This window comes from Rhinatrema bivittatum, chromosome 9, assembly GCF_901001135.1.
Source record: "Rhinatrema bivittatum chromosome 9, aRhiBiv1.1, whole genome shotgun sequence".
Taxonomy (NCBI): Eukaryota; Metazoa; Chordata; class Amphibia; order Gymnophiona; family Rhinatrematidae; genus Rhinatrema; species Rhinatrema bivittatum.
The window spans coordinates 183,527,798-183,816,155 of record NC_042623.1 but is presented as its reverse complement, the minus strand read 5'-3'; the positions used below and the strand labels follow the sequence as shown (position 1 = coordinate 183,816,155).

At 45.8% G+C, this 288,358-nt stretch overlaps 5 protein-coding genes across 7 annotated transcripts; 3 read left to right on the top strand and 2 right to left on the bottom strand.

The window, feature by feature from the left end:
* The first annotated feature begins 14,540 nt into the window (after positions 1–14,540).
* On the top strand, positions 14,541–24,780 carry LOC115099343 (C-type natriuretic peptide 2-like). Its single transcript, XM_029616928.1, has 3 exons — positions 14,541–14,585; positions 17,262–17,541; positions 24,189–24,780. The coding sequence occupies exons 1-2, from the start codon at positions 14,541–14,543 to the stop codon at positions 17,514–17,516; spliced, it is 300 nt and encodes a 99-aa protein (XP_029472788.1). The 3' UTR covers positions 17,517–17,541; positions 24,189–24,780.
* Positions 24,781–27,516: 2,736 nt separating this feature from the next.
* LOC115099605 (keratin-associated protein 10-9-like) lies at positions 27,517–35,942 on the bottom strand. The gene is made up of 2 exons (XM_029617338.1): positions 35,887–35,942; positions 27,517–28,561 (listed from the first exon to the last, which is right to left on the bottom strand). Exons 1-2 carry the CDS (start codon positions 35,940–35,942, stop codon positions 27,517–27,519), a joined length of 1,101 nt encoding a protein of 366 aa, XP_029473198.1.
* A 20,223-nt stretch (positions 35,943–56,165) lies between these two features.
* On the top strand, positions 56,166–71,710 carry LOC115099372 (C-type natriuretic peptide 2-like). Its single transcript, XM_029616969.1, has 3 exons — positions 56,166–56,831; positions 61,317–61,596; positions 71,312–71,710. The coding sequence occupies exons 1-2, from the start codon at positions 56,643–56,645 to the stop codon at positions 61,569–61,571; spliced, it is 444 nt and encodes a 147-aa protein (XP_029472829.1). The 5' UTR covers positions 56,166–56,642; the 3' UTR covers positions 61,572–61,596; positions 71,312–71,710.
* An 11,807-nt stretch (positions 71,711–83,517) lies between these two features.
* On the bottom strand, positions 83,518–125,926 carry COPS7B (COP9 signalosome subunit 7B). Of its 3 annotated transcripts, none has more exons than XM_029615170.1 (8): positions 125,718–125,926; positions 122,618–122,795; positions 111,588–111,663; positions 110,887–110,975; positions 104,929–105,131; positions 94,524–94,673; positions 92,720–92,825; positions 83,518–85,624 (listed from the first exon to the last, which is right to left on the bottom strand). In XM_029615170.1, exons 2-8 carry the CDS (start codon positions 122,777–122,779, stop codon positions 85,466–85,468), a joined length of 945 nt encoding a protein of 314 aa, XP_029471030.1. In that variant the 5' UTR covers positions 122,780–122,795; positions 125,718–125,926; the 3' UTR covers positions 83,518–85,465. The 3 variants fall into 3 exon arrangements, with proteins under 3 accessions (XP_029471030.1, XP_029471031.1, XP_029471033.1); XM_029615171.1 differs by having other exon boundaries at positions 94,626–94,673; positions 125,718–125,916; XM_029615173.1 differs by lacking the exon at positions 94,524–94,673 and having other exon boundaries at positions 125,718–125,898.
* A 216-nt stretch (positions 125,927–126,142) lies between these two features.
* On the top strand, positions 126,143–221,314 carry PDE6D (phosphodiesterase 6D). Its single transcript, XM_029615174.1, has 5 exons — positions 126,143–126,965; positions 196,344–196,432; positions 213,785–213,910; positions 219,923–220,028; positions 220,664–221,314. Exons 1-5 carry the CDS (start codon positions 126,745–126,747, stop codon positions 220,743–220,745), a joined length of 624 nt encoding a protein of 207 aa, XP_029471034.1. The 5' UTR covers positions 126,143–126,744; the 3' UTR covers positions 220,746–221,314.
* The last annotated feature ends 67,044 nt before the right edge of the window (positions 221,315–288,358 follow it).

The following is a 288,358-nucleotide window of genomic DNA, read 5'->3' as shown; positions in this document are numbered from 1 at the left end:
CTCTCTACCACGAGAAGCGAAAGGTTCTGCTGCTCTAATCATATTTTTTGGCTCTAAATGTTCACTTAAGCATTATTTTGGTGTTCCTGCTGTGTTAATATAACAGCCCAGAGTGGAAATGCAAACAATCTCAGGAGAAAAATATGGAAATCTGGAGGATTCCGGGTGCCTGTGTGGCTCCTGCCCCCTGAGATGTTCTTGGTGATTAAAGATCGCATGCGGTTATCACCAAACACATTCTGGCTCTGCCTTTTCTTGTTTGGCACCGCTGTCAGCCCCCTCCCCTCCCGGTCCCTTTCTCCCTGCAGTGCTGACCTGCAGCCACGGATCATGCACTTTCCAAGGGAAAGTCTCCGAAATCTCAGCTCCGGCTCATTATTGTTCCTGGAGGCTGATGGGCAGGGAAGGAGCGCAGCAGCAGCAGGGTGCATGCTACAGAGCCCGTTCCCCCCCATGACAGGGGTCTTCCTTTGCAGCTTCCCTTCCTGGGAGACCCGGAGACCTGGCAAGCAAATGGCAGAAGAAATTTAATGTGGACAAGTGCAAAGTGATGCACTTGGGGAAGAGAAACCAAATTTATAGCTACAAAATGCAAGGTTCCACATTAGGAGTCAGCACTCGGGAAAAGGATCTAGGAGTCATCGTTGATAGTACATTGAAATCTTCTGCTCAGTGTGCAGCAGCAGCAGCCAAGAAAGCAAATAGAATGCCAGGAATTATTAGGAAAGGAATGGAGAATAAAACAGAGAATATCATAATGCCTCTGTATCACTCCATGGTGCATCCTCATCTTGTGTTCCTATATCATACACAAACAGAATGCTGGGGATTATTAGGAAAGGAAAGGAGAATAAAACAGAGAATATCATAATGTCTCTGTATCACTCCATGGTGCATCCTCATCTTGTGTTCATATATCATACACAAACAGAATGCTGGGGATTATTAGGACAGGAATGGAGAATAAAACAGAGAATATCCTAATGCCTCTGTATCACTCCATGGTGCATCCTCATCTTGTGTTCATATATCATACACAAACAGAATGCTGGGGATTATTAGGAAAGGAATGGAGAATAAAACAGAGAATATCATAATGTCTCTGTATTACTCCATGGTGCATCCTCATCTTGTGTTCATATATCATACACAAACAGAATGCTGGGGATTATTAGGAAAGGAATGGAGAATAAAACAGAGAATATCATAATGCCTCTGTATCACTCCATGGTGCATCCTCATCTTGTGTTCATATATCATACACAAACAGAATGCTGGGGATTATTAGGAAAGGAATGGAGAATAAAACAGAGAATATCATAATGCCTCTGTATCACTCCATGGTGCATCCTCATCTTGTGTTCATATATCATACACAAACAGAATGCTGGGGATTATTAGGAAAGGAATGGAGAATAAAACAGAGAATATCATAATGCCTCTGTATCACTCCATGGTGCATCCTCATCTTGTGTTCATATATCATACATAAACAGAATGCTGGGGATTATTAGGAAAGGAATGGAGAATAAAACAGAATATCATAATGTCTCTGTATCACTCCATGGTGAGACCTCATCTTGAGTATTGTGTGCAGTTCTGATCGCCGCATCTCAAGAAAGATATAGCAGAATTAGAAAAGGTACAGAGAAGAGCAACCAAAATGATAAAGGGGATGGAACGATTCCCCTATGAGAAAAGGCTAAAGAGGTTAGGGCTCTTCAGCTTGGAGAACAGACGGCTGAGGGGAGAAATGATAGAGGTCTATAAAATGACGAGTGGAATGGAACGAGTAAACGTTAATCAGTTGTTTATTGTTTCAAAAAGTACAAGGACTAGAGGACAAACAGTGAAGTTACTAAGTTATACATTTATTTATTTCTTTTATTTCTTTATAGCTTTTATACACCGACATTAGTACGCAACATCGTACCGGTTTACATTAGAAATTTACAGATGGAAAGTACAAAAAAACGGAGCGGGGAAAGGGGATAAATAGGCAACAAGATCTAAAGCCAGGCGGAGCAGAAAATATAACACAACTAACAAGTTAATATGCTGCAGTATAGGGAGAAACTTAGTACCATGTTATATACAATATAATAAACCAACTTATACACAATATAATATACAAATCTGAAAGTAGAGGCTCATACCAGAATCGTAAGCAGGGGCAGATAAGGGGTTGCCTGGGAGAGAGGAGGGAGGGGTCTAATCCGGGTAGGCCTGTCTAAAGACAGGATCTAGTTAAAACAAAAAGCAGAAATATTTTTTTACTCAACACATATTCAAACTCTGGAATTCATTGCCAGAGGATGTGGTGAAAGCTGTTAGTGTAGTTGGGTTTAAAAAAGGTTTAGATAAATTCCTGGAAGAAAAGTCCATAAACCATTATTAAGGTGGACTTGGGGAAATCCACTCCTTATCCCTGGGATAAGCAGCTTGGAATCTATTCACTTTATGGGATCCTGCCAGGCACTTGTGGCCTGGATTGGCCACTGTTGGCAACAGGATACTGGGCTTGATGGACCTTTGGTCTGACCCAGTGTGGTAAGTCTTATGTTCGTGTGTTCCCTACGATCACTTGATGCTCCAGAGGTGATGTAACATGCTCCCAGCATAATATGGTCATATATTGAGCAGTAAAGGAGATGTTTCAAATGTTCTGACTCACTGCCTGGCCTCTTTTCAGGGAGGCTGCAATTACAGAGCCTATCCGGGACCTCCAAGCCAGCAGCACCTCTGTAGCTCCTCATATCTCAAAAATGAACCTTGTCAGACAAATCTGATCAATTTCCTTGGCTGGCTGAGATGGATCAGGGAAGGGGGCTGTATGTAGTGTACCTGGATCTCAGTGGGGCCTTTGACACAGTTCCATCCAGGAGACCTAAATAAGATGAGGACCCTAAAGTGACTGACTGAGTGGGAGGCGACAAAAGGTAGGGATAAATTTGAGTTTTCCATGAGGAGGGGGTGCTGCAGGGATCGGCCCTTGCCCCTGCTATTTTCAACATTTTTGTGAGCGACACATAGTGGAGGGATTGTCAGAAAAGCCAGGAAGGACTGGAAGCCATGAGGGGAGGGATCTATCTAAAGCTTAAGGGTCTGGTAGCTAAGATTTAATGATTAAAAAAAAAGAAAAAAAAAAGGCAGAGTAATGCTTTTAGGAGGCAAAAAGCCCAAATGAATAGTACAATATAGGAAATGAAATTCTTCTAAGTACAAAAGAAAACCAGGATCTGGGGATAATTGTATGATGATCTTAAGGTGGCCAAACAGGTGGATAAAGCGACAGTAAAAGCCAGAGAGATGCTTGGCTGCACAGGGAGAGGAAGGGTCAGCAGAAGGAGGGAGGTGATATTGCCCCTGTATAGGTCCCTGGTGAGACCTCACTTGGAATACTGAGTACAGTTCTGGAGACCCCGGCCTTCAAAGGGATATAAACAGGATGGAGTCGCTCCAGAGGGTGGGGCTACTAAAATGGTCAGTGATCTTCATTCTAAAGCATATGGGGCTAGACTTAAAGATTTAAACTTGTACACCCTTGAGGAAAGGCAAGATGGCGGAGTGAACAGCACACACCTATAGAAGAGAATACAATATAAAGAATATGTGGCTAGACATGAATCACTGATCAATATCAACTCCGAAAATTTAATTATTTTTTGTATATAACAAAACCACATGAACTACTAATACTGTTGCGCTGGAGGTGGGCCCTTGGCCTGGTGCAGGATTGGTACGCTGGAAGAAGAGATATTGGAACAGGAGACACAGGAGACACTGGAACAGGAGACACTGGAACAGAAGGCAATGGAACAGGAGACACTGGAACAGGAGACACTGGAACAGAAGGCAATGGAACAGGAGACACTGGAACAGGAGACACTGGAACAGGAGACAATGGAACAGGAGACGCTGGAACAGGAGACACTGGAACAGGAGACACTGGAACAGGAGACGCTGGAACAGGAGACACTGGAACAGGAGACGCTGGAACAGGAGACAATGGAACAGGAGACGCTGGAACAGGAGACGCTGGAACAGGAGACGCTGGAACAGGAGACACTGGAACAGAAGACACTGGAACAGGAGACACTGGAACAGGAAACACTGGAACAGAAGACACTGGAACAGGAGACACTGGAACAGAAGACACCAAGAGAGTGATGCAGAAAGAAATTTCTCATGGTACACTGGCCTTAATTTGCCTTCAGAGTTACAAGGCTTTTGTCATGCTTGGTTGACCTCATTCGGTCATTATATTGCCTTCTTCCATTTTCCCCCTCCCCTTTCTTCTCTCTCTCTCTCTCTCTCCCCCCTCTTTTTTCTCCCCTCTCTCCACCCAGCTCTCCACCTTTAACAATTGCACTCTTTTTTTGCTATTCTGCAACTTTCATTCTGCAGTTTTTTGGAAACTACTGCCCCGGCCTCTCTTTTAAAGTTTGATGCCCTTACGCACGACCTTCTTCTTCTTCCTGCGTTTTGTATTATCTCTGTGTTTGTTAGCCACCTGCTCGGTACTGCTCGAATCTGCACTCTGTCCGTAGCTGTGAACGCCTGCCCGTTCCACACCACCCCCCCGCCCCCGACAAGGCCGTGTGCGCGGTGCGGTTATATACAAAAAAATAGCAATGTATTTTTGGAGATGTATCGATCAGCGATTCGTGTCTAGCCACCCATTCGTTATACTGTGTACTCTTCCATGGCTCCGCCATCACTGCGGGCAAACCTCCCGGCGCAGGGTGAAATGTGGCAGGTGCTATCGGGCGAGCCGAGACAACGTGGGAAAGCTACAGAGGATGCTTGTCCAACCCCCATCATCTTACTTCTCCCTCCCCAGCCTAATTCAACATTCGGTTCGGCCATGGAAGGATGAAGTCGTAAGAGAAGAAGCCTTGCTAAAGGCAGGTTGGTTGCAGGGATGTGGTTTTCCCATTGGCTGAAGGCAGAATCCTATAACTGTGGGTGACAATGAGAGTGGCTGCTGAGACGTGACGTCTCCCTTTCCCCGCCATCTGTCAGGGCAGTTGGTGTCTTTCGTAGTCGCTTGGAAAATTGATTTACGTCTAATCTTTATCCATAATGCATTCCAGGACACTTCATCGTGATAGGTCTTTGACAGAAGCAATTAAGTGCAAAGCGCGGGCTAGGCCAGGTCTAGGCGACTGCGCTGTCTGGCAGGATCCTGGCCTGTGCTAAGACAATTTCAGATGTCACCAGCCCGACCACAAAATCCACTTCTGCGGAACGTAACGTGCTCTTTGCTCTCATTGCTGGGGATCCGGAGTCTGCTTTACTATATGGTGCAAGGGTATCAAGAGCTACTGCAAAGGCGTAAGCAGCAGTCACCTACAAGCCACAGGCTGGCAGGCCCATCCCTTCCCCAGGCCTTAATCTTTTCTGTTTGTCCAGAAATTGTTTGTGTTCAACTGAAGAAGAGATAAAGACATGCAATTTTTAAAATAAAGAGAAAAATGCTTTGCAATATCTAGGTTTCAGCAGTGATTAAAATAATGGACATAAAACACATAGGCATGGTCAGTGCAAAGGTATCAGATGCCCTACATGAAACATCAGCTTTGTGCCTCTCCATTCATTGACTTACTTACCAATGGCGGATCCAGCACAGCCTTACTTGTGCCAGTGGCGGATCCAGCACAGCGCTCCCTTGTACCAGTGGCGAATCCAGCACAGCATTACTTGTACCAGTGGCGGATCCAGCACAGCGCTCCCTTGTGCCAATGGCGGATCCAGCACAGCCTTACTTGTACCAGTGGCGGATCCAGCACAGCGCTCCCTTGTGCCAGTGGCGGATTCAGCACAGCCTTACTTGTACCAGTGGCGGATCCAGCACAGCGCTCCCTTGTGCCAATGGCGGATCCAGCACAGCCTTACTTGTGCCAGTGGCGGATCCAGCACAGCCTTACTTGTACCAGTGGCGGATCAAGCACAGCGCTCCCTTGTGCCAGTGGCGGATCCAGCACAGCCTTACTTGTGCCAGTGGCGGATCCAGCACAGCCTTACTTGTACCAGTGGCGGATCAAGCACAGCGCTCCCTTGTGCCAGTGGCGGATCCAGCACAGCCTTACTTGTACCAGTGGCGGATCAAGCACAGCGCTCCCTTGTGCAGTGGCGGATCCAGCACAGCCTTACTTGTACCAGTGGCGGATCAAGCACAGCGCTCCCTTGTGCCAGTGGCGGATCCAGCACAGCGCTCCCTTGTGCCAGTGGCGGATCCAGCACAGCCTTACTTGTGCCAGTGGCGGATCAAGCACAGCGCTCCCTTGTGCCAGTGGCGGATCCAGCACAGCCTTACTTGTGCCAGTGGCGGATCAAGCACAGCGCTCCCTTGTGCCAGTGGCGGATCCAGCACAGCCTTACTTGTACCAGTGGCGGATCAAGCACAGCGCTCCCTTGTGCCAGTGGCGGATCCAGCACAGCCTTACTTGTGCCAGTGGCGGATCCAGCACAGCGCTCCCTTGTGCCAATGGCGGATCCAGCACAGCCTTACTTGTGCCAGTGGTGGATCCAGCACAGCCTTACTTGTGCCAGTGGTGGATCCAGCACAGCGCTCCCTTGTGCCAATGGCGGATCCAGCACAGCCTTACTTGTACCAGTAGCGGATCAAGCACAGCACTCCCGTGTGCCAATGGCGGATCCAGCACAGCCTTACTTGTGCCAGTGGCGGATCCAGCATAGCCTTACTTGTACCAGTGGCGGATCCAGCACAGCGCTCCCTTGTGCCAGTGGCGGATCCAGCACAGTGCTCCCTTGTGCCAGTGGCGGATCCAGCACAGTGCTTCCTTCTGTGGAAGCAGTGGCACTAGCACAGCACCACCCTCACATTCTTCCAGCACTGTTTGACCAGCATCCTTCTCCCTTTGCCCCCTTAACCCATACTGCTCAGGATCCCTTCTCTCTTCCAGTCCCCAACATCTATTCTCTCTTCTTCTCACTCCCTTTAAAGCATCTTCCTCTCTTCCCTCCCTTACCTGCAACACCCAATCTCTTAACCCTCTTTCTACAGAACCAACATCCTATCTCTCTCTACCCCCACCCTGAGCTACCCTGCACCTCCTCTCTCTCTCTCTCTTCACGCTCTCTCTCACCTGCCAAGCACCTTCTTTCTCTCTGCACCCCACCATCTATTCAGCACCTTGTTTCACTCTTTATTGCATAACACATAAGAACATAAGACGTTGCCATGCTGGATCAGACCAAGGGTCCATCAAGCCCAGCATCCTGTTTCCAACAGTGGCCAATCCAGGCCATAAGAACCTGGCAATTACCCAAATACTAAGAAGATCTCATAAGAACATAAGAACATGCCATACTGGGTCAGACCAAGGGTCCATCAAGCCCAGCATCCTGTCTCCAACAATGGCCAATCCAGGCCATAAGAACCTGGCAAGTACCCAAAACCTAAGACTATTCCATGTTACCGTTGCTAATGGCAGTGGCTATTCTCTAAGTGAACTTGATAGCAGATAATGGACTTCTCCTCCAAGAACTTATCCAATCCTTTTTTAAACACAGCTATACTAACTGCACTAACCACATCCTCTGGCAACAAATTCCAGAGTTGAATTGTGCATTGAGTAAAAAAGAACTTCCTCCGATTAGTTTTAAATGTGCCACATGCTAACTTCATGGAGTGACCCCTAGTCTTTCTATTATCCGAAAGAGTAAATAGCCGATTCACATCTTCCCGTTCTAGACCTCTCATTATTTTAAACACCTCTATCATATCCCCCTTCAGTCGTCTCTTCTCCAAGCTGAAAAGTCCTAACCTCTTTAGTCTTTCCTCATAGGGGAGCTGTTCCATTCCCCTTTATCATTTTGGTAGCCCTTCTCTGTACCCTCTCCATCGCAATTATATCTTTTTTGAGAATCGGCGACCAGAATTATACACAGTATTCAAAGTGCAGTCTCATCATGGAGCAATATAGAGGCATTATGATATTTTCCGTTTTATTCACCATTCCCTTTCTAATAATTCCCAACATTCTGTTTGCTTTTTTGACTGCCGCAGCACACTGAACCAACGATTTCAATGTGTTATCCACTATGACGTCTAGATCTCTTTCTTGGGTTGTAGCACCTAATATGGAACCCAACATTGTATAACTATAGCATGGGTTATTTTTCCCTATATGCATCACCTTACACTTATCCACATTAAATTTCATCTGCCATTTCGATGCCCAATTTTCCAGTCTCACAAGGTCATCCTGCAATTTATCACAATCTGCTTGTGATTTAACTACTCTGAACAATTTTGTGTCATCTGCAAATTTTATTATCTCACTCGTCGTATTTCTTTCCAGATCATTTATAAATATATTGAAAAGTAAGGGTCCCAATACAGATCCCTGAGGCACTCCACTGTCCACTCCCTTCCACTGAGAAAATTGTCCATTTATTCCTACTCTCTGTTTCCTGTCTTTTAGCCAGTTTGCAATTCACGAAAGGACATCGCCACCTATTCCATGACTTTTTACTTTTCCTAGAAGCCTCTCATGAGGAACTTTGTCAAATGCCTTCTGAAAATCCAAGTATACTAGATCTACCGGTTCACCTTTATCCACATGTTTATTAACTCCTTCAAAAAAGTGAAGCAGATTTGTGAGGCAAGACATGCCTTTCTATATGTTCTGTGATTTTGATATTTAGAACACTTTCCACTATTTTTCCTGGCACTGAAATCAGGCTAACCGGTCTGTAGTTTCCCGGATCGCCCCTGGAGCCCTTTTTAAATATTAGGGTAACATTTGCTATCCTCCAGTCTTCAGGTACAATGGATGATTTTAATGATAGGTTACAAATTTTTACTAATAGGTTTGAAATTTCATTTTTTATTTCCTTCAGAACTCTGGGGTGTATACCATCCGGTCCAGATGATTTACTTCTCTTCAATTTGTCAATCAGGTCTACCACATCTTCTAGGTTCACCGTGATTTGATTCAGTCCATCTGAATCATTACCCATGAAAACCTTCTCCGGTACAGGTATCTCCCCATCTTCCTCTTCAGTAAACACAGAAGCAAAGAAATCATTTAATCTTTCCACGATGGCCTTATCTTCTCTAAGTGCCCCTTTAACCCCTGGATCATCTAACGGTCCAACTGACTCCCTCACAGGCTTTCTGCTTCGGATATATTTTAAAAAGTTTTTACTGTGAGGTTTTGCCTCTACGGCCAACTTCTTTTCAAATTCTCTCTTAGCCTGTCTTATCGATGTCTTACATTTAACTTGCCAACGTTTATGCTTTATCCTATTTTCTTCTGTTGGATCCTTCCAATTTTTGAATGAAGATCTTTTGGCTAAAATAGCTTCTTTCACCTCCCCTTTTAACCATACTGGTAATCGTTTTGCCTTCTTTCACCTTTCTTAATGTGTGGAATACATCTGGACTGTGCTTCTAGAATGGTATTTTTTAACAATGACCACGCCTCTTGGACATTTTTTACTCTTGTAGCTGCTCCTTTCAGTTTTTTTCTAACAATTTTTCTCATTTTCTCAAAGTTTCCCTATTGAAAGTTTAGCACGAGAGCCGTGGATTTGCACACTGTTCCTCTTCCAGTCATTAAATCAAATTTGATCATATTATGATCACTATTTCCAAGCGGCCCCACCACTGTTACCTCTCTCACCAAGTCCTGTGCTCCACTGAGAATTAGGTATAAAATTGCTCCCTCTCTCGTCTACTGATGCAATTAATAGCAGTGGCTATTCCCTAAATAAACTTGATTAATAGCCGTTAATGGATTTTTCCTCCAAGAACTTATCCAAACCTTTTTTGAACCCAGCTACACTAACTGCACTAACCACATCCTCTGGCAACAAATTCCAGAGCTTTATTATGCATTGAATGAAAAAGAATTTTCTCCGATTAACATAGAAACATAGAAACATAGAAGTGACCGCAGAAGAAGACCAAACGGCCCATCCAGTCTGCCCAGCAAGCTTTCACACCTATTTGTTTTCATAATCTGTTTCTCTGACCGCTGAGGTCAGGGCCCTTATTGGTAACTTTTTGGTTCCAATTCCCTTCCACCCCCACCATCGATGCAGACAGCAGTGCTGGAGCTGCATCTAAGTGAAGTATCTAGCTAATTGGTTTGGGGTAGTAGCCGCCGTAATAAGCAAGCTACTCCCATTTGTTTACCCTGCATGTGCAATTCAGTCATTGTTGGTTGTCTGAATAAAAATCCTCTTTACTTAATTCCCTCTGTTGCTGAAGCAGTGAGCTGCGCTGGATACTTATTCCAAGTCAAGTATCAGGCTTAACTGATTCGGGGTAGTAGCCACCGTAACAAGCAAGCTACACCCATGCTTATTTGTTTACCCAGACTATGTAATTCATTCCTTGTTGGTTGATGCTGATATAAATCACCTTTTCTTCATTCTCTCTGCCGTTGAAGCAGAGAGCTATGTTGGATGTGCATTGCAAGAGAAGTATCAGGCTTAATTGATTCGGGGGTAGTAGCCACCGTAACAAGCCAGCTACACCCATGCTTATTTATTTACCCAGACTATGTAATTCATTCCTTGTTGGTTGATGCTGATATAAATCATCTTTTCTCTGTTTTCCCTGCCATTGAAGGAGAGAGCTTTGCTGGATGTGCATTGAAAGTGAAGTATCAGGCTTAATTGATTCGGGGTAGTAAGCGCCGTAACAAGCCAGCTACACCCCTGCTTATTTGTTTACCCAGACTATGTAATTCAGTCCCTGTTTGCCATACTCCTGGGCCCACAGGCTGAGGCCACTCTCTGGGCCTGCGTGCGACAAGGCTAGAAAAGGAAACGTATTCCTTATTATTCCATAAGGGAATTCTGGTTGTCGCCCACTAGAAACTGGACGGAGGGCACAGGCCAGTCTGGACTCGCCTTTCATTACACCTCTGCCTTAGGCAGGATCGGACCTAGGTTTGCATCTCTGCTGTGAGGTCCAGGCGATCCAGGACCGCTGCTTTAATCTTGGCTTAATTTTGGGGGTCACTCTGGAGTCCCAGATCTTGTAATGCAGCTGGGGATCCCGCGATAAGATGCCAGGGGCAACCAACCTCCCCCCCCCCCCCTCCCTCCCTCACTCTGGGCCACCCCACAGCATCTACTGCCCTCTCAAAAAAGTGATGGCCAACGTCTCCGGGTCACCTGGCTCTGCGTCAGTCAGGCCGGAGCGCCCGTGGGCCTCTGCCCCGGTCACTGCATCAGCTGGGATTGCATCCTCGGCGCCCACTGCTGCAAAAAAACCTATTGCCTCTGCTGGGCTTGGTGCTTCCTTCTCTCCTCGTTTCTGCTCCGTCCGGCAGGAGGCAGTATCCCTCTTTTGACAACAAACATTACGAACCCTTCCCCCCCCCTCGGCCTGGGCACCAAAGAAGGCGGAGGATGTCACGGCAAAGTGACGTTTAAACCCGCGGCTTTAGCATCTTTGCTAAAGGATGAACAGTGCAATGAGTTGGGTGTAAAACAGCAGGATAACAAGCCCACCCCCGCTGCAGGCCCAGCCTGTATCTATTTATTTTTTATCTTCTAGCTTTTATATACCCACGCACGTTGGGAACATCTCGTCGGTTTACGAGGAACAAAACTAGCAACGGGCTTTACAGGGAACAAGGAACTGAATGAGCAAATAAATATTAGGAAGAGGTGATCTTAGGAAACAAAAGAAGTAGAGGAAAAGTGGGGGGGAGGGGAGGGGAAGTGAGGAGCAAGGGAGGGGGAGCAGGGTTAGAATATATTTATCATCCCACTCTTACGAGGAGGCAGTGAAAAACATGTTATATACAAATTATACGCAGGTTATGCACAGACGTTAGCTCGCAGGGAGACAGGACGGATTACACTATCAGAGGTTACTGAGGTTAGAGCGACCATATTGCAAATTTGGGATGAAGAAGAGGTGAGGATATCAGAGGAGGTAGTGAGGAGAATGCAACGGGAGAGGTTTTCATAACTGGGGGCGGGTGGGGGGTTGAAGGGAAGGGAGAGGCAGGGTGCCGTGAAGAGGGAAAAGGGTAGAAAAAGGGAGGGCTAGCGTTTAGGTGTAAGAATGCATGAAGGTTGAGCTTGGATATTTTAGGACAGGTTTCCTGGTGAAGGGAGGGGGGTAGCTTGTTCCAGAGGGAGGGACCTGCGAGGGAGAAGGCCACTTTCTTTGGTGGAGAGCAGCTTTAGTAATTTGGGTGAGGGGGGGGGGATGCAGGGCGGCCAGGTCCTGTTTTCTGGTGGGTCTATCATTGGCGTGAAAGGTGAAATGCTCTTTAAACCAGTGCATGTTGGGGTTGTGAAGGGATTTGTGGATTAGGGTGAGGGATTTGTAGGGAATTCCAGCTGATACGGGTAACCCATGCAGATGTTTGAGTACGGGGGGGGGGGGGGGGGAGGGTTATGTAACTTATGTGCTCATTTTTGTGGGTGTTGCTGAGGATACGGGGCGGCTGCATTTTGGAGGAGTTGCAGAGCTTGGATGGTGCTTTTGGGGTAAGCCCAGAAGCATAGAACTACAGTAATCGATTTCCGAAACTATGAGGGTTTGGAGTATGGGTCGGAAACCATTGAGATGTAGTTTTTTCAGTGTGTGCAGTTTGAAGAAGCAGGTCTTTAAGGGTGGTACTGACAATTTTTTTTTTTGCAGTTGAAATGATTGTCGAGTGTAACACCGAGCCTTTAGCATCGTCCATAAGCAAACGAGAGTCCGAAATATCCAGGAGGTCATGGATGCACAAGCGATCGGCTGTTGCAGGGCTGCAATACACACAGGATGGTCCCTGCCAGCAACATTTAAGGCTGGAAAACCTGCCCGGTCTGTGTGCCCTGTCACACGTGCTCAGGGCTCTCACTTTGGCACTTGCTGAGGTCATGCTGCTGCTCCTGGGTTGGCAGGCGATGAAAGACTCTCTCTCAATGCATGGGTCACTCTCAGATCTCAAGGAGCCTCTGGCTTCATCTTGGCCACTACCTGAAGCGACTGTGTGTGTGTGTGTGTGTGTGTGTGTGTGTGTCTAAACGCCCAAGGCTTCTAGAAAGTGCCTGCGGCTTTTTTTGCAGACTGCGCGCAGCTATGGCTGCAAGCCTGCTGTTCCTTATCCCACTGGGGCCTAGTGGGATAAGGAACAGCTGAAGGAATCGTCCCCCCGAGACGCGTCGCCCGTTCATGCCTCGCACTGGCGGAGGGCTGCTCTAGAATCCATGCCTTCTCTCCAAAGCGTGCTCTTATTAGACATCTATCGTTGATATGTAATCATGAATCCCCCCCCCCCCCCCCGGCTATCAGTAACAAAGGATAAGAAAGGGTGGGAGTGGGAAAAAAAAAAAAGATAACCCGGATCTCGTGCATTAATGGAAAGAAGGCTAGCGGTAAATATGAGAGCAACCTAGGTCTGCAGGTGGAGCCTAGTGATTACAGCAGCAGGTGAAGAGACAGGGGAGCCCCGAGTTCAAATCCCACCCTTCCACACTGATGCTCCCTGGGCAAGTCACTTCAGCCCCACAGTGGCCCAGCTCGAAGCTTAGGGCAAGGTTTACCGTGGCTTTTCTCCCATTCTGGGTCTGGGGGGGGGGGGAAGCTTCATAAATCAGGCCCTCAGCCCCCCTCCCCACCCCGACATCCCTTCCCTGCACCCAGGCCGCCTCTCAGATAAAGGTGCAGAGTGGAGAGAAAAGCAGAATCTAAAAATCAGCTCCAGCCTCCTGCCCTAAAGAAAACGAGCGAGGATTGCCCTTAGATTAAGGGAACAACTTGCTGTGACAGAGGGCAGCTGAGCCCGGGGCTTGGAAACTTTCAAAGCTGAGTAATTAGAGTGCAATTAGGAAATGCCACCTTGTTAGGGTGCCGCAGCCCTCTCTCTCAGGGAGGAAAGGTCTGTGTCCTTTATCTGCCGGTCCGGCAGGGGGCAGGTCACAGGCTGGGGGGAGAAGGATCCTGCTTGGCTCGGAAGTTTGGGAAGCCCATTTTTTTTAAATTCAGGAGCGGATTTTAGGCTCCAGGGTGGCTGCAGCGTCCGCGCTGCGATCCCCTGTACCTGAGGGTCACAGAGGTCACTGAGGGGGGAGGGGGTGGCAGCGGGCTGTGAAAGGGGGACTGACTTTCTTTTCCAGGACGCAGCCCCTAGGCCCTGTCACCTCGCTGGCCCCCAAAAGCCACCGAAGCAGAAGAAGATCCTGCCAGAAGAAGGCTGTGCTCTGAGGGACCCTAAGCAGGCGGATCTCCCTCTCACAGCAGAGATCAATTCTCCCGTGTCGTGGGTCTGAAGTTACCAAAAAAAAAAAGAAAAGAAACTTCTAGGATTTCCAGTCCTCCTTCTGGTGAAAAAAAAGGCGGAGAAGCCGAGCCGGATTGGCCCCCAGTGTTTGGGTGACATCACCAGGCTGATTATAAAAACGAATGGAAGGAGCCGGGCAGACCAAGCAGCGCCTTGCAAAACTTACCAGAGAAGGACGGATTGCAGAAGCAGGACCTCCCCCTCCCCTGGCCACCTGTCCGGAGATGCGGGGCGCTCACTTTCTGGCTTGGGCACTTTTGCTGGACCATGCTGTGCGGGAGCTTGGAAGAGGCGGCCCTGGCCGGGCAGAAGGTAAGCTCTTAGGGACGGGGGATACACGGCGCTCTGCCAGGCTGCAGGGGTCGGACACCCCCACCCCCCCCCCCCTTCTCGCTTAGGTTTACCGGGTGAGGGTTCAGAGTCCTCGGGGAGGCAGCAGATCTGGGAGTGCGGGGGCCCTGGGGATCCCAGAGACCTCGGCGGGGACCTTGCAGAGCAGAAACGGAATCTCCTTTCCCTGCTCCTCCACAGCTCGTCCCTGAAGCCCCTTTTCTACACCTGTCACTCTCGTGTCTGGCTTGCAAGAGCCCTGGGTGTCCCTGTTAAAAGAAACCTTAATCTCCACCTGCTCGCCGTACCCCGTCTCCTCTGCCTGAGGCTTGATTTGTGCTGGGGCAGCAGGTCCCTGGCGGGGAGGGCTGGCTTCAGCCTGGGGGGGGGTGCAGGGGGTACCAGGTCCCTGGCGGGGAGGGCTGGCTTCAGCCTGGGGGGGGGGGGGGGTGCAGGGGGTACCAGGTCCCTGGCGGGGAGGGCTGGCTTCAGCCTGGGGGGGGGGGGGGGGCGGGGGGTACCAGGTCCCTGGCGGGGAGGGCTGGCTTCAGCCTGGGGGAGGGGGCAGGGGGGCAGCAGGTCCCTGGCGGGGAGGGCTGGCTTCAGCCTGGGGGAGGGGGCAGGCTGATCCCTGACTTGGCCGGGGCTGGGAAGGGGTTGTGGTCACTGCTTACCGGTGACCCCTTGCCCGGGTCCATGCCCCCCGAGGCAGTCCTGTTGCTAGGTATTGGGGAGGGGGATAGGACTCTCTCTGCGCTGGGATGGAGCCGGAAGTGCAGGTGCAGAGAGCTGAGCTGCCTCTCATCCCCCTCCCTCACCCTCAGGCTCTCTCCCGCTCTCCCTCTCCTGCTCTCCACCTTCCCTCACGGCTGGGAGCCAGGGTGACCGGCTCTATCTTAAGGAGGGTCCTTCCTTATCATCGAACCCAAAAAGACATTTCCAGACTAATTATCTAAAGGTGCCTGGCCGTGGGCTCCGGGGGGGGGGGGGGGGAGATACCCCCAATCCCGTGGGGCAGGAGCCGGAGGCGCGGGCTGGGCTGGAGGCAGTTATATATCAGGGGAGAGCGCTTCAGAGCATAGTAAAGGCAAGGAATCGGACCCCTTAATACACGAAGGAGCCAGGAGAGGAAGTACTGTGACCTCGGATGGCTTAAAGCAGTCAAGCGATGACAGGAGCTTGGGGCTGGAGCCTAGAAAGAAGGTGGGGGGGGGGGGAGTAGAATAAAGCTCCGATCCTGGGCCGGGGGAGGGGGATGCTGGTTACAGTAGAATAAAGCTCCGATCCTGGGTCGGAGGAGGGGGTTGTGATAGAGGAATAAAGCTCCGATCCTGGGTCGGAGGAGGGGGTTGTGATAGAGGAATAAAGCTCCGATCCTGGGTCGGGGGAGGGGGTTGTGATAGAGGAATAAAACTCCGATCCTGGGTCGGGGGAGGGGTGTGTGATAGAGGAATAAAGCTCTGATCCTGGGTCGGGGGAGGGGGGGGATGCTGGTTACAGTAGAATAAAGCTCCGATCCTGGGTCGGGAGAGGGGGTTGTGATAGAGGAATAAAGCTCCGATCCTGGGTCGGGGGGGGGGGGGGGGATGCTGGTTACAGTAGAATAAAGCTCCGATCCTGGGTCGGGAGAGGGGGTTGTGATAGAGGAATAAAGCTCCGATCCTGGGTCGGGGGAGGGGGTGGATGCTGGTTACAGTAGAATAAAGCTCCGATCCTGGGTCGGGGTTGGGGGTTGTGACAGAGGAATAAAGCTCCGATCCTCGGTCGGGAGGGGGGGTTGTGATAGAGGAATAAAGCTCCGATCCTGGGTCGGGAGGGGGGGTTGTGATAGAGGAATTAAGCTCCGATCCTGGTTCGGGAGGGGGGGTTGTGATAGAGGAATAAAGCTCCGATCCTGGGTCAGGGGAGGGGGTTGTGATAGAGGAATAAAGCTCCGATCCTCGGTCGGGGGGGGGGGGGGGGATGCTGGTTACAGTAGAATAAAGCTCCGATCCTGGGTCGGGAGGGGGGGTTGTGATAGAGGAATAAAGCTCCGATCCTCGGTCGGGGGAGAGGGGATGCTGGTTACAGTAGAATAAAGCTCCGATCCTCGGTCGGGGGAGAGGGGAGGCTGGTTACAGTAGAATAAAGCTCCGATCCTGGGTCGGGAGGGGGAGTTGTGATAGAGGAATAAAGCTCCGATCCTGGGTCGGGAGGGGGAGTTGTGATAGAGGAATAAAGCTCCGATCCTGGGTCGGGAGGGGGGGTTGTGATAGAGGAATAAAGCTCCGATCCTCGGTCGGGGGAGAGGGGATGCTGGTTACAGTAGAATAAAGCTCCGATCCTCGGTCGGGGGAGAGGGGATGCTGGTTACAGTAGAATAAAGCTCCGATCCTCGGTCGGGGGAGAGGGGAGGCTGGTTACAGTAGAATAAAGCTCCGATCCTCGGTCGGGGGAGAGGGGATGCTGGTTACAGTAGAATAAAGCTCCGATCCTGGGTCGGGGGAGGGTGACATGTGAAGTAAAGTTCAGGGGACAGCCCAGCGCTGCCGCAAGCTGTCAGAAATAGAGCCCGTTCAGGCGGGGAAGGGAACGGAGCCCGATTCGTTTGTGCTTGGCTAAGATGCGTGGGGTTTGTTTTTATGTTGTTGGGGGGGTTTTTTCTGTCCTGTTCTGCAGTCCCTGCGCAGTTTGCTGGGCGAAGAGCTTGCAGAGTATTTGGCCTCCGAAGAGAGAGGAGACAAGGCTGGGCTCCTGAAATCCCGATCCCGGCTCCTGCGGGACCTGCACATCAACCCCAGGGCCCGGTCAGCCTCGGCCCGGCTGCAGAACATCCGAAAACAGAAAAGCCTCAGCAGCAGTAAGAACAAGTCGGAGGGCTGCTTCGGCATGAAACTGGACCGAATCGGCGCCATGAGCAACTTGGGCTGCTAGAGCACTGCCACCTAGCGGCGCTCAGGTAAATCGCTTTCGGTCCTTCCGTGGCCGCAGTGGGGCAAAGAATTGACATTAAAGGGCAGATCGGCTCCCAGAGCTCAGCAGCGCGTTTGCTGCTGCTCACATCCTAGGCTGGCGTTGCTGAGTTGTATGTTGCTGTTTTAACCACTATATAGATAGATAGATAGATAGATGTGTGTGTGTGTATATATATATATATATATATATATATTATATATATATATATTATATATATATATATATATATATAGATAGATAGATAGATAGATATGTGTATATATATATAGATATAGATATATATAGATATGTGTATATATATAGATATAGATAGATGTGTGTATATATATAGATATAGATAGATGTGTGTGTATATATATATATATAGATATAGATATAGATAGATAGATAATGTGTATATATATAGATATAGATAGATAGATAGATGTGTGTGTATATATATATATATATAGAGAGAGAGAGATATAGATAGATAGATATGTGTATATATATATAGATAGATAGATAGATGTGTGTATATATATATAGATATAGATAGATAGATGTGTGTGTGTATATATATAAATAGATATATTTATTTATTTAGCATTTTTATATACCGAGATTCTTGTAGCAAAGCTACAAATCAATTCGGTTTACATTTTAACATTAACAGGCATGTAAGAATGCGGTTACATAGAACAAGGAAAATTAACTAGGATCAGCAAGCGAGAGGTATTACCATAACAAAATAGTACGATATTTATGTGTCACAAGCTCAACAATAGCTAAACAAGTAACAAGCAAGACAATAGCTAAACATGGTTCAATCTGGAAGAACTGCGGTTTGAGAAGGCTGCATGTAAGAATGATATCTGGGATTACAATATGGTTATAATCTGAGAGAGCCATTTTAAGATGGAAAGGGCGTGATTAGTGGGAGATTATTGGTGTAGATTGAAAGCTTGCTCAATCGATGTATCTGTGATCATTTTATCACTTTACTGCCTGGGATTACACATCCCCAGAGCCCCAGATGTGACGTCCTCTGCATTCTTTCTCCTTGATCACGATGTATCTGTGATCATTTTATCACTTTACTGCCTGGGATTACACATCCCCAGAGCCCCAGATGTGACGTCCTCTGCATTCTTTCTGCTTGATCACGATGTATCTGTGATCATTTTATCACTTTACTGCCTGGGATTACCATCCCCAGAGCCCCAGATGTGACGTCCCCTGCATTCTTTCTCCTTGATCACGATGTATCTGTGATCATTTTATCACTTTACTGCCTGGGATTACCATCCCCAGAGCCCCAGATGTGACGTCCCCTGCATTCTTTCTCCTTGATCACGATGTATCTGTGATCATTTTATCACTTTACTGCCTGGGATTACCATCCCCAAAGCCCCAGATGTGACGTCCCCTGCATTCTTTCTCCTTGATCACGATGTATCTGTGATCATTTTATCACTTTACTGCCTGGGATTACCATCCCCAAAGCCCCAGATGTGACGTCCCCTGCATTCTTTCTCCTTGATCATGATGTATCTGTGATCATTTTATCACTTTACTGCCTGGGATTACCAGCCCCAGATGTGACGTCCCCTGCATTCTTTCTCCTTGATCACGATGTATCTGTGATCATTTTATTACTTTACTGCCTGGGATTACACATCCCCAGAGCTCCAGATGTGACGTTCCCTGCATTCTTTCTCCTTGATCACGATGTATCTGTGATCATTTTATCACTTTACTGCCTGGGATTACATCCCCAGAGCCCCAGATGTGACATCCCCTGCATTCTTTCTCCTTGATCACGATGTATCTGTGATCATTTTATCACTTTACTGCCTGGGATTACACATCCCCAGATGTGATGGTCCCCTGCATTCTTTCTCCTTGATCACGATGTATCTGTGATCATTTTATCACTTTACTGCCTGGGATTACACATCCCCAGAGCCCCAGATGTGACGTCCCCTGCATTCTTTCTTTTTGATCACGATGTATCTGTGATCATTTTATCACTTTACTGCCTGGGATTACACATCCCCAGATGTGACATCCCCTGCATTCTTTCTCCTTGATCACGATGTATCTGTGATCATTTTATCACTTTACTGCCTGGGATTACACATCCCCAGAGCCCCAGATGTGATGGTCCCCTGCATTCTTTCTGCTTGCTTGTTCTGCCTGAGGTTACCAGTTTTCCTTAATCTCTTTCTGCTGTTCCATATCATACACATTTGGAAGCAATTTTCAGAAGGGTTTTATCTGTGGATAAATGGGTATTTATGTTCCCCAAAATTCCCTTCCTCCCGGGCGTGGTGGAAAACATGTGCACCGTTCCCAGCCAAGGCACCGGAGGCATCCTGGCATCCTGGGGTCAAGTTCCTGTCGGGTGCTGGCAGATCCACCAGGCCCAGGCGTCTTCAAAGGAAATCTGCCCTGCTCCTGTCCCTCTTGTGGATGTTCCTTGTCTGTTCCAAGGACAGTGGTAGGGATGGATTGCCCTCCCTTCCTCGTTGTTAAAGGGAGAGGACATTGTTAATCCATTTCATGCTAACGAGGGATGTATAAATAAGGACTCCTGGTAACACTGTTACATGACATCATTGCTCAGAATTATTGCTTACATTTCATATCCCAGTAAGAAATCTGACAGCAGAGAACACCGGTCGTATTAGTGAATGCAACTTGTTAAAGGATAAGAAGCAGCTTTGAACCTGATCTAAAGCAAGACCTGCTGACAGAACCACAGTCCCGCACACTCCAGTACCCTGCTGCGATAATAATTATTCAGTTTGTTATTCGCTACTCCCCAAGCACCCAAGGCGAAAATTTCACAGCACACAGAATAAATTGGCACATCAGCATCATAAAACAAACATAACATTCAACTTAAAATAAAATCCAGCTTGATTTATGATTGTAATGTTGTAATCTCCCTAGAATTGGTGATAGTGCAGATTATATATATATTTTTTTTAATAAATAAACATCAAAGTATAAACTAAACAATTTTGATTAAAGCTTGTATTTATTTATTATTTATTTAGAGATTTTTTTCTATACCGTGGCACGTTAATAACATCACCTCGGTTTACAAAAAACAGTAACATTAGCAACAAGCTTTACAGATAAAATGAACTAATGTGAACAATTTAAATATCCATTATTTTGTAGGATATATCCTACAAAAATCCATTTTTGTAGGATATCCATTATAAAAAAAAATATCCATTATTTTTGTAGGACAACATAGCGGGAATGGGGGTTTGAATTCTTTGCGTAGATCTGATAATAGATTGGACTGGATGGGCTATTTTGCTCCTCATTTGTTGACGTTTAATATAATAATATAAAGCATTTCTTAATTAAACAGACCCCATTATCTCACCTATTCAGTTGGCATATCAGCAAGAAAAGCTGATTCCTATAACCAAGTCATTACCTACTTCCTGAAAGATTATAAACTAAACTAGAGTGGTAACTTAGAGATGAGATGAATGTCGGTATATAAAAAAAAAAAAAAAATCAAGATTCACGTACACTCCGCTGCCCTGCCGTCATAATATCATGATTCATGTACACACTCCACTGCCCTGCCATCAAAATACCATGATCCACGCACTCACTCCTCCACATTGTTGTCACACACTCCGCTGCCCTGCCATCAAAATACCATGATCCACGCACTCACTCCCCTGCCCTGCTGTCATTATACCACGATCCACGACGTTCGATCGAGATATCACATCGGTTTCCAGATAACAGGTTGAAAAGGGTGAGAACTGCCCTATTTTACATTGTAACAAGATAACAATTAAATTAATTAAACAATTAATAAATGAATAAACAGTTAATAAATGAAACATCGTAACAGTTGAAATATAAATTAAACAAGCCGTTAAGCCCGTCACAACGGGCTACATTACATTTTTGTTTTCAGTCCATTTTCGAAAACAGCACCCTCCTACACTTTTTCTTCCTCATTCCCCCTTCCCCTCAGTCACTCACCCCCTTCCCACCCCTCAGTCTTACTCACTCTCTGTCTCCCACTGCCTCCTTCCCCTCACTCTCACCTCCCTCCCCTTCCCTCAGTCACTCCCCACCCTGTCTCAATCCCATCCCCTCTCCCTCAGCCCTCCTCCACTCCCTTTTTCTCTGCTCCACAACTTCTTACCCTTCCACTTACTCACATCCCTGTCTCTCACCTCTCCCTCATTCTCCCTCTCCCCTCACTCTTCCCCACCCCTCCCTCCCTCAGTCCCTCCCAGTCCCCTCCCAGTCCTCCCACTCCCTCAGTCCCTCCCCCTCACTCAATCCCTCCCTCCCTCCCTCAGTCCCTCCCTCCCACTCAGTCCCTCCCACTCCCTCCGTCCCTCCCTCTCACTCAGTCCCTCCCTCCCTCTCTCTCTCTCCTCCCTCCCTCTCTCTCTCTCCTCCCTCCCTCGCTACTGGCCGCAGCTGCTCCTCGTCGTCGTTCGCTGCCGTCGCTGCCGCCGCCGCCCGACACCGCTGCCACCCACCGCTGCCATCGCCGCTGCCGCTGCCACCGCCACCGCCATCGCCGCTGCCACTGCCACCCGACACCACTATGTTTTGTTTTTTTTTACGCTGGCTAAGACCGACGTCCTTGCCCGCACATGCGCAGTAGAGCTGCGCTCTACTGTGCATTTGCGGGCCGTCGGTCATGGCCCATTTATAAGGTAGATTGTCATAATATCATGATCCACACACACTCCGTTGCCCTGCTGTCATAATACCATGATCCACGCACCCACTCCCCTGCCCTGCTGTCATAATACCATGATCCACGCACCCACTCCCCTGCCCTGCTGTCATACCATGATCCACGCACCCACTCCCTTGGCCCTGCCATCATAATATCATGATCCACGCACCCACTCCCTTGGCCCTGCCATCATAATATCATGATCCACGCACACACTCCCCTGCCCTGCTGTCATAATATCATGATTCATGCACACACTCCCCTGCCCTGCCAAATCTGTTTATTGCACGCCAGGACCAGAGTTGCAGTTGGGGACAGTTGTTCTGAGGAGTGGGGAAGAGTTTGGACTTACCTGTGAACCTTTTAGGAAAAACCTTTGCATTGATTTAACAGGGCATACATGCACAACATCCAAACTTCAGTTGCATCCGGATATAAAAGCTAAAGTTTATACAACTGAAAGTTCAGATAGCAAATCTCCAACATATTCACATGCTGCTCCCCAGACTCAAACCCAATCTTTCCCCACCCCTCAGAAACACAAACCACCACGCAGGGTGTATAGGTGATATGCATTTAAAGAATTAATGAGCGTACTAGAGTAAGGGAGTTCAGAAATGGACGCCAGATCTTCAAAACCTATTGCCAACATTTGAAGGTACTTTCAAGTATTATAATTGTTTCCATTGTCAAAAGACTGTGCATCCTGTTTTTTGCCACCCTCTAAAGAATTTGTGAGAGTTATTCTGTGCCCGCACCAGGCCAGTTACCCACGATTTTTTGAAGCAAACGTATGGGGGTAAAGTCTGCAAAGAAAAGGTACGCAGAGACATTATCTGACCCCGCACAGATATTAAATCACCAAACAATAGAGAACGCCCTAGACTTACTGATTCTTGGTCAGATTGAGTACAGATGCCTGCATTGATGCAGTCGTTAAGATTGGATTCACATTAGCAGATTGATTTGGGTTGGTTAAGCTAGCTCACTCTCCAGCCCCTCGGGCTACACGGGGCTGAATAAGACGCGCAGTAAATGCACCCGTTTTCCTAACGCTGACATTGCCACGTCTCCTGGGCGCCCGATGCAGGATGCAAATGGGCCTGCTGCGTTAAAGAAAGGACGTGCTAGGGATGAGTTATGCATCTCTGGAGCTCACATTCGTCGGGCACCCAGGGGCACGTGACTGTGCACCCACAATTACAACGGGTGCTGCTCAATACGAGCGTCCGTCTTATCTAGCCTCGATTGATTTCGCCCAATATCCATGCACAATATACGCGCCTGGAATGTGTATACTGTGCATCCAGAAATATTGTATTTTTAGATCAGGTCGTTACATTATTCCTTTAATCTTGAACGCTGCAAGCAGTAGACCTTAAGTATCGCAATGATGCTTAGAAGGAGGAACCACACAGAACCGTATTTTTGCATTTCTCATGAAGCCTTGACTGGCGGAATAACTTAACACCAGCTCCGGGGCTGCAATTTAATTTGCCATATTAAAAAGTGGGTGTCGGGTGCCCAGTGATTTACTGCATCGGGGGAGGGGGGGTTAGTAGGTAATAGCCTCAGCTACATGTAGTTTACACCTGATGAGTGCTCTGCAGCCATGCAGCGTGTGCAAAACGAGCGTCCAGCCCTGCGTTAACCTGCGCGCCAGGCTGGGGGCACTTTTTATTGCATCGGCCTGAGAAAGGGGGGGGGGGGGGGCGCGCACTCCAGCTCTGGTGTCCCTCGGTGCTGTGCGCCAGTCGACCTCTGCTGGCGAGAAAGGGAAGTGCGCGCAGCCTCAGGGGAGAGGGGGCCCCTGCAGCGAGTAAGCGAAACCTGCGGTGGGGGGGCCAGAGGAGGAGTGAGCGCGGAGGAGCGCCCCGGACATTAACATCTTGGTTCTGCTTTTTCAGGGGCTCTAACTTAGACGGCGGCTTCTCAGAGATGTTATCCATCGAGCTGAATCAAGGACAGCCCTTCCGGCGCCGGTACAAGGAGATACATCGTCACTGCTTGCAATTATTCGGTTGTCCATTTCTTTTCCCACCTCCCCCAAAATGAACCGGTGCGGTGCTGGGGCGCACGTGTCAGAGACTGATGCACCAACCGCGTCCCTGTGCTGAGGGAAATCCATGCCATGCCTATACACGTATTTATGTTGGAAAGCTATTTATATTGTTTATAAAGAGATATTTATAAGAATTTTATTTATGTAAGTAAATGAACGGGGCCAAACATTGTAACAATTTTGTCCAAAACAGCCGAAAAAAAAAGTAAAAAAACAAAAAACAAAAAACCAACAAAGTCATTCCATGAATACCCTGTAAGATGGTCTTCATTTATTTTACTACAAGATCTGACTTCATCCTGGCACAACAACTTCTGTGTAGTAATAAGACTGGCACCAGAAACTACGCTTATGGCGAATACACATAGTATATTCAGTGGAGTTTTCCAGCCATCATTAAATGCCTTTGGCACCGTTTGAAGGCACTAGAAACAGTTTTACAAGAAAAGACTTGTGCACGTGTAGGAGACACGTTGATTGATTTTGGGGTGGGAAAACTATGATCTGTCATTCATTCAGGACATGGTCGATCCCTATGACCTCAATTATAAGAACCTGCCACACTGTGTCAGACCAAGGGTCCATCAAGCCCAGCATCCTGGTTCCAACAGAGGCCAAACCAGGTCAAAGGTACCTGGCAGGCTCCCAAGGGGGTAGACAGAGTCAATGCTGCTTCTCCCAAGAATAAGCAGAGGATTTCTGCAACTCCACCTTAATAATGGTTTATGGACTTTTCCTCCAGGAACTTGTCCAAACCTTTTTTAAACGCAGTCATACTAACAGCTTTCACCACATCCTCTAGCAACGAATTCCAGAGCTTAATTATCCATTGAATAAAAAATATTTTCTCCTATTTGTCATAAATACATCACCATATAACCTTATTGAATGGCCCCTAGTCGACAAGAATCCAGATCTAAGAAAATACGTGAAGACATTCAGCCCATCACGTGGTATCTTATAATGAAAAAGAGATATCTGGTATGGGTTTGGTATTTGGTTTCAGGCTATAGAGATTTACATCTGCCACGAGGCAGGAACCTCCATAGACACTTCACACAGAGCCACTGCTTAACCCCTGCCCCACGGAGAAATCATAGACATCAATAGGAGCCCAATTCCCTCCCTCCCAACCCTCTCCTCTTATCCTCTTCTCATTCCTTACTCCATCAATACTAGCCCCCTCCACCCTTTCTGAGATGAGGGCAGGGAGTCAGGAAATACCCCCTCTCAGGAGCAGGGCAGGACCACAGGGCAGAAGCTGGCTCTGTCTTCTGCCTGGCCAGCCCCTTCTCCCGCAGGTTGAGCCCTTGGGTGCTGGGGCCAGTAGGATTGAGCTGGACAGGCTGGATAAGCTGGTCAAGGCAGGGCAGATGCAGGAAGGAGGTTGTGGGCAGAGACAGACTGGAACAGGCAATGAGTTGAGGACTGGATACCAGAACGGGTGAGGAGCTGGAGCATAAAATACCACGTCACGGGCAGAATATCTTCACTTAGGATTTTCTTAGCTCTAGCTTCTTGAAGACTAGGGGGGACATTCAATAAAGTTATTAGGTGATACATTTAAGACAAATAGGAAAAAAACATTTTTTTTTTTTTTTTGCTCAATGCATAATTAAACTCTGGGTATTGGGACAGACAAGGAGATGTGGACAGGATACTAGAACAGATAGGGAGCTGTGGACAGGATACCGGAGGCTGGACAGGGCAGGGCACAGCAAGACCAGACATGGACAGAACTAACAGGCCGATACAGTAAAGTCTGCGGGACAGCGGGTGAACGCCTGCTCTCCCAGCGCGCGTGATTCTGTATTTAAATTAGGGCCCGGTGGTAGAAACGGGCAAAAGGAGGCACTAGGGACACTAGCGCGTCCCTAGTGCCTCCTTTTTGACAGGAGCAGTGGCTGTCAGCGGGTTTGACAGCCGACGCTCAATTTTGTTGGCGTCGCTTCTCGAACCCGCTGACAGCCACGGGCTCAGAAACCAGACGCCTGCAAAATTGAGCATCTGGTTTTCGGCCCAACAGCCGCGGGCCGAATTTAATTTTTTTTTTTTTTAACTTTTTTTTACTCTTCGGGATCTCCGACTTAATATCGCCATGATATTAAGTCGGAGGGTGCACAGAAAAGCAGTTTTTACTGCTTTTCTGTGCACTTTCCTGGTGCCGGAAGAAATTAGCGCCGACCTTTGGGTCGGCGCTAATTTCTGAAAGTGAAATGTGCGGCTTGGCTGCACATTTTACTTTCTGTATCCTGCACGCATACCTTATAGCACCCTCAACATGCATTTGCATGTTGAGGGCGCTATAAGGTGCCGCGGGTTGGACGCACATTTTCTGCCCCTTACTGAATAAGGGGTAAGGGAAAACGCGCGTCCAAGAGCAGGGTAACAGTGCACTCCGTCGGAGCGCACTGTACTGTATCGGCCTGTAAATAAGGCAGATAAGGGCAGGATTTAGATAAGGCAGACAAGGGTAGGAGCAGACAAGGACAATTCAGAACAGAGAACACAGAAGCCTGAAGGCAGAAAGGCTGGAGGCCCGGAGGCCACTAAGCAAGGTAAGGACTAAGTAGGCCATAGTGCAAGGCCTAGGATAATGGCAGGCCCGGAGGCCGCACAGTAAGGTAAGGCCTAGACAGCCAACAGAGCAAGGTTCAAGGAGGCAGAAGGCCCAGAGGCCACAAGGCAAAGTAAAACCTAGATAGGCCACAAGGCCAAGAAAGGAGCAAGAAGGCCCAGAGACTACAAGGCATAGAGCAAGGTAAGGACCAGATCAGAGAGACAAGGGTGACTCCATGAAACGGCATCTGTGTTCTGGCAAGGAAGGGTTAAATGGGCCTGGAGCTTGAGTGTGGTGCAAGCAGCAAGGTGGAGCTTGGCAAGGCTGAAGATGAAGCTCGCTGAGGACCCCTGGTGGACAGGAGCCTGCAACAGTGAATGAGTCAGATGGCCAGTGAGTAAATGGCTTGGGTAGCTCAGAACAGAGCTGAGTGGAAATCTGCACTGGTGGGGAGGTGTCCCAGCAGGCTGGATGCACAGTGAGGCTGCTGGAGGCACAGTGAGGCTGCATAGAGGCACAGTGAGGCTGCTGGAGGCACAGTGAGGCTGCATGGAGGCACTGAGGCACAGGCTGCATGGAGGCACAGTGAGGCTGCATGGAGGCACAGTGAGGCTCAGGCTGCATGGAGGCACAGTGAGGCACAGTGAGGCTGCATAGAGGCACAGTGAGGCTCAGGCTGCATGGAGGCACAGTGAGGCACAGTGAGGCTCAGGCTGCATGGAGGCACAATGAGGCTGCATGGAGGCACAGTGAGGCTCAGGCTGCTGGAGGCACAGTGAGGCTGCATGGAGGCACAGTGAGGCTGCATAGAGGCACAGTGAGGCTGCTGGAGGCACATTGAGGCTGCATGGAGGCTGCTGGAGGCACAGTGAGGCTGTAGGGAGGCTGCTGGAGGCACAGTGAGGCTGCTGGAGGCACAGTGAGGCTGCAGGGAGGCTGCATAGAGGCACAGTGAGGCTGCTGGAGGCACAGTGAGGCTGCATAGAGGCACAGTGAGGCTGCTGGAGGCACAGTGAGGCTGCATGGAGGCTGCTGGAGGCACAGTGAGGCTGTAGGGAGGCTGCTGGAGGCACAGTGAGGCTGCTGGAGGCACAGTGAGGCTGCAGGGAGGCTGCTGGAGGCACAGTGAGGCTGCAGGGAGGCTGCATAGAGGCACAGTGAGGCTGCTGGAGGCACAGTGAGGCTGCATGGAGGCTGCTGGAGGCACAGTGAGGCTGTATGGAGGCTGCTGGAGGCACAGTGAGGCTGCTGGAGGCACAGTGAGGCTGCATGGAGGCTGCTGGAGGCACAGTGAGGCTGTAGGGAGGCTTCTGGAGGCACAGTGAGGCTTCTGGAGGCACAGGGAGGCTGCTGGAGGCACAGTGAGGCTGCAGGGAGGCTGCATAGAGGCACAGTGAGGCTGTATGGAGGCTGCTGGAGGCACAGTGAGGCTGCAGGGAGGCACAGTGAGGCTGCTGGAGGCACAGTGAGGCTGCAGGGAGGTTGCTGGAGGCACAGTGAGGCACAGGCTGCAGGGAGGCACAGTGAGGCTGCATGGAGGCACAGTGAGGCTGCTGGAGGCACAGTGAGGCTGCAGGGAGGCTGCTGGAGGCACAGTGAGGCTGCTGGAGGCACAGTGAGGCTGCAGGGAGGTTGCTGCAGGCACAGTGAGGCACAGGCTGCAGGGAGGGACAGTGAGGCTGCTGGAGGCACAGTGAGGCTGCTGGAGGGACAGTGAGGCTGCATGCTAGGTGAAACCATGACACTTTCTTTTGATCTGAGTGCACTGTTTCCCCCACTCATCCAGAGTGTCTCCTCTTGTTTGCCTCCTCCATGTGTCCCCCCTCGTCTCCTTACATTCCTCCCACTTTCTTTTCCCTAAAACTGATTCTCACACATCCTCTTCTCCTACAAGTGCCCCCCCCCCCCCCCCACATTCAGGAAGCCTCGATCCCAGTTTTTTGTATCTCCTTTTGGACCCCTGAAGCTCAGCTTCCTATCATACACTTTATCTCACACATTTAGCCCCCCCCCCCCCCCCAGGTCCAGCACGCTCCCTCCCAGCATGCACCTCCCACACCACGCTCTCTCTCGAACACACACACACACACACACACACTCTGCTGTTCACTCCCCACCTCCAGCCTTCAGATCCCCAAATTAGCACCCATACCCTACATCCAAAAAGCAGCCACCCCACAGAGCTCAGAGGAAAAGTGTACGGTCGTGCCTTTATGAAACGGAAGAGTAAATCTGGTTCCTTCCTTCTGCCAGGTAAGGAGGAGCTCCAGAAACAAAGCAGGGCAGCAGAGCTGAGACTAAATGTGGGGGTACAGGCAAGGCCAGCGCAGCCCTTAGACAAAGCGGAGCGCCAACATTTTCAAGGCATGAAAATCCTGCCCCCCCCCCCCCGAGAGGACACAGAGGGGGCGCTGCAGCAGATCTAACACTGTCAGAGAAGGGGGTGCTGTGCTGGAGCTGCCAGGGGGTCCGAAGGCCATGGCACTGGCACTGCTTACAGATTTAGGAGTCTGAACCCCAACTTCAGGGTCCCTGGGAGAATTCTGCCTCCCCCTTCCCCTCAGCCAGCGTCTGAGAGGGAGGTAGCAGGGTTACCCAGCACCTGCCATGAAGAGCACAGCCCTCTCTTTCTTAAATCAGAAGAACTGGTGGAAGGAAGGCAAAACGATTACCGTCATGGTTAAAAGGTGAGGTGAAAGAGGCTATTTTAGCCAAAAGATCATCCTTCAAAAATTGGAAGAAGGATCCATCTGAAGAAAATAGGATAAAACATAAGCATTGTCAAGGTAAGTGTAAAACATTGATAAGACAGGCGAAGAGAGAATTTGAAATGAAGTTGGCCATAGAGGCAAAAACTCATAATAAAAGCTTTTTAAAATATATCCAAAGCAAGAAACCTGTGAGGGAGTCGGTTGGACCATTAGATGACCGAGGGGTTAAAGGGGCTCTTGGGGAAGATAAGGTCATTGCAGAAAGACTAAATTAATTCTTTGTCTCCGTGTTTACTAATGAGGATGTTGGGGAGATGCCAGTTCCGGAGATGGTTTTCAAGGGTGATGAGTCAGACGAACTGAACAAAATCACTGTGAACCGGGAAGATGTAGTACGTCAGATTGACAAACTAAAGAGTAGCAAATCACCTGGACCGGATGGTATGCATCCTAGGGTACTGAAGGAACTCAAAAATGAAATTTCTGATCTATTAGTTAAAATTTGTAACCTATCATTAAAATCATCCATTGTACCTGAAGACTGGAGGGTGGCCAATGTAACCCCAATATTTAAAAAAGGCTCCAGGGGCAATCCGGGTAACTATAGACCAGTGAGCCTAACCTCAATGCCGGGAAAAATAGTGGAAACTATTTGTTACAGTTTTGGCTGCAGTGCTACCGCCTCACCACCAGGGGTCCCTCTAGTGCTGGCTTTCCTGACAGGCCCAGTCCATCTCCTCTGTCCACTCTATGCTCTGGGTGTGCCCTTATAACCCTGCCCGACAGTTGCCTCGGTGCTTCGGCATCGAGCTCACCTGGGCTCCCTGCTCTAGCCCTGCGCGGCCTTCGGGCCTTTCCTTGCCCTGCGCGGCCTTCGGGCCTTTCCTTGCCTTGCCCGGCCTTCGGGCCTTTCCTTGCCTTGCCCTGCGCGGCCTTCGGGCCTTCTTCCTCGCTTTTCTTACCTGCCTGCTCTGCTTACGGTGTGTGGCCTACGGGCCTTCTGTGTATGTGTGGCCTACGGGCCTTCTGACCTACTTGCCCTGACTACGGTGTGTGGCCTACGGGCCTTCTGTGTATGTGTGACCTACGGGCCTTCTGTCTGTGTGTGTGTGGCCTACGGGCCTTCTGACCTGCCTTGCCCCGCTTATGGTGTGTGGCCTACGGGCCTTCTGTCTGTGTGTGTGTGGCCTACGGGCCTTATGACCTGCCTTGCCCTGCTTACTGTGCCCTGACCCAGCCTGGAACCTGACACTGTTTCTAGCTTCCTATCTCTCTCCACCTGGAGCCACCCTGCTGGGTGGTGTTCACGACTCCTGACCGGAGCCCAAGCGCAACACTATTCTCAAGAACAAAATTGTAAAGCATATAGAAAGACATGTCCCTCATGAGAGGCTTTTACGAAAATTAAAAAGTCATGGGATAGGAGGCGATGTCCTTTCATGGATTCCAAACTGGTTAAAAGACAGGAAATAGTGAATAGGATTAAATGGTTAATTTTCTCAGTGGAAAAGGGTAAACAGTGAGTGCCTCAGGGATCTGTCCTTGGACCGGTGCTTTTCAATATATTTATAAATTATCTGGAAAGGAATACGATGAGTGAGGTTATCAAATTTGCAGATGATACAAAATTATTCAGAGTAGTTAAATCACAAGCAGACTGTGATACATTACAGGAGGACCTTGCAAGACTGGAAGATTGGGCATCCAAATGGCAGATGAAACTTAATGTGGATAAGTGCAAGGTATTGCATATAGGGAAAAATAACCCTTGCTGTAGTTACATGATGTTAGGTTCCATATTAGGAGCTACCACCCAGGAAAAAGATCTAGGCATCATAGTGGATAATACTTTAAAATTGTCGGCTCAGTGTGCTGCAGCAGTCAAAAAAGCAAACAGAATGTTAGGAATTATTAGGAAGGGAATGGTTAATAAAACGGAAAATGTCATAATGCCTCTGTATCACTCCATGGTGACACTGCACCTTGAATACTGTGTGCAATTCTGGTTGCCGCATCTCAAAAAAGATATAGTTGCGATGGAGAAGGTACAGAGAAGGGCAACCAAAATGATAAAGGGGATGGAACAGCTCCCCTATGAGGAAAGGCTGAAGAGGTTAGGGCTGTTTAGCTTGGAGAAGAGACGGCTAAGGGGGGGATATGATAGAGGTCTTTAAGATCATGAGAGGTCTTGAACGAGTAGATGTGACTCGGTTATTTACACTTTCGAATAATAGAAGGACTAGAAGGCATTCCATGAAGTTAGCATGTGGCACATTTAAGACTAATGGGAGAAAATTCTTTTTCACTCAACGCACAATAAATCTCTGGAATTTGGTGCCAGAGGATGTGGTTAGTGCAGTTAGTATAGCTGGGTTCAAAAAAGGTTTGGATAAGTTCTTGGAGGAGAAGTCCATTAATGGCTATTAATCAAGTTTACTTAGGGAATAGCCACTGCTATTAATTGCATCAGTAGCATGGGATCTTCTTAGTGTTTGGGGTACTTAAAGCCTGGATTGTCCTCTGTTGGAAACAGGATGCTGGGCTTGATGGACCTTTGGTATGACCCAGCATGGCAATTTCTTATGTTCTTAAGAGAAAGCAGGTAGGAAGGAACAGAAACAACCAGAGAGGAGAGGGCAAACAAAGGACGGCGGCAAAGGAAGACTCTGGACAGAATGTGGAGCACAGGAGGGAATGAAAATAAACTGGAAATGAGAAAAAAAAAAAGAAAAGAATGAAAAACATGAATAAAAGAGAAAATAAAAAAAAGACAATAAAAAGAGCAAAAGACCAGATCCAGTGAAAGTGTGAGGGGAGCTTTGCACAAGTGTCCAGGCCCCCTCCAGGTCAAACCTACTCTTCAGTCTATGCATGGCAAGGACCATCGGCCAGCGGTTCTGTAATGTGCTCGGGTCAGAACCACAGACAGAGAGCCCCCCCTCGGGGAGAATATCTGCCTGCTTCCCTCCCTTTACAAAGGGCTTTCATTCTCGCTCACATCTTGACCTCTGATATAATGAAATCCATGGATTCATCCATCAGGACCTGGAGAGAGAGAGAGAGACACACAGACAGACAGACAGACAGAGAGAGAGAGAGAGACACACACACAGACAGACAGACATAGAGAGAGAGAGACACACACACAGACAGAGAGAGAGACACAGACAGACAGACAGACAGAGAGAGAGACACACACACAGACAGACAGAGAGAGAGACACACAGACAGACAGAGAGATAGAGACACAGACAGACAGAGAGACACAGACAGACAGAGAGAGAGACACAGACAGACAGACAGAGAGAGACAGAGACACACAGACAGAGAGAGAGACACACACACAGACAGACAGAGAGAGAGAGAGAGACACACACACACACACACACACACACAGACAGACAGAGACACACACAGACAGACAGACAGACAGAGAGACACACACAGACAGACAGACAGACAGAGAGAGACACAGACAGACAGAGAGAGAGACACACAGAGAGAGAGACACAGACAGAGAGAGAGACACACACATAGACAGAGAGAGAGAGACACACAGACAGACAGAGAGACAGAGAGAGACACACAGACAGACAGAGAGAGACACAGACAGACAGACAGAGAGAGAGAGAGAGGAGAGCTATAGGCAGGAGCAAGGAGTGAGGCAAGGACATAACCTGAGCCCCGCTCCTCAGCCCCAGGGCTACAAGGAAAGGACTCTGAAGCCAACGCCTGCTGCCTGCAGATGATGGGGTCATCCTGTCCCCCGCCCCAGAGCATCGCAAGAGAATCGCAAGCTGCTGGAGACCTGGCGAAAAGAAGAATTAGGATTGTCCAGAAAAGGCCAAAAGTTCTCCAGCACAAGCTCAAATTGTTCCTGAATAACCAAGAAGTCAAGCGAGCCCTAGACCAGATCCTCAAGCGCCACAGACAGGCAGGGAATATGCACGAGACGGGTTTGCAAGCAGTGGAGACAGGGCATGCAAATCTGCCTCATGCATATTCATGGTGGATATCTAGAAAACCCGGCCTGTCTGTGGTTCCCGAGGACCAGAGTTAGCCATCCCTTCCCTGGACTATACAAATCTTAGCTGGAGCCCAAGTGCAGCTGAGAGTTTTAAATTGGCTTTAAAGACACTACAAGAAAAAGATGGAATATATCCCTCTGAGCAAACACAACCCCCTGGGTAAAACTACAATTACAATTAGTTGACAGCATCATTCAAGCAATCCTCTTATTAAGGGAGTGAGGTTTGGGGGTCTGTCTTTTTTTTTTTTTAAGAAAAATAAAAACCACAAACTGGTTGTTGGCTCTCTCAGTCAATGGTACGAGGGGGGGGAGAAGGTGACTTTCCCCGGACGCGAACTAGTCTTTCATTAACACAAGCGTCCGTTTCGTTTGTAAATCAGGCCACTGGGTTGGAACGAGCCGCAGACTTCCATTTCTTAAAATCCCCCTTCCTCCCCGCGTGGCTCTCTGTAAGAGAAGGCGCATCCATGGCGGGGGAGGGGGGACGTGCGCGTTCCGGGGAGGGCGTTGGCGTGCTCCTGCCCCGCCGGGACTCATCTCGACGGAGTTGGGTAGCGCTGCGTGGCACGCACGTAACGCGCGGGGAGAATCCCAGCTACCCGGCCCTCTTCCGTTTTTTTCACGTTGCTAATACCGGATGAAGTACCCTCCGCACGTGAAGGGATTTTGGTAAATTTTTTGTGTGCATGGGTGTAGACACGCAGTACGGTTATAACCGAGCAAAGCAGAGAACCTTCTCCCGAGGGGGAACAGGAGGGCGGGAGGTGAAGTTGGAGTGGACAGAGAAAGCAGTCAGAATGTTTGATCCCTCCCAAGATCTCTTAACTTCCTTATCAAAGCAAAGATGATTTTGATATAATTCCTGGATGGAGTGAGGCCCCTATGGAAGAATTTCATCTTTAAACAAAGCTTCCTGCACGCGCACCGTGTGGTCAACCATCCACCAGCTGCAAAGACCTGGATGTGGTTTTTGGAAGTCTGCAACAGCGGGCAGAGGGCATTCGTTTCAGTTCATAGAAACCTTGATGTCAGGCACTGCTGCTGACGTGTGCTAATTCAACCGCTTTCTATCTCTCTGCCCAATACATGAGCACACATTCCTCTGTGTAATTAACAGCATGTCAGACCGTATTTTTAGCAAAGAGAAGCACATATAACAAGAGCTTTAAAAAAAAAATAAAAATATATATATATATATATAAAGGATGGTTGCACTATTTCAATTCAAAACAGTGACCTTTCACAGTTAAAAGTTTGCAACTTATGCGTCTTAACTTGTGTAAGGACCCTCTAAGTTCCTCGCACACTAAATTGTCCCTAGCTTAAACCCTAAAAGGTGAATTTTAAGAGAGTTGCTCACTGGTGGAGGCTCCTGAAAGAGGTGATGCTGCATGGGCAGCAGCGGTGGTGGTGACGGTATTGCTGGAGGTGGTAGCAGGATGGGCAGAGGTGGTGCAGTAGGGTCAGTGGGCAATGGTGCAGGTGGAGCTTTGACTGTGTCATCCAGGCCCCTGTTGCAGGAAAGGGTGGCAGTATCCTCCAGGGCCCCATAAAATAGGATGGAGCTGGTGAGGACTGTGGTTGGCAGGGGGGGGGGGGGAGGGGTACACGGGGACAACAATCTTAGCAGCAATCTCCCTCCATATTGCAGCTTGTGCATGATGGAGTGGCAAAGGCTCCATCGCTTGTGCTGCACACCCTGCATATCTCCTCCCTCACAGTTTCCTGGAGGCCCTGTAAGTTCTCCCCTCAGTGCATCTCCATTCGCGGTGCCCGGATCCTCCTTCACACCCCGGCATGGACATCGCTCATTTGCCCATCTGCTTGGGTGGCCAGCATCTGCTCCTCTTGAGGGAGGACTAAACTCTTCCTCCCACATGCGCTGCTCCCCCCGTGGCCCCGGCCGCAAAGCGGTCCAAGATCAGGCGTCACGGAGCGAGGAGCGGCCGAAGGGGGAGCGACACCACTGGCTAGGATCGCTGCCGAGGCTGTGAGCCACACTGCGGCCTCCGCGGAAACCAAGAGCGAAGAAAGAGGGAACGCCTTTCCTGAAACGGGGAAATTATTTGCTAGAAATGGCTTTTTCCTTTTGGGCTGGTCTTTACTGTTCTGGCAAGGGTATAATCGCTCACATTGTCCTCAAGAGAATTCCTTTAGTCTCCATGCTCTGGTTTTGTCGTCCCTTTTACCCCTTGATCATCTAATGGTCCAACTGACTCCCTCGCAAGATCCTCAAACGTACCTGAACAAGTTTTTGCTTTGAATCCTCGCCTCGCCTTCTTCATCAGTGCTTTGCATCTGACGCTGGGTGTTACGTGCTTCTGTAGGGCGCCATCTTTAAATTGCGGTTCGAGACGCGATCGGGCTCAAGCCGCGTTCCAGATGAGGTGCGCCTAACCAGACGCGCGTTTCAGGATCCTCAAAAAAAAAAAAAAGAGACGTCTAAGCTAAGCTCTGTTGCCCCTGCTGCAGGGCAGGCCGGACCATCAGCTGATGTCAGAGTTTCTCTGATTTGAGAGCTTGCATGTGGTAATCGTACAGGGGACAGTGGCTTCGCTAATCCTGCACAGTTTATACTTTTTAAATTGCACAACAATATTTTATAAAAAGGAACTCTGCTTTGCTTTCTCTTTTCCTGCGGGGTGGATGATCGAGTAGCCCGGGCACCCACCTTAAAGGTGGTTTTACACTGCTTGCTGACTCCCCCTGGGAGAGAGATATTGAACACTATTTAAAGTCTGCGCTTTTTTTTAGTGATCGTCTCCTGTCCTGGTGTCTGAGTAGTTTTGTTGGACCACAGGATTATTAGGGATTTTTTGGGTTTTTTTTATTACAATCTCGGGGAGACAGGACATCAGAAGTTCCTAGATATGCTAGGGACTGCAGACTTCGACCTCTGCTCCATCTGACGGCTGTACCTCTACGAGGAGATGCTGTGGAGAAACCATGAGTGTCAGGGAGCCCGTTCTGGCGACTCTTCCAGGCATATCTCCATCGCACCAGCAGAAAACAAAACCATGGCTTTTGCAGTGGTCCTTTTGTGATTGGACTAGAGCAATGCTCTTTATGTGGGATTACTTGTGCACAATGCTGCAACCCATCTTCTCACTGCTAGCATCCCAACTCAATGATTCGGACTGCATACACTAACGAGCGCCAGGACTAACATTTCCTGCCACATCAAAAATACAAACCAATGACAGAGGTTCTTTAATTAATGCTCATTTTCTTTTAATTCAACATTTATACCAAGAAAAAAACCCAAAAAACATTTTAATCTGAAGATACTAAATACTCCAGTTCAACAAGCTGGTAGTTTTGTTTTCTTCCATTTTGAAATGTGCTTTTGTGCTAGAAATGTAACTTAATGGTACTAACTCTCTCCTTCCCCAAGTCCATCGCATGTCATTATCTACCAAAACATCAACATTCAAACACCACCAGTAAAAGTGGAAAACTCACAACACGTACAAACAGAAAATCATAACAGCTGGAAGTGTAGAAGTTTTAAAAAGGCTTAAGTAACGCAACCTCTGTGCACTTCCTGCCCAAGAGTTCTGACTGAAGCCAGGGCCTACTGGGTTTGCACCGCAACACTACCATCTCCCCCACCAGTGCTTACTGCGGCGCCAGATCCCGGACACTCCCGATTGTGGGCATCCCAAGGTCTCTCTCTGGCCATCTCCCTCCCCAACACATGCTACAAAATTTGTGTCTTTGCTCTGCCTGCGTGTGGCTCTTGCAGGACTTCCTACTCAAGTCAGCTCTATAAAACCCAAGTTCACTTATTAACTTACTGCATGGGGAATACAGAACAAACCCCAAACGTGCTCTCTGCGCAGGATCCAGCAAACACGGAGTGAGGATCGTTAGATAATCTGCATCCTATGGTTTGAGCACATCAGCCAAACTGAATACAGTCTACACCAAAGGTTCCCAAACCTGTCCTGGGGACCCCGCAGCCAGGACATTCACAACGAACAGGTATGAGAAGTAGGCATATACTGAGTGAGTCTCCATGGTATGCACATGTATCTCAGGCATATTCATTGTGGAGATCCTGAAAACCTGAAGCAGCCCTGGTCTACACACATCCTATGTCGTCTGCGGAGGAAAAAATGTAAAATTGATTTTTAGCATGTAAACTGAGCCATTATAATCTGGAAGAGATGGCATCCCCAAACGAGTGTGGGCACCAATGTCAGATGTGAAAGACAAAAGAGATACAAGAGGGGATCAGGAACATTTGCAATACTTGGACCATCGAGCAGCGGAAGAGGGAGCCCTGCAGAAAAGAAAATTATTACTTACCTGCTAATTTTCGTTCCTGTAGTACCATGGATCAGTCCAGTCAGACAGACAGACAGACAGACAGGAGGTAGGGATAAATTTGAGTTTTCCATGAGGAGGGGGTGCTGCAGGGATCGGCCCTTGCCCCTGCTATTTTCAACATTTTTGTGAGCGACACATAGTGGAGGGATTGTCAGAAAAGCCAGGAAGGACTGGAAGCCATGAGGGGAGGGATCTACCTAAAGCTTAAGGGTCTGGTAGCTAAGATTTAATGATTAAAAAAAAAGGCAGAGTAATGCTTTTAGGAGGCAAAAAGCCCAAATGAATAGTACAATATAGGAAATGAAATTCTTCTAAGTACAAAAGAAAACCAGGATCTGGGGATAATTGTATGATGATCTTAAGGTGGCCAAACAGGTGGATAAAGCGACAGTAAAAGCCAGAGAGATTCTTGGCTGCACAGGGAGAGGAAGGGTCAGCAGAAGGAGGGAGGTGATATTGCCTGTTGCGATTCCGGGCCGACCCCGGAATCTCCTCCTACCTCGTCGGGAGGCCAGACGAGCTCCGCGCTCCCCAGGCCCCCAGGGACGTCTGCCGCAGCAGGCCCGGCGTCCTCCCACCTCGCCCGGGCCTGCAGCTCCTTCGCCTTCTGCTCCCCTGCCACGCCGAAGCAGCCGGCGCCCCGCGGCGGTAGGCTCCGCCCCCTAGACGCGCGCGCGCGCGTCTCCCTTCAATATTTAAAGGGGCCAGCACGGGAAACCTACAGGGGCGCCCTTCGATGACGTCAGACGCTGCAGGGTACTTAAGCCCTGCAGCTGGAACCAGACCTTGCCTTGCAACGAGGTTCCCAGGTGTTCCCTGCCTCCAGTTGCTGTCTTCCTGTTCCGTCTGATCTCCTGTGTTTCCTGACCCTGGTCTGGCTTACGGCGATTCTCGGCTTCTGACTCTGGACCGGCTTACGACTACTCTTGGCTTCTGATCCTGGTACGGCTTTCGGTGTTCCCTCTGGCTCTGGACCTCGGACTGGCTTACGACGACTCCTGGCTCTCGGACCCCGGTTTGGCTGACAACGATCCTTTGGCTTCTGATCCCGGACTGGCAAGCGACGATCCCCTGGTACACGACTCCGGCCTGGTGAGCAACAACCTTGGACTCCGTCTGATTCCGCCCCCGCGGGCTCTCCTAAGTCCCAGCGGCCGGGCCCCTACGGGCTCCTCCTGGGGGGGGCGCCGGCTTCCAGGGTGAATCTCCTAAGTCCCAGCGGCCGAACTCCTACGAGCTCCTCTCAGGGGAGGCTCGGCTTCCAGGGCGAAGACCACCTCACCACTGTACCAGCTCCACAGTTCCTTCTTTCCTTGCCACGGCCCTTGGTCGCATAGGGCCTTCCAGGATCGCCTTCCAGCCACTCACAGCTCCGTCCTTGCCGCCTTCCGATCGGGACCTCCGCTATCACCCTACTCAGCGGCTCACCATCTGGTTCCGATCGGTCCAAGGGTCCACGAATTCTACAGATTGCAAGGCCATGGACCCGGCGGACCTTGCCGGTCTATAGGCTATCCCAGGCATAGCCCAGAAGCTACAGCAACAGCAATCCTGCCTCGACACCCTGATGTCAGCCGTCCAACGCTTGGCGGATCGCGTGGAGGGGACTTCCGCAGCTCGTCCCGCAGCATCCACGTCTCAGGTCAACCCGGGCTGTTCTGTCCCGGTACAGATGCCAGCACCCCCTAGGTACTCAGGAGATCCGAAGGCGTGTCGGGGATTCCTCAACCACTGCTATATTCGCTTCGACCTCCTGCCGGCGCAGTTCACCACGGATCGGTCTAAGACGACTTACATAATTTCCCTCCTGGATGGGAAACCTTTGGCTTGAGCTTCCTCCCTGTGGGAGCGCCAAGACCCCCGCTTGAATAACCTCGTGCAGTTCGTCAAGGCTTTCCGGCGGATCTTTGACGAACCATCCCGGGCTTCCACAGCCGCCTCAGAGCTCCTCCAGCTGAAGCAAGGCAATCGCCCCCTCGAGGAATTTGCAATGGAGTTCCAGACCTTGACCACCGAGCTGGCCTGGGGGGAGGATAGTTTGCATGGAATATTCCTCGAGGCTCTTTCCCCCCGGCTCCAGGATGAACTTGCGGCTCGGGACCTCCCAGACGACCTTCAGGAGCTGATAGAACTGGCTGGACGCGTGGATCGGCGCATCCAGCGCCGTTTTAGAGAGAGAAGGGCCACCCAGGGACAGCCTGCTCGTCGAACCACGCCACCTCGGGTTCGAGCTTCGCCTCCTGCGGCAGCTGCTTCCCCGCCTGAAGAACCCATGCAGTTGGGCCGGGGTCCTCTCTCGGCCTAGGAGCGGAGGCGTCGGCGCTCGCAGGGCTTATGCCTTTACTGCGGTGGTGCAGGACACTTTCTGGCTCGCTGCACAGCGCGCCCGGGAAACGCCCGAACCTAGGGTCTAGTGGGGAGTTGACTCTAGGCAGTATCTCTCCGGACTCCCCATGTACTGTTCCAGCTAAACTCTGTCTTCCTGGAGGGGGTTTCGATACCCTGGCACTCCTCAACTCCGGGTCCGGGGGGAATTTTATCCTCCGAGACCTGGCGCAACAACTACAACTCAAAGTCGTGCCTCAGGAACCACCCTTGCGAGTATCGTCCATCCAGGGGACACCCCTCCCAGGAACCATAGCTACTCGTACGACTCCGCTTCAGCTTCAGGTGGGTCTTCTTCATAAAGAGGAGATCTCTTTCCTCATTCTTGAGAGGTCCATTCACCCACTCGTCCTCGGACTGCCCTGGCTAAGAAAACATTCTCCGGTGATCGACTGGTCCTCTCTCCAGATCACATCGTGGGGTCCAGGCTGCGCCCGCCATTGTCTTCCTGCTCGCCCGCTACAGATGCTTCCGCTCCTGGCCACTCCTCTGACAGTTCCACCCCAGTACCAGTCCTTCCAGGATGTCTTTTCCAAGGAGAAGGCAGAGTTACTCCCAGAGCATCGCCAGTTCGATTGCGCAATCGACTTGCTCCCGGACACCACGCCTCCTCGTGGGAGAGTATATCCTCTGTCCTTACCGGAGACCAAGGCTATGTCCGCCTACATTAAAGAGAACCTGGACCGAGGGTTCATCAGACCGTCTAACTCTCCGGCTGGAGCCGGCTTCTTCTTCGTGGCCAAAAAGGATGGGTCTCTTCGGCCCTGTATTGATTACCAGGGCCTGAACCAGATTACCCGATGAGACCGCTATCCATTACCTCTGATTCCGGAGCTCCTGGATCGCCTGCAAGGAGCTCGCATTTTCACCAAGCTGGACCTTAGAGGGGCATACAACCTCGTACGAATCCGACCAGGCGACGAGAGGAAGACCGCCTTTAATACCAGGGACGGCCATTACGAGTACCTCGTCATGCCCTTCGGTCTCTGCAACGCTCCAGCGGTGTTCCAAAACCTAATGAACGAGGTGCTACGTGACCTCTTGTACACATCAGTCATTGTTTACCTTGACGATGTGTTGATTTACTCCCGGAACCTCGAGGAACATTGGCAGCATGTACGACAGGTTTTGCTAAAGCTGAGGGAAAACCAACTGTATGCGAAATTGGAGAAATGCCAGTTTGAGGAAGAATCTCTGCCCTTTCTGGGATACATTGTATCCTCTACCGGCTTCCGCATGGATCCTGAGAAGGTTGCTGCCATCCGGAACTGGCCCCAGCCTGTGGGAGTGAAGGCTATCCAACGGTTCTTAGGCTTCGCCAACTTCTACCGCCACTTTATTCCGCACTACTCCTCCCTGGTGGCGCCATTAACGGCCCTCACGCGCAAGGGCGCCGATGCACGAAATTGGTCTTCAACCGCCGTCCAGGCCTTCCAGGATCTCAAAGAGGCCTTTCTGCAGGACACTTGCTTCCGACACCCGGATCCCCTACGTCCGTTCGTTGTGGAAGTGGATGCCTCCAACGTGGCCGTGGGAGCCGTCCTGTCCCAGGTCTCCAAAGACGGGAAAACCCGGCCATGCTCCTACTTCTCCCGAAAGTTTTCGCCTGCTGAGAAAAACTACGGCATTGGAGACAAGGAGCTACTGGCCATTAAGCTGGCCTTCGAAGCTTGGCGTCAATGGCTAGAGGGGGCCCAACATCCCATCGTGGTTTACACGGACCACAAGAACCTTGAATACTTGTCCCATGCACAGAGGCTCAATCCGCGGCAAGCACGCTGGTCCCTCTTCTTCAGTAGGTTCGATTTCGTTCTCCGATATCGGCCAGCAGCCAAGAATACTAGGGCAGATGCCCTCTCACGTGTTTCTGAGAGTGAGGACAGCTCCGACCCTCCTCAATACATTCTGGATCCGGCCAAGGTCCAACTGGCAGCCACCGAACTAGCACCGGCAGGGAGAACGGTGGTTCCTGTGCGTGCCCGAAGGAGGGTCCTAGCATGGGCACACGATTCTTTGACGGCGGGGCACCCCGTGGTAGCCCGGACTCTCCAGCTTCTGACTGAGTTCTATTGGTGGCCGAGGGTAAAGGAGGATGTCCGCCTTTACGTCCAGTCCTGTCCCACATGTGTGCAGCAAAAACCTCTGCCTGGTCGCCCCTGGGGACTCCTTCAGCCACTCCCTGTACCCGCGGAGCCGTGGACCCACATCTCCACAGACTTCATCGTCGAGTTGCCCCCGTCACAAGGGAAAACGGTGGTCTGGGTCACGGTTGACCGCTTTTCTAAGATGGCTCATTTTGTGCCACTAGCCAAACTACCCACGGCTCCTGAGTTGGCAGAACTCTTCGTCCATCATGTCTTCCGCCTACACGGTTTGCCTCAGCATATCACCTCAGACCGTGGGCCCCAGTTCACGGCCAAGTACTGGCGGGCGCTCTGCAAGAAGTTTGGGATTCAGGTAGACCTGACCACGGCGTTCCACCCCCAGGGCAATGGCCAAGTGGAACGCACGAACCGAACCCTGAAAACGTTTCTCCGCGCTTTTGTAGGGGAGCAGCAGGACAACTGGGTGGCTCTCCTCCCCTGGGCCGAGTTCTCTTACAACCGACATCGACACTCCGCCACGCTACAGCCTCCCTTCCAGCTAGTTTACGGAAAGGTTCCTAAGCCTCCACTGCCGTTACCGGTAGCTACCTCTTCGCCCGCGGCGCAACTGACAGCCAGCCAGATTCACCGGCTTTGGCATACCACTCAGGAGAAGCTCCACCGCGCCGCCGCCCGCTTCAAAGCCTACGCAGACAAGTCTCGGCGACCCGCTCCAGTGTTCCTGCCCGGATCGAGGGTTTGGCTCAGTACAAAAAACATCCAGCTCAGGATCCCTTCCATGAGGCTAGCCCCTCGTTACATTGGACCCTTCCGGGTAGCCGAACGGGTTGGCGCGGTTTCCTACCGCCTACGTCTGCCCTCTACTCTTCGCATACATGACGTCTTCCATGTCTCCCTCCTCAAGCCGGTGGTCCTCTCTCACTTTCGGCCTCTGCCTCCGGAGCCCGCCGGGGTTGCTTCTGATCCTGGAACCACGTACACGGTGAAGGAGGTCTTGGACATTCGATTCCATCATCGTCGCTGGGAGTATCTCCTCTCGTGGGAGGGATACGGCCCCGAGGAGAACTCGTGGGAGCCCTCCATCCACATTCTGGATAAGGACCTTCTTCGCCGGTTTCATGAGGCACATCCGGAGAAGCGGCGGCCCCCCGGGAGGGGGCGTAGGAGGGGGGGTACTGTTGCGATTCCGGGCCGACCCCGGAATCTCCTCCTACCTCGTCGGGAGGCCAGACGAGCTCCGCGCTCCCCAGGCCCCCAGGGACGTCTCCCGCAGCAGCCCCGGCGTCCTCCCACCTCGCCCGGGCCTGCAGCTCCTTCGCCTTCTGCTCCCCTGCCACGCCGAAGCAGCCGGCGCCCCGCGGCGGTAGGCTCCGCCCCCTAGACGCGCGCGTCTCCCTTCAATATTTAAAGGGGCCAGCGCGGGAAACTTACAGGGACGCCCTTCGATGACGTCAGACGCTGCAGGGTACTTAAGCCCTGCAGCTGGAACCAGACCTTGCCTTGCAACGAGGTTCCCAGGTGTTCCCTGCCTCCAGTTGCTGTCTTCCTGTTCCGTCTGATCTCCTGTGTTTCCTGACCCTGGTCTGGCATACGGCAATTCTCGGCTTCTGACTCTGGACCGGCTTACGACTACTCTTGGCTTCTGATCCTGGTACGGCTTTCGGTGTTCCCTCTGGCTCTGGACCTCGGACTGGCTTACGACGACTCCTGGCTCTCGGACCCCGGTTTGGCTGACAACGATCCTTTGGCTTCTGATCCCGGACTGGCAAGCGACGATCCCCTGGTACACGACTCCGGCCTGGTGAGCAACAACCTTGGACTCCGTCTGATTCCGCCCCCGCGGGCTCTCCTAAGTCCCAGCGGCCGGGCCCCTACGGGCTCCTCCTGGGGGGGCGCCGGCTTCCAGGGTGAATCTCCTAAGTCCCAGCGGCCGAACTCCTACGAGCTGCTCTCGGGGGAGGCTCGGCTTCCAGGGCAAAGACCACCTCACCACTGTACCAGCTCCACAGTTCCTTCTTTCCTTGCCACGGCCCTTGGTCGCATAGGGCCTTCCAGGATCGCCTTCCAGCCACTCACAGCTCCGTCCTTGCCGCCTTCCGATCGGGACCTCCGCTATCACCCTACTCAGCGGCTCACCATCTGGTTCCGATCGGTCCAAGGGTCCACGAATTCTACATTGCCCCTGTATAGGTCCCTGGTGAGACCTCACTTGGAATACTGAGTACAGTTCTGGAGACCCCAGCCTTCAAAAGGACATAAACAGGATGGAGTCGCTCCAGAGGGTGGGGCTACTAAAATGGTCAGTGATCTTCATTCTAAAGCATATGGGGCTAGACTTAAAGATTTAAACTTGTACACCCTTGAGGAAAGGCAAGATGGTGGAGTGAACAGCACACACCTATAGAAGAGAATACAATATAAAGAATATGTGGCTAGACATGAATCACTGATCAATATCATCTCCGAAAATTTAATTATTTTTTGTATATAACAAAACCACATGAACTACTAATACTGTTGCGCTGGAGGTGGGCCCTTGGCCTGGTGCAGGATTGGTACGCTGGAAGAAGAGATATTGGAACAGGAGACACTGGAACAGGAGACACTGGAACAGAAGGCAATGGAACAGGAGACACTGGAACAGGAGACACTGGAACAGAAGGCAATGGAACAGGAGACACTGGAACAGGAGACACTGGAACAGGAGACAATGGAACAGGAGACGCTGGAACAGGAGACACTGGAACAGGAGACACTGGAACAGAAGACACTGGAACAGGAGACGCTGGAACAGGAGACACTGGAACAGGAAACACTGGAACAGAAGACACTGGAACAGGAAACACTGGAACAGAAGACACTGGAACAGAAGACAATGGAACAGAAGACAATGGAACAGGAAATGCTGGAACAGGAAATGCTGGAACAGAAGGCAATGGAACAGGAGACACTGGAACAGGAGACGCTGGAACAGGAGACGCTGGAACAGGAGGCACTGGAACAGAAGGCAATGGAACAGAAGACACTGGAACAGGAGACGCTGGAACAGGAGACACTGGAACAGGAAACGCTGGAAGGCAAACTAGACACACCGGAGTTTACAACCTGATTGCCAAGGCAATGAGCTAGGGGTTGAGCTGTAGTTTAAATACCCTGCTCAAGTGACGTCAGACTTGGACGCCGCCCGAGGTTTCTCCCGCGCTTGGTCCTTTAACTTGGGAAGAGCTCCGCGCTAGGGGACGGGTGCCGACGCCAAGTCCCGGCGCCAGAACATCTCGATAAAGAAGGCCACGAAAGAGCCGGGGACACCCGTGGAAGCTGCGGCCGAGCCGCGCAGGGACTCGGGACGAAGCTGGTGGACAGTCGGGCCAGGTGAGCAGGCCCGGCCGGGAAGCGCGACAAATACAAAAGACTCTTCTAATTGAAGAGAACCCCTTCCACAGTCGTGTTGTGCATTAGGGCTGCATCAGGGGGACAGGCAGGTGTTCACAGTGCAGGGGAAGGGGAAGAAGGCAATATAATGACCGAATGAAGTCAACCAAGCATGAGAGTGACAGAAGCAATTAAGTGCAAAGCGCGGGCTAGGCCAGGTCTAGGCGACTGCGCTGTCTGGCAGGATCCTGGCCTGTGCTAAGACAATTTCAGATGTCACCAGCCCGACCACAAAATCCACTTCTGCGGAACGTAACGTGCTCTTTGCTCTCATTGCTGGGAATCCGGAGTCTGCTTTACTATATGGTGCAAGGGTATCAAGAGCTACTGCAAAGGCGTAAGCAGCAGTCACCTACAAGCCACAGGCTGGCAGGCCCATCCCTTCCCCAGGCCTTAATCTTTCCTGTTTGTCCAGAAATTGTTTGTGTTCAACTGAAGAAGAGATAAAGACATGCAATTTTTAAAATAAAGAGAAAAATGCTTTGCAATATCTAGGTTTCAGCAGTGATTAAAATAATGGACATAAAACACATAGGCATAGGTCAGTGCAAAGGTATCAGATGCCCTACATGAAACATCAGCTTTGTGCCTCTCCATTCATTGACTTACTTACCAGTGGTGGATCCAGCACAGCCTTACTTGTGCCAGTGGCAGATCCAGCACAGCGCTCCCTTGTGCCAATGGCGGATCCAGCACAGCGCTCCCTTGTACCAGTGGCGAATCCAGCACAGCATTACTTGTGCCAGTGGCGAATCCAGCACAGCATTACTTGTACCAGTGGCGGATCAAGCACAGCACTCCCTTGTGCCAGTGCCGGATCCAGCACAGCCTTACTTGTACCAGTGGTGGATCCAGCACAGCCTTACTTGTGCCAGTGGCGGATCCAGCACAGCCTTATTTGTACCAGTGGCGGATCCAGCACAGCGCTCCCTTGTGCCAATGGCGGATCCAGCACAGCCTTATTTGTACCAGTGGCGAATCCAGCACAGCATTACTTGTACCAGTGGCGAATCCAGCACAGCCTTACTTGTACCAGTGGCGGATCAAGCACAGCGCTCCCTTGTGCCAGTGGCGGATCCAGCACAGCCTTACTTGTACCAGTGGTGGATCCAGCACAGCCTTACTTGTGCCAGTGGCGGATCCAGCACAGCCTTACTTGTACCAGTGGTGGATCCAGCACAGCATTACTTGTACCAGTGGCGGATCAAGCACAGCGCTCCCTTGTGCCAATGGCGGATCCAGCACAGCCTTACTTGTGCCAGTGGTGGATCAAGCACAGCGCTCCCTTGTGCCAATGGCGGATCCAGCACAGCCTTACTTGTACCAGTGGCGAATCCAGCACAGCATTACTTACGGTCGGGCCAGGTGAGCAGGCCCGGCCGGGAAGCGCGACAAATACAAAAGACTCTTCTAATTGAAGAGAACCCCTTCCACAGTCGTGTTGTGCATTAGGGCTGCATCAGGGGGACAGGCAGGTGTTCACAGTGCAGGGGAAGGGGAAGAAGGCAATATAATGACCGAATGAAGTCAACCAAGCATGTCAAAAGCCATGTAACTCTGAAGGCAAATTAAGGCCAGTGTACCAAGAGAGTGATGCAGAAAGAAATTTCTCATGGTACACTGGCCTTAATTTGCCTTCAGAGTTACAAGGCTTTTGTCATGCTTGGTTGACCTCATTCGGTCATTATATTGCCTTCTTCCATTTTCCCCCTCCCCTTTCTTCTCTCTCTCTCTCTCTCCCCCCTCTTTTTTCTCCCCTCTCTCCACCCAGCTCTCCACCTTTAACAATTGCACTCTTATTTTGCTATTCTGCAACTTTCATTCTGCAGTTTTTTGGAAACTACTGCCCCGGCCTCTCTTTTAAAGTTTGCTGCCCTTACGCACGACCTTCTTCTTCCTGCGTTTTGTATTATCTCTGTGTTTGTTAGCCACCTGCTCGGTACTGCTCGAATCTGCTCTCTGTCCGTAGCTGTGAACGCCTGCCCGTTCCACCCCCCCCCCCCCCCCCCCCGACAAGGCCATGCGCGGTGCGGTTATATACAAAAAAATAACAATGTTTTTTTGGAGATGTATCGATCAGCGATTCGTGTCTAGCCACCCATTCGTTATGCTGTGTACTCTTCCATGGCTCCGCCATCACTGCGGGCAAACCTCCCGGCGCAGGGTGAAATGTGGCAGGTGCTATCGGGTGAGCCGAGACAACGTGGGAAAGCTACAGAGGATGCTTGTCCAACCCCCATCATCTTACTTCTCCCTCCCCAGCCTAATTCAACATTCGGTTCGGCCATGGAAGGATGAAGTCGTAAGAGAAGAAGCCTTGCTAAAGGCAGGTTGGTTGCAGGGATGTGGTTTTTCCATTGTCTGAAGGCAGAATCCTATAACTGTGGGTGACAATGAGAGTGGCTGCTGAGACGTGACGTCTCCCTTTCCCCGCCATCTGTCAGGGCAGTTGGTGTCTTTCGTAGTCGCTTGGAAAATTGATTTACGTCTAATCTTTATCCATAATGCATTCCAGGACACTTCATCGTGATAGGTCTCTGACAGAAGAAATTAAGTGCAAAGCACGGGCTAGGCCAGGTCTAGGCGACTGCGCTGTCTGGCAGGATCCTGGCCTGTGCTAAGACAATTTCAGATGTCACCAGCCCGACCACAAAATCCACTTCTGCGGAACGTAACGTGCTCTTTGCTCTCATTGCTGGGGATCCGGAGTCTGCTTTACTATATGGTGCAAGGGTATCAAGAGCTACTGCAAAGGCGTAAGCAGCAGTCACCTACAAGCCACAGGCTGGCAGGCCCATCCCTTCCCCAGGCCTTAATCTTTTCTGTTTGTCCAGAAATTGTTTGTGTTCAACTGAAGAAGAGATAAAGACATGCAATTTTTAAAATAAAGAGAAAAATGCTTTGCAATATCTAGGTTTCAGCAGTGATTAAAATAATGGACATAAAACACATAGGCATGGTCAGTGCAAAGGTATCAGATGCCCTACATGAAACATCAGCTTTGTGCCTCTCCATTCATTGACTTACTTACCAGTGGTGGATCCAGCACAGCCTTACTTGTGCCAGTGGCGGATCCAGCACAGCGCTCCCTTGTGCCAATGGCGGATCCAGCACAGCCTTACTTGTACCAGTGGTGGATCCAGCACAGCCTTACTTGTGCCAGTGGCGGATCCAGCACAGCACTCCCTTGTGCCAATGGTGGATCCAGCACAGCCTTACTTGTGCCAGTGGCGAATCCAGCACAGCATTACTTGTACCAGTGGCGGATCCAGCACAGCCTTACTTGTACCAGTAGTGGATCCAGCACAGCGCTCCCTTGTGCCAGTGACGGATCCAGCTCAGCGCTCCCTTGTGCCAGTGGCGGATCCAGCACAGCGCTTCCTTCTGTGGAAGCAGTGGCACTAGCACAGCACCACCCTCACATTCTTCCAGCACTGTTTGACCAGCATCCTTCTCCCTTTGCCCCCTTAACCCATACTGCTCAGCATCCCTTCTCTCTTCCAGTCCCCAACATCTATTCTCTCTTCTTCTCACTCCCTTTAAAGCATCTTCCTCTCTTCCCTCCCTTACCTGCAACACCCAATCTCTTAACCCTCTTTCTACAGAACCAACATCCTATCTCTCTCTACCCCCACCCTGAGCTACCCTGCACCTCCTCTCTCTCTCTCTTCACGCTCTCTCTCACCTGCCAAGCACCTTCTTTCTCTCTGCACCCCACCATCTATTCAGCACCTTGTTTCACTCTTTATTGCATAACACATAAGAACATAAGACGTTGCCATGTTGGATCAGACCAAGGGTCCATCAAGCCCAGCATCCTGTTTCCAACAGTGGCCAATCCAGGCCATAAGAACCTGGCAATTACCCAAATACTAAGAAGATCTCATAAGAACATAAGAACATGCCATACTGGGTCAGACCAAGGGTCCATCAAGCCCAGCATCCTGTCTCCAACAATGGCCAATCCAGGCCATAAGAACCTGGCAAGTACCCAAAAACTAAGACTATTCCATGTTACCGTTGCTAATGGCAGTGGCTATTCTCTAAGTGAACTTGATAGCTGTTAATGGACTTCTCCTCCAAGAACTTATCCAATCCTTTTTTAAACACAGCTATACTAACTGCACTAACCACATCCTCTGGCAACAAATTCCAGAGTTGAATTGTGCATTGAGTAAAAAAGAACTTCCTCCGATTAGTTTTAAATGTGCCACATGCTAACTTCATGGAGTGACCCCTAGTCTTTCTATTATCCGAAAGAGTAAATAGCCGATTCACATCTTCCCGTTCTAGACCTCTCATTATTTTAAACACCTCTATCATATCCCCCTTCAGTCGTCTCTTCTCCAAGCTGAAAAGTCCTAACCTCTTTAGTCTTTCCTCATAGGGGAGCTGTTCCATTCCCCTTTATCATTTTGGTAGCCCTTCTCTGTACCCTCTCCATCGCAATTATATCTTTTTTGAGAATCGGCGACCAGAATTATACACAGTATTCAAAGTGCAGTCTCATCATGGAGCAATATAGAGGCATTATGATATTTTCCGTTTTATTCACCATTCCCTTTCTAATAATTCCCAAATTCTGTTTGCTTTTTTGACTGCCGCAGCACACTGAACCAACGATTTCAATGTGTTATCCACTATGACGTCTAGATCTCTTTCTTGGGTTGTAGCACCTAATATGGAACCCAACATTGTATAACTATAGCATGGGTTATTTTTCCCTATATGCATCACCTTGCACTTATCCACATTAAATTTCATCTGCCATTTCGATGCCCAATTTTCCAGTCTCACAAGGTCATCCTGCAATTTATCACAATCTGCTTGTGATTTAACTACTCTGAACAATTTTGTGTCATCTGCAAATTTTATTATCTCACTCGTCGTATTTCTTTCCAGATCATTTATAAATATATTGAAAAGTAAGGGTCCCAATACAGATCCCTGAGGCACTCCACTGTCCACTCCCTTCCACTGAGAAAATTGTCCATTTATTCCTACTCTCTGTTTCCTGTCTTTTAGCCAGTTTGCAATTCACGAAAGGACATCGCCACCTATTCCATGACTTTTTACTTTTCCTAGAAGCCTCTCATGAGGAACTTTGTCAAATGCCTTCTGAAAATCCAAGTATACTAGATCTACCGGTTCACCTTTATCCACATGTTTATTAACTCCTTCAAAAAAGTGAAGCAGATTTGTGAGGCAAGACATGCCTTTCTATATGTTCTGTGATTTTGATATTTAGAACACTTTCCACTATTTTTCCTGGCACTGAAATCAGGCTAACCGGTCTGTAGTTTCCCGGATCACCCCTGGAGCCCTTTTTAAATATTAGGGTTACATTTGCTATCCTCCAGTCTTCAGGTACAATGGATGATTTTAATGATAGGTTACAAATTTTTACTAATAGGTTTGAAATTTCATTTTTTATTTCCTTCAGAACTCTGGGGTGTATACCATCCGGTCCAGATGATTTACTACTCTTCACTTTGTCAATCAGGTCCACCACATCTTCTAGGTTCACCGTGATTTGATTCAGTCCATCTGAATCATTACCCATGAAAACCTTCTCCGGTAGAGGTATCTCCCCAACTTCCTCTTCAGTAAACACCGAAGCAAAGAAATCATTTAATCTTTCCACGGTGGCCTTATCTTCTCTAAGTGCCCCTTTAACCCCTGGATCATCTAGCGGTCCAACGGATTCCCTCACAGGCTTTCTGCTTCGGATATATTTTAAAAAGTTTTTACTGTGAGGTTTTGCCTCTACGGCCAACTTCTTTTCAAATTCTCTCTTAGCCTGTCTTATCAATGTCTTACATTTAACTTGCCAACGTTTATGCTTTATCCTATTTTCTTCTGTTGGATCCTTCCAATTTTTGAATGAAGATCTTTTGGCTAAAATAGCTTCTTTCACCTCCCCTTTTAACCATACCGGTAATCGTTTTGCCTTCTTTCACCTTTCTTAATGTGTGGAATACATCTGGACTGTGCTTCTAGGATGGTATTTTTTAACAATGACCACGCCTCTTGGACATTTTTTACTCTTGTAGCTGCTCCTTTCAGTTTTTTTCTAACAATTTTTCTCATTTTCTCAAAGTTTCCCTATTGAAAGTTTAGCACGAGAGCCGTGGATTTGCACACTGTTCCTCTTCCAGCCATTAAATCAAATTTGATCATATTATGATCACTATTTCCAAGCGGCCCCACCACTGTTACCTCTCTCACCAAGTCCTGTGCTCCACTGAGAATTAGGTATAAAATTGCTCCCTCTCTCATCTACTGATGCAATTAATAGCAGTGGCTATTCCCTAAATAAACTTGATTAATAGCCGTTAATGGATTTCTCCTCCAAGAACTTATCCAAACCTTTTTTGAACCCAGCTACACTAACTGCACTAACCACATCCTCTGGCAACAAATTCCAGAGCTTTATTATGCATTGAATGAAAAAGAATTTTCTCCGATTAACACAGAAACATAGAAGTGACTGCAGAAGAAGACCAAACGGCCCATCCAGTCTGCCCAGCAAGCTTTCACACCTATTTGTTTTCATAATCTGTTTCTCTGACCGCTGAGGTCAGGGCCCTTATTGGTAACTTTTTGGTTCCAATTCCCTTCCACCCCCACCATCGATGCAGACAGCAGTGCTGGAGCTGCATCTAAGTGAAGTATCTAGCTAATTGGTTTGGGGTAGTAACCGCCGTAATAAGCAAGCTACTCCCATTTGTTTACCCTGCATGTGCAATTCAGTCATTGTTGGTTGTCTGAATAAAAATCCTCTTTACTTAATTCCCTCTGTTGCTGAAGCAGTGAGCTGCGCTGGATACTTATTCCAAGTCAAGTATCAGGCTTAATTGATTCGGGGTAGTAGCCACCATAACAAGCAAGCTACACCCATGCTTATTTGTTTACCCAGACTATGTAATTCATTCCTTGTTGGTTGATGCTGATATATATCACCTTTTCTTCATTCTCTCTGCCGTTGAAGCAGAGAGCTATGTTGGATGTGCATTGCAAGAGAAGTATCAGGCTTAATTGATTCGGGGGTAGTAGCCACCGTAACAAGCCAGCTACACCCATGCTTATTTATTTACCCAGACTATGTAATTCATTCCTTGTTGGTTGATGCTGATATAAATCATCTTTTCTCTGTTTTCCCTGCCATTGAAGGAGAGAGCTTTGCTGGATGTGCATTGAAAGTGAAGTATCAGGCTTAATTGATTCGGGGTAGTAAGCGCCGTAACAAGCCAGCTACACCCCTGCTTATTTGTTTACCCAGACTATGTAATTCAGTCCCTGTTTGCCATACTCCTGGGCCCACAGGCTGAGGCCACTCTCTGGGCCTGCGTGCGACAAGGCCAGAAAAGGAAACGTATTCCTTATTATTCCATAAGGAAATTCTGGTTGTCGCCCACTAGAAACTGGACGGAGGGCACAGGCCACTCCGGACTCGCCTTTCATTACACCTCTGCCTTAGGCATGATCGGGCCTAGGTTTGCGTCTCTGCTGTGAGGTCCAGGCGATCCAGGACCGCTGCTTTAATCTTGGCTTAATTTTGGGGGTCACTCTGGAGTCCCAGATCTTGTAATGCAGCTGGGGATCCCGCGATAAGATGCCAGGGGCAACCAAACCCCCCCCCCCTCCCTCCCTCACTCTCACTCTCTCTGGGCCACCCCAAAGCATCTACTGCCCTCTCAAAAAAAGTGATGGCCAACGTCTCCGGGTCACCTGGCTCTGCGTCAGTCAGGCCGGAGTGCGCGTGGGCCTCTGCCCCGGTCACTGCATCAGCTGGGATTGCATCCTCAGCGTCCACTGCTGCAAAAAACCTGTTGCATCTGCTGGGCTTGGTGCTTCCTTCTCTCCTCGTTTCTGCTCCGTCCGGCAGGAGGCAGTATCCCTCTTTTGACAACAAACATTACGAACCCTTCCCTCCCCCTTCCCCTCCCCCCCTCGCCAGGGCTTTCACGGCAAAGTGACGTTTAAACCCGCAGCTTTAGCATCTTTGCTAAAAGGATGAACAGTGCAATGAGTTGGGTGTAAAACAGCAGGATAACAAGCCCACCCTCGCTGCAGGCCCAGCCCTGTATCTATTTATTTTTTATCTTCTAGCTTTTATATACCCACGCACGTTATGAACATCTCGTCGGTTTACGAGGAACAAAACTAGCAACGGGCTTTACAGGGAACAAGGAACTGAATGAGCAAATAAATATTAGGAAGAGGTGATCTTAGGAAACAAAAGAAGTAGAGGAAAAGTGGGGGGGAGGGGAGGGGAAGTGAGGAGCAAGGGAGGGGGAGCAGGGTTAGAATATATTTATCATCCCACTCTTACGAGGAGGCAGTGAAAAACATGTTATATACAAATTATACGCAGGTTAGGCACAGACGTTAGCTCGCAGGGAGACAGGACGGATTACACTATCAGAGGTTACTGAGGTTAGAGCGACCATATTGCAAATTTGGGATGAAGAAGAGGCGAGGATATCAGAGGAGGTAGTGAGGAGAATGCAACGGAGAGGTTTTCATAACTGGGGGCGGGTGGGGGGTTGAAGGGAAGGGAGAGGCAGGGTGCTGTGAAGAGGGAAAAGGGTAGAAAAAGGGAGGGCTAGCGTTTAGGTGTAAGAATGCGTGAAGGTTGAGCTTGGATATTTTAGGACAGGTTTCCCGGCGAAGAGAGGGGGGTAGCTTGCTCCAGAGGGAGGGAGGGACCTGCGAGGGAGAAGGCCACTTTCTTTGCTGGAGCGCAGCTTAGTAAGTTTGGGTGAGGGGGGGGGGGGGATGCAGGGTGGCCAGGTCCTGTTTTCTGGTGGGTCTATCATTGGCGTGAAAGGTGAAATGCTCTTTAAACCAGTGCATGTTGGGGTTGTGAAGGGATTTGTGGATTAGGGTGAGGGATTTGTAGGGAATTCCAGCTGATACGGGTAACCCATGCAGATGTTTGAGTACGGGGGGGGGGGAGGGTTATGTAACTTATGTGCTCATTTTTGTGGGTGTTGCTGAGGATACGGGGCGGCTGCATTTTGGAGGAGTTGCAGAGCTTGGATGGTGCTTTTGGGGTAAGCCCAGAAGCATAGAACTACAGTAATCGATTTCCGAAACTATGAGGGTTTGGAGTATGGGTCGGAAACCATTGAGATGTAGTTTTTTCAGTGTGTGCAGTTTGAAGAAGCAGGTCTTTAAGGGTGGTACTGACAAATTTTTTTTTTTTTTGCAGTTGAAATGATTGTCGAGTGTAACGCCGAGCCTTTAGCATCGTCCATAAGCAAACGAGAGTCCGAAATATCCAGGAGGTCATGGATGCACAAGCGATCGGCTGTTGCAGGGCTGCAATACACACAGGATGGTCCCTGCCAGCAACATTTAAGGCTGGAAAACCTGCCCGGTCTGTGTGCCCTGTCACACGTGCTCAGGGCTCTCACTTTGGCACTTGCTGAGGTCATGCTGCTGCTCCTGGGTTGGCAGGCGATGAAAGACTCTCTCTCAACGCATGGGTCACTCTCAGATCTCAAGGAGCCTCTGGCTTCATCTTGGCCACTACCTGAAGCGACTGTGTGTGTGTGTGTGTGTGTGTGTGTGTCTAAACGCCCAAGGCTTCTAGAAAGTGCCTGAATCCCCCCCCCCCCCGGCTATCAGTAACAAAGGATAAGAAAGGGTGGGAGGGGGAAAAAAAAAAAGATAACCCGGATCTCGCGCATTAATGGAAAGAAGGCTAGCGGTAAATATGAGAGCATCCTAGGTCTGCAGGTGGAGCCTAGTGATTACAGCAGCAGGTGAAGAGACAGGGGAGCCCCGAGTTCAAATCCCACCCTTCCACACTGATGCTCCCTGGGCAAGTCACTTCAGCCCCACAGTGGCCCAGCTCGAAGCTTAGGGCAAGGTTTACCGCGGCTTTTCTCCCATTCTGGGTCTGGGGGGGGGGGGAAGCTTCATAAATCAGGCCCTCAGCCCCCCTCCCCACCCCGACATCCCTTCCCTGCACCCAGGCCGCCTCTCAGATAAAGGTGCAGAGTGGAGAGAAAAGCAGAATCTAAAAATCAGCTCCAGCCTCCTGCCCTGAAGAAAACGAGCGAGGATTGCCCTTAGATTAAGGGAACAACTTGCTGTGACAGAGGGCAGCTGAGCCCGGGGCTTGGAAACTTTCAAAGCTGAGTAATTAGAGTGCAATTAGGAAATGCCACCTTGTTAGGGTGCCGCAGCCCTCTCTCTCAGGGAGGAAAGGTCTGTGTCCTTTATCTGCCGGTCCGGCAGGGGGCAGGTCGCAGGCTGGGGGGAGAAGGATCCTGCTTGGCTCGGAAGTTTGGGAAGCCCATTTTTTTTTTAATTCAGGAGCGGATTTTAGGCTCCAGGGTGGCTGCAGCGTCCGCGCTGCGATCCCCTGTACCTGAGGGTCACAGAGGTCACTGAGGGGGGAGGGGGTGGCAGCGGGCTGTGAAAGGGGGACTGACTTTCTTTTCCAGGACGCAGCCCCTAGGCCCTGTCACCTCGCTGGCCCCCAAAAGCCACCGAAGCAGAAGAAGATCCTGCCAGAAGAAGGCTGTGCTCTGAGGGACCCTAAGCAGGCGGATCTCCCTCTCACAGCAGAGATCAATTCTCCCGTGTCGTGGGTCTGAAGTTACCAAAAAAAAATAAAAGAAACTTCTAGGATTTCCAGTCCTCCTTCTGGTGAAAAAAAAGGCGGAGAAGCCGAGCCGGATTGGCCCCCAGTGTTTGGGTGACATCACCAGGCTGATTATAAAAACGAATGGAAGGAGCCGGGCAGACCAAGCAGCGCCTTGCAAAACTTACCAGAGAAGGACGGATTGCAGAAGCAGGACCTCCCCCTCCCCTGGCCACCTGTCCGGAGATGCGGGGCGCTCACTTTCTGGCTTGGGCACTTTTGCTGGCCATGCTGTGCGGGAGCTTGGAAGAGGCGGCCCTGGCCGGGCAGAAGGTAAGCTCTTAGGGACGGGGGATACACGGCGCTCTGCCAGGCTGCAGGGGTCGGACACCCCCACCCCCCCCCCCCTTCTCGCTTAGGTTTACCGGGTGAGGGTTCAGAGTCCTCGGGGAGGCAGCAGATCTGGGAGTGCGGGGGCCCTGGGGATCCCAGAGACCTCGGCGGGGACCTTGCAGAGCAGAAACGGAATCTCCTTTCCCTGCTCCTCCACAGCTCGTCCCTGAAACCCCTTTTCTACACCTGTCACTCTCGTGTCTGGCTTGCAAGAGCCCTGGGTGTCCCTGTTAAAAGAAACCTTAATCTCCACCTGCTCGCCGTAACCCGTCTCCTCTGCCTGAGGCTTGATTTGTGCTGGGGCAGCAGGTCCCTGGCGGGGAGGGTTGGCTTCAGCCTGGGGGAGGGGGCAGGGGGGCAGCAGGTCCCTGGCGGGGAGGGTTGGCTTCAGCCTGGTGGAGGGGGCAGGGGGGCAGCAGGTCCCTGGCGGGGAGGGCTGGCTTCAGCCTGGGGGAGGGGGCAGGCTGATCCCTGACTTGGCCGGGGCTGGGAAGGGGTTGTGGTCACTGCTTACCGGTGACCCCTTGCCCGGGTCCATGCCCCCCGAGGCAGTCCTGTTGCTAGGTATTGGGGAGGGGGATAGGACTCTCTCTGCGCTGGGATGGAGCCGGAAGTGCAGGTGCAGAGAGCTGAGCTGCCTCTCAACCCCCTCCCTCACCCTCAGGCTCTCTCCCGCTCTCCCTCTCCTGCTCTCCACCTTCCCTCACGGCTGGGAGCGTCCCGCCAGGGTGACCGGCTCTCTCTTAAGGAGGGTCCTTCCTTATCATCGAACCCAAAAAGACATTTCCAGACTAATTATCTAAAGGTGCCTGGCCGTGGGCTCCGGGGGGGGGGGGGGGGGGAGATACCCCCAATCCCGTGGGGCAGGAGCCGGAGGCGCGGGCTGGGCTGGAGGCAGTTATATATCAGGGGAGAGCGCTTCAGAGCATAGTAAAGGCAAGGAATCGGACCCCTTAATACACGAAGGAGCCAGGAGAGGAAGTACTGTGACCTCGGATGGCTTAAAGCAGTCAAGCGATGACAGGAGCTTGGGGCTGGAGCCTATAAAGAAGGTTTGGGGGGGGGGGGGGGGGGAGTAGAATAAAGCTCCGATCCTGGGCCGGGGGAGGGGGATGCTGGTTACAGGAGAATAAAGCTCCGATCCTGGGCCGGGGGAGGGGGAGGCTGGTTACAGTAGAATAAAGCTCCGATCCTGGGCCGGGGGAGGGGGATGCTGGTTACAGGAGAATAAAGCTCCGATCCTGGGTCGGGAGGGGAGGTTGTGATAGAGGAATAAAGCTCCGATCCTGGGTCGGGGGAGGGGGTGGATGCTGGTTACAGTAGACTAAAGCTCCGATCCTGGGCCGGGGTCGGGGGTTGTGATAGAGGAATAAAGCTCCGATCCTGGGTCGGGGGAGGGGGTGGATGCTGGTTACAGTAGACTAAAGCTCCGATCCTGGGTCGGGGGAGGGGGTGGATGCTGGTTACAGTAGAATAAAGCTCCGATCCTGGGTCGGGGTCGGGGGTTGTGATAGAGGAATAAAGCTCCGATCCTGGGTCGGGGGTTGTGATAGAGGAATAAAGCTCCGATCCTGGGTCGGGGGAGGGGGGGGGATGCTGGTTACAGTAGAATAAAGCTCCGATCCTGGGCCGGGGGAGAGGGGGATGCTGGTTACAGTAGAATAAAGCTCCGATCCTGGGTCGGGAGGGGGGGTTGTGATAGAGGAATAAAGCTCCGATCCTGGGTCGGGAGGGGGGGTTGTGATAGAGCAGGGGTCAGGAACCTTTTTGGCTGAGAGAGCCATAAACGCCACATATTTTAAAATGTAATTCCATGAGAGCCATACAATATGTTTAAAACTAAATACAAGTAAATGTGTGCATTTTATGTAAGATCACACTTTTAAAGTACAATAAGTCTCTGAAAATATTACACCAGGCCTTAAGACACCAATACATCTCCTATTAGGAAAACGGACCAAGTCAGGCTGCTATAGAGTCCTACACAGAAACTACACGCCAGCAGAAAACCTCACCTGAATCACGTGCTGTCCCTCACCTAACATAGAATAAAGAGACCAAAACGCATAACAAGAAGCATGCAGACAAAAACTGAATTGGAAACTGCAACAAGCCAGAGTCTCTGTATGCAGTGTAACAAAGGAAAAAAGAAACATCACACATCCTTATAAAACAAATCAAGAAATATAAAATCATCAGCAGTAAAACTGTACTAACAAAAAGAACATATTTCGAAACAGCTGATGAGTGGAATATCCAATAATTAAAAACTCATATAAAACATTTCCAGATACCAACAAAATATTTCAAAATAGCAGACACAAAGATCCAGTAATGAAAAATAATAAGGATACAAAAATTTTTTTGCTCTGCATACCTGGGAACGTTTGATATCCAGGTGTCCTGAGATTGTTCTGAATTAGCAGGAGGTGGGGTGGTTTGCTTGGAACTTTCTCCTCTCTCAGTCACATACCAGCGCTCTCTCTCACACTGGCTCTCAATGACACACCTATACACACATGCTCTCAGTCACTCACATATACAAATGTTTTTTCTCTCTCCCTTATATAGGCTCTTAATTACACATTTACACACATGCTGTCTATCTTTTCACGCTTACACACACACAGGCTTTCAATCACATAAATACATGCTGTCTTTTTCTCTCACACACAGACTCTCATTCACATGCTTACAAACATGTCCTCTCTTTCTCTCATTTACACACAGGCTCTCAATCACATACTCACATGCTCCCTCACCTAAATCAGCTCTCAATCACACACAGACACACATGGTCTCTCTCTCTCATTTAAACACAGGCTCTCAATCACATACTCACATGCTCCCTCACCTAAATCAGCTCTCAATCACACAGACACACATGGTCTCTCTCTCTCATTTAAACACAGGCTCTCAATCACATACTCACATGCTCCATCACCTAAACCAGCTGTCAGACACAGACACACATGATCTCTCTCTTACTTATACACACAGGCTCTTAATCATACATACACATGATCTCTCTCACACACAAAGGATCTCAATCATACACACATACTCTTTCAAACAAACAGGTTTTCAATTACAAACTTACACATACAGGTTCCCAATGGTAAACTTACATTCATGCTCTCTCTCTCACAGGCAGGATCTCAATCACAGACATACTCTCTTTCACATATACAGGCTCTCAATCATTCACATACATGCAATCTCTCACTCACACACACAGGATCTCAAACACACACGCTTGCTCGCTCATTCACTCTCTCTCTCCCCCCCCCCCCCCCCCACCCCGGGAACTCGCGGCAGCAGCAGCCACCTCCCAACGCTAACCTCCTTCATTTTCAGCCCTCGCGGAGGCGAAGGCGGAGTCCCATCGGCCGCGGTTGAAGATTTTCATTTTCCTCCGAGCTGCGCTGCAGTCTTCTTCCCGTCGGAAGAAGACTGCAGCGCGGTGCCTGCATCGGGTGCCTGCGCGAGAAGACCCGCGCAGGCACCCGATGCTCTCCACTTCCTCTTCCGGGCCGCGGGAAGAAGAGAGCACGCCGGTGCTCTCTTCTTCCCGCGGCCCGGAAGAGGAAGTGGAGAGCATCGGGTGCCTGCGCGGGAAGACCCGCGCAGGCACCCGATGACTCCAGCGCTGGCACCCGGCTGACACCCGATGACTCCCGCGCAGGCACCCGGATGACTCCAGTCGGCGTGCTCTCTTCTCCTCCCCCCCGCGGCCCGGAAGAGGAAGTGGTGAGCATCGGGTGCCTGCGCGGAAGAAGAGACCACGCTAGTGTGGTCTCTTCTTCCCGCGCAGGCACCCGATGCTCTCCACTTCCTCTTCCGGGCCGCGGGGGGGGGGGGGGGGGAGAAGAGAGCACGCCGGTGCCGCTGACTCCAGCTGTCCTGCCGCGTTCCGCCCGGGCTGACAGCATTTTAAGCCCGGGTGGCGGAGGACCGGGGAGCAGCTGGGTTAGCGGGGAACCGCGAAGTATGGCGACACTTGTCTGCGAGCCAGATGCAGCCCTCAAAAGAGCCATATCTGGCTCGCGAGCCATGGGTTCCCGACCCCTGTGATAGAGGAATAAAGCTCCGATCCTGGGTAAGGGGAGGGGGTTGTGATAGAGGAATAAAGCTCCGATCCTCGGTCGGGGGAGAGGGGATGCTGGTTACAGTAGAATAAAGCTCCGATCCTCGGTCGGGGGAGAGGGGATGCTGGTTACAGTAGAATAAAGCTCCGATCCTGGGTCGGGGGAGGGTGACATGTGAAGTAAAGTTCAGGGGACAGCCCAGCGCTGCCGCAAGCTGTCAGAAATAGAGCCCGTTCAGGCGGGGAAGGGAACGGAGCCCGATTCGTTTGTGCTTGGCTAAGATGCGTGGGGTTTGTTTTTATGTTGTTGGGGGGGTTTTTTCTGTCCTGTTCTGCAGTCCCTGCGCAGTTTGCTGGGCGAAGAGCTTGCAGAGTATTTGGCCTCCGAAGAGAGAGGAGACAAGGCTGGGCTCCTGAAATCCCGTTCCCGGCTCCTGCGGGACCTGCACATCAACCCCAGGGCCCGGTCAGACTCGGCCCGGCTGCAGAACATCCGAAAACAGAAAAGCCTCAGGAGCAGTAAGAACAAGTCGGACGGCTGCTTCGGCATGAAACTGGACCCGATCGGCGCCATGAGCGACTTGGGCTGCTAGAGCACTGCCACCTAGCGGCGCTCAGGTAAATCGCTTTCGGTCCTTCCGTGGCCGCAGTGGGGCAAAGAATTGACATTAAAGGGCAGATCGGCTCCCAGAGCTCAGCAGCGCGTTTGCTGCTGCTCACATCCTAGGCTGGCGTTGCTGAGTTGTATGTTGCTGTTTTAACCACTATATATATATAGATAGATAGATAGATAGATGTGTGTATATATATAGATATGTGTATAGATATAGATAGACAGATGTGTGTGTGTGTATATATATATATATATATATAGATAGATAGATAGATAGATAGATGTGTGTGTATATATATATAGAGAGAGAGATATATAGATAGATAGATATGTGTATATACCGTATTTTCCGGTGTATAAGACGACTGGGCGTATAAGACGACCCCCCCCTTTTTTATACATATTTTTAAGAAAAAAAATAATTTTACACTCAAACAGGAGCAACCCTATCTATGAAAAGGCAACACTACAAATACCGTATATCAGGCCCTAAAAACCAATATACCTCTTATTAGGAAAACAGAACTAGCAAGCAGCTATAGATCCCCACACATAAATAATTGTAAAACTATACTAATAAGCAGAATAAATGTTTCAAAACAGCTATGAACAGAATAACATCCAACAATTAAAAACTCATAAAAACTATTAAACATTCTCCAAACACCAATAAAATATTTCAAAAAAGCAGACACATCACATAATATTAAATAATTAAAATGGCAGTCAATCAAGAAAAATAAACTTAAAAAGCCACCTTTCCTTACCCTCTCCAGCAGCTCTCCTATTCCTCTTCCTCTTCCTTAGGGCCCATGTCTCTCACACACACACCATACCAGTCATGCCCCCATGACCAGTTTCTGTCTCTCACGCACCAATCATTTCCCAAACAGTCTGACACACACACCAGACACCTTCCTGAACAGTTTCTCTCATGCCATACACACACACAGGCTTCCCACTCCCGTGTTCTGCTTACCGTACATATACGGGCTTCTCACTCTCATAATCACTTTCTCTGTCTCACACACACACACCAGTCTCTCTCTCATTTCCATGCTCACTCTCCACGTGCACAGGCTTCTCATTCCCTGAATCACATTCTTTCTCTCACATTCACACACAGCAGTCTCTTTCTCTTACACACACCGTCACCTTATCAACCAGTCTCTCTCTCATGCACGCGCACACACACACACAGCCAGTCCTCCCGCTCCCATGCTCTCTCTCACATAATCAGGCTTCTTACTCCCATGCTTTCTCACATACCCAGATTTCTCACTTCCATGCTTTTTCTCTCTCTCACACTCACATACACATCAGTCATCTCTCTGAGCAGTCACTTTCATTGTCTCTCACACACATGAGCTCGCTGACCAGTTTCTCTCAATCACACACATGCTCTCAATCAAATGCATTCTCTCACTTACACACAGGCTGGCTGCTTCTCTCTCTCTCTCTCTCTCTCACTTACACACAGGCTGGCTGCTTCTCTCTCTCTCTCTCTCTCTCTCTCACTTACACACAGGCTGGCTGCTTCTCTCTCTCTCTCTCACTTACACACATGCAGGGTGGCTGCTTCTCTCTCTCTCTCACTTACACACATGCAGGGTGGCTGCTTCTCTCTCTCTCTCTCACTTACACACAGGCTGGCTGCTTCTCTCTCTCTGCTTCTCTCTCTCTCTCACTTCCACGCCCCCCCCCCCCCCCCCCGAGCACAAATAGTAGCTGCAGCAGCTTCCTCCTCCAGCCCCCGCAGGCCAAGAAAGAAGAAACCCATCGGCCGGGGGAGGCTCACGCTGCTGTCTCCTTTCCTGATTACCAGCTCTTTCGACTGCTCGGGGGCCGCTGCTGCTGCGCCGCTGCTATTTTTTCACGCAGCACGGCTCTTTCTTCCCGCGCTTCACTTCCTGTTCCGGTTCAAAGGGGGGGGGGGGGGGGGCGGGAAGAAGACAAGGCCAGCCGCGGATGCCACAGCTTTTTTTTTTTTTTGCACCGCTGCCGTTCCCGCTGGGCTTGAACGTGCTTTTAGCCCAGCGGCAACGGCAGTGCGGTGCGCGGGAAGGAGAAAGCCGTGCCGCATGAAAAGATAGCAGCATCGGCCCCGAGCAGTCGAAGGAGCTGATAATCGGGAAAGGAGACAGCAGCATGAGCCTCCTGCGGCCGATGGGTTTCTTCTTTCTTGGCCTGCGGGGGCTGGAGGAGGAGGTGATGCAGCTACTATTTGTGCTCGGGGGTGGGGGTGGAAGTGAGAGAGAGAGAGAGAGAGAAACAACCTGCCTGTGTGTAAGTGCGAGAATGCATTTGATTGAGAGCATGTGTGTGTGATTGAGAGAAACTGGTCAGAGAGCAGGTGTGCCCGGCGTATAAGACGACCCCCGACTTTTGAGAAGATTTTCTTGGGTTAAAAAGTCGTCTTATACGCCGGAAAATACGGTATATAGATATAGATAGATAGATAGATGTGTGTATATATATATAGATATAGATAGATGTGTGTATATATATAAATAGATATATTTATTTATTTAGCATTTTTATATACCGAGATTCTTGTAGCAAAGCTACAAATCAATTCGGTTTACATTTTAACATTAACAGGCATGTAAGAATGCGGTTACATAGAACAAGGAAAATTAACTAGGATCAGCAAGCGAGAGGTATTACCATAACAAAATAGTATGATATTTATGTGTAACAAGCTCAACAATAGCTAAACAAGTAACAAGCAAGACAATAGCTAAACATGGTTCAATCTGGAAGAACTGCGGTTTGAGAAGGCTGCATGTAAGAATGATATCTGGGATTACAATATGGTTATAATCTGAGAGAGCCATTTTAAGATGGAAAGGGCGTGATTAGTGGGAGATTATTGGTGTAGATTGAAAGCTTGCTCAATCGATGTATCTGTGATCATTTTATCACTTTACTGCCTGGGATTACACATCCCCAGAGCCCCAGATGTGACGTCCTCTGCATTCTTTCTCCTTGATCACGATGTATCTGTGATCATTTTATCACTTTACTGCCTGGGATTACCATCCCCAGAGCCCCAGATGTGACGTCCCCTGCATTCTTTCTCCTTGATCACAATGTATCTGTGATCATTTTATCACTTTACTGCCTGGGATTACCATCCCCAAAGCCCCAGATGTGACGTCCCCTGCATTCTTTCTCCTTGATCATGATGTATCTGTGATCATTTTATCACTTTACTGCCTGGGATTACCATCCCCAGAGCCCCAGATGTGACGTCCCCTGCATTCTTTCTCCTTGATCACGATGTATCTGTGATCATTTTATCACTTTACTGCCTGGGATTACCATCCCCAGAGCCCCAGATGTGACGTCCCCTGCATTCTTTCTCCTTGATCACGATGTATCTGTGATCATTTTATCACTTTACTGCCTGGGATTACCATCCCCAAAGCCCCAGATGTGACGTCCCCTGCATTCTTTCTCCTTGATCACGATGTATCTGTGATCATTTTATTACTTTACTGCCTGGGATTACACATCCCCAAAGCTCCAGATGTGACGTTCCCTGCATTCTTTCTCCTTGATCACGATGTATCTGTGATCATTTTATCACTTTACTGCCTGGGATTACCATCCCCAGAGCCCCAGATGTGACATCCCCTGCATTCTTTGTCCTTGATCACGATGTATCTGTGATCATTTTATCACTTTACTGCCTGGGATTACACATCCCCAGATGTGACGTCCCCTGCATTTTTTCTCCTTGATCACGATGTATCTGTGATCATTTTATCACTTTACTGCCTGGGATTACCAGCCCCAGATGTGACGTCCCCTGCATTCTTTCTCTTTGATCACGATGTATCTGTGATCATTTTATTACTTTACTGCCTAGGATTACCATCCCCAGAGCTCCAGCTGTGATGGTCCCCTGCATTCTTTCTCCTTGATCACGATGTATCTGTGATCATTTTATCACTTTACTGCCTGGGATTACACATCCCCAGAGCCCCAGATGTGACGTCCCCTGCATTCTTTCTCCTTGATCACGATGTATCTGTGATCATTTTATCACTTTACTGCCTGGGATTACACATCCCCAGATGTGATGGTCCCCTGCATTCTTTCTCCTTGATCACGATGTATCTGTGATCATTTTATTACTTTACTGCCTGGGATTACCAGCCCCAGATGTGACATCCCCTGCATTCTTTCTCCTTGATCACGATGTATCTGTGATCATTTTATCACTTTACTGCCTGGGATTACCATCCCCAGAGCCCCAGATGTGATGGTCCCCTGCATTCTTTCTGCTTGCTTGTTCTTCCTGAGGTTACCAGTTTTCCTTAATCTCTTTCTGCTGTTCCATATCATACACATTTGGAAGCAATTTTCAGAAGGTTTTATCTGTGGATAAATGGGTATTTATGTTCCCCAAAATTCCCTTCCTCCCGGCGTGGTGGAAAACATGTGCACCGTTCCCAGCCAAGGCACCGGAGGCATCCTGGGGTCAAGTTCCTGTCGGGTGCTGGCAGATCCACCAGGCCCAGGCGTCTTCATAGGAAATCTGCCCTGCTCCTGTCCCTCTTGTGGATGTTCCTTGTCTGTTCCAAGGACAGTGGTAGGGATGGATTGCCCTCCCTTCCTCGTTGTTAAAGGGAGAGGACATTGTTAATCCATTTCATGCTAACGAGGGATGTATAAATAAGGACTCCTGGTAACACTATTACATGACGTCATTGCTCAGAATTATTGCTTACATTTCATATCCCAGTAAGAAATCTGACAGCAGAGAACACCGGTCGTATTAGTGAATGCAACTTGTTAAAGGATAAGAGGCAGCTTTGAACCTGATCTAAAGCAAGACCTGCTGACAGAACCACAGTCCCGCACACTCCAGTACCCTGCTGCGATAATAATTATTCAGTTTGTTATTCGCTACTCCCCAAGCACCCAAGGCGAAAATTTCACAGCACACAGAATAAATTGGCACATCAGCATCATAAAACAAACATAACATTCAACTTAAAATAAAATCCAGCTTGATTTATGATTGTAATGTTGTAATCTCCCTAGAATTGGTGATAGTGCAGATTATATATATATTTTTTTTTTTAATAAATAAACATCAAAGTATAAACTAAACAATTTTGATTAAAGCTTGTATTTATTTATTATTTATTTAGAGATTTTTTTTCTATACCGTGGCACTTTAATAACATCACCTCGGTTTACAAAAAACAGTAACATTAGCAACAAGCTTTACAGATAAAATGAACTAATGTGAACAATTTAAATATCCATTATTTTGTAGGATATATCCTACAAAAATCCATTTTTGTAGGATATCCATTATTTTTGTAGGACAACATAGCGGGAATGGGGGTTTGAATTCTTTGCGTAGATCTGATAATAGATTGGACTGGATGGGCTATTTTGCTCCTCATTTGTTGACGTTTAATATAATAATACAAACCATTTCTTAATTAAACAGACCCCATTATCTCACCTATTCAGTTGGCATATCAGCAAGAAAAGCTGATTCCTATAACCAAGTCATTACCTACTTCCTGAAAGATTATAAACTAAACTAGAGTGGTAACTTAGACCAGGAGCAGAGCAGTCCAAGAAAATGCGTTTTTTAAGGTGTCCCCATGTTGAGACAACCACTTACCCTTGTGATAATTTTGGAGCTCATACACTCCACTGCCTTGCTGCCATAGAATACAATCCACGCATACTCCAGTGCCGTGTTGTGACAGAATCACAATCTATGCACACTCCAGTGCCCTGTAATCATAGGGAGGAGGAATAGCCTAGTGGTTAGAGCAGTGGACTATGAACCAGGAAACCAAGGTTCAAGTCCCGCTGTCCCTCCTTGTGACCTTGGGCAAGTCACTTTACCCTCCATTGCCTCAGGTACAAAAAACTTAGATTGTAAGCCCTCCGGGGATAGAGAAATACAGTACCTGAATGTAAACCGGTGTGATATCTCAATTGAGATATCACACCGGTCCTCAATTGAGATATCACCGGTGTGATATCTCAATTGAGATATCACACCGGTGATATCTCAATTGATATCTCACACCATGTATCAAGATTCACGTACACTCCGCTGCCCTGCCGTCATAATTCCACGATCACACCGGTGATTCCACGATCACATCTTGATACATGGTGTGATATCTCACACCATGTATCAAGATTCACGTACACTCCGCTGCCCTGCCGTCATAATTCCACGATCCACGCACACACTACCCTGCCCTGCCGTCATAATACCATGATTCACGTACACACTCTGCTGCCCTGCTGTCGTAATACCACGATCCACGCACACACTACCCTGCCCTGCCGTCATAATACCATGATTCACGTACACACTCTGCTGCCCTGCTGTCGTAATACCACGATCCACGCACACACTCCTCCACATTGCTGTCACACACTCCGCTGCCCTGCCATCAAAATACCATGATCCACGCACTCACTCCCCTGCCCTGCTGTCATTATACCACGATCCACGCACACAATCCCCTGCCCTATTTTATTTATTTATTTATTTATTTATTTATTTTGTATACCGACTTTCGATCGAGATATCACATCGGTTTCCAGATAACAGGTTGAATAGGGCGAGAACTGCCCTATTTTACATTGTAACAAGATAACAATTAAATTAATTAAACAACTAATAAATGAATAAACAGTTAATAAATGAAACATCGTAACAGTTGAAATATAAATTAAACAAGCCGTTAAGCCCGTCACAACGGGCTACATTACATTTTTGTTTTCGGTCCATTTTCGAAAACAGCACCCTCCTACACCTTTTCTTCCTCATTCCCCCTTCCCCTCAGTCACTCACCCCCTTCCCACCCCTCAGTCTTACTCACTCTCTGTCTCCCACTGCCTCCTTCCCCTCACTCTCACCTCCCTCCCCTTCCCTCAGTCACTCCCACCTCTCTCCCCTTCCCTCAGTCACTCCCCACCCTGTCTCAATCCCATCCCCTCTCCATCAGCCCTCCTCCACTCCCTTTTTCTCTGCTCCACAACTTCTTACCCTTCCACTTACTCACATCCCTGTCTCTCACCTCTCCCTCATTCTCCATCTCCCCTCACTCTTCCCCACCCCCTCCCTCACTCAGTCCCTCCCTCAGTCCCTCCCCCTCTCTCCCTCTCACTCAGTCCCTCCCTCCCACTTCCTCAGTTCCTTCCACTCCCTCAGTCCCTCCCCCTCACTCAATCCCTCCCTCCCTCCCACTCAGTCCCTCCCCCCCACTCAGTCCCTCCCACTCCCTCCATCCCTCCCTCTCACTCAGTCCCTCCCTCCCTCTCTCTCTCTCCTCCCTCCCTCGCTACTGGCCGCTGCTGCTCCTCGTCGTCATTCGCTGCCGTCGCTGCCGCCAACGCCCGACGCCGCCGTCGCTGCCGCCAACTGCTGCCATCGCCGCTGCCGCTGCCACCCGACGCCACCATGTTTTGTTTTTTTTTTAACGCTGGCTAAGACCGACGTCCTTGCCCGCACATGCGCAGTAGAGCTGTGCTCTACTGCGCATTTGCGGGCTGTCGGTCATGGCCCATTTATAAGGTAGATTGTCATAATATCATGATCCACACACACTCCGTTGCCCTGCTGTCATAATACCATGATCCACGCACACACTCCGCAGACCTGTCATAATACCACAATCCACGCACACACTCCGCCGCATTGCTGTCACACACTCCCCTGCCCTGCTGTCATACCACGATCCACGCACACACTCCCCTGCCCTGCTGTCATATCATGATCCACGCACACCTCCCCTGCCCTGCCATTATACCATGATCCACGCACCCACTCCCCTGCCCTGCTGTCATACCATGATCCACGCACCCACTCCCCTGCTCTGCCATCATAATACCATTATCCACGCACACACTCCCCTGCCCTGCTGTCATAATATCATGATCCACGCACACACTCCCTTGGCCCTGCCATCATAATATCATGATCCACACATACACTCCCCTGCCCTGCCATCATAATATTATGATCCACGCACACACTCCCCTGCCCTGCTGTCATAATATCATGATTCATGCACACACTCCCCTGCCCTGCCAAATCTGTTTATTGCACGCCAGGACCAGAGTTGCAGTTGGGGACAGTTGTTCTGGGGAGTGGGGAAGAGTTTGGACTTACCTGTGAACCTTTTAGGAAAAATCCTTGCATTGATTTAACAGGGCATACATGCACAACATCCAAACTTCAGTTGCATCCGGATATAAAAGCTAAAGTTTATACAACTGAAAGTTCAGATAGCAAATCTCCAACATATTCACATGCTGCTCCCCAGACTCAAACCCAATCTTTCCCCACCCCTCAGAAACACAAACCACCACGCAGGATGTATAGGTGATATGCATTTAAAGAATTAATGAGCGTACTAGAGTAAGGGAGTTCAGAAATGGACGCCAGATCTTCAAAACCTATTGCCAACATTTGAAGGTACTTTCAAGTATTATAATTGTTTCCATTGTCAAAAGACTGTGCATCCTGTTTTTTGCCACCCTCTAAAGAATTTGTGAGAGTTATTCTGTGCCCGCACCAGGCCAGTTACCCACGATTTTTTGAAGCAAACGTATGGGGGTAAAGTCTGCAAAGAAAAGGTACGCAGAGACATTATCTGACCCCGCACAGATATTAAATCACCAAACAATAGAGAACGCCCTAGACTTACTGATTCTTGGTCAGATTGAGTACAGATGCCTGCATTGATGCAGTCGTTAAGATTGGATTCACATTAGCAGATTGATTTGGGTTGGTTAAGCTAGCTCACTCTCCAGCCCCTCGGGCTACACGGGGCTGAATAAGACGCGCAGTAAATGCACCCGTTTTCCTAATGCTGACATAGCCACATCTCCTGGGCGCCTGATGCAGGATGCAAATGGGCCTGCTGCGCTAAAAAAGGACGTGCTAGGGATGAATTATGCATCTCTGGAGCTCACATTCGTTGGGCACCCAGGGGCACGTGACTGTGCACCCACAATTACAACGGGTGCTGCTCAATACGAGCGTCCGTCTTATCTAGTCTCGATTGATTTCACCCAATATCCATGCACAATATACGCGCCTGGAATGTGTATACTGTGCATCCAGAAATATTGTATTTTTAGATCAGGTCGTTACATTATTCCTTTAATCTTGAACGCTGCAAGCAGTAGACCTTAAGTATCGCAATGATGCTTAGAAGGAGGAACCACACAGAACCGTATTTTTGCATTTCTCATGAAGCCTTGACTGGTGGAATAACTTAACACCAGCTCCGGGGCTGCAATTTAATTTGCCATATTAAAAAGTGGGTGTTGGGTGCCCGGTGATTTACTGCATCGGGGGAGGAGGGGTTAGTAGGTAATAGCCTCAGCTACATGTAGTTTACACCTGATGAGTGCTCTGCAGCCATGCAGCGTGTGCAAAACGAGCGTCCAGCCCTGCGTTAACCTGCGCGCCAGGCTGGGGGCACTTTTTATTGCATCGGCCTGAGGAAGGGGGGGGGGGCGCGCACTCCGGCTCTGGTGTCCCTCGGTGCTGTGTGCCAGTCGACCTCTGCTGGTGAGAAAGGGAAGTGCGCGCAGCCTCAGGGGAGAGGGGGCCCCTGCAGCAAGTAAGCGAAACCTGCGGTGTGGGGGCCAGAGGAGGAGTGAGCGCGGAGGAGCGCCCCGGACATTAACCTCTTGGTTCTGCTTTTTCAGGGGCTCTAACTTAGACGGCGGCTTCTCAGAGATGTTATCCATCGAGCTGAATCAAGGACAGCCCTTCCGGCGCCGGTACGAGGAGATAGATCGTCACTGCTTGCAATTATTCGGTTGTTCATTTCTTTTCCCACCTCCCCCAAAATGAAACGGTGCGGTGCTGGGGCGCACGTGTCAGAGACTGATGCACCAACCGCGTCCCTGTGCTGAGGGAAATCCATGCCATGCCTATACACGTATTTATGTTGGAAAGCTATTTATATTGTTTATAAAGAGATATTTATAAGAATTTTATTTATGTAAGTAAATGAACGGGGCCAAACATTGTAACAATTTTGTCCAAAACAGCCGAAAAAAAAAGTAAAAAAAAAAAAACAAAAAACCAATAAAGTCATTCCATGAATACCCTGTAAGATGGTCTTCATTTATTTTACTACAAGATCTGACTTCATCCTGGCACAACAACTTCTGTGTAGTAATAAGACTGGCACCAGAAACTACGCTTATGGCGAATACACATAGTATATTCAGTGGAGTTTTCCAGCCATCATTAAATGCCTTTGGCACCGTTTGAAGGCACTAGAAACAGTTTTACAAGAAAAAACTTGTGCACGTGTAGGAGACACGTTGATTGATTTTGGGGTGGGAAAACTATGATCTGTCATTCATTCAGGACATGGTCGATCCCTATGACCTCAATTATAAGAACCTGCCACACTGTGTCAGACCAAGGGTCCATCAAGCCCAGCATCCTGGTTCCAACAGAGGCCAAACCAGGTCAAAGGTACCTGGCAGGCTCCCAAGGGGGTAGACAGAGTCAATGCTGCTTCTCCCAAGAATAAGCAGAGGATTTCTGCAACTCCACCTTAATAATGGTTTATGGACTTTTCCTCCAGGAACTTGTCCAAACCTTTTTTAAACGCAGTCATACTAACAGCTTTCACCACATCCTCTATCAATGAATTCCAGAGCTTAATTATCCATTGAATAAAAAATATTTTCTCCTATTTGTCATAAATACATCACCATATAACCTTATTGAATGGCCCCTAGTCGACAAGAATCCAGATCTAAGAAAATACGTGAAGACATTCAGCCCATCACGTGGTATCTTATAATGAAAAAGAGATATCTGGTATGGGTTTGGTATTTGGTTTCAGGCTATAGAGATTTACATCTGCCACGAGGCAGGAACCTCCATAGACACTTCACACGGAGCCACTGCTTAACCCCTGCCCCACGGAGAAATCAGCAATTCTCTGAAGATCTCTGGAGCCCCTGCACAGCTGCACATTTGCCCATAGACATCAATAGGAGCCCAATTCCCTCCCTCCCAACCCTCTCCTCTTATCCTCTTCTCATTCCTTACTCCATCAATACTAGCCCCCTCCACCCTTTCTGAGATGAGGGCAGGGAGTCAGGAAATACCCCCTCTCAGGAGCAGGGCAGGACCACAGGGCAGAAGCTGGCTCTGTCTTCTGCCTGGCCAGCCCCTTCTCCCGCAGGTTGAGCCCTTGGGTGCTGGGGCCAGTAGGATTGAGCTGGACAGGCTGGATAAGCTGGTCAAGGCAGGGCAGACGCAGGAAGGAGGTTGTGGGCAGAGACAGACTGGAACAGGCAATGAGTTGAGGACTGGATACCAGAACGGGTGAGGAGCTGGAGCATAAAATACCACGTCACGGGCAGAATATCTTCACTTAGGATTTTCTTAGCTCTAGCTTCTTGAAGACTAGGGGGGGACATTCAATAAAGTTATTAGGTGATACATTTAAGACAAATAGGAAAAAAACATTTTTTTTTTTTTTTGCTCAATGCATAATTAAACTCTGGGTATTGGGACAGACAAGGAGATGTGGACAGGATACTAGAACAGATAGGGAGCTGTGGACAGGATACCGGAGGCTGGACAGGGCAGGGCACAGCAAGACCAGACATGGACAGAACTAACAGGCCGATACAGTAAAGTCTGCGGGACAGCAGGTGAACGCCTGCTCTCCCAGTGCGCGTGATTCTGTATTTAAATTAGGCCCGGTGGTAGAAACGGGCAAAAGGAGGCGCTAGGGACACTAGTGCGTCCCTAGCGCCTCCTTTTTTACAGGAGCAGTGGCTGTCAGCGGGTTTGACAGCCGACGCTCAATTTTGCCGGCGTCGCTTCTCGAACCTGCTGACAGCCACGGGCTCAGAAACCAGACGCCTGCAAAATTGAGCATCTGGTTTTCGGCCCAACAGCCGCGGGCCGAATTTAATTTTTTTTTTTTTAACTTTTTTTACTCTTCGGGATCTCCGACTTAATATCGCCATGATATTAAGTCAGAGGGTGCACAGAAAAGCAGTTTTTACTGCTTTTCTGTGCACTTTCCTGGTGCCGGAAGAAATTAGCGCCTACCTTTGGGTCGGCGCTAATTTCTGAAAGTAAAATGTGCGGCTTGGCTGCACATTTTACTTTCTGTATCCTGCGCGCATACCTTATAGCGCCCTCAACATGCATTTGCATGTTGAGGGCGCTATAAGGTGCCGCGGGTTGGACGCACATTTTCTGCCCCTTACTGAATAAGGGGTAAGGGAAAACGCGCGTCCAAGAGCAGGGTAACAGTGCACTCCGTCGGAGCGCACTGTACTGTATCGGCCTGTAAATAAGGCAGATAAGGGCAGGATTTAGATAAGGCAGACAAGGGTAGGAGCAGACAAGGACAATTCAGAACAGAGAACACAGAAGCCTGAAGGCAGAAAGGCTGGAGGCCCGGAGGCCACTAAGCAAGGTAAGGACTAAGAAGGCCATAGTGCAAGGCCTAGGATAATGGCAGGCCCGGAGGCCGCACAGTAAGGTAAGGCCTAGGCAGCCAACAGAGCAAGGTTCAAGGAGGCAGAAGGCCCAGAGGCCACAAGGCAAAGTAAAACCTAGATAGGCCACAAGGCCAAGAAAGGAGCAAGAAGGCCCAGAGACTACAAGGCATAGAGCAAGGTAAGGACCAGATCAGAGAGACAAGGGTGACTCCATGAAACGGCATCTGTGTTCTGGCAAGGAAGGGTTAAATGGGCCTGGAGCTTGAGTGTGGTGCAAGCAGCAAGGTGGAGCTTGGCAAGGCTGAAGATGAAGCTCGCTGAGGACCCCTGGTGGACAGGAGCCTGCAACAGTGAATGAGTCAGATGGCCAGTGAGTAAATGGCTTGGGTAGCTCAGAACAGAGCTGAGTGGAAATCTGCACTGGTGGGGAGGTGTCCCAGCAGGCTGGATGCACAGTGAGGCTGCATGGAGGCACAGTGAGGCTGCTGGAGGCACAGTGAGGCACAGGCTGCATGGAGGCACAGTGAGGCTGCATGGAGGCACAGTGAGGCTCAGGCTGCATGGAGGCACAGTGAGGCACAGGCTGCATGGAGGCACAATGAGGCACAGTGAGGCTCAGGCTGCTGGAGGCACAGTGAGGCTGCATGGAGGCTGCTGGAGGCACAGTGAGGCTGCTGGAGGCACAGTGAGGCTGCATAGAGGCACAGTGAGGCTGCTGGAGGCACAGTGAGGCTGCAGGGAGGTTGCTGGAGGCACAGTGAGGCACAGGCTGCAGGGAGGGACAGTGAGGCTGCTGAAGGCACAGTGAGGCTGCAGGGAGGTTGCTGGAGGCACAGTGAGGCACAGGCTGCAGGGAGGGACAGTGAGGCTGCTGGAGGCACAGTGAGGCTGCTGGAGGGACAGTGAGGCTGCATGCTAGGTGAAACCATGACACTTTCTTTTGATCTGAGTGCACTGTTTCCCCCACTCAACCAGAGTGTCTCCTCTTGTTTGCCTCCTCCATGTGTCCCCCCTCGTCTCCTTACATTCCTCCCACTTTCTTTTCCCTAAAACTGATTCTCACACATCCTCTTCTCCTACAAGTGGCCCCCCCCCCACCCCCACATTCAGGAAGCCTCGATCCCAGTTTTTTGTATCTCCTTTTGGACCCCAGAAGCTCAGCTTCCTATCATACACTTTATCTCACACATTTAGCCCCCCCCCAGGTCCAGCACGCTCCCTCCCAGCATGCACCTCCCACACCACGCTCTCTCTCGAACACACACACACACACACACACTCTGCTGTTCACTCCCCACCTCCATCCAGCCTTCAGATCCCCAAATTAGCACCCATACCCTACATCCAAAAAGCAGCCACCCCACAGAGCTCAGAGGAAAAGTGTACGGTCGTGCCTTTATGAAATGGAAGAGTAAATCTGGTTCCTTCCTTCTGCCAGGTAAGGAGGAGCTCCAGAAACAAAGCAGGGCAGCGGAGCTGAGACTAAATGTGGGGGTACAGGCAAGGCCAGCGCAGCCCTTAGACAAAGCGGAGCGCCAACATTTTCAAGGCATGAAAATCCTGCCCCCCCCCCCGAGAGGGCACAGAGGGGGCGCTGCAGCAGATCTAACACTGTCAGAGAAGGGGGTGCTGTGCTGGAGCTGCCATGGGGTCCGAAGGCCATGGCATTGGCACTGCTTACAGATTTAGGAGTCTGAACCCCAACTTCAGGGTCCCTGGGAGAATTCTGCCTCCCCCTTCCCCTCAGCCAGCGTCTGAGAGGGAGGCAGCAGGGTTACCCAGCACCTGCCATGAAGAGCACAGCCCTCTCTTTCCTAAATCAGAAGAACTGGTGGAAGGAAGGCAAAACGATGACCGTCATGGTTAAAAGGTGAGGTGAAAGAGGCTATTTTAGCCAAAAGATCATCCTTCAAAAATTGGAAGAAGGATCCATCTGAAGAAAATAGGATAAAACATAAGCATTGTCAAGGTAAGTGTAAAACATTGATAAGACAGGCGAAGAGAGAATTTGAAATGAAGTTGGCCATAGAGGCAAAAACTCATAATAAAAACTTTTTAAAATATATCCAAAGCAAGAAACCTGTGAAGGGAGTCGGTTGGACCATTAGATGACCGAGGGGTTAAAGGGGCTCTTGGGGAAGATAAGGTCATTGCAGAAAGACTAAATTAATTCTTTGCCTCCGTGTTTACTAATGAGGATGTTGGGGAGATGCCAGTTCCGGAGATGTTTTCAAGGGTGATGACTCAGACGAACTGAACAAAATCACTGTGAACCGGGAAGATGTAGTAGGCCAGATTGACAAACTAAAGAGTAGCAAATCACCTGGACCGGATGGTATGCATCCTAGGGTACTGAAGGAACTCAAAAATGAAATTTTTGATCTATTAGTTAAAATTTGTAACCTATCATTAAAATCATCCATTGTACCTGAAGACTGGAGGGTAGCCAATGTAACCCCAATATTTAAAAAAGGCTCCAGGGGCAATCCGGGTAATTATAGACCAGTGAGCCTAACCTCAATGCCGGGAAAAATAGTGGAAACTATTCTCAAGATCAAAATCGTAGAGCATATAGAAAGACATGGTTTAATGGGACACAGTCAACATGGATTTACCCAAGGGAAGTCTTGCCTAACAAATCTGCTTCATTTTTTTGAAGGGGTTAATAAACATGTGGATAAAGGTGAACCGGTAGATGTAGTGTATTTGGATTTTCAGAAGGCGTTTGACAAAGTCCCTCATGAGAGGCTTTTACGAAAATTAAAAAGTCATGGGATAGGAGGTGATGTCCTTTCATGGATTCCAAACTGGTTAAAAGACAGGAAATAGTGAATAGGATTAAATGGTTAATTTTCTCAGTGGAAAAGGGTAAACAGTGGAGTGCCTCAGGGATCTGTCCTTGGACCGGTGCTTTTCAATATATTTATAAATGATCTGGAAAGGAATACGAGTGAGATTATCAAATTTGCGGATGATACAAAATTATTCAGAGTAGTTAAATCACAAGCAGACTGTGATACATTACAGGAGGACCTTGCAAGACTGGAAGATTGGGCATCCAAATGGCAGATGAAATTTAATGTGGACAAGTGCAAGGGTATTGCATATAGGGAAAAATAACCCTTGCTGTAGTTACATGATGTTAGTTTCCATATTAGGAGCTACCACCCAGGAAAAAGATCTAGGCATCATAGTGCCTAGATCTTACTTTAAAATTGTCGGCTCAGTGTGCTGCAGCAGTCAAAAAAGCAAACAGAATGTTAGGAATTATTAGGAAGGGAATGGTTAATAAAACGGAAAATGTCATAATGCCTCTATATCGCTCCATGGTGACACTGCACCTTGAATACTGTGTGCAATTCTGGTCGCCTCATCTCAAAAAAGATATAATTGCAATGGAGAAGGTACAGAGAAGGGCAACCAAAATGATAAAGTGGATGGAACAGCTCCCCTATGAGGAAAGACTAAAGAGGTTAGGGCTGTTCAGCTTGGAGAAGAGATGGCTGAGGGGGGATATGATAGAGGTCTTTAAGATCATGAGAGGTCTTGAACGAGTAGATGTGACTCGGTTATTTACACTTTCGAATAATAGAAGGACTAGAGGGCATTCCATGAAGTTAGCATGTGGCACATTTAAGACTAATGGGAGAAAATTCTTTTTCACTCAACGCACAATAAATCTCTGGAATTTGTTGCCAGAGGATGTGGTTAGTGCAGTTAGTGTAGCTGGGTTCAAAAAAGGTTTGGATAAGTTCTTGGAGGAGAAGTCCATTAATGGCTATTAATCAAGTTTACTTAGGGAATAGCCACTGCTATTAATTGCATCAGTAGCATGGGATCTTCTTAGTGTTTGGGGTACTTAAAGCCTGGATTGTCCTCTGTTGGAAACAGGATGCTGGGCTTGATGGACCTTTGGTCTGACCCAGCATGGCAATTTCTTATGTTCTTAAGAGAAAGTAGGTAGGAAGGAACAGAAACAACCAGAGAGGAGAGGGCAAACAAAGGACGGCGGCAAAGGAAGACTCTGGACAGAATGTGGAGCACAGGAGGGAATGAAAATAAACTGGAAATGAGAAAAAAAAAAGAAAAGAATGAAAAACATGAATAAAAGAGAAAATAAAAAAAGACAATAAAAAGAGCAAAAGACCAGATCCAGTGAAAGTGTGAGGGGAGCTTTGCACAAGTGTCCAGGCCCCCTCCAGGTCAAACCTACTCTTCAGTCTATGCATGGCAAGGACCATCGGCCAGCGGTTCTGTAATGTGCTCGGGTCAGAACCACAGACAGAGAGCCCCCCCTCGGGGAGAATATCTGCCTGCTTCCCTGCCTTTACAAAGGGCTTTCATTCTCGCTCACATCTTGACCTCTGATATAATGAAATGAAATCCATGGATTCATCCATCAGGACCTGGAGAGAGAGAGAGACACACACACAGACAGACAGAGAGAGAGAGAGAGAGACACACACACACAGACAGACAGACAGAGAGACAGAGAGAGAGACACACACACACACAGACAGACAGACAGAGAGAGAGAGACACACACACAGACAGACAGAGAGAGAGAGACACACACAGACAGACAGAGAGAGAGAGAGACACATACAGACAGAGAGAGAGAGACACACACAGACAGACAGAGAGACACACACAGACAGAGAGACACACACAGACAGAGAGAGACACACACAGACAGACAGAGAGAGACACAGACAGACAGACAGAGAGAGACACAGACAGACAGACAGACAGAGAGAGACACAGACAGACAGACAGACAGAGAGAGAGGAGAGCTATAGGCAGGAGCAAGGAGTGAGGCAGGGACATAACCTGAGCCCCGCTCCTCAGCCCCAGGGCTACAAGGAAAGGACTCTGAAGCCAACGCCTGCTGTCTGCAGATGATGGGGTCATCCTGTCCCCCGCCCCAGAGCATCGCAAGAGAATCGCAAGCTGCTGGAGACCTGGCGAAAAGAAGAATTAGGATTGTCCAGAAAAGGCCAAAAGTTCTCCAGCACAAGCTCAAATTGTTCCTGAATAACCAAGAAGTCAAGCGAGCCCTAGACCAGATCCTCAAGCGCCACAGACAGGCAGGGAATATGCACGAGACGGGTTTGCAAGCAGTGGAGGCAGGGCATGCAAATCTGCCTCATGCATATTCATGGTGGATATCTAGAAAACCCGGCCTGTCTGTGGTTCCCGAGGACCAGAGTTAGCCATCCCTTCCCTGGACTATACAAATCTTAGCTGGAGCCCAAGTGCAGCTGAGAGTTTTAAATTGGCTTTAAAGACACTACAAGAAAAAGATGGAATATATCCCTCTGAGCAAACACAACCCCCTGGGTAAAACTACAATTACAATTAGTTGACAGCATCATTCAAGCAATCCTCTTATTAAGGGAGTGAGGTTTGGGGGTCTGTCATTTTTTTTTTTTTTAAGAAAAATAAAAACCACAAACTGGTTGTTGGCTCTCTCAGTCAATGGTACGAGGGGGGGGGAGAAGGTGACTTTCCCCGGACGCGAACTAGTCTTTCATTAACACGAGCGTCCGTTTCGTTTGTAAATCAGGCCACTGGGTTGGAACGAGCCGCAGACTTCCATTTCTTAAAATCCCCCTTCCTCCCCGCGTGGCTCTCTGTAAGAGAAGGCGCATCCATGGCGGGGGAGGGGGGACGTGCGCGTTCCGGGGAGGGCGTTGGCGTGCTCCTGCCCCGCCGGGTCTCATCTCGACGGAGTTGGGTAGCGCTGCGTGGCACGCACGTAACGCGCGGGGAGAATCCCAGCTACCCGGCCCTCTTCCGTTTTTTTTCACGTTGCTAATACCGGATGAAGTACCCTCCGCACGTGAAGGGATTTTGGTAAATTTTTTGTGTGCATGGGTGTAGACACGCAGTACGGTTATAACCGAGCAAAGCAGAGAACCTTCTCCCGAGGGGGAACAGGAGGGCGGGAGGTGAAGTTGGAGTGGACAGAGAAAGCAGTCAGAATGTTTGATCCCTCCCAAGATCTCTTAACTTCCTTATCAAAGCAAAGATGATTTTGATATAATTCCTGGATGGAGTGAGGCCCCTATGGAAGAATTTCATCTTTAAACAAAGCTTCCTGCACCCGCACCGTGTGGTCAACCATCCACCAGCTGCAAAGACCTGGATGTGGTTTTTGGAAGTCTGCAACAGCGGGCAGAGGGCATTCGTTTCAGTTCATAGAAACCTTGATGTCAGGCACTGCTGCTGACGTGTGCTAATTCAACCGCTTTCTATCTCTCTGCCCAATACATGAGCACACATTCCTCTGTGTAATTAACAGCATGTCAGACCATATTTTTAGCAAAGAGAAGCACATATAACAAGAGCTTTAAAAAAAAAAAAAAAAAAAAAAAAAAAAATATATATATATATATATATATATATATATATATATATATAAAGGATGGTTGCACTATTTCAATTCAAAACAGTGACCTTTCACAGTTAAAAGTTTGCAACTTATGCGTCTTAACTTGTGTAAGGACCCTCTAAGTTCCTCGCACACTAAATTGTCCCTAGCTTAAACCCTAAAAGGTGAATTTTAAGAGTTGCTCACTGGTGGAGGCTCCTGAAAGAGGTGATGCTGCATGGGCAGCAGCGGTGGTGGTGACAGTATTGCTGGAGGTGGTAGCAGGATGGGCAGAGGTGGTGCAGTAGGGTCAGTGGGCAATGGTGCAGGTGGAGCTTTGACTGTGTCATCCAGGCCCCTGTTGCAGGAAAGGGTGGCAGTATCCTCCAGGGCCCCATAAAATAGGATGGAGCTGGTGAGGACTGTGGTTGGCAGGGGGGGGGGGAGGGGTACACGGGGACAGCAATCTTAGCAGCAATCTCCCTCCATATTGCAGCTTGTGCATGATGGAGTGGCAAAGGCTCCATCGCTTGTGCTGCACACCCTGCATCTCTCCTCCCTCACAGTTTCCTGGAGGCCCTGTAAGTTCTCCCCTCAGTGCATCTCCATTCGCGGTGCCCGGATCCTCCTTCACACCCCGGCATGGACATCGCTCATTTGCCCATCTGCTTGGGTGGCCAGCATCTGCTCCTCTTGAGGGAGGACTAAACTCTTCCTCCCACATGCGCTGCTCCCCCCGTGGCCCCGGCCGCAAAGCGGTCCAAGATCAGGCGTCACGGAGCGAGGAGCGGCCGAAGGGGGAGCGACACCACTGGCTAGGATCGCTGCCGAGGCTGTGAGCCACACTGCGGCCTCCGCGGAAACCAAGAGCGAAGAAAGAGGGAACGCCTTTCCTGAAACGGGGAAATTATTTGCTAGAAATGGCTTTTTCCTTTTGGGCTGGTCTTTACTGTTCTGGCAAGGGTATAATCGCTCACATTGTCCTCAAGAGAATTCCTTTAGTCTCCATGCTCTGGTTTTGTCGTCCCTTTTACCCCTTGATCATCTAATGGTCCAACTGACTCCCTCGCAAGATCCTCAAACGTACCTGAACAAGTTTTTGCTTTGAATCCTCGCCTCGCCTTCTTCATCAGTGCTTTGCATCTGACGCTGGGTGTTACGTGCTTCTGTAGGGCGCCATCTTTAAATTGCGGTTCGAGACGCGATCGGGCTCAAGCCGCGTTCCAGATGAGGTGCGCCTAACCAGATGCGCATTTCAGGATCCTCAAAAAAAAAAAAAGAGACGTCTAAGCTAAGCTCTGTTGCCCCTGCTGCAGGGCAGGCCGGACCATCAGCTGATGTCAGAGTTTCTCTGATTTGAGAGCTTGCATGTGGTAATTGTACAGGGGACAGTGGCTTCGCTAATCCTGCACAGTTTATACTTTTTAAATTGCACAACAACATTTTATAAAAAGGAACTCTGCTTTGCTTTCTCTTTTCCTGCGGGGTGGATGATCGAGTAGCCCGGGCACCCACCTTAAAGGTGGTCTTACACTGCTTGCTGACTCCCCCTGGGAGAGAGATATTGAACACTATTTAAAGTCTGTGCTTTTTTTAGTGATCGTCTCCTGTCCTGGTGTCTGAGTAGTTTTGTTGGACCACAGGATTATTAGGGATTTTTTGGGTTTTTTTTATTACAATCTCGGGGAGACAGGACATCAGAAGTTCCTAGATATGCTAGGGACTGCAGACTTCGGCCTCTGCTCCATCTGACGGCTGTACCTCTACGAGGAGATGCTGTGGAGAAACCATGAGTGTCAGGGAGCCCGTTCTGGCGACTCTTCCAGGCATATCTCCATCGCACCAGCAGAAAACAAAACCATGGCTTTTGCAGTGGTCCTTTTATGATTGGACTAGAGCAATGCTCTTTATGTGGGATTACTTGTGCACAATGCTGCAACCCATCTTCTCACTGCTAGCATCCCAACTCAATGATTCGGACTGCATACACTAACGAGCGCCAGGACTAACATTTCCTGCCACATCAAAAATACAAACCAATGACAGAGGTTCTTTAATTAATGCTCATTTTCTTTTTAATTCAACATTTATACCAAGAAAAAAAACCAAAAAACATTTTAATCTGAAGATACTAAATACTCCAGTTCAACAAGCTGGTAGTTTTGTTTTCTTCCATTTTGAAATGTGCTTTTGTGCTAGAAATGTAACTTAATGGTACTAACTCTCTCCTTCCCCAAGTCCATCGCATGTCATTATCTACCAAAACATCAACATTCAAACACCACCAGTAAAAGTGGAAAACTCACAACACGTACAAACAGAAAATCATAACAGCTGGAAGTGTAGAAGTTTTAAAAAGGCTTAAGTAACGCAACCTCTGTGCACTTCCTGCCCAAGAGTTCTGACTGAAGCCAGGGCCTACTGGGTTTGCACCGCAACACTACCATCTCCCCCACCAGTGCTTACTGCGGCGCCAGATCCCGGACACTCCCGATTGTGGGCATCCCAAGGTCTCTCTCTGGCCATCTCCCTCCCCAACACATGCTACAAAATTTGTGTCTTTGCTCTGCCTGCGTGTGGCTCTTGCAGGACTTCCTACTCAAGTCAGCTCTATAAAACCCAAGTTCACTTATTAACTTACTGCATGGGGAATACAGAACAAACCCCAAACGTGCTCTCTGCGCAGGATCCAGCAAACACGGAGTGAGGATCGTTAGATAATCTGCATCCTATGGTTTGAGCACATCAGCCAAACTGAATACAGTCTACACCAAAGGTTCCCAAACCTGTCCTGGGGACCCCGCAGCCAGGACATTCACAACGAACAGGTATGAGAAGTAGGCATATACTGAGTGAGTCTCCATGGTATGCACATGTATCTCAGGCATATTCATTGTGGAGATCCTGAAAACCTGAAGCAGCCCTGGTCTACACACATCCTATGTCGTCTGCGGAGGAAAAAATGTAAAATTGATTTTTAGCATGTAAACTGAGCCATTATAATCTGGAAGAGATGGCATCCCCAAACGAGTGTGGGCACCAATGTCAGATGTGAAAGACAAAAGAGATACAAGAGGGGATCAGGAACATTTGCAATACTTGGACCATCGAGCAGCGGAAGAGGGAGCCCTGCAGAAATAAGATACAGGTGCTGGATGAGGAGTAGGTGGCTGCAGCCCTGCTTATGAACAGGCATACAGTGGAGGAAGAGACTGCAAAATCTACTTCATGCATGTTTCTTGTGGACATCTTCCACACCAGACCCGTCTGCCGCAGTTCAGGAGCAGAGCTGCCTACCCCCTGGATCCAGCCACCTGTATCTTTTATTTTTGTAGAGATCCCTGGGAACGGTCCCTTACGTGATGAGAGCGGCGGTTGGGAACGCGTTTCGGACCTGCTTAGCAAGGATCGCTGATGTGTTTTTCCTTAGCCAGGCTACTCCAGGGACAACGAAGCAGGAAGCGCGGGTGGGAGGGTCCTCTCTCCCTCCAGTAATCGGAGTTGGGTAGGACGGGCGCACATAGCATCCTTTAAATTAAGCAGTCAGTCATTCTGCTACACTGAAGAGTAACCAATGAGACAGACGTGGGCTATTGCTAAATCAAGGGGGGACGTTTCCTTAAAAGGCACAGGCTGCAGCCAGGCACCTCTCTCTCTCTGGCCACGCAAAGCACAGGGCAGTAGCTTCTGCCAGCTGGGCTTAGATGCCCACAGAGACACGCTTCAAACCAGTACTATAACCGGGATACTAGAACAGTGAGTCCAGAGCCACATTGAAACTGCAAGTCATCCTACGCTCCCGCTTTCTCTGCGGTGTCCCTCCGAAGGGGGGAGGGGGGGGTCTGTTCTTGAGGTAGATCTGTCTTTTCTCCATTTCAATTTAACGCAACCAAGTGTGATCCAGTCTGCTATACTTTTTTTTCCCTTCAGCGGTTCATCACCTGCAGCAGGGGGTAGGTAACGCCAGTCCTCGAGCCACCACCTGCTGGGGTCTTTCAGGATCTCCACCATGAACATGCAATGGGATGCATCTCAGGAACATTCGGTGGTGGGGACCCTGGAAACACGATCGGCTTGCGGCACCTGAGGGTCCGAGTTGCCTATTCTTGACCTGCGGTTAATCACACACAGGGCCGCAGGGGAGAGGGGAAGAGGAAGCAGCAGGAGGAGCAGAAAACTCGCCGGGTAGGGATGGGTTTGCGCCGTTCTTCAGCCTCAAAGGAAGAGATTGGGAACAGTCTCTGCCAGGAGGCAGTAAGAGGAGCTCCTGTGGGGAAAGTCTGTGCATGAAGGAGGGTTCGAGGGGAAAAATGCACTGCTCGGCCAGCAATATTTGGAACAGAGTGCCCCAGCAAGCACAGGATTGGAACCCGCAAGAATGGCCCTGTCATTAGCTGTGCTGTGCCTCTGGGACACGGGGTGGAAATATGATAAAGCTTAAGGCTTTGCGTCACTCACGGTGGGAATAGAAGTCTTTCGTGGATGGACCCTGTGCTCGTACGAGCGAGATGCGTGGCTCACGCTGGCCTTAAAAGAGCCAAAACTAGAGCTCTGAACTCAACCCTGCGACTGGCGTTATCCACCTCTAATCACAGCTGATGAACCTGCTAACTCAGGGCCCGGGAGCGTCCAGTGCACAGGCTCTCCCTGACGGGGGGTGGCGAGGGGCGGGCGAGGGGCGGGCGAGGGGCTAGTGCTCCGAGGGGGGGGGGGGGGGGAAGAGGGAAGGAAGCGGCGATGACCGGAGGAGCAAGTGACAGGGCAGCTCTAAAGGAGAAAGGGAATACACTCACAGCCAACAAACCAACCCCCCCCCCCCCACCCCCCGGTTCCTCACTTGGGTGGCCCTGGATTTGGGAGTCGCCTGTCTGGGTTTCTGCGCACGGGAGCTTTCGTTGCCCTTTATTCAGAAGCCAGTGACAGGATCACGCAGGGAAGGCCATGTTTCTGTGGTCCCTTTAAGTCTGTAAACAGTTGAGGAGGCGGCCGGTGCGGTCCTAGTGGCGGCTGGAGACCAGGCCTTTGACTTTGGACATCTTCTTGGTGGGCTGTCGCTGCTCGGCCAGCGGAGGACCCTCCCTGTCCGTCAGGTGCTGCTCAATCTCTTGCGCTGAAGAGGAAGCCGTGGCTTTCAACGTCTTCTTTATGTTCGTCACCTGAGCAGAAACAAACAAAAAAAAAACCAAACAAAAAACGTTACTACAGCCACATGGCCCGAGCTGCTGCCTTCCTGCCGCGCAGCGCGCCCAGGGTAACGCGCATTTTGGGTCCGTTCCTTCCTTTACATGCAGGGAATATTTTACGGGCAAAGGTTTGGACGGACGGAAGTCACCGCTACTCACGCCGTAAAGTAAGTCTGATCCCGGTCCGGCCTTTCCTTCGCTTTTATCAGTCTAAGCATTCATTCTTTTTATTTCTATACCGTCGTTCCGTTAAGACGACCATGGCAGTTCACAAAAGCTCACGTTCATAAACTAAAAATACCAAACCCATACATAAAACCAAAAAACAGTCACTTAACTACAATTCTACCTTTAATCCCACACGACTGTATCGGGGTATTCGCCTCACCTTTTATCACCGAGTACCTGAATCCATGCAAAACCAGTCCAATATCACATCACAAAAAAAAAAAAAAAAAAAAATTGCCTCATTTGTACGATGCTGTGCCAAGAAAAGCGTTCTCTATTTATGTGTTTCAAATCTAAAATGCCTATCACCCTTCTCTACCAATCTTCAGCACCGTTTAATGCTCTGAATATAGCAATGAGAGAGCTTTATAATTTATAAATACTTTTAGAATGAAATGGCATAGAATCCATTTCTTCCTTAGCCACATTTATTATATTCACTTTATAATATCGGTAGATTTTCAACACTAGAAAGCACAGAAATAAAGGTCTCCACCAGAGTTCTTTGAACTAAACTGACTTAATAATTTTGTGAGCAGTTTTTTTTGAGAGCTCTGCTCCCTCCCATCAGGTCAGGGCAGATTCACATTGATCGATGTTAATTCCATTCATTCCAGGTATCCAAGAGGCCCAACATGGCCATAATACCACGTTACAATGGCAAGTTATACTAAGGGTTGGTACTTTGCGTTCCCCTCTTGGGGCAGCATGCAGGAACACCTTGCCTGGTTAGCTCTAGGAGAAGCAGCTACCGTCCTCGAGTGCTACCTCCTAGTCACATCAGCCTAAGCGAAGCCTAAAATGGCTCTAGTTTAATGGTCTATTTGCACAGACCTCAGACCCCCCAACTGCTGCTTGGCACTTGAGAACCAGAGCTGACTGCATGTTAAAGCCAATCCAGACGTGAGCACCTAGTGCCACATCCAAGGCCCAAAATGGGAGAAAACCCTTAGTAGCCTCCAGTGAGGAAAGAAAGAGGACCAACCTAGCTATTCAGATGCCTCAATTAATTCAAATTTATTGCAATCAACCTTGAAACCACCTTTGGGAAAGGCAGAATATTGAACGTACATAAATGAAAACAGGAGACCCGTGCACGAAGCCTTCCAGAGCAATGGACAAGACCACTGAGAATACATCCAGGATTGTGTGCAAATAGGATAGCAAAGTAACTGGCTATTTCAAAATAAGGGAGACGTAAAACTGTTGCCCTAAAATCCTAACCTGACCTTCATTTATTTGTTTTTATATACCGACATTCCGTCGAGATATCACATCTGTTTACAGTAAACTGTTAGGTCAAATAAGACATAGGTTTCTTATTTTTTACAAAATAACTTAAGAACTTTCTTACAAAAACTTAAAAACAATGATAACACGATGGTGTAACTATACATTGAAAGCGTAATTGAGAAACTTACATAAAAACGTATAGATTTACATAATAAATTAGTTACCGTATTTAAATAATGGGGGTGGAAATAACTTATGAACTTGGAAATTTGCCGCTATTGGCGAATATTACGGTAGTGCATTCTTGGCGATTCTGGGGTATGGGATTGTTCTGATGGGCAGAAGATGGGTAGGGGTTAGGTCTCTGGAGGAAAGGCTTTTTGAAAGAGCCAGCTTTTCAGAAGTTTTTTTGAATATTTGGGTCGAGGGTTCGGTTCTGAGCTGTAATGGAAGGTTGTTCCAGAGGGATGGTCTTGCCACTGATAGGGCGCGTTCCCGAACTGTGGACAGGTGTACTATTTTAGGGGAAGGGATTGGAAGGAGCCCAGAGTTGGTGGAATGAAGTTTCCTTTGGGGGATGTAGAAGTGAAGGGATGTATTTAGCCAGTCCATTTTGACGTTGTTCAGTTTTTTGTGGATGAGTGTTAGGGTTTTATATTGAATTCTGAAGGTGATGGGTAGCCAGTGTGGGTCCTTGAGGATGGGCGTGATGTGGTCAGATCTTTTGCTGTTTGTGAGGGACCTTGCGGCTGCGTTTTGAAGTAGCTGCAAAGGTCTGAGGGTGGAGGCAGGAAGGTCGAGGAGGAGGGAGTTGCAGTAGTTGAGCTTTGAGAAGAGTAATGTTTGGAGGACAGTTCGGTAGTCCTGGGAGTAGAGAAGCGGTTTGAGTCGTTTTAGGACCTGGAGTTTGAAGAATCCATCTTTTATTATAGTGCTAATATGTTTTTTGAGGCTGAATTCGGTGTCTAGTATGACACCAAGGGCTTTTACTGTAGAGGTTATCAGTTTCTCCATGTGGGTTCCTGTACTATTGAGGGAGAGGGGTGTGGTGGAACTGCTTGATATATATATAGGATTTCAGTCTTGTTGTGGTTGAGAGAGAGGGAGATTTGTGAGAGTAGCTATGTTATTTTAGCTAGATAGTTATCTCAGATTTTTAGTGTTCTCAAGGGTTTTTATTAGGGGGAGAAGGATTTGTACATCGTCTGCGTAGACATAATAGGAAAGGCCTGACTCAGACAGGAATTTACATAGGGGGAGTAGGTATATGTTGAAGAGGGTGGATGAAAGGGATGAGCCTTGTAGGATGCCATGCGGGAGGCGTATTTGGGATGATTCTGTTGTATTTATTCTTACTGTGTAGGCTCTGCCTGTAAGGTATGAGTTGAACCATTTGAGTGTGGTGTCGCATAGTCCAATTTCTTCCAGTCGGTTTAACAATGTTTCGTGGTTGATGGTATTGAATGCGGCAGAGATGTCTAGGAGTATCAGCAGGTAGGATTGTGTCGGTGAGGGCGAGTAGAAGTGTTTCCATGTTGAAGAATTTTCTGAAGCCGTGTTGGGCTGGGAGTAGGATGTTTTGGTTTTCTAAATGTTCTGAGAGTTGGTTGTTGACAATTTTTTCTAGAATCTTGGCTATGAATGGGAGATTGGAGATGGGTCTGAAGTTTGCTGGATCAGATTTGTCGAGATGTTTTTTTTTTAGAATCGGCTTGATGACTGCACATTTACATTTGTCTGGGAAAATACCATGTTCAAGAGATAGGTTGATGATGTCCGCAGTGGGTCTGGCAATAATGTTGGGGACTAGTTTAAGGAGTTTTATGGGGATGGGGTCGAGGGGATGGGCGGCAGGGTTTGTTTTTTGGATGATGGTTTCAACCTCAGTGGATACAACAGGTTCAAAATGAGGCCATGTGGCATTAGGTATAACTAGTGATTTTGGGGATTGTGTGTTGACGAGAGGGATCCTTGCCATTAGTGTGGAAATTTTGGAATTGAAAAATTGTGCTAGTTCTTCGCAGGCATTGGTTGGGTTGTCGTTTGTGGTGGAGTTATGATTTGGGTTGGTTAGGACTGTGACATACATAGGGTTCTGGGATTAAATTGATAGTCATGGATCTTCTTTGTGTAAAATTCACGCTGTGCTTTGTCGATATCAGTTTTGTATATGTACAGTAATGTTCTGTATTTGTCTTTTAGGTCAGGTATTTGCATTCTTCTCCATTTTTTCTCAGCCTGTCTGAGTAGGCATTTTATGTTTTTTAGGTCAGGAGTGTACCAGGTGGCTTTGGGTTTGGTGGATGTTTTAATTTCTTTTCTTATGGTTGGGCATTTGATCTTGGCTACATCCGCGTTGATGGAGATCCATGAGTTTGTTGCGGAGTTGGCATCATTCTTGTCTAGGGATTTTAATGTGTCGGGGAATATTTCAGAGAGGTCGTCGCTGGTGCATATCTTGATGAACTCAATGTATTTGTTGGTGGTGATTGTCTCTGTGTGAAGGTAATTCAGTTGGAGTTTGGTTTGGATGAGTTTGTGATCGGACCAGGAAATGGAGGTTGCTGTGGGTGGGATGTTGCTTAAGATTTTTTCGTTGATAAATATTAGGTCTAGGGTGTGACCAGACTTCTGGGTAGAAGTGTTGATTATTTGCTTAAAGCCGATCGCAGACATGGTGTCAATGAGGAGTTCACAGGTCGGAGAGGGTGGAATTTTGTCAATGTGGAGATTGAAATCGCCCAAGATGATTGCAGGGATGTTCATGTTAATGTTGGTTGATATGGATTCAATGTGGAGAAAGGTTGCATTGGAGTAGTCCTGGGGGGGTGGGGGTGGTAGAGCAGGAGGATTTGGAGGATTTTGGATTTGAATAGGCTTGTTTCGAGGGGGGGGGGGGGAGGTCGAACAGGTGGGTTGTAAATTCAAATTTTTTTAGTGCTAGGAAGAGTAGACTGCCGCCTTTTCTTTTCGGTCTGGGTATGGAATAGATGTAGATTGATTTGGGTAGTTGGTTAAGGAGGACTGTGTCAGTGCTTTTGAGCCAAGATTCAGTGATACAGAAGACACATCTGGGCGGTTGTCTAATAACAGGTCGTTGAGAATACGGATTTTTTTTGTGATGGACTGGGCATTGATTAAGAACAGGGTGAAGACCGTGAGAGCAGTCTAGTGAGCATTGGGGTGACGGGGATATAGAGAGGGGGGTCGTGGGTGAGTTGTGTGATTAGTGTAATTTCTTTTAGGATTGTTGATGTGTTTTAGTTTGGGAATTGAGTGTATCTTTTCCATGCTGGAGACTGTTTGTGAAGGTGCTGTGGCAGGTAATAGGTACTCACAGCTGGTGATAAGACAGAGATTCCGGGTTATTGAGAGTGCGAGGAGGATGTTCTTGTGTATGGATGGTTTTGTGTAAGATTCCTGGATGAGACGGAAGGTAAATTGTAGAAGGGGCACAAAGATGTCGCACAAAGGGGCGCACTAAGGGGCAGGCCCCTTTGTCGTGCTCCTTTGGCACGCGATGCCCGGTGCGTGGCCCCGGAAACCTGCTCCTGCTTTTAAAGTTCCCTTCCTAGGCGGGGTCAGCGAGGTCGTCGGTGGGCGGGTCTTCCGGCCGAGTGGGGGGAGCAGCGAGAGCAGGCGAACTCTGGGCTGCAAAAGTCCCTTATTCAGACATGAGCTCTCACAGGAGCCATGTAATAAAACCTGCACTAAAATCAGAGAGTTAGATTTTAGTGCAGGTTTTATTTAATGCGTGTGTTAAAAATGCACTCCTCACAGGCTGCAGGAAGCTAATGCCATGCAAATAGACTAGGAATAACCCCCCCCCCCCCCGCCCCCACAAAAAAACACTAAGTTCCCTGCCTCCTGATCCTCCCCCTTAGCAGAACTCCCACCTCTGGAATCCCCAAACCCGACCCCACCCAGAAGAGACCTTGCCTCCTCCAGCAGGGCTGTTCCCTCAATGGCAGCAGATTAGTCCCTCCACAGTCCTCTGAAAGGGGATTGGTCCCGTCACTGGGATAGGGGAGGAACCAATCAGCTGCAAGTGAGGGAACAGCCTTGCCAGAGAAGGTAAGGTCTTGGTTGGTTGAAGTTCCCTGACAGGAGGAGCAGGGGATTTGGAGGTTTCTGAGCAGTTTATAGGAAGGAGGGACTGGCTAATATTTTTTATTTTTTTTAAAGGTGAGGAGGACTTATTCAGATAGCTTGGCCCAGCCAAGGGGGGGGGGGGGGGGGACACGGGACAGAGGGAGGACTCGCCTAGTCGACCTGATCCAGCTGATCCTAAGCACTGCTTATCGTATAAGTAAGAGTTATCCAGCTAAGTACCGTTTTGGATACTGGGCTCTTACTTTCCATAACAGCTACTATTTCACACTGTCAGACATGCAGGAAACTGGAGGGAAGATAACGTATGATGCTCTTTATCTACTGCTCAGCTCATTACGACTGGGCTAGCAATGACCATGCCTGTGCTGCTCTCTGCTGGCAGAGTACAGGCTCTACTGAACCTGCTCGATCCTCTCCGTCTCTCTGGCAGGTACACAGAAGGAAAACACACCACAGGCACTGCAGCCCATACAGCATAGTTTGGGTCCACGATGGTTCCCCCAGGCAAAGATTGTGCCGACAGTGTAATATGTGGAATTGGTAAGGCCTCTCTGCCTCTTCCACAGCCCCAGCGATGCAAGACAAAAAGAGCAAAACGAAGAGTGAACCATCCACTCTGCTTTGAAATTCAGAGAGAATCTACTCTTCATGAAAAAGGCTCACTGGGCTGGCAATTTTCCCCACTCATCTGTCAGAACAGAGCAAACAGCAAACGCATACCTCAGTGACTGCAGGGTGCAAACACAGGTCAAGCACCAAGATGACTCTACACCTGGGTGTGAGGGCGAGATACACAGGGAACCCGACAGTCACCGGCTAAATATGATAACACCTACCCTTACTGACCCTTTATGTAGGGGAGAAGAGGTCAACAGTCCAATTTAGCTGGCCCCTGGCTACACTGCCCAGAGCAGGATTTAAAGGATCACATGTGCCCATCACAATAGCACAAAGTCAGTAAATAACAGGCAAAGGGGCTGCCATTTTTCTATATCAAGTTTGAATGATCATGCTCAGATAGACAAACATTTTACTCATCTTTAGGGGTAAAAAAAAGTTAAATAGCTGGAAATAAATCACTGGGCAGTGTGAGCCCAAGTTACATACTAAGCAGAAGTTTATTGCACAGTCATGTGATTTCTTTTATCCAATCACACCACTCTCCTTGGGAAGGACATTTCCGGCCTGGTTATAGGGCAATGCTGTATTTCCGCATCCACAATCAGACTGAAAAGCCTGTCCACTGAATACCTTTTCTCCTGCAGAGCAGTAGTAATATCATCACTGCACGCCTCCACCTTCCATTTTTCCCTCAACGGGGAAAAGGGTGCAAGCTGAAAAACGGTCCCAGGCAGAAAGTCGCCACTGCTCCACAGCACAACAGGAGAAAAGACACAGCCCAGCAGGAAACACCCTTTAGAGTGCAACAAGGTTCATAACGGGGGGTGCGGCGTCAGCACGACACATCCTGACACTGAAGGAGCCAGCACCCACCTCGGTCTCGATCTGCTGCTGAGTCCGGTTGTGGTTCTCCTTATACTGATTGGCTCGCAGTACTTGCTGTTCGATTCCTACCAGGACTGCTTCGCACCCATCACACCTGCCAAATTTTTGGAACACTGTTTAGCTCCTCATCTTTTTCTCCCCCCCCCCAACACAAGCCACGGACGGTCGATGTCTATGCACGTGACATGGCAGACAGCCATGATATATAGGCAGGAAGCTTGCACGTAACTGGATCCAGCGCACACACATAACCCACGGAAGAGCAGCAAGGCACCGAAGGGTCTAAGTGTTAGGGCAGGTCCTAAGAGTGCAAACAACTCTTGATTCAGGACTGCAAGGGAGATAGGTGGAACGCAACGTTTTTTACTTTCAAGGAGTTGTTTATTTCACGTGCAAGCAAGAAAAAAAAAACCCCATAATCTCTCACCCATGAAAAAAATCATAAAACTGAGATGCGCAATCACGTGTATTTATCTAGCATCATTAATACACAGTAATGCACCAAATACTTCCATGGTACAACGTCCGGTCTCCAGAAGGGGTTTCCCTCTGGCCCCTATTGGGCTACAAGCACCTGCAGCCTCCATTTGCAACTCCCCAGGTGCTCCTCCCCTGGGCTCAGAGTGGACTTCAATACTTTCTCCGTTTGTATGAACCTGGAATGTGTAGATCCCCCCCCCCCTGAGGGGGTGTGAGGGATGCCTCTTGTTTAGAGTTAAGGCGGCAATGAGAAGGATCCCAGGGCTGCCGGCCTCTGCTCCAGCCACTCCAGAACGAAAGCTGGAAGCAGGGCAATACATGAAACAGAGCGACAGGGAAGCAAAAGAGTGGTCCCCAGAAATAGGAAATGGACTCCTAAAAGCTTCCAGGTTTAGACATTTGTCAAACTGCACTCGTGCACAAACAGCTCGCTTTATTAAGGTTTCCCCAGAAACACAGGATGGGAGAAAACTTTTCTAAATCAGCCAATTTTTAAGAGGTAAAACCAATTAATTTGGGGAATTAGCCTGTTAAAGCTCTGCTTTCCAACATTTTTTTCCCCACTATATTTGCTCACCTCAATGCACAAAAGATACAACTCCAGGGGGTTTCTCAGGGCAGTTAGCATAGATTTTCCATCTAAGTAGCTAATTTAGGGGGGCAATCGGAAGAGCAGAAATAGTAGTCCTAAAATTTTGCCTGGCTAGATTTAAAGGAATTTTCAGCCAAAAACCTAGCCAGATACATGTGACCCTCACTGCCCTGCAGCGCTGCTAAAATTGACCCCTGAAGTCTGTGTTTCTCAACCCCCTCGTGCAGGCTGGGGTTCCAGGATATCCATCATGAATATGCATGAGAGAGATTTGCATATGTTGGAGCCCCAGGGTATGCAAATCTGTCTCATGCATATTCACTGTGAGAGTCCTGAAGCCCTGACTGGATAAGGGAGCAAAACATCAACTTCAGTGAATAGGTGCCCTTAAGTACATTACCCTTCAATTATGAAAAAAAAATCAATTAGGTGGTAATGATTACTCTCCGTTCCTGAGTTTAAAGAAATCCCCAAAGGTCCCTCGAGCCCAGTGGCCAATCCAGGTAACAAGTACCCGGCAGAATCCCAAAGAATAAATCCAGTGCTTCTTACTCATAAGCAGGGATAAGCAGTGGCTTTCCCGAGTCCACCTGGCTAACAGTGGCTTATGGACTTTACCTCTAGGAACCCTTTGTGAACCCAGCTATGCTAACCACTTTCCCCACAACCTCTTGTAAAAAATTCCAATGTTTAATTGTGCACTGAGAAATTACTACTTACCTGATAATTTCCTTTTCTTTAGGACAGTCAGATGAATCCAGAACAAGTGCGTTATGCACCTCTACCAGCAGATGGAGCAAGCTGACGTCACAGTATACATACCCATGCGGTAACATTAGTCCGCCAGTATTCTTTCCTCTGCAAAAGCAACTGTGGACAGAGTAGCAAAAAACTTGATTAAAAACAGATAAACATTTCAATACTGAGCCAACAGACAATACTGAGCTCAGACACAAATGTATTAACACTAGTCTAGGGACTGAACTAACACTTACCAGTAATCCCTGTAACACGTAGGCAACACAGGAGGATCAATATGCAATCATTCGGCAAGCCAAGCTGGATTCATCTGACTGTCCTAAAGAAAAGGAAATTATCAGGTAAGTAGTAATTTCTTATTTTTTAGCGTCCAGTCGGATGAATCCAGAACAAGTGGGATGCACCCAAGCCACTCCCGAACAGGGTGGAAAGCTGCCCACAGTCCAGTCAAATGCACATGCACAAAGGCCACATCTTCCTGGGCCTGCATCTCCAGACGATACAACCTGGAAAAGGTGTGTAAGGAGGACCACGATGCAGCTCAGCAGATGTCGATGGGAGACAACTATCTAACTTCTGCTCATAACACTGTTGGAGCCCTAGGGGAATGAGCCCTGACTAGGTAATGGGCTGCCCAGCATCCATGTACGCAGCTGTGACTACCTCCTTAATCCAGCGAGCTATCGTAGCCCGCAAGGCTGGCTTTCCCTGTCTAGTACTGTCGTGAAGGACAAACAGGTGATCAGACTTCCGAAAAGGCTCAGTGACCTCTAGATATGACAATATGTCTCTTGACATCCAAGAGTCACAACAGATGATACTCCTCTACATCTCTCTCTCTGTCCAGAGATGGCAGGGAGATGGACTGATTCAAGTGAAACTCAGTGACCACCTTTGGTAAAAAGGAAGGAACAGTATATACAGTTGGATCGCCCCTGGAGTCACAAATGGCTCCCGGCAAGACAAGGCCTGCAGTTCTGAAACCCTACGCGCAGAAGGACCACCATTTTCAAGGTTAGCAACCCAAGGACAGAGTATGTAGCGGTCTAAACGTAGGGCTTGCCAAAAAATCCAAAACCAAATTAAGACTCCATAGGGGCACCGGAAACCACAAAGGATGAAGATGATGTTTCACTCCTTTCAGTAAATGGGTCATATTAGGATGAGCAGACAAGGATCTCCCATTTACCTGACCCCTGAAACAGGCGAGAGCCGCTACTTGTACCTTAAAGGAATTAAGAGCCAAGCCTTTATTCAAGCCATCCTGCAAAAATTCCAAAATGAGCGGAATCTTGACCAAGGAAGAAAGAGTATCTCGATCCTTACACCAGGCCTCAAACACTCTCCAAACCCGCACGTAGGCCAAGGAAATGGAGAACTTTCTAGCTCTTAGCAAGGTGGAAATCAATGCCGCAGCCTATCCACATTTCAGCAAGCGAGCCCTTTATCGAAGACAAAATTGAGTCGGATTTTTGTGAAGAACAGGTCTATGCTGCAACAAGGTTCCTGTGCACTGGAGGCTGAAGAGGCAAATCCACCAGAAGCCTCCGCAGATTTGCATTCCACTGTCTCCTGGGCCAATCTGGAGCGATCAAGTGCACCATCCCTCTGTGGCGTTCGATCCTTCAAATCCTCCATGGGCCATGGAGGAAAAGTTTACAGCAATTTGTCTTCCAGCCACTCTTGCACTAGGCCATCGATTCCCAATGAGTTCGGATCTCTTCTGCAGCTGAAGAATCTCTGAACTATCGTATTGCACAAAGTCACAAACAGGTCTAGGAACGGGAGACCCCAGCAATCCCTAATCAGTTGAATTACCTCGTCTGACAATGCCCACTCTCCTGAGTCCAGATTCTCAGTGCTGAGAAAGTCTGCTCTTATGTTGTCTTTACCTGCAACGTGTGAGGCTGAGATCATCTGGAGATGCACCTCAGACCGGCTTATGGAATGGGCAATTTCCAGCAACACTTGTTGGCTCTTGGTACATCCCTGCCAATTAATGTAAGCAACAGCTGTTACATTGTCAGGCATTATTTGGACCGATCGACCCTGCAGCCTGTCGAACTGTAAACATGCCAAATGGACCGCCCTGGCTTCCAGCCGACTCTTCTGCACTCCAGCGCCCTTGAACTGTCAGCTCCTGACAGTGAGCGCCCCAACCAAGGAGACTCGCATCCGCCGCCAGTACTAGCCAGTCCGGTGGGGATAGGGAAATTCCCTTCCGTAGATGATCCGCTTGCAGCCACCACTGCAGTTGGGAGGAGACCTGCATCGGCAGGCAGAGCCGAATCAAATAGTCCAGAGACCGCGGATTCCACAGAGACAGCAGGGAGCGCTGAAGAAAATGCATGTGTTAGTCCCTGGGGGAATTCTGCACTACTACGGAGCGCAGAATTTCCCCCCCCCCCCCCCTTCTTCGCAGAATTGCCAAATTCTGCACAGAAAATGGCACAGAAGATGAAAGCCCCAGCATACTGCGAATGGAGTACGCCATTCGCGGCGAAGATGAAGTCCCGGTGCATCATGTGCAACGAAGATGAAGGCCCCCGTGGGACACACTCTGCTCACAGCGTAGATGAAGGCATTGGTGAGAGTGAATGTGTGTAGAGAGGTGTGGGTGTAAGAGGAGAGGGGAGAGAGAGACATGGAAGGGTAAAGCAGGAAGGTGTCAGAAAAAGCAGGGGGGTGCTTGAGTGTGAGAGCCTATATGAGGAGATGGTGAAGGAGTGTGTTTGTGTGTGAGAGATTGGGAGCTCGTATATATGAAAAAGGGATCGTGTGTATGTGAGGGTGCTAGACTGTGTGAAGGGATTGTGTATGTGTGTGTGACACAGAGCCTGGGTAAAGGGGTGCGTGAGAGAGACATAGGTAGCCTGTGTGAGAGAGAGAGGGAGCTTGTGTGGGTGTGTGTGCAAGCGAGTGAGGGACCCTGTATGAGGGGATGTGTGTATGTGTGAGAGAGTAAGGGAGCCTGTATGAGGGTGCGTGAGAGAGAGACATAGGTAGCCTGTGTGAGGATGTGTGTGTGAGAGAGAGAGGGAGCTTGTGTGAGTGTGTATGCAAGAGAGAGGGCCCTGTATGAGCGGATGTGTGTGTGCGAGAGAGTGAGGGAGCCTGTATGAGGGTGTGTGTATGTGATTTAGAGAGAGGGAGCATGCGTGTGAGAGAGGGAGGGACAGAGGGAAGCTGTGTGAGGGGCAGTACTGAGAATGGGGTCAAATTCTGGGAGTGGAGATAGAGTGGAAGGGGTTGAGCCTAGAGGTGGATGGGAGAATAACTGGCAGGTGGAGCGGTTGGGGCCTGAGAGGGCAAAGTGGCCAGGGGAGAAGGGAGAATGAGTGGAAGGGACACACTTACAGTGAATATCTAGGGAAATTCTGCTCATAATATTTAAAATTCTGCATCTCTAAGTAACAACTTTTTTCTGTATTAAGTTAAAATGTAATTACTTAAAGATTGTCATGTAAATTGTGCTATATTGACCAATATATTTTTTTTGGTGACAATATATTGTCACCAAAAAAAACTTAAGTCAAGACTTAGCTATTTTCTTTAAGGATAAAATCACCAAAATAACAGACTCCTTCAACACCACGTTAAACTGCCAAATACCAACTTCTACAAATAGCAACTCCCCGTGGCCCAACTTTAGACCTATATCAATAACGGAAACAGAAAAAATGATAAAAAAAATCAACCCTGCTCGCCATGTCTTAGACTCCATTCCCACACGAGTCCTGAAGGAAATTGCCTATCCACTAGCCCCAATAATTGCAGCAATCGTCAACAAATCTCTAGAGGAAGGCGAACTACCTCCCATGCTAAAAATCGCTACAATCACACCTTTGTTAAAGAAAAAAAACCTTAACCCAGATGACCTAAACAATTACCGCCCAATTTCTAACCTACCCTTCTTTGCCAAATTGACAGAGAAAGCGGTGTTGAAACAACTAAATGACCATTTAGATGATAATAAAATACTTTATCCTACACAATTCGGTTTCAGGAAAAACTTCAGTACCGAAACACTCTTACTCAACCTCTCCAATACCATATTAAGAGGACTCGACAACAAAAAAGGATACCTTCTGATTCTTCTGGACCTCTCTGCAGCCTTCGACACTGTAGACCACAAATTGCTTATTTCTAGTCTTGAATCCATCGGGCTCACAGAAAAAACCCTCAGCTGGTTTTCATCCTTCCTCAAAAATAGATATTTTAAAGTCACCTACAACAACATTTTATCAAACGCCATCCCCCTTGAAAACAGGTTGTACCGCAAGGATCAGCACTTTCACCCATATTATTCAACATTTACCTTACTCCCCTTTGCCATTTTTTATCCAGTCTTGGCATAACATATTACATGTACGCCGATGATATACAAATTTTGATTCCAATTTCCTCCTCGTTAGAAGATACAATGTCTAGTGCAGCCTCTCTCCTGGACACAATCAGAAACAGACTAATCCAACTTAAATTATGTTTAAATATGAACAAACTGAATGCATACTCATCGCCAGAAAAAAACTCCGGACCCTAAAACTATTCCACCCTTCCAATTTGACAATTCCATCATCCAACTTAAAGACAATGTTAAAGATTTAGGCTTCTGGGTGGACAATGATCTAAATTTTAAAAAAACACATCTCTACTAGAACAAAAGAAGGATTCCACAAACTACAGGTAATCAAACACCTAAAACCACTGCTTCATCCCCATGACTTCAAAACAGTCCTTCAAGCCCTAATATTCTCCTGTTTGGACTACTGCAATTCTCTTCTAATTGGACTACCCAAGTCATCCCTAAGACCACTACAGCTTCTTCAGAATACCGCTGCCAGAATCTTAACGGGGAAAAGAAAATCTGAACACATCACTCCCGTTCTCAACCAACTACAATGGCTCACAATTGAGAAAAGAATCGAATTCAAAGTCCTCTCAATACTGCAGAAAGCAATTTACAAAGCAGATTACTCTGCTCTTGTTGACGTCATACATATCCACCAATCCCTACGCACTACAAGAACAACTAGTAAAATACAACTTGTGATTCCATCTCTCCCTCTCGCCAAACTCTCTTCCACCAGAAATAGAGCCATTTCCATCATCGGCCCAAAATTATGGAACTCACTCCCTCAGTACCTCGCTGGTCAAGAAAACCCTAAATCTTTTAAAAAAGAACTAAAATCTTGGCTACTAAGCCAATCTCTTACTGACAGCTCGGACTTTTGATCTCATAACTATCAGTCTACCGATAGGACAATTTATCCCGCCCTCTAACTACAGATATATCCTATTATCTATGAACCCTGTTTTTTCAGTATACCTTACTTGTAATATATCCTGCTGTTTGTTAGACTAATTTTTATGTCTGTTTCTCAGTCTGATTAATGTAATCTGTCAAATTTAAATGTAACTGGTTTGTTATAATGTAAACCGGAGTGAAGGCGACTCTGCTATACCTCGGTATATAAAAAACGCTAAATAAATAAATAAATAAATAAATAAATATAAAATATGCAGAATTTTGCAGAATTTTAAGTTTTTGTGCGCAGAATACCCCCAGGAGTAATATGTGCCCTCGTCATTAATGCCACTGCCAGGGTCGCCGCCATTAAGCCAAGGCTCTGCAGGTAAGACCATACGGCCGGACGAGGAGTGTTCAACAACAGACGGAGCTGAGCCAGCAACTTCTGAATTCAGACTTCTGGCAGGAACACCTTGCCCTGCTTCATGTCGAACCGAACCTCCAGATATTCCAGCGACTGAGTAGGCTGAGGACTGCTCTTGGCCAGGTTCACCACACCCAGCCGAGCTCCCACAACAGGGAAATCACCTTGAAAGTCACCAGGCGGCTCTCTTCCAATAACCTGGCATGAACCATCCAGTCGTCCAAATAGGGTGTATGGGATTCCATCCTCTCTCAACCCTGCTGCAACTACCACCGTTACCTAGGAAAAGGCTCTGGGAACGGTGGCCAGACCAAAGGGTAGTGCCCGAAACTGAGCCGCAGGAAGCAGTGATGTTCTTGTCGGATGGGAATGTGGCGATATACCTCGGACATATCCACAGAGGTCGGAAATTATCACCAAGTGCAATATTTCCATGCAAAAATGCTTCACTCACAGAACGGTTGATGCCTTTGAGGTCCAGGATGGGATGAAAAGAGTCCTCCTTCTTTGGCACAATGTAATAAATGGAATATCGACCCGTATTTTCTTAAGACGTGGGCACTGGGGCCTATGACTGAGGAGCCTTGCCAATGTACCCTCCACTGCCTGCTTCTTCTGCAAGGGTGGCAGGGAGACTCCATGAAGACATCTCGGGGAACACTGCGAAACTCCATTGCATATCCTTCTCGTATCACCTCTGGGACCCACTGATTTGATGTGATTTCGACCCACCTCTGATAAGAGCGAGGCATCCCCCTATCTCCAGTTCCCAGAGGTAGGTCAGCAAACCTTCACTGGGAGCCTTAACTACCCGAATCTGCACCTCTTCTGGGTTGTCGGGGATGAAAGGACTGAGACCTATTGAAGGATTGAGTCCTCTGAAAGGCTGCTCCTCTACAGGGTTGAAAACGCTTGGATCCTCTAGCACGACCTTTCACGTCAAAGGAGCGCTGCGCCTGCTGCTTATCCTCTGGCAAACGAGGAACTGGAGATTCGCCCCACTTACTGGCCAGTTTCTCCAACTTGCTGCCAAAGAAAAGCGAACCATTGAAGAGCAATTTGGTGAGGTTAGCCTTGGAGATCGCATTGGCTGGCAAATTTCTCAACCATAACTGACGCTTGGCTGCTACTATTGAAGCCACTCCTCTGGCTGAAGTGCAGTTTAAATCACACAGCTCCATTTGCCAAGAAGGCAGCGGCTGGCTCCATAAGTGCCCTGGAATTTACCCCCAGAGTCATCAAGCTCCTGGGAGAGAAGCAAACAAGAACGAGCCACCAAGGAACAACAAGAAGCAATCAGAAAAATGTCACTGCCACTGCTTCAAACGCTTGCTTAAGGATAGACTCAATCTTTATATCAAGAGCATCCTTCAAGGCCGCTCCTCCTTCCATGGGACTAGTGGTCCACTTAGAGACTGCGCACACAAGTTCATCTACCTTTGGAAAACCTAACATAGTAAGTGCTCTGGATCCAGAGGGTACAGGACTTCCAAAACCTGACCCCCTTTGCAATTAGTCTCTGGGGCACCCCACTCAAGATCAATCAATTCTTGAATGGCCTCCATCACGGGGGGGCTGGACTTACGCAAGGAAACCAAAATGGGGTTTCTCTTTGGCTCACACACTGAATCTGCCCCAGGAACTCTAAGCATTTACAAGGTCTGGGAGATCAGATCTGGCAGTTCATCTCCAGGAAAAAAAGTAACATAATTCTATACGATTCCAATGCCGGTGTAAATGGACCATCCTCAAGAGAGGCAAGAACGGAGTCATCATCTGTGCCATCCAGATCTCTATCCAGGAGGTTCCCGCCGCCACTCTAGGAGCTTAACAGAAGGGTCCAGGCAAGGTTCCCTACCTGCGCCTCTGCTCTAGGAGCACTGGACAGGGCAGAGGACTGCAACCCCTGGAAATGTTTTACCCATGAAAAAGTAGGAGGGACCAGAGGTGAACTCACTGAGCTGCCTTCCCCTGCTGCGGAATCGTCTTTACCCAGCCCCACATCCGGCTGGGAAGAACCAGGTTCGGTGAAATCAGAGGAAGACAATTCTCCTTGAGCTTAAAAACAGCGCTGGCACAAATTAGGGGGCACTCCTGGTTGAGATGCCCGAATGTGAAAAGCAGTGCAAAGAGAAAGACGCTGAGGCTTCTTAGGTAAAAGGCGCCATTATGGCCGACAGCGCGCTAAGCAGCGGCCAGGGGCATGAATCTAGCTGTTTAACTTTTTTTTTAAATTTTATGCGTGCTGAACATAGATGCCCAAAAGTTATGCGTCCAACACTTAGGTGCCCAAAATTAAGCACACAAAAATCTTAAGCGCACATTACCACTTGGGCGCAGAGATAAGCGTGCAGCCACTATGGCATCGTTTAACATGGACACACACAGACTACAAGGCCCGACTGTGCATCCAAACCGGGTGCACAACCTGGACGCACAGCTAGACGCCCCCTCGCCGGACCAACAATCCTTAGAAATTGAGTGAAATGCCACTGCGGCCTATCACACAGCATTTAGCAAAAAGCCTTAGAGTGGGGGCCTAGCTTAAGGAGGCTGCTCAACCCCACCAGGCAGCCCACGTCCCTCGACCTCCCATGGAGCGGAACAAACATCGGACCAGTGCGCCGAGCACAGAGACAGGGGGAAGAGGAAGCCTTGCACAACAAAAAAAACCTAAGTCGCTGTATAAATTTTTTTTTTTTTTTTAAACATTGGAGCTCAGCCTTACCCGACTGAGTACAGAGACAGACTTCGGATGCAGGTGGGGGGGGGGAGGGCATGTGCCATCACCACTGTGCTCAGCTTCCTGTACCCGCTGCCTTCCAGCTGCTCAAGCAGCTAAGTCCACGCCGGCTGAAAAAAACAGCTAATTGACCAATTGATTGATCTGAGGGACTACGGAAATCACCTCAGGAATTCTCAGCTGTGGGAAGGACAGTTTGGTATCACCGCAGGAGAGCAGGGCGCATTCTCCTTTTCTTTTAAATATTAAGCATTCCCCAGTAGGGAGATGCATGCCCACCATTTACTGGAGACGGAGAATACTGGTGGGCTGATGTCACAGCAGGAGTATATATATATATATATATATCTATACACTATGATGTCAGCTTGCTCTGTCTCCATCTGCTGGTGAAGGCGCATAACCTACTTGTTCTGGATTCACCTGACTGGACGCTAAGAAACATTTTGTTTTAAATATGCTACCTATTAGCTTCATGGAGTGACTTCAGGTCCTTGTACTATTGGAAAGGGTAAATAACCATCCTCCACTTAACCCGTTCCACCCCAGTCAAGATTTTATAGACCTCTATCACCTCCCTTCCCAGCCATCTGTAGCCTGCTCTTTAGCCTTTCCATCCCTTTTATCATTTTGGCTCTCCTTTCTATTTACTCTCTATCTTTTTGAGATTGTGCGCTGTTCTGGGTGCCCTAACCTCAAGGTGCGGTTTATTTTCCATTTCTTTCCTAATTCCTAACATTGCATTTGCTTTTTTTTTTGACCGCCGCATGTGCTGGTCTAAGAACTTTAAAATATTGCCAATAATGGCTCCAAAGTCCTTTCCCTGGGTGATGACACCTAATAAATATGGAACTCAACGCCATGTAACCTGTAGTTTGCATTTGTCTTCCCTAATTGCATTTCTTTGCACTTCTTTGCATTAAATTTCATCTGCCATTTAGATGCCCAAGTTTCTCAAGGTCCTTTTGAAATTCTGCATAATTAGATCATGCTTGAATAATTTTGAAACATCTGTGACTCTGATCACCTCACTCTTCACTCCTTTTCCCCCAATCACTTATAAATTTATTAAAAAGGCATCGCTCCCAGTCCAGATCCCTGGGGCACTGCACTATTTATCTGTTTCCACTGAACGTCATACTCTCCCATTTCCTATCCTTCAGTGAGTTACCAGTCTCCTATCCCATGACTTTGTAATTTGCTTTTAGGACATGTCGTGGGGAAAGCAGTGGATATTTTCCAGATCTGTGCATGTTCCAGGAAGTGGAGGGCTTTAGTTTTGGATGGAGCTTTGATTTATTAGTTCTGATTCTCCCTATACCCTCTGCATCCCTCCAACTCTGACCAAGGCCTTGCTGCACTATTTTGCTACCTGGACGTCAGGGTTCTGATCCCCTCGTCCCTCCAAACCTCATCTTTCCATACCAAAGAAGAGTAGCTTGCAGCTCTCTATTCAAATTGTTCCACTGTGTGATGAAAAACATTTAGCTCCTGGAATTTTCTGCTGTCAGGAAGTTTAAGCCTGTCGTGCCCTGAAATGATGGTAAAAATCTAGAAGCCCATGGTAGAAAACCCTGGAGATTATGACTTGAGTCAGCAGCTTAAAAAGATTTCCAGAACAGTAAGTGAGGTACATAACAGGTCAGGATAGGGGCTACACTGACAAAGCTCTGAGAGGAGGAGTGAGGTGCACTGAGAAAGCAAGGCAGGACCGCGGTACATTTACAGAGCGGTGGGGGTTCTCAGTATTGTAAAAAGCAGAGGATGCTGCCGGGCCACAGCTGCACGTGAATCTCAGTGTGGCAAGACAGGAACAGAGCAAGACAGTGTGGCAAGACTTTCACAGCTGAATCCTGAACACTAACATTTCATGAACTTCAAAAGCCCAGGATGACAGAGGATTTTGCTACAGGAAACATTTTACAGAGGTGCTCCCTGACTGCCTCACCATTCCTGCAGCGTTTTCATAATACTATGAATGTCCTTCTTCTGCATGTCTCTTCCGATGCAAAAGTCCACCTCCAGCAGCTGGTTGCGCTGGTCCAGTTTACCCTGGATGATATCTGTGTAGACGGCTTCAATGATCAAGTCTTCCAGCTCCCGCAGGTTCCGCATATCCAGATCTTTCAGCAGCACAGAGTATGGGATACACTGAAAGAGAACATGCAATCATGTCGGGATGCAGCTCCAAAAAGGTCAAAAGGAAGAGCACAGGATAGGCAGGCCTTTCTACTCTTAGGGCAGCGCAATTCTCAGCTAAACTCACTTCTAGTCGGTCTTGCATCTTCTTTTCTAAACCTCCAACAAAACCACATAATGGGCCGGATTTTAATACCTACGCGCGGGTGTAGATTTGTGCATGCAACCCTGCGCGCACAAATCTACGCTCGATTTTATAACATGTGCGCGCATGTTATAAACTCCGGGGTCGGCGTGCGCGCAAGGGGGTGCACACTTGTGCACCTTGCGCGCGCTGAGCCCTAGGGGAGCCCCTCCCAGCCCTACCTAAAACCCCCCCCTGACCTTTATTTTTCAAGTTGCGCCTGCCTCTGGGCAGGCGTAGGTTGCGCACGTGCCAGCGCGCGATCCCCCGGTCTAGAGTCCCTACGGAGGCCTCTGGCCATGCCCCCCTGGATCGCCCCGCCCCTTTTTTCAAGCCCTTGGACATACGCGCATCGCTTGGCGTGCGTAAATCCAGCTGGATTTACGTGCGTAGGACTTTTAAAATCTGCCTCATACTGTACCTCCCACCAGGGCTGACAAATTTCAGGGCATTTCCATAGGTGAGGCTACCGTAGCAACTGCTGTCAGTAGTCAGTACAGATTTTCCATATCTTAAAATAATCTAATCACAAGTAGCAGACTCCAAAAACCGCCACCTCTGCTTTGGCATTCTGGTATTTAATCAAAGTCAGAGCTGGGAGTGGTAAGACCAGAAGAGACAGAAAGCATCCCTGAGAACATAAGAAATTGCCATGCTGGGTTGAGAAGTATGAGTTGTCACACAGTTGGGTCATATAACAGAGTATGTACAATCCACGAAGACCATCAGGTGAGTGACCAGAGCAGATCACTTGCCCAGACTTTTCCCCACACTCAACTACATAAAACTATGGCCACGTGGCTTAGCGAGCCATGTCTGACCTCCAATCACTGCTGCAAATCTCTGCATCAGTCAGTCAATGGCAAAAGCCATTCAGCTAGTCCCCAGCCGCCTCTCTTTCCTATGATCATGCTCAGTTGTTTCACAGCCACTTTCCCAGTGGACAAGCAATAGGAGTATTCTACCGTCCACCTGGCCAAAATGATGAGACGGACGATGAAATGCTATGAGAAAATCAGGGAAGCTAACCAAATTGGCAGTGCAGTAATGGGAGATTTCAATTACCCCAATATTGACTGGTTAAATGTATCATCGGTACATGCTAGAGAGATAAAGTTCCTGGATGGAATAAATGACAGTTTTATGAAGTAATTGGTTCAGGAACCGATGACAGAGGGAGCAATTTTAGATCTAATTCTCAGTGGAGCGCAGGATTTGGTGAGAGAGGTAATGGTGGTGGGGCCGCTTGGCAATAGTGATCATAATATGATCAAATTTGAATTAATGACTAGAAGGGGGACAGTGTGCAAATCCACAGCACTAGCACTAAACTTTCAAAAGGGAAATTTTGATAAAATGAGAAAAATAGTTAATAAAAAACTGAAAGATGCAGCTGCAAAGATTACGAGTGTACAAAAGGCATGGACACTTAAAAAAACCCAACCCAAAAAATCAACATCTTAGAAGTGCAGTCAAGTTCTATTCCATGCATTAAGAAAGGTGGAAGGAAGGCCAAACAATTGCTGGTATGGTTAAAAGGTGAGGTGAAAGGATATTTTAGCCAAAAGATCTTCCTTCAAAAATTGGAAGAAGGATCCATCTGAAGAAAACAGAAAAAAGAATAAGCATTGGCAAGTTAAATGTAAGACATTGGTAAGTCAGGCTAAAAGAGAATTTGAAAAGTTGGCCGTAGAAGCAAAAACTCATAATAAAAACTTTAATATATTTGAAGCAAGAAGCCTGTGAGGGAGTTGGTTGGACTGTTGAGGATTGAGGGCTCTTAGGGAAGATAAGGCCATCGCAGAAAGACTAAATGAATTCTTTGCTTCTGTGTTTACGGATGAGGATGTTGGGGAGATACCAGTTCCAGAGATGGTTTTCAAGGGTGATGAGTCAGACAAACTAAACCAAATCACGGTGAACCTGGAAGATGTTGTAGGCCTGATTGACAAACTAAAGATTAGCAAATCACCTGGACCGGATGGTATACACACCAGGGTTCTGAAGGAAGTAAAAAATGAAATTTCATACCTGTTACAATTAATTTGCAACCTATCATTAAAATCATCCATTGTACTTGAAGATTGGAGGGTGCCCAATGTAACCCCGATATTTAAAAAAGGCTCCAGGGGTGATCTGGGAAACTACAGACCAGTGAGCCTGACTTCAGTGCTGGGAAAAATTGTGGAAATTATTATAAAGAATAAAATCACAAAAACACTTAGATGGACATGGTTTGATGGGACACAGCCAACATGGATTTACCCAAGGAAGTCTTGCATCAGAAATCTGCTTCACTTTTTTGAAGGAGTTAATAAACATGTGGATAAAGGTGAACCGGTAGATGTAGTGTACTTGGATTTTCAGAAGGCGTTTGACAAAGTCCCTCATGAGAGGCTTCTAAGAAAACTAAAAAGTCATGGGATAGGAGGCGATGTCCTTTCGTGGATTACAAACTGGTTAAAAGACAGGAAACAGAGTAGGATTAAATGGTCAATTTTCTCAGTGGAAAAGGGTAAACAGTGGAGTGCCCCAGGGATCTGTACTTGGACTGGTGCTTTTCAATATATTTATAAATGATCGGGAAAGGAATACGACGAGTGAGGTTATCAAATTTGCAGATGATACAAAATTGTTCAGAGTAGTTAAATCACAAGAGGATTGTGATAAATTGCAGGAGGACCTTGCAAGACTGGAAGATTGGGCATCCAAATGGCAGATGAAATTTAATGTGGACAAGAGCAAGGTGATGCATATAGGGAAAAATATGCCCTTGCTGTAGCTAGACAATGTTAGTTTCCATTTTAGGAGTTACCACCCAGGAAAAAGATCTGGGTATCCTAGTTAATATTACATTGAAATAGTCGGCTCAGGGTGCTGCGGCAGTCAAAAAAGCAAACAATGTTATGAATTATTAGGCACGGAATGGTTAATAAACGAAGGATGTCATAATGCCTCTGTATCGCTCAATGGTTAGACTGCACCTTGAATACTGTGTACAACTCTGATGGAGTTTCACTGGAGAAAGTACAGAGAAGGGCAACCAAAATGATAAAGGGCAAGTAACAGCTCCCCTATGAGGAAAGGTTAAAGATGTTAGGCCTGTTCAGCTTGGAGAAGAGATGGCTGAAGGGGGATATAATAGAGGTCTATAAAATCATGAAAGGACTTGAATGGGTAAATGTGAATCGGTTATTTACTCTTTCAGATAATACAAGGACTAAGGGGCACTCCATGAAGTTTGCAGGTAGCACATTTAAAACAAATCAGGGAAAATTATTTTTACTCAACACACAATTATGCTCTGGAATTTGTTGCCAGAGGATGTGGTTAAGGCAGCTAGTGTAGCTGGGTTTAAAAAAAGGTTTGGATACATTCCTGGAGAAGTCCATAAACTGCTATTAAATAGGGAATAGCCACTACTTGTTGCCGGAATTAGTAGCATGGGATTTATTTAATGTTTGGGTACTCGTGACTTACATCGGCCACTGTTGAAAACAGGATGCTGGGCTTGATGGACCCTTGGTCTGACCTAGTATGGCATGTTCTTATGTTCTTAAGCATTTGACTATTCTCCCTTGACCAACAGCATAATTAACTAGCCTCATGCTACAGGACACGGGAACCTTCAGACTGATACTCTGGGGGAATCCATGTGTCATTTGTTAATTAAACACGGTTTTGTATATCGACATTTATCCGGAGAGTGAGAGCTACCTGTAGACACATAGCAAGAACATCTTACAAAAACCCAATTACTTCCCAGAACAGGATTTAAGTTATAACATGAAGACAGTCCTGGTTTCTCAGCTGCCATTACAAGCATTCTGGAAGTTTTTCAGCATTAACAGAAACACTGGTTCCTGTTGCTTTGATCTGGAGGCAGAAGGTCACTTTATGCAGCGGTCACTGAGGGCTTTGCAGGGCCTGGACACAAAAAACAAGATTCTACTCACGTGCGTGTAACTATAAGCACGTCTGGCACTCACTCTAGACTACAAGCTCTTCAGCACACATTATTTATTCTCTTCCTTACACACTGCTGCAGCGTACTAAGTGCTGACTAGCTGCTGCCTCAGATCCACCAGAGAAGTGCCCATACACATTGTCGGGCCGATACAGTACAGTGCACTCCTGTGGAGCGCTAGCTCTACCCCTTAATTCAGTAAGGGGTAATAGTGCGTCGAAAACGCACGTCCAACCCCCCCCAGTACCTAATAGCGCCCTCAACATGCAAATGCATGTTGATGGCCCTATTAGTTATTCCCGCGCGGTACAGAAAGTAAAATGTACAGCCAAGCCGCACATTTTACTTTAAGAAATTAGCGCCTACCCAAAGGTAGGCATTAATTTCTGCCGGCGCCGGGGAAATGCACAGAAAAGCAGTAAAAACTGCTTTCCTGTACACCCTCCGACTTAATATCATAGCGACATTAAGTCGGAGGCCCCAAAATTAAAAAAAAAAATCAAAAAGTAAAAAAAAAAAAATACATTTAAATCGGCTGGCGGCCCGCGGGTCGGAAGACGGACGCTCAATTTTGCCGGCGTCCATTTTCCGAACCTGTTGCTGTCAGCGGGCTCGAGCCGGCAAAATTGAGCGCGGCTGTCAAACCTGCTGACAGCCGCCGCTCCTGTCAAAAAGGAGGCTAGGGATGTGCTTAGTGTCCCTAGCACCTCTTTTTACCGCGGGGCTCTCATTTGTATGCGGGCTGATTCTAAATGGCGCGCACAGGAGAGTGGCCGGGAGAGCGGGCGCTCGCCGGCTCTCCCGCACTTTTTTCTGTATCGGCCCGTGTGTTAGCTAAACCCTTTGGGATAAAGTGCAAGCGAGGCACTGAGCAACACTGAAGGAGATCATGCGCATTTACTATTGGATGGAAGGTTTTCCTTGTATCCGGGACAAGTCTGGGTATTTTCCAATGAGCACCCTCATCGCCTGCACCTTCTGACCTTACAACCCTTCGCAATGCCCTGGGATGCATCACAGCCAAATTCCCCGAACCGGATATTTGCAATCCCTATAGTTCATGGTTGGAAATAACCCACATACCTTGGCTCAGGTACTACAATTCTGCACCTGTAGCAAAAGGAGCTGGTACAAGGGCAATAGTGCAGCCACTGTGATAAGAGCTGAGGCCGAAGAGTCACCACTAGTGCCAGGGACCCCCTGCTGCAGCCAGGAAGCCTCTGCTGGAGAGCTGCCACTGCCAGCTGGGATTAAAGTGAGCATCGGGGTCAGGGAGCTGCCATCATGGGGACCAACATTAGACAGGAAGCTGGGGGGGATGGGAGAGGGCAGAAAGGCTGGCACTAGGGATGGAATAGAAATGGGTAGAAACACAAAAGATGAGATGAAGACAACAGCAGAAAGTCAAAAGCAAAAATAAATAAATAAATAAAGACCAAGAAGAGAAAAGGGATCTAGGGGCAAGACATTTTTGTTTTCCTATCAAACTGTTGGACTGTGCCTAGGTCTCCACCCCTACAACAGTAAGGTGAAGGTGTAAGTATATAAGTGGAATATGCAGAGCAGATTAAATAAACTGTGCAAAGTCCAGCTTGTGCCTTCCCGCTGTACTGTACCTTCATCCTGGAGGCCAGGCTGACGATGGTCAGGTGCTTCAGCTTGTTCCTCTGCGCTCCTGTTAGCTCGGGCAGGCTGTCCTTCATCGCTGTGTGAAAACACCCCAGAAACAAGTTCAAAAAACAGAAACTGGTTTAAAGCACCACTTAAGGTCCCCGCAGGACGCAAGGCGGCGACCATGTGACTGGGAATCATCGCACACAGGGGCAGCCTAGGACCAAAAGCAAGTCAACAACGCACCTAATGGTACCCAGTCTTACCCCAATTACCAAGAGAGCAGAAAAGGGCAGCACCTTCACTGCCAGGGCAATAGTAAATTAGGCCTCTCTGATGCACGTTAACTTCTGAACAAAAAAAATGCAGAAGAATCGACAGAGTGCAAGAACAGCAGCTGAAAGCTAACATTTTAGCCCCAGAGCACAGCAGCTATCAGCAGGCCCATGACAGATTATAGATGAAGCTGTCATTTTATGTCCTACCTGTAGAGTGATAGAGCTTTACAAAGCACTGGGGAGATGACGAGCAAAACAAGGCAAACAAGCCACCTGCTTTACAATAGCATAGGGCTTCTAGGTATGTGTCATGTCCAGGCCTTGCCACACAACACAAGGCCTCGCATTAAAGTCGGGCAACAACTTCCCAGCGGGCCTCATTTTTTTTTCCCTAAAATATTTTGCTCTGGAGCCAGTTAGTCCCTTACCTACATAATCCGGATATGTTCCGTATGCAAAAATATTCAGCAAGTGAAAGTATGCAGCGTTAGGCCCTTCAGGAAGCTAGGAAACAAAAAAAAAGAAACCTTGAATGGTATCAGATAAACAAGGATCAATTTCTAAGAGCTGACGGTGGCCTGAGAGAGCAGACTGCGCAATGTGTACTTCTGGTGCAGAGGTGCTAAGACATTACACTAAGCTTTCTATTCCATTCTTCTGGCCAGTGACTGAGTAAGGACGGTTAGTGCTTGGGGACTGCAGAACGTGACACACATATAATCAAAAGCATTTGCTTCGATTCTGCAAAAGTCTTGTGAAAAACTAAAAAGACAGAAAGATATTGAGACTGCTGCATTTTTTGCCATCTCCTGCGAAAATGCATTTGGATCACCTCGAGGATATTTGGGGCATGTGCAGAATTTTTTGCACACCTCTGGATTCTGCAGGCTACATAGCGAAGATGGAGCACAGACGCAGAGAAGGCAATATTCATCCACTAGCTGGCTTGCAAAGCTAGGCCAGATACGCTTACCTGGCTGAGCTTGGTGGGATATTCAGTGGTGCAGCAGCGTCATGACTATACCCAACTACCTTAAACATAGCCAAATAACTTATCCAACTGTCTTACCGCCGGCCCTGCAATGCCCCTACATTATCCAGCTAAACTGTAGCCAGATAAGTGCCCAAAATATTCAATAGTCCGCATTTAACCAGTTAAATCACAAGTTATTTGGCTAAATGCTTTTAAATATGGACCCCCGATGTTCCCAAAACCTCCACTCCACTCTCCCTGCTGCCTAGTGTCAGTATGGAAGCAATCCCATTAATACAAACTTTCACCTGCTCCTAAGCAGTCCTGGTCCTTACTGAACAATTTATGATACAGATTGTATATATACACCGAAGGGGTGCTGGGAAAGTCTGCCACATTCAGCAGGTGCCCGGATTAACAGCTGCCTTTATACTAGTGCCTCTCAAAGTCGGTCCTCAAGACTCCAGACAGCTCTGGCTTTCAGTATAGGAATGAAATATCTACATATTAGTTTTAATTCTATCAGTTTCTAACGTTTGATTTCTCTTCTCTCCGCTCAGACAATTCACTCCCATCTCTGCCCTTCTCCTCTTATCGCCAGCTCCCGACTCCGTGCGTTCCACCCGGCTGCACCGTGTGCTGCGTCCTGCTCCCTCGCTGACCTCCTGCACTCTAAAAATCCCACCTTTTTCAGGCTGCTTTTACGTCTGAATTCCTGAGGGTCCCACTTACAGCCTTCTTGATTTTAACCATTTTCTTAATTCCCCTGTCTGTTTGCCTTGATGAGATTGTAAGCTCTGCTGAGGTTGAGCAGTGCTACCGAAGAGATGAGCAGCAGCAGTGACATTCTTATTACATTAAAAATATGGAAATATTGGTATTTCTTTTGCTGAATTGGAACTGCCATGAGCCTCGATCTGCAACCTCTTAACATTTTCCCCCCACTTTTTAATATTCCCTTCCCTCAGCTCAGCCATTGCAGCAATGATCCTTGGCCAGAGGCCACACAGCATGGCTCCCTCCAGAACATGCAACTGTGGTCCCTGAATCCAGCCTGCGGCACTGGCCGACACTTCTGCTTCCGCAATATCTAATATATCACAGTAACATAGCACTGAGGGCAGATACGGAGCAAATGGTCCATCCAGTCTGCCCAACAATTCTGGAATCCCAACCCAGGTCGTCTACCAGTGAACCAATGGGCTAACCCTACAAATATTTGATTTTTTTTTTGACAAGAAAGATAGACCATGTTCTTCCAAATTCATCAAACGTTTGGTGAGGAGTAGTTTACGTGTCAGAGTCCTAGGGGGAAAAGGCGGCTTTCCAGTGTTTACTGATAAACGCCTATTTTAATTCATTTTTTACAAGGGTTTTTTGTTTTTAATTTATCAGGATTTATTGGTTATAATCATATTTTATTCAACCGGAAAAAGGTACATGCACAGAGAAAATCTATTTTTGGTATCAAAGAACCCCATATCTTACAATGTATAAACACCTAAAAGCAGAAGCCCCATGTACATTCTATCTAGCCTGTGAGATGTTCACTTCCGGGGGGGGGGGGGCTGATCTTTTGATTCAGCGAAGCCCCACTACTCCCCCTGTCTCGCTGAGGCCATTACTAACCTTAACGTCTCCATCCGAAAGTGGGACACACGTAGGCACCTCCTTCAGGTCTAGAACTGGCCATCCAGAACTGTCCTTTTAGGGCACCACAAAATATATTGAGAACAAGTACCCTCTCCCCTCTTCACTTGGGGGTACTGGCAGAATGAACGGAAGGAGTTGCAGCTTGTCCAGCGTTCCCTCTACAGTCTCTTTTGAATGGAGATGTACAGGAGGATACTATAAACATACTCGGGGGCACAGCCCTGCTGAATGATATCCAGGACCCACTGGTCTATGCCACATAGCATCCAGGTACTACCGTGGGGTGGTGGGAGGGCCGACCCACTGCATACACAGCTGAGGGTACCCCGAGGCTGAGGCTGCAGGAGCAACACCATTAGGCTTTCTGGCTCCTCAGTAAAACTGGGCCTTGGACTTCCTGGTTTGCTGCGACATATGTCTACCGCCTCAAAATTTCCAGAAATTCCTGAAGCACTGGCGCCTCAGCCTCCGGCACCTGCTCTGTACTTATCTGCGGGTAGCCCCTGGGGCTTAGATTTCCCTAGGACCTTCACAAGCTTTTTTTTTTTTTTTTTGACTGCTGCATCTGTGGCCCAATTCCAGACCCATAGCAGCAGCCTGGCGGCCTCGTCCGAGGCCTCCCCCCCCCCGGGAGGCTGTCCTTACAAAATCGTACAGGTTGTCTAAGTACGCCACCCTTGACTCTATTTTTTTGCCATCTCCTCCAACTCCAGTAGCTGCTAAACCCTCCAGGACTAGACCCACCCACCGACAGCAGCAGAGGTTGCAGGCGCTCTTTGGCGTGGCAGCGACGCCGAGAGAAAGGAAACACCAGCGTGGCTGACAGAGTGCCAGGCTAAATGGAGGCACCCAGAACAGTGCGGAGGCTCCTCCCCCCCCCCTCCCCCCGAGCCAGGAGGGAGACGCTGGCGCCTGGAGGGCTAGACCCGCCACGGACGACAGCAGCAATGCCGAAGGCGAGTGCCTGAAGGAGCACAATAAAGGAGCTTGCCCCTTTGTGATCATTTAATCGTGCCTTGGTGCTTTTGGTCCTCTTTGTTACAAACATGGACCAGATGTGCTTCACTGAGCCTATTCTAGGCTGGGGTTTGTATGGAGATCTAAGGAGTCTTCCCAGAAAGAAGCAAAGAAGGAACACAAATTTGGTGTTTCCAGAGATAAGTAACAACGCTTCTGATATCTCTGCTTCCTTAATGTTTACTCTACTCCTATTAAATGTTCAGTCCCTGACAAAAATAAATCCCTCTGATTAATGACCTGCTAAGAGGATTTAAATCCTACTATTTTTTGCATCTCTGAATCTTGGCTTAATGTCAAAAATAATGTTCTCTTCAACCAAATTTCTAATCCTAACTATGAGGTATTGCATTTTCTCAGACCCAAATGAAAAGGTGGGGGTTTATTAATAATGAGTAAACAAGAACTTAAGCTAGATCCCTACAAAATAGAGATTAACCCTCCCTATGAGGTGGTGGTTCTAAAATCTCCTCAAATATACTTAGGTCTGGTCTACTGTCCCGCCAGATATACTACAAAAAGGCTGCTCATCACTGATCGAATTATTCACCAAGGTGTTTCCAGCAGACTCTACCTTAATCATAGGAGACTTCAACCTTCAACGGCAGCCTGTGATAAGTTTTGAGAGACAATGGATGCCTTGGGGTGGTCGCAATTTGTTTCTAGAGCTACTCATAAAGCAGGACATATTCTAGACCTAAAATTTGCCAATACCTGTCTAACCCAGTGGTTCCCAATCCTGTCCTGGGGACCCCCCCAGCCAGTCGGGTTTTCAAGATCTCCACAATGAATATGCATGAGAGAAAATGTGCATGTTATGGAGGCAGTGCATGCAAATTCTCTCTCTCATGCATATTCATTGTGGATATCCTGAAAGCCCAACTGGCTGGGGGGGTGCCCAGGACAGGGTTGGGAACCACTGGTCTAACCGATACTTCTCACACTATATTGCCCTGGTCTGATCACCAATTAATAAAGGCAGAATTCACCTTCCTCAACCCTCCACAAAAAGTACAGATAAAAATCATACTTTTACCCTTCAGGAAAAAGAGAGACATGGAAGTACTTTCAGAATCAATAGAAAATAAATCAGGATAATGCCTCCTCGGCATTTGATTCCTGGGCTCAGACTGTCAATGACATACCCAAAAACCTCAGCCCATTCCAGACAAAAACTATTAATAAAGAAAGGAATACTTCCAAACATAAGAAGCCATGGTACAACGATAATTTAACACTCACCAAAACAGGCCCTCAGGAAATTAGAGAAACAATAGCGGAAATGTAAGTCTTCTGAATCCCTACTCTAACAAAATACCATGCATTAACCAATAAGGCAAGAAAGGATTAGTATGCTAAAACAGATTCATGGAGTAATGTTTAATGCCAAATTACTATTTGATGTTGTTAAAACAGTTAATCAAGGATCAGTCATCTTCCTTCTTGAGAAATGATAACGTCACAAAGGCCGCTTGCAATGAATATGCCACATTTTTTTTTAGATAAAAGGTTGAAAACATTTCCCTACCTGTACGCTCACAAGAACCCCTGAAGATTTACGTGGCCTGGTTAAATGGACCTCGTTTGACAGAGTAAGCTAGAAATTAGTCAAATTATTGCCAAAAACCATCCCACCATTCACCCACGTGATCCAATTCCAGCCAGTTCCTTGAACAAATACACCGTGCTATCATCACATCCTTGATTAAGCTTTCTCTCACAGAAGGAATTGTTCCACATGGGTTAAAACAAGCTGTGATAAAGCCAATTCTAAAACATAAAACCGGCAGAATCGACAATTGGGACAGCTATCGCCCCATATCCAATCTGTCTTTTCTCTCAAAAGTACTGGAAAAAGCTGTGTTGAATCATTTGGAAGACCAAGATATTCTTTTCCCAAATCAATTTGGATTTAGGAAACATCGCTCAACTGAGACGTTACTCCTCTCCTTAACGGACTCTGTTCTATGAGGATTTGAGGCTGATGACTCTTAATTTTCTCATGCTAATCAATTTAACAGCCGCCTTTGACACTGTGGGCCATACCCTGTTATGCCATCAGCTAAGCAACCTTGGGATTGATGGTTCTCTTCCTTTCTATCTAATAGGTCATTCCAAGTCAAACTGGGCAATCACGTATCTGATTACTTTCCAGATTGATAGAGATGTCTCTCAAGGCTCACCCTCTCGGCAACCCTATTCAATATTTATATACTCCCACTATGTAAATTACCGGCGAGTCTAAGAATTTCTCTCTTGTATGCTGACGACATACAGTTTTACATCTCATTCTCTAAAACGTTTGAAGATACAGTATTGACACAACCTACATCAAAGCAATACAGCAAGAACTAACATTAAATCCCAAAAAAAGACTGAAATAGTTTGGTAAAGCAGAAATTCTTCTATAGTTAATCCTCAGGTTTTAGACTTGGGTACTTTTCAGATTACTCCCTCAAATCAAGTACAGGATTTATGTAACCCTACAATTATTAAAAAACGCCTCAGCAACGCTTTTATTAGGAAACAAGAAATTTGATCGCATTACATCCTTGCTAATTTCACTGCACTATTACACATTATTAACGTTAATATTAAAATTCATTCACACCAGTAATACCAGTCTGTTTGGCGTGACGTTACAACCACACGCACCTCCGTGAACACTAAGATCTCAGAATAAAGGACTATTGACTGTTCCCACAATATGGAGCACACATCTGACGCAAGCAAGAGAGCGAGGGTTTTCCACAGCGCGTCCAAAGCTTTGGAATTCTCTACCTGAGATGTTACGACCGTTACCAGATAGAAAGAGACTTAAACGGGGGCTGAAAACACGGCTATTCAAAACTGCATGTAACCTAACTAAAAAACCTCAGAATGTAGAGAGCTACAAAACCAAGAAGGACCAGATACTAACTGAAGCAAGAGGAATAAATTTAACGAGAGAATGTAAGAATCCCAATTCAACGTACTGACTAATATGTGAAATTTGTTATATTATCTTCTGAACTACTCGCCTTATGTCATAGATCTTTAGTAAGTGGTTTATTATGTGTTGGACCATTTCATTTGTTTTATGTTACTTCCTGCCTCAGTAAACTGCCAATATTTGTTGATTTATCGTCATGAATGTTACCTTTGTAAACCATTGTGATCTTTATATGGGATGACGGTATATAAAATGTCTAAATAAAAAAAAAAAAAAAACCCACACAAGAAGACACTGCCTGGGCCACAAAACTCCACAAATAGCGGCCTGCAAGGCCCAAGGTGTTGATGGAAGTCGCCTGTTTCAGGGGAGCTCCACCTTCAAGAGGAACGGTTGTTTTGCGGGTGATGGCCGAAACTAGGGCATGAACTTTTAGAATTCTTAGAAGTGCCTCCCTATCCTTTTTCTGTCCTTTAAGCCTCCCTGGGGTGTGTCCCATTCTGCCAGCACCATTGCCCTTAGCTCCTAGTGCAAGGGGAAAGGTTTGGTTGGTTTGCTGATCCCTTGTAATATGGGGTCCCCTGCCATTTGATTGATCCCTTGAAGGTCCAATAACATCAGGACAGACATCACATTAGCTATAGACCTCCACAGACTCCTGCTCCTCTTCTAGGGATTCAGAGGTTCTAGAATAATCCAAATCCAGATCTGACGCAGAATCTTCTCTGGATCCCTGGGTGCGCATTTAAGCTAAAGAGCCCGAGTCTCTTGTTAATCTGTGCAATTTAAGGGGAGGGACCTGCTTACCTGGGGCCTTGGAGGAACCAGGCTGGAGAGGAAGGGGGGGGGGCCCAATCCTGGCCTCTGAATGGCTGAGAAGGCCCGAAATATGAGGCAGAAAAACTCTGGTGGCACTTCTCAGGATTCTCCTGAGGAAACGGTGGGGTCCCCAATCCCACTCAGAAGGCCTCAGGCACAAAACACAAGAGGTCCGAAGGCCTTCCAGATCTAAAATACCTCCAGCCTCAGCTGCACTCCCCAAAAGGGCCCCCTTCTGTTTCTGCCCTTCCTGGATGGGAGAGGTGGGTGCCTCCTCCCGGTCACATACCAGGCATAAGGAGCCTGCCATAGTGGGCAACTTTTTTGTGCCACCCGCCGTACACCTACAGCTTCTCATCATGGTCCTTAGCTCCTTAAAGCACTATATCTATATCTCCATCTATCTCTCTCTATTTATTGTCGTCAGGTCCGCCTTCCAACAGGTTAAGAGTAAGTTGTACTATTCCCCATGACAGCCAATACTTCTGTAAGCAATTCTCCTCTGCAGGATTCTTCCACCTAGTGTGGCAACCTCAAAACACAACCATGGCTTGAGCAGATGATTTAACCCTGTAGGGAGCTTAAACAACTGGGTGTCAATTCTTTCTTCTACCATCACAGTCCACAACGTGGCAAGTCTTCTGAAGAGCTCCGGCCTTACCGCTGTTCCTGAAGAGAACCATTGGGTGATCAGAGTCTAACTTCTGCCGCTGGGATTAAACCTCCCTGTTTCAGGCACAGGCTGTGGTTTCTGCCTCCGGGTTTAAACCTCCCTGTTTCAGGCACAGGCTGTGGCTGCTGCCGCCGGGTTTAAACCTCCCTGTTTCAGGCACAGGCTGTGGTTTCTGCCGCCGGGTTTAAACCTCCCTGTTTCAGGCACAGGCTGTGGTTTCTGCCGCCGGGTTTAAACCTCTCTGTTTCAGGCACAGGCTTTGGTTTCTGCCACCGGGTTTAAACCTCCCTGTTTCAGGCACAGGCTGTGGTTTCTGCTGCCGGGTTTAAACCTCCCTGTTTCAGGCACAGTCTCTGGTTTCTGCCGCCGGGTTTAAACCTCCCTGTTTCAGGCACAGGCTGTGGTTTCTGCCGCCGGGTTTAAACCTCCCTGTTTCAGGCGCAGGCTGTGGTTTCTGCCGCTGGGTTTAAACCTCCCTGTTTCAGGCGCAGGCTGTGGTTTCTGCCGCCGGGTTTAAACCTCCCTGTTTCAGGCGCAGGCTGTGGTTTCTGCCGCTGGGTTTAAACCCTCCCTGTTTCAGGCACAGGCCGTGGTTTCTGCCGCTGGGTTTAAACCTCCCTGTTTCAGGCTCAGGCTGTGGTTTCTGCCGCCGGGTTTAAACCTCCCTGTTTCAGGCGCAGGCTGTGGTTTCTGCCGCCGGGTTTAAACCTCCCTGTTTCAGGCGCAGGCTGTGGTTTCTGCCGCCGGGTTTAAACCTCCCTGTTTCAGGCACAGTCTCTGGTTTCTGCCGCTGGGTTTAAACCTCCCTGTTTCAGGCACAGTCTCTGGTTTCTGCCGCCGGGTTTAAACCTCCCTGTTTCAGGCGCAGGCTGTGGTTTCTGCTGCCGGGTTTAAAACCTCCCTGTTTCAGGCACAGGCTGTGGTTTCTGCCGCTGGGTTTAAACCTCCCTGTTTCAGGCACAGGCCGTGGCTTCTGCCGCTGGGTTTAAACCTCCCTGTTTCAGGCGCAGGCTGTGGTTTCTGCCGCTGGGTTTAAACCTCCCTGTTTCAGGCACAGGCCGTGGCTTCTGCCGCTGGGTTTAAACCTCCCTGTTTCAGGCACAGGCTGTGGTTTCTGCCGCTGGGTTTAAACCTCCCTGTTTCAGGCTCAGGCTGTGGTTTCTGCCGCTGGGTTTAAACCTCCCTGTTTCAGGCACAGGCTGTGGCTTCTGCCGCCGGGTTTAAACCTCCCTGTTTCAGGCTCAGGCTGTGGCTTCTGCCGCTGGGTTTAAACCTCCCTGTTTCAGGCACAGGCTGTGGCTTCTGCCGCCGGGATTAAACCTCCCTGTTTCAGGCACAGGCTGTGGCTTCTGCCGCCGGGATTAAACCTCCCTGTTTCAGGCTCAGGCTGTGGCTTCTGCCGCCGGGTTTAAACCTCCCTGTTTCAGGCGCAGGCCGTGGCTTCTGCCGCCGGGATTAAACCTCCCAGTTTCAGGCGCAGGCCGTGGTTTCTGCCGCTGGGTTTAAACCTCCCTGTTTCAGGCACAGGCTGTGGCTTCTGCCGCCGGGTTTAAACCTCCCTGTTTCAGGCACAGGCTGTGGTTTCTGCCGCTGGGTTTAAACCTCCCTGTTTCAGGCACAGGCTGTGGTTTCTGCCGCTGGGTTTAAACCTCCCAGTTCAGGCACAGGCTGTGGTTTCTGCCGCTGGGTTTAAACCTCCCAGTTTCAGGCACAGGCTGTGGTTTCTGCCGCTGGGTTTAAACCTCCCTGTTTCAGGCACAGGCTGTGGTTTCTGCCGCCGGGTTTAAACCTCCCTGTTTCAGACAGTGATTCCAGTGCTTGTGGGCCTGGTTCGAGGGACATCAAGCCCTTACTGCCACCACTTGTAGCTTGTGTAGAGGGAGATTCACACACTTGCCTTGCCCAACTACAACCAATCCTCTGGCAGTTTCTTCTTATCAGACTCCAGTGTTAGCGATCCAGGTCTCCTTGAGGGGGGTCTCCACCATTCATTGCCCACGGCTCCTCCAACACATCCACCTCCATGACTCCCTCCTCCTTTAGTGGTCCTTCTTCCTGTTCCCGTCAGGCCCCCTTCTCCTTCTCCTCCCAGTCCAGCTGGGTGTCCCCTCCCCCTTGCTGATGTGAAGGCTGTGCCTCCCCTCCCTCTTTGTTTTCCAATCCTCCCCCTCTCCCAGTGCCTCTCAAATAAAGAGATTTTCCCCTAGCCTGGGGTTTCTTTTGAAGTTTCCACCCAGGTTTCCTCCCTTGCACAGATTCCACCCCCCAGCCTCCTCCTCCAACCTCTCTCGGGGTGTAGAATAACCATCACCATATATGTATCTATCTTAGTTTTTTGACTCGTCTCTTTGGGAGCGGAGAGGGGGAAGGGAGCAGTTCGCTCAGCACGGAAGCTCTGCTTTGCCACAGCTTCTCCCGTCTTATTCTTTTTTTTTTTCCTCTCTACCACAGCGACCTTTGAAACCATGGAGGATCCCCGAGTGCCTCCGCCGGTGAAGACTCAGCGGCCCGGCATGATCTGCTCCGGGGCTTTACCACACCAACACCTGTCGTGTAGCTACAACTCTACTGCGACTGAGGCACACACAGCTGGGGTACCTGGAACTGTGGCTTCTCTTCCCTTCCCGTGGAGATGCAGGAGTTTGAGCACCTGTACACACCCCTTTGAAACTCCTAAGATGGCGGAAATCGGGGGTCCCTTGAACTGCAGGATCTTCCTCTTATCGTCATGTTCCTTCTTTTTTTTTTTTCTAGCAACAAACTTAATTGAGCCCTGCTACACCCAGCTAAGAGAAGTAACAAGGGAAGATAAGAGAGAGAGAGAGAGGAGAAGGCCTACTATTCCCTAGGGTTCCCAATACTCTGGGGTGGAGAAGAGGGACTCCACCCCCACTAAGGGACTCTCCAGACACTAAGGGAGCTCCACTGGGTGTCTTCCTTTTTTAAATCCCAGGAGCAGACTTCTATCGGGAAAGGCATCCCCAAAGGACAGTGAGCCCAGGAGTCAGAGGGCTCAACCAAGCCAAGGACTAACCAAGGCTCTGGGAGCTAGACCTGTCTCGCTGTCACGACGCGTGGAGATAGAGTCTGCTGGGAGTGCACCCAAACCACAGCTCCCTTACAAGCCCAGAGTGACCTTATAAAAGAGGTGTGTTCTCTATCTCTGTCAGGTGTGAGGGAGGGAAATACCATAAGTAACAGCTACAGGAAGATAAGGAAGGGCAAGCTTTCTTCTTCTTATACTGCAGTCCCTTCTTACAGGGCTTTGCTTTCTAAATACATTTTGGAAGCAGAAGTTTGGAATGTAAGAGTGAATAGTAAATGAAAATAATCTAATGGCTGGAAACAGTTTATAGTCCTTCATATATCAAAGATGTGACATTGCTCTCACCTCTTGCACACTGGGTAACTCCAATAGCTCCCCAAAGACGTACACTCCAGGCGCTTCCAGGACTTGGTTTATTAAGTTGGTCAGTCCAGGTCCTTTAGTGCCTCTGGCTAGCAGAATGAACTGCTCTAGGAGGTTAGAGGAGGGCTTCTGTTCTCCAGCCATTGCAGATAAATTTAACCTGTGAAAACACAGCAATTCATCCTTCACACACACGTTATCAATAACTGCTTTCGTCTGCATCCCAGAAGGTGGTTTATCATCATCCAGGGGCCCAGAACATCCTGGGGTCTAGAACTAACACCCCAGAACAAGATATACCATGCTGGGTCAGATGAAGCTCCAGCAAGCCAGGCATCCTGTATCTGATAAGGGCCAGTCCAGATCACACATACCTGGCAGATCCTCAAAAGTAGGTCTATTTGTTGCTCACTCCCAGGGATAAGTAATGGCTTTCTCCAAGTCTACCCAGCTAATAATTATTTATGGACAAAGAAGGGTGCCACAGCATAGCATGAGAAACTCAGTGTCCAAGCACAGGGGCCATGACCAAAACTCACCAGGAAACTATATTAAGAGGCATGCCACATGTCCACAAGCAAACCACCCACATCACTAGCCAAAAGGACTCCACTGATAAGCATCCTCCTTGACTGTTATCATGAGCCCCAGGAAGGATAACCATAAGTGATTGGCTTCATACAGCGACACCACCAGGGATAACCTAAAAGGCTGCAGGAGGACATCACAAGGGATGTTGTAAGCCAAGCCACTGGCTTGTCCAATAGCAGTGATCACACCCTGACCTGACCAATGAGAAGGATAATACCATAAGCGAACCAACCAAAAAAAGAAAAGCAGGCACCCCCACATCCACGACTTAACCAAGGAGATGGGTGTCCTGGACTGGTGCCTAAAATTCAGCATAAAAGAGGGGGACTTTGGGGTAGACAGCCAGCCTTCTGACTCCAGAGGATCCTGCACATGTGAGAGAGACCAGACAGGCAGACCTGGAAGACTTTTCAGCTGTGGCTGTGGTGCAAGGAGTGCAGCAGAGTGGAGAGAGATTTCAGTGCACCCCTATGAGACTGGGCTATACTGCCATATCCTGGGTGGTAACTAATAAAACACATTGCTATTTTACTAATTCAGATATGTGACCTGCAACATTTGTAGGATTCACACTTCCTATTTCAACACTCAAATATACAAATGTGGCTTCCCTGGGGGCTATTATGGGTAACAGTATAATATTCCAACCATGCAGCACCCCTCAGCGATTTCATTACTAACACCCTAGAATAAAGAGGACATGGATAATAACATCCCAGAATAGAAGAAAATAAGAGGTGCAGAGGTCTATTGAGCCCATCATACTGTCTCCAGCAGTGGCCAGTCCAGGAGACTGGCAGATCTCAAAAAGCAGATCTATGTCTTATTACTCACCCCTAGGGAAAAGTGCTGGCTTTCTCAAATCTACCTGGTTAAAAATTGTTTATGGACAAAGACAGGTCGCCTGCAATAATGCTTTGGGGCCCGAAACAAAAAGGAGCCACCTGCACTAAAACCATGGGACCCAAAACAAAAGGGGACCACCCAGAGGCATGGGCACAGAGTGGGCCGCAAAGGACATGACCTGACCAAAATTCTGGCCAGCAAGTCAAATTGAAGAGCCTTTGGGCAGCTGCAGCAACTCCTCCCTGCTCACCCCTTCTAACTGAGAGGGTACTCTGATCCTCCCCTTTCTTGCTCACAGCAGATGTAACATCTTAAAAGATGTAACTTCTGTCATGAGTGTGCTTAAAAAGGATCTGGAGCACACATAGACCCTTTGCTGACTTCTGCTGCTTCAGCTGAGAGCTGTATCACCACCAAACCTGCCTGCCCCTCCTTCACAAACTTGCTTGCATTGCCGTGGCTGCCCAACCTGCCCTCCATTGCCACTACTGTCTGACACTGTGCTCCTTCTGCTTTTCACTTCTTGCCTCTGTGGGCCTTCTGCTTCTGCCCAATCTGCATGGCTGCCAGACACTGCTGTCATGCCTAATCTTTGCTTCCTGCCTCCACAGGCCTTCGTTTGCCACCATTGGACCTCCCCTCCCTTGCTCCCACTTCTGCTGGCCCCTGGACCTGCCTTCTGTGCTGCCACAATTGCTTTTGCTCAGGGACTGCTGCTACTATCCAAGAGGTATAGTTGATGATGCCTGGGGGAGCAGGGGATGTGGGCTGAAGGACAGCAAGAAGGGGGAAATGTAGGAGCAGGGAGAAAAGAGCAAGCAGGTGTGGGAGTAGGACTTGTGGGAGGGAGAGAGCAAGAGTGGGGAAGAGGACAGGGTAAGGCTTGAGTGCAACAGAGGTTGGGGGATCAGGGAGAAGAGGATGATGGGGAGAGGTGGCGTGTTAAAAGGAGAAAAGGCAGGGAGCAAGAGAGAGAAGAAAGGCTTGGTTGCTGCTTTTGTGGGAGAGGTTGTAAATAGATGTGGGGCTGCCGAATCTTGGCTGGTTTTTTGTTTTTTTTGGGGGGGGGGACGGGACACAAATCTCTCTTCTCTCTGACCTCCTCTTTCTCCCTGCCCACAGCCCTTTCCTCTTTCTTTCTGCCCTTTGCCCCTCTTCTCTCCCCCCCCCTTTGCTCTCTTTTGTAAATCATATTGCATGCATTGTGTATTAAACGTTGTGAGGCACCTTGCACTCCCAAGGAATGTTAAATAAAAATAAATGATGCTTCCTGTACAGTGTTTTAACTTAATTTCAAAATTAGCATAGTTATAATAATCAAATCATACTTTATATGGCATACATAAAGAAAGGTAAGAGAATGATAGGTATTATAAGAGTTAAGGGCAGAGTTGGGGGCAATTTGCATAACCCCACCAATCAAAAAAAAAGCGTCCCGTTGACCCTGTAACCCCAAACAAAAGGGGGCCACCCACACTAACATCCCGGGGCCCGAAACAAAGAGCGGCGCCCGCGATAACACTGAGGAGCCAGGAACAAAGGGGGCCCCGGAATAACGAGGAGAGCCCGCAATAACACCCCGGGGACCTAAGGCGAACTCAGCAAAGGAGCAAGTGCCCAGCTGGCGTGTCCCAGCGCTCTGTACCTGCTCTCCCCCTGTCAGGCGGCCATAAGAGCGCCGACATCCCGCGCTCAGCTTAGTCCCCCCCGGAAACACGGAACACAAACACGTCAGGCCGCAGAGGTCCACCCCCAAAATCCGTCCTCCCAGCTACTGCGCAGGCGCCAACGGGGAACGACGCATTGGATAAGGCGCGCTACGCAAAAAAAAAAAACAAAAAACCAGAGACACGAGTAGCGATGCTACGCCCGAGTCCTAGAAAGTTTCCCAGTGACGTCAGGTTGCTGGGGGGCGTGTTTGCTAGTGACGCTTTTGCTGTCAGCCGCTCCGGCTTCCTATACTTTGTTCCACGCTGCAACCAATCCCTGCCTTGCTGTGTGTCCCGCCCCCCCTCGTCCACATTGCACGGACTCCTCTCCAATCTCTGCGCAGCGCTCCGTGAAGCCGCGCACGCATTGGCAGTGGCTTCTGTCAGTCGCGGGAGACGGGTGGGCGCGGCGGCCGTGTGGAGGGGTTGGTTGCGCGGCAGAAGCTGTCGGACGTTAGGAGTTGGCGGCGCTTGCAATTCCCCCCTCAACTCCGAGTCGCTTTTTTTTTTTTCGTGAGTTTTTCCTGTTGGCATTGTCCGAGCACCCGGCTATCGCGTCCTGGGACGGGACCCGCCCCTGCTGCCGGCGGAGACCTAGCGCCTGGAGGGAGGGGTGGGGAGGGAGAGACACTAGAGCTCCAGAGGGGTGTGCGCGTGAGGCCGTGTCAGAGCCTGTATGAGCCGCAGGCAGAGAAAGGGCGAGACGGGGGACTTGGCAGCTTGGGTGTGCGTGTGAGAGCCACAGAGCGAGACTGTCAGGGCCTGTGGGCGTGAGAGCTGCAGCTGGAGAGATATCCCCCCCCCCCCCTCAGAGCCCGCGTGTGAGAAGAGGGTCAGAACCGGTGTGCGCGTGAGAGCCACAAAAGACTGTCGGAGCCTGTGTGTTATAGACGGACTGGGAGAGACTTGGTTTGAGAGGATTTGAGCTTATCAGGGGGGGGGGGGGAGGGTGACATCCTTTTGATGAGACAGTGTCAGAGTGCGAGACACGTGGCGAGAGGTGCTGTGAGAGTGTCAGGTCCCGTGAGAGAGAGACGGGGCCCGTCAGCGTTTAGAGCCAAGGAGGAGAGAGGCCACCCTGGCCTGTCGGCGCCCCTGTCACCTTCCACTGTCGAAAAGAAGAAATCGCCAGACATGTCTGCAAAGGATGACCGGGCCAAGGAGATCCTGAAAGGCTTCAAACTGTATCCCTTTCCCTTTGCTCTGGAGCCGGTAGGAGTGCTACTGGATGAGGTGAAATTGAGGGACTGAAAAGGGATGGCAGAGTTGCCATTTCTGCTTATTTAGTTCATAGGTTGCCATTGTTGTTCTTTGTTTTTTCCCCAGAGTCCTTGTACTGTAGTGCTTTTCATTTGCCGGCTGTAATATGTCTCTATTCTTTCTCTCCCTCAACACCTCATTATTGTTTTTGGCTGTATTATGAAGTTAGAAATGGGTTGAGAACCCTTGCTCTCAGGACACACTCAGCCAATCAGGTTTTCAGGATTTCCACAGTGAATATGCCTGAGATACATTTGCATACAGTGGAGGCAGTGCATACAAATCTCTCATGCATATAAGAACATAAGAAGATGCCATACTGGGTCAGACCAAGGGTCCATCAAGCCCAGCATCCTGTTTCCAACAGTGGCCAATCCAGGCCATAAGAACCTGGCAAGTACCCAAAAACTAAGTCTATTCCATGTAACCATTGCTAATGGCAGTGGCTATTCTCTAAGTGAACTTAATAGCAGGTAATGGACTTCTCCTCCAAGAACTTATCCAATCCTTTTTTAAACACAGCTATACTACCTGCACTGACCACATCCTCTGGTAACAAATTCCAGAGTTTAATTGTGCGTTGAGTAAAAAAGAACTTTCTCCGATTAGTTTTAAATGTGCCCCATGCTAACTTCATGGAGTGCCCCCTAGTCTTTCTATTATCCGAAAGAGTAAATAACAGATTCACATCTACACTATCCGAAAGAGTAAATAACCATATCAAGATATCTTGGAAACCGAACTGGCTGGGTGTGTTTTGAGGGCTGGGTTGAGAACCACTGAGGTAGGGAAGTGACAGACTGAGTGAGTAATGCAGGGCTTTCCACATCTGTCCTGGAAACCCCATACCCAGCCAGATTTTCACAGTATCCATAAAGAATATGCATGGAAATCATTTGCATGCATTGGCAAATTTGCATGCACTGGGTCTCCAGTATATGTAGATTTCTCTCTTGCATATTCATTACGGATATCCCGAGAACCTGACTGGCTGTTGGGTCCCCAGGACAGGTTTGGGGAACTCTGGGATTAGAGGGGAGGATAAACAATTGGAGGTGGAGGGTAAACAGGTGACTGAAGAAGTTTGTTGCCTGTTTTACATTCTTATACATCACATAAGTCTGAGAATAAGTGAGAGAATCCTGTTAACATTGTCCAAGAAACTGACTCCTTAATAACCTCTTCTGCCAAACATATAAAGTGGTGATTTAAAAAATGACCAGAATGCCCATATAGACTGTAAATGTTTTTATTTAGGACAGCTTGTCCTCAGATTACTCATATTTAGCATATATAATACAGATATTTTTCAAAGCTAGTTCTTGTGCTTTGTGATTTTTTTACATAGAAACAAAAAAGGTCTCCATCCAATTCTTTTGGGATAAATTAGAATCCCTAGAGATGTGTATTCAAGGCAAGAACACTACCTTGTTGCCTGACAGAAGAGGGAGTCTTGTTTCTGTGCATTTCTTTTTTTTTATTTTGTTGTTTATAAAAATTTCACTCCACCCCCCCCCCCCCACTAGAAATACTGGATAATAGAATCAATAAATTACAGTTCTTGAAAGCAATCAAAAAAACACATTGATCTCATACATCCACTGCAATTTTTTAAAATGCTAAAATGTGTAAAAAAAAAAAAAATTATATATATACACACACACAGAGAGAGAGAAAACTATAGGCCTGATTGATCAAAGCATTTATTTCTGTGCAATAGGAAAAAATGAAAAATTTGGCCCATTGCATTTTAAGGATTTGGTATTATGGGTGAATGAAAATTGTGCCTCTCTACATTGCAGGCGAGTGTTTGATGGAAATATGCAGTTTTGATTCTCTTTGTGAGCGCTTCCTGTGAGTGGTTTATTTGCTTTGCTGTCAAACTCTAATACCTCCACTTTCTTGTAATGACTTGACATTGGAATTTGGTTAAAAAAAACCCCATTCCACTAAAGCCTGTCCCCTGCAGAATTGTGGATGCCTTTCATGTAATGGCTTTAAAGGTAATGATTCTTTTCCTAGTGGTGGTAGATGCCAAAGGGGAAGGAACTGTCCAACTGTTGATTGTTCATCTTTTAGGGCCATCAAGAAGGAAACTCCCATGTAAGGTCTGTTTTGATTTACTTTAATGCTTCAGTGGGAATGTTTTAGACTTTAGGATAATCTTAGATCATTGTGTTGCAGTATAGAATGAGTTACAAACAGGAAGCCTTGTTAATCTACACAGTTCACTGTAAATCTCTCTCCTTTGCAGCTTTCAGTCCCAGAAGATTTTGCTTTCTGGTCTTTCATCTCCTAATTTTTGAACTTTCATCTGATTGATTGCAGTTTTTGTGTCTGTACTGTGTTCTAAAATGCAGTTTGTTTGAAAGATTAGTCAACATCTGCAGAACATTTGCACAGCAATGAGAACAACACTGTCCCAGCTGAACCCGAGCACTTCCTCGCTTTTGCTCCTCCTATCTGCTCATGTCCAGGGATTCCTCTGCATCTTTCTTGGTTCCCTGGTCCAGGCGTCCTTCTGCCTGTCTCTAGTCCCAAAGTGCTGCGGTTTTGCAAAGGGAGTATACCAAACGTGTGTGTGACTAAGTTAATTGGTACAGTACATGTGTAGTTCAATAGCCAGTGGAATGTACAGAATTGAGTACATGCATGTGCACACTATTGGCTGGTGCACGTTCCAGTGTCTTTACATAATTGTGTGTACACAAGGAAGTTCTGAGGTACGCCCGTGCCTAGGTTCATGTGCACTTCACTGATTACCTACAAAAGCTATCCAGTGAGCTAAGCATATTATATATAATGATAAGGATGATAATAGCTGTAATGTTTCGTTTTATTATGCTATTTCAGGGTTAAGGTCAACTGTACTAAGGGTTTCCTCCCATTTGGGGTGGGGGTGTAATGCTTAGTAAGTCTGACCCTTAGCAGGTTCCTGCTATACTTTTTTTGAATCGGAAAACTATCTTCTTTTTATTTGTTTTCTATGGTTTTACTTATTTTTTTATTCTTTATTTACATTTCAAAAAATACAAGTAACTTACAATAGAAATCAAGATATAATCCATAACAAAAGTCATTGAATTATATAAAAAGGAAAAAAAACTATGATTTTACTCTTATAGTTTAAGATCACCAAAATCTTATCTATTCTTCAACCCATTTCACAATAATCCATTGTTTGGGTTATTTATTTATTTAACAATTTTCAAAATACAAACTTGAAAAAAACTTTAAAAAGAAACATTGAGTTACAATAAGGAAAAGCAAAAACATATGATAATGAATCATTTCTAAGAAAATCACCCAAAAATTGTAACTCTGAGCTCAAGTCCATAAAAGAAAGCGAGGTCATTCTACAAATCTAACAAAGAAGAAAAGGGAAGCTTACCTGAAGCGAATTCTAATACAAATGAGAACAATTGTATGGATATTGGTTGTAAATCAGTAAAACACATTTAAACATACAAATGAGAGCTTCACGGGAAGATCTTGAAAAGATAGAACCAAGCCAGAGTCTACCCTGTTTAGCACTTAAAATAACAATAATTGAGATGGTTCAAAAACAAACTCATAAGAAACATTGTTAAGTAAGCATTTGCATTGAAATTTCAAAAAGAGCACCCAACTAAATTACCTTACATCTCATCAGCAGAGATTGCCGCCTTCTTTTCTTCTGAGTCATCGTAACTACAACGGGAAGTATTTGAATTTTCATCTGATTAAATAATTCTTCACAATGCTTAAAAAAAAAATAAGTTGAGGGGCCAGTCTCTGTCAGGGTCCAAAGCCCATTGTCACAATTAAGTCCTACCTGAAGTTTCCAAAAAAGATGTTAATATTCAGACGGTCTTCTGATATCTGAGACAGTTCAGACTGAGGAACTTTGGCCACTTGCTTCTTAAAAGGTGAAAGGGAATATACTCTAGCAATCTGAATTGATTGAGCTGACACTTTCAAAACCCCCAGCAGGTATCTTTTGAATTTATCCATAGCAGACACCATTGTTATTTTAAGAAAACCTCTAAACCTAAGATTTTGTTGTATTGCCATATTTTCCAGTAGATGGGTTTTATCCTTAACAAGAGCTTCCTGATCCCGAGTATCCCGAGTATTGCTCTCTTTGTGTTTCTGCTACTCCCACTCTTCGATCGGTATCTACCTTACAGTTTTCCAGAAGAGACACTTTTTTGTTTTCTCAGGCCAAGGTCTTGTCTACTACTATAGCAAGCTGGGCCATTAAAACTTTTCCAAACCTTTCAGTTAGTTTCTAGGGCCCAACCAAAGAATAGAGGGGTACTTGTTGGCAATTAGAGGTCAAACTGTTGCTGTAGGAAATTCTAGCTCTACTTCTCTCATTGGTCCAGGTTTCATGGCAATAACCACTGCCAGGAACCATGGTCTGTTCCCCCTCCAGATCCTCTCTGTGCTCCAGACTCGCACTGCTGACGTCATTCGTCGGTGATGAGGGGAGCCGAACACAAGAGAGAGAGAGAGAGAGAGAAGATCAGAGGCAGAGTCTTCTGGAAGTAGCTCCTGGTCCAGGCTGAGCGAGCGCTGATTCCCCTCCTACCCTTCTCAATGACTGGGCTCCAGATTGTGCTGAAGCCCGTACCACAAATGTGTCAAATCGGCCAGCAAAAATAGGGGATGCTGGTAGTGCAGGGGGAATTTCCGGTCTCCCCTCCTTTTTCTTGACCATTGCAAGAAAAAAAAAAAAAGCAGCAGGCAAATATAGTGAGCAAACGGAGATACCTGTGAATGCAGCCGCTCCTCCAGCACCATCCTGATCTTTTGGTTTCATTTTTAAAAGGCAAGAAAAATGAGTGTGAAAATGGCTTTAAACAAATCTAATCTTTCCAACTCAAAAAATGTCAGTAAGGCTGACACATTTCTTCACAGTATGTGAATCGCTCTATGCACTTTCTTCCTCCAAGGTCTGTGTTCTAGATTTCAACCTTGTTGATTTTCTGAGTTGGCAAAGTTGAAATACTGTTTATTTTAGAGAGAGTATTGCACTGCAGTTTTCATTCAGGTGTTTAATAATTAAAAACAAAATGCAAAGCCAGTTTTAACAGAAAATTATGGAAAAAATGTGCAGAAATTGTAGAATACTGATGTGTTTGTTAATAATGTGAAACAAAATATTGATATCCAGGAAATTTGCCTAATATTGCTGCGTGTCCTTCCGTTGAGTCTGCCCTGGCTTCTGGATTCAGTCTCATTCTAAAGTATTCTATTGTCAGCTGGTCAGTCTTTTACATTCAGTTGTTAACACCAAACACTGCTGAGACATCCACCTCCAGTACCACTGCAGTATCCCAAATACAATCCAGCAAGGTTTTTTAAGGTATACTGAAGTTCTCATAGGCCCGTGGGTAAGAAAAGTGAACTATAGCTTTCCTCATTAGCAACTTCTAATCTGCCGCAGAGATAACGTTTTTCAGGACAGCTTAGAAAACTACACACAACCCTTCCCTTTTTTTCTGAGTGCCCACCTATGCTACAGCTTCATTTTCTCTGGCGGCACCATTTAATACATCCCATACAGTTCAGACAGAGACTGTAGTGCCCTTTCCCATGTGCTGCAGTCCCAGCTAGCTGTGGTGGCACTGTCAGTGCAGCCTATGAAGTCCCAAAGGGGAAAAGATCCCCATGCGGCAGGTCAGGTTTGCTCACGCAGCACCATTTAGCACAGTTTATTGTTGCAGGCATGGACCCTTGGACCGAGGTTGAGTTAGTGCAAAGTGCAAGGTGGAGCCCTGCAGGTTCCCACCGTTGGCTGGCGAAACTGGGAGAGGCAGAGGCCCAGCTGGAGCTTCACCTACACCAGCACTTGTTCCCCTTGTTGTTGAGCCCTTGGATGCTGGGGCCAGCAAGTCTTAGGTGAGGGCCTCTGCTGACGAACTGGAGATCTGTAGAGATGGTCAGGTTACAGGCCAGGGTCCGGGGCAGGCAGTGGATCAAACATAGTCAGGAAGTAGACCGTAGTCAGTGGCAGACGAAGTTCAAGCAGAATCCAAGGCAAGCCGAAGTCAGAACCGACGATCCATCCAAGAGAATGAGGGACAGATAGGCAGAGAGGGGAGGAACAGCACAGGTGGGCAGATGAGGCAGCAGATGACACTGAAGACCTGAAGACTAACCACAAGACGAAGATAAGGACCACTGGAACAAGGAACGCAGGAGGCCAGGAACAGAAGAGACTAAGAACAGGAACACAGTCAGGATTGGTGAGGCAACTTGCTCTGTCAACGGTAGTGGACCTATTGCCGAGGTGTCTTGCTATGGGGGAATTGCCCTTATATAGGGCAGCATCAATGATGTCATCCGTAGGGGCTGCGGAGTATTTCCCATCACGGGCCCTTTACATCTGGCAGGATCTCACACATGCCTAAGAGTGGTGCAGCGCACGAGGACCAGTGTCACTAGAAGCAGAAGCAGGTTGAATGTGGCAGCCTGCTACATGTTCTTTCGGGGACCTTTCCTGGGGTCCGCATTCTCCCCACCGGGCTCAGGGCTGGAGGTAAAAGCGGTGGTCCACTTGATAGGCCTGCAGACTGCCAAATGCAATGTGCAGTGAAGTCTTTTGGGCCATAATAAGCCCCACTCTCATTCTCCGGGCCTGTGGCAGCAGCTCGACTAATCACAGGTAGCAGCAGCCCTTTGGGGAGGACCTTCTGGGATGGCATCATGGACCCCAGGTTGGGAGCCACTGGGTCACATTAATGATTAAGGTGTTCTTGAGATGTAAGAACTGCAGAATCAAGTATTGTACAGTATTGGTAACCTCTCAACTCTGATACAAACAAAAACCACCAACATCATTATTAACCAAATTTGGCAAACAAGATCTCATGAAAAATTTGTAGTGCTAGCAACCAGAAACATAAATCTGGAAGGAAACAGAAATGAAATGTATTTATTTGTTTAGTTATCTCATGCTTTTGCAGTGGTAGCTCAAGGCTGGGTACTGTAGGTATTTCCCTGTCTGAAAAGACTATAAGCATTTTTCCCATAGACACAAACGGGAAATAACCTTTAGTAAATACAGGCCTAAGATTGTACCTGAGGCGATGGAGCATAAAGTGATTTGCCTAGATCACAAGGAGCAGCAGTGGTATTTGAGCCCTGGCTTCCTTCAGGGTAGAGCAGTAGTTTGGAGGTACTTGGGTTGGTGTGGTCTGCCCAAATTGCAAATAGTACAGCACAGCCCCAGCACCCCATCCTGCAGTGTAACAGTAAGAATTCACTGGAACAACAAAGGAAGAACAGCTTAACTTTTACGCAGACAAAATCAGTGTTGGTGTTCACACGTTTTATCATGTTAACCAAAGAGAAATGTAAGTAAACTGAATGGCTAATGAAAGATAAAAGAAAATTATATTATGTACTGAGAGAACAAGCTTTGATTAATTTTGTGATCTAGTATAGGTTGGTATTTTTTTTGCTAGTGTTTGAATTGCAAGTTTGCCAAAGTGACTGACTTGATCTGAGAAGGTGAGAATACTGGTTCCTGAGTAAGTTTTTTTTTTTAAATTTTGATTTATATTCCACTTTTTCAGATACTTTAAAGCGGATTACGTTCAAGTACCATAAGATATTTCCCTGTCCCTGCAGTCTGTTTGTTCTTGAGACAATGGAGGGTGAAGTAGCCCACCCGCCTTAACTACCACACACTCCAATCACATTTTTTGGTACATATGTATATAGATTTTTTACCCTTCCAGGAGGAAAATCTTTAAAATAAGAGTCAGTTTGTGTTTTAGAATAACATTCACTTAATCCTGATTTTAGTGATTGACTAATTTTAGTGTTGTTGCTGATCAATCACCTAGTAATCACATTTAAAAACCAAGATTTTAAAAGACACAAATACATTTTAAAAACCTACTCAAATTTAACAACCTTTAAATTGAGACGTACCCACTCCTTTAGCAATAAATTAAGATGCAGACAGAAGCCCAGCAGCGATTGCCCGGAAACCCATTAGTTCTGTACAATTACAGACCTATATCATCCCTACCCTATCTTGCTAATATAATTGAAAAGCAACGTTAATACAACTTAATGATTACATTAAGGAACAGGGAATTATTGATCATTATCAGTTTGGTTTTCGGAAGCTATACAGCACTGTGACACTGCTCCGTTCAAGCCTAAATAGAAATGTTAGAGGCATTGATGGTGGGACAGTGTACTTTTAGTACTCCTTGACATTTGATATCATGGACCATCAAATTTTCTTATCTCGGCTCATATCTCTTGGAAACTCGGGGACGGTTATTGAATGGTTCACCTCATTTTCATCTAACATCCCAACAACTGAGATTGGGATACAGTTCTGACTGGACTGCACTAAACAGTGGTGTGCCCCAGGGCTCTGCCCTAAGTGCGACTTTGCTTAACATCTACCTCGCTCTTCTCAGTATGATGTTGGCATGTCTTGCGAGAACTATCATGTTTTCGCAGATGACATCCAATTTTCTGTTACTAAGCTGTCATCTTGGTCCGACACCCTAAAACTTGTTTCACTGTGCTTAAATTCCGTGAATCTCTGGTTATATCACAAATCTCAATATTGAAAAAACTTGAGATTATGGTGCTAAGCAAATTCCCATAAACTAACATCCCAACCTCTGAAAAGTTCGAATGGCACGCAGTTCCCGTAACTGAACAAATACGTAATTTGGGAGTCATCATTTACTCCAGTCTGTCTTTCACCAAACATATCAAATCGATTGTAAAAACATCATTCTTCAAACTAAGAATGATGAAGAAATGACGTCCCCTTCTGGAACCCGATGATTTCTATACAGTCTTTCAGACCCCAGTACTATCAGGTTTGATTGATGTAATGCATGATGCATAGATTTACCAGCAAGTACCCTGCACCCATTACAACTCATTCAGAATGCCACTGCTTGTATATTGAACATAAGAACATAAGAAATTGCCATGCTGAGTCAGACCAAGGGTCCATCAAGCCCAGCATCCTGTTTCCAACAGAGGCCAAACCAGGCCACAAGAAACTGGCAATTACCCAAACACTAAGAAGATCAAACTCCTTTTCAAGAACACATTACACCTGCTCTTTATTCACTTCATTGGATACCTATTAAATTCAGAATTCAATGTAAAAATAGCCTCTTTAATTTAATTTACCATGTTTTACACAGTGATCCTGATTGCTGGGTGAGAATAATACTGTAGTTATATAAGCCTTCGCAAACTTTAAGATCTTTCAAATTAGCCCATTTGGAATTCGCCAGGGCCAGAGCTTTTTAAATTGTGGCCCCTGTTTTGTGGAACTCGCTACCTGAGTATGTTAGAATCGCTGATAACCTTTAAGGGCCAAATATTCAAAGATATCCAGTTATCTAAGTTATTCGGATAACTTAGAAGAGATATTCAGCTGCATGACTATGCTGCTGAATATATCTGGATAAGTTCTATCCAGATAACTTTAGACTTGCCATTGAGCAGGTCTATCTTGTTCAGTTAATGTAACCGGATAAGGCTGAATATAGGCACTTATCCAATTAAGATAAGTCGATAAGCAGCTCCGCCCTGATCCGCCCATCCCCCATCCATTTGTTATCCGGTTATCTACTTAGCTGGATAAGGGATTTATCCCGTTAAATGCTGACTGCTGAACATAGCCAGATATTCAACGACCACCTACTTTTCCGGCTATTTGGCTCTAAATGCACTTTCGATATCAGGCCCAGCACAATTAAAAAGTTGTTTAAAATATATTATTCACACAGGCTTATAATTTGGACCGATAGCCTTGTTATTCAGAGAGCTTTTTGGGGATAGCATGACATTGGGACTGGTTGCAGACAGCATGACATTTTTAATATTTGTTGTATTTATTGCAGTTTGTTCTTTCTATTATTAATGTTTTTATTCCTTTGTAATCTTCCTCGAGCCTATTTGTAAAGAGTGGAATATAAATTTACAATCAATGCTAAATGCTTTGCACCGAGTGCCACATGTTTTATTATGTACCTGTTGGTGAGAGGTTGTATTTATGCACCCAGTACAAAGAGCACCTGGTTCTTTTTCTCTCAATGCACAATTAAACTCTGGAATTTGTTGCCAGAGGATGTGGTTAGTGCAGTTAGTGTAGCTGTGTTTAAAAAAGGATTGGATAAGTTCGTGGAGGAGAAGTCCATTACCTGCTATTAATTAAGTTGACTTAGAAAATAGCCACTGCTATTACTAGCAGTGGTAACATGGAATAGACTTAGTTTTTGGGTAATTGCCAGGTTCTTATGGCCTGGATTGGCCACTGTTGGAAACAGGATGCTGGGCTTGATGGACCCTTGGTCTGACCCAGTATGGCATATTCTTATTGTTCTGTCCCCTTATGTTCTTAGTCCAATCTCTGGAGTCAAAATAGCAGACCTGAAGAAGCTGAGGCAGACAGGTATATAGAGGAGACCTTCAGGGACATAGACTGAAGTTGGGATTGTTCTACTAACAGCCCTGTGCTGCCTTGGAGGAGAAAGGTCACCTGGCAGTAGGACCATCACCTTGGTATAGCAGAAAGTAATCCTGCAGTTAGGACCAGGTCCGGCGTGACTAGCTGTGCATACCATGCATGTGCACAGGGCGGCACATCCTGGAGGGGGGAGGGGAGGGTGGTGGCAACAGGAGAGGCCACAGGGCCGCCAGCAGAGCCATGCCCGCTGGCAGCTGAAGAAGAGAGGCCATGGACCACTGGCAGAAAATAAGGAAATACCATGCTTTGTTAGGAACTGGGGAACATTCTGGGGAAGGGGGAGCTTGTGCCAATGGGCTTAACCAAAGTGGAATCAATCTGTAGGCACTAACTTTTAAAAAGGAGATAGAGAAGCTTTTATAGTCAAATGTTTTTTATTGAATACTAAAAATTACAATAGTCACATGGATACAGTGCTGGGTCTCTTCACACACCATATCAATGAAAATACATTTCAACAGATGAACACCACCAAAACAATAATTTCACTGGTGTCAACATAATAAACAACACGTACATTACTCTAAAATACTAGACATCTCCTCTCTCTCCATCAGGCCCTGTTTATGTATTATATATTTTTAATACATTTGACTGTTTACATTGTTTTTTAAATGTTTTTAATTATGTAAGCTGCTTCAGGTAAAAGAATGTGGGTTAGAAATATTTTAAAATGAAATAAATACTATCCACAAGATCTGAGGGGTAAAGAATTTATATGTGCAGACCAAATACGCAAGTATTTAGCCTTCCATCTGGGAGGGGCCAATTTAGCCTCAGTCTTCTCAAAAACTGCCAAGTTGTGATAGAACAGTTTTTAAACTACAACATGCGGGAAAGCCAACAGTTGCTCAGCAGCACATGGTTTGGTGGGAGGTATCTTCAAAGGATACTGGCAAACCAAGTAAGTTAGAATGTCCCATAGAGAGGTGGTTGTAAAAGCTGAAAAGGCCCAGATGTGTTTAAATAAAGAGTATGCAGATACATATAGTTTGTAGTCATTTTTATCATCTAATGATAAGTAGGTTGTGAGTGCATATAAAATAGAAATAAAAATAAACCTAATTTAAAATGTGAATGCTATAAGTCTGAAAAATATGACTGGAGAATTAGAATGTATGGTGCTAAAGGAAGATATAGACCTAATAAGCATCTCTGAGATCTGATTGAAGGAGGATAACCAGTCATCCCTGTGATACCAGGGTATAAATTATATTGACATGACAGGTTAGATAAAATTGGTGGAGGGGTGGTACTATATTCAGGTAGGACAACAGTTTTGCAGGAAACAAACAGAAGTCTGGAATCTTTCTGGATGACATTCCAAGGGTAAAAGGGTAGAGTATAGTAGTGAGGATAAATTACCATTCGCCTGGCAAAGATAAAGAAACAGACTGTAAAATGCTAAAAGAGATTAGACTGGCTAGTAAAATAGGCAACACAATAATGGGAGACTTTATTTATTATATAAATGTCATATCAATCATGCAAGGGAGGTAAAGCTCCTAGATACCATCAGTGACTGATTCATGGAGCAATTGGTCATGAAACTGAGAGGGGGAACTATATTAGATCTTGTTATCAGTGGAGCTCAGGACCCGTTGCAAGAAATAAAAGTGCTAGATCCGCCTGGCAACAGTGATAAAGAAATTTAAATCTGACATAATTACTGGAGGGTGAATACTAAGCAAAACTACTGTAGTAATATTTAACCATAAAAAGGGAGAATAATAACATGAGGACATTTTGTTAGAAAAAAACTAAAAGGAGCAATTCACAAACAGGTAGATTTTAAGAGCCGTAGACGGCTGCACGTTTGCTGGTGCATGCACATGGTTGTGGCGATTTTAAAACATACGTATGTATGTGCACGCTTGTTTTAAAATGAGCTATTTCTGCATACATGTGCGCCTGATTTCATATTGACACATGCAAATGCAGCCTTGCTCCCGTAAGTGGGGGGGATTTTACTAGACATGCATGCTGCCGCTAGAGCCTGTTTTCCCAACTCGTTCCTAGTTTGCCCACTTAACCAATTGGCCTTCCTAACCGCTCCTGTTTGCCTACCTTTTACCCTGTTAGGCCAGACCCCTTAAACCTTGCTAAGTAGCCTATATTTTTTAATTTTATTACTTACACGCTATTCATAGCAGAAGTAAAGTGACGCAGTAGGGGACCCCCGTGTGTGCTTCTGCACAGAAATAGGTATAGATATAAATCGTGCCTCATCCCCCAGCTCGCCCATGTCCTGCCCTACCCCTTTTCCCCCAAAACCTTTTTGTGCACGTAACGAGAGAGCTGCCTGTTGTCGCGGGCCTTTTAAAATCCCTGTGCGGCTTGAGACGCATGCATGTCTCCTGGTTTTGGTGCACGCAAGGCTTTTAAAATCGACCAGATAGTTAATAACTTGCAGGCAGCATTGACCCTGTTTGAATTGACCATCCTTGAGGCCCAGACAAAATATTTCCTATGCATTAAAAAAGGTCAAAGGAAAAGCAAACTTCTTCAGGCCTGGTTTAATAGTGTGGTGAAAGAGGCAATTAAAACCAAAAGGGCATATTTCAGAAAATGTAGCGAGACCCAAATGAAAATAGGGAAGAGCATAAACACAAGTCAGACGGGAAAAAAATAGAGAATTTGAAAAGAAACTTTCTATAGAGTTAAAAACAAGTAATAAAAGCATTTTTTTGTAATTTAAGGTTTTTTGTGTTGATGTCATTGAATATATCCAAAGAAACAGAAACACAACGAACCAGTAAGATTTTAGAGGTTTTTCATCCCCCCTGTAAAAACATCATTTTCATTTAAAGCCAGAAGTCTGTAGAAGTTGAGCCACTAGATGAGCGTTGGGTGTTGAGAAGGACAGGGATGTTAGAAAAGAAGAAGTAATAATTCATATCAAAGCGATTTGGTGTTCGTTGTAAAGGAAGAAAGACTGTGAGGGGCGTGTGCTAAGGCTCGGACCTGAGACTGATTCAGTATTTTTATAAGATGAGGGATTAGGAGGAAAAGTGGGGTTTTTTTTGGCAGATGACAATAAGAACTGCGACAGAGTGGACATGGCAGAGGGATATGACAGAATGAGAAAGTTTGAGGAGTGGTTGACTGCTTGTCAGATACGTTTAAGTGCTTACAAAAAATAGAAATACAGACTTTGGGGACCAAATTTTCAAACCCATGTACAGGCATAAAATTTTGAAAATGGCTACACGATTTGCTGTTGAATTGTTAATAGTTTTACCTGTGTTAAATACTTTTAACATGGGGTAAATGGGCTTTTGCAGATTGCTATGAGAGGACGTTATATTTACCGTTTCCTTTGAAAATTTCCCTGTCAATGTGCAAAAAGTATGTGCATGGAAAAAAAAAAAAAAAAGGGTTCGGAGGTAGAGTTGGGGGCAGAGTTTGCATTTCTGTGCATGCTTTCGATTTTTAAAAAACTATCAGGTGACTTTTAAAAGCCCGGCCCGTGCCAAAGCCGCGAGATACGCCAGTATGTCCGGCCGGCGTACTCCGTGTGCATTTTAAAAGGCGCCCATGCACGCGTGCAAGTGAGAGAGCCCAAAAAAGGGGGCGGGGCACGGGCATTCCGGGACCTTAACATGAAATGTGTACGCGCATGCCCCAGGGTCCCCTGCCTCGTAACTTTACTACTGCTGGGGATGGGGCGTGATTAATGCAATAAAAAAAATTAGGCTGGAGAAAGGGAGCCTATTAAACTAGGGGAGTTGGGAAATCCTATCCCTTGCCTGGGCGAACCAGGAATGAACTGGTGAAACTGGCAATGATGTGGACGCTCGCCCCTCTTAAAATCCCCTCATGTGGGCGCAAATCCTGCTTCCACCACATAAGTGTGCATCCACTTAAAATTGCGCGCACATGTTCGCGCGTTCAGCCTATTTTATACCATGCGTACATATACGCGTGGATGTTACAAAATGGCCGCGTCCTTTGGCGCGAGCTAGCATATGTGCGTACATGTGCACCCACGCCGCTGTTTAAAAGTTACCATCTATCAGGCCGATGCAATAAAGTGCACTCAGCCGAGCACGCTGTTTAACCCGTGGTTGGATACGGGCTTTGGGCGCGCGTCCACAACTCCTTATTCTATAAAGGGATATGAGCGTCCAAAATGAGCGTCCAGCTACTCGCGAAACTAATAGCGCTCATCACATGCAAATGCACGTTGATGAGGCTATTAGCTATTCTTCCCTGATTTAAAAAAAAAAAAAAAATGTGCACCCGACCTGCACATTTCTGAGCAGCCCAAAAAGTTGTACAGCAATGCAGAAAATAGTGCTTTTCTGTACTTCCTCTGATTTAATATCGTGGCAATATTAAGTCAGAGGAACAAAAAGGACAAGAATGTGAAAAAAATTATTAAAAAAAAGTGCCGGCAGTCAGGTTAGGAAAAGGGATACTCAGTTAAAACTGAGCGCTTGTTTTCTGTGCTGATCTATTGGATCAGCCTGAAGGCATATAAATCCATCTGCACATGATACGCTATGCCAGGAGCAGGTGTATCTTTGAGGGAGGGGAGTTAGTCTTGCTTTGAAAATACTCAGAATACGTGCACACAATGTGCATGCTTTGGTCTTGAAAATTTGTGAAAAAAACTACAGGTAAAAACTAACAGCAAATTTTTCCAGCTTTGAAAAATCCTTTTGAGGTGCAAAAATCCAAGGAGCAGTGCATGATGGGTGGTGAAATCCTCCTACCCACCAAGCAGAAAAAAGACCTAGGGGTGATTATGTTTAATGATCTCAAGGTAGTGAAACTGTGCAACTAGACAGGGGTCAAAGCTGGAAGGATGCTAGGGCGAAGCATAACTAATAGGAAAAACAGGAAGAGGTTGTATTGTTGCACAGGTCATTGGTGAGACTTCACTGGAGTATTGTCTCGTTCTGGAGGCCCTATCCCTGGAAAGATATAGCCTAGGAGAGGGGCTACAAAATGCAGCAGGGAATGCACCAAAAGCCCTAATGAGATAAGACTAAAGAAAAACCCTAAATTTCTCTTATGCTGAGCAGGAGATGCAAATAGGCCATATGGTTTTTAATCTATGTTTCTAGATGAGAGGAAAGGCAGCATGGATATACCTGTAATGTGTGACTTTATTCCTGGGGGAATTCTGTGCAGCACAGTTATTTTATTATTTAGCATGGGATCCTGGGTGGGGTGATATCCGTATCAAGGGCCAGAAGAGGAGGAAGGGAGCACATCGGCCTGTGTGGGGCTGGAATAGGAAGCTTGGCCCGTACAGGCTGGAGGGCCACAGCTGCTACTGGATTGACCTGTGCTGGCCAGAATAGAACAGAGTAGTGGAGGAAGAGTGAGAGCTAGGGATTGAGTCTGACTGGGTGGGAGGGAAAAGAGAGAACATAGGGATCAAGTCAGGGGTGGGGATGGAGCAGAGAGAGCTAGGGATGAAAGGGAGATTTAGGTTGGGAAGAAGGGATTGAACTGGGGGGGGGGGGGAAGAGTGAACTGGAGCGTCAAGCCTGGGAAGGAAACTGGTGGGTCGAGCCTATTGGGGGGGGAAGAAACAATATAAAGCTGGAGGTGGAGCCTGGGGATGGACCTGGATTTGATTTCCCCTGGGGCCGGGGATGCTGTAAAGACCATGTTTTAGCCTCTGGGAAGGAGGCAGTCCTAATCCTCGTGCGGTGGTGACACCTGGTGGCCGGATTTCGCTAGGAGCCCTTGACCCTGGCTGAAGACTGCTTCTGCTGTGACTGCACTGAGTTGGGAAGGGACAGTTCACCAGACGGTTGCAAACGAAGGCTCGTAGCACCAGATCCCTATTGAGCTGGAAGGCCAAAGTAGCAGGAGGAAACTGCTGGCTCAAAAAAAAAAAGGCATGGGGCAGGAAGAGTAGAAAAAAATGAATGAGCTGGTGAAGCACAACCTGGCAACAATGCAGCTACAGCTGGAGAGAGAGAGAAGAGGGATGGTCTGGCAGGCTACATAGTGCTGGTAGAATCAACAGTGATGACCCATAGAGAAAGGGGAGATGATAATTATTGATGAGTCTAAAATTTGCAAATACGTAAGTACAACTGGAGCACTGGTTTCGTGCTGTTGGTGGCTATTGAGATTATTGCAAAAGATCGTGCTTAAGCGTGTGAAGCTATGACTGCAGGGTAGAACTAAATACCCAAGATGATGGGGTACAGATGAGGTACAGACGTATTAGATAAGGACTGCTATCTTACACTTAGTTGTGCTCTATGGCTGGCGGCTGGCTTGTATCATTAGCTGGATGGGCAGGATTAACTGGGCAGACTGGGCCCGTTTTTTCTGCTGTACCGCACCTTAAACTAGATATTCTTTTGACTCAAAATATTTTTTAAAGTGGTGGTATATTTTGGTTCTTTACACCACTAAGAGCCGTGAAGGAACTGATCACTTTTGGGGTGCTCAGACATGAGAATAAATCCCACTTGTCAGTACTTGAGGCCTTCCTTAATTTATACACTGTTTTTTTGGGGGGTTTTTCAGTAGGTGATATGTCCTCCATTACAAATGATATGCAGATCCGTGTCATTCTAGCTTGACAGCAAATGCTTGGCCTGTGCATTGAAAAGGAGCCTATTAAATTTAGGAGGGCTCTTAAGAGACAACCTTTTCTCACAAGCCTTTATATCACTTTATTCTCTTTACCTCACCTCTAACACTGTTACTTTTCTCCTTTTACATTCGCATCTTAACATGGTCTGCTTAATTCATGTGGACTACCACTAATTTCATCCATTACTTATTGTCTTAGTTACTTTGCAGCGACGGGAGTTTTAAGCGCTGCGTTATTAAGGCCTCAGTCCCCGATATGCTACGCATGTTTAACGAATATTGGCATCGTAGTAATGTCATGTATTGGAAGTTAACCTGCTTTTGTTAATGCGATTAGATTTTAATTGACTCTTTTTATAACTATAACTCACTTTGCTTGCCATATCAAGAAAGGCTATGAATTAATAGACTGAATTAAGCATATTTTTGTTGAGCAGATCTGAAGTGCATGGACAGAGATTTTACACAGTTTTCTAATGAGATCACAGGATGTTAACCAGTGGTGGTTAAAGTGTTTATCGCAACTGAAATAGGCGTAGTGATTTACTTTTATTGGAGAATAGCATCAGTGTAAGTAGTTGGTTAAGGTACATAAGGCTAGGACCATGCTTCCCATGGTGGTGCACAGTGCTGCTTGTTGTATTCTTTCCATGGGAAGCGTTAGGAATGCAGTTCCAATCCCAGCAGTCTAAGAAACAACACAACAAAATGCTTTGGGAGTTTAATGCACTACGTAGAGCGGTCCCCGGTGGGAATGTAATGAAAGAAAACAGCCTGAAGAATTGGTACGGTGATAATGAGGCTGTAGCTCTTAGCAGTTCTAGCCCGCTTCCCTGCATTATACAAGGAAATTATTGATATTAACACACAAGGAATATTTGTATCTATAAAAATATAGAATATGACAACAGAAGGCCCATATGGTCTGTCCTGGTGCAATATAGATCTAAGATCATCTCTGGCTCTCTGTTCATTTTTTCTGAACTAAGGATCCTCTGTGCTTATCCCACAGATTCTTGAATTCTGTTATTGTTTTTGACAACTCTGTGATATATTTTGACCAAATTTTTATGAATTGTGTTGAGTCAAAAGTCAGTACAGTTACTAATGGGATAAAAAAAACCATACAGAACCTCTGCTTTGCTGGGCTCCATCCAGTGGTTCATATTTGTAGGGAGAAGCTGAAATAACAGGTCTCATAGTCTGAAACAAGAACAATTATTCTCATGCAAGAAGTTTAAATTCCTTTATACTAACCACATCTTGGAAGCAGAGGAAGTGGTAAATGAATCATACTGCAGTGGATAAAAAATGAAGCTTATTGTTTCCCTTTTCCTGGGATCCGATGTAATGCAAACACATGTAGCTAGAATTATTGGACAAATCCTTTGTGCAGCCTGTGATCCTGTGGGACCCTGTGTTTACTTATAGTGAGCCTGCCTGGGGAAGCCATGCTCTCTGAAGCTCTGTCTTCACCTGTTCAGTGAATGTTAACCAGACTTGTCATGGATTACCTGCTTCCCCATTCCCAACAGAAACCTTCATGCAAGTCTTGCGTTGTTTGCTGACCCCCAAATGAGTAAAAGGAATTGCAACCAGAAACTAGTTACTGTAGGTCAAAGATGTTCTTTCTCTTGCATTGGATGAGATGGTAAGTTTGTATGTGAGTCGACACTAGCCATCATTGTGAGATACCACCATCATGTGGCTTTCCCTTGATATAAGTTAATGCACTTGGCATGTCAGGAGGCATTAACCAGTGACAAGACAGCGTTAGCATTGCTCGATGGCATCACACTGTGCTTTGACCTCTGAAATCGAGAAAGCAGGACAGTAAAAGGATTTTTATTTTATTTTATGTATTTACCAACATTTTGATATTCTGCCCTGAATCAAAAAATGACCTTGAGGCAGGCTAGGATCCATTAATAGGTCATTTATAGCCAGGAGATTGAGACCCATGTTTGGCTGATTTCTAGACCATGCTACAGACATAGTTGATTTTATATTTTTAGTATCTCTACACTGCTGAATCCTTTAAGGTCCATATTTAGCCAGACAAACCACAGGATTTTAAAATCCCACCGCGCTGACCACCTCTGATTTATCTGGGTAAGTGTTTAGACAGATAAAACTTAGCCAGAAAAATAAGAGGCATTCCCTGGCTGTCCTTACTTTAGCTGGATAAATTTACCTGGTTCTGCTTCTAAATATCCAGTTTAAGTTAATTTACCTGGACAGCCCTCAGCTGAATATGGACCTCTTAGTTACAAGGAGACATTTGGTTCCCTGTTGAACTGCTTTGATTATGAGACCAGATTGCTCTGTTTTCTCCTTACAATCTCTTCTTTAACCTGTCAATGAAATTGGGTTATTTAGCCCAGAACCTTTTGATTTATCTCCCTGAGGAGACACTTTCATAACCTACTAAGAAAATAAAAGTAATTCTTCCTGCAGAACTGAGGAGATTTAACTGGGGAATCGTGCAACAGGAACATCTAAACAGGTTTTTAGTAACTTAAGCAAACAGAAGGGAGCAGGTATAAGGCTATACATAGAAACATAGAAATGATGGCAGAGAAGGACCAAATAATCCGCCCAGCAAGCTTATGCCAGTATCTGCCGCATTGTGCAAGTTACCCTGGTGCTTATCAGTTTCCCAGACCATAAAAGTCAGGGCCCTCGGACAATGTCCAAATCCAGTTTTCCCCAACCCCTGCCATAGAAGCAGAGAGCAGTATTGGAGCCACATCAAAAGTATCAGGCTTAGTGATTAAGGGTAGTAAAAGCCGCATCAGCAAGTTACCCCCATGTTTACTTGTTCCTCAAACTGTAAAAATTGGGACCCTCGGTTGCTGTCTGAATCCAATTCCCCTTTTCCCACTGCCATGGAAGCAGAGAGCAATGATGGAGTTGCATTAAGAGTATCAATGTTTATTTGTTAAGGGTAGCACTGCCACACCAGCAAGTTACCCCCATGCACTCTTATTTCCAATCTCTAACCTTTAGGGATCCACAGTGTTTATCCCACGCCCCTTTTGAATTCCTTCACTGTTTTTATCTTCACCACCCTCTCTGTGAAGAAATATTTCCTGGCATTGATTCTGTCTTGTCCTCCCTGGAGTTTCATTTCATGACCTCTAGTTCTAAGCCAGTGTTCCCAACCCTCTCCTGGAGGCACACCTAACCAGATGGGGGTTCCAGGATATACGTCATGAATATTCATGAGATGTATTTGTATACTCTGGAGATCCCAGGTATGCAAATCTGTTTCATGCATATTCATTGTGGCAATCCTTTTTACCATGGCAGCTAGAGAGAATTTTGGGTCCCTAGCATCTCCTCTGCATTGGGTGCCAAGGAGAGGTGACTGTCAGCAGATTGGGAAAATGGATGCTCAGTTTTATGAGTGTCCGTCTTCTTAACCTGTGCACAAAAATGGACACTTGTTAACTGAACGTCCTGTATTTTAGGGTTCTCCTTTTTCAGTTCCTCCGACTTAATGTTGCCATGATATTAAGTTGAAGGGACTACAGAAAAGCAGTATGTTCTGCTTTTCTGTAAATGTTTTGGGCTCCTTAAGAATGAATGCCTGCTTCGGGGCAAGAGTTAATTTTTGAGGGTAAAAACGTGTGTCGATGGCACATTTTTTGCTTCAGGGGGAAATAGCTAAAAGCCTCATCAACATGAATTTACATGGGCTGAGTGCTATTAGCTACACGCTCGGTTGGACACGCTAACCCCCCATTTGGATTGGGTGTTATGGACGTGCATCCAAGCGCATGCTGAGCCGTGCACTGCAGCCAGTGCATAGTATTACATCGGCCTGATAAAGCTGTCACACCAAGTGCCAACAGACCTCAATAGTTGTAATCATTACTGGCAAAAAAAACCCTTAATAATAGTGAAAAAAGTCTTATATATTGTCAAATTATCACTCTTGTACAAAATATTTGTTATAACAACACCTAATAAAGGATGCTAATGAAGGGAAAATTGTCCCAAAATGTGGCTTGTATACTCAGTGCTATATGCAAGGAGAAAATTTAAATGCTGTTCAGGTGTGCTTAGTGCTTTGAAAAAACATTTGACTTAGCCTGACTGAAGATCCTACTTTCACCATCAACAATGGTGTCTTCAGGGGATTATTAGCGGGATAGCTGCTGGCTATTGAGAAACGGAGCTCAAATGTCATAACTCATCCTTAAATCAAGCTGGAATAGACTGAAATTATAAATGAAGGAGAAACACTGATTATAGAGAACAAAGTCTCTCCTTTCCCGCTCCTTAGTACATATGCATATGTACTAAGGAGCTTGTTAGATACTAGCAAGAACCTTTCAATGTATATGTAAGTACAAAAATAAAACGAATAAAGTTTTTGCATTAAGATATTATGTAAAGTGTTGGGTGTCTGTATGTTTTTAGTATATTATTTATATTATCTATCTATATATGTGTGTATGTATGTATATATATACATATATATGTATGTATATCAAAACAACAGAAATGGGGAAAGGTGGAGCAGCTGAAGCCCATATTGAAAAGCAGTAATGACACTTTGATCTGCACTGGGGTGATCTACTGACCTTTGACTTAAGTAGAGGACAGAGATCTGGCAGAAATCTAAAAGGTGGGAATAAAAGAACTGGTGCTGGTAGAAGATGTTTAACCTGTAGGATGTGGACTTGATTAAAAGTACAAAGATCCTGGACTCCCTTCAGGGGTTTGTCCTCTGACAAATGGTGATAGAACCCTTGAAGGAATGGGTGATACTTGTCTTGATACCTACGAATGAAGATAGGATCTCTAATGTCTGGGTAGGCACCCACCTGAGCACCAGTGATCATCAGATGGTATGGTCTGATATAATGGCCAAGACAGAGAGGAGTCATACAAAGCTCAAAGTCCTGGATTTCAAAAATACTGATGATGGTACAATGGGGAAGTATCTTATTGAGGAGCTGGCAGGGTAGGAGTTGGTGAGCAATGTCAGGACTGGTCAAAGCACTAGGCAGATGTAAGAGGCTATCTAGAGTGTCACAGTTTTGGGGCCGGCAACAGCAGGACTGGATGGAGTTGGCATTGATTGGCAATGTGCCCCTGCCGTTTCCTCTACCTTCCTGGCTCTGCTGGCTCTCTCCTGTAGCAGTGGTGGCTTTCAGGGGCGCTATGACCCCGTTTCACTTCCAGGTTTGCAGCAGCACTGAAACTGTTAGTCATGTTCCCAGGACTTCACCTGTGGTGGTGGTGGCAGCTGCTGGTGAAAATGATCCCCCACAGTTTTCTCAGCACACTCCAGGTCCTGGGAGAAGGGAGAGCGGTAGAGGAACAGGAGTGCTCCTGGGACTGGGGGAGGAGATAGAGCAAGAGGAATCCTCCTGAGGCTGGGGGAGGCGTGCACATGGCTGAAGCTTTGCCTAGGGTGCCTAATTACCTTTGCACAGGCCCTGGGTAATGTGAAAGAACAATGGGCTAAACTTAAAGGAGCTACAGTAAGGGCAACAGATCTTTGTCATGAATGTAAATAAAAGTAAGAGGGAAAGGAATCTAGTATGATTTTCTAGAGATGGCTGAAAAAGTAATGGAAAAAAGATTAGCATTCAAAAAAAGGAGAAAACAGGAAAGAATGTCTGGTAAAGCTGAAGGAAGCAAATAGAAAGCTAGGAATGATCCCAAATGGAATGGAGAATAAAACAGAAAATATCGTATTGTGTCTGACCACATAACAGCACATTACTCCCATTCTGGTTAGCCTTTATTCGTTACCTGTTGAGGTCAGTAGATTTAAGGGCATCCATTGATTGGGATCTAATTACTTGGGCATATTCTTATATACATTTATCTCATTTGTTATCTCTGTTTGCAGTCTGAAAACCTGCTTACTAGGGATGAGGCGAGATTAACATGCAAAAAGCAGACTTTCTCTTGTGCTTTGCTTGACCTGTGGAATACATTGGTACATGAATTGCATTCAGCAGATGAGTTGCTGCCCTTTTGGCATCGGTTAAAATCATGGCTATTTCCCCGATCAATAGGGACAGAGTTGGGTTGTAGTAGTTTTCTGCTGAAGAATAGTTTTGCAGGTGGAGTGTGAGTGAATAGTTAAATTTAGAAGGGCAGAGTTTTTTTGTGTGTTCAAGATTAAGAAATTCCATCAAGGTTAAGTTGTAGGCCACTTGATGCGGTTGTTGGTTTGATTACCTATATTGTAGGATGAAATCTAGGATTTTAATCTTGTTTTGGGGAAAGGGAGAAAAATGGATGAAAGAGGTTTAAGGAGAGGTTAGAGGGATTGCTGAGGTCTGAACGTTAATTACATGCTGTATTATTATTTGAATGTTGTTAGTCATGTTTATTTTGAACAGTTGGTTGTTGTAGTGATCAAAATGTATTTTATTGATGTACTATTATTTGTAATGCTTTTAAGTAATCAACAGGATGAGTAATAAATGAAAGGCAACGTGCACCAACCAGACCTTTAGATGATGATGATTTCTGATAATCTCAAGGCTAGGGGCAGAGGGATCCTGGGGTGCATAGGAAAAAAAACGGAGGTGATAATGCCTCTTTACAAGTCATTGGTGAGGTCTCACCAGAATACTGTGTTCAGTTCTGGAGGCTGTATTTCAGAAAAGATATAAAGAGGCTAGTGATGGTCCAGAGATGGGCAACCATAATATTGTGTGGTCTGCATCAAAAGCCCTATGAAATGGTTCTGATCTATAATCTAGAAGGGAGGAGAGTCAGAGGGGATATGATGCAGACATTTCAGTACTTGAAAGATATATTAATACATAAAAAGCATTCTTTTAAACCGACAGAGGCACAATTGGAATTGTTAAATTCTCCCGTTATGGCCAAGGAGATTTGGAAGGTAATCAGGCAATCGAAAACTTTTAAATCCCCGAGGCCAGATGGATTACCTGGAGAATTTTATACATTGTTAGATGAAATGAGTAGCTGTTTTTGAGGCTTTGCTATTAGCTGGAGAAGGTACCTTATAGAGCAAGTCCAGCTACATTCTGGGAGAGACCCAACATTGCCTGGAGCATATCAGCCAATTTCTTTGTTGAATTATGACTTAAAGCTACTGGCAAAGATAATGGCTGACAGGCTGGCGGCTTTTTTGAAAGATCTGGTGGGACCGGAGCAGGTTGGTTTTGTGAAAGGTAGATCCTTAGTATTGAATGTGAGGGAAATATTAGCCAGAATGGATCATGTTTCCTGCAGTCATAAGCAATCTCTGGTGATTAGCTTTGATGCCCAAAAGGCATTTGATAGGGTGAATTGGAAATTTTTATAATGCGAGGTTTTGAAGGTCCCCTTTTAAGTTATATTTACTTGTTATATAAAAATCCAAGGGCTAACATTTCAGTAAATGGAGAATTGTCATCCAAATTTATTCTGGGTAGGGGTACCAGACAGCGTTGCCCAATTTCCCCCTTATTTGTTTTATCATTAGATCCTTTACCATGACATATAGCAGGTAACCTGGATATACAGGGCATAGGCGTTCATTCATGACCTTTTAAGTTGTCCGCTTTTGCAGATGACCTACTTTCACTGCTCTCTACATTAAAACTGGGGGTGGAAGGGAAATAGAACCAAGAGCTAAGAGAAACAGATAAGTATGAGAGAAAAAATGTGTGAAGCTTGCTGGGCAGACTGGATGGGCCATTTGGTCTTCTTCTGCCGTCATTTCTATGTTTCTATGTTTCTATACATCTAAATCCAGAGTCATCGTTGACCGCATTATTACAGGAGTTTATGGATCGTTAGTGGGGTTAAAGTTGAATCTGGCAGATCTGAAGCATTGGAAGTGGGGGACTGGCCAGCATGGAGATGACAGGGGGAGTTCCCATTGAAGTGGGCGGAAGACAAGTTATGGCATTTGGACGTTCTTTTACCCAGTGATTTGACTCAGCTTCAGGAAATTAATATACCAAGGGTTTTTACAGTAACAAAATATACTTTAGTAGCCTGGATTCCTCTCGGCAGAATATATTTATTTAAGATGGTTCTTCTTCCCAATTGGCTTTATATGTTTGGACTTTAAAATGAATGGAAAACCTAATGTGAAACTTAGCTGTGTAGCATGGTCAGACCATTACCTAATTCACTTGCAACTGAATTTTCCAGTGAAATTGGTTAATCAGCAGGAAAAACAAAAATCATATATGTCTAGCTGTCATGTTGATTGCAAACAGTTAAAAGAACAATAGATAACTAATTTAATGAAACTATATGCTGACAATGCAACTAAATTGGTCCCACATTGGTACAACACATTGCAACAAAGCTCCTCCGAAATGTATTAAACCACAAAAAATTAATATCGCATCCTGGTTTAATGTTGAAACTCGAATTGCAAAAATTGAATTGAGAAAAGCTGAAAGACTGTGGCCAAAATCTTCCACAGTCTCTGACAAATAATCATATTTAGACTGTTTTAAAATCTACAGAGAAATTACAGATAAAGCTTAGAAAAATTACTATTATAAAAAAAATCCAGGCGACTGGTCAGCTGTTTAAAATAGTGAAATAGGAACATAAGGTGCCAGAGAACACAGCAATACAATCAAATGGAATCAGCTGTGTGGTTTTTGCCAAGACATTTACAGAAAACATTTCACAATATTTGCACAAGTTTTTGAAAAAACCCTAAAAAAAAAAAACCCAACCCAAACTATACTTGATGACACCTGCTGGGAGGAATTCCAATTTGTCTCACAAACAGAAGTACAAATCATTCAGAAACTAATTATCGACCAATATCATCCCTTCCAACTCCTGCAGAAGTAATTGAAAAGGCAATATCAGCACAATTGCAAGATTTTAGAAGATGTTTTGGCAAATTTTGGAATTCTCAATTCGCTCCCACACCGGGCGCGTAGTTTGTTGTTAAATGATGTATCGTAATGGGTAACCGTACTGTGATCTGATACCTCCCTGTCATTTTGTTGTGCGTTGGGGGTGGGAAGGGGTTAGGGCTTTGGGGTGCATTATTGATAATGATGTTCATTATATCAACTAGATGGTGTGCAGAACAAACTCACTGTTTAGTATGTGTTTGTAGTGTTTTATAACTTTAATAAAAAAGAATTAGACATAATTTGAATTTAGGAATCCTTTTTATGTGCCAAGCTATCTAAATTACAGAGTATAACATGATTAGATAACTGGCTGAGTTGTTTAATTATGGCCGTTGGGCAAAATTTATATTGGTAATTACAGGAAAAAAGTTAGGATTATCCCATGGAAGAGTCAAGGGAAGAGGAAAAGACATAAGGAGTTACTTGGACGAAGAGTTATTCCAGATTTTGAGCATATGGGAAAAGTGAGTGAGAAAGCACTGGGGTTCCCCCCCCCCCCCCCCTTGCCATCTACCAACCACCCAACATCTCCCCTAAAGGAGCCATATGAACAGATCTATGTGTCTGAAAAACTGATCTGCCAAAGTCCTGAGCTGAGAGGATAAGGAGTGCGTCCTAAAGTCTGGGAGTGCTATATCACCTCACTCTCTAAACCTGATTTCTGCTCATTGCAAATTAAGAGGCTAATAGCCTTATCATGCTCCCTAAAATATCTATAAGAAGACATGTTTTCATGTAGAGGAGAGCACTTAAGCTCAAAGGGTAATGCTAAGGTCTTTGGGATAGGGACACCCAGATATTTAATATCCCAGTTATTCCATCCAAAAAGGAAATGGTTCCTCCAAAATCATTCTGGGAGCATTGAGAAAACATGAGGATTAGCATCTCAGACTTTTGAATTCTGCCGCAGAGCTTTTCTTTTTAATCACTGTCATTAAAAGTGTAAAAGTGGGAGAGAATCAAATCAGCACTATGTATATCGCACGTGAATATCTTCCGCTCTCTATTCCCTTCTTTGCCCTAGATTAAGGGATTATTTCTGATTCTTATTTGGGCTTCCATTATCAAAGAGGTGGTTGGGGGGACAACATGAAGGGTCCAAAGGCCTAGTTCAAAACAATTCTGACCAAATCCTGTTAATTGTAGTTCAGGTTCTAGGTTTATCATACAAATTCTGTCCCAAGCTGACATGGATTCCCATAAAAAGGACGTTCAGCACAGTTAAAGGCCCTTTCTGCATCTAGGGGATAAGAGAGATTCCTGAGCTCTTTCCCAGCCTCGTGAATAAGGAAGGGCCAGAGTTCAAATCACATCATCATTTTCTTGTCTTTTTCTGAAATCAGATTGGTCTCTGTTTATCACTTTGGATAAGTCTGATTAATGACCATAACCTTCTAGCCAGGAATATTTGCAGCACTGTTTATGAAAGACATTGGCTTATAGGAGCTGTGCTCCTGAGGGACTTTCAGTTCTATGAGTGATTGAACAGTATTATAAGTGACAAAACGTCTTCCTGGGTAGCATTCAGGAGACAGGAGGATAGGAAAGTTCTTATAGAATTAAAGGGTGAACCCATCCTCCCGGCACTTCTATCTGCCTTCATTGACTTTACTGCTTCAGGCCCCTCTTGAACAGAAGTAGTGGACTCCAGTGTGGAAAGACTAAGAATTTATTTAAAGGCGAATCAGAGAGAGAATTACAAATCTATTCTCTTTGACCAGTAGATTCTGAGAGAGATAGCTGCTTGTAATAACCACAACTGTTCCCGTGGAGTTCCTAATACCCTGTAACATTAAGAGCAAGTAAACTGTTTATTTTATTTGCTTTGCTGTAACAGATTTGTCTAGTCTCTTAAAGGCTTGTTTTGGCCTTAGATGCAGTAATATCATTAAGAATTGCCATTATCTAAGACATTCAACCTCAGAGACTTTGAATTGTACCTTTTATTCTTCTCTTCCAAAGAATTAAGCCCCTGTAGAGTTTTTCTCTGTCATATGTGCCATGTGCTTTTCTTGAGGCTGATGCCCGAGCAATACTATGTGATGTACTTACTCCTAATTTTATGCTTTGTAATGCATGTGTACAGTCAGTAGGAGGTGGTGTTCTTGCTGGCCAGAGCCCTGGATTTCTGAGGATCCTGGAACACAATGTTTCTGCTCCTTTTTGTCATCGACTACATGTATATGTCTCAGGATCCAGCCTCATTTCGACAGATCCTATATAATCACACGCCACGTTCAGGCATGTGGCATCTGGCCGCCACATTTGCATGTATTCTTGGCTCACGAGATCGTGCCTGTTGATGCCAGTGCGCTCGGTACCAGGGATAGCAGCAGAGAGAGACTGGTGAGAAGTGGGGAAATAAAGGAGCGAGGCTGGTGAGAATGGGCTCGCGGGAGGGAAAGAGAGATTGGTTGGGGAGGGGGGATAATGAAAAATACGTGTTGTGCCACGTATCTGGGAAGGAGCATTGACTGATGCTGATGTGCCCTGAAGCAGGATCAGAAACTGGGAGAGACTAGTGGGGGTGGGGGAAAATAATCCTAACTATGAGAGCAATTTTCAGAGCATCCACATCGGGGCCAAGACCATGCAAACGTTTTACCTGATGGCTATGCAACAGTTTGCAAAGAGAACACAGGTAAATAGATTTGTGTCTGTGTAAACTGCTTTTGACAATTTTCCTGTGTATGTACAGAATGCTAAGCACCACATTAGAATTTAGCTCAGGAAAAGGATCTTGGTGTCCATGTGGACGAGGCATTGAAATTAGTGTGCAGCGGTGGTCAGAAAAGCAAATAGAATATTAGGCATTATTTGGAAAAGAATGGAGCATAGGATAATGCCTCTGTATCAATCCATGATGTGACCAAACCTTCAGCATTGTGTGCACTTCTGCTTGCTCCAACTCAAAAAGATATATCAGAATTAGAAAAGATGCAGAAGGGGGGCGACAAAAATGGTAATGGGGGTGGAACAGCTCCCTTATGAATAAAGGCTGCACGTGTTTTGGACTCTTCAGCTTGGAGACGAGATGACTGAGATGGGATATAATAGAATTTTATGAAATGATGAGTGGTGTTGAACAAGTCAATATGGAACAGTTTCCTTTCCCTGTACGTACCCGGATCAGTCCAGACACCTGGGTTGTGACTCCGCACCAGCAGATGGAGACAGAGCAAGACTTGTCGGGCTCCCTACATATAGTAAGGTGCCACCCACAGTCCCTCAGTCCTCTGTCTCCAGCAGATGGGGCAGGTCCACCCACAGTCTCTGGGATCCCTGGGTCATTTTTTTGTAGTTAGTCAGGGATAGTTTAAAAAAAAACAAAAAAACAAAAGGAAGAAGAATCAATCACTAAACAGAAGAGGAAAGAAGAAAGAAAGTCTCCCTCCGGTGGAAGCCTCCCAGGGGGGTTGGGAAGGTCCTGAGGGGACCATTCCCCCCTGGTTGAGGTCGCTGCTGACGGTCGAGGACCTGGCCGTGGCTGGCAGCAGCGTCGGGGGTGACACCGGGGAGCCCGGTTCGCTCACCCCCGCTGGAGCAGAAAATTCAGGACCCGGGACAGCGTCATAAGTAAAAAAAAAAAAAAAAAAAAAAAAAGTTTCTGGGGACTTTGTTTTTCAGCCGCGCCGTCTCTCTCGTTCGCTCGCTCGGTCGGGGCGCTTCACGGGGGGGGGGGGGGGGGGGGCGACTGTTTGTTTTAATTAAAGTTACCTTCTTCTCCTGCCGTGGTTGATGCCGAGGGGGGCGGCTTGCCACTCGTGCGGTTCGGCGCGCGCGACGGGGTATGCGCGAATTGCATATCCGGCGGCGAGGGATCATCTGAGGTCGGTCGGGGGGTGGCTGCTCTTGGGCGGAGCGTTCGCCGCCGCGAGCCGTGCACTTGGAGGCCAGGGCTTCAGAGCCGTTCCCGCTTAGCGCGGGAACGGCGGCCATTTTGGAGACGGTCAGGGACGCCACGAGGAAGGCTGCCTGTAATGGCGGTCAGCCTCCTCCGCTTTCACCGCAACAGCGGGCCCCCGGGGGGGCTTGGCTTGGGGGAACAAAGTATGGAGGAGGTCTCCTCTGGGTCAGAAGATTCGTTTTCCGTGGATTTTGCCTTGCTGCTCCGCAAGCTGGTGAAGTACAAGAGATCCAAGAAGAAGCCTGGGAGATCGAAGGCCTCGGGGGGCCTGGAGGGGCGCTCTCAGCCCCGGAAGAGGACTGCCTGGGATCGGGACGAAGGACCCGCCTAGGGAGAAGCGGCCAATGCGGGGAGCTCCGCAAGACTCCTCCGAGGAAGTCTACTTCCTCGGAGGAGGAGGATCCAGCCTCAGGGGCCCCAGGAGGGCCTGAAGGACCCGATGAAGAGGGGCCAGCCCAGCCGGGGGCCGGCTGGGCTTGCCCCCGGCTGGTGATGATCCAAAAGTAGTGCGCCTGTTCTGGAGGGATGAGCTGTCGCCCCTCATCCCGGCCATCCTCAGGGAACTTGGTGTAGAGGCCCCACCGGTGGAATCCCGGCAAGGGGCCAATATGGATCCGGTGTTGCTGGGCCTTGCGGGTCCACCGGTGGCTTTTCCGTTCCACTTCTCAGCCTCCGATATCCTATTCCGAGAATAGGATACCCCTGAGCTGGGCCTGAAGGTGAGTAAGGCCATGGACAAGCTGTATCCTCTGCCAGAGGAGGTCCTAGAACTCCTTCGCCTCCCACGGGTGGACGCAGCGGTGTCGGCGGTGACGAAAAGGTCTACAATTCCCATCACAGGCGCCACAGCACTCAAGGATATTCAAGATAGGAAGCTGGAGGTGCAGCTTAAGAAGGTTTTCGAGGTTTCTGCCCTGGGGGTCCGTGCGGCCATTTGCAGTAATTTTGCGCTGCAGGCTGGGCTGCGCTGGGCCCAGAATCTCCAGGCGAATGCAGGTCTCTCCGAGGGGGAGTCAGCGCAGGCAGATCACCTGGAAGCGGTGATAACTTACAGCGCGGATGCTATGCATGATTTGCTGCGGACGTCGGCCAGGGCCATGGTGTCAGCGGTCTCCGCACGCCGTCTCCTCTGGCTTAGAAACTGGGCGGCTGATGGGTCGTCCAAGGCTCACCTTGGCTCCTTGCCTTTTAAAGGGAAATTATTATTTGGAAAACAGCTGGACGACCTGATGCAGTCCCTTGGGGAGAACAAAGCGTTTAAGCTACCAGAGGACAGGCCCAGGCCTAGAACCTCCTTCTCCGCTAGGAACCGTTTTCGGAGAAACAGACGGCAGCGACCGCAGAGATCGTCCGGGTCCGGGCCTTCCTACCGGTCCGGTTCAGCCAGGTCCTCCTCGTGGTCTCAGTCCTTTCGGGGGAAGAAGTTCAGAAGAACAGGTGGTCCCTCGTCGGGATCGGGTCCCAAGTGGGCCCAATGAAACGAGGAGGGTTCATTCCTCGCTGCAGCCTCAGGAACTCATGCCAAACGTGGGAGCAAGGCTAGCATTGTTTTTCGAGGAGTGGACCAAGATAACTAGTCTGCCTAATTCTGACTTGCTGGAGTCATTTACAGAGGTTTTTTTCTTCTGTTAGCCTAACTCCAAGCACTGTTCTATTTGCTGTCATCAAGAGAAAAGGAGGAACAAAACAGTAAAAAAAAAAAAAAAAAGTAGACAAGTAGGAGTTTGTTTGGACTCTTTTTTTTTTTTATGTGAGCATTCTACATTTTCTCCCTAAATTTCATGGCAGAGCTGCAACATGTTTACATTGCAAAGCGGTTGTTAGTCAGATCCTTTTATAATAAGAGTACTCTCATGTGCACTGTTGGGATGAGAGAAATGCCAAGTGATACTGAGAGGATAACTTTTTAAAATATACGCATGCAGGCTCATTTATACATATATATGGGCATGCGCAAAACTGCTCTGCTATTTTATAATCGGCTTATGTACAATGTACACAGATCATCAGTGTACCCAGGAACATGTGCGCATATGTAAAAACAGGTGAATACATTTTTGCACTTCTCCGGATACATTTTGAGTTAACCGGTTAAGTAACAGCATTCATCCACATAAGTTCCAAGTTATCTTTCTAAGTAGCGGCAAAGTCTAAAAAGTGCTACTTATCTGGCTGTCTGACTTAGCCAGAAAAATAGTGTTATCCAGCTAAGTAGCGGCTTTCCTGCTACTTGGAGAATTTGGAATCTATCCAGATAAGTTTAAAAAAAAAAATGCTGCTACTTAGCTGGATAACTCAGAATTTAGCCAGATAAGTGTGCACAACTGGTTTACCTGTATATTTTTACATCTAATTTTAAAATATGTGAGTAGATTTAACACGCGTAAATTAGACTCATTTACTCCCTGTAAGTTGGATTTTACACGCGAAAGTCGGGAAATTTTGTAACATGCACATGGAACGACATCACCAGTTTTACCAATCAGTCTGTCAGTCTGTCCAGTCCATCTGCAGGTCATTGAGACTCTCCTGGTTCTTCAGCCTGAATCACTTTTTCACTTGTAAGACATTTACCATCCGATAGAGAGTAGGAGTAAATAGAAGCGAGTAAGCTGCCAAATTTACATGTGTAAATTCTTTATAAATTAGCAATTTACTCGCATAAATGTTGGGCCCCATCCCAAAAATGCCCTGGCCCTCCTCTTTATTGCGCGTGTACTTTTACTCCCGCGCGAGCATATCCACGCGTGTGTGACCTCTTTCTAGAATAAAGATTGCATGTGCTCGGGCTACACATACATGTATATATGGCACGAGGAAGCCTTTAAAAATTCACCTTTCTATGCTCTTGGCATTCAGGCTTGCTCGTGAGATGACTGATAAAACAATAAGTGCACCTCACTGGCTTCTTTTAAGAAGTGATTTTGTTATTTCCCTGTCCAACTTATGGCTTCTGCACTCCTGAATTACAAAAATCCTTCAGCATTGATTAGTGAGAAGAAAAGCTTTCCCACTGTACACGCACACAGAGCCATCCACAACTGTAATTGTTAGGTTGATGGAGAGTTAATTGCCTCCCAGGAGAAGAGTTACCTGTGACTCAGACTGACAGCCACTGAATTCTGTCATTTAGATCTTCATATGGCAATTAAGTTAGAAAGAATAACAATATTAAACAATCACATACTAGAAAAGCAAAGCTAGTTTTGGCTTCTAGAAGCAATGCCCCTACTACAAGTTTATAAAGTCCAACCACTAAATTGGTCAGTAAGATCCAATATCTGAGCAAAACACCGTCTTTTATTTTGTTTACTTATAAACCACACTTTTTTTTTTATAAAACTTGTATAAAGCAATGTACAATTTTCAGCAAATTTTTTGAGGAATGTAGCCTGTGGTAAAGCAGTTTCAACAACACCTTATTAACCAAATTCTCTGATACTGGGTAAGGTTGTTAAATATCTAATATTTCAGCAAATAGCTTTCAAATGGAATCTTATTTGTTGGATATATCTCAAGTAATGAGCTGAAATCTGCTTGAGCTAGGCTGAGATAGGTTATGAAGACCCAGAGATTCCCCCTCTACTGAAATTATGCTCTTGTAATTCTTGGTTTATGAGCGGTTGGGAACATTGTGGGGTAGATTTTAAAAAGGTGCGCGCGGGTGTACATGTGTTCGCGCTACCCGGTGTGCGCACACGTACACCCGATTTTATAACTTAGGCACGCACAAGTTATAAAATCAGGGGTCAGCGAGCGCAAGAGGGTGCATAATTGTGCAGCTTGTGCGCACCGAGCCATGCTGCCTGCCCCAGGTTCCCTCCCAGGCCACTCCGAAATTGAAGCGGCCTGGAAGGGAACTTCCTTTTCCCCTAACCTGACCTTCTAACCCCCCCTCCCCCCCCCCCCCAAATTTTTATTTTACCTTTTGCGGCTGCCTCTGGGCAGGCGCAAGTTGCATGTGCTGGCAGGCTGCCGGCAGGCGATCCTCTGACACAGTGGCAATGGCCACTGTGTCAGAGGCCTCTGGCCCCGCCCCTGGACTGCCTAGCTCCGCCCCTGGACCGCCCTTTTAGTAAAGCCCCAGGACTTACACGCGCGTAACCTTTTTAAAATCTGGCCCTATTTGTCAGGTCAATCCAGTACCGAGCGGTAGGAAGAGCTGCGTTAGTGCCGGGCGCAACCGCGGTTGCCGCACGCACAGTGCAGCTCACCTACCGCTCGATCCTGCATGTAAATAGCTTGCAAATGCAAGCTGCGTCTAAGTAGCGTCCGTGAATCGTTAGGCCCGCGCAACCCATTTTACTGTATAGAGCGCCTATACAGTAACCTGGGTGCGCGGGCCTAACGCTTCACAGCCACGCTGGTATCTGTCATTTCAAATGACATTTGAAATGACAGGTACCAGGAAGTGGACAGTTCTCCGACGCTCGGGATTGTCAGCCCTCTCCCCTCCTCCCGAAGCAAGCAACCAAAGCGTAAAAAACGAAAAAAAAAAAGTAGCGAGAGAGGGGACGGGCAATCCTACGCTCGGGATTGCCAGTCCCCACTCCCCTCCTCCCGAAGCAGGGCGCGAAAAGCAGCCTTGCTCCGGGAGGAGGGGAAGGGGGACTGGCAGTGTAAAGCGATGAAGCGACTTACTTTTTGCAGCCCGACATCGGCGAGGACGACTGCGGCTGCCCGCGAAGATGGACGCCTGCACGGGCGAAAGCGGCCCCTGTTCGTGCAATTGGGCCGCTCAAGGCGTGACGTCACGACGTTTGGCATCACGGCATGTGACGTTACGTCTTGAGCGGCCCAACCAAAAAGGCATTCCGCTACCCCTGACACACATGCTCACCTACCTATCCATTTATCTCATTGGAAATGCATTAGATTCATGGTGGTTACTTTTTCACTGCCAATATATGGTCTTTCCCTTTAGGCTGTCACTGACCCCAAGGGTCTTCACTTAATGTCAGCAGTAGCAACGGCATAGCTTTGTCATCAGGGGATTTGTCTTTTTCTTTACCTGAGTGACTGGCTGGTGACGAAATTTTCTTGTTGAAATTCCTGCAGAAGGTGACCCAGCTTCTTCACTCCCTAGGGTTCATAGTCAACTTTCCCAAGTCAAACCTTGTCCCTATCAAGAGGGAATATTCTTTAGTGTGTTTGTTTGTATTAAATAGCTAGTCAGAAGGCAGGCAGAAGCCTGTTGATCAGGGCATGGATAGACTCATCAGAGAAGAAAGCATTCCTTTCCTCAGGTTGGGCCTTTTGTCTTTGAGCTCAGATCCAGAACTTGTACTGGCTTAAGCAATCCTGATCATCCTTGGACATATGACAGCAGTGGTATCTGGGGTCCCCATGATGTGCCTCAACATTAGAGTTTTCCAGTGGGTCCTCTGCTCTTAGTGGGATCAGCTAAGTTAGCCCTTGTCACATCACATACAAGTAACCACGGACCCTCACCTGAGCTAAAAGATTCCAATTTATCCCCGTCAACTGAAAAGCAGAATTTTAATACAAACAAAAATCACACTTTGAAATGTTTGTATGCAAATGCCAGAAGTCTAAGAAGTAAGATGGGAGAATAAGAGAGTATTGCAGTGAATTATGACATAGACTTAATTGCCATCTCAGAGACATGGAGGAAAGAGGATAACCAATGGGATAGTACTATACCAGGGTACAAATTATATCATAATGACAGAGAGGAACATCTTGGTGGCGAGGTGCGCTTTATGTCCGGAATGGCATAGAGTTCAACAGGAGATCCTGCATGCGACTAAATGCACAATCGAATCTTTGCATGTTGAAGAGTATAGTGATAGGAGTATACTACCATCCACCTGGCCAAGATAGTGAGATGGACGGTGAAATGCTAAGAGAAATTAGGGAAGCTGACCAAATTGGTATTGTAGTAATAATTGAAGATTTCAATTACCCCAATATTGACTGGATAAATAAAACATCAGACATGCTAGAGAGATAAAATTTCTGGATGGAATAAATAAGTTTTATGGAGCAGTTGGTTCAGGAACTGACGAGAGAGGGAGCAATTTTAGATCGTAGGATTTGGTGAGAGAGAAGAGTGGTGGGGCCACTTGCCAATTGTGATCATAATATGATTAAATTTGAATTAATGACTGGAAGGGGGACAGTAAGTAAATCCATGACTGTAGCACTAAACTTTCAAAAGGGAAACTTTGATAAAATGAGAAAAATAGTTATAAAAAAAAATTTGTTTTGAAAGATACAGCTACAAAGGTAAAAAGTGTGCAACAGGTGTGGACATTGTTAAAAAAAAAATATCATCCTAGAAGCACAGTCCATATGTAGTCCTCGCATTAAGAAAGGTGGAATGAAAGTCAAATGATGCCAGCATGGCTAAAAAGTGAGGTAAAAGAGGCTATTTTAGTCAAAAGATCTTCATTCAAAAACTGGAAGAAGGATTCATTAGAAAAAATAAGATTGAGCATAAGCATTGGCAAGTTCAGGGGTAGATTTTAAAAGGTGTGTGCGTGTGTCCATGTGTGTGCGCTTCCTGGTGTGCACACATGGATATGCAGATTTTTATAACATGCGTGCGCCAGCGTGCACATGTTGTAAAATCCCATGGCTGTGAGCGCATGTGCGGGCGGCGTGCACAGGGGACCCCAATTTTGTAAGATTACACGTGGCGACACAATCGGGCCTCCTCCAGTTCCCTCCAATTAAGGAGCGGACTGGGAGGGAAATTCTCCACCCTCTAAACCCTTTCACTTACCTTTCTTTCTTTTTTTTTTTATTGCTTACTGCTCCGTTGGAGCAGAAGCAACTTGCGCATGCCAGTCGACTACCGGCACGCGCTTCCCTGACACAGGGGTAAATGCCTGCTGTATCAGCCGCCTCCAGCCCCGCCCCTCTCTGCCCCCCCGGACCAGCCAAACGCATGGCCATTTTAACATTTGGCCGTCAATGTAAGACTGATAAGAAAGGCTAAAAGAGAATTTGAAAAGAAATTGGCTGTAGAGGCAAAAACTCACAATAAAAACTTTAAAAAAATATATCTGAAGCAGAAAGCCTGCGAGGGAGTCGGTTGGACTGTTAGATGATCAAGGGGTTAAAGAGGCACTTAAGGAAGATAAGACCATCACAGAAAGATTAAACTATTTCTTTGCTTTGGTGTTTACTGAAGAGGAAGTTGGAGAGATGCCCATTCCGGAGACTGTTTTCAAGGGTATGATTCAGTTGAATTGAACCAAATCACAGAGAACCTGGAAGATGTGGTAGGCCAGATTGACAAACTAAAGAGTAGTAAATCACCTGGACCAGATAGCATGCATCCCAGGGTTCAGAAAGAACTAAAAAATGAAATTTCAGACCTATTTCAATTAATTTGTAACCAATCATTAAAATCATCCATTGTACCTGAAGATTGGAAGATGGCCAGTGTAACTCCGATATTTAAAAAGGGCTCCAGGGGTAATCCGGGAAACTATAGATCAATGATCCTGACTTCAGTGCCGGCAAAAATCGTGGAAACTGTTTTAAAGAATAAAATCACAAAACATTTAGATAGACATAGTTTAAAGGGACATAGCTAGCACGCATTTACCCAAGGGAAGTCTTGCTCACAAATCCTCGTATATGTTTTTGAAGGGGTGAATAAACATATGGATAAAGGTGAACCGGTAGATGTGGTGTATTTTGGATTTTCAGAAAGTGTTTGACAAAGTCCCTCATGAGAGGCTTCTAAGAAAACTAAAAAGTCATGGGACAGGAGGCGATGTCCTTTAGTGGATTGCAAGTTGGTTAAAAGACTGGAAACAGAGAGTAGGATTAAATGGTCAGTTTTCACAGTGGAAAAAGGGAAACAGTGGAGTGCATCAGGGATCTGTACTTGGACCGGTGCTTTTTAATATATTTATAAATGATTTGGAAAAGGGTACAACGAGTGAGGTGATCAGGTTTGCGGTTAACACACAAAATTATGCAGAGTAGTTTAAATCTCAAGCGGATTGTGATAAATTGCAGGAGGACCTTGCGAGACTGGAAGATTGGGCTTCCAAATGGCAGATGAAATTTAACTTGGACAAGTGCAAAGTGATGCATATAGGGAAAAATAACCCATGCTGTAGTTACACAATGTTAGGTTCTATCCAGTAAAGAGATTTAGGCTTCATAGTGGATAATACATTGAAATCATCTGCTCAGTGTGCTGTGGCAATCAAAAAAGCAAACAATATTAGGAATTAAGAAGGGAATGGCAAAATGCCTTTGTATCGCTCCATGGTGAGACCGCATCTTGAATACTGTGTGCAGTTCTGGTCGCCGCATCTCAGAAAAGATATAATTGCACTGGAGAAAGTGCAGAGAAGGACAACCAAAATGATGTGGCATAGAATGGCTGCCCTATGAGGTATGGCTAAGGAAGACTGAGGGGGGGGGGGGGGGGAGGATATTTATTTATTTAAATTCTTTGATATACCGATGCTCAAGAACCATGTCTTATCGTACCGGTTTACAATGAACTCGGGGTAAACCAATTAACACTGAAAGCGAAAGTTACATTACAACAGGGAAAGTCAAACAGGGCTGTTAGAAAAAAGGATAGATTAACGATTTCTAACTGAAGAGCCGTGGCGGAAGCACGGAGAGGTTGTTTACATGGTAAAAATAAAATACAATTTACACTTTATAATTTACACATGGAGAAGTTATATATGAATTACACAGAGGGGTCGATTGTACAAGTTATATAAGAGCGTAGTTGGCAGAAAACAGATCCTTTGTGAGGTGGCAAGAGGACGCAATGGTGGGGTGTTGGTCCAAGTAAGTTACCATAATTATTTATTCAGGGAAATGCTTGGGCGAACAGCCATGTTTTTAATTTTTTTCTGAATGTGATATGGCAATGTTCCTTGCGGAGATCTGGAGGGAGAGATTTCCAGGGATGCGGACCAGCAGTTGATAGCGCACGTTTTTCAATGGTGTTATGTATAGCGGTTTTGTTCAGGGGAACCTGGAGGGAGTCTCTGTATGCATATGATAGAGGATATGATAGAGGTCTACAAAATCATGAAAGCACTTGATCAAGTTAATGTAAATTTAGTTATTTACTCTCTCAGATAGGGCTAGGGGGCACTCCATGAAGTTAGCAAGTAGCTCATGTAAAGCAAATAGAAGAAAACTCTTTTTCACTCAGCACATGGTTAAGCTCTGGAATTCATTGCCAGAGGATGTGGTTACAGCAATTAGTGTAACTGGGTGTAAAATAGGTTTGGATAAATTCCTAGAGGAAAAATCCATAAACTGCTGTTAAATAATAAACAGTAGTAGCTTGAGATTGATTTAATGTTTGGGTACTTGCCAGGTACTTGTGACTTGGTTTGGCCACTGATGGAAACAGGATACTGGGCTTGATGGACCCTTGATATGACCCAGTATGGCAATTCTTATGTTCTAAAATCATCCCTCCATTAGTGGCTAGATCCAAACATCCTGGAAGTAGGTACACCTCTTAGAGTTCTACCTCACCAGGTAATGCTGTCAACAGATGCATCCACCAGGGGGTTGGTGTTATCACAAGCTCCTTTCAAACTCAAGGGATTTGGTCAGAAGTGGAATAGCTGTTCCAGATAAAGCTTTTGAAGCTGCAAGCCATTTGACATGTGTTGAGAGTTTTCTTCCCCCTCCAAGGAAAGAGAATTCTGATCCAAACAGATAACCAAGTTCTATATGATCAAACAAGAGGTCACAGAGTTCTGGACCTTCTGTCTATGAAAATTTGGGAGAGGTCTCTCAGACACGGAGCTTTTCTTCAAGCAACTTATCTTTCCGGGATCTCCAACTCGCTAGTGGAATGCCTCAGCAGGGTTTTTCGTGCCAAGAAGTGGTCCCTGGATCAAGGTGTGACACAGGCTATTTGACCTTTGGTGTTGCCCATCAATCAACTTTGTTCATGTTAGAAAACAATAGGGAATTTGACAAATTTTGCTCCATTCTTCAGAGCAAGTTCAGATGCTTTTCTGCTCAAATGGGATGCCAGTGTGCTGTGTGCTTTTCCTCCAATTCAGTTTGTAACGAAGATGGTACAGAAAGTACTCAAGGACCTGGCATTGCCCAGGCTCTACTAACTCAAGAGGAGGGTTGTCTATCATCCAAGCTTCCCCTTCCTCAGCTTGATGGCATGGATGTTAAGCACTTGATAATCTTCTTACTATCACTATCTAAGGAAGTTGAGGCCATTGTGATTTCGGTCATGAACCAGTTTACTAGAAGAATGTATAGTTTTAAATGGAAGCGTTTTTCATCTTGATGTCAGACAGGCTTCCTGAGCTCGTTTGCCTGTGCTCCAAAAGACCTGGTTCAGTATTTGTTCTTTCTCCTCTTCATGCCTCAGTACATCATCTGTCAAGGTGCCATTACTGCTTACCACCTTCAAGTGGATGGAAAGCTGATCTCCAGTATTGCGGCACCACTCTCATTTCTAGGTCTTTCAGCGGACCACAAGATCATCTGTGAGCTCCCTTAGTATTCTGGGATGTACCTCATCTGGCCCCATGACCTTGTCCACTTTCAGTTTTCCTAGCTCTTCCCATACATTCTCTTCTCTGCATCTACCCCACCCCCATCTACGGTCTTGTCAACCAGCAACGATCCTTCTCCAGTGTTGTCTTTGTTGAACTCTGAACAAAAGTATTTGTTTAATATTTCTGCCATTTCTTCATCTCTCTCTACACATTGCTTCTAGTCACTCCTAGTCACTAGTTACTCTATACCACTTTGGGCCTTCCTTCTTTCTTGTTTAGTAGTCAGGGTAAATCAGTTGTTTTGTGTGTTATGGAGAGATAGCATACAATATATTGTATTTATGCTAGTAAGAAGTTTTTATATCTCTGACAGATCCAGACTTTGGACTGCACAGTATAGGCAGTTTTATTTATTTATTTGTTTATTGTCTAATTTTAGATACCATCATTCGGATTCACCATCATAACTGTTTACAGGATTCGAGCAGTACAGTAGATATTACATATGTATAACAGGGTCATAATCAGCTGCAGGGTAGCAGGAACGGGTACAGGTATAATTACATAGATGGGTCATGGAACGATAACAGGTTAATGTTGGAGAAAGGTGTTCGAGGTATTTTTTGCGGGATATGTGTTTGATTATGGTCATTTAGGTGGTCTGTTGTGTGGGGATGGTTGGTTTGTTCTAGGGTTTCTTGGTAGGCTCTGGTGAATAGCCATGTTTTCAGTTCTTTCTTAAATGTTTTTAGGTTGGGTTGTAGCCTTAGATCAGTCGGAAGTGTGTTCCAAATTTTGAGGCTGGCGATGGAGAATGCTTTTTCTTGGATTGTTGTGTGTTGCGCAGTTCTGACAGAGGGGATTGTCAGGAGGCATTTGTTGTCAGATTGTAGGTTTCGTTGGGGTTTATATAGAGTGATGTGATGTTTGTTCTTTGTGTATTAATTTGTGTAAGATGGTCAGTGTCTTGTATTCTATTCTGGCTTTGATTGGGAACCAGTGAAGTGATATTAGGGTAGGGGTTATATGTTCCTTCTTTTTTGTGCCTGTTAGGATTCTGGCAGCTGAATTTTGTAGTATTTGGTGTGGCTTGATGTTGGAAGTTGGTAGACTAAGTAGTAGCAGTAGTCAATGTTTGAAAAAAATGAGTAGTTGAAGTATAGATCTGAAATCTTTTGGGGTTAGGAATGGTTTTAGATGCCTTAGAGTTGTACCAACCTTACCCACTGTTTTCTCCTATAATCAGTTGTACCAATTCTGGTCTTCCTTCTTGTATTCACTTGTTCTATGTATCGCCTTCTTGTATTCACCTGTTCTATGTATTGCCTTTGAGCTAAGTTGCAGTTCTCTGTAAACCGGGATGATCTGTATCTCATACAGGAATCTCTGTATATAAAAATTAAAAATAAATAATAATAAATAAATAAATAAATAAATAGTTTGTGATATCCTTCTTTGATTTTGTTTATGCGATTCTTGAAGGATAGTTCACTGTCAATAATGACTCCTAGGCTCCTTGTCTGTGTGACTTGGGAGATTGTGGTTATTTGGTTTTCAAGCTTTAGTGGTGGTGGTGATGAGGGGGTGGGTTTACGATCCAAGATTATTATTTTGGTTTTCTAATGTTTATTATGAGTTTCAGGCATGTTAGTATTTGTTTGTTTGATTGCACTTAGGTATGTGGCTGTTTTCTTGTAGGTTTCTTCCAGTGTGTTTGAATTGGTATAAGTATTTGTATGTCTTCAGCGTATATGAAATGAGTCGCTCCAAGGTCGTTTAGAAGTTGACATATTGGCAGTAAGTAAATGTTAAAAAGGGTAGCAGATAGGGAAGATCCTTGGGGAACTCCAGTGTTTAGGTTTATTTTTTTCGGAAAGGGTGTTGTTAATTGATACTTGGTAGTTTCTGTTAGATAGGTATGATGAGAACCATCGTAGGGTTACATCGGTTATTCCTATTTCGGTTAGATGGTCTAGTAGAATTGAGTGGTTAACTGTGTCGAAAGCTGCTGATAGGTCTAAGAGGATGAGTAGGTATTTTTGACCAGTGTCAAAGCCTCTGAGAACAATGTCGTTTAGTGAGAGTAGAAGCGTTTCTGTGCTTAGGTTTTTTTCTGAATCCAAATTGCGTTGGATGCAGGATGTTGTTTTTTTCTAGGTGGACAGTGAGTTGGGAGTGTACCACCTTTTCAATGATCTTGGATATGAGTGATAGGTTTGAGATAGGGCGGTAGTTTAGAGGGTTGTTGGGGTCCAAATTGTTCTTTTTTAATATCTGCTTAATTATTGCTGATTTGAGACAGTTGGGGTAGTTTCCTTCGGTCAGTGATAGGTTTACTATATCGGTAAGTGTTTTAGTTAGAGTGGTTTCTATGGTTTTTATAGTTGGTATGGGGATGCTGTCGAGGGGGTGGTTGGCAGGGTTCATTTTTTTGATGATTGCTTGGATTTCTATGGCGGAAGCTGTGTCGAAGTTTGACCAGTTTGGTATATCTTTCATTTTGATGTTTTGGCTGTTGGGGTTGAGGTTGTCGTTGATTAGGTTTATTACTTTCTTATTGAAGAATTCTGCAAAATCCTTGCTACCAATTTTGGTGGAAGGAGTTTTCTGGTAGGTAGAGGTTTTTATGGATAAATCCTGTTAAAGAAGCCATTCTGCTAGGCATTGTTTTTATGTCAGCCTAGCATGGTGCTTTAGATCACCATGGGAGGCACTTCATGCTCAGTTCTTTCAAATCCCAAAATGGAAAAATGACAAAAGGCAATTACTAAGTAGTACTGTAAATAGGAAGAGACTTCTCAGTACATAAAAAATTAAAGCAGTTATAGCTCTGATTATTCTTTATTTCCAGCTTTCACTAATACATTTTAGATGAAATTTTACTTAGACATATTACTGGTTTACAAATGATAAAAAATGCACTGTCAAACCTCATTGCTTGGATGAAACTAAGGGCAATTTTCAAACTGTCTATGTTGCTGCAAATTCTGCAAGTTCTTTCTACCACAGGCAAGGCGAAGATCCCCTCCAGAGGCTTTCACCTTTCTAGATGTTCTGCATGAAATGGTTAAGGCCATTTTTTTTCATTTGGAAGACAAAAGAGAGACTGGGTGTCAGGATTGCAGGGATCTGGGTACACCACCCCAAGAAAGGTGCAGGACTGCAAGAGAGATACTAGGCTAGACAAAGGCTGGTCGTCTGCCTAGCTGGCCCCCTCCCCTGCAGGTTGAGCCATTAGGTTCTAGGGGCCAGTAGGTCTTTGCCGTGGTGGCAGTAAATTGTGGTGAGTCCGAGCAGGCTAGAGCAAGGCTGGACAGGGAAGACGAAACAAAGGTAGGACTGGACAAGACAGACTAAGACAAGACTGGACAAGGATAGACAAGATAACACAGAACAAAGAACATAGAAGCCCAAAGGCAGCAAGGCCGGAGGCCTGAAGGCTGCTAGGTTAAAACCCGGAGACCCCTAGGAAAAGAGAGGCTTGGATAGACTGCAAGATAGGATACAAGAAAGCAGAAGGCCCAGAGACCACAACACAAGGAATAGCCCAAGGAAGCCACAAGGCAGGATACAAGGCTGGAACAGGCCCGGAGTCCTCAAGGCAAGTCACAAGGCTAAAATGGCCAGGTCAGAGAGCCAAGAGTTGACTCCATGAAGAGGCAAGGTGGTTTTGGTAATGCTGAGTTACATAGGGCTGAGACTTGGGAGTAGCGGGAGCAGCGATGAGGAACTTAGCAAGGCTGATGGTGAGGCTCACTGAAGGCCTCTGCAGGCAAGGAAGAGTCATGGCAGGTAAGACCAGGGCATGGAAAGGCTGCATGGCATGCAAAACCGTGACAGTACCCCCCTTCAAGACCCCTTCCTGTAGGGTTCCATTTATCATGGGGGCTGTAGCTAGCAGGTACTTGATTCAGGAGTATTAGACTGGTATGTCTTCGGAACTGGATAGACAAGTCAGGATGTTTCAAAGGCTGGATGTCCAGAACAGCGCCCCCTTCTGGGGGCTCTGAGTCTTTCCAAGGATGGATTGAAGCTCAGGGTCTCTCTGAGGCTGGACTGTTACAGGATTAGTGGATGACTGGATCTCTGGCTCAGGGTTGCTTGAGAACTGGACATCATGAACAGTGCCCCCTTCTGGGCACTCTGCGTCAGGAACAGCTCCTCTCTCTGGGTGCTTGGCATCAGGATCAGCGCCTCCCTCTGGGTGCTTGGCATCAGGATCAGCACCTCCCTCTGGGCATTCGCTTCTCTGCAGGATTACAGGACTGAAATCCCTCAGAGGTGAGGGTAGAAGGCAGGCTCCCACTGGAACAAAGCTGTGACTGCAGGCTCTTTCTGGGCAGGCTCAGCTGGAATGGAGTATACTTGCTGAAGTACATCCATTGCACCTGACTGTTCCACCCGGAGTAGTTAATCAGGACAGGACCACGTATCTAGGAGTGGATCAGCAGGCATCACTGAAGTTTTCTCCTTGTAAAAGAGTCTGGGTTTAGCAAGAAGCAAGACCAGGGATGGAGAGGGAACAATAATTTGTCCTGGAGTTAATGCAGCTGGTTCTCTGAGCCATGGCAGCTCACAGCTTCTCATTTTCGCTGTTAGCGGGCTGGGCTCCGTTGGCAGCCCCACAACCTCTCCAGCTCCTGCTGCTGCCACCCTCCTGGTTTGCATACACCAGGCCTGTATACACCCATCCATCCAACCACCCTCATTGTAATAATGCATGCCCATCCACTCTCTGCCCCCACCAAGTGTCAAGCTATGTATCCACTCACCTCCCAGTTGTCAAGCCACACACATCCATATTATTAGTATCAATATGCACTATCCCAGCCCTTATTTCACACATTATCATGCCTTTTTCACCTTCTCCCCCTCCCTAGTCCACCACCTTGTTGATCAGTCTAGCAGGAGGAAGAGGAGAGCAGTGGCACATTGGACAACATCCTCCTCCTTTGCTGCCTAGGGCCCAACTTACATTTTGAATAGCCACTGAATTGCAGACCAGAGGGCCCTGCTCATGATGTAGCTCTAGTAGATATATCTGTCATGTAACATCTTTGCACTTCCCCTGATACCCACTAAGGGTTAAACTCTTGGCCACCTGAGAATCCTAGTAGGCACTGTATAGGTTTTGCTTGGACCTGTGCATGAGCCCCACTCTTGATAAATACTCATCCACCAAGTGGCATTTTGTTTGTCTTTGGACAGTTACCTTACCCACAAAGTTATTCCCTGAGGGGTTTTTTTTTTTCAGGGGATACTGTGACTCCACAAACCTGGGGTACCACGATTCCCACAGAAGTGTTCACAGACTGCCATGCAAAATACTGGGATCATGCAGCTTCTCATTTATCTGGGTTACAGTCAATCTCAAGCACAGTGGTAATAAATTAAAGAATGTATTATTAAAAAAGAGGAACAGTGAACAAAAAAAGATATTATATACTGTAAATCTGCTTTGCAGCAGACTGAGAAAAAGGGATTACATAGTAATGTTTATTTTCTACTGAACTTAGCTGTAGGACTAAGTACTGCCCCAATCTCAGTTTACAGTGACAGCCCTAAGTAACCTTTGGCAGTCAGACTGTCACTTTCCACAGTTTTTAACTCACACGCTCTTCAGACAGCAGCAGTGACATCATCTGATGGTTTTGCTGAGATTAACTTCTATAGCACCAGCTGTTGGTGACTATGGAATACTGCCACCTGCTGTCTAGTAAAAGGAGTTTTAAATCAGTAACAAATAACATTTACAGTCAAACTGCTGTTTCGCCACAGAGCCTTTCTTTGTCTTTTAGCTGAGACTGAGGATCTGTATAATATGGAGGAGGTGTTTAATTCTCTGCCACTCCATCCCACTAGGAATACAAAACTGTTCAAAACCAGGAAGATTATTTAAATCTCCATAAAATAAATAAATAAATCTATTTCTGTCTTGCACAAACTTGCTGTGTGTTGTGATTTGTGCGGTTATTATAGTGTGTGGCAGCCAGAACTTGGCATTTTGTGGCTCCTCTGCCTTTACCTCATAACCTTCCTTTAGCTTTGCTTGCGTGAGTGAGCATTTTCATCATGACAAACCAAAGTAGAGGCTGCACCCTGGTCTCTCAAAGTTTCATTCAGTAAATCTGAATGATGGGCATGGTGTATTACCACAGAAACAGCATGCGTGAGCTAAAAAACACAAACATTTAAACTGCGTTTCCTAACAAATTTCATGGACATTTTTATAGACGCCAGAATTTAATGTGTCCTTTTCCCTTTACGGTGCATGCACATAGGAAAAGCCTCATGAATGCAGAGATGGCTGGGTGTTTTTATTGCCTTTTTACATTTGAAAGGCTGCAGTGAAGAGCGCCTTTTAATCAGCAGGGGATCAAGCCTCCCTTCAACTCTGCCACTGTCGATAAAAAAATAATTGCACTCCCTGGGAGAAGAGGGTTTCACAGAACAAAGAATTAGAGCAAACAACAAGGAAATAGGATAGACAGGTGGAACGGAGGGATTGGGTTCCCTTGCATGATAAAGTTCTTTTCATACAGATTAAAATTTGGGTTCTAAATGTGTTTTTTGTTGGCTAATTTGTTTAAATGAGGATATATATGTTGGACCTTTAGAGACTGTATGTGCATTGTATGTTTCTGTTGCTTGGAGCAGGTGAGATTGGAGTTTTTCCATTTCTGGCTATTCTTCTGCAGTCCCTGCTAATGGTCAGAAAGTATTTTCGGATGCTGCAGGGCATTTGAATAGCTGACACAGTCAGACCCTTACTAAACTTCAGTTTGCACTGTGGCCAGCTTGGGGGTTTTCTTCCAGGACCAATTTTTCGTCGTCTTTCCTAATTATATCGCTCAGAAGTTACTCTGTACAACAAAATGGTGCCGGACATAGGGGTAGCTGATGCCATACTGGCAGACAGGGTCTGCCAGTATGGGGATCACTCTTGCCCCATTTAAACCTTTTTGACCTGTGATTTGGGGGAGTAGTGTCAGTGGGTAAAGGCTGGGGGGCAGTTAGTGCAGGGTCGGTACAAGGGTATTAGACATAATAAGCAAACCTATGCAATTAAAAATTATGCACTTATAATAGATTTTACATAAAAAAGGATGTTCAAAGTACATTCTTCTGAGGTAGAAATATTACTTACAACAACATGTATATTAAATTTATATGAGGTGCTGTAGTGCCAACTAGAAAATCCTAAAAAAGACACTTGGAACCAATATGGTATTAGGCCTATTATAATGCGTGTTGTGTGTAGGCTTAGCCCACAGAAAGCCATGAGTAAACTGAATTGCAAACACAGTATAGTAAACTTCCCATACCAAAACAGCATTAACTGCCAGCACTCAAATAGTAATGAATCTACCTATGAAAAGAGATCAGTTAACCTCCTATTAGGAAAATAGATCAAGCTAGACTGCAGAACACAGTCAAACCCTCACCAAATACAGATTAAAGTGACCATAAACTTAGATTGTAAGCCCTCTGGGGATAGGGAAATATCTACAGTATCTGAATGTAATCTGCTTTGAAGTGTCATGCAAGGTAGAATATAAATACAAAACTAAATGAATAAATAAAGTATAAATAGAAAAATGCAGACAAAAACTGAACTGGAAATCATAACAAGCCAGACTCTGTATGCAGTGCAGCAATACAGAAACATCACCATTTCTCATAAAACATCAAATAAAATCAAGAAATATAAAACATTAATCATAACAGTAAAACCATTCTAATAAAAAGAATATTTCAAAACAGCTGAATAGGACATCCAATAATTAAAAACTCATAAAAGTTTTCAAAAATTTCCTAAACATTTATTTATTTATTTAAGGGTTTTTATATACCGACATTCTTCAGGGATATCACGTCGGTTTACAATAAACGTGAAACTGCCCATAATATGCGCTTGACAAATAAGAAGAGAACAAGTACATATGAAGCTATTAACAGAATAAATGCCTAAATGAAATATGTATGAGACAAAAGCAGTCTCAATAAAATATTTTAAAACGGCAGACACATGAATTACCCAATAATTAAAACTATCATGGAAAAAATATCCCCTGCTCTGTATACCTAGGAACTTTTGATTTCCAGCAACGGAGATTGCCCTGGATTAGTGGATGGGTGGACAAATGTTCTCCTCTTTCACTCATATAACATATTCTCTAACAATACACATGTTCACTTTCTCACACACACACACACTCATTTTTTTTCTCACACCAGATATCTGTCCCTTTCCTCTTCTCCTGGTGGTGGAATGGGCTCTGCCAATAGTCCCGCCGGGCCTCTCTCCTTCTTACCATCTTCTTCCAATAGGAGAATGGGTTCTGTTAACAGCTCATGCCGGGCCTCTCCCTCTCTGCTGCAGCCATTATCCACCTTGGGTGTGCTGCCCTGTGTAATTACGCAATTGCATATGCAGTAGTACCAGCCCTGGCCAGAATTGTTCACAAAACTCAAGGTGCAGTTACATTATAAATATATGCAGAGGCATTATGATATTCTCCGCTTTATTGAATAATTCCCAACATTCTATTTACTTTTTTGACTGCCATCACAGACTGAGCTGAGAATTTCAAAGTATTGTCAACAGTGACACCCAGATCCTTTTCCTGGGTTGTAACTTCTAATATGGAACATAACATGGTGTAACTACAGTACTGGTTACTTTTCCCCATGTGTATCACTTTGTGTTTGTCCATATTAAATTTCATCTTCCATTTAAATGCCCAGTTCCCCAGTTTTGCAAGGTCCCTGTGCAGTTCCTCATAGTCTGCTTGTGCTCTCACTTTGAATTTTCAGTCAATTCACTTGTTGCTCATCAATGAATAAGTTAAAACCCTGGTCCTTGGGGAACTCCAATATTTGCCTCTATCCATTGATAAAACTAACCATTTAGTTCTACACTTTATTCTCTGAGGACAAGCAGGAAGGAAGTTCTCAGACATGAGTGACATCATCAGATGGAGTCCAATGTGGGAAAACATATTTCAAAGTTTCTAGAAATTTTGACTAGGCACACTGAACATACCCAGCATGCCCTATACCACATGGGGGTCCCTCTTCAGTCTCTTTTTTTTTTTTTTTTTTCCTGCGGCGCTGTAAGCCTCACGGTTTGATTGAACTCTAAAAACTTGGCTTTTGCTTTGTGGAAAACTTCTTTTTTTTTTTTTTTTTTTGCGGTTTTTTGCAATCTTTTTCTTTGGGCCCTCTCGGTGCCTCCCCATAGTGTCCCCAGTCAGGGTTTTCAGCATTCCAGGTAACTTTCTATTCATGGTCAGTTCTCCCCATGATGGCGATGCCTCAGTGCCCACCGGCCATCGACGCCCGCCACCATTGTTCCATCCTTCTATCCTTTTGTTTCACCTCATCATGGCCATGTCCGGTTCCGTCGATGTCCCAGTGCCCGAGAAGAATGCCATCCTCTGCTTGGGGGCATCGCATGATGTCCAGAATTGCCACTTGTGCTTCCAGATGACTCTGAAGGGAAGTTAACAAGATGGATCAGCTCTTCGGGTTGAGGAAGTCCGAGCCTTCGGTGGCATTGGCATTGAAAGACCTCTGAACCACCAACAATGGCGGGACTATCAGTTCCGTCAAGGTTGCCGGTGGATAGGGGCGCCGGTGACCAACCGTTGTCGATCTCCTGCAGGCTGAGGACGCCAGGTTGATGGATCGGACCACGCATTGAGAGATGCCTAAGAAGCATCAACAATGGTCCCTGTCTATGCACGATACCGGGCCCAGGGATGCGCAGGCTTTTGCTGTGATGCCCCCAAAGCGACCCCATGGTGAGGAGTGATCATCTTCCATCGATGCCCATGGGCCATGATGACTCCCACCAGTCCTAGTGCCAGTCACTGATCCCCTTCACGGGTCCGAGGAAGATCTGATCAACACATCCTTCCTCCCTGTCAGTGTTGGCATCGGCAACATTCAAGGTAGAGCTGGAGCTGGTGGTGGAGTGGGCACTACAGGGCTTCCTCATACCACTTCTGGAGAGGCTCAACGTGCTTATCTGTGTGTTACTGACCCACCCGGCGTTGGTTCCCGGGACAACATTGGTGGGTGGTTGGGGCACTGAAGCCTCTCCTACTGATATGGTGGTCATCGCCAGTTCCAAGGAGGAGGAAGCTCTGCTGAGGCCTGTAATCCCCCATCTAGTTCCATCAGTGCCCCCTGGGAAGATGATCAGACAGAATCCTCCTCTGAGGGTTTGGATGGTCTTCCGTCAGACCCTTCTGCTCCAGATGAGCAAAGGAAGTATCCACCTGAGGACTTAACCTTCGCAGGGTTTGTGAGGGTGATGGTGGAGGCTATCCCATTCCAGCTTTTGATGGAGGAGAATGCCAGGCACAAAATGCTTGAGAACCTCTAGTTTGTGGAGCCTCCTAAGGAGATTGTGGCGGTCCCGGTGGATGAGATCCTTAAGGAGTTGCTGCTGAGGATTTGTGAACACCTCCTCACAGTGCCTCCTGTGTCCATCTGGAAACTGATCAGTCTGGGGACTTCCTCAGATCTCATCACACAAGGTCAAGGTAGGCTGCAGCATCCCAACCTCCAGGCCCTGTCGCTCACAACCTGGATGTTGAGAGGTTAATCCTGCAGCCGCTTGAACTGTCTGAGGATGTCTGATCCTGGTGGCTTCTAGAAAGCCTAACACAAGAAAGTCCTGTGGACTGAAGTGGAGGAGGTTTTCCATCTGGTATGAGCAAAAGGCCCTAGATTCATTCTCCTGCCCCACACAAAAACTGCTTGATTACCTTCTACACCTTTCAGAGGCCTAGTTAAAAACCATTTCCATCAGAGTTCATCTTAGTGCAATTGGCGCATACCACCATGGTGTAGATAGTGTGCCCATCTCTGTACAGCCTATAGTTGTACAGTTCATGCGGGGCCTGCTTCAATTGAAGCCTCTCAAGGCTTCCCGCTATGTCTTGGGACCTCAACATGGTATTAGCTCAGCTGATAAAAGCTCCTTTTGAGCCGCTGCGCAACTGTGACCTAAAGTACCTGACCTGGAAAATCGTATTTTTAGTGGCGGTCACTTCAGTGTATAAGGCCAGCGAGTTCCAGGCCTTAGTGACTTATCCACTTTATACTGTTTTATCATGACAGGGTGGTCTTGCATACGCACCCTAAGTTCCTGCCTAAGGTGGTGATAGATTTCCATCTTAACCAGTCAATCATCCTGCCAATATTCTTTCGCCTATCCCATTCGCACCAAAGCGAACAAGCACTGCACAGTTTGGACTGCAAGAGAGCCTTAGCCTTCTATCTGGAGAGGACAGAAACCCATAGACAGTCCACCCAACATTTTTTTCTTTTGATAAGAATAGGTTGGGCATTGCTGTTGCCAATTAGACAGTATCCAATTGGCTAGCAGATTGCATCTCCTTCTGTTATACCCAGGCAGGACTGTGTCTTGGGGGTCATGTCAAGGCGCATTCTGTCAGAGCCATGGCAGCATTGGTGGCCCACTTGTGAACAGTTCCTGTGGAGGAGATCTGCAAGGCTGCGATGTGGAGTTCTCTTCACACATTCACATAAGAACATGCCATACTGGGTCAGTCCAAGGGTCCATCAAGCCCAGCATCCTGTTTCCAACAGAGGCCAATCACTTCATATTACTGTCTGGATAGGAATGGCTGACGTGACAATCGGTTTGTCCATTCTGTCTTCCAGAACCTGTTTTAAGGTATAGAACCCAACTCTCTCAACCTAGGGCCTGTTTGGGTTCAGGCTGTTTCCCTCTTCTGTTACCAACAGCACCGGTGTAATTGTCCCCATTGGCACCTGATTAGGTGTCTGTTGGTCCCCTTTTGTTTTGAGGAGCAGCCTGTAACTAGGGATTTACCCATGTATGATGACTACAATCCTGCTTGTCCTTGGAGAAAGCAGAGTTGCTTATCTGTAGCAGGTGTTCTCCGAGGACAGCAGGATGTTAGTTCTCACGAAATTCGCCTGCCACCCTGTGGAGTTGGGTTTCTCCTGGTTTTTTTTAATTTTATTGTAATTCTATGTTACAAGACTGAAGAGGGATCCCAAAGGGACGCATGGTATAGGGCAGGCTGGGCATGCTCAATGTGCCTAGTTGCCAGAAACTTTGACATAAGTTTTCTGCATCGGGTTCCATCTGATGATGTCACTCGGGTGTGAGGACTAACATCCTGCTGTCCTTGGAGAACACCTGTTACAGGTAAACAACTCTTCTCACCTCCTTTCCTCATGTCTTTGAATGACGACAAGGGAGGAACCAGATTAGGGAGCAGAGTGGCTTTTTTTTTTTATACTCCTTAGAAAAGGGTAGGGGCCATAGGGCACAGGGCAGTGGAGGCTGGAATAGTGAGTAGAGCAGTTTTTCTCTGCTCTGTCCCTTTCAGCCTCACCCCCTCCCCTCCTGTTCTCTGGGAGTGAGATGCAAAGCATGGCTGGGAGGCAGTAAAGCTATGCATTCTGCCAAGTGCACCTTATTACAATGGGCCTTAAGTTTTACAATGGCTTCTTGTTTTTCATCAGCAGTTTCCTCCTGCTCCCTTTGTTTTCTGTTATCAAGCAGGCTAAATTAGCCATGACACATGGCTGACATCATCTGATGGCACCAAATAGTCCCTTCTCGCCTAGCTCATATAACTTTTGCTCTACTGAGCATGCTTGGGAGTTCCCGCACTGGCACTGTCTCATGCTCAGTCTTTTTTCATCCAAGCTCCTATATGGACATGTACCCTAAATTTTGATCCACAACTCTCTTGTGCCCCTCAACAGCACTTTTCAGAACTGTCAAAAAAACAAAGATAAAAAATTATCATGTCTGACCAAACTCAGTGTAGCTGGAAGATGTCCATAACAGATGGCTACAACATGTGTTCTGCTTAAACAAGCAAGGAAGTACACAGTTGTGGACCCTGTGCCAGGAATCCCTGAGAATTTGGGAGTAGGCTTGCAATCACAAAGCCTTTCTACAAGCAATGTACCTTCCCAGGATAAGAACATGCCATGCTAGGTCAGATCAAGGGTCCATCAAGCCCAGCATCCTGTTTCCAACAGTGGCCAATCCAGGCCATAAGAACCTGGCAAGGTCCCAAAAACTGTCTATTCCATGTTACTGTTGCTAGTAATATTTATTTTATTTAAAGGATTTTTATATACCGGGGCACATTAGAAACATCACCTCGGTTCACATTGTAACATAACATAGCAACAAGCTTTACAATAATTCAGTGTCTAACAGAGATAAATCTAAGAGGGTAGGCAGAGATGTTATGTGGGAGAACTTCGTGTTTTTAGATAAAGCAATTAATCAAAGGAGTCTATTTATTCACTCTTAACATGTGAAGATATGTCTAACTAATAACTATTAACATGAGAAAAGGGATATAAGTGGTAAGAGCTTGGGAGGGGGAAATCAGATAGGGTGGAGGACAAGGTGGGGGTGGGATGCAGGGGGATAGGGATGTATGAGGAGGCGCGGATGAGAAGGAGGGTAGCTGAGGTAGAAATATTAATATGAATCAGTCGGACAGGGTGACTGAGTTCGGGTATATCTCTTTGGCGGCAGACAGTCAGTCAGGGTATGCTAGTTTGAAGAGCCAGGTTTTAAGATTCTGTTTGAATTTTTTATGGCATGGTTCCTGGCGTAGGTGGGGGGGCATTTTATTCCATTGGGAAGTACCTTCTATGATGAAAGATCGTTCTCTCATAGTGACATGCTTCATGAGTTTGGGGGAGGGAGTCAGGAGTTTGGCCTGGTGTTGCTTTCTAGTTGGTCTGGTTGGATTGCAAAGATAGAGATGTTCAGGGAACCAGTGCATGTTTTGGTTGTGGATGGCTTTGTGTATGAGAGTGAGGGATTTATATATTATCCTAGATGTTACTGGGAGCCAGTGTAGGGATTGGAGAACTGGGGTGATGTGGTCATGACGGTGTGTGTTGGTCGTCAGAATGCGGGCAGCGGCGTTTTGTAGGAGCTGTAACGGTTGAAGAGAATTTTTTGGTAAGCCTAGGAGGATAGCGTTACAGTAGTCAAGCTTAGACAGAATCATGGCCTGCAGCACTGTTCGGAAGTCGGATGTGTGTAATAGTGGTTTGATTCTCTTCAAGGTGTGGAGTTTGAAGAATCCGCTCTTTATGGTAGCAGAATGAATTTTTTGAGGTTAAAGTGGTTGTCTATCCATATGCCCAGGCTGCGGACCACCTGAGTGGAGGGGCAGCCGGGTAGCGAGGGGGGAGAGAGGCTGAGTGCGGGATTGTTCGGTGGAGAAAGGATGAGTAGCTCTGTTTTGTTGGTATTGAGTGCCAGAAAGTTGTCAGTGAGTAATTTGTTTATTTCCGACAGAGCAGAGTTCCAGGTCTTCATTGCGTTATGGATAGAGTCAGCTATTGGAATGAGTATCTGCACGTCATCAGCATATATGAAGTGCGGGAAACCCAGTTTGGAAAGAAGTAGGCAGAGGGGGAGGAGGTAGATATTAAAAAGGGTTGAAGAGAGGGAGGAGCCTTGTGGTACACCTTGTGATAGCCCAACAGGTTTGGATTCGTTGCGACCAATTTTTACACTGTAGCTCCTGTCGTGTAGGTAAGACTGGAACCAGAGTAGGGCAGTGCCAGAGATGCCAATTTCCTTGAGGCGTTTGATGAGAGTGTTGTGATTGACTGTGTCGAATGCCGCTGATATATCTAGTATTGCGAGTATGTGGGATTGTCCTTTGTCCAGAGCTTTAAGTATGGTTTCTGAGAGGGAGATGAGTAGGGTTTCTGTGCTATGGTGTTTGCGGAAACCAAACTGGGATGAGGAGAGAATATTGTGTTCTTCTATATAATCTGTTAGTTGTCTGTTAATAATTTTTTCAAGTATTTTGGAGAGGAATGGGAGGTTTGATACTGGGCGATAGTTGGCTGGATCAGTAGGATCTGAGTCAGGTTTTTTGAGTATAGGTTTTATAATGGCTTGCTTAAGTTCAGTTGGGACCTGGCCTAAAGTAATAGATTTCTTCAGGATGCTTGCGATGTGTTTGGCTATTGAAGCAGGGCTTGTGAGTACTGTTTTGGTGGGCAGATTATCTGAGGGATGAAAGGCAGGTTTGATTTTTTTGAGAGTGGTTTCAATTTCCAGTGCAGAGGTGTTTTCGAAGTTTGAGAGGGTGGGGTTTGAGGTTTGAGTAGACGGATATAATTGTGTGACATGATTGGTGTGGTCAATAGAAGTGCTTTTGGGTGTTGCTGGGTTCATATGGCCAGGGTGAGATGAGAAGCGTGCCATAATGGTCTCCACTTTAGTGTGGAAGTATGAAGCTAATTTCTCACATTTTGTTTCATCATTATTGTCAGGGTTATATCTGTCTGGTGATGTGATAAGGCTGGCTACGTATTGGAAAAGGGCTTGTGGGTTGAACTGGAATTGATGAATTCTTGCGGCATAGAAATCTTTCTTTGCTTTCTCAGTGGCTTTTCAGTAGGTGTGTAGATGGGTGCGAAACTGTGATAGGGTGGCAGGGAGTTGATTCCTTCGCCAAGTTTTTTCAATTTTACGAAGCTCCGATTTCATGGTTTTAAGTTCGTTTGTATACCATGGTTTTTTATTATTTTTGTCTACATTGATTAGTAGCAGGTAATGGACTTCTCCTCCAAGAACTTATCCAATCCTTTTGTAAACACAGCTATACTAACTGCACTAACCACATCTTTTGGCAACAAATTCCAGAGTTTAATTGTGCGTTGAGTGAAAAAGAACTTTCTCAGATTAGTTTTAAATGTGCCACATGCTAACTTCATGGAGTGCCTCCTAGTCTTTCTATTATCTGAAAGAGTAAATAACAGATTCACATCTACCCATTCTAGACTCTCATGATTTTAAACTCCTCTATCATAAACCCCCTCAGCTGTCTCTTCTCCAAGCTGAAAAGTCCTAACCTCTTTAATCTTTCCTCATAGGGGATCTGTTCCATTCCCCTTATCATTTTGGTCACCCAGATCGTCTCAGCAGAGTGTTTCGTCTTCATGATTGGTTTCTAGATCAAACAGCAGCAAACAGGTTGTTCGATCTCTGGGGTTGCCCTTCGATCGATTTGTTCACATCAGAGGACAACAGGAAAGTGGAATGATTCTGTTCCATTCTTCAAAAACAAGTTCAGATCTGCTCCAGATGCTTTTCTGCTCAAATGGGATGCAAATCTATTGTACATGTTTCCATCACTCCCGTTGATAGCCAGAACACTGCAGAAAGCATGCAAGGATTGGGCACACTTGATTGTCATTGCTCCAGAGTGGCCTAGACAAGTGTGGTTTTCGTACCTTATCCAGTTGCCAGTCAGCCCTCTGATCCCTCTGGGATCTGATCTGACTTTAACCAAAGAGTGTCATCTATGTCATCTGAATCTTTCCTCTCTCAACTTGGTGGCATGGACGTTGAGCATTCACTAATCTCATCACTGTCATTATCCAAGGAAATTGAGGATATTGTAATCTCCAACAGGAAGCCTTCAACTAGAAGAGCTTACAGTTTTAAATAGAAAAGATTTTCATCTTGATGTCACATGCCCCTGGACCAGTTTTCCTGTGAATCAAGTTTTGTTTCAATACTTATTCTCCCTCTCCTCCTTGGGTCTCAGTATGTCATTAGTCAAAGTACAACTCCGTCCAATGCAGCTTACTATGTTCAAGTGAATTGGCAAACTGATATCCATACATCCTTTAGTGCCAAAATTCATGAAAGGCTTATGGCATACAAGATCGCCGGTTACCAAGCCATCAGTGCCATTGGATGTCAACGTTGTAATGGCACAACTTATGAAGTCAACTTATGTACCATTGGAGTCAGCTTTCTTAAAATTCCTCATTTGGAAGGTAGTATCCCTAGTCATGATTACGTCGGCTAGAAGAATCAGTGAGCGTCAGGCATTGGTTCATTATTCACCTTGCATGCAGTTTTTCCACAACTGAGTGGTGCTCCTCACTCACCACAAGTTTCTGCCAAAAGTAGTTTTGTTTTTCATCTAACTCGAGCCATCATGTGGCCCACGTTCTTTCCAAGACCTCACACACATGAAAGGGAGAAAGCCCTACATTCATTGGACTACAAAAGGGCCTTGGCTTATTATCTGAAGAGAACTCAACCACATCATCAGATTTCCCAACTTTTTGTATCTCATAAGAACATAAGAAATTGCCATACTGGGTCAGACCAAGGGTCCATCAAGCCCAGCATCTTGTTTCCAGCAGGAGCCAAATCAGGCTACAAGTACCTGGCAAATACCCAAACACTAAGAAGATCCCATGCTACTGATGCCAGTAATAGCAGAGGCCATTCCCTAAGTCAACTTGATGAATAGTGGTTGCCAAGGACACGTTGCACATAGCAGACTATATTTATTTATTTATTTATTTATTTAAAATTTTTATATACCGACATTCATCCAGGATATCATATCGGTTCACATTGTAACGCAAAAACAAACGCACGGCAAAAACAAATGCACATTGCCAAGCTCTGGATGACCTACAAATCACAGACTGTGTCAAGGTTCAAGTCAGAGCCATAGCTATCTCAGTAGCTCATCTAAGAGCCATGCTATTGAAGATATTTGGAAAACTTCAACTTGGTCTTCAGTTCACACCTTCACATCCCATTATTCTTTAGACAATCTCTCAAGCAATGACAGTAATTTTTGGCAAGCAGTTTTGTACAGTTTGTTCACCCAGTAGTCCACTCTCCATGGTGGGTCTGGATTGCTTTTTCAGTAAGTGCTCTACCACAACCCTCGGTTCAGGATTCCCCACGTGTCATAGCTAATTGCGCCCTGCTCATCACCGAAGAAAGCAAGCTTGTGTACAATAAACAGGGTTCTCCATAGACAGCAGGATGAATTAACCATGCTTAATACCTGCCCATCCACCTTCCTGGAGAATTGACTGCTTAGCTAAAGCTAAGCTCCACAGTCAACTGAGGGGGATCATGAGGCAATGTCCCCATGGGAATTCCTGTGCATGATCAGTAGTGCAGAAGCTCTATGACTTAGGAAAGAAGGTTCTGTTTAACATCATGTGATGACGTCACCCATGTGTCATGGCTAATTCACCCTGCTGTCTACTGAAATCTCTGTTTACGGTAAGCAAACTTGCTGATATTCTGGTGAATTGAAACAAACGTTTACTTGCCATTATCCTAGGGATTTCCCCCCCACAGCTATCACAGTGATAATCCTTAGGCAGGAGATGCAAAGTCTGAGCTTGGCCAGCAAGTATTGCTATTCTGCAGTAGCTTTGAGTTGTTCATCTGCAGTCTTCTCATCCCTGCCAACCCAAGGGGCAAGGTCTGGGCTTGAGTTTGCCTACTGCTGCCCTACAGAGTGATTTTTGTCACTAGAGGTAGACTGCATAATTAACTTTTCTCCCATTCCTAGTAGTAGTGTAGCAGGCTTAATGGAATAATTCTAATTTCATATTTTCAACAAAGGGGAAAAATGGCCTTGTTTTAGATTTCTGTTCAGTTTGAGACCCTTTCTCGTTCTTTTTCTCATCTCTCCTTTCCTACTCTTTCAGTTTCTTGTTCCTCCAGGATTTCAATGTTGCTCAGTTACGTAAAGCCCTCCCCCTCACACACACACACACGTTTTTACCTCCAAGCACCTCACTAATCCACTAAGGCTGCTGAGCAGACAGAACTTCACTGAAATTAGAGCTGGGATGATGGAATCTTAAGCCAATTAAACCGGAGAGCTGTAGATGTGGACCATCAGAGCACATTTTCTGCATTAAAGGACACGTTCTCCCTGCAGAGTTGGCTCCAGCCTCTGCTCTGAATACATTTCTCAGTCCTCATAAAGGAGCGTTTCAGCTCAGTTTAATAAGGCTAGGAGTGAGTAGAAGTGGAAGGTTTACTTATTTATTTATTTAGAGAACTCAGGCACCAAACACAATTTTTAGAAACCGGGGGAGAAATTATGTTTAGTTTTTTAATTGTGTGCTGTTTGTTTGTTGTTTTTTTCCTCTTAGGGAGGAGGGTTTAATTTTTTTTATTTTTTTTTGCTTGTTTATTTCTTTTTTGCCCTCCCCTTCCTACACAATCTTTATCCCCTCTTCCTTCCCTAGCTCATTCCTTCAATGGTCACTCTTCTTCCATAGCCCAATGACTCCTCAGCCCTACCCCAGCTGCAGCCTTTCCACTTAGCCCATCCCCAATGGAGGCTCCTACACCTGACCAAGGCCCTGGCTGCTCCCCCCCAGGCCTAACCCAGCTCCAGCAGTGGCTTTTCCATATAGGACTGGTAGTAGGCACAAGAGAACTTTTCAGTTTTATTCATGTTTTAAAAAAAACTTATAGCCCTCGTATATCCCAGGGTTCTGGTTATAATTACACATCCATACATGAGCATTTTAGCATAAGGGTTTTGATTAATTTAAAAGCAGTATTGCTTTTAGATCTGAAACTCAAATTCCAGTATAGCAAAGTGATCCTATTTTTAAAAGTCAGAAATTCTTTAAAAATTCAGCCAAGACATGGATTTTATAAGCAATAGCTGTTTTTCCATTTGTTTTTAGTTGCTGGGATCTTTTGTAGGCTAATTGGCATAGGAGGACTTTTGTAGATGACGTCAGTGGCCATTGCCAAAGGCTTCCTATGGTTGCTCTAGTACAGAGCTTTCCAAAGTGTGTGTCGGGACACATTAGTGTGTCGCCTGTAGTGTGGAGGTGTGTCGCCCGGTCCACAGGGCCGGCGGAAGCAGGGAACTATAGCAGGAAGATCGGCGGGCAGTGGTGGAGCTTACATCACCACGGCCCGAAGAAAAGGGTCACGTTCACTCCTCCTCCTTCCTGCCTGTGCAGCCCTGGAAGAAAAACGTTGCCGGAGCCGCGTGGGCAGGAAGGAGGAGGAGCATCTGCTGCGTACAGAAGAAGAGCAGCATTAATGGGCCGTTGCGGATCCCACGTCGCGACGGCCCGAGAAGAGGAGGAAACCCGATAGCAGGGCCGCTGCGGATCCCACGTCGTGGCAGCCCGAGAAGAGGAGGAAACCCGATAGCAGGGCCGCTGCAGATCCCATGTCACGGCCAGGGAAGATCAGGGCCTCTGAAGAGCCCATCCTTCGGCAACCCGTGCAGAGGGACAGCATGTGCCAGTGAGAGCCTGTGCTTGAGCAAGAGAGCATGTAGGAGTGAGAGAGCCTGTGTGTGTGAGAGTGAGACAGCATGTGCACGAGAGAGACAGTATGTATGTATGTATGAGAGAGAGGCATGTGAGAGTGAGAGCTGTGGATGTGTGAGATTGCATGTGAGTGAGAGCCTTTGTGTGTGAGAATGTGTGAGATAGCGTGTGAGAATGAGAACCTGATTGTGTGTTTGAGGGAAGACAGATGGAGAGAAAAGAAATAGAAAAAAAGACCCTGTAAAAAGAATTGGAAAAAAAACAAGAAAGGAAAGGTGGAAAAAAAAGCCTGTGACCAACCGATTAGAAAACTAAGATCAGACAGCAAAGGTAAAAAAAATTACTTTTTAGTGATTGGCACATGTAATCTTTGGGAATGTGCAAGAGTAGCACTTTCTCTATGCCGATCTCACAATGTACGAGATCAGCATGGAGGAAGTGGAAGCCTGCAAATATTTATTATGAGATAGGTTGTGTTGTGAAACATTTTATTTATGTATATATTTAAGGAAACATACATAAATTGTTGAAATACATTTTGTTCGTTTAACGTTTAACTTCTGGTTTGCTGGTAGACTGAATTACAGTGTCACGAAATTATGTTTGTCTAAAAAGTGTGTCACCAACATGAAAAGTTTGGAAAGCTCTGCTCTAGTACATAAAATTCCAAGAAGCATTTGGTCAATGTCTTTGCAGAATTGTAAGCATTGAAATCAAATAGGAATGGAAGGCTACAAACGTTCATTAGTGATTGATGTCATTTGTAGTAGTTTATGATATCACAAGTCAAAACAAGTAATTTACAACCTTTTTTAAACCTGCAGTTTTATTTATTTATTTATTTATTTATTTATTTATTTATTTAGACATTTTATATTCCGTCGTTCCATGTAAAGATCACAACGGTTTACAAAGTATCATTCATAGATGTAAATCAGTAAATGATAACGGTTATAGAGGTAATATTGATAAACAGGTGTTAACATCTACCAATTGAAATGTTCCAATACATAATAAGTAAAGATCTAAGACATATAAGGTAAGAAGTATAGAAAACGTGAATAAAATAATATAACAAATTTCACATATTAATCAGTATAATATATTGAGATTCACACAATCTCTTGTTAGTTTATATTTCATGTTTCAATTAGTATCTCTTGTCCTTCTCTACTTTCGTATGTTTTTAAGTTAGGTTGTATACATTTTTGAATAGCCATGTTTTTAGCTCACATTTAAATCTCTTTCTGTCTGGTATCAGACGTAACATCTCAGGTTTTGGACCTGCTATGGAGAACGTACGATCTCTTACTTTTGTCAGATGAGTACTCCGTATCGTGGGGAACAGTCTGAAGTCCTTTATTTTGAGATCTTAGTGTTTGCTGTGGTGGGTAAGGATGTAATGTCACTTCTATCATACCGGTGTTTCTGGAATGAGTGATTTTGAATATTAACATTAATATTTTAAAATATATTTGGGATTGTACTGGCAGCCAGTGCAGTGAGAACAGTGAGGGTGTGAGGTTATCGAATTTCCTAGTTCCTTACAAAAGTCTTGCTGAGGCATTTTGTAGTAACTGTAATGGTTTTAAGAGACTTGCAAGAAGACAGAGTTATGGTAGTCTAGGTTAGAGAAAATTAGTTTGCAGTACAGTTCTGAAGTCCTCGAAAATTAATAAAGGTTTCAACCGATGCAGTTTACGCAACTTGGCATAACCTATAATTATTTATTTATGTGCTTTTTCATAGTAAGGTTCTCATCTAGCTGGATACATAAGTCCCATACTTGATTTGAGGGAATAATTTGAAAATTACCCAGGTCTAGGGTTGGTGGTTTAACTATCAAAGAGTTTCTACTTAGCTAAATGATTTCATTGTTTTTGGGTTTAGTGTTAGTTTAAGTTGCGATAGTTCCTGCTGTATTGATTTCATACAGGTTGACAGTGTCTACTGTATTTTAGAATGATTGGAGAATGGAATGTAAAACTGTGTGTCATCAGCATACAGTAATTTACACAGTGGGAGCATATAAATATTGAATAGTGTTGCCGAGAGAGCTGAGCCTTGAAAGTATCAGATATGTGATTTCCCAATTTGACTTGGAAGGTTCTATTAGTTAGAAATGAAGAGAACCATCTGAGAACAGTACCATCGATCCCAGTGTGTATCGAAGGCAGCTGTTAGGTCGATTAGCTCAAGGAGATAAGATTCATCAACATCAAACCCTCGTAAGACAGATTCCATTAATGAGATTTTGAGTAATGGCTCAGTTAAACAATATTTCCTAAATCCAAATTGATTTGGAAAGAGAATATCGTAGTCTTCCAGATGATTTACAAGTTGGGATAATACTGCTTTACCAAATACTTTTGAGAGAAAAGACAAATTAGGTATTGGATGATAGTTGTCCTAGTCATCGATTCTACCAGATGTATTTTTAAGAATTGTCGAGCGTGGACCATCTTTCTATATATATAGTGCTGATCCCAGCCTTTCTACTGGTTGAAACGATGTTGTAAGGTTCCCTAACACAGCCGATGTTTGAGTAAACTGTTCTCCTCGGCAGGATTCTTCAACGTAATGAGAGAAACTCTAAACTTAGCCCGTGCTTTAGCAGATAATTTATCTCTGCAGGAAGCTCAATGTCAGGGAGTAAAGCCCTTCCCTCTGCTTTAATGTTCCAGATCCTGGCAGGACTTATCCAATAACTTTCACCTGTCCAGCACCGATACAGTCTCTGGCTTCTTTCACAAGGCTTAACCCTGCTTTTTTTATATACAGTCTCTGGCTTCCGCCATAGGGCCTAATTCTCTTTCTACCTGAGACCCAAAATGTCTCTTTAAGCACTGCTTCTAGTGCCTTGGGCTTGGTTTGAGGAAATCAAGCCCCACTGCTACCATCCGCTGTAGCTTGTAGAGGGAAACCTATACCTTTTGCCTTGCCCAACTATAGCTACTACCACCCATGGCAGTTTCGTCGACCAGACTCTAACCTGTATGGCTTTAGCAATCCAGGTCTCTTTGAGGGGGGGTGTTCCACCATTAGTCTCCCGCAATCATTGCCTCTGGGTCTGGCTCAGGATCCTCCAGCACCTCCACCACATTTGTCTCCTCCTACCTCTAGTAGGGCTCCTTCCTATTCCTGTTCTGCCCCTTCTTCAGGCCACTTCCCCTTCTCGCAGTACACCTGGGTGTGCCCTCCTCATTGATGATGTAACGTCTGTGAAGTCACTCTCCCTTTGCTATCCAAACCTCCCTCTTCCACAGGTCTTCTAGGTGAGGTAGGTTTTCTCCAAACCTGCTGACTCCTTGACTCTGAAGGTTTCACCTAGGTTTTCCTTCTTGCCCAGATTCTCCTACTGGCTTCCTCACCCAATCCCTCCTGGGGTACATAGTAACCATCACTATAGACAGATAGATACAGTATCTATCTGTCTATCTTGGCTATTTATTTATATACTATTTATTTATATACTAAACCTCTCCAATTGATACAGAACACGGCAGCAAGAATTCTAACAAACAAAAGGAGAAGAGATCACATTACACCAGTCCTTAAAGACCTTCACTGGTTACCAATCCATTACAGAATAATTCATAAGTCCCTCACCACAATCTACAAGAATATCCATGGACTGGCTCCACTCCATCTACAAATAGCTCTCAAAAAACACTCCTCCAACAGACCCATCAGAGAAGCATATAGAGAATATCTACAGGTACCACACAACAATACCACCCAACATATAACATTGAGAGATCGGGCCTTCTCCACAGCAGGTCCCCCACTATGGAACTCAATCCCCTTAGAATTAGGACAGGAACCATGTCTCCCAACCTTCAGGAAGAGACTGAAAACATGGCTGTTCATGAAAGCATTTCCAGACCCTTAATGATTCACTTCCATCAAATGCAGCAATACTGAACATTTTCTATCAAATAGAAAATTTATTTAATAGAACATTTATTTAATAGAACATTTTCTATTAAACTGAAACAGACACTACCAACCAATCACTACAATGTTTTATTTCTTGTTAAACTTTTTATCTTTCCTCTAACTCTAATCCCAGTTAGAATAACCCCTGTTTTATTGTAACTTTTTCTTCCATGCACTTGTTATACTTTTGTAATGTATACTCTTATGTTTTAGTTATGTACGTTATAATGTATTGCTCACCCCTTGTTTTATGTAAACCGACATGATACGAATTTCCGTGAATGCCGGTATAGAAAAACACAAATAAATAAAAAATAAAAAAAAATATACAGATATCTCTCTATATATAGCTATACTGTATCTATCTTGACTAATATATAGATAGAGATTGTGTGTGTGTGTGTGTGTGTGTTTATTTATTTATTATTGGGTTTTTTTATATACCGGTGTTCAATATGGAATATCACATCGGTTTACATTGTAACTGTATTCAAGACAAGGGGCTTCCTGTTTTACATTATAACATCAATATAGTCTTATTTAACATTGTAACTTTATATATATATATATACTACTTATTTATGTTCTTATATCTCTCTATATACATCTGTACCGTATCTATTTTGACTATATATAGATACAGATCTCTCTCTCTCTCTATTTTTGATTCCCTATGAGCCGGTAAACTATGGGAGGAAGGCGTCTATGTGAATACGTTTAAACCCATTTTTTGAGGACTAATGATTTAAGTAGAGGGGACTTACAACAGCGCAAGAAGTTTCAATATTGTTTTTTCTGCTATTGAAATGATCTTTTTTCTAACAGTAGCTACAATATTTTTTCCCTCATAAAGTGGTCTCTATGTTGAAGAATATTGTTTGCAAGGACGATGCATTATAGTACTGTGAGCATGACTCGTATATTCACCACAGAGAGCGTTCAATTTCAAGTGGTTTATTAAGCTTACAGGCTTTCTAGTTTCAGATATATCTTTAGCTTTCCCCTGCTGCGGCATGGGAGGAGCCTGGTAAGTAATTTTGGGTGTCCCCTGAGGAAGCCAGTCTGGCGAAACAAGGGCCTTGTCCAGACATTGTAACAGCTTACCCAGGAAGAACACCTTTTTCTAGTCCTTATTGTTAATACATTGAGAATGAATGTAATATTGTTAAATAGTAACATTGCACAAGCATAATTGGGACATTGTAAGAGCTTACTGTTACAGATCGGGAACGCTAGGGAGCGTTCCCAGCTGAAGGGTTTTAGTGTGCCCTTGGGCCTCGGCCCGATCCCAGACGAATTCAGGATCGAACCGAGGGTTGGCGGCATGTCCCAGCATGGGCGAAGACAAGGTCTGACCATCTGCCGGACCTGCATGCTTCCGGAGCCAACAAGCTGATGTTGGTATATGAACAGTCCTCCGACCGTTCCCAGCCCTTTCGGACCTGCCGCTTTGGATCGGCATGAAGCAGCAGAACGGACTGAGGATGAGGGCAGATGGAGGCCTTGTAACACAGACGACTCATGATGTGAAGACACTGGAAGCGGATGAGGATCTTGGAAGACTCTCAACGAGATGGGGACTTGGAAGATTCTAGACGAGATGAGAAGCTGGGAAGGTATACATTGGCACTGTCTCTCAGGGCGCCCTACACAGTTCATCCGCGGAACTGGTCACGGACCACCCTGTCCCACTGGGCACCCTACACAACCTGAGAAGGCTAGTCACGGACCACGCGGAGAGCGGGACGAGCGCAGGAAGGGAATCCAGCCAAGGCGAGACTCCAATGACGGAGCGAGTGTCATCCGGAGAACCATAGGAGCTAGCAGGTCAGGAGGACTCGGGAACACAGGAAACGGACCCAGTTATGAGGAGACTCCAATGACGGAACGAGTGTCACCCAGAGAACCATAGGAGCTGGCAGGTCAGGAGAACTTGAAGGTACAGGAGAAGAACATCAGGAAACCTGGAACATCAGGAAACGAGACATCAGGAAGCCTGGACGAGGGACCTCAGGAGACGAAGACATGGAACACAGGAAGCAGACGAGACATGGAGCTCCAACGATGAACAGAGACCTGACGGAGCGCTGGAAGACAGGAACTCCCAGAAGTGAAGTAACTCCGATGCAAGGCGAAGCTGAAATGCAGAAGCCCTTTTATAGGGCTGACACAGGAAACAGTCCTTAGGTGGGGCCCAGGGCCTATCCGGCCGTGTGCCCTTTAAATCTAGCAAGGAGGCGTGCTGCGCGCCTAGGAGCAGGAGCTGTGCAGGACCGTGGACAGCGGCCCTGCACTGACGTCAACGAGGACGAAACAGGGCCGCGGTGAAGGAGAGCTGACTGCGGCACTGGCTGTGAAGAACGTCGGTGGCTCCGTGCCACGATGGGACAGGCAGCAGCATGGAGGTGAGGAGCCTGCTCACGGGGGATAGCTCTATGGGCAGGATTCATGACACTTACCCAGGAGGAACACCTTTTTCTAGTCCTTATTGTTAATACATTGAGAATGAATGTAATATTGTTAAATAGTAACATTGCCCAAGCATAATTGGGTCATTGTAACAGCTTACCCAGGAGGAACACCTTTTTCTAGTCTTTATTGTTAATACAAAGAGAATGAATGTAATATTGTTAAATAGTAACATTCTACAAGCATATTTGGGACATTGTAACAGCTTACCCAGGAGGAACACCTTTTTCTAGTTTTTCTAGTCTCTTTTGTTAATATACAGAGAATGAATGCAACAATGTTAAGCAGTAACATTATATAAGTATAACCTGCTGATTCATTCAGGGATATTATAACAATTTGTTACAAGGTAGTTCTCCTTTTAGTTTTCTCTGTTAGCACAATGAATGGGGGTTACATTATAAGACAAAAATGTGTTGGTCACTTTTGAGTTGCTTCTTAAACTGTCGTCTTATGTGGTTCTTATATATTAGAGTTTTGGTGTATTAGTTTCATGTAATTTTTTATTCTTGAGATATTAATATTTTATTTGACATACATATAAATACAGAATTATTGTAATAAATGTATTTTTTTATTTTATGATATTTTTTGTGTTTAAGTGCTTTTGCCCCACTCATTTTAGAGTGTAAATACTCTGTATCTATCTTGGCTATTTTTTATATCTGTATCTTTCTTGGCTATTTATATATAGAAACAGATCTGTGCGTGTGTATATATATCTACCTTATAAATGGGTTCTGACCGACGGCCCGCAAATGCGCAGTAGAGAGGCAGCTCTACTGCGCATGCGCGGGCACATCGGCCAGAGTTTGCCTGTTGACAAAAATAGCGCTGGGAGGACCTGTAGCGGTGGCGGCGTGTGCGCGCCATCCGAAGGGGTTGTGAACGAGCTGGGAGAGGAAGGGAGTGACTGAGGGGAGGGGGAGGGAGGCGAGAGTGAGGTGAGAAGGAGTGGGAGGGAGAATAGAGGTGGGAGGGAGAATGAGGGGGAGGTGGAAGGGAGAATGAAGGGGAGGGAGAATGAGGGGGGAAGGAAACGGACCGAAAATTCTTTTTTTAATGTAGCCCGTTGTTACGGGCTTAACAGCTAGTATATATAGAAAGATAGATACTGTATCTATCTTGGCAATTTATTTAAATGTTTCTGTTTTATTAGCAATTTTCTCCTGTTCCTTTGGGTTTCCGGCACCATGAGCCATCTTTCACAACTACCCAAGGATCTTCCCCCATTTCATATCCCCTCCCAACTTATTTTAATCCAGAGTGACAGCCTTAGGCTGGGTTCCACGACTCCTTCCAGAACCTGCAATCATAGGGTCCTAAATTCAGCTACTGGGTGATGACTATCAGCCCCTTCAGGGCTTTCGAATGCATCTCCAGGCCTGGATGACCCAGTGGGTGGAAGAACTGAGCCAGAAATCAAATCCAGATCCCTTCACATGGCAGGGTGTAGCACCGCCATTCAGCCCCTAGGCCAACCCAAACCAAGATATATTTTTGCTGTAAAACCCTCCTGATGCTTAATGACATTTTTTAAATTTAAAAACAGGGAGGACATCCTGAAATTGAGCTGTACCCATCAATAAGGCTTTGAAGAATGGACAGTCCCAACCTACTACCCTGATAGGAAGCTGTGTTCTGACAGAGAGTCATGCAATCTGAATGTGTGCACTAAACTCCATTCTGCAGTTTTGTAAATCTCTAGGGGCAGGTAATTTTCAATAAAAGTACAGCGTATCACCACCTTAAAAGTACACACGTATATTTTTCATACACTCACATTTTTTATTGTACCAATCCAGCTAGTTTATACACCTATTTTATAAAAGTACTTGCATATATTTTATGCATTAAGTAATTGTAACATGTGATGTAATAACCCTTCAGTTTATTCATGATTTCTGTGCATACTATCAAACAGGACCATTTTATTATTTCCTTTCTTGCTATGGTTTGTTTAATGATTGTATTATTCTGTGTTGCATAATAGTTTAATTTCAAGCACATTTAAAATAACAGATGTGTTTTATCTGATCACGCATGTTTTCTTAAAATGCAAATTCTGCCAGGAGCATGTAAATTTATAAGTACAACTGTGTATATACCTGGAGTAAATGGGAAGCGAGATAAACTGAGGGACCCCCATAATATGTCATTCTGCTTTGCATTATATGTGTTCATGTGGCCTACTTGTGTGACTGGTGAATTGCTGTTTTCTGAGAATACCTGTTGCAGGTAAGAAACTTTGCTTTATCTGCTCATTGCAGCAGCTGCTGGAGCTTCCTATGAACACAAGCCATATAAAACATTGTATGTTAGTCTTAGATGAACTTTTAAATGCGTCAGTTCTCCTTCCTTAACCATCTCCCTATCAGAAATTGGATGAACCTTCGGGATGCAGAGACAGGGAAGATCCTGTGGCAAGGAACAGAAGATTTGTCTGTGCCGGGTGTGGAACATGAAGGTACAGTATTGTAGAACGGGTCATGTGTGAGGGACAGACTCGGAGCAGGGGCTTTCTGTCTTCTATAGTAATAACTTTGCAGTTAACCAACAAATGATTTCTCCTGCAGCAAACATGACTGCTGCCAGAAATCCAGCGCACAGGCCACTTCAGTGTCTGGTAACTATAGAGTGATCATTAGTTATGTCTTTAGCATAAAGACAAAAGAGAACTTTTGTAATCACTTATTTATTTATTTATTTATGGTTTTTATATACCGGAGTTCCTGTATACAATACATATTACTCCGGTTCACAGTTAACAGTAATAACTACTGCCGGGTGGCAGTTTACATGGAACAAATCTTGGAACAAAAAACAGAAAATTGGTCTAAGTAAATAAGAAAAACTAACTAGGCTAACTATAAACATATGAATAAGGCAATTTATAATCTTGGATAAATAAGGCATAGGGATAAATACATTAGAACAAAAGGACAAAAGGACAGGGATTGTATTTCCTTCTAGATCTTAGCTCTCTGGGAATGCTTGCAGGAATAGCCAAGTCTTTAGTTTCGCCTTAAAAGTAGTATGGCACGGCTCAAGGCGGAGGTCAGGTGGTAGGGAATTCCAGAGGGACTTACTGTAAAGGAAGATCTAATTAAATTACAGTGTTGCTGACCTATCTGATAGCATCAGATTTATAAATCCAATGGTCTGACTGCAAGAATTTCTTAAATCAGCAGACACACATATCCTTGCTTTTCATGATACTTGGATGATTGAATGTTGCCATAGAGAGAGCTGAGCCTTCTCCATCCCTAAGCCTTTACTATGTTTGTTCGTACATCGTTGAAACATTACATTGTTGACTGGGCTGCCCCCTGGGAGAGGTTGCAGTTGCTACAGCGGACTCCCAGTGGACAGCAGAGCTCTGTAATTGTAACCAGGCAGCAGCTATGGCTGTGCAGGCACAGAGTTCCCTCTGTTGATGACAACAGAATGATGCAGCATTGACCTGGCTGTAGTTCTGCAGAGTGAGAGTTCCCTCCGCCAGGAGACAACAGAGGGCTGCAGTGCTACTGAGCAGTGACTGCTGGACCAGAGTGTTTTTTTAATGCAAAATAAATCTAAGACAGGGTATCAATTTCCGCTCACTAAATACAACAATGCTCATTAATTCTTACAATAGAAACATAGATATGACGGCAGAAAAAGACCAATCGGCCCATCCAGTCTGCCCAGCAAGCTCCCACACTTATTTTCCCATACTTATCTGTTTCATCAACCACCAAGTTCAGGACCCTTGTTAGTAACTGTTTGACTCAAATTTCCTGCCATCCCCTGTCATTGATGCAGAGAGCAATGTTGGCGTTGCATCAAAGGTGAGCATAAGGCTTAATGGTTAAGGATAGCAACCGCCACATCAAACAAGTTACCCCGATGCTTGTTTACTCAGACTGCACAGATCAGTGCCTTGTTGGATGTTGTCTGAATGTAAATCCTGTTTTCCACATTTCCCCCTGCCGTTGAAGCAGAGAGCAACGTTGTATATGCATTCAAAGTGATGTATCAGGCTTAATTGGTTTAAGGTAGTAACTGCCGTAATAAGCAAGCCTCCCCCACTCTAATTTGTTTACCCAGATTGTGAAGTTCAGTCCTTGTTGGTTGTTATCTGAATGCAAATCCTCTTTTCCACATTTCCCCTTGCCGTTGAAGCAGAGAGCAATGTTGAAGTTGCATTAACCGTGCAAAGGCTTATTGAGTAAGGGTAGTATCACCAGGTACAGTAATCCACCCCCATGGCTCTTCTCTTCATTCCTATCCACTAGCCTTTATGGATCCACAGTGTTTATCCCATGCCCATTTGAAATCCTTCACAGTTTTAGTCTTCACCACTTCCTCCGGAAGGGCATTCCAGGCATCCACCACCCTTTCCGTGAAGAAATACTTCCTTACATTGGTTCTGAGTCTTCCTCCCTGGAGCTTCAAATCGTGGCCCCTAGTTCTACTGTTTTTTCCAACGTAAAAGGTTTGTTGTTGACCATGGATCATTAAAATCTTTCAAGTATCTGAAAGTCTATATCATATCACCCCTGCTCCTCCTCTCCTCCAGGGTGTACATATTTAGGTTCTTCAACCTCTCCTCATGTCATTTTATGTAAACATCCACCTTTTTGGTCGCCCTTCTCTGGACCGCCTCCATCCTGTCTGTGTCCCTTTGGAGATACGGTCTCCAGAACTGAACATAGTACTCCAGATGAGGCCTCACCAAGGCTCTGTACAAGGGGATCATCACTTCCTTTCTCTTACTAGATATTCCTCTCTCTGTGCAGCCCAGCATTCTTCTGGCTTTAACTATTACCTTTATTTATTTATTTATTTATTTAATTAACACTTTTATATACCGAGGTTCTAGTGACAGAGTTACTAAGCACTTCGGTTTACATACAACAATTGAAATGACTAAATGTGAGTCTTACATAGAACAGGGAAAAGGAGAACTGGGATGTAACTCATTTAAAAACTCATTATGAAGTAGATCATTTAAAAAACAGGAAGCAAAAGTACAAGAGATTAGTAATCAAACATGTAACAAGCGATCATTCTTTGGCTTGAGTGATTTGTTATTTTATTCATATGAACCTTGTCATATTGTTCAGACTTCAGATCGTTAGACACTATCACCCCAAGGTCTCTCTTCTGCTCCGTGCACATCAGCCCTTCACCCACCATCAAATACAGTTCTTTTGGATTTCCACACCCCATATGCACGACTCTGCATTTTTTGCATTGAATCTCAGCTGCCATATCTTCGACCACTCTTCCAGCTTCCTTAAATCCCGTCTCATTCTCTCCACTCCTTCCAGCGTGTCCACTCTGTTGCAGATCTTAGTATCATCCACAAAAAGACAAAACTTACCTTCTATCCCGTCCGCAGTGTCGCTCACAAAGATATTGAACAGGACTGGTCCCAACACCGATCCTTGCGGCACTCCGCTTAACACCACTCTCTCTTCAGAGTAAGTTCCATTTACCATCACACATTGTCTGCTGTCCGTCAACCAGTTTGCAATCCAGGCCACCACCTCGGAACTCACTCCAAAGCTTCTTATTTTATTCACAAGCCTCCTTTTATTAATGTATCTGTTTTTCAACCGTATAAATACCACATTGAATAGTGATCCTTAATTTTTCTTTCTAATATTTTAAAACTCACAATCATTCATTCATCTCAATTCATACCACATACCATTCTTACACACCTCAACCCTATCAACCAATAATCCCCAACCCCTTTGAACATGAAACATCAATATTGCACATCAATTTCTTAAATTATATTTTCTCATCATCAATCAAAGAGTACTCTGAATCATCCACTACCTTATTCACATATTGCCGTTGTATTTGTACTTGCATAGGTCCATTGTCATTCCTAATGTTTAACTCTGTTCATGTCCTGCTTTCTTATAAATAATATTCCTGAGTCTGTTTGTTTCTTCTTATGCAAAGATTATAGTCCTCTTTTTATAGAGATCGCATTGTTTCCATCAGACCATGTCCCGTGTCACCGATCTTGGCAATGCCCCACTCTCTTATAATTTATATATCAAACATCAGGAATGACAATGGACCTATGCAAGTGCAAATACAACGGCAATATGTGAATAAGGTGGTGGATGATTCAGAGTACTCTTCGATTGATGATGAGAAAATATAATTTAAGAAACTGATGTGCAATATTGATGTTTCATGTTCAAAGGGGTTGGGGATTATGACGGCTGCCTCGGGCTTGTATGTACAATCATGGACTCTTGATTTGGTTCAAGTCAACTCTTGAGATGGTTCAAGTATTTGCATCTGTATTATCCGCAACAATGTTCAATCTTGCTGTCCACTTTAGAATACAGGTCTCCACTTGTGATGCCAAGATTGAACATTGTTGCGGATAATACAGATGCAAATACAATTAACAAATAAGTTCATGACTTGAACCAAATCAAGAGTCCATGATTGTACATACAAGCCCCTGAGGCAGCCGTCATATGTGGCGAAACTCGGCCAGAGTCTGGCTATAATTTTTTATGTCTCCACTTCAATAAAGGAATTGAAAAAGACTACAGGCATCTATCTCTTTTGTATTTCCTAACGGCTTTCATAGATCACCTTCCTTTGTGCTTTTTGGGTCCCTGCAAGCAGAATTATCCACCCTTCTGAGGGCCAGACATGTAGAACCGGTACCCCGGCCTGAGCAGGGCAGAGGCTTCTACTCCCTTTATTTCCTCATTCCAAAGAAAACAGGAGGCCTACGTCCCATCCTAGACCTCAGAAATCTCAACAAATTTCTACGGAAGGAGAAATTCAGGATGGTCTCTTTAGGCACCATGCTTCCCCTTCTTCAGACAGGAGACTGGCTCTGTTCTCTACAAGACTCTTACGCTCACATTCCAATATTCCCTCCTCATCGCAAGTATCTGAGTTTCCTGGGTTCTACCATTCAGACTTTCCTCAGCACCCAGAGTATTCACAAAATGCCTAGCAGTGGTAGCTGCACAATTACACAAGAAAAGTGTACACGTTTTCCCCTACCTGGACGACTGGCTCAACAGAAGTCAATCTCAACAAGGAGCTGTAGCTTCTCTCAGACGAACAATCAATCTGCTCCACTCGATGGGTTTTCTCATCAATTACCAAAAGTCCCATCTCGTCCCGTCTCACCTACTACAATTCATCGGAGCAGAGTTGAACACCATACTATCAAGAGCCTTCCTACCTGAAGATCGGGCGGAAGCACTCTATTAGCAAACTTGCTTTGCTCGCAAAAACAAGCAACAGCTCATCAACTTCTAACTCTGGTAGGTCACATCGCCTCTACAGTTCATGTTACCCCTATGGCCAGATTAACCATGAGAATATCCCAATGGACATTGAGATCACAATGGATACAAGCAATTCAACCACTGTCATCTCCAATTCAAATAAACCCTCCTGTTACGTTCATCTCTCCTTTGGTGGGTAAACAAGGACAACTTGTGCAAGGGCCTACCCTTCCAACAACCAGTTCCACAGATAACTCTAACTACAGATGCATCCACCTTAGGTTGGGGAGCTCACATAGACAATCTCCAAACCCAGGGAACTTGGACAAAACTCGAAGCAACATTTCAAATCAATTTCCTGGAACTTCAAGCTATATGTTATGCTCTACATGCGTTCAAGGACTGCCTTTCACACAAGACTGTTCTCATACAAATGGACAACACAGTTGCAATGTGGTACCTGAACAAGCAAGGAGGCACAGGCTCTTATCTCCTTTGCCAAGAAGCTGCGCCAAAGGGCGTTTGGTTGAACAAGGCTGAGGAGCTGTTTGTTCCAAATTTTGGAAAATATAAGTGCACTTTTCCATGATTAAGTGGTGTTAGAAATTGAATAGACATCTTTGCAAAAATACAAGAAGAAGGGGCAATTTACCTTTTTTTCAAAAAGTTCAGTATTTTTCATGTGTGTATAAGATCGGCATATGCCAACGTGCTTTAAAACAAAAGGACTTTCAAAAAAAATTACAAAAAAAGAAAAATTGGGATACCCTATGATTATCTTAAGAGTGCTTGCACATATAAAACAAAGTGCTTAAGAGATTTGAAACACCGTTTCGGGTGTATATGTATAGTCACTCATTTATGAGGGTAAACCCGTCCTACTATTGGTCATGTTGCTGTATGTGATTCTTTTTTGATATATTGTTTGTATTTCCATCACATTCTTTACCAGTTTTTTCTGGATTTTGATATGTAAAGCTGCAACATGGAGTTCTCTTCACACTTTTGCAGCTCATTACTGTTTGGATAAAGAAGGAAGACAAGATTCAGCTTACGGGCAATCAATTTTAAAGTACTTGTTTCCATTATAATCCCAACTCCTTCTACATCCAACCTGCTGTGATTTTAGGCTGCCTCATTTTCTCCAGCAATATTTCAGTATTGGTTCACTACAAAATGACTCAACCTATAGCTTGCTAATCACCCATATGTGAAGACTAGCATCCTGCTTGTCCTGGGATAAAGCAAAATTGCTTACCTTGTAATAGGTGTTATCCCAGGACAGCAGGATGCAGTCCTCACGAAACCCAACTGCCACCCCGCAGAGTTGGGTCCAATATGTTTTATTTTATTTTTGCTAACGCTTATTGCTATATACGAGACTGAAGGGAGACCCCTGTGGCTCGAGGGATCATGGCATGCTGGGCATGCTCAGTGGGCTCAGTGTGCCAGTCAAAAGTTTCTAGAAACTTTGACAGAGAGTTTTCCATGATAGGGCTCCGTCGGCGACGTCACCCATATGTGAGGACTACATCCTGCTGTCCTGGGATAACACCTATTACAAGGTAAGCAATTTTGCTAACTTCCGCCTATAACACTGCCTGACCCTAGAGAAATGAGCCCTAACCTGACTAGGCAACGGCTGCTCAGCATCCACATTCACAGCTGTGATTTCCTCAATCCAGCAGGCTATTGTAGCTCACGATGTAGGCTCACCTTGCTTACTCCCACCTCAAGATATGCCTTTTGACATCCAAAGGCCGTAACAGGCGATATTCCTCCACATCTTTTGCCCTGTCCAGACACGGCAGGGAAATGGACTGATTCAAGTCAAAATCCGAGACTACATTTGGCAAAAAAGGAAGGAACAGTACGCAGCTGTATTGGCCTTGGAGTCCCTGGTAGAAAGGGCTCCCAGCAAGGCAAGGCTTGTAGTTCGGATACTCAACACGCAGAACAAATTGCCACAAGAAACACCGTTTTCAAGGTTAGTAACCTCGGACAGGGTATGCATCAGTCGAAAGGTAGGGCCTGCTTAAAAAAAAACCAAAAAACCCCAAAACTTGGCTGCTGCCTGAGAAGCAAATTGAGACAGCTCTCTCTGCGTTTCGCTTTTCTAATTCTGTATTACTTCACTTCGATATGCCTCATACAAAACGAAAGGCAAAGCTAAGGGAGAATATTTTCTCCCTTACTGGATCCGTAACAGCTGTAGGTTGAGGGTTTTCTTGCACTTGCCCCCCCCTCACCCCCCCCCCCCCCCCCCCCGCCAATATCTGCAGATGTGATGGCCGGTAAAGGGTCCAATGTTGGGCGAGCGCCAGCCTTGTTGGCCGATGAGATCTTGTTAAGCCCCGGTGCAAATAACACCTTCACCTCTGTTCAGCAAGGTAGCTGAATCGTTTCCAGCTGTACTCGCCGAGGGTTGTGGAATCTTGGTGTCTGGAGGAGCAAGTGTGGAGGATGCCAGAGGAAATGAGGTGGTTTCACCGACTGGAGATTTGATCCCTGATGGAAGGTCTCCTGCTTCGGAGGTTTTGATTTTGGAGAACCCTCTGGATAAAGCTTTTACACCGACTCTCCCTGTGAGTATGGAGAGCGATGACATCTCTAAGAACAAGGGGGGGGGGGGGGGGGGGGAGGAATCCAGGCATGTCCGGTATCTAAGACCATCTTGCTTAAACCAGCAGGGATAACTCTTGAAGCAGTATGGAATGCCCTGGAGTCTTTGGAATCTGCTATTTCTTCATTAACTTTGTTACTTTAGACCAGGGGTCGGGAACCTTTTTGGCTGAGAGCGCCATGAATGCCACATATTTTAAAATGTAATTTCGTGAGAGCCATACTAATTACAACCCCCTACCCTCCTGACTCCCCCAAGACCTACCAAATTAATTTACTACAACCCCTCATCCTCCTAACCCCCCCCCCCCCCCCAAGACCTGCCAAAAGTCACTGGTGATCCAGCGGGGGTCCAGGGCTTGCAGACAAATCTTTAATAAAAAAGTTTAAATCTAACAAAAACCCCCACCCTCCTGACGCCCCCCAAGACCTCCAAAATTAATTTACTACAACCCCCCACCCTCCTGACGCCCCCCAAAACCTCCAAAATTAATTTACTACAACCCCCACCCTCCTGACCCCCCCCCAGACCTGCCAAAAGTCCCTGGTGGTCCAGCGGGGGTCCGGGAGCGATCTCCTGGACTTGGGCTGTTGGCTGCCAGTAGTCAAAATGGCGCCGACGGCCCTTTGCCCTCACTATGTCACTGGGGTCGACCAATGGCGACGGTAGCCCCTGTGACATAGTAAGGGCAAAGGGCCGTTGACGCCATTTGATTACTGGCAGCCGACGGCCCTTTGCCCTTACTATGTCACAGGGGCTACCGCCGCCATTGGTCAACCCCAGTGACATAGTGAGGGTAAAGGGCCGTCGGCACCATTTTGACTACTGGCAGCCGACAGCCCAAGTCCAGGAGATCACTCCCGGACCGCTCCCGGACCCCCGCTGGACCACCAGGGACTTTTGGTAGGTCCCTCGGGGGCGGGGTTCAGGAGGGTGGGGGTTGTAGTAAATTAATTTTGGAGGTCTTGAAGGGCATCAGGAGGGTGGGGGATTTTGTTAGGATTTTTACTTTTTTTATTAAAGATTTGTCTGCAAGCCAGATGCAGCCATCAAAAGAGCCATAGGTTCCTGACCCCTGCTTTAGACACTAATCGTCATATATCAGCAACAGAAACTATGGCTTTAACCCAGAAAGCTAAATTTGGAGTCTTGGAAACTCAAATTACTTCAGTTGAACAAATGCAAGATAAATTGGTTCAACAAGACTTGGTTTATTCTAAGAACATGGAGAATGTTCAGAATACTTTGAGCAGTTTGGGAAGTTGAAAACCCTCAAGTTCAATCATTAAAGTGATTTCCTCAATTGATCTTTTCAAGAGCTATTTATCTCAAACTCTTAAGATTCCTAATAGAGGCTATGCCGGTTAATACCAAAGCTTATTATTTGCCTCAAACTCATGATGGAACAGCTGAGAATCAACCTCAAGATTTGCCCTTAAATTTAACTGATTTCCTTGAATCATCTCAAGGGACTGAAGTTTCTAAAAGGGGATTCCTGCTGGTTTCTTTCGCTTTTCTATCAGATAGGAATTCTGTGCTCAGATTCTACTTTTATTTATTTTATTTATTTAGCATTTTTCTATACCGACTTTCCAATAACAGAATTATTGATCAATTCGGTTTACATTCTCAACAATAACAATGACAAGTAAATGTCTTACAATGAACAGGTCGAATTAACTTGGGTTAAGATATATGGGGTTAATAACATAATTAAAAGGTACGTGCCTAATGTAGTCTAGCTAAACAGGTGGTATTATAATGTTGTTAGATAATTAGACTGCCAAAGAATATGTGATTTCTAGAGGTCTATATAGTTCTCTAGCGTGTTCCCACGGAGGGGATCATTGGCAGGGATATTCCGCAAGTTGATGTTAAGGGAAAGCTTGGTTGAATAACCAAGTCTTGAGTCGTTTTTTAAATGTAGTGGAGCATTGCACTGATCTGAGATCTGACGGGAGAGTGTTCCAGATTTTAGGACCTGCTGTGGAGAAAGCTCTTTTGCTTAATGCTGACTTCATCGGTGGGATTTGAAGGTTGTTTTTGTAGGCTTGTCTCACTGGTCTGGTAGAGGTGTGGAGTTGGAGAGGGAATTTGAGCTCGAGTGGTGCCAGGTTGTGTAGTGCCTTGTGGGTTACTGAGAGCACTTTGAAAAGTATTCTGAATTTGACGGGAAGCCAGTGTAGGCTTTTTAAGATGGGTGAGATGTGGTCTCTTTTGTTGGACTTGGTTAAGATCCTCGCTGCAGCGTTTTGCAGCATCTGTAGCGGTTTTATGGCGTTTGCAGGTAGACCCAGTAGAAGTGAGTTGCAGTAGTCTATTTTCGTGAGAATGATTGCTTGTAGAACTAATCGGAAGTCTTTAAAATGTAGGAGAGGTCTCAGTCTTTTTAGGACTTGTAATTTGAAGAATCCGTCCTTTACGATGTTATTTATGAGTGATCTGTAATTCATTTGATTGTCCAGTATAATTCCTAGATTTCTGACTTGTGGGGTCATTGTTAATTGGGTAGACATGATGGTACTTGGAAGTGTGTTGGTTCCATTTTGGGAGATGAGGAGATATTCTGTTTTGTTTTGATTAAGGATCAGGTTGAGGCTAGTGAGTAAGTTGTTGATGGCTTGTTGGCAAGAGTTCCAGAAGTCCAGAGTTTTTTGGAGAGATTCCGTAATTGGAATCAGTATCTGAACATCGTCTGCGTATAAGTAGTGGATGAGATTTAGGTTGATGAGGAGCTGGCAGAGTGGTAGGAGGTAAATATTGAATAATGTTGGAGAGAGTGACGATCCTTGTGGGACTCCTAAGTTGCAGGTGACTGGTTGAGATTCTTCCTTGTTGACCTTGACCTTATACTGTCTGTTCTGTAGGAATGATTTGAACCAGTTGAGGGCCTCATCTCTTTTTTTTTTTTTTTGTATTTTTATTCTTTTATTTATAAATTTTTCAATTTACACTTAGGTTAATCATTTACATTCAATACTTGGTTGAATTGAGAAAAAAAAACATTATCACATATCTGCAATTTCTGACAGAAAAGAAAAAGAAAAAATTATGATTTCAGAAACAATACAACTATACATAATTGCAACAATATGTGATTGTAATTTAAATCTTAAATTAAATAGCAACCATATCTCCAGGAATATTAAATATTACATCTGAGACAGCTAAACAATTACAAAGGAGAAAGAAAAAAAGAAAAACACTTAATTCAAGAAACAGCTCATTTTACAGCTGGCCTTTTTATATCGCCTGCACTACTTAGGGTTCAACTGGGGATGAAGCAAGTGGTTCTCGCAATTCTAAAAATTGACGTAACTGATCTGACTGGCTGAAGCTAAATGACTCTGTACCCCTTCTGAGTATACAGCGGCAGGGGTACCTTAGCAAGAAGGAGAAGCCTAAAGCCATAACTCTTTGTCTCAGGTCTAAAAATTCACGCCTCTTTGTTCTTGTAATTGGAGCAAGATCTGGAAAGATCTTTATATTCTGACCACAATATGTAATGGGAAACTTTTGAAAATAAGCTTTCATAAGGGTACTGATATCAATTGATGTGATAAATGAAACAATCAAAGTTTCTCTGGCTAGTACCTGTGTTTCAGAATTTTCTAAGAAACTCGTTAAATTAGCAGGGATGGACAAAGCTTGAGCAGAGGTTCTTTTTACAAAAAAGCATGAATTTATAGCCAACATATTATTATTTATATCAGAAAAACCAAGGACTTCTGCCAAAAACTTTTTGAAGGAAACAAAAGGTATTTCCCCTGCTATTCTAGGAAAATTTATTACCCTTATGTTCAAATGCCTTATATTATTCTCCATTACTTCCAATCTTCTAGAACATCCTAAATGATCTTTCACCATAGCTATATTCAAGTCTTGTAAGGACTTTATTTTCTTCTCAGCTTCCCCTATTCTATTTGCCACTTCATTTGTTTGTCTTTGTACCCCTATAAACTTTTGCTGGAGATCTAATGCTACTGAGTCTATTTTCCCCTCCAGTCGGTTAACAGTGACACTTAGTCCATTTACCAAATCCCAGATTGCCCCCAACGTTACCGTCTCTGGTCTTAAGTTTGCCGTCACGGTACCTGGTTCTTCAGGGTTGGAGTGGTCTTGTTTCTCTAATTGAGGGAGCAATCCCTCAACTTCCACTGAGTCCAGTATGGAGTTTGCTCCTCCAGTAGACAACACTCGCTTAACCTCTTCGGTAGCTAATGTTGCTGCATCTCCATTAGCTCCCCGTTGGGCTGGAGGCGGTCGGGTGTCAGGACTGAGAGATGCCTCGTCGAGGGGGGTAACTCGTTCTCCTTCCGGGTTGCCCCCAACCGATTCATTGGTACTCTCTTTCTCCAGCTGGGTCATAAATCGATCGATTTCCAATTGAAGTAGGGAAGGCAAGGGCTCTGGTGGAAACACCCTTACCTTCCCTTTTCTTTTTGGAGGCATCTGTTATTCAAAACTCAGGATCGTCGATCTTTTTGAGCTGATTTTGTCTGCATCTCAGCAATCAGAGTGGGTGCTGGGTTCCTCTCAGTCCGTCCTGGTCCGTCCTAGTCCGGACTAAGCCGGACAAAGCCGTGCGCACCCCTTGGGCGCGCACGGCTTTGGCGACGCACCGGCGGTGGCAAGCACCGGAGTCGCGGCTGTTTTGAGCGCGCGGCTCCTCCCTCTCACTTCCGGGCTCAGGAAGGGTGGGTGATGGTCCGGCCCTGAATCGGGACCCAGCAGTCCGGTCTCCTCGGCGTCTTGCAGAGCCGCAGCGTTTTGAGCGCGCGGCTCCTCCCTCTCACTTCCGGGCTCAGGAAGGGTGGGTGATGGTCCGGCCCTGAATCGGGACCCAGCAGTCCGGTCTCCTCGGCGTCTTGCAGAGCCGCAGCGTTTGAGCGCGCGGCTCCTCCCTCTCACTTCCGGGCTCAGGAAGGGTGGGTGATGGTCCGGCCCTGAATCGGGACCCAGCAGTCCGGTCTCCTCGGCGTCTTGCAGAGCCGCAGCGTTTTGAGCGCGCGGCTCCTCCCTCTCACTTCCGGGCTCAGGAAGGGTGGGTGATGGTCCGGCCCTGAATCGGGACCCAGCAGTCCGGTCCTCCTCGGCGTCTTGCAGAGCCGCAGCGTTTTGAGCGCGCGGCTCCTCCCTCTCACTTCCGGGCTCAGGAAGGGTGGGTGATGGTCCGGCCCTGAATCGGGACCCAGCAGTCCGGTCTCGAGGGCCTCATCTCTAATACCTATGTCTGACAGACGATCTATTAATGTGTTATGATTGACCGTGTCAAATGCTGCTGTTAGATCTAGGAGGATGAGGAGACAGGGATGTCTGTTTTCAAGATTCAGTAAAATAGAGTCCGTTAGTGAGATTAGTAGAGTTTCAGTGCTTCGAGATTGGCGGAAGCCGAACTGCGATGGGGAAAGAATCATACTTTTGTCATCATTTGCAGCTGTTTTATATATAGAAACATAGAAATGACGGCAGAAGAAGACCAAACGGCCCATCCAGTCTGCCCAGTAAGCTTTCACATTTTTTTCTTTTTCTCATATTTATCTGTTACTCTTGGCCCTTATTAGTAACTTTTTGATTCTAGTTGCCTTCTACCCCCGCCATTGATGTAGAGAGCAGTGCTGGAGCTATATCTAAGTGAAGTATCTAGCTTAATTGGTTAGGGGTAGTAACCATCGTAATAAGCAAGCTACTCCCACACTTATTTACCCAGCCGATGCAATTCAGTCCTTGTTGGTGGTTGGCTGAATATAAATCCTCTTTTCATTCATTCCCCCCCTGCCGTTGAAGCAGTGAGTTGCACTGGATATGTATTCCAAATGAAGTATCAGGCTTGATTCGGAGTAGTAACCGCTGTAACAAGCAAGCTACACCCATGCTTATTTGTTTTACCCAGACTATGGTCAGAAAATCTGGATATATCCAGATATTAATAGAACAACTCAAGAGCGGAGGAAAAAATGTCTTTAATGAGATCCAAAGTGTTGTCACTGGGGGCACAATTTTCATTGAGAGATCCATGTAAATGCTTGGTGAAACATCTTAGTTCTGATTATATTTTCTTTGAACCATCTCAGTTGCGGACATTCCTAGACTCCCACGCCTAAGATAATTATTTTATTTCGGCTTTGTTTATAGGATGAAGTGGGGGGTTAGGTTCTCAGCTTTCTTTTTACTGCTTGCTTTGTAATTTTCTTTTTGCCCTTTTTTTCTTCCTTGGTCTCCCCCTTTTTCTTATTTTCTTTTTTTTTTTTTTGAGATATGTGATGTAATATATTTTATTATGCCTGATTATTGTTTCCTTTTTTTGTTTCCTTTTCCATTCCACATATCTATTTTTTCTGGTGCAAGTTGTTAAAGTTTAAAAAAAAAATCCCAAAACTAGAATAAGACTCGACAAGGGCTCACCGGTAACCGCAAGGGAGGACGAAGATGCTTCACTCTTTTCAAGAAACTGTGCCACATCTGTATGAGTTGACAAGGGACCATCACTAACCTGACCTTGGAAACAGGCAAGAGCCGCTAGTTGAGCCTTCAAGGAATTAAGAGCCAATCCTTTACTCGATCCATCCTGCAAAAATTCCAAAATGAGCAGGATCTTAACCGAACAAGGAAAAACCCCTCAATCTTCACACCAAGCTTCAAACACTCACCAAATCTGCATATAGGCTAAGGAAGTAGAGAACTTTCTCACTCATATCAAGGTAGCCCCAGGCACTCCCAGCATCTTCAGTGTCTGGGAAATCAGAACCTCAGCATAGATCTGTAAGGATCAGTCTCAACATCCGTGTCATCTGGGTCCCTATCAGAAAGGCCGGATCCAGGCCTACCCCGGTGCTTAACCGCAGCACCAGGCATATGGGATTTCACCGCTTGCGATCCTGAGTTGTTAAGATTGGCCAGGGTCGGGGACTGCGCCTGAAGGAAGGAGTGCAATCCTTGAAAAATTCTACCCAAGAAAAGGCAGAAGGATCCATGCCAAAACTAGGGGAAAACTGACCTGTGCCCACTGATCTACCTTCCCCTGCTGAGGAGCCAGTTAGGGGAGCTCCAAAATCAGGTAACCCTTCAGGCAGCTCAGAAGGAGGTAATTCTGAGCCTCCGAAGGCCAGGTTGAGATGCCCGAATATGACAAGCAACACATATGGCAAGGCGCTTAGGTTTCTTCCCTATGGGGGCCATAGTTGGCAATACACCTAGCAGGCGCCTGACAACACTGTGCCTATATAAGTGCCCAACCTTAGCTCTCTCAGGATGATCAAACAGTGTGCGCAAAAAAAAACCGTGTGCGTGCACGCAAAAAGTACCTGCATGCTAAAAAGGTGCATGTGTATGGGTGCCCTGGTTAGGCGCTCCTATGTGCTTAACTCTGCGCTAAATCAAATGTGCAATGGGCCGCACAGTTGGGTGCATTTGTACCATATGATGGAAACCGAAGAGGGCAGTATGCAGTGCACAAAAAATGCGCAAGAACACCACTGCATCCTACCATGTGGCGAACCAGCAGAGCCTTGGAGTGGGGCCTAGCTGCAAGGGCTGCCTCGCCCCAGAACTCCACTAGAGAAGGGCGCGACCATTGACTCACGCGCCAAGCACGGAGACCTAGAGAGGGAGAGGAAACCCTACTCAACCGCCCTTCTCTGCGTCCTCTTTTTTTAAAATGTTTTTATTACAGTACCCTTTAGCTGAGCTCAGCCTGTCCTGGTTGAGCACAAAGTTGGTCTCCGGCTGCGGGGGGGAGAGGGCCTTCACCGCCTCACTAGATTTCCTGCACCTGCTTGCATTTCAGCTGGGTTTTTTGTGGTTTTTTTTTTGCTTTTTTTTTTTACAGCTAATTCCATGCCAGTTGAAAACCCAGCTACTGGACCAAGCACTCACCTGAGACCACGGAAATCACCTTACGAATTCTCAACTGAGGGAGAGACATATGGTATCACCACGGGAGAATGGGGCAAATTAATTTTCTTCTTCTTTTCTCCTTCCAAACGTTAATGCGAGATAGATGCACGTTCACCATCTGCTGGAGATGGAGAATACTGGCAGGCTGATGTTGTTATTGCAGGAGTATGTGATGACCGCTTTGCGCCGTCTCCATCTGCTGGTAGAGGTGCATAACCCACTGGTTTTGGATTCACCTGTCTGTATGCTATGACAGACAGGGATATCTATAGAGAACAAAGTGTACCAGGGCCCTGGCTGAAGTCAGCAGAAAGAGAGCTCCAATATTCTTTTTGGCATTCACTTGATTTGCTCCGTGCGGTTTTGTAAATCTAAAGGAGTTTAGTGCCTCATCCGATATCTTATTTAGGCATAAAAATAAAACCACTTTAGCCAACTAAAGAGATGTTGAAGTATCTGCTGCTGCCGTTGGACATGTGAGACGCATTTACAGCGTGAGAGGGTCACTTTGCACAAAGCTGGCCAGGCTGGTCCGACGGCACCAGCTGTCATTGAGATGGTACAGAATAGACTGCAGAGAAGGCCTTAACACCTTGGGTAGGAGAGTTGGGTTCTTCATTTTCAAATCTGCTTCATTTTATTTTTCTGGGCATGTATCTGCATAAGCAGGAGAATATCGGTGCAAGCAATAACTCATAAGAACATAAGAAAATGCCATACTGGGTCAGACCAAGGGTCCATCAAGCCCAGCACCCTGTTTCCAACAGTGGCCAATCCAGGCCATAAGAACCTGGCAAGTACCCAAAAACTAAGTCTATTCCATGTAACCATTACTAATGGCAGTGGCTATTCTCTAAGTGAACTTAATAGCAGGTAATGGACTTCTCCTCCAAGAACTTATCCAATCCTTTTTTAAACACAGCTATACTAACTGCACTAACCACATTCTCTGGCAACAAATTCCAGAGTTTAATTGTGCGTGGAGTAAAAAAGAACTTTCTCCGATTAGTTTTAAATGTGCCCCATGCTAACTTCATGGAGTGCCCCCTAGTCTTTCTACTATCCGAAAGAGTAAATAACCGATTCACATCTACCCGTTCTAGACCTCTCATGATTTTAAACACCTCTATCATATTCCCCCTCAGTCGTCTCTTCTCCAAGCTGAAAAGTCCTAACCTCTTTAGTCTTTCCTTATAGGGGAGTTGTTCCATTCCCCTGCTGTTTCTGGGGAAATCTCGGGGTTTATTTTTGGGGCAAGAAGTATGAAGGCCTCTCCTTTGCTGGCGGGGAGGACTAGAGGACTGTGGATCACCCTGAGGTGTGCGGCTTGGATGTCCTGGGCCAGTCACAACATTCCGAGTTGAGTGATACAAAATAAGAGTGGTAAACGGTAAAAACCCAATGGATAGTTCTCGTAAATCTCGGTTAGCGCTGGAAATGAAGGACTGAGCCTGTTTTATAGCCAAGAGCTTCCTGGGTCTATGGGAGAACCTCAGACCCGTGTGAGGTGGGTTTTGGGCTGCTACAGTGTGAGGAGTATATTACTTACTATGTGGAGTTTTGAATATTACTCTGTATATAGTGGCTGCAGTTTATTTACTTCCTAGTTCACTTTTTTAGCAAATAAAATCAAAGTGATGTACAAGAAAATACTGACATAATATCAGGTGTAGGTAAAAAAAAAAAATAATGCATAAAACAAACTTGAAAAAGCTGCACATAGGTGTATCAGTATATATGAAACTAAAACGTGTATAAAAACATTTTAAATCTCTGCACTAATTAGTGCTGTAAGGGCTTCCATACAATGGCATGTGCAGCACCCTAAAAGGTACTCTTTATTGTTTCACAGTTTAGTATAGGGCTGCAGTTAATTTCAGTGATTTAGACTTAAAACGGTGAACTCTGCTGATGTTTTCTCTATGATATTCACCATGCAGTCACCTGCCAAGAGCGGCATCCAGCCACACAGTTCTCTCTCTTGCTTGCTAAATTAATCCAGCCTGAAACTCTCTCTCTTGTTGCTTGGCAGCTCGGGTGCCCAAGAAAATCCTCAAGTGCAAAGCTGTTTCCCGGGAGTTAAACTTCTCGTCGGCAGAGCAGATGGAAAAATTCCGGCTCGAGCAGAAAGTCTACTTCAAAGGACAGTGCCTAGAAGGTAACCGTACCGAGGCTCGGCCCTAACCCTCTAACGCTGGGGCATAGGAGAAGAGGAAGGGGCAGCGCTGCTGACCTGCCGGACCCGGCCTGTGTGCACCGCTGCCACCTGCGCTCTTGCCTGCTTGGTGGTGTGTGTTTGTGTTTGTGTTCCATGCACTGCTGCCGCCCGGGCTGTGCCCATTCTGCACAGCCGCCAACTTTAGAAAACCAACTGCAACGCAACACAAATTCCAGCGCCCCCAGCAAAACAAAACACACATGCCCATGCGCAGACAGAAGAAATGATAATGGTGGTGACAAGTGAGGGTGGGGGAGGAGAATGACTGGTGGGGACTTTGTCTTCATTGGCAGGCTCAACTCACCTTTCAGTCTGTGAATCCCCCTCCTCCACAGGCGTGGATCACTTCCCTCAGCCCGGGCACTCTCTTTTTTTTTCTGGAGCTGCTCCTGTTCTCCCCCCCCCCCCCCCCCCTTCCCGCAGTACTTCTGGCACTCGCAGATTCCAGGCCAAGCCAGTCCCGTACCTGCAGAGTCCACCATTTGCATTTCCTGAGCTTTTTACTCCTGGGAGAATTCTGCGCAAAAAAAGGTAAAATTCTGCACACAAAAACTTTAAATTCTGCAAACTTTATATTGGTCAATATAGCACAATTTACATGACAGTCTAAGTAATTACATTTTAAATTAATACAGAAAAAATTTGTTACTTAAAGATGCAGAATTTTAAATATTTTGAGCAGAATTTCCCTAAAAATTCACTGTAAGTGTGTCCCTTCCACTCGTTCTCCCTTCTCCCCTGGCCCCTTTGCCCTCTCAGGCCCCAACTCCTTCACTTGCCAGTATCTCTCCCCTCCACCTCTAGGCTCAACCCCTTCCACTCTATCGCCAGTCCCAGAGTTTGACCCTGTTCTCAGAACTGCCCCTCACACAAGCTGCCTCTGTGCCTCCCTCTCACACACACAGACTCCCTCTCTCTAGTGCATATACACACACCCTCATACAGGCTCCCTCACTCTCTCTCACATACACACATCCCCCCTACAGGACTCTCTCTCTCTTGCATACACACCCACACAAGCTCCCTTTCTCTCTCACACATACATCCTCACACAGTCTACCTATGTCTCTCTCTCACGCACCCCTTTTCACAGGCTCTCTCTCACACATACACAGTCCCTTCACACAGGCTAGACCCTCACATACACACGATCCCTTTTTCATACACAAGAGCTCCCAATCTCTCACAGACACACACACACTCCTTCACAATCTCTTCATATAGGCTCCGTCTCTCTGTCACCCACAGTCAAGTATCTCCCCCCCCCCCCCCCCCCCCCCCCCCGTTACCTCCCATGCTCTCTCTCACACCCTCCTGTTCACCCACCCCCACCGCTCTCTCTCTCTCACCCTTCCCCACTTCCTCCCCTCTCCTCGCCCCTCTCTCACACGCCACCTCCTCCCTCCCCGCTCCTCTCCTGTGCCCCACACCTCTTTCACACACATGCTTCCTCTCTCTAATACAAATACACACATCCTCACACAGACTCCCTCACTCTCGCACACATATATCCCCTCATACAGGGCCCTCTCTCTTGCATACACACTCACACAAGCTCCCTTTCTCTCTCACACATACATCCTCACACAGGCTACTTATGTCTCTCTCATGCAGCCCTTCACACAGGCTCTATCTCACACATACACAGTCCCTTCACACAGGCTAGACCCTCACATACACACGATCCCTTTTTCATATACACGAGCTCCCAATCTCTCACAGACACACATACACACTCCTTCACCATCTCCTCATATAGGCTCCCATAAGCATACCCCCTCACCTCCTATGCTCTATCACACCCTCCTGCTCTCTCACCCTCCCTCACACCCCTCCCCTCATATAGACCCTCTCTCTGAAACCCACACTCAAGCATCCCCCCTCACCTCCCATGCTCTCTCACACACCCTCCTGTTCACCCCCCCCCCCCCCCGCTCTCTCTCTCACCCTTCCCACTTCCTCCCCTCTCCTCGCCCCTCTCTCACACCCCCTCCCCCCTCTCCTCTCACACCCCTCCCCCTCTCCTCTCACACACTCCCTCCCCTCCACTCTCCTCTCTCTCACACACACACACATATACACACACACACACACACACACACTCACTCTCACCAGGGCCTTCATCTTCGCCGCGAACGGCACACCAGGGCCTTCATTGTCGCCGTGAGTGGAGCGCGTCCCACGGCACCTGGGGGTCTTCATCTTTGCCGGGGTCTCCTCTGCCATTTTCTGCACAGAATTCCTCCAGGTCCAGCCCTTGCAGATCGGCAGTCAGGGTCTCCCCAGCATGTGGTGCTTCCTGCCTCAATATGGAAAGCCCAGGGATAAATGTTATCGTATGGGATAGAACAGGAGAATATTTTATTTATTTTTGTGAACAAGAGAAGCAAAGTTTACCTAAATTCCCCCTCGGTTCATACCCTGACCACGGCAGAGCAGGACCCGGGGGTGGGAGAAGAGAGATGATGTCCCTCTTTTGTATTAATGTCAGATCCTACCAGTGAGCTGTCTGTATATGCAGTAAAGAGGCTGCCCACGGGGCAATGAAAGGGGCCCCCTGCCACTCAGCTGCTCCTTATTTCTTATCTCCTGGATTATTAGGGGTTTGGCGGTGCTGGGCACAGACGTCGTCCTGTGCCTTTCTTGTGCACACTCATTCTGTCACACGCTCACTCACACGTGCGCCCGTTCTCTTTCACACATGATCTCAGAAGGTCGGAGGCACGCTGGGCAGGGAAGGGGGGGAAAAGAGGGGGGAACCAGGGCTGTCGGAAGAGACAAGCGGGGGGCTGGGCATCATTGTAGTGGAAGTAAGCGCACCTTAGCCCCTCTGTAGCTGCTGGCTCAGCTGACCAGTCACACAGGCTGAAAACGTCTGCCTCCCCCCCCCCCCCCCCGCCAGCCATATTACCTATATAGTCCAGGGCACTGGGCATCCCAGCAGTACCCAGAGGGTAGCATTGAGATAATAGCTGGGGGGGGAGGGTGGGATGCTGGGCAGGGAAAGGATCAGGAAAGGGGTACAGCCATGGGCAGAGAGGGGAAGGGGGGGTCACTGCAGTACATTATATGTTTTGTTTAACATCAGGTAAATTCCAAGTTGCTAAGGGACAAGACATGGGTCCTGCGTGAGACCTGAGGGGGAAAGGTACAGCCTATAGAGCAATTTCTCATTGAGCTGCAGCTGAGATCCTGTGCCCCATTCCCTCCCTGTTTCTCCACCCTACCATTGTTCTCCATGTGCCTCTCTCCTCTCCTCACCCTGTGCCTCCAGGCTGGCTCCCGCGGGTCCTTGCCCAACATGATGTGAGCGGGGGGTGGAGGATGGCACCGAGAGGGTCCTTGCTACAGAAATCTGAGGAAGCACAGGTTGCTGAGGCCTTTGCTGCACCCCCAGCACTGTCCAGTCGCAGCATAAGAAAAGAGGTGGGGGGGGGGGGGGGGCAGCAGCTCAGCTCAGCTTTCCCCCGAGAGGCTCAGGCCTCCCTGCTGAAGCAGACGTTTAGCGTCCACGCAGTACGTCTGACTCGTACCCTGCACATCACGCCTGAAAACCGGGCAGATGGCAAACCTAACCTTCTCAATACTGGGGCTGCCAGTTTTATAGAGAGACACCTCCCACCTTCTCCAGCCTTTCAGTAAAATAACTTATTAAACCTTGCTGGCTGCAGAGCTGGAAGAAAAGGGCAGATATAACCTGCCCCCCACCCTGACCCTGCCAGCTAGCACAGAAACCTTCACCAAACTTTGAACAAACAATTTTCCAACCTTTGCGTCTGTAGTTTAAATCTCTCCTCTCTCTCTGCTTGCACTTAGCTTTTTCTTAGTTTCCTTTCTGCTGCGTCTTCCTTTTCTTTCTTTTAAAGCTTTATTTTCTGGTCTTTCATTTCTTTATCATTTATTTTCCTCCATGTGTATCCACCATATGCCTCTCCACACTTCATTAGCTTCTCTCATCTCCTAGTCTCCTCTTTGCCACTTCCATCTCTGTCCTCACTTTTGCTTGTCTCTCCTCCACCATTATCCTCTTGATTTACCTTCCCTGTCAGCCTCTCTCCCCCTCTAAAGTTCCCTTCACCTAACCACTCATCCCTGCTCTTCTTATCACAGCCTGCATCCTCTCTCCCTGCTTGTATCCCCTTTTCCCTTCTCACCAGGCCTGGATTTAGGCATAGGCAGCACAGACAATTGCCTAGAGCGACAGATACCCACTTCAAAGGAGTGCGGCTGTGCCAAGGAGGAGCCTGCTTCAGCAATCCACTTCAAAGGGGCACTGCCAGAGCACTCTGGGACTTTAGTGAGTGGTGAGGGAGAAAGAGATATCCCTCACTTCCCACTCTCCTGCCTAAATTTGGTCCTGCTTTTCTCAGCCCGTGTCCCCCCCTCTGTCTTCAGAGCCTGTGTCTACTCTACTCTCTCTCTCTCTCTCTCTCCCCCAGTCCCTCTGCCCTTTCCAATTTCTTCCTGCCTCTCCTGTCCCAGCCAGAATTCCTTCTTTCGATTCCTTCTTCAGACGCTCATAACAGTATTCTCTCCCAGCCAGTATCTCCTTTTAATCCATCTTCTAGCAGTTCTCTCAGCCCCTTTCTCACCCTGCTTTATAGCAAGTTAGTCTTCTCGTTACCTTTATCAGCAGCCTTCCCCATCTCCACTGCACTTCAGGAAAACTCTCTGTCCTATATTGCCTCTACTCTCTGGTGCCCCTGCAGTGCATTGGTCAGATATTATACAGCCAGCCAGTAGGCAGTAGGAGGGGTGGGACCAGTAACTGGGATTCAGAAGTGCAGTGCCTGCCCTTCCCTGTTACCCTTTCCACAGTCAGCCAATAGGCTGCAGGGAGAAGCGTGAGGAGTAGCAGGGGGCAAGAATTATTTCTTTACTGCCCTCCTGAGACAGCTCTGCATCAGAGAGTTCTCAGCTCCCAATCTACAGGAGTGCAGGAGACAATATTGGGGGTGCTCAAACACCCGTAGTACCCACATAGCTGGTGCCTATGTAATCGTGTATGTGTTTGTGTGTGGGGGGGGGGGGGGATATTTGCACTACTGCCCATACTGGTCTTTGTGGTTCACCAGTGTGTGCGAGTGAAGCTTGCACTGCTGCTTCAGGGCTGGTGCGTCCAAATAGGCAAACTAGGTGGTCATCTAGGGCACCAGCCATTAGGGGGCAGCAGTGTGGGGCCGCGAGCAAGGCCCATTCCACTCACGGCCGAGAGGCGTAGAGACTCTGTGGTCCACGAGCAGCTCCCATCCTGCTCATGGCCGAGAAATGCGGACACTCAGCGGGTTGTGAGCAGTGCCAGTCTTGCTTGCGGCTGAGTGGAGCAGAGTCTCTTCTTGTGTGTGTGTGTGTGTGTACGAGAGAGCAATAGTGTTAGTGAGAGAGAGGGAGGGAGCCTGTGTAAGGGTGCGTGTGTGAATGATGCAAGGAATCTTAAGTGTGTGTGTGTGTGTGTAAGAGAAGGGGGCCTGTCTGAGTGAATGAGGTCAGAGCCGGGGGGGGGGGGGGAGGAGCGGATTTGAAACTTGCACTGCTGCGGTCCACCCTGTACTGGTTTTGTTGTGGGGCAGGGTGTGAGAGAAGCTTGCAAACTCTGTGAATTGCATGTGAGGCAGCATGGCGTCACACGTCCTGGAGCATTATAGTGCTGAATATCAAAATCAGCAGTAGATTGGCTTGCTCTTTATTTAATCAGGCAGATTTTGGAGCCTGAAGGACTCTGAAATTAAATGTCTTGTATGTAAGCACTTTGACTCTTTAATAACTGAGATGGTACTGAGAAGTGTGGACATTTTGATTTAAATTTGGTTTAACACATAGCTGCAAGCATGTATGTGTGTAAGGTTCCTCTCAGGTTTTCACTTCCCTCTAAGCCCTAGTCAGAGCAGTATCTTTTCTAGTCTTGCTTTGGCCTCCATTCCTGACGGATGGATTTTTTTTTTTTTTTTGCAGAGTGGTTCTTTGAATTTGGCTTTGTGATACCCAACTCTATGAACACATGGCAGTCCTTGATAGAGGCCGCGCCAGAATCACAGATGATGCCTGCAAACGTCCTAACGTGAGTTACCATGCGCTCGCCCGCGGTGCCCTTTCCTCGTCTTCCTATTGCAGCCCGTTAGCTGTTAAGTTTGCTTTTGTTGTCCATCTTGAAGAGATTGATGCTTTACGGGGGAAAAACTCCTGATTCTTCCGCTCCCAGCCTTATTGATTTTAATCATTTTCTTAATAAATCAAATTCCCAAAGTCTCTTTTGTCTCACACAGTGTGTTTGTCTCCTATGCTCTATTGAGAAGGGACTCTCTTGTTATGTGTAAGTGTACATCACCGTGCACGTCAAGTAGTGCGACAGAAGTGATAAGTGGCAGTACTAAACTGTAAAACCAGGGTGTCGGATAAGCAGAGAGAAACCTTATTGGTCCCTGCTAATGCTGTGGGGTTTGTTTTTTTGAAGAGCGAGTGAACCTGCTTCATTTCCCCACCAGAAATTATTGGACGATAAAAACCACAGCGTGAATCAGGTCCTGTTGATCTGTCAGGTAGCTCGGCATTGGAAGCGTCCGAGCTTCGGCACCTGAATCTTCAGACAGGAGCTTCCAAGCAGGGGACTCCCTGTGCTGAGGAGCAGGAGGAAGGCGCGCTGTGCACCCCTCTAACGTGTCTCTTCTCTTCTTCCCCCTCTCTGTTTTTCTCCAGTGGTAACGTAGTCATAGAAACCAAATTCTACGATGACGACCTCCTTGTAAGCACTTCCAAAGTGAGACTTTTCTATGTGTGAAGAAGAAGGGGGTTTTTTCTCTTTTTTTTTTTTTTTCCCCCGCCTCCCTCTTGGAAGCTTTTGTTTTTCCTCCGTAAAAATCCTGGACTTTCCAGCGGTTAAGATGCTTCTCGAGGTTTCAATCATGACCTTGAACATCACTTAATGCTGTTCCGATGGCAGCTGCCCTCCTGTGCAGAATTCAGCAATGAAAAAAAGCAAGCCCCGTTGGCAGGAGACTCAGACTGGGTGCTGGGAGGGGCAACAGTGAACACAGTCTTTGGAAACAGGAACCAAAGAATGCCCATGCGAGCAACGCTGGCAGTGACTCCGGTTCCATCCCTAGGAGGAAGATCGTGCAGCTTGGCGCCTTGCGTTTCACTTCAGCTTGCTCATTTCCCAGAACACACACACACAGAGCTGTGCTATCTCGCAGACGTTTTCAGTATGTTTTACTCACTGCTCTTTCTTTCCCAGATTTTAGGTTTCATTGCACTGCTTTCCGTACATTCCCCATAGCCGTACCACTAAAACTGTAAAATAGATTTTCTTCTGCGCTATTAATACAATAAAGATGAATTTCTGAATTAAAACCATCTAACTACTCCGCTTTCTGTTCTGTTTACAGTGTGGACGTGAAGTATAATCAAAAATATGAATTTAACGTGTCCTTGAGATTTACTCACTGCCTAAGTGGGTAACCAAGGCTCGCTCTCTGCAAATACAGATTCCACGGTGCAATCTTTGTAGCTGACTCCTGAAATATAATTGCTTTGGGGTTTTCCCTTTAATTATTACTCCATCCCTTTTTAGGCAATTAGCCAGCTATGGCGAAACTCATTGGAGACTGCATTCCAGCTGTAACCTAAGCATAGTCCATGGGCTCCTACCTATCGATTCCAGGAGCAAAACTCCCCTTCTGTAGCCCTGCTGGACCCCTCTGTGGACTCCCCATGCATTGCTTTCCATTTTCCCCATTTAGTTTCGGAAAACTCACAAAGGAGGACTTCATTTCTTTCTGGAAACTATGCAGCTCAGGTTTTAAATGAAACTGTGTTTGTTAATTTTATCAGTGACATCAAACTATAGAACATGACAATAGATAAGGACTAAATGACCCATTGAAGTATCAATTCCTAATGTAGCACCTCTGTTCTTGGGATTTACCCTCACATCCTTGTATCTAAGGATCCTCGTGCTTATCCCAGGCTTTACCTCTCACTCCCCCACAGCTAAGGATCCTCTGTGCTTATCCCAGGCTTTACCTCTCACTCTCCCACAGCTAAGGATCCTCTGTGCTTATCCCAGGCTTTACCTCTCCTCACTCCCTCACAGCTAAGGATCCTCTGTGCTTATCCCAGGCTTTACCTCTCACTCCCTCACAGCTAAGGATCCTCTGTGCTTATCCCAGGCTTTACCTCTCACTCCCCCACAGCTAAGGATCCTCTGTGCTTATCCCAGGCTTTACCTCTCACTCCTCCACAGCTAAGGATCCCTGTGCTTATCCCAGGCTTTACCTCTCACTCCCCCACAGCTAAGGATCCTCTGTGCTTATCCCAGGGTTTACCCCTCACTCCCCACAACTAAAGATCCTCTGTGTTTATCTCAGGCTTTATCCCTCACTTCTCACATCTAAGGATCCTCTGTGCTTATCCCAGGCTTTATCCCTCACTTCTCACATTTAAGGATCCTCTGTGCTTATCTCAGGCTTTATCCCTCACTTCTCACATCTAAGGATCCTCTGTGCTTATCCCAGGCTTTATCCCTCACAGCTAAGGATCCTCTGTGCTTATCCCAGGCTTTACCTCTCACCTCACCCCCCACAGCTAAGGATCCTCTGTGCTTATCCCAGGCTTTATCCCTCACTCTCCCACAGCTAAGGATCCTCTGTGCTTATCCCAGGCTTTACATCTCACTCCCCCACAGCTAAGGATCCTCTGTGCTTATCCCAGGCTTTATCCCTCACTCCCCCCCACAGCTAAGGATCCTCTGTGCTTATCCCAGATTGTACCCCTCACTCCCCACAACTAAAGATCCTCTGTGCTTATCTCAGGCTTTATCCCTCACTTCTCACATCTAAGGATCCTCTGTGCTTATCCCAGTCTTTTAACCCCTCTTTCCCCACAGCCAAGGATCTTTGTTGCTTATCTTAGACTCTTCACTCCCTCAACAGCTAAAGATCCACCATACTTATCCCAGGCTTTTCCCTTCCCTCATATCTTTACCCTTCTCTGCTTTAACCTAGGGGAGAGATATGGGTCTTAGCAAATTAATAGTGGGGGTTAGTTGGAGAAAGTACGGCTATGATCTGTTTTTCCTGAACTATTGAATAGATGGGGTATAGAAAGGTCCTAAAGCTAAACTATAGGAATAGCTGAACAAAAGGTAGATTCCATTTTATCCTGCTACAAACCAGTCCAGTCAAGACAAGTGGGTTATGTCCCCCTATCTACAGATGGAAGCAGAGAACATAGTTTTCCTTAATGTGTGCAGTACAGGAATAACTTGTAATTTTCTGTCTCCGAAGATGGTAAGACATGGGTGGTGCAGCAAGATTTTCACTAGGGGTTTCCCCATTTTTGCTTGGGGGTTTGGCAGCGGCAGTGGTTAAGGGCCGGGTACCTGATACGTCCATTGTAGCGAGCCCACAGTGAGAGCTTCCAGCTGGCTCCAGTTTTGTCCATCGCTCGCTGCTTGTGTGAGGGGGAGTAGGTCTCAGCCTCCTCATGAACACAGTGGGCATGGCCATCCAGTGAGGAGCATGTAGCTGCAGATGCGCTGCTTGTGCAATAGGCCGCATTTGCCCTATGAGCCTTCAAAACAGAGAGGTTCCCAGGGAGTCTTCTCAGGCCTTGGAATTGTTTGCTGCTGTGCAAGCAATGGAAAAGAACTATAGCCTATTCATTGCTTCAGGTACAAAAACTTAGATTGTAAGCCCTCTGGGGATAGGGAAATACCTGCAATACCTGAATGTAAACCGATGTGATATCTCAGATCAAATGTCGGTATATAAAAATAATAAATAAATAAACATGAGAACATGCCATACTGGGTCAGACCAAGAGTCCATCAAGCCCAGCATCCTGTTTCCAACAGTGGCCAATCCAGGCCATAAGAACCTGGCAAGTATCCAAAAACTGTCTGTTCCATGCTAGTTGCTAGTAATATAACAATAAATGAATGCACTAAAGATATATTTAGAGGGATATATACCTTGAAACTCTATTACTCAAATTGTGATCACCTCTTTCATAAATTTTTTTAATGATTTTTTTTTTTTTAACACCCATACAAAATGGTGAATATTTCTTAACCCCTTTTTATTTTAAATGAAATTAAACCAAAAAAACATTTTTTTCAAAAAGAAAAAAATTTTGGAGGGAAAGGAAGGTTTCATACCACATTATTTTTGTCACTACCATCCGGTAATGTACTCTTTATAATCATTAACCAACCTTCTCCGACCTGATTTTTCTTTGTTTTTATATGTCCAGCGTGAATTAAAACTTTTTCATTAACTGTTCAAACGATTACTGGCCAAATGTCGGCCTTCATATAACTTGTAGTGCCGATTCAATGTGGACTTCTAAAGCGTCTGCTTTCTTTCAGTGCAAATCCTTTGATATAAACATTAAACCAACTTATCTGGTTGAAAATAGTCGTTTCCCAATGGTACCTCGATTCATATCCGTGGATTTTTCCTCAGGGGATTTTCTATCTCCTTTGAACTGTCGGAAGTGTTCGGCACTTCATTTCTCAGCACATCTTTACATCCTAGAATCAGCTTCATGGCGTGGATGTGATCTCTTATCGCCGGTTCACATTGAATCCCCATATTTGCTGACTGCTCTTATATACTTCTCCTGGTTTTAAAGATCACCAATCCAAAATTACATTTATACTACGTCATCACATATTTTTAAAGTAAGGAGCCCCAGTCTAGTTCTTCATTGAGTCCGCCCGGTGTTTGAGTTTGTAGTGTGAAAATCCAAAATGCCTCTCTTCGATTCAAAATGTCTATACGATTGCCGCCATGTGATGACAACTGGACGTGTTCTAAAATTGTCCATTTTAATTGTGTGAAAGTATGTTTATTTTGTATACAATGTGCAACAATCGGGGCGGATAGTGTCTGAGTGTTCAGTCGGGACGTATGTTCATTTAATCTAGTTCTCATACTGCGTGTCGTTCTGCCAATGTATACTTTTGGGCAAGTACAAATTAAGGCATACACTATATGATCGGAATTGCACGTGGTGAATGTTATGCGAGATACTCTATATTTTGTCACAGGATCTGCCCATGTTATGCCTTCAATACAATTACAACAATGTGTACATTGACCATATTTGAAATGGCCTTTATCCCCTTCCTCAACATGTGGACGTGCCTGTGCATGAACCAGTTTGTCTCTGATATTACTGCCCCTCATGGTGACAATCAATGGCGGCAATCATATAGACATTTTGAATCGAAGAGAGGCATTTTGGGTCAGGATTCTCATGAGACCACTCCAATCCTCCCTTCTGTCTTGATGGCTGCCCCATTCATAGGATTTCAAGTTTTACCTCCCATTGTTCGTGTCGATGGGTTCAAAAAAGGTTTGGATAAGTTATTGGAGGAGAAGTCCATTAATGGCTATTAATCAGTTATACTTAGGGGGAATAGCCACTGCTATTAATTGCATCAGTAGCATGGGTTCTTCTTAGTGTTTGGGTAATTGCCAGGTTCTTGTGGCCTGGTTTTGGCCTCTGTTGGAAATAGGATGCTGGGCTTGATGGACCCTCGGTCTGACCCAGCATGGCAATTTCTTATGTTCTTATGAGGAAGAGCGGTTTTGTTTGGTGGATGATCCCTCAGAACTTATTGAAGGGAGTGATTCCAATAGCACCCTTGTGGATACTAATCACAATAGTTGCAAATCAGGTTGGGGAGTGCATTGTCTGGCTTATTTAGCTCAGGGACTCTGGTCTCAGGAGGGAAGCCCCTTGGTCAATCAACAGTTTGGAAATCAGCGCAATAAGATTAGCCATTGGTCTTTTTCTTCCCGTCTTAAGGGAAAAGTCAGTTATAGTGCTCTCTGACAATTCAACACCAGTGGAAAATGTCAGCAGACAAGGAGATACCTGAAGTAGCATGGGATCTTCTTAGTGTTTGGGTAATTGCCAGGTTCTTGTGGCCTGGTTTTGGCCGCTGTTGGAAACAGGATGCTGGGCTTGATGGACCCTTGGTCTGACCCAGCATGGCAATTTCTTATGTTGTTAAGTCTAGGGGAGTTGGAAGAGACAAATCTCCTTTTCCCTTGGGCAGAAGAAAATCTCCAACTCTTGATAGCGGCTCATATTGTGGGGTTAGGAGAATGTTCAGGCTGATTTCCTGAGAGGACTCTCCTGGTTCCAGGTGAGTGGGCACAGCCACGATGGCTTTCAGCAGGGAGTGTTACAGTGGGGGCATGCATCACATAAATCTGATGGCAACTCACAAGAATGCCCAAATATGTTGCAGGGAGATCATTCAAAGGGATACACACCCTAGTTCAGCCTTGGCTAAGAGGGGCATTAGGATGCATATTTCTTTCTTGGTCACTTATAGGAAAGATTCTAAGGAGAGTAGCTTCAGAGCTCTCACATGGTCCTAGTGGCACCAGATTGGCTGAGGAGGCCATGGTATATGAATTGGAAGTCCAGGTAGTGGCTGTCTCCAGTTTCAGGGGTAGAATCCATAGAATTTCTGTAGTTTCATATCCTTAGTTCCAAACCTTCAGTCTATTTCTTTGCCAGCTTTTTCTAGAGATGATTGTCAGGACAACAATAAATCCATCGGGTGCTTATTTAGTATTTGGAGGTTACTAATGTTTGTCTTGCTTGAAGATGGCCTCCAAAGCTACTCTGGCAAGCTAGATCATGGATGTGATACCTTCAGCATATATACTCTATAGCCATCTGATGTCCGAGATTATTTGTGTTTATTCTACTAGAGCTCAGTCTTCTTCCTGAGTGGAAGAAATTGCTGTTGCACCAGTGGATATTGCTGAGGCAGCTACTTGCTAGTCCTCGCATTCTTTTGTTAAGCATTTTAGATTGGATGTGTTTGCCAAGGAGAATGCAACATTTAGGACTGGCATTCTCATAGCAGCCTTCGCTCCCTCCCTATGAGCTAATTGGGCTTTGGTACTTCCTGTTTCTCTTGACTGGACTGGTGTAGCAGGATGAAATGGAAGGAGACATTTGTGCCTGTTCATTTTCTTTCCATGAATCCTGCTACACCAGTCTAGGACTCTCCCGGGAAGCTGGGCCACATTGGAAAGGAGGAAATCTTTGTCAGGTGCCTGTCTTATAGAGATGTATTTCAGAGAGGTGGATCCTCCAGCCAGCCTTCGGTTATGTTTACTCTCCTGTCCTCCATTTTGTTAGGTGTCATTTCTGTTCCTTACAAGGCATGGTCAGGTAGTGAGTACACGTGGTCTCTCCAATAATAAACATTTTTAAAGGTTTTGAAATATGTTTTTCAATTTAATGTTTCTGTTCTGTTGCGTGCTATGTTAGAGAAATACTGAGTTGTTCCTGTGCTGCACCACTTCTAGGTAGTAGCAATGATGTCACCATGGAAACTGTGTTCTCTGCCTCCATCTGCTGGTGGGGGGTCATAACCCACTTGCCTTGAGTGGACTGGTGTAGGAGGATTCATGGAAGGAAAAAGGTAAAAATTTCTACAAAGCCCACCTCTGTTCCCACAGCTTTTACTGCCACACTCTTCACCTTCACTCCACCGTGCTCATTCATTGGGAAAACTGAAAATATGAGAAAATAATACTGGAAGTTCTCAGGGAGGGTATAAATGTGGCTCTGCATTGCAAGCTGCTCTCCTTTGTGTGTCTTTCAGTACATCTTGGTAAAGAACTTTCCACTCCATGACGCTACTGAATAAAATCCAGAAAACTCCAAGTTCTGCCTGACTTTCCAAGTAAACCAATGGGCTACGAATTAGGGAAGCCAGGGTTCAAAGCCTGCTGCTAGTCCTTGTGACCTCGGGCAAGACCTTTCACCCTCGTTTACGAAGCATTTTTCCCATAGAGACAGAATGGGAGAGCAGTGAAACATATGCAACGCCTCCCAAGTAATGCAAAATATGTCAGCTAGGCTGCTGCTTGGATATCCAAGAAGGATTAGCGTCAGACTTCTCCTAAAGGAATTGCACGGTCTTCCTGTCAATGAAAGGATAACATTTAAGATCAAGACCCTAATGTATAAGGTGAATTGTAATGAGGGTGCAGATTATTTCAGTAATCAATGGCAGAGATGCACCCCAGGGTGTAATTTACACGTGGTCCATTATTTACAGTTCCTGCGGTTAAAGTGATTAAGAACGAGACCTTCCAGAGGCAGCTGTTCTCAGTATATGGGGCACTGTTTTGGAATTAAGCCCCTTTGGATATTAGGTTGGAGAGGAACTATTTGTCATTCAGAAAGAAAGTGAAGGCTTGGTTTTATCCAAATTCATAATAGGAACAAGTGGGTAGTTTTTAAATAATAGCAGCATTGGAAGTTTTAAATCGCATGTGATTTATTGTATATTATTATTTATTTTTGTTGTACACCGCTTTGACCAGATTTCTGTTTGAGCAGTATAGACAATCTGAGAAATAAGTAAATAAAAACCTTAGTAAATCAGACCCTTAGAGTGATAGGGGAAATACCTACAGTACCTGAATGTACTTTGCTATGACGTGGCTGAACAGTCACGAAAGGCAGAATATAAATCGGAGATTAAATTCAATTTTTCCCTGAGAATGGGGCACACCTGGGAAAGATTTCCAGTGCAGATGGGAGCAGTCGAAACAATGACAGCCTTGCACACTGCCGGGCAGGAGACCTAGGTTTGATTTCTGAGCACAGCTTCGGCTCTTTGGACCAGCTGGAGATGCTGCAGAGGCAATGTACACAGCCTCAAGCAGGAGGAAGTCCCAGCCCTCCAATGCCTAGTAGTTAGACTCAGGATGCACACATGTTGCTGTCCGTAAGGAGTCGGGGTTGGTTGGGAGGGGATTATAAAATGAGAGGAAAAGCCTGGGTAATTTGGGATGAAGACTCGCAACCCTGCACCCAGTAGAGCCTGGTTCTGATTTTGCTGGAAACCCGAAGGAGAAAACTGCTGGCCCAGAAAAATACAGGGACAGAGTTCAGGCATGCTTGGGGAGAGAGAAGGCAACCTTAGTGGTGCAGCAAGCAGGAAAGGCGACTAGAGATTGAGTAGGACCTCTAACAACACAATAGGCAGATGGGGTGAACCAAGCGGTCCTGTTCTGCCAACAGGTGACCAAATAGAGTGAGCTGGTCTCTGTGCTTCTGGGCCTTTGGCCTTTCTAGAGAAAAAACCCTGTGACATCTTCCCATGGAGCTGCTGAAGCCCAACTTCTCAACAAATTATGCAATTGTCTAGTTTCTCTAAGCTTCATGCACTAAAATGAACCATCTCCAACTCATCTTGATATCCCCTGGGTCAAAAATTCAGTAAATACCAACTAATACTGAATGAGCTGATAGCTGTAAAAGATTAGCTATAGAGGAGAAAGTACAAATGAGAGAAAGTTTAAAAAAACAAAAGCACATATGTGAAGGAAAGGAACACTGAACTGACTGAAAAAAGGTTCCAGCTGGGAGTGGAAAGGTCCTGGAGGTCCCAGCAGGCCCCCTTCAGCTCTGCTGCACAAATGCTGTTTGTACTGTTTCCTTTAGAAGTGGAAGATGATCCCTTAATGATGAGATCAAATCATGCTACAGAATGTAGGCCCTGATACTGCAAAGAATAAGCATAGAACACATTATTATTAGAGCAGCTGGATAATTGTCTTCTCCTGAGTGCTGTGTAAAGGTTTCATGGGATAGAGTTTCAGTAGCATGGTGGCTAAGCGGACTATATGGTTTCCCTGTACGTACCAGGATCAGTCCAGGACACCTGGGTTGTGACCCCGCACCAGCAGATGGAGACAGATTAAAACTTGTGGGCGGAGCTACATATGCTCCTGTGCCAGTCACAGCCCCTCAGTCTTACTCTGTCTCCAGTAGGTGGTGCAGGTGTAGTCACAGCCTCTGGGTGCCCTGAGGACTGATTCTTAGTTTAGTCAGGGTTATTTTAGTTATTTTACTAATTTTCTGCTCAGTTTGTATCTAAGGTAAATTTTTAATTCTAATTCTGGTTAGAGTAGTTAAACAGAAGCTGTCCGTCCTGCCTCCCAGGGGGGTGGGAAGGTTCTGAGAGGACCATCCCCCCCTGGTTGAGGCCGCTGCTGAGGGTCGAGGACCCGAACTGCCAAAGCAGCAGCGTCGGGGTGACACCGGGGAGCCCGGTTCACTCACCCCCAACAGGAGCAGGCCCCAGGACCCTGGACAGCGGCAGGTTTGATTAAAAAAAAAAAAAAAGTGTATTTTATTTTTCTTTGTTTGTGCGGCTCTCCGTTTTCTTCTTCGCCGGGGGGGAAAAGGTCCTCGGTTCGGCGAGGGGAGGGGAGTTTTTCGGCGCTTTAAATTTTATTTTTATTTTTTTTCACTTCCGTTGCGACTGTGAGGATGCCTCGGGGTACAGTTTGCCGCGCTTGCGGCTCGCGCGCGCGCGGCTCTCCCGTGAGGGGATTTGTTCCGCCTGCGTTCCGGGCGGGGAGGGACCGTCTACAACAAGCAGGGGGGTCCGTTCCCGGTCGGTGCGGTCGCCGTCGCGCACTCCCGCCGTTTCTGTCACGCCAGCTGACCCTTCCCGCTCAGTGCGGGAGCGGCGGCCATCTTGGCTTCGTTCATGAAGTCAGGCAGGAACCTGCAGGGGATTCTGCCGTGCCTCCCGCGTTGTCGCCTCAACAACGGTCTTCAGGGGGGGCTTCCACCGGGGGGGCTAAGTCCCCGGATGAGGATGGTGATGATTCGGTCACCTCAGATTCGGAGTCTTCGTTTTCGGCGGATTTTGCCCTCCTGCTGCGCAAAGTTTTAAAATACAAGGGCCGCAGGCGCAAGGAGCTGCATGGCCACTCCAAAGGGACACTCCAAAGAAAAAATCCCGGGATGACCCTGCGACAGAAAACGGACACCAAGAGGTGTCCCGCAGGATACAGATACCGACTCCACCTCACAAGATGAGGTGGATCCGCCCGACAAGCCCCTGACGGGGGTCGATGGCGCGACGGGGGACAATTCTGCCCAGTCGGGGCCGGGCAAACCTTTGCAAGCCGGTGATGGGGACGACCCGAAGGTGGTACGTCTTTTCCGAAGGGACGAGCTGTCCCCGCTTATCCGGCAATTCTCAACGAGTTAGGGGTTGAAGCCCCACCGACAGTTCTCGCCCCGGAGCAACTATGGACCCAGTCCTGCTGGGACTCACTGGTCCAGCGGTAGCCTTCCCATTCCATTTCTCGGCATCGGACATTTTGTTTCGGGAGTGGGACACTCCTGAGCTGGGACTGAAGGTAACCAAAGCTGGATAAGCTCTACCCCCTGCTGGAGGACGCACTGGAACTTCTTCGGCTTCCAAAGGTGGATTCTGCGGTGTCAGCGGTAACGAAACGTTCCACGATTCCGGTCACTGGGGCCACGGCCCTTAGAGACATACAGGACAGGAAGCTGGAGGTGCAGCTCAAGAAGATCTTCGAGGTCTCAGCATTGGGAGTCCGGCTGCTATCTGTAGCAACTATGCCATGCGGGCTAGTTTGCGCTGGGCCCAAGTTCTACAGGCGAATGCAGGTCTTTCCCTGAAGAGGCCACGCAGGCGGATCGCCTAGAGGCTGCCATTGCTTATGGTGCGGATGCTCTTTGATCTACTACGTACTTCCTAGATCCATGGTTTCTGCTGTCTCGGCGCGCCGCTTGCTTTGGCTTCGCAATTGGGCGGCGGATGGATCCTCCAAGGCTCACCTTGGAGCCCTGCCCTTCAAGGGAAAGTTATTATTTAAAGAGTTGGATGATCTGATGCTTTCTCTTGGTGAGAACAGGGCTTTTAAACTCCCAGAAGACAGGTCCAGAGCCCGGTCCTCTTATTCGGCCAGATCCCGGTTCCGAGGCAACAAGAATCTCGTCCACAGAGGTCCTCGGGTCAGTCTTATCGCTCGACTTCTTCCCGGGCTTCTTCATGGCCACAGTCCTTTCGGGGGAAACGTTACGGCAGACAGGGAGGCACCCCGTCCAGCACGGGGCCCAAAGCCTCTCAATGAGATACGGCGGGTCCATTCCTTACGGCAGCCGCTGGCCTCCGTTCCAAACGTAGGGGCGAGGCTGACCTTGTTTTTCGAGGAATGGGCCAAAATAACGTCCGATCAGTGGGTCCTCAACGTCATAAGACACGGTTACGCGTTAGATTTTGCACGGACTCCAGCAGACAAGTTCCTGATGTCACCCTGCAAGTGCCCAAAAAAGATGACGGCAGTGCTAAGCACCCTCCGGCGCCTGGAAGATTTAGGAGCAATCGTCCCCGTTCCTCCCAATCAACAAGGCGCGGGTCGTTATTCCATTTACTTCATCGTGCCGAAGAAGGATGGCACGTCCCGACCGATTTTGGATCTCAAAGGAGTAAACAAATGTCTGCGTATTCCACACTTCAAGATGGAAACGATTCGGTCAGTGATTGCCTCGGTTCGTCCAGGCGAATTCATGGCCTCCTTAGACCTCACGGAGGCGTACCTCCACGTCGGAATTCAGCCGTTTTTCCAGAGATTTCTCAGATTTTGCATCTTGGGCAGACACTACCAATTTCGGGCTCTTCCCTTCGGCCTCGCCACGGCTCCGCGAACATTTACAAAGGTGATGGTAGTGGTGGCGGCTCACCTTCGACGAGAGGGGTTCCTGGTGCACCCCTACTTGGACGATTGGCTGATTCGGGCCAAGTCCGAGACCTGTTGCCGTCAGGCGGTAGCCAGAGTCCTCCAGTTGTTGCAGACCTTAGGTTGGGTTGTCAATCTCAACAAGAGTCAGCTTGTTCCTACCCAGTCCTTGGAATACCTGGGAGCTCTATTCGACACGAAGCAGGGCAAGGTTTTTCTGTCCACGGATCGCGCACACAAGCTTCAGTGTCAAGTGCATCGATTATTAAGTCTTCAGCTGCCGCTGGTTTGCGATTATCTGACGGTTCTGGGATCTATGGCGTCCACACTGGCGTTGGTTCCTTGGGCTTTTGCTCATCTGCGACCATTACAATTTGCATTGCTCTCCCGATGGAAGCCGGTATCAGAAGAGTTCCACCTACCACTTCCACTCACGACTCAGGCGCGGGAGAGTCTTCACTGGTGGCTCGATCCGGGCCATCTCACTTGCGGAGTGTCTCTGTTGGTCCCCGACTGGACAGTGGTGACAACGGATGCCTGTCTCTCCGGTTGGGGAGCGGTCTGCCTAGACAAGTCGGTACAGGGCCGATGGTCCTCCGTCCAGTCGCAGTGGTCCATCAACCGTCTGGAAACCAGAGCAGTGCGCCTGGCTCTGCAAGCCTTCCTCCCGTTGGTCCAAGGGAAGGCGGTCCGTGTGTTGTCGGACAATGCAACAACAGTATCATACATCAATCGCCAAGGGGGGACAAGAAGTCCACTTGTGGCGGAAGAGGCAAAGCTTCTGATGAGCTGGGCAGAGCGCCATCTCAACTCCATAGCAGCGTCTCACATTGCCGGGGTCGACAATGTTCAGGCGGACTTCCTCAGTCGACACCACCTCGACCCCGGAGAATGGGAGCTGACGGAAGATGCCTTTCATCTCATTTGCGATCGGTGGGGGCTGCCCCACATGGACCTGATGGCCACGTGGCACAACGCGAAGGCTCCTCGGTTTTACAGTCGACGTCGGGAGCGAGGAGCCGAGGGCGTCGATGCGCTGGTTCTTCCTTGGCCAACCAACGTGTTGCTGTACGTTTTCCCTCCGTGGCCAATGATAGGCAAGATCTTAAGGCGCATAGAGTTGCACCCATCCAACGTGATCATGGTAGCGCCGGAGTGGCCACGGCGCCCTTGGTTTGCGGATCTCGTTCAGCTGTCGGTGGATGCTCCCCTTCGGCTACAGGGGTTTCCGGGGCTCCTTCGTCAGGGCCCCGTTTGTTTGGAGGATGCGGATCACTTCTGTCTCGCGGCATGGCTTTTGAGAGGCAACGTCTAAAGAAAAAAGGCTATTCAGATGCGGTGGTAGCCACGTTACTGCGGTCCAGAAAGCAGTCTACGTCCTTGGCTTATGTACGTGTCTGGGTAGTTTTTGAGGAGTGGTGTGTCAGCCGAGGGCTAGATCCCATTTCCGCTTCCGTCTCTGATATTCTGGCTTTTCTTCAGGCCGGCTAGCCAAAGGGCTTTCTTGTACCCTTCGTGTACAGGTGGCGGCGATTGGTTGTTTGCCGGGTAAGGTTCGCAGTTCCTCTCTGGCCCTGCATCCCGATGTGTCTCGTTTTCTTCGGGGGGCTAAACATCTTCGGTCCACCACTACATCATCCATGTTCCTCCTGGAATCTTAATTGGGTCCTTTCTTCTTTGTCTACGGCTCCGTTCGAACCCTTAAAACAGTCTACTCTTAAGGATCTTACTTTAAAGACCGTTTTCCTGGTTGCGATTACCTCGGCTCGGAGAGTCTCGGAATTACAGGCTTTGTCTTGTCGGGAGCCATTCCTGCGGATTTCAGATGCGGGAGTTTCCCTGCGCACGGGTTCCCGTCTTTTTTTGCCAAAAGTGTGGTGTCACCGTTTCATTGAACCAGTCTATTGAGCTTCCCGCTTTCGCAGTGCTGAATATTCGGACCCGCAATGGAAAGAATTGCGGAAGTTGGATGTGCGGAGGGTCCTCCTCCGTTATCTAGAAGTCACTAACCCTTTCCGGGTGTCGGATCATCTCTTTGTTCTATTCTCGGGCCCAAAGAAAGGGGGCCCGGCTTCCAGGACGACAATTGCACGGTGGCTTAAAGAGGCCATCGGCTCAGCGTACGTGTTACGAGGGAAGCCTATCCCGAACGGTCTCAGGGCTCATTCGACAAGAGCTCTTGCTGCGTCTTGGGCGGAATCTTCTCAGGTTTCCGCCTCAAGAGATTTGTATGGCAGCTCCTGAAGTCCTTACATAACCTTCATTAGACACTATCGGTTGGAATGTTCAGGCTGCGGATTCTGGGGGTTTTGGAGAGAGGGTACTCCGAGCGGGACTCTCTGCTTCCCACCCTCGGTAGTTTAGCTCTGGTACACCCCAGGTGTCCTGGACTGATCCTGGTACGTACAGGGAAAGGAAAATTAGTTTCTTACCTGATAATTTTCGTTCCTGTAGTACCAAGGATCAGTCCAGGATCCCGCCCGTACTGTTCTGAAGAAACGTAGAGTCCGCTATTTCTTTGTTAACTATTCCAGTTATTGCTTGTTCCCTCGTTTTGGGGTTCTGTTCCGGTTGGGGTCCTTGAATTGGCTCCCTGTTAAGGTTAGTTATTTAGTTTGGTTGTTCTATTTTTTGTCTACTTGGACATTACGTATGACTGAGGGGCTGTGACTGGCACAGGAGCATATGTAGCTTCCGCCCACAAGTTTTAATCTGTCTCCATCTGCTGGTGCGGGGTCACAACCCAGGTGTCCTGGACTGATCCTTGGTACTACAGGAACGAAAATTATCAGGTAAGAAACTAATTTTCCTTTAGAAAATAGATAAAGATAGGGGGGAATTTTAAAAGTTGCCATATTGCGTAAGACCAGGTTTAATAGCCCTATATTATGAAGCGACTAGTGCTCTAATCTTAATGTCCACAGAAGAAAGTGCGACGGACTCTGCTCAACATCTCAGCTGCATAATGCTCAATTACACCCTGATATCTGTGGTTTTATACTGCTCAAAAAGAAGATACAAAACTACACTCACTCTCTCTCTCTACATAAATATACATGTATCAGGACAGCAGCCTCCTCTTTGGAAGACCTCCATCCACCCAACTACAGACCATAACCAATGCTGCTTAGCTTCTGCGATCTCACAGGACTGGAGCCTGTTGAGGTTTGTCTCCAATTGAATCTCCAAAAACAACACTAAGCACACTGGACTTTATATAAAAAGGTTTTCCATATGCTTACAAGTGACCATTGAAGAAGGCAGCACAGAATATCCGTGATCCTCTGTAAAGTTCTTTATTTCATCGTCGACTGCTTGGCTTTGCATTTCTTTTTGTCACTAGAGGTTCTGGCTATAACATTTCAAATTTTCAAATGTAAAAGCCTTTAGCTAGAATGCAGCATTGCTGGCAGTTTTCCTTTTGCATGTGCCCCTTTACCCCCAATTGTGCATCCCTCAAGGGCTCTGACTGTATATGGGGACCTGAGTCCTTATCCCTTAGTCCTGTGCTCCCTTACTGCTCTCGCTAGGGAAGGAGGCCAGGCTTTCACCCTGACCTGGACCTAAGCTTCAGCCTCAAGGGTATGGTTGCAATGGGAGTGCAAGCAGGTCTGTGAATTCTGAACCAGCAGACCTCTACCAGTTTTACTTTTAAACAGGCCAATGCAATGTAGCGCACTTAGGTTAGCGCACTGGGTAACGCTCTATTGGACGCGCTAAAATAACCCTTGATGCAATACAGGGATTAGTGTGTCCAATCGACTGCGTAGCTGATGGCGCTCATCACATGCAAATTCCATATAGATAAGGCTATCAGCTATTACCCCATGATGCCAAAAATTGCTGCGCGGCCAAGGCGCCAATTTTAACGCAGCAAATTTAATGCCTGCCCAAGAGCTGGCGTTAGAGCATGCAGTACTCAAGGGCTCACCGGGAAAAAAAAAAAAAAACCCAAAAAATCCTGCTTTCTGTGATTCCTCCTGTTAGTATTGGCGTGATACTAATTAGGAGGAACCACAGAAAGCAGAATCATGCCGCGCTCAATGAATCAACAACAACAAAAAAAAAAGCAGCATCTCCAAGGTCTGGCCCAATTGGAACCCCTGCCAGCAGGAAGTGAAGGAGTGAATAAATTAATATGAAGGGTCGGGCACTTAATTTATTCACTCCTTCACTTACCTCTGATTGGTCCACTCTGACAAGCGTCAGGGAAAAGGACCAATCGGGTCAGCCCCGCCAGGTGTGGGGAGGGAGCTCTGGCCAGGCTGTTGTGGGCGCCCGATGCAGAGCACTAGGGAGACACAAATTATTACCCATCGCCAGTCCCTTTTAGTGTGGCAGCTCATTTGCATGTTGCATTGGGCACCCAAGAGAGGTGACTGTGCCCAGTTTGGCCATGCGTTATTTTATGCGCACTTTATTGCATCGGCCTGAAAGTGCTCTTGGAGGGGAAGGGGGGGGGAGCTCGGCCTGGGAATTGGGCTGCCAGGCTTGCATGCCACTTTATTTCGTTGTTGCCATTTAACTGGCTATATTCTGCTCCTGGGCTGACTAGTGTTAGCCAAATAACTCATTCAGCTAATTCCCACTATCAGTTTCCTGGCTAACGTGTCTCCGCTCTGGAATATACTTAAAGTGCCCATAACTTATGTGGCTAATTTTTAACCAGATGATGACTTATCTGGCCAAAAGTTAGCCAGATAAGTACTGGTGATATTGAAAAGGTGACGTTTAGATGCATAAAGAGTTATCCAGTTAAATGCCTTTGAATATTAGTCTCTCTATTTTTTTTTTCTTCATTTTATTTGTTGTTTGTTTTTATTTCATGTTCCTTTGGTGTGCTCTAAATTGAAACAAAATGAAAAAGACAATAGTGCGTCCCTATTAATAACTTTCTGCTATTTTAAAGTCTCTCCTTTCCTCTAGTGTCTATGTATTTAGGTCCTTCAGCCTCATGTAGCTTATAGGGCAGACCCTACACCATTTTGGTTGCCTTTCTTTGGGACGCCTCTCACCCTGCAAGGATTTGGATGCTCCACGGTGCGTTCTCCCCTCGCATATCTTCTCTTACCCCTGTGGGATTCCTGTGGCCCCCTCAGCATCCCTCATCACACCTGAGTGGCTCTAAGCACCCATTTGTACATCAGTTTATTAAAACAGAAATAACCACAAGTTAGCAGAAATCTGGGTGATACTGAAAAACTGGTTTTGTTGATCCTGGGTTGGAAGGGGAGTCGCAGGAATGTTTCAGGGTTGGCCGACGAGAGAGCCTGAACTGTGGGAGCGGAGCCAGCCTACAAGTAAAGAAATTCTACGAGCAATGAATCAAAATATAGAACTTTGTTTGACAACTTCTTGCACTTTCCCAGCAGCCCTCATAGGAGTAGTAGGCATGGGGTAAGCTGCACGGAGCAGCAGTTACTACCAAAAGCAACTTGCTGGGCAGACTGGCTAGACTTTTTGGTCTTTATCTGCTGTCATTTACCACGTTGCTATGAGCAGGGTCTATGGCAGCAGTGTATTTACTTAATTGCCCAAAAGCCGCCTCAGATCTCATCTACGTCATGACAGGTGACCATGAGAGCTCCTGTTCCTCCCACCAGTTTATATGAAACTTATTTTTTACATTTGCCTTTTTTCTCGGACACAATATGGCAAAAGCCTACCGCCCTGTTTATTGATTTTCTATCGTCAGCAGGAAGATTCACAGCAGCCATAAACTTTACTTGCCATTTACATTAGCATTTCTAAAAAAACAAATGTTCAGTATAAAAACTTGTGAGTGAGTGGAGCATATCCTCTGGGGGAGCAGCCTGGGGCTCACCTTTCAGTCTCCAGTGCAGTCACAGCCCCTAGTGCCTTGTCCAGATTTGCCAGCAGCAGCAGGCAATATCCTTTCTAAATAATGCAGGGGACCTGAGCTCATCACGTGGCCATCTCATTGCTTTCTCGTGGCAGATCACAAAGGGTCCTGCTCACTTTTGTTGTTTTCCTGCTTCTCTGGGTGATGGGAGAAACAAAAGGGAGCAGGTGTCAGCAAATAGCCTGCTAAAATTACAATTCTTCAGTGGAGCTTCTCATCCTGTCCCCCTTGTGCATGTAAAGATGATGTCAGGCTGAATTAAATCTAGAAGTAGATGCACAGCTGGGACTTTGAGGCTGGAATGTCATGGGAGACATTGGCACTATGAATGCTTTTTTTTTTTTTTTTATGTTGTTTTTTTATTTTCATGAAGTTCCTGGGATATAGGGTGCCTGGGTCCTTAAATGTTAAAACATAAGATTGCTATGATACATATTAGTTTTTGGTTTTTATTTTATTTTTCCTGGGAATTTAGCAGTTTATAACTAAAAAAAAAAAAAAAAAAAAAAAAGCAGGTAAACATCTGCACTCAGGATTTATTTTGGTGGACAGAAGCTCAGCCTCTCTTGTGTGGCATGGGGGTTTGTGCTGGAGTGTTTGGGTGGACAGCTTAATATGGGGAAGGGGTAAAAGACCAAAACAAAATTCTGCATGTTGAATGTAACAAAATTCAGGTAAAAATGAGTAGTAAAAAAAAAAAACTTTTTGTAAATCACAGGATTTGGGGGGGGGGGGGATGGGAATCCTTCTAAATTGAAAATGAAGGTCCCTGATCTTAGTGTTGGTGTGTGCTGGGAAGGACCATCACAATGGGTGGGCAAGCAGAACCCAGGACCAAAGGGGGGGGGGGGGGGGGGGAGTCACCATGCGGCCCTTTTGAGTCGGGCTGTGAATCTGTCAGCACATGAACCTAAAAGGAAAGGGAGGGGGTGTCTCAAGTTATCCTTGCCCTGAATACCACTTTATCCAGTCACTAGCCTAGGTGTGGTCGGGTGGTCAAAGCAATGAACTGTGACTCAGGAGAGCTCCTGGAATGCAAGTTCAAAAGCCCATCCCATGGACTCTGGCAACTCCCTTTATCTCACTGTGCCTCAGCTCTGCCACTGACTGTCTGTGAACTTGTTGGGAAACACCTTTATCTCCCTGTGCCTCATTTCCTCAGTTCCTGGGCTCTGCCTTTGATTCTGTGACTTCACTGCGAACATCTTGATCTCCCTGTCCTTCCATATCAGTCTTGACTCTGCCTCTGACAGTGTGACCTCAGTCAGAACCCTTTCTTCTTCCTGGGCCTCAGTTCTAATCTTGGCTCTGCCTCTGTGTGTGACCTCAGTGTGAATCCCTTTATCTCCCTGTCCTTCAGGGCCAGTCCTGGCTCTGCCTCTGTCTATGTGCATGACCATGATGTGAACTCTTCTAGTCTTTCAGTTCCAATCCTGGCTCTGTCTTTAACTCTGAGTGACCTCAATCTGAACCCTTTTATCTTCATATGCCTCCATTCTAATCTTGACTCTGCCTCCAAATTTGTGCATGGTCTTGATGTGAACCCTTTATCTCCCTATTCTTTAGTTCCAGTCCTGGCTCTGCCTCTGACTGTGTGCATGACCTCTATGTCAACCCCTTTTTCCTCTGCTCTCAGGCAGGCCAATCCACACGAGTGGGTTATGCACCTCTACCAGCAGATGGAGACGAAATAAAGCTGACGTCATGGACATATAGCCTTGACCATATATTAGCCCAGCACTCGTCTCCAGCAGATGGTGGACATGCGTCTCCCTACTGGGAATTGCGTGTAGTAAAATAATAAAAATAAATAAAGGAAGAATAGGAAGAAAGAAGTTTGGAAGCACCGCTTGAGCTCCTGAGAGTGACACCAGTGGGTCCCTCCCTCAGTTGAGTGTCTTGAGTCCAGCAGCCTAGTCAGGCATGGACTATAAAATAAAATAGAAGTGGTTAGAAGAGGAGGGAGGCTTGGTGGTGAAGGCCTTTACTCTCTCTCCCCACTGTAGCCATAGACCCATTTATGCTCTCAGCCAGGGAGTAAAGGAAAAGAGAGGGTAGGTAAGTTTTATTTCCCCATTCCTTTCCTTACTAGGTCTTCTTCCCTCTCACTTTTCTGGGGAGTTTAGTGAGGTGTGGAGGTGGCACGGGCTTGCTGGGTTGAGCAGCCTTTGGCTAGACCCTGCTCTCAGGCTTGATTTCTCCAGCAGCGTGGTAGGCCGCGGCAGCGACGTTTCTTTTCTGCAACCCTTGTGTGCACTTATTCTTGCCGCGTGGTGGTGTGGTGATGTAGGCGCGCACATGTGTACGCATTTGTACACATAAGGCCGCAGCCTATATGTGCATAGGTACGTGCCGGGGTTTCCTGGGCACATACTCCTAAGGCTGTATGTGAGTGCGTACTTGTGCACATACATTATTTTTAGGTTTACAAGTAGTCGCATACAGCTCAGTGTGGGGAAATATGATGCCAGTGACAAAGAAATCTAAGCTTCTTGTGATCTGGGCGATTTGCCATATAAGGGCAATACAGCCAGAGCTTTCTGCGAGTCTGTGTCAGTGCGGTCTGGATCCTCGAGACGATTTGCCTCCTATTGATTTTGCTGATGCTGGTCCATCCCCTCAGCCAAAGGGGAGTGGGGCTGAAGACACAACGGGGGCGTTTCCTTCTTCCTTCCTGATGACAGAGACATCTTCGGGGGCTGTTCTGTCGGAGAGAGTATAAGTTGGCCTATGGGATCTGTTATAGACCCATCCTCCTTTTCCTGAGTAGAATTTTTCCAGGGTCTACAAACTTTTCTGCAGGGTCGCCCAATGGAGGTGGCAATACCTCCTAAATCGGGTTCATGTACTTGGAGTTCCACTATGTGCAAGCACAGTGGTGAAGTGGATTCTGATGATGTTCAGAAGGATGTGGGTGAGGATATGTTGGATGTTTCCAGGGATTTGGGTTTCTCCCTTCTGGAGGAGGGGGAAATTCCCCTGGATTTAGAGCCACGCTGCTCTGTTTCCTTCATTGAGATGAGTTGCCGGGTCTGTTGTCTCAGATTTTGAAGACACTTAGTGTCGATGGGGTTGGCTCTATGGGTCCGCAGAAGAAGAATCCATATTGGTCACCCTACGCAAAGCGTTTGTTTGTTTGTTTGTTTATTTATTTATTTATTTATTGAGTTTTATATACCATCAATCGGTTTCACCATCACAACGGTTTACAAATTTCGAACGGAGGGATAATTTAAATGGGTAGTACAAAGATCATAATCATAGTCGGGTAACATAAGCATAGTCAGGTATAAGTACAGGTAGGGACAGGTACAGTCAGATCAAAGTACAGTTATTATTATTATTATTATTATTTATTTCTTTTATATACCGACATTCAATCGAGATATCACATCGGTTTCCAGATAACCAAGAGAATAGGGCGTAGTCCGCCCTATTTTACATTATAACATGGTAACCAAAAAACAATTATAACATATTATAACAGTTAGGGAGAGGTACAGAGAAAGGTAGCATTAAGATAGTTAACAATTAATGGGAACAGTTATGTTACAAGCTGGCAATACTAAGTGTTCACGGTGATATATTGTCTGAGGGAAATTAGCATGTTTATGTACGGTTAGGAGGTCTGTTGGGTGACCTTGGGTGTCTTTGTAAACTTTGATGAACAGCCATGTTTTCAGATCTTTTTGAATGTTTTTAAGTTGGGTTGCATTCTAAGTTCAGTTGGAAGTGTGTTCTATAATTTGGGGCTGGCGAGGGAGAATGCTCTTTCTCGGATTGTTGTGAGTTGTGCTGTTTGGACGGAGGGAATTGTCAGGAGGCCTTTGTTGTTTGAACATAGGTTTTGTTGGGACGTGTGAAGACTGATGTTTATGGCTGACCAGTTTGATCTTTATATATTAGTTTGTGTGTGATGGTCAGTGTCTTATATTCTATTCAGTATTTTATTGGGAGCCAGTGTGTTATGTTCTCGTTTTTTTGTGCCTGTTAGGATATGTTTAGGTTATGTTTCTTTCCCCTTCTAGAGGTAATTCAAGAGTTGATTGACCTTGAATGGAGTACTCCAGAAGGAAACTTTAAAGGGGGTGCACTTTAGCAGATCTGGACCCCTTGGATCAGAAGGCAAGGGAACAGTTACGTTTCACGAAGGTGGATGCACTGGTGTGTTCTGTTACCAAGCGGACCACCATTCCAGTGGAAGGAGGGGCAGCTATAAGGAATGCTCAGGGTAGAAGAATTAAGGCTATCCTTCAGCAGGCCTTTAAGGCCTTAGCGATGAATTTGCAAATTGCTTCTTGTTGCACCCTGGAGGTTTGGGCTGGTTTGTGTCTCTCTCAGGAATCTGAGGGAGTTGGGTCAGCAGGCAGAATGGTAATGGAACTGGAAGCGACCTTAGCTGATGCAGGCTGTGACCTTGTTCGAACGGCTGCCAGAGGGGGTGGCTTCCGTGATAGCAGCTAGACCTCAGTTGTGGCTGTGAAATTGATTGGCAGTCACAATTTTCAAGTCCAATCACACAAGGTTACCCTGTAAGGATTCTCTTATTCGGCATTGAGTTGGAGAAAATGGCAAATAGATGGGGGAATCCCAGGTCCCCCGTTTGCCTGAGGATAAAAAACTAGCCTCACATCCCGTTGGGAAAAGAGGCTGCTCTAGAGATTACAGGCATTTTTGCCTTAGGGGAGCGACTACTCAGAGGCCTTGTCCCTTCGGTAGATCTCAGTTCTTTTGGCCCAGAAACCCTGGGAACTAAGCTTCGATCTTCTCAATGAAGGTGCGAGAACTCCCCTACTGGTTCAGAAGATAGGGCATCTATCTCGCTTTTATCAGAGGTGGATCTAGATCATGTCAGACCAATAGTTCCTGGAAGGGATAAGAGTTTCTTCGCATTCCTCTGGATGCCTTTATGGTCTCTCCTTGCAACTCTCTACAGAAGAGGGTGGCAGTGAAGACTACCTTACGGAGGCTGTTGGATTTGAAGGCTGTGATTACTGTTCTCAAATCATAAGAAAATATGGGCCACTATTCCATTTATTTTGTTGTACCCAAAAAGGAGGGAATCCTTTTGGCCCATCCTGGATCTCAAAAATGTTAATCGACATTTGAGGGTGACTCATTTCTGAATGGAAACACTGTACCCCATAATAATGGTGGTGCAATCAGGGAGATTTCTCCCCTCTCTGGACCTGATGGCGGCAAATCTGCTTATTCCCATTTTCTGGGAACCTCAACAGTTTCTGCGGTATGCCATTCTGGGACATTATAAGTTTTAAGCCCTACTCTTCAGGCTGGCCATGCGCCCAGGACCACCTTCAAGGTCATGGTGGTGGTAGCAGCTTCCTTGTGCAAGACGGCATTCTGGTTCATCCATATCTAGATGACTGGTTGATTTGGACCAAGAGTGTGGAAGAGAGTCAACTGGATTTTTGCAAGGTGGCCTCCTTACAGCAAGAGAGAGGCTAGGTGGTGAACTTCGCCAAGAGCAGCTTACAGCCATCTCAGATGCTGGAGTATCTAAGCATTCATTTTGATATGAAGCAGGGCAGAGTGTTTCTGCTAGAGTTGAGTGCTCAAGTTCAAACCCTAAAAAGGACTATTCGCTCGATAGAATGGTCTTATCTACATGTCTTGGATGATGGCAGCCTCGTTTGAGGTTATCCTCTGGGCGAGGGTGCACATGTACCCTCTTCAATGCACATTGCTTTCTCAGAGGAGTCCACCTTACAGGAGTACATGGTGAATCTTCACTTGCCATTGGAGATGGGCATCCAATTGCATTAGTAGTTACAGGCAGACCATCTCAGGAAGGGAGTTTCCTTGAAGACACAGGATTGTTTAGTGCTCATGACAGATGCAAGCCTTCTGGGTTGGGAGTGGGGGGGGGGGGGGGGGGGGAAATCACTTTCAGGAGTTGGTGGTGCAAGGCTGCTGGAGTGCCAAGGAGCATCAGTGGAGCATAAATCGATTGGAAGGATGTGCAGTTGGGCTGGCATGCTTAAAGTTCACCGAGCATCTAAAGGCTTTGAGCAGTCAGGATAATGTCAGATAATGTGACGACCAGGGCTGATGCAAGGGATTAGGTGCCCCAGGCACCTTCTGTCTCATGCCGCCCTCCTCCTCGTCGTGCTACCCCCACCCGGTCGCTCTGCTCCTCCCGGTTGTGCCACCACCCCCATTAGGGGGCGCAAGCCATGTGGAACTGCGAGCGGTGGCGCTGCGGATGCAAAGAGGAATGGAGATTGCCGAATTTCCAGTTCTCTTTGGCACCGCCACTCGTGGCCCCCACATGGCTTGTGCCCCCTAATGGCCTGGGCCTAGGGCGCTGTCCTAGTTCGCCTAGTGGTTCCGCAAGCCCTGGTGGCGATGACAGCTTACATCAATCATCAGATAGAACCAGAATCCAACAGGTATCAGAGGAGATAGATGCACTCATAGTATGGGCAGAGCAACATCTTCAAGACATAGCCGCCTCCCACATTGCCAGAAAGGACCATGTAAGGGCTAGTTTTTTCAGCAAGCAGAGCTTGGACCCAGGAAAGTGGGAGTTAGCCACTGTTATTAATTTCATCTGTAGCATGGGGTCTTTTTGGTGTATGGGTAATTGCCAGGTTCTTGTTGCCTGGTTTTGGCCTCTGTTGGAAACAGGATGCTGGGCTTGATGGACCCTTGGTCTGACCCAGCATGGCATGTTGTTATATTCTTATGAAGCCTTTCAACTCATAGTAGCCGTTAGGGTAGCCCATCTCTGGATTTACTGGCGATCTCTGGCAATGTGAAAGTTCCACAGTTCTTCAGTCACAGAAGGGATCCAAAAGCACTGGGTATTCATGATCTCATTCAGGTGTGGCTGTGGGGTGGAGTGTTATATGCCTTTTTGCCATGGCCACTAATAGGCATGATCATTCGAAAGATTGCAAGCCAGCCCGAAACCATATTTTTGGTGGCTCCAGATTGGCCCTGGTATGCCGATCTGCAGAGGATGCTGGTGGGCAATCCTCTCAGGCTACCACTCAGGAAGGATCTGTTGCATCAGGGGCCTAGTCTGAATGATGATCTGGGTCGAATTTGTCTTACGATGTGGCCCTTGAGAGGGCTCGGTTGTTGAAACATGGTTATCCTGCTGCAGTGATTTCCACCTTACTCTGGGCCAGAAAATTTTCTGTCTCTGGCCTGTGTTAGAGTTTGGAGAGTTTTTGAGGCCTGGTGTGAGGAGCAAGGTTCTCAGCCTCTCAAAGTGGAAATTCTATTAATATTGGAATTTCTTCAGGAAGGATTGCTTAAAGAATTGGCTCTTAACTCCCTGGAGGTTCAAGTAGTGGTTCTTGCTCATTATAGGGGGTGAGTCAATGGGGGCCATTGTCTTCTCATCCTGATGTGTCCCAGTTTTTGAAGGAAGTTAAGCATCTTTGTCCTCCCTTCTGGCTACCGGTGCTACTAAGGGACCTTAATCTGGTCTTAAATTTATTGGTAAATCCTATTTTCAATCACTACATAGACTCCCCTTGCGGCTACTTACCTTGAAGACAGTTTTTCTCATGGCAATCTGTTCAGCACATCAGGATTCCGAGATGCAGGCGCTTTCTTGCCTTTAACTGTTTCTGTGCATGACTCTGGGGGTGGCACAGCTCCAGACTGTACCTTAATTTTTGCCGAAAGTGAGTTTGAAGTTTCATTTGAATCAATCTAATTCTCTGCCCACGCTGGCCAAGGATCAAGATGAGTAAGTATCATCTTTTGCATGCCTTGGACATCAAGCGGCATCTGATGCCATACTTGAAGGTTACTAAACCTGTCAGGAAGTCTGTTCGACTGTTTGTGCTCCATGGTGGAGGCAAACAGGGTGAGCCAGTGACATGGGCAACCATAGCCTGTTTGATTAAGGAAATCATCACGGCCGCCTATAGAGAGGCAGAGATTCTTTTGCCCAAGCAAATTAGAGTGCATTCCACTAGGGTGCAAGTGATGATATGGGCAGAGCTACGGTTACTGTCTCCTATTGAGATTTGCCAAGTAGAGAAATGGGCCTCTTATACACTTTTTCCAAGCATTACCGCTTGGATATTTGGGCTCAGGAGGGCGCTGACTTCGCATGTGCAATGTTGACTGGACTGTGGGCAGCTTCCCATCCTGTTCAGGAGTATCTTTGTTACATCCCAGTCGTGTGGATTGGCCTGCCTGAGTGCAGAGGAAGGAGAAATTACGCTAAAGAAGGCAGGCCAATCCACAACCCGCCCTCGGTTGCTGACTTGTGTTTAGTTCGTCCTTGTGTGCAGATGACGCAGAGTGTCGTTCCTGTTAATTCATTGAAGGACTGGTAAGTGTAATAACCAGCCCCTTAGTTTAGTGAATGTTAATTCTTTTATCTAAGCTCTTTGTTTCCAATTGGTTGGAAGCATGAGTGGTTGACTGTTCATAGTCTTGTTCAAGTATAATCAGTTTGTCCACAGTTTGACCTTTCCAGATAATACTGGCGGATTCATGTTGGAGCTGGGCTATATATCCATGATATTAACTTTACTCCACTTCAACTGCTGGTAGAGATGCATAACCCACTCGTGTGGATTGCCCTGCCTTCCTTAGAGGAAAGGACATTATCAGGTAAGTAGTAACTTCATCTTGCTGTGCCTTAGTTCCAGTCCCAGCACTTTCTACACACGTGTGCAGATATACAGTCCTGTAGGACACTCATGTGGTTTGCAAATAATTTAAATAATATTTTAATGGAATGAAACATGCCTTGTATAAAATGGAGTCTGTCTTCCACAGAAATCTGGATAAGAAAAGATGAAAGAGTTGGGTTTATTTAATCTGGGAAACAGAAGCCTGTGCAGTGACTTGATAGCAGTCTTCAGATACCAAAGATGGGGTTATATTGCGCGGGTGAGGGGGCATCTCCAGCAGAGCCAGTGCAAGCTTTTTTGCTGCCCTGTAGGAGCAGTTGCCGGCATGATTTAAAGGTGATGTGAGAGGCTATTCTAGCAAAAAGAACATCTTTCAAAAAATAAAAAAAAGGGATCCAGATGAAGAAAACAGGAAACAGCATAAGCACTGGCAAATGAGATGCAAAGCATTGATAAGGAAGGCTAAGAGAGAATTTGAAAAGAAGTTTGTTGAAGAAGCAAAAACTCATCATTAAAACTTTTTCAGGTACATTTGAAGCAAATGACTCCTGCGAGGGAGTCAGTTGGACCATTAGATAATCTAGGAGTAAAAGGTGCACTAAAAGAGGACAAGGTCATAGCAGAGAGATTAAATGATTTCTTTGCTTCTCTTTACCGAGGAGGATGTACAGATACCCAGTGTTATTTAAAGGTGATGATTCAGAGGAAATGAAACAAATCTCAGTAAATCTGGAAAATGTAATAGAGCAAATTGGCAAACTAAAGGGTCGCAAATCACCCGGACCAGATGGAATGCATCCTAGAGTACTGAAAGAACTGAAAAATGAAATTGCACACCTATTATTATTAATAATCTGTAATCTATCATTAAAATCAGCTGTGGTAATTGAAGATTGGAGGGTGGCCAATGTAAAGCAAATTGTTAAAAAGGGTTCCAGAGGTGAGCCAGGAAACTACAGACCAGTTAGCCTGAAGTCAGTGCTGGGAAAAAATGATTGAGACTATTATAAAGAACAAAACTATGGAACATATAGATAGTCATAGTTTAAGGGGTCAAGTCCTATATGGGTTTAGCCGAGGGAAGTCGTGCCTCACTAATTTGCTACATTTTTTTGAAAGTGCAAATAAATGTGAATAAAGTGAGCCAGTTGATATAGTGTATCTAGATTTTCAGAAAGCATTTGCAAAGTACCTCATGAGTTAATTAAAAAGTCACAAGATAGGAGGAAATGTTCTGTTGTGGGCTGAGAAAAGGTTAAAAGATAGAAAACAGAAAGTAGGGCTAAATGGTCAATTTTCTTATTGGAGAAATGTGCCTAGGGTTCTGTGCTGGGACCACTACTGTTTAACATATTTGTAAATCAACTAGAGATGGAACTAATGAGTGAGATGGTCAAATTTGCTGATGATACAAAATTATTCTAAGCTTTTAAATTACAAGAGGATTTTGCGAGACTGGGAGACTGGGCATCCAAATGACAGATGGCATTTAATGTGGACAAATGCAAAGTGATGCATATAGGGAAGAGGAAACCAAATTATAGCTACACGATGCAAGGTTCCACATTGGCAGCCACCACCCAGGAAAAGAATGTAGGCATCATCATGGAAAATATATTGAAATGTTTTGCTTAGTGTACGGCAGCAGCCAAGAAAGCAAACAGAATGCTAGGAGTTATTAGGAAGGGAATGGAGAATAAAACAGAGAATATCCTAATGCCTCTGTATCGCTCCATGATGTCACCTCATCCTGAGTATTGTGTGCAGTTCTGGTCACCTTATCTCAAGAAAGATATAGCAGAATTAGAAAAGGTACAGAGAAGGGAGACCAAAATGATAAAGGGGTTGGAACGATTCCCCTATGAGGAAAGGCTAAAGAGGTTAGGACTCTTCAACTTGGAGAAGAGACGGCTGAGGGGGGATATGATAGAAGTCTATAAAATAAAGAATGGAGTGGAATGAGTAAACATAAATCAGTTGTTTTCACTTTCAAAAAGTACAAGGACCAGGGGACATATAATAAAGTTCCTAGGTGATACATTTAAGACAAATAGGAGAATATGCTTTCTTACACAAGCATAATTAAACTCTGGAATTCATTGCTGGAGGATGTGGTCAAAGCTGTTAGTGTAGCTGCATTTAAAAAAGGTTTGGAGAAGTTCCTGGAAGAAAATGGTGAACTTGGGGAAATCCACTTCTTATCCCTGGGATAAGCAGCTTGGAATCTATCCGCCCCTTGGCATCCTGCCAGGTACTTGTGACCTGGATTAGCCACTGTTGGAAACAGGATACTGGGCTGGATGGAGCTTTGGTCTGATCCAGCATGGCAAAACATATGTTCTTATAATTGCTATGCTGCCCCTTTTTCTGTTTTTTTATTATAATTATAAATTTATTTTTTTTTTACTTAGTAAATGATGGCAGGTAAAGACCCAAATGGTCCATCCAGTCTGCCCTTCAGAATGTTTAAGGTAGTAATTGCCACTCAGTGCAGGTTACCCTATCCCTGCTGTGTAATGTAACTGTCACTGTGTGCAGGTACCGCATGCAGAAATTTTACCCCTAAATTTACAGTGAGAGAGTGGCCCTATCTCATGATATCCAAAATCCAAGAAGAGAAACAGGGAACAAGGAAATTGTAAAGAATCACCAAGATAAAAGGAAAACAAATTTTCTATAAATATAAGGATGTCAGCAAGCCAATCTAATCTATCATCCACCTTAAAAACAGGTTAGTAATGACAGTGGAAGATCTTTACTTCAAATATATCACTTCAAAGCCTTGTCAAGGATTATTTTTTAAGAAAGTTTTATGACGCAATCATAACACTTTAGTTCTGAGACCAATAAAGGAAACTAAAAATGGGGTAGATTTTCAAAGCAGTGTGCGGGCGTACATGTGCGTGTGCTACCTGGCGCGCACGCGAACACCCGATTTTATAACTTGTGCGCGCAAGTTATAAAATCGGGTTGGCGCACGCAAGGGGGTGCACCGAGCCGCACTGCCTTCCCCCGTTCCTTCCCCCTAACCAAACCTTCCCATCCCTTCCCCCCTTCCCCCCCCCCTAGCCCTACTCTAACCCCACCTGACCTTTTTGTTATCCTTTACGCCCGCCTCTGGGCAGGCACAAGTTGCGCACGCCGGCAGCCTGCCGGCACGCGATCCTTCAACACAGCGGCAAATGGCCACTGTGTCGGAGGCCTTTGGCCCCGCCCATGTCCCACCCCTGGACCGTCCCTTTAGTAAAGCCTCGGGACTTAGACGCATCCTGGGGCTTTACACGCGTCGTTGGGCCTTTGAAAATCCGGGTCATAATGTTTAACCCCATGTAGTGAACCCCACATGGAGTTAAACACTTACAGTTACCACAGATTACCCCGTTTCTTCATGTCCATCCTCTAACCAATAAGAATCTTCTATGTTTCTTCCACATCCTTCTGAATTCCATTACTGTTCTGGTCTTCACTGCTTCTTCTGGGAGAGCATCCACCACCCTTTCCATGAAGAAATATTTCTTAATATTGCTCCTGAGTCTACACCCTTGGAGCTTCATATCATGACCCCTGGTCCTACAGCTTTCTTTCTATTGGGGAAAAGGTTTGATTCCTGTGCATTATTAATACTTTTCAGATATTTAAAAGTCTATCTTCCTTCTACTTTCCTCTAGACCCTCCAGTCTCATCTCGTATATCTTTTGGCGCAGACATTACACAATTGTGGTTGGCTTTCGCTAGACTACTTTCATCCTGTCACTATCCTTTTTGGGCTCAAGAACTGAACACACACTCTAGGTGAGGCCTTAACAAGGACCTGCACAGGGGAATTTTTACCTCCTTTATCTTACTAATTATGCCTCAGGGGGATAGTGTCAGATCATCAGACACTATCCCCCTGAGGTATCTCTCCTGGTCCATGCACAAGTGTCCCTCCACCATACCCCCGCCCCCAATCAACTACAGCTCCTTTGGATTACTGTACCCTAAATGCATGATTATGCACTTCTTGACTTTGAATCCTAACTGCCAAACCTTCAAGCCCTCCTCAAGCTTTCTTAGATTGCTTCTCATTCATTCTACTCCATGTGTAATGCTTTATTTTGTATTGTTTTTCCAATAACCAGCAAATAATAGAAGCAGTCTCTGTCAGTCTTTGGCATGGAAAAAAATCATCTAAAATTAAGAATACTTCAGATTCGTCAATGAGAAGCCTTCTCATTGTCACACTTATTACATCCATAGAGGTTATCAGCATCAACTGTAAAAGGAATAAAAGCTGCCTTTCCCACAATGTCCAGATTGTCATACATTTGTTTAAAAACTGTGGACGGATTTTGTTAAGATTTATGCAAAAGAATTACCAGACAAGGATCTAACATTCCAAGAAACCTGTCCTAGAGAGATTAAGAGAAGAGCTAAAATCAAAACTTCTTCCTCCTCATTTCATAAAATCTGAAGATAACCCAGTAGAAAAAAAAACTATTGAGATATCATCGAAGGAAGAGAGAGATTCATTCACCTTTGTGCATTCTCTCAGATTCTGAAAGCTTGTACTAATCTGACGACTCAGAAGAATATATGATTGGGGATCATTCCTTGGATCTGCCATCAGATCCCTCTCCAGAACCTAGCAGGGCGTCAACACCATCTGAAGATGTCTAAAGCCCTAACATTCAGCCATCAAGAAGAAGTTACAACAGTGCATTCTACACTGTTTGCAAGCTCCAAAACAGGTATAAAGCTGCCCCTATTCACAAAGCTTTACTAGAGGTGCAAAAACAACTCTGGAAGACACCCTATTCAATCACACCGGTGTCGAGGAATATAGATATAAAATGCCCAGATCATGAAAAAATACAGTTACCACAAGAATCTTTTATTAGTAGAATCGGCCATGAAAAAAAGCTAAGAAGCCCAAAATATTTTCAAATACACCACCAGAAAAGGACCCACGCATCCTGGACATGATGGGCAAAAAGTTGTTTCAAGGTACAGAATTACAATTGAGAATAGAAGCCCACCAAATACAAATGATCCAGTACCCGTTTGGTAGCTTGCAATGACTAAAGGATTATGCATAGAAACTGCCTGATCAAAAATACAGTCTATAGAGACAATGAAAGACACAGAAGATTGTGCATGTCATATAACCCATTCCATCTATGATTCCTTCAACATGTCCACCAAGGTCATGGCAACAGGCATAGTTGCTAGAAAATTAGATTGGCTTTGGGCTTCTGGCCTAAGGGAAGAAGTCCACAAAAATTAGCAGACATTCCATGTGAGGGAGATAAATTGTTTGGTGATAAAATCAGTGAAACTGTAGAACCTATTAAAAACCAGAGCACCATCCTTTAATCATTGTCTGCTTCTCAAATGGATACATCTACACAAAGGAGATATCATCAGGACTCTTATAGAAAATCATACTTTTATACTCAACAAAAACATAATTTCCCAAAGTTTTACTGTAGACAAAGATCCATAGTGTTGCAGCAACTTAAGCAACCTCAACAGACTCAGCAGCAGCAGTCCAGACAAAGAAGTCCAATCCGACAGCAACCAAGACAAAATCAGCAGCCCTTCTAGATTTATTTTTTTTTTACGTACAAAATATATTTCCACAAAACCCATATTGAACCCTTCAAATAGGGGGAAGGCTGAAATTCTTCAAACATCAATGGAACTACGGATAAATAGGTTTTAAAGATAGTCTATCAAGGATATGTTCTCAGCTTTGAAAAAGGAGATCTTCACCCAATTCTAGATCTCATAGATTTAAATACTTATTTGATGAGAGAGTTCAAATGAACTCATTAAGCACTTTTCCACTCTTACAGCAAAAGGGCTGGTTGACTTCTCTGGACCTCAAAGATGCTTATGCGCATATTCTAATCAACCAAAAACAAAATTCATCCTGGTAGACCATCATTACCAATTCAGGGTACTGCACTTTGGTCTAGTAGCAGCCCCAAGAGTTTTTACCAAATACCAAGTAGCTGCTCATTTAAGAAAGCAAAATCTGCTGGTGTTTCCATATCTAGAGTGGCTAATATCGAGCATGTCTTATACAAACTCTACAAAAGATATGACGCAAGTAGCGAGATTCATGCACAGCTTCTGATTCATAGTAAATTTTAAAAAATCAAACTTGGTTTCAAGTCATCGTATAGAATTCATGGGAGCAAAGCTGGACATGGTAAAAGGAAAAGCCTTCCTTCCATTACAAAGAACAGAAAAATTAAAGACTCTGATATAATCATCATAGGAGCTCAAGTGGACTACGGCTTGGCAATACATGAAAGTGTTTAAGGCACATGGCTTCTACAGTACATCATTAACATGAGACAAGTCCAATAACAACAAAAAAAAAAAACAAAACAATGGGATCAACAAACCCAAATGCTTAACCACAGAATTCCACTAACAAAAGCATTTCTATATTATTATTATTATTATTTATACCAACCTTCATGAAAAAAATATCATATCAAATCGGTTTACAAGGAGCAGTGTGATAAAACCTTAACCTTAACATAAACAAAGTTGCAGGAAAGTTACAATGAAACAGGGATTTACTCGATGCAGTGGTGGAAAATGCCAAAAAGCTTCTGTGAGGAAAACCTACTCTCCACAGATACAAAGAATTTTAACAAAGACATCAAATCACAGCTGGGGAGCTCATATTGGCTCACTAGGTACTCAAGGCATTTGGACACATTAGGAATCATCAGTACACATCAATATAATGGAAATGAATGCAATATACAATGGCCTTCAAATATTCAAAAAATACGTAGATAACAAAATTATCCAGATTCAGACAGACAATCAAGTTGCAGTGATCTACATAAACAAGCAAGGAAAAACAGTCTCCTACCACCTTTGCAAAGAAGCATTGAATATTTGGAGGTTAGTAATAAACCACAGAATGCAGGTATCAGCCTTCTATTTCCCAGGGAAACACAATGAACCATCAACTTCAATCATACAAGATCAATCAATGATAACACTCTACAAGGCTTCTTCAACATTTGGGAAACACCAGCGGTAGACCTATTCGTATCACCTTTCAATCACAAACTGAAACAAGTTTGTTCAAAAGAGACCAGCCAGCAAGCAGTAGTGATAAATGCATTTACCTTACCATGGAACAAAAGCCTACTATATGCGTTTTCTCTGATATATTTAATAGCAAGAATAATACTAAAGATATGGAAGGACACAGGAGAAATTATACTACTAGCCCTATATTGATCATGCCAAAGTTGGTTCTCATGGCTACACAGACTGGTAGTAGCTCCTCCTGTCAGGTTGCCATTAATACCGAACCTTTTGACTCAATATGAAGGAACTCTTCTCTATCCCAATCTCCATTCTCTAGTACTAACAGTGTGAATGTTGAAAGTGATCTGATTCATGCACCTCAATTGCTGTAGGAGATAAATGACATACTGCTGGCGGCAAGGAAATTGGCCACTGGAAAATCTTAAACCTATAAGTGGACAAGATTTAATAACTGGTGTCGAGTATCTAACTCATACCGAAATCGCAGTGGTCAGAGAAACACATGTACATTTCAGTCACATTGGTAGGGAAGCATGTTACAAGCAGGCATGGGGTACCCTATTTTGGCCTAACGTGCAAGCTGCGATCAAAGACTTTGTCAGCAATTGTACTTGCAATGAATATGCACACAAGCAGCAGAAGGAAATGATTATGTTGCATGATGTGCCAATGCAACCTTGGCAGATTGTCAGCATGGACTTATTCATCTTTGCTGGGAAAGAATTCCTGTTGTTTATTTTATTTATTTTACAGATTTTTTATATACCGGGGCACGTAGGTAACATCACCTCGGTTTACATTCAAACATTAATTCAGCATAGCGCTTTACAATGTAACATAATAACTGAAATAATATAATACCATGTAGAACTTTGTATAAGAAAATAAAAGTCAAAATATGAGTGTCTGTGGAAATAAACTAGGATGAATAGAAGAGGACTCAGTTCATTAATAGTAGGCTTTTTTGAATAACCATGTTTTTAAGTTTTGTTTAAATTTTTTGTGGCAAAGTTCCTGGCGTAATTCGGAGGGCATGGTGTTCCATATTGTGGATCCAGCAATGATGAATGAATGTTCTTTCATAGAGGAAAGATTGGTCAGATTAGGCGCGGGGATCTTCAGTTTAGCTAAATGTTGGAATCTAGTTGGGCGGATTGATGTTTTGAATTGTAGATGCTCGGTGAACCAGCACATATCTCTGTTGTGAATGGCTTTATGTATAAGTGTCATGGATTTATATATTATCCTGGAAGCCACGGGTAGCCAGTGCAAAGACTGAAGTGCTGGAGTGATGTGCTCATGGCGGCTTGTGTCGGTGATGATGCGGGCAGCTGCATTTTGTAACATTTGCAAAGGTTGAATTGTATTTTTAGGTAGACCTAGTAGCAGTGCATTGCAGTAATCAATCTTTGATAAAATAGTTGCTTGTAAGACTGTTGACAATTGACCACTATTCAAACTTCTGGGAAATCAAACTGCTCCCAGGCATGTCTCTGGAAGCCACAACCAAGCGTTAGAAAATACAGTTTGCAGGTTATGGTCAACCAGAGCGAGTGATTTTGGATAATGGGCCTTAAGTTGCATACATGGTTTGCTATGGATTGGGAGAGTTTGAGCATCACCAAGCACCCAGAAGCTAAAGACAAAGCTGAATCGGCTGGAAAGACAGTGAAAGAAGGTGGCATCAACATCTCTAACAGTCTGCAGCCCAGCATTGTGAAGGTATGAGGGTTCAGTCCTCTGAGAGGACCCATAACCAACTGTTTCTACCTTTTGGACAGGATTATGAGTGCACTGCAGGGAATATCAGACAATGACGTAAACACGTTGCCTCTGGTAAAACAAAATAAATAAATAAATAAATTGCATTCTTTGTTGTTTAAGAAAAAAAAAGTATAATTAGTCCCATGGTGGAGTCTTTGATTTTGAGCCATTACAGAGATCCCTTTGTATACAATTTGGTGGGTGGTGGGTTAGTAGTTGTTCCTTTACTTCCTGTATAATTAGAAGAATATTTAACGGTAGATCTTTCTAGTCTGACTCTTTCCTCTGCTGTTCACTGTAAACCTCTGTTAAATGAGAGCAACTTTCTAGCCACACATGGACCTTATTCAAAAAGGACTCTCTCCCACTGAATAAAGCATTTTAGCCACTAGATGGTGGCAGAAGTCTTTTTATGTTTCTTTTAGTCTCATTATGAATCTACTGGCTTTGGACTGGGAAGAGCCTGTGCCAGCTCCTTTCCCAGGATGCCCCGAATTTCCCTTGCAGATCTTCCGGGTTTTTCCCCTTGTTCGCTCCATGCAGTGTCCCCTTTTATTACACTTGCTGAATCTGCTGCATAGAGTGCTTTTCCTTCCTATTCTTATAAAAGCCATTTAGCACTGTCACCGGTCCTGACTTTCAATCCCACCCCAAACAGGGGCCAGTGCAAGGGGGATCAGGGGTCCTAGGGCACCTTCTGCCTTGCGCCGCGCCGCTCCCCCCCCCCCCCCCCCCCCCCCCGGTCACAGCCCCGACTCCTACCTCTAGATTCCAATCCCCACTCCTCTTTGCCGCCGTCGCTCGCGCCCACTAATGGTCAGTACCCAGGCCTAGCTCGCCCTAGTGCTTCCGCCGGCCCTGATCCCAGGCTGCTCAGTGCTATTCTTTAGCTTGAAAATTTGATTTACAGGACTGGTCCAATGGCTCGGTGCTACTTTGCTGGAGAACTGGGTTTGATTCCTGGACCCAGTTTCTGATCACCAGGCTGACTGAGGAAGCAGTGGAGGGGAAGTAATTGCAGCCATTGCTCAACAGTGACACCTATGGGTGGGCTTCAGAGTACAGGTTCTGAAAGGAGCTGTGGTCTGTGGTCCCATACTGAGGAGCACCGCTGCTGTGGCCGTACTGTACAGAATAGGGTTTAGCCAGGAAGGGGGGGGGAATATTTCACTAGGGTAAAAAGCTCTGAATGCAGTATAATGCTACGATATGACACACAATACAGGCAGCGTGGTAAACCTTCAATATACGCTTTATACAACCTTTCCGAGACACCCACCCATGTGCTTTTTAACCGATTATGCAGCCGCTGTAACAAGGCATGCTTACCTTAGCACAGGTTTTAACCTACATTGTGGCACACATTTTTCCCCATACAAACATAACCCTGATATTTGACGGGACTTTGCACTGAAACAATATATGCTAAAACGCTGGTTAATAGTGTGCCTGCATTCAAGTCCTATGTTCATGAAGCTATTAGGTATCACGCTGCAGTGCAGGGAGGCGCGCTGAACGTCAGACTGGTTTGTGTGCCTTTTTTTAAAAGCCAGAGTGTGAACTCCAGTGTCCAAAATGGAACAAGGAGGAAAGGAGCAAGCTGTGCTGTGTTAAGTTGCTAGACAGAAAAAAAAAATGGATGGTAAGCACAAGTGATACATCTGCAGCCAGCTTAGGGCCTGATTCATCAAGGGATTTTCCCATACGCGTAGAAGGGGAGAAAAACCTTAGTGAATCCGGCAGTTAGCGTCTGCACGCTAGTCAGGAAAGTGTTGGGATTGACAAGACAATACTGATCAAATGGGAAAACGGAAGCAGAGACAGAGAATGAAAAGATATTGTTGTGACTGGCAAGAGGCCTTCCTGCTTGAGCTGGATCATAAGCAAGATGAAATAACTGAGGAAAAAACAAAAATTCCTCTGCACTCAGGCAGGCCAATCCCCCACAAGTGGGTTATGCACCACTGCCAGCAGATGGAGTAAAAGCTGATGTCAGTGATTATATAGCTCTGCCCTGACATCAGCCTGCCAGTAATTCTCTGTCTCCAGAAGATTGTGGACCTGCATTGCCTGTAGTAAAAAAAAAAAAAGAAGAAGAAAAGGAGGAGATTATCACACCGCTTGTGCTCCTGAGGTGACACCCATGGGTCCCTCCCTCAGTTGAGCGCCTTTAGTCCAGTAGACGTTTTAAAATGTGGACTTAAAAAATAAATAAAATAGGCGAAGCAGTTGTCAGACAAGGGAGGCTCGGCAGTGAAGGCTTTCCCATAACTGGAGATGCCATCATACTCGCACACAGATGAAGTGATTTGACGGGCGAGGCTTTCACCCTCTCCTCCTGTAGCCGGAGACCTGGTCGTACTCTCAGCCAGGGCTGGCTGAACTCAGAAGGCAGAAAGAGAGCAGGGAGGTTTTATCCTCCTATTCCTTTCTCACCAGGTCTTCCTCAATCTCTCAAAGTAGAAATTCCATTAATTTTTGGAAGTTTCACGAGGCAACTCAAGCCTCTTCTAGGGGGGGCAAGTCAATGGGAGGGCCTTGGTCTTCACCTCCGGATCAGTTCTTGAAGGGAGTTAAGACTTTTTGTCCTCTCTGGTGGCTACCAGTGCCCTTGTGGAACCTTAATTTGGTTCTGGATCCTTGGCGGCTCCTGCCTTTTGTCCACTCCACAGCCATTCCTTGAAGCTACTTTCCTTGAGGACAGTTTTTTTCTATGGGTGACTTCGAGGGCGATGCAGTTCCATACTGTACCTTCTGTTGCCGAAAATGGTTTTGAAGTTTTGATTGAATAGGTCTATTTCTCCTGCCCATGCTGGGCAGGAATAGAAATGAGAGTGTTTGTTGTTTCTTTCATAGCTTGGATGTCGAGCGGCATCTGAAATGATGTTTGGAGGCTACTAAACATGTCAGGAAGTTTGATCGATTGTTTCTATTCCATGATGGAGGTAAACAAGAACTGTCAAAGCAGACAACTTTAGCCCATTGGAAAAAGGATGTCATCACGGCCGCCTGTGTGGGTGCTGAGGTTCTTTTCTCTAAATGACTTAAAGGTAGATTTTAAAATGAGCGTGTGCGGGGCCCATGTGCGCATTGGCGCACGCATGTTATAAAATGTATCTGCGAACATTTGCACGCGCGGCCCACAACTCACAAGCGCAGGGGGGGAGAAATTTCAAAAGTACACATGGTGACGCAATCGGGCCGTTGCCACCCAGTTCCCTTGCAGTCCCACTGTGAGGGAATTTTCCAACCCTATCCTTCCTCCCTCTTCCTCTCTCCTCCCCGACTCCTAAATCTACCCTAGCTTTCGCCATTTTTTTAAATTTTAATACCCACTGCTCCTCCTGAGCTGAAGTATCATCCAAGTGCCGGCAGTCAGCTGGTGCGTGCTTCTCCAGGACAGGGCCTAATGACCACTGTCCCAGCCAGCCCCTGCCCCACCCAGACCCCACCCTCTGGTCCGCCCCTTTTTGTTGGCCCGGCACTTCTGCGCATAATGGGTTACGCACGTGGCTGGACTCATTCTAAAATGCACACAGTGTGCGCAAGGCCTAGACCTTTTAAAATTGGGCCTTTGGAGCGCATTCCGTTAGGGCGGAGCCTTGATTATCATCGCCACTCGAGTTTTCCCAGGCAGCGATGTGGTCTTTCTTGTATACCTTCCCAAGCCTTCTGCTTGGCCATTTTAAAGGCTTCCGAAGGGTATGCTGAAAGACCACACTGCAGCTTTTATGCGTGCAATCTTAACTGGACCATGGGCAGTCTCCCGTCCTATTCAGGAGTAGCTTTTGGTACTTCCACTTGTGGGGATTGGCCTGCCTGAGTACAGAGAAAGGAGAAATTACTACTTATCTGATAATTTCTTTTCCTCTAAGGAAGGCAGGTCAACCCTGACCCACCCTCGGCTGTCAGTTTTGCCTTGGTTTGCTCTTTAGGTGCAGACATTGCTGGGTGTTGCTCCCGCTATTCATTGGAGGACTGGTGTTTTCCCAGTCCCTCAGTTTAGTAAACGTTAATTCTTTGATCTACGCTCTGGGCTGGAAGCATGAGTGATTGATTGTTAATAACCATTTCAAGTATAATCAGTTTGTCCACAGTTTGCCTTTTCCAGAGAATACTAGCGGGCTGATGTTGGAGCAGAGCTGCATATCCACGATGTCAGCTTTTACTCTGTCTCCACCTGCTGGTAGAGGAGCACAACCCACTTGTGGGGATTGGCTTGCTTTCCTTACAGGAAAGGAAATAATCAGGTAAGTAGTAAATTCTCCATCAAATGTGCATAAATTGAGGCTTTAAAGGAGCATGTTTAAATCAGCACATTTTATCCTGAGGAACAGTCTTTATCCAGCTGCTACCCAACCTAAGCCCGACGTGCAGTTGTGATTTTTGGACCTTTCAATCCTACCAGTTACTTTTTTTTTTAGCTGTTTATTTAAGCACATAGGTGAAACAAGAAATACGCATTTATAATCCTGAAAGCAATACAATAGATATTAAAACAACAGAAATTACAAACAATTTGCTTCAACATTGTGTCTTGTTTTAACCTCCTACATGCACCCATACAACACACTCACTCAAACTTAGCCTTTCTAATCACTGCACCCTCTGAATGCCTGGGAAAGGGAACCATATACCACCAGGTTTACCGCTGTAGAGATATCCACTAAACACCAAAGACTGCTGTGATTCCTTAGGTAATAATACATAGTTTAATATATTCCGCTAATACCTTCCTTCCTTTGGGCAAATTTTACATCCAGTCTTTCAAGTTGCATCCAGTTAAGCCAATTTTTGATGCCATATTTAAAATAGAGGGACTTTCTGGCTTTATCCAGAAAAATCGAATACAAGCCTTGGCTAACAAAATTATAATACGAGTACGTTTTTCCTGACTCTTTGATACGTGTGGAACCCACTGCAAAGAACCAAGTAATAAAAAAAAAAATCTCTCCACAAAAAGATTGTTTACATTGAATAAGAGATTTAATAAAATTTAACTCTGTACTGCTGGATGAGTTAAGAGCCAAGCAAAAAACAAAATTATATACCAACATTCCATTTTCTCTCCGGCAATACATTTTTCAGTATCACTAAGCTTCATTTTGTACGCTCTTATTGTATCCACATAAATTTTATGAAGCAACTTAAACTGCATTTCTTAAAGTGTCACCTCTAAGGCAGTGGTAAATACAATATCAAATGATTCAAAAATTGTTTTTTCTGCGATTTGTTTCCCTAGAGATGAAGTCCAATAATGGGCGAGAGGTTGAAGGAACCGTAGAGACTCTCTTTACTAAATTGTAACTTGTACCAAAAAGACAAAGTATGATTAGATTTTTGCAATATTTTAAAAATGTGTTAAAAAGTTAGAAGCTTGTGATATCTTGTGAACCTAATTCCTACTTTGTAAATACATGAAAAAATGTCCATGACTGATGTCATAGGATGTCTTCAATTGTTCAAAGGAAAAAACTGGGGTTTTTTTGGTTCTGTACAATAAAAATTTCCTACTGAAGCCAAGCCTTGTTGTTTCTAATATTTATACATCAGACTCTCCAGTCCAGGTGAAAAATCAGGATTTCCAATCATTTCCAGGGTCTGAAAAGTCAGAAATAAGATCTGGAACTTCTAATTTAAATTTTTGCAAGGACTATTCCCAACAATAGCGTAATTCACACGCCATATAAAACCAAAAATGAGGGAGTTGTAAATTTTTAGACCTCGTGAGAGTAGAATAGTTTAATCTGGACCCCCTTACCTCGCCATATAAAGTGAACAACCATCTTACATAATTGGTCAGCATCTGATTCAGAATAATTCCAGCAACAACAGGTAAATGAAAGTACAAGACCGTTTAGTCAAGATGACAAATTGCCTTCACCAAAACCTTTTTTTTTTTTAAAGAAATTCAATTAGCAATCATCAAAGGAATTCTTTTAAAAAAGGAGGAAAGAGACCTCAGAACCATGTATGCATCGTTCTCTATGGAACATATCAAGCATATCAACAGGTTATTCAGTCACAGGTCTTGAAAAACCTCCACGTTCAATTCTTTTTATTTCAATTCTAATTTCAAAAATCTTATTTGCTCAATTTCTTATCTTTTTTTCTTTTTTCTTTTTTTTTTTAAATTGTTTATAAAATGAAACTTATCGTGTTGTCATTGTGTATCATCTCAAGTCTTAAAACCATCAAGCTGAATACCCAGGTATATACAATGACAACACGTGCGCGCATGTTATAAAATCTGATGGCCGCGCACACGTGCGTGCGTGGATTTTAAAATCCCCCAGTTCCCTCCAATTAAGGGGCAGACTGGGAGGGAACTTTCCTATCCCTAACCCTACCCTTCCTCCGACTTCCCCTCCCCCTCCCCTCCCCCTAACCTAACCCTACTTATCCCTAATTTTTTTATTGTAAATACTTACTGCTCACTGGGAGAAGTAATATCCGCGCGCCGGCTGACTGCCAGTGTGCGCTTCCCCAGGACAGTGGCTAATGGCGCTGTCCCAGACCACACCCCAGCCCGCCCCGCCCCTTTTGCAGGGCCCAACATTTTGGCACGTAACGAGGGTTACGCTCACGGCAAGGCCCGTTGTAAAATGCGTGCGGCGTGCGCAAGGCCTGGCCATGCACGAAACCCTCGTTTTTACATGCATGGCCCTTTTAAAATCAGGCCGTTAGTGTCTAGCTTGTATCATATGGGCAAACTGAAATCCCCTCCAATTATTTATTTATTTATTTAGCACTTTTATATACCGACTTTCCAATAACAGAGTTACTGATCAATTCGGTTTACATTCTAAACAGAAACATTGACAAGTTAATGTCTTACAATGAACAGGTAGCAGGAACTTGGATACAGATATATGGGGTTAATAACATAACGTAAATGCTACGGAGCCAAATGTTGGCTAAGGAAATAGGTGATAGGTATAAGGCTGGGTATTTGATTTTTAAGACTGGGTATTTGATTTTTAGACTGCCAAGGATTTGATTGTAAGGCTGGGTATTTGATTTTTAGACTGCCAAGGATTCATAGATGACCTGATAGTTCTTTGGGGGTACTAGAGAGAACTAGAGATGATTTATATAGTTCTCTACTGGTTACCAAAGAAGGGATCCTTGGCGGGGAAAGTTCCGCAGATTGATGATTATGAGAAAGCTTGGTTGAATAACCAGGTCTTTAGTCTTTTTTTTAAATGTAGTAGGGCATTGCACTGATTTGAGGTCTGACGGGAGAGCATTCCAGAGTTTGGGACCGGCTGTAGAGAAGGCTCTTTTGCTTAATGCTGACTTCATCGGTGGAATCTGAAGGTTGTTTCTGTAGGCTTGTCTCACTGGTCTAGTGGAGGTGTGGAGTTGGAGAGGTATTTTGAGCTCGAGTGGGGCAATGTTATGTAGTGCCTTGTGGATTGATGAGAGCACTTTGAAGAGTATTCTGAATTTGACGGGAAGCCAGTGTAGGCTTTTTAAAATGGGTGAGATGTGTTCTCTTTTGTTAGTCTTGGTTAGGATCCTTGCTGAAGCATTTTGCAACATCTGAAGAGGTTTTATGGCGTTTGCAGGGAGGCCCAGTAGTAGTGAATTGCAGTAATCTATTTTAGTAAGAATGATTGCCTGTAGAACTAATCGGAAATCTTGAAAATGGAGGAGAGGTCTCAGTCTTTTTAAGACTTGTAATTTGAAGAATCCATCCTTTACGATGTTCTTGATGAGAGATCTGTAGTTCATTTGGTTATCTAGTATAACTCCTAGATTTCTGACTTGTGGTGACAATATTAATTGAGAAGACAGGTTGGTAATTGGGTGTGTGTAGGTTTCGTCTTGGGAGATGAGTAGGTATTCTGTTTTGTTTTGATTGAGGATCAGATTGAGGCTTGTGAGCAAGTTGTTGATGGCTTGTTGGCATGTGTTCCAGAAGTCCAGAGTTTTTTGGAGAGATTCGGTAATTGGAATCAGTATCTGAACATCGTCTGCGTATAAGTAGTAGATAAGATTTAGGTTGAGGAGGAGCTGGCAGAGTGGGAGCAGGTATATATTGAATAAGGTTGGTGAGAGTGAAGATCCTTGTGGGACTCCCAAGTTGCAGGTGACTGGTTGAGATTCCTCCTTGTTGACCTTGACTTTATAATGTCTGTTCTGTAGGAATGATTTGAACCAGTTGAGGGCCACATCTCTTATACCAATGTCTGACAGACGATCTATTAAAGTGTTATGATTTACAGTGTCAAATGCTGCAGTTAGGTCTAGGAGGATGAGAAGACAAGGCTGTCTTTTTTCGAGATTCAGTAAGATGGAGTCCGTTAATGAGATTAGGAGGGTTTCCGTGCTTCGAGATTTGCGGAGGCTGAACTGCGATGGGGAGAGGATGTTGTTATTGTTTAGGTATTCTGTTAGTTGTTTATTTGCCACTCGTTCCAAGATTTTTGCGATGAAGGGTAGATTAGCTATTGGGCGAAAATTGGCCGGGTTATCTGGGGACAGATTAGGTTTTTTTAGGAGTGGTTTTATGATTGCCATTTTGAGAGGATCAGGGACTAACCCTTGAGCGAGGGAGCAATTAATGATTTGTGCAATGGGTTTGGAGATGGTTTTAGCGCAAGTGATGAGGAGGTTGGTTGGGATGGTATCCTGAGGATGTGAGGAAGGTTTGAGCTTTTTTATGATGTTTTCGATCTCTAAAGATGATGTCTGTTCGAATTCCCCAAGGCTTGCCTTTTGTGAAAGAGATGCGACTAGTGGTGTTACTGTCGTAGTGTTTTTGTTATTGTTGGACTGAGTTAGTAGGTTTGGGATCTTGTTTTTGAAGTAGGTTGCAAGTTCTTCTGCTTTGCTCGCCGCTTTCTCATCTGGTATAGCTGTCAGTGGTGGTTTAGTGAGGGATGAAACCAAAGAAAAAAGCGCTCTGGGGTCGAAGATGAAGTGGTGTATTTTTTGTGAGTAAAAGTCTCTTTTTGTTTGGAGGATGGATATTCTGTATAGGTGCATCGTAGACTTGAAAGCCGTGAGGTTCGCAGATGTTGGGTTTTTACGCCAAAGTTGTTCTTTTTTTCTGAGTTCTTGTTTGATGGATTTTAGTTTTGGTGTATACCAAGGTTTCCTATTGTCTTTGTTTGCTTGAGAGGCTTTGGTAATAGTTGGGCATGTAGAATCGGCCACTTTTTTGGTAATGTTGTTCCAGGAAGATATGGCTGATTCCGCGTTTGTGAGGTTCAGTTGGTTAAGTTCTCCAGATAGGCTGTTGCTGAGCGTTTCCTGGCTGCACAATTTCTTGAATTGTATTATGTTGTTCTGCTTTTTTGGGGGGGTAGGTAGGTTTATGTTTAGTATGGCGTTGATCAGCTTATGGTCCGACCAGGGAACTGGAAGGCACGTTGGGTGGGTGGCAGGAGTAAGATTATGGTTAATGAAAATGAGGTCCAGCGTATGACCTGCTTTATGGGTGGGTTCATTAATTATTTGTTTGAAACCCATGAGGTTTAGTGTGTCTAGGAAGGTTTCACAACTGGGTGAGCGAGGGGATGTATCCACGTGGAGATTAAAGTCCCCCAGGAGTATCGCTGGTTTATCAGTATTGATATGCTTTACTATGTTTTCAATCAACGGTGATGGATCAGCTTCAAGGTATCCTGGGGTGGCGTATATAAGACCTATTTGTAGGTGGGATGATTTGAATACGGCGAATTCTAGAGAGTGAGAGGATGTTGTAGTTTGTAGTGACATTCCTAGTGTATTTTTTGCTGCAAGAAGGAGACCACCTCCTCGTTTTTTGAGTCTAGGTATAGAGAATATGTTGTACAAGTGGGTAGGGAGTTGGTTGATTGAGGCGATGTCTTCTGGTTTTAACCAGGTTTCAGTAATTGCAAATAGTTGAGTTGAAACTGTAAAAACTACCCCAACTCTTTAGAAAAGAGAGGCTGGTTGAAGATATTGCGGGCATAAACAGTGCAAAAAAATTTTTTTGGATTCACCATTGATCCAGCTAATATGAGATAGCGACCATCCTTATCAGCCAATTTATTTTCTCTAATACAAATGGACAATTTTTATATATCAAGATCGCTATACCTCATTGTCTAGAAGAATGTGACATTGACCTAACCAGTCCAGTTTTAGTTTCGCATGTTTTCTATCAGAAAGAAGGGTTTCTTGGAGAAAGGTAATTTGTGCTTTAGCTTTCTTGATCAAACTCAATAGGTTTTTTTTTTCTTTTTATTGATGGATGTTACCCTACTGCCATTGAGGGATAGCAATCTCAACTCATCCATTGCCTTTACAGCAATGATAAAGTATTGACTGTATGAATACCAATGAAGAAAAATCAAGGACGCTGCCCAGCCCCGGCAACCCATACATTCTTCCCCCTTACCCTTCAGAGCTTGTCTAACTTCTATAAGCAGTGACTGCAAATATACATTCATCATTTCATCCATATCCACAGTCAGTACAGTTAAGCCATTCAAACACGGATAACTAACTAACAAACGCAACAGAGCTGCTCCAAGGGACTGCATCGTCCTTTTCTTCTCTTGGAAGATGCACCCTCTCCAGGCTGATTAAAAGTCTAAATTCAGCAAATGTCAAAATTAAAAATAAAATTTGCAAGGAAAGAAAAAGTTGAACACTGTCACTCAAAGTGCTTAAACAAAAACTCAGAAACCCATAGCACTTTCCTTCCATTTAGCAAAAAATAAGAAACCAAGGTATGCGTTCAGAAATGTCACAATCAAAGAGCTGAGGCACACCTCAATACCACTGGGGAACACAATTTTCGTTGAGTTAGATCTGACACTTGTGTTTGACTAACGTTTGACATCTGAAGCCAAAAGTGATCCCAGTTTTTCTCTATCACGTCAACTTTTTAAGGTACTGGATACCCTCCCGTTGTTCCAAAAATCATACAAAATGAAAAAAAAGAAAAGAAAAAATGACCTGAATATACTATTTATTTAGTTATTTTATTCATACAAAGGCTATATATTGTTACTGTAAGTCAAATTGTGTACAAGTAGTAAAGTTCTGCTACCAAACATACATATTAAGGTAAAAATTTACGCTTATAGGGGTAGATTTTATAAATGTACGCCCGCGCGTACTTTTGTTCGCTCAACAGGCGCAAACAAAAGTACGCCAGATTTTATAACATGCACCTTGCGCGCGCAGAGCCTTAGGGGAGGCAACTTTTTTTTTGTTCCCCCCACCTTTCCCTCTCTTCCCCTATCTAACCCACCCCCCAGCCCTACCTAAATCCCCCCCATCTTATTTTGTTCAGTTTGCCTGCCTCTGGCAAGCGTAACTTGCGCGCACTGGCTATCTGCCGGCGCGGCAGGCCCCGACACAGGCCGCTGTGTCGGGGCTCTCGGCCACGCCCCTGGACCGCCGCCACACCCTGAACACGCCCCCAGACTGCAGCCCCGCCCATGCCACTCCCATTTTTGCAAGCCCCGGGACATACACGCGTCCCGGGGCTTGTGTGCACCGCCGAGCCTATGCAAAATAGGCTCGGCACTCGGGTTTTTTTTTTAAGGGTTATGTGCGTAACCCTTTTAAAATCCGCCCCTAAGTCTATTCCATGTTACCATAGCTAGTAATAGCAGTGGCTATTTTCTAAGTCAAGTTAATTAATAGCAGGTAATGGACTTCTCCTCCAAGAACTTATCCAATCCTTTTTTAAACACTGCTATACTAACTGCACTAACCACATCCTCTGGCAACAAATTCCAGAGTTTAATTGTGCGTTAAGAAGAACTTTCTCTGATTAGTTTTAAATGTGCCACATGCTAACTATCATATCCCCCCTCAGTCGTCTCTTCTCCAAGCTGACCAGCCCTAACCTCTTTAGTCTTTCCTCATAGGGGAGCTGTTCCATTCCCCTTATCATTTTGGTTGCCCTTCTCTGTACCTTCTCCATCGCAATTATATCTTTTTTGAGATGCGGCGACCAGAATTGTACACAGTATTCAAGGTGGGGTCTCACCATGGAGCGATACAGAGGCATTATGACATTTCCCGTTTTATTCACCATTCCCTTTCTAATAATTCCCAACATTCTGTTTGCTTTTTTGACTGCCGCAGCACACTGAACCAATGATTTCAATGTGTTATCCACATGATGCCTAGATCTCTTTCTTGGGTGGTAGCACCTAATATGGAACCTAACATTATGTAGCTGTAGCATGGGTTATTTTTCCCTATATGCATCACCTTGCACTTATCCACATTAAATTTCATCTGCCATTTTGATGCCCAATTTTCCAGTCTCACAAGGTCCTCCTGTAATGTATCACAATCCGCTTGTGATTTAACTACTCTGAACAATTTTGTATCATCTGTAAATTTGATTACCTCACTCATTGTATTTATTTCCAGATCATTTATAAATATATTGAAAAGTAAGGGTCCCAATACAGATCCCTGAGGCACTCCACTGTCCACTCCCTTCCACTGAGAAAATTGTCCATTTAATCTACTCTCTGTTTCCTGTCTTTTAGCCAGTGTGTAATCCACGAAAGGACATCGCCACCTATACTATGACTTTTTACTTTTCCTAGAAGCCTCTTATGAGGAACTTTATCAAACACCTTCTGAAAATCCAAGTATACTACATCTACCAGTTCACCTTTATCCACATGTTTATTAACTCCTTCAAAAAAGTGAAGCAGTTTTGTGAGGCAAGACTTGCCTTGGGTAAAGCCATGCTGACTTTGTTCCATTAAACCATGTCTTTCTATATGTTCTGTGATTTTGATGCTTAGAACATTTTTGTACTATTTTTCCAGGCACTGAAGTCAGGCTAACCGGTCTGTAGTTTCCCAGATCGCCCCGGAGCCCTTTTTAAATATTGGGGTTACATTAGCTATCCTCCAGTCTTCAGGTACAGTGGATGATTTTAATGATAGGTTACAAATTTTTACTAATAGGTCTGAAATTTCATTTTTTAGTTTCTTCAGAACCCTGGGGTATATACCATCTGGTCCAGGTGATTTACTACTTTTCAGTTTATCAGTCAGGCCTACCACATCTAGATTAACCGTGATTTGGTTCACTCCATCTGAATCATTACCCATGAAAACCTTCTCCGGAACGGGTATCTCCTCAACATACTCTTTAGTAAACACCGAAGCAAAGAAATCATTTCATCTTTCCGCGATGGCCTTATCTTCTCTAAGTGCCCCTTTTAACCCCTCGATCATCTAACGGTCCAACTGACTCCCTCACAGGCTTTCTGCTTCGGATATATTTTAAAAAGTTTTACTGTGAGTTTTTGCCTCTACAGCCACCTTCTTTTCAAATTCTCTCTTAGCCTGTCTTATCAATGTCTTACATTTAATTTGCCAACGCTTATGCATTATCCTATTTTCTTCTGTTGGATCCTTCTTCCAATTTTTGAATGAAGATCTTTTGGCTAAAATAGCTTCTTTCACCTTCCCTTTTAACCATGCCGGTAATCGTTTTGCCTTCTTTCCACCTTTTTTAATGTGTGGAATACATCTGGACTCTGCTTCTAGGATGGTATTTTTTAACAATGACCATGCCTCTTGCACACTTTTTACCTTTGTAGCTGCTCCTTTCAGTTTTTTTCTTACAATTTTTCTCATTTTAGCAAAGTTTCCCTTTTGAAAGTGTAGCATGAGAGCCATGGATTTGCATACTGTCCCCCGTCCAGTGTATTTCCAAGAAAGTCCTTGACAAGGTTTTTGAATGACAACCAAGCATTCCTTTGGAGTTCTGACATTGTCCCGATGAAATGTTCATCTTTTACTTTGTGGTAATACCTATGCGAAGCGCTAAGATAGCGCACTTTGCGATAAACAGCCTATTACCATAAAACACGTCCCTTTTCCTATTGCATGTGATATTTAGTGCATTTTGATAAATCCATGCCTAAGATAGGCTGTAGAGAAAAATCTTGACGTGATAGAAGAAAACTAACTGCAGTATCAAAATCAGCATGCCTATTTAACTCTAAAACAGCTGAAAAATCAAACTGTTCCCCAGTGTATTAGAAAAAGGAAATTAAAGAATATTCAGTGATGGTGGTGATTATATAATAGAAACCAAAACAGGTTTTTAAGACCAACCAAAATCTCATCATTCAGAGTCGCCTCTATGCCAAGGATGATAAACAAAAACCGCTTAGCACAGTTTTTCTCTAATAGGCGGTATATAAAATCTTTTAAATAAAATAAATAAAAAATCAGTTTGTCAAGTTACATATTTTGATCTTATGAACATTGAGGAGATAGTCCCTGCATAATGGAACTCAACAGTTGAAAATTAAAAATAGCAAAAGATAGCTAAAATATTTATGGCTCATATCCTTTGACTTCTGATACACTTGTCTCCATTTTCTTTTAATATTTCTCTTCGTATTCTCTTCTCGCTAGAATCTTCAATGAGGCCTACTTTATTGAGCACAATTTTTGATGCATCACAACATAGCCATAGAGTCATGGAAATATGAGAAAAAAAATGGCTGCCTCGCAACACTGAAAAAAGGAAGAAAGAAAAAAACACACAAAGGAAAAGAAGAATCAGCAGGTTCTGTGTATCTAGAAGCAATATATTAAAAAACAAAACAAAAATGTAACTTCTCTGGATGAGCAAAACACTTTTTGAAGGAAATGAAGGTATCACTGATATTTCCAATGTTTGCTCAAGTCCTGAAATACTGCTTTGAGCCTAGTTGTGATTCCGAAAAAGAAAATGTGAATCTCAGCTAAGAGAGTCAAAATTCTTTCGGTGCCTTCCAGAAATTTGAGTGCTTGGTCTTTGGAGAGCAGCATTATAGTTCTCTCCTCATGAAATACTTTTAGTTTTGCGGGATATTGAAGATTGAATTTGATACCTTTGCGATAAGCTTCAGAGCATATGGGAGAGAAAGCTCACCTGTTTTCTGATACTCTTGCAGAATAATCATTAAACAAAAGAATCCATGAGTCGTCATATTTCAGCGGATTTGTATTATATTGCTTTTTATACACTGCAAGAATTTTTACCTTATCTGCGAAGTTAAGAATCCTTGTAGTACTATGCGAAAGTGGACCAACTCTATGTGCTCTTTCCATATTAATAGGCTTAGTTATCAGAGAGAGGCCTATATTTTTAAGTAACCATAACTGAATCAACTGGATCAAGTCTGCATCTTTCTCGCTTTCTGGGCTCTCGATCACGCATAGATTGTTCCTTTTTCCTCTATTCTCTTTTTTCATAGCAGACAATGCAGCTTCTAAGCAATCAGTTATCATTTCCTGGGATACCACTCAAAGCTCTAAGGCGTCGATTCTACTATTTTGAGTTTCTATGCTATCCTTCAGTTCATCTATCAATGTCTGCAATTTATTTAAGTTCAATAGCCACTGAACCTTTTTTACAAATTTTGTTGATTAACTTGGCTTTTATTTCTGACATCACTCTCTCGATGTCGGACACTATTTGCAATTCTGGAGTCTTAGATTTCTCTCTAACAGCTCTTGGTGTTTTTGTGGTCAATCAAATATTTCTGCAATTGCGATCACAAATATCCAATTCTTTCCTGGCCAATGTTATTTTAAGAACTCGGATGGCCAAATAAAGATGATTATGTAAGCAGAGAAAGATGCCTGGATGGAACGCTTCTTACTTGCAACTTCATCAGGCTCATGTCTAATCCTGTCATGTACACAAATATTTAGATGAAGTAAAATGTACATTTTAACCTTAAAATTGTACACTGCATATTTATTTTTATCATTGATCTCTAGAAAATCGCTCTATTTTGCAACAGGAATGGATCATCCTGAAGCTTAAAATTAGGGGTAAAATTTGCCATTGAAATTGTTTCAACTTTTTTCTCCTTCTTCCCAAACTCCCCACAACTGCTACTTCCCTTACTGGCTGGATCTGGGGATGCCTCTCCTGCAGATCCTCTCTATCTGTTGCTGCTTTTCCTTCCCCTCTCCCTGGGCCATTGGTTGGAAAGTCAGTTTGGAAGCTGGCGTGCAGCACAGAACCTTAATGTCTCCAGCTTTCTCCCCAGCAGAGTCCCCTGCCATAACCCAGAGCCTCTTCTTTACTGCCAACAAATAGTAAAGAGTAACAAGCAGGATCTGTTTTTTCCATTCCTTTCTCTTCTCTATTCTATTCCAATTCTGTGCTGTTTATTTATTTGTTTGTTTTTATATATTTAAACTCTCTTTAAATGACACAATACTAAGAGTATTCGACAAAGGCAAAAAATACCTACTCATTCTCCTTGACCTCTCAGCTGCTTTCGACACAGTAAACTACAATATACTCCTAGAACGACTGACTGAAATCAGTTTAACTGACACCACTTTACAATGGTTCCCATCCTATCTATCTGACAGAACCTACCAAGTATCAATTAACAACAACCCATCCAAAAAGATTAACCTCAACACTGGAGTTCCCCAAGGATCAGCGTTATCGACCACTCTATTTAACATATACCTTCTTCCCATTTGCCAACTACTAAAAGATAATGGAATCACCCACTTCCTCTACGCTGACGACATTCAACTTCTAATTCCCATCCAAAATTCAATCGAAGAAACGTACAAAGAAACATCCGCTCTACTTGTCTCAATTAAACATCTCCTAACTTCATTGAAGCTCATAATCAACATCAACAAAACTGAAATAATCCTCATGGACAAAAAAATCCCAATCCAACTCCACCACCCCTACCTTTACTTGACAATCAAATGAACTCAATACTCCCTGTCATCCACACCAGAAACCTAGGAATTATTATTGATAAATAACTTTCATTCAAGAACCATATCTCAAACAAAATCAAAGAGGGATATCACAAACTACTAAACCTAAGACGTTTAAAACCTTTTCTTAACCCTTATGACTTCAGAACTGTATTACAGCTACTCACATTCTCAACCATAGACTACTGCAACTCCCTACTGATTGGAATACCATCTTCCAACCTCAAACCTCTCCAGATTTTGCAAAATTCAGCAGCCAGAATTCTGACAGGAACAAAGAGGAATGACCACATAACGCCTATACTGATTTCACTACACTGGCTTCCAATTAAAGCCTGAATTGAACACAAATCCATGACCATCATACATAAAATACTAAACAATGAACATCAAGGACTAACTGGCTTAAACATAACCCCCCAGAATCCTCAAAGAAACTTACGCTCAAACAACTCAGGATGCTTAAATGTCGTCCCCCCCCCCCCCCCCCCATCAGAGATGCTCACTTGACAACAACCAGAGAAAGAGCTTTTTCCATTGCCTGCCCTAAAATTTGGAACTCCCTCCCAAAAGATCTGAGAACCCAACCTAACCTCAAAATTTAAAAAAAAAAGACCTAAAAACATGGCTGTTTCACAAAGTCTACATTGACATTCAAACTTCTCATCATCCTAACACCCAAAGGAACTACCAACCAAATCCACAAAATAACTTGTCTCCAACCAGCACCAAACAAACCCTCCTCACTCAAAAGTGATTCTCTTCTGGACTATAAATGATTAATCTTTTGTTTAATATGCATCCTGTTATACCTTTTTTCACAATTGTTAAGAGAATTACAATTTGAATCTTGTAAACTGTTGTGATGGCTTCACCGAATGATGGATATAAAACTCAACAAATAAATAAATATACCAGTGTTTGATTTACATATCACATTGGTTTACATATAACTTAATGGTGCAGGAAGTCAAGCATTTCCTTTAGTTTGGTACAGGGAACGACTGGAAACAGTAACGTGAAGGAATAACAGTAACATGAATAAAAACAGTAATAATAATAGTAATAAACAATAAATAACATTTGATATAGGGTGTATCTGTAACAGTAACGTGGGTAATATGTTACACAGATCGTGACGGAGTGGATATTATGTATTAAGGAGAGCATCATGGCTATTGAATGGATAGTTATTTACAGGTGTGGTAGTTGTAGGTGGTGTTTTCCCTGTCTGCAGGGGTTAGGGCCTGGTTTAGGGTTCGTTCGTGTTTGTCATTGGGAAGGCTTTGTGGAATAGCCATGTTTTAAGATTTTTCTTGAACGATTGGATGGATGGATCTGTTCTTAGTTCTGTGGGGAGTTTGTTCCATAGGGAGGGACTAGCAATTGATAGTGTTCGTTCCCTTGTTGATATCCATTGGGTAGCTTTTGGGGATGGTGTTTGTAGAAGGCCAGAATTTGAGGAGTGAAGATTCTGTGTGGGAGTGTGGAGGTGAAGGGGGGTGGTCAGCCAGTTGGTTTTGTCGTCGTGGAGAATTTTGTGAATGATGGTTAGAGTTTTGTACTGTATTCTCTAAGGGATGGGTAGCCAGTGTAAGTCTTTGATGGGTGTGATGTGGTCTGATCTTCTGCTGTTTGTGAGAGCTCTGGCCATGGCGTTTTGGAGTAGTTGGATAGGTTTAAGGGTGGAGGCTGGGAGACCTAGTAGTAGGGCATTGCAGTAGTCGAGTTTAGAAAAGAGAAGAGCTTGTAGAACTGTTCGAAAGTCTTGTGGGTATAGAAGTGGCTTGAGTTTTCTTAGGATTTGGAGTTTGTGGAATCTGTCTTTTAGCAAGTTGTTGATGTGTTTCATGAAGTTTAATTGGTTGTCTAGCACGACGCCAAGGTTCTTTACTGTGGAGAGTGTTTGGTTTGTAAGTAGGTGTGTAGAGGGGTCAGTGAAGGGGGGTGGGGAGGGTTTGTTGGATATGTATAGGATTTCTGTTTTGGTGTGATTGAGAGTGAGGCATAGTTGTGAGAGTGGGTGTTTTATTGAAAGGTGAGAGTTCCATAGCTCTAGTATGTGTTCAATGGAGTCTTTGATTGGGAGTAAGATTTGCACATCGTCAGCATATACATAGTGCAGCAGTCCTGTTTTGCTTAGGAGTTTGCACAGTGGGGTCATGTAAATGTTGAACAATGTGGAGGATAGGGATGAGCCTTGTGGTACTCCGTGGGGGAGGGGGATTTGCTTGGATCCAGTAACATTGATTTGCCTTGTATGACCTGTTGAATAGGTAGGATTTAAACCAGCTGAACATTGTGCCTTAAAGTCTGATTTCTTTTAGTCTGTGTATTAACGTTTTGTGATTGACAGTATCAAATGCCGCCGATATGTCAAGAAGGATGAGTAAATAGGAGGTGTCACAGTCCAGTCCTCTGAGGATTGTGTCTGAGAGGGAGAGCAGTAGTGTTTCGGTGCTGAGAGAAGTTCTGAAACCGTGTTGGGCAGGGAAGACTATATTGTGGGTGTCCAGGTGTTCAGAGAGTTGACGATTTACAATTTTTTCGAGGATCTTGGCTATGAAGGGTAGGTTTGAGATCGGTCTGAAGTTTGCTAGATCATTTTCATTGAGAAGAGATTTTTTGAGTGTTGGTTTGATGATGGCACATTATAGATTATCGGGGAAAATGCCTTGGTCGAGTGAAAGGTTGATTATGGTTGCTATTGGTTTGGCTATGTGATTCGGTATTTGTTTAAGGAATTTTATAGGAATTGGGTCAATGGGATGAGATGCAGGATTGATGTTTTGACAGATTGTTTCAATTTCAGTTGATGCAACGTAATTGAAATGTGTCCATTTGTCGTTGTTTGTGTGTGGTTCTGTTATAACCTCGATGTTTGCGTTAGGGTTTTTGTTAGGAGCGTGGACCCTTAGGTCAGCTGAGACGGATGGTGATGCACTGTGGGAATCCACAGTGGATGTCGCAACCGGGAGGTGGCGCTGAGGAGAAGGCCCTGGAAGACTTCACCCTTGGAAGCTCACGGTCCCCCTGGGAGGAGCCCGTGAGAACCCGAGCCGCTGGGACTTAGGCGAGATTCTCTGTGACTGAGGACCTGAGGAGACAGGCCTGGGAAGCAGCCAGCACCAGGAGGTCGATGAAGACTTCACCCTTGGAAGCACACGGTCCCCCCAGGAGGAGCCCATGAGGACCCGAGCCGCTGGGACTTAGGTGAGGACTCCTGGTGGGCAAAGAGCTGGACACCTGAGGATGAAGAGAAGCCAAGGACGGAAGCTGAAGCCAGAAGTCAGTGGACGAACCAAGGTCAGAAACCAGGAGTCAGAAGCCGAAGACAAAGCCAAGGACGGAAGCTGAATCGGAAGTCCAGGAACAGAGCCAGAGTCACAAACCAGAAGACAGAGGCCGAAGAGAAGAACAGGGATCCTGATGCAGCAACTAGTAACTCTTAACAAGAGTGAACCTCGTTGCAAGGCGAGGTTTAGGCCAAGCTGCAGGGTTTAAATACCCTGCAGCGTCTGATGTCATCCGAGGGCTGTCCTCCCTCTTCCCACGCTGGCCCCTTTAAAGGTTCGAGTCCCTGCGTGCGCGCACACCTAGCGGGCAGGGCCAAGCGCGTCAGATCGGCGGCATCTCCCTCGCGAAGGGAGAGCCGTGGCAGGAGCCAGGTCGGGCCTAGATGGCTGAAGAGAAGTTCCTGTGGCCTGGGTCGGCCCTGAGGTAGGTGGAGGGATCGGGGCAAGGCCCGGGACCGTAACAGTTTTTTGCGATTAGATTTAGTATTTTGTTGTTGAAGAATTGGGCTAGTTCGTTGCTGGTGTTTGTCTGATTGGGTGTTCTGAGTGAGTTTGGGATTGGTTGGGTGAGGTTGTTGACATATGCGAAGATGGTTCTGGGTTTTACAGCTTTTACAGCGTTTTACAGCTGTTACAGTGCTTGCATTACTCCAGTTTTTAGCATAGATTTTCTCTTTTACTCATGTTTACTGGGATTTTTAATTTATGGCCCATTTGCATGCCATTAGCTTACTGCATCCTGTGGTAACACTATTACCTAGAGGCCACTGCCTGCACTGTTTTAAGACTATTCTCCATCTTTGTGTTAACTTAAGAACATAAGAAATTACCATACTGGGTCAGACCAAAGGTCCATCAAGTCCAGCATCCTATTTCCAACAGTGGCCAATCCAGGCTATAAGTACCTGACAAGTACCCATACACTAAGTAGATCCCATGCTACTGATGCCAGTAATAGCAGTGGCTATTCCCTAAGTCTCCAAGAACTTATCCAATCCTTTTTTAAACCCAGCTACACTAACTGCACTAACCACATCCTCTGGCAACAAATTCCAGAGCTTAATTGTACGTTGAGTGAAAAATAATTTTCTCCAATTAGTCTTAAATGTGCTACTTGCTAACTTCATGGCGTGCCCCCTAGTCCTTCTATTATCTGAGAGTAAATAACCAATTTACATTAACCTGTTCTAGACCTCTCATGATTTTAAAGACCTCTGTCATATCCCCCCTCATCCGTCTCTTCTCCAAGCTGAACAGTCCTAATCTCTTTAGTCTTTCCTCATAGGGGAGCTGTCCACACACACACGCCAATGAACTCAGCCTTAAAGGGCCAGAGGCAGGAAAAACCCGACAGGCACCCTCAGATGACGACACGCTCTCTGGCCTATACAAGACCATGGCTGACATTCCTATGGTGCTTTGGCAACAGGTCTCCCTTCTGCCTAGTAGCGTGCATTGCCTCGGCGTTCCTGTCACTGTGTTCTCTAGTCCCGAGCCCTTGTCTTCAATTCCAGCGTCTTCAGTTCCAGTATCTTCAGTTCCTGAGTCTTCAGTTCCTATGTCTTCGCTCTTCAGTTTTGGTGGTCCTCATCTCTTTCATCTACCTGTGGTTAGTCTTCAGTTCCTTAGTTCTTTGGTGTGCCTTGCCTCCTGTACTGCTCTTCAGCTTCCTTGTCCTGCCTCTCCATCCTGCCTTTCCCTTTGGACAAATTACCGGTATTGACCACTGCCTGACTCCTGGATCTCCTGCCACCGACCATTGCCTGCTTCTTGGACCTGCCTGGATGCTGCCTGCCACTGACCACTGCCTGTTTCTTGGACCTTTAGCCGATCAGCACAGGGCCCTACCTGAGACCTGCCAGTCCTGGCACCCAAGGGGAACATGGGCTGGTAAAGGCGAAGTTCTAGCTGGACTTCTGCTTTATCCAACTTTGCCTGTCGATGGTGGGGACCTGCAGGGCTCTTTCCTGCAGGTTGTGCCAACTCCATCTCAAGACTCCATATCTCCAACATCTGATAAGCTTATCTGATTCAGGTTTAATAACTAATGCTATGAGATTTCATTTCATTGCTTTAGCAGTATACCATGAATATTCAGAAGAACTTTCTATTTCCCATTAACCTACAGCTGCGAGATTCATGAAAGACGAATCATCTTAAATCCTCCTGCACCTTAGGATCCAAATGTGGTTCTGGCTCAACTAATGAAACCGACATTCAAGCGTTTGGCAACACCAAAATTAAATTTCCTTTTTAGAAAATTTTATTTTTTTATAGCAATTACCTCTGTCCGGAGAATAAACGAATTGCAAACCTTACTCTCATATGCTCCCTATAATCAAATTTTCCACAACGTCCTAAATTTCTAACAAAAGTGGTCTCTCTTAATTTAATTTGAATCAATCCTTTATCCTACCAACATTTTTTCCAAGACCATATGCCAAGAAAAGTGAACAGATTCTTCATACATTAGTCAGCAGAAGTGCCTTGTTATTCTATTTAGAACTGTTAAAATCAATCAGGACATCTTCAAAGCAAGGTGAAAGCCCATCAAATCCAGGCATCAGCAGTTTCCTTAGCAAGTCTTCGCTCTGCCTCCATAGAAGATATATGCAAGGCTGCTATCTGGTCTCCAATCCATACCTTTACTGCTCATCACTGCCTAGAAAATGCTTTGCGTCAAGTCAGCAGTTTTGGACAGGCATTTCTAACAAATCTATTTAAATGAATCCTTCAGTTCTTCTCATCAGCCTCTGACATAAATACAGGTTGCATGTTCTAATGATAACATAAGAGCAAAATAAACTATTTCATGAAACCAGCTCGCTCATCCAACACTGCCAAGTCAGGTCAGCGCCATCGCTCCACGCAGCCAGGAATGCCATCGTCTTCACTAACGGGGCCTTCCTCTAAGTGCACACAGACCTATGAAGGCCCTGAGGTGGGAATAGACTTCCTTGGCACCCTCTGATGACATCACACAGCTGGGTATTTAAACCCCAGCTGTGCAACACAACAGCGCCTCAGCAACATGTTGACTATCTTTGAGGTAGTGTGAGTTGCTGCTCCAGTGTCAGATCTATTTCTGTCCAGCTTTGCCTTCATCCTCCATCGTTGCCTTCATCTTCCAGCCTTGCCGTCATCTCTTCAGCCTTGTCCAGTCTTGCCTTTGTCCTCCAGCTTTGACTTCGTCCCTCCAGTCTTACCTAGCTACCACATACCATCCTACTAGTACTGACCTTATCCTGGACCCTCGTTATCCCTGTCTACTGTCTGCCATAAACCATAGCTTAGACTCTTGTTATTCTTGCCTGCCTCTGACATCAGCCTGTCCCCGAGTCTACTCTTCTGCCTGCGTCCCAGAAACTGCCACCTAAGATCTGCCGGCCCTGGAACCCAAAGGTTCAACCAAAGGGGAAAGGGGTTGGTACAATCGAAGCTTCAGTTCAATGTCTGCACTGTCTGCTCCGCCACTTGGAGGTGAGAACCTAAAGGCCCTTCCCATCACAAGGGTCCACAATTCTAACAGTTGCTGAGGACATGAATCTGGCAGCCCTATCCTCACTCCAAGCGATACCCAACCTGGCTCAATGACTGCAGGAACAACAGAAGGTGCTCAATCAGGTTTCTGCAGCCCTGGAAAGATTGGCCATCAGAATGGATGCCCTGAATTCAATCCCACCACCATACTAGTGGCTCCCTTTCCACCAGTGCTGCCCATCTCCGCCAGACTAGTGCCGCAAGTCCCGGCACCCCCATGTTAAATGGGGGACTTTAAGCAGTGCCAAGGTTTAATTAACCAATGCTGGATGCATTTCCAACTGCAGGCCGCTCTGTTTCCGGTTGAACAGGTACATTCTCTTCCTCATGGGTGGTACTACACTGGCTTGGGCCTCTCCCCTCTGGGAGAATGAAGAACCTTGGGAGTGAGTGCCAAGGTGAAGGTGGACTTGGACATTGTTGCTGTTACGGAGACATGGTTCACAGAATCTCATGATTGGGATACGGCCATACCATAACCTATCATTAAAATCATCCATTGTACCTGAAGACTGGAGGGTGGCCAATATATCCCCAATATTTAAAAAGGGCTCCAGGGGCGATCTGGGAAACTACAGACCAGTTAGCCTGACTTCAGTGCCAGGAAAAATAGTGGAAAGCATTCTAAAGATCAAAATCACAGAATATAAAGAAAGGCATAGTTTACTGAAACAAAGTCAGCATGGCTTTGCCTCACAAATCTGCTTCACTTTTTTTAAGGGGTTAATAAAATGTAGATAAAGGTGAACCAGTAGTTATAGTGTATTTGGATTTTCAGAAGGCGTTTGACAAAGTTCCTTGTGAGAGGCTTTTAGGAAAAATAAAAAGTCATGGGATAGGTGGCGATGTCCTTTCGTGGATTACAAACTGGCTAAAAGACAGGAAACAGAGTAGGATTAAATGGATAATTTTCTCAGTGGAAGGGAGTGGGCAGTGGAGTGCCTCAGGGATCTGTATTGGGACTGGTGCTTTTCAATATATTTATAAATGATCTGGAAAGGAATACGAGTGAGGTAATCAAATTTGCAGATGATACAAAATTATTCAGATTAGTTAAATCACAAGCAGATTGTGATAAATTGCAGGAGGACCTTGTGAGACTGGAAAATTGGGCATCCAAATGGCAGATGAAATTTAATGTGGATAAGTGCAAGGTGATGCATATAGGGAAAAATAACCCATGCTATAGTTACACAATGTTAGGTTCCATATTAGGAGCTACCACGCAGGAAAGAGATCTAGGCGTCATAGTGGATAATACATTGAAATCGTCGACTTAGTGCAGTGAAAAAAGAATGTTAGGAATTATTAGGAAGGGAATGGTTAATAAAACGGAAAATGTCATAATGCCTCTGTATCGCTCCATGGTGAGACCCCACCTTGAATACTGTGTACAATTCAAAAAAGATATACTTGTGATGGAGAAGATACAGAGAAGACAACCAAAATGATAAAGGGAATGGAACAGCTCCCCTATGAGGAAAGACTAAAGAGGGTAGAACATTTCAGCTTGGAGAAGAGACAGCTGAGGGGGGATATGATAGAGGTGTTTAAAATCATGAGAGGTCTAGAACGGGTAGATGTGAATCGGTTATTTACTTTTTCGGATAATAGAAGGAATAGGGGGTCATTCCATGAAGTTAGCAAGTAGCACATTTAAACTAATTGGAGAAAATTGTTTTTCACTCAATGCACAATAAAGCTCTGGAATTTGTTGCCAGAGAATGTGGTAGGTGCAGTTAGTGTAGCTGTGCTTAAAAATGTTCTTGGAGGAGAAGTCCATTAACTGCTATTAATTGCATCAGTAGCATGGGATCTTCTTAGTGTTTGGGTACTTGCCAGGTTCTTGTGGCCTGGTTTGGCCTCTGTTGGAAGCAGGATGCTGGGCTTTATGGACCATTGGTCTGACCCAGCATGGCAATTTCTTATGTTCTTATGTTTTTAAACACCGACAAGCACCACTGTTCAAAGAATGCAATCTAGTATGGCTCAACACTCAGCATCTATGGCTCTGATTCCCTTCACGATGCCTGGCACCATGATTCATTGGACTGTACCCCATCATTTACCAGATGAAGGTTCCCAATACATTAAGAATCCATAACTTATTTCAAATACCGAATTGATTACAAAATATTATGTCTGATTCATAAATCAATATACCTTGATAACACAGAATGGCTCAATGCCCAACTTCATTTACACACCCCTGAAAGAAACTTACTCTCGGCCAACAAAGTACTGTTATCAGTCCCTTCCATTAGATCTGCCCACCTCTCAGAAGTCAGGGAGAGAACGTCTTCTATTGCAGACCCCAAAATGTGGAATCAAATACCATGTGAACTGCGAATGCAAAAAGATCTTAAGGCTTTTAAAAAGATGTTAAAAACTTGAATTTTTAAAAAGGTATATGACTCTTAAATTCTTTTAACAGCCAAGGCACATCTGTAGTTATAATATTGAGACCATATTTTAGTTGTTTTTTTACCTTGTGTGTTCTTTTATTTTTTATTTTATCTTATTTTATATTTCTTATTTTAACAATTTTGTTTTGTGATTTATTACTGTTATTTTTTTGTTATAACGCTGTACACTGTTAAGATTGTCCTTACAGATTGACAGTATATAAAAGCAATAAATAAATAAATGTTTCCTTACTGAAACCACTGATCATTTCCTGGCCTCCAGGAAGCCTCCCACACCCATAGATGTGACGGTGGAAGAAGACACACAGTTTGAGGTAGAAGAAATCATGGATTCATGTAGGCAGAAGAATAAACTAGAGTACCTCATCGCCTGGAAGTATTTTGGCCCAGAAGAGAATTCTTGGGAGCCTGCAACCTATCTTCAAGCACCATATCTCATAAGGGACTTCCAATGGGTAACCAGTGAAGTGCTTTTAGGACAGGGGTGATGTGTTCTGTTATTTTATGACCAGTTAGTATTCTAGCTGCTGTGTTTTGTAATATTTGAAGCGGTCTTTAATTTGGGTAGGCCTAGAAGCAGTGAATTACAGTAATCAAAGCTTGTAAAGATCAGTGATTGTAGTGTGATTCTAAAGTCAGGTTGATGTAGGAGTGGTTTTAATCTTTTAAGAATTTAAAAGTTTATTGAAGCCTTCTTTGATCTTCATGGATATGTGTTTTTTGAAATTTAATTCAGGATCGATACATATACCAAGATCCTTCACTTTATCACCTAGTTTAATAATAGTATTGTCTATTTGCATAGAGTCATTTGGGTTGTTTGTTGAGATTTGTTTTTCAAGGATTGTGCATTCTGTCTTTTCCATTTTGAGGCAGAGTCTCATTTGATTTAGGAGTTTTTTTTATGTCATTGAGATATGTGGCTGAAAGTATGAATGCTTTTTCTAATGTGTCTGTCCCCGGTATTATTAGTTGGATGTCATCGGCATAAATAAAGTAGGTGATGCCGAGACTAGAGAGGAGCTGACATAGTGGGAGGAGATAGATATTAAACAGTGTGGCTGATAAGGCTGAGCCTTGAGGGACTCCGGTTTCTAGCGATATTGACTCTGATTTGGAATTATTAATATTTACCTGAAATGATCTATTGAGGAGAAATGAGGTGAACCAGTTTAATGTTGTCCCACCTAATCCTATTTCAGCTAACTGTGAATCAGACTTTTATGGTTGTTCATGTCAAAGGCCATGGATAGATCTAGCAAGATGAGAAGATAATGTTGGCTATTATCGAAGCCTCTTATAATTGTGTCAGGGCGAGTAGTAAGGTTTTTGTGCTGAAGTGTTTCCGGAAACCATGTTGTGTTGGGTATAGAATGTTATTCTGTTCTAAATGCTCATTGAGTTGTTTAAGTATTAACTTTTCGGTTAATTTGGTGAGAGAGGATAGATTTGAGATGGGTCGGTAATTATTAAGCTCTGCAGGATCTAGTTTTTTGTTTTTTTTTTTAATGGGTTTGATTATAGCTATTTTTAAACAGCCTGGTAATGCTCCTTCTTCCAGAGATTTGTTTATGATCTTTGTGATAACTGGAGTAATAGTATGTGATATTTCTTTTAGAGTATGTATTGGGATTTTATCAAGTTCATGGTTGGCAGGGTTTAAGGATTTAATTAGGCCTTCAATTTCAATGGTCGAGACAGATTCAAAGGTGGACCATGGAGTTACGTCTTTATTAATTAGTTTTGGGTCTTGGAGAGGGATTTTGTTTTCGGTTATTTTATTGATTTTATTTTTGAAAATTGAGCCAGGTCTTGGCTCAGATTTTTATTTGTATAGGTAGTCCAAGGGTTAATATCAGAAATGAGATTATTCACTATATTGAATAGTGTCTTTGGATTGTGTGAGAAGTTTTGTATTTTTTTGCTATAGTATTCTCATTTTATTTTGTTTATCAAGTTTTTATAGTATGCTAAATAGGTGCAGTAGTTAGTTAATGTTGAGGGGCATTTCTTTTTGCGACAGGCTTTTTCTTTTCTTCTTAAGATTATTTTAGTATCTCTCAGTTGTTTATTGTACCAAGGATTAGAGTTTTTTCTTGTGTTATCGCTACTTTTAGTTTTTTCGGTGTTAATAGCGTTAGCAACTTCAGCTGTAATTTGAAGCCATGAATGGGAGGCACTGATAATATTGGCAAGGTCAACGTTCATTAATTGTTTTTCGAGTTCCTGTTGTAGCAAATCTAATTGGAATGGTGGTCTATATATAAAGCTGGTAGTATTATTTATTTATATATTTAAAGACTTTTTTATACCGAAGATCATGTACAAGTACATATCGCTTCGGTTTACAGCGAACTAACAGTTGGAAATTACAGCGAACAATATGAACATAATTTAACACAAATTGAACAAGGATAGAATTAGAATAGAACATTTATAACGAGAGGGGATTATGGGGATTATTAGTGTCTTTTGACTTATTTTTTGTGTCAAGTACTGTCTGACAGTGTAGTAGGATAGGTAGTGCTCTGACCATGGAATTGGGGAGCACGATATAGAAGAGTTACTAAAAAATTTATCATTAGTGAAGATTAGGTCTAGCATGTGGCCTGCTTTATGGGTTGGATCATTTACATATAGTGAAAAGCTGAGAGCAGATAAGACATTGATGAGAGTTTGGCATGTGTGGGATAGAGGGATTACATCAGTATGAAGATTGAAGTCTCCGAGAATAATTGTGGGTTTTTTATGGTTGAGATTTGATATAAAGAATTCTATAAGAGGTGAGATATTGTGTTCGAGTAATCCGGGAGGACAGTAAACTAGGCAGATCTGTAGCTCGGGTGAGTTGAACAGGGCTACTTCATATTGGTGTGGGAGTGTATGTGGAATTAATTTCATTCCAAACCTTTTTTGATAATTAACATTATTCCTCCTCCCCGATGTGTTACTCTGGGTATGGAGAAGAGGTCATATAGATTGTTTGATATTTGATTTGCTAATACATGGTCAGTTTTTTAAACCAAGTTTCGGTTACTGCAACAAAGTCTGATTTTTGATCCTGTAGAATATCTGAAATTAGCATGAATTTTTTTGTTAAGGATTGGGCATTAATGAGTATGAAAACCAGGAAGATCATGTTTTTTAAAGTTTCGTTGATGGCTATATTTATCTCAGGTCGGGACTTGATAGGTGAGGGAGATGTCTTTAGCTTGTTAGAGTAGGTCATGTTGAGGGATCCTGACTGAAACTGTTGTTTGATGTTGGGGTTGTCTATGGTGGGTGTAGCTCAAAGATGCTGCTCAAAGGGGCGCTGTAAGGGGCATGCCCCTTTGGTTTGGCGCGCGATGCCTGGCGCATAGCACCTGAGGTAAGCGCCGGCTTTTAAACACCTTTCCCGGTGCTGTGGATGATGTCTGCGGGGCGGGATAGGTGGTCAGAGGGGGGCCTCAATGCCGTCGAGAGCGCGGGTGGCCTCCACTGACCCCGATGGGTCTTCGCCGATCGTGGTGGGCCATGTGCGAGGGAGCCAGCAAGAAAGAGAAGGCCCCCGAGGTAAGTGCCAGCTTTTAAACACCTTTCCCGGCCCTGTGGATGACATCGTCTGCGGGGGCGGGCCTCGGTGTCGGGAGCAGGATCGGCGGTCAGAGGGGGGCTCAATGCCATCGAGGAGAGTGCGGGAGGCCTCCACTGACCCCGATGGATCTTCGCCAATTGCGGTGGGCCATGTGCGAGGGAGCCAGCAAGAAAGAGAGAGGGCCCCCGAGGTATGCGCCAGCTTTTAAACACCTTTCCCGGCGCTTACCTTTCTGCAGGTACTAGATGGCTCCTGGTAAATATTTATTTATTTCAATTTAAATGGTCTTTCCTTAAACAACTCAAAACAATGTATAACAATTAAAATATATAACTTAACAGATAAAATGCAAAAAAAAACCAAACCCCAAAAAACCTACCAAAAACATCATAAACCTCACAAAATCACATCACCTTTCAAAAAGAATTGATGATACTTGCCATCATTAGGTGGATCTTGGTGAACCTTTGTGTTACCTATCAATTCTGGATCGGTCTTGGTAAAGCATGTGTTACCTACAGGTGTTAGAGGGCTCTTGGTGAGACACGGTGTTGGCTATCTGTGCTGAATAGCTTTTGGTTTACTTGCATTTACTGGAGGTTTACTGCTTGTTACCTGTTACCTGTCATTGTCAGATGATCTTGCTATGTCTTAGTGTTATATGCGATTAACACACTGAAGAGTTTTTAAACTGGAAAGCAAGTTATCCATCAAGATCTGCCTTCTTCGCTGTATTCTAGACAACCATTGTTAATTCTATTCTACATCCATCTTTACACCTATTTATGGTGTTAGCATGAATACCTGTGGCAAACTTGTCTCATAAACAGATGATGATAGACTGTTCCTGAGCTTTAGACCCACCCTATAAAAACTGTTATTAGATGATTCTCAGTGTGTCAGCATTGAGACATATCTGTCATTATCAGACTGTCTTCACATTTGCAAGGTGGCCTTTGTGCAGACTACTTATCTCTCTTCTACATTGGTTTAGTCAGCTTGCTAACATCTTATTATGTGGTATGATGTGCATGTGCTGGCGAAAAGATTTGTTAAGTTATTTTGAATTAGATGGCAGGGAACTTCCTTCTCTGGCTCTTAGTAGTTGAACACCACGTGACTTTCTGATTTCACCCTCAGGAAGGAGTTTTGGTGGTTAAGAGCCTAATCCAAGCCTCTTCCTGACACAGAGCTCAGAAGATCTTCTGTGAATACACATCAGGCAAAGTGGCGTTAAGAGCAAGCCCATTAGTTAAAACCAAGAACATTATGTACCAGTTGTTTACAATTCCTAGAAAACGCTGGTGTGCTGTGTCGATCAGAACAAAAGGTTCATAGCATACCACCTATTCCATTTATAATTTTCTTTCTCTAACTTGTCTCTTCTCCCATTCCCTTCCATTCCTTGCTGAAAGCCCACAAACCTCTCATCTGCTTCCCTATTTGTACTGTGAGCAGAGGAGGCGATAGGTCCTACTTCCTGAACTACATTTTCTAAAGCTTAAACCTTCATCTCTCTCCAATGGCAAGCAAGTTAGGATTCTGACACCATTTGTCCATGAGAAGTGAACATGATGTCAATCATCCACACTATCACACTACTCAATCCTTTATCTACAATTATGTCGCACCTCCAAAATGGTACTGTGCGGATTAGATGGGCTGCTATGTCTTCAAGGCTTCCCATGACTGTTCCCTGATTGTATGTTTGCTTACAGTCCTGTCCATTGCTTCCCAAACCCCCGCCTTCTCCTACTGTCCTCGCTATCCCGTTTTCTCTTTCTCTATTCAGAACCATCTCTACGAAGCAAGAAATGAAATGTTCATTTACCTCAAACTCTTCTCACGCTCAGTACTATGCAGAAAAGGAATCTGATCTTCCAAGGACTGCTGAGCAGACATACTAGGGACCTTCAGTTTCACAAAGGTTTGACCTTACATTCAGAGCAAAAGGGTTTTGTCTGACTTGGTTAGGGGGCACCATAGGGCAGGCTGGAGAATTAGTCAGGCAAGGCACCTGCAGCAGTCCAGGGATAAAGCTGACTGCTCTCTATGCAAAGAATAAAAAGCAGATGGGGAAAGAGAGGCCAGGCATAGTTACTTCCTAACGAGAGCTAGACGGGAAGAGTAAGGAAAGAGGTCAGGCATGATGAGAATCATATGAGGAGGAGTAATGAAACTGTTGATGAAAGCTGAAACAGAGCAGCACAGTAAGGAAAACATGTTTAGACCGTAAAAGTAGGAAAAAGATTTTCAATTTAAATACAGAATTAAGTGACTTTTCCACATTCTTCAAGGAAGATCCCAAAGTGTCCATTCCTGCAATCTCCACTAGGTATTTTGTCTCAGGTGCTGGGTGGGATGAAGGCGGCCACCACTTCCTCTGTGGTAGAATCAGCAGCAGCAGTTAGTGAGTGCACACTTCCGGCTTAGAAAGGAGGCAGGAACAGGAAGCGCATGCCTTGCGTGCAGTCACAGGAGAAGATCCTTTGTTCCACAAACCTGGCAGAGGTTTGGATCAGGGCAGGTACAAGGGTATTAAGCGCCCTAGTAACCATCAGTCTTGCACCTTCCTCTCCGAGACTTACCTACTGTCAGCAGCTCCTGCACTCTTCATCCGCTGATGTGATGATCTCCACTGGTGGCACCAGGCCTTCTCCCATGATTTTGGTGACACTCCCCTCACCCCCCCCCCCCCCCCCCAAAGTGTGACACTCTAGTTTGCCTAATGGAAGTGGTGGCCCTAGCTGGGATTAGCTTCTTCTGCACCAAGACTCCTTACTAATAAAGATATCAAAAAGAACTGACCCTAGCATGGTCACTTTCACCAGGGTGGATTCCATTGACTGCCATTCTGAATTCTGTTGCTTAACTAATTGCTTGCCCTGTTATTAACTTTCTGCTCTACTCCCGTATTGGGTGGTTTACCAGTCTTCTGGGTGGAGCAGCATGAAA

Coding starts and splice junctions, on each gene's coding strand:
- COPS7B (XM_029615170.1), bottom strand. CDS start 122,779: ATGGCTGGAGAACAGAAGCCCTCCTCTAACCTCCTAGAGCAGTTCATT. Junction 110,976..111,587: donor AACATATCCGGATTATGTAG/GTAAGGGACTAA, acceptor GTTTTCACACAG/CGATGAAGGACAGCCTGCCC. Junction 94,674..104,928: donor ATGAAAACGCTGCAGGAATG/GTGAGGCAGTCA, acceptor CTCTGTCCACAG/TTGCTTTTGCAGAGGAAAGA.
- LOC115099343 (XM_029616928.1), top strand. CDS start 14,541: ATGCTGTGCGGGAGCTTGGAAGAGGCGGCCCTGGCCGGGCAGAAG. Junction 14,586..17,261: donor CGGCCCTGGCCGGGCAGAAG/GTAAGCTCTTAG, acceptor CCTGTTCTGCAG/TCCCTGCGCAGTTTGCTGGG.
- PDE6D (XM_029615174.1), top strand. CDS start 126,745: ATGAGACAGTGTCAGAGTGCGAGACACGTGGCGAGAGGTGCTGTGAGA. Junction 126,966..196,343: donor ATCCTGAAAGGCTTCAAACT/GTATCCCTTTCC, acceptor TCTCCCTATCAG/AAATTGGATGAACCTTCGGG. Junction 220,029..220,663: donor ATGCCTGCAAACGTCCTAAC/GTGAGTTACCAT, acceptor GTTTTTCTCCAG/TGGTAACGTAGTCATAGAAA.
- LOC115099605 (XM_029617338.1), bottom strand. CDS start 35,942: ATGCAAAGCACTGATGAAGAAGGCGAGGCGAGGATTCAAAGCAAAAAC. Junction 28,562..35,886: donor CAAAGCAAAAACTTGTTCAG/GTACGTTTGAGG, acceptor CCCTCCCTGCAG/CCTGTGCCTCACTGTGCCTG.
- LOC115099372 (XM_029616969.1), top strand. CDS start 56,643: ATGGAAGGAGCCGGGCAGACCAAGCAGCGCCTTGCAAAACTTACCAGA. Junction 56,832..61,316: donor CGGCCCTGGCCGGGCAGAAG/GTAAGCTCTTAG, acceptor CCTGTTCTGCAG/TCCCTGCGCAGTTTGCTGGG.